The sequence below is a fragment of the Dendrobates tinctorius genome, unplaced genomic scaffold (genome assembly GCF_039654945.1).
Source record: "Dendrobates tinctorius isolate UK_male_01 unplaced genomic scaffold, ASM3965494v1 ptg000125l, whole genome shotgun sequence".
In the NCBI taxonomy this organism is placed as follows: domain Eukaryota; kingdom Metazoa; phylum Chordata; class Amphibia; order Anura; family Dendrobatidae; genus Dendrobates; species Dendrobates tinctorius.
Window position 1 is genome coordinate 4,638,795 of NW_027361793.1, and position 288,358 is coordinate 4,927,152.

Sequence of the window (288,358 nt, forward strand, 5' to 3'; positions counted from 1 at the left end):
GTTTTGGCAGTGGCAGCTGAAAAGAGAAAATCGGAAAACCAGGGGAAGAGTCTTGAGGAGATCATTTGCATATTCTCAGTGCCTTCTGGGATAAGTGAAGAGTCTCCGCGAGCTCAACAATCACTGGGTTTTGGCCATTACAGCTGAAAAGAGGAAATCGGAAAACCAGGGGAAGAGTCTTGAGGAGATCATTTGCATATTCTCAGTGCCTTCTGGGATAAGTGAAGAGTCTCCGCGAGCTCAACGATCACTGGGTTTTGGCCGTTACAGCTGAAAAGAGGAAATCGGAAAACCGCGCCGATCGGCGCCCGAATTTTGACTCATCTTTCATCGTTTTTAAGAAATCTCAATATGGAAGAGGCCAGGAGCCATTTGGTGAGCTGCATTTCTTGCTACATGTTCACAGACTTACCAGTGGAAAAGCCAAACTTCACATGCCACAAATGCAAGCTTGTGTCCCTGTTGGAAGAAAAGTTGCAAAATCTCGAAGAGAGGTTAGCTACGTTGAAGATCATTAAGGAAGGTGAAGAGTTCTTAGACAGAGCAGAATTTTCTCTTCATGTTACAGAAAGAGAAGAAATTCGAAGTGCACCTGAAGAAACAGAGGAATGGAGACATGTGACCCAGAGAAGCAGGAGGATCAGGAGGCAGTCAGCACCCATACTTCTCAGGAACCAGTACCAGGCTCTCATGCAGGAAAACGATGAAGAAATACATCAGGATAAGACTTTGCCCACAAACAACAACCTTGTGCGTCTTCAGAGTCCTCCTGGATGTAGAAAGAAAAATGTCGTGAAGAAGAAACGGAGAGTGGTGGTCATGGGGGATTCCCTGTTGAGAGGAACAGAGGCCGCTATCTGCAGACCGGATATAACTTCAAGAGAGATGTGCTGTCTTCCAGGTGCAAAAATTAAAGATGTGGCTGACAGGATATCAGGACTCTTCAGGCCTACAGATGACTACCCATTCCTGCTACTACAGGTGGGGACAAATGACACCACAAGAAACGACCTGGAAACCATCTGCAGAGACTTTGAAGACTTAGGCAAGAAAGTGAAAGAACTGGGAGCGCAGGTGGTCTTCTCTTCCATCCTCCCAGTGGATGGCCATGGAACAAGGAGGTGGAATAAAATTCTGCAGGTGAACAACTGGCTACGTCGATGGTGCCGTCAGCAACGGTTTGGATTTATGGATCACGGAGTGAATTACCTTTACGATGGACTACTTGCTAGAAATGGGGTGCACCTTACGAAGACTGGAAAACATGTATTTGGAAGTCGCCTTGCTACACTTGTAAGGAGAGCTTTAAACTAGAACAACATGGGAAGGGAAGCAAAAGACCAGAAAAAGCCATACACCTGACAAATGCTATTGAGAACTCTGCTATTAGAAATGGAAAGGAAGAACAAAGACAAAGAATCTAATTAATAAAAATATTGGAGAAAGAGAAACCAATCACAAACTAAAATGTTTCTATACTAATGCACAAAGCATGGGCAACAAACAAGGAGAATTGGAACTACTAACACAGGAAAAGAAATATGATGTCATTGGAATCACTGAAACTTGGTGGGACAATACACATGATTGGAATACAAGACTAGAAGGATACAACTTATTTGCAAGAAACAGACTTGATAAACGAGGAGGAGGTGTCGCATTGTATGTTAGAAACGCATATATCTGCACAGAGATTGAAGCTTCAGAGACTGGGAGTTCTGTGGAAACTGATTGGGTAAGAATACAAGCACAGACCAATGGAAAGGACACCATTGTAGGCATTTACTACAGGCCGCCTGTGCAAGCTGAAGACATGGATGAACTTTTTATGCATCAAATGGCCAAGTTCTCCAAAAAATATGACATAGTTGTCATGGGAGAGTTCATCTATCCTGACACTTGTTGGGAATCTCTCTCAAGCAAAACTAACAGGTCAAGGAAATTCTTATCCTCTCTTGCTGACAACTTTATCTTCCAAAAGGTAGGGGAGAAAACAAGGGGAACTGCTACCTTGGATCTAATCCTTATAAACAGGGAGGAAATGGTTGAGGAGGTAAAAGTGGCTGGGACCCTAGGAGGTAGCAACCATGCTATTTTAGAATTTTGGATAACTAGAGGAGGAAGACCTGTGAAGACTCAGACGTCAAGGTTAGATTTCAGAAAGGCAGATTTTAAGGGATTCAGAAAGAGAATTGGAGGGATCCAATGGCTGGATATCCTTAAAGACAAAAATGTCCAGGAAGGATGGGAAATCTTGAAAAATGAAATTCTCAAAGCACAATTGTTAACAATTCCGAAAAGAGGGAAGAATAGGAAGCATTTAAGGAAGCCAGGATGGATGAACACAGAACTTAAGCACATGCTAAAAAGGAAGAAAAAAATGTTTAAAAAATGGAAAAAGGGAGGCATATCTAAAGAAGAATATAATGCTGTCTGCAGAACTTGCAGGGCACAAATCAGATTATCTAAAGCTGACAATGAATTGAGGCTTGCAAGAGATGTCAAAAGCAATAATAAAGGATTTTGGGGGTATGTCAAAAGTAAAAGAAAAGTCAAAGATGCTATAGGATTTTTACAGGATGAAAATGATGAAATGGTAAGACAGGATGTTGAGAAGGCCGAACTTTTAAATTCCTGTTTTGCATCTGTTTTCTCTCAGAAAGGAAATGTAACATCAACTGTTCTTCACTGTCCTATTAAGGGAATTGAAGAATCCAGGATATCTATAAACAGAAAGATAGTGAGGAAACACTTAGCTAACCTAAATGAATTCAAGTCTCCAGGTCCAGATGAATTACACCCCAGAGTACTGAAGGAGATAGCAGAAGAAATTTTTGAACCCCTCTCCATAATCTTTGAAAATTCTTGGAGAACAGGAGAAGTCCCAGAATACTGGAGAAGAGCAAATGTTGTTCCTATCTTCAAAAAGGGGAAGAAGGTGGACCCAGGCAACTATAGGCCGGTGAGTCTGACTTCTATACCAGGAAAGATCTTTGAACAAATTATTAAACAACATGTATGTCAGTACCAGGATAAGAATGAAGTGATTAAACAGAGTCAGCATGGGTTTGTAACTAATAAGTCATGTCAGACTAACTTAATTTCCTTCTATGATGGAATCACTGATTGGGTGGATCAAGGAAATGCTGTAGATATAGTATATCTTGACTTCAGCAAAGCATTTGACAAAGTATCTCGTACAATCCTTATTGAAAGAATGACTAAGTATGGAATGGACAAGGCAACTGTTAGGTGTATTCATAACTGGCTTAGTGATCGGAGCCAAAGAGTGGTCGTAAATGGCTGCACATCCAGTTGGAAGAATGTCTCAAGTGGGGTACCACAGGGCTCTGTCCTGGGCCCTGTATTGTTCAACATCTTTATCAACGATTTAGATGAAGGAATTGAGGGTAAACTGATTAAATTTGCTGATGACACAAAGCTAGGAGGGATAGCTAATACTAGAGAAGAGAGAGAGAGGATTCAAAAAGATATAAATAAACTGGATAAGTGGGCAGCAACTAACAGAATGGTTTTTAACAGGGAGAAATGCAAAGTACTACATCTGGGCAATAAAAATGAAAAAAGTATATACAGAATGGGAGGAATAGGGCTAAGCAACAGCACATGTGAAAAAGACTTGGGTATACTAATAGATCACAGACTGAATATGAGTCAACAGTGTGATGCAGCTGCAAAAAAGGCAAATGCAATTCTAGGATGTATTAACAGAAGTATACAGTCTAGATCATGTGAAGTCATTATTTCACTCTACTCCTCTTTGGTCAGACCTCATCTGGAATATTGTGTCCAGTTTTGGGCACCACATTTTAAAAAAGACATCAACAAACTGGAGCAAGTTCAGAAAAGAGCGACCAGAGTGGTGACCGGTCTGCAAACCTTGTCTTAGGAGGAAAGGTTGCAGGATTTGGGAATGTTTCGTTTGCAAAAGAGAAGACTGAGAGGAGACTTAATAGCTGTCTGCAAATATCTAAAGGGCTGTCACATTGCAGAAGGATCAACTTTATTCTCATTTGCACAAGGAAAGACTAGAAGCAATGGGATGAAACTGAATGGGAGGAGACAGATTAGATATTAGAAAAAACTTTTTGACAGTTAGAGTGATCAATGAGTGAAACAAGCTGCCACGAGAAGTGGTGAGTTCTCCTTCAATGGAAGTCTTCAAACAGAGGCTGGACAGACATGTGACTGGGATGATTTAGCGAATCCTGCTTTGAGCAGGGGGTTGGACCAGATGGCCCATGAGGTCCCTTCCAACTCTACGATTCTATGCAAAAAACCATACAAAAATAAAGTCCAACACTTCTGATAGCAAAATTAACCCTGAAGTCACTAGACTTCTCCCAGTATATCAGCACGCTGAAATATTCTGAGACAGAGCAAAAAGAGACCAAACTAGTAAGGGACAAAAAGCAAATTGGCAAAATACTGATAAATAAGAGTCGAAATTCAGCACAGCCCCCAGCCGTGGCTGACTGAACACACCCCAAAAAGCTGAATAGACCAACAAAATCAAGTGAGAACATTAGCAGAAAAACTTTGCTTTAGATGACTGGAACAGAGCTGAAAACCAAGAGCTGACAAGCCAGAAGAAATCACAAGCAACTGAATAGGGCGTCTGCTGTCTTAAATCCAATCTGAGACTCCTGAGGTCCAATCGTCATCCTCATTCTCAGGTGGCAGATCTCCACTGATCAAATCAGCCTCACTACCTCCTGTTACCACCAGAGGGAGTCTGGAAGGAGAACTCACAACTGGTGAACCAGAGAATGAACTCACAACAGTACCCCCCCTTGAGGAGGGGTCACCGAACCCTCATCCACGCCACCAGGCCGATCAGGATAGGCCCGGTGAAAAGCACGAACCAATCTATTGGCATGAATATCGGAGGCAGAGACCCAAGAATTATCCTCCTGACCATAACCCTTCCATTTGACCAAATCCTGGAGTCTCCGTCTAACCAAACGAGAATCCAATATTTTCTCTACCTCATATTCCACATTGCCTTCAACCAACACAGGCTCAGGAGGTGCTGCCATAGGAACCACTGGCTCAGCAAACCTCTTCAACAGAGATTTGTGAAATACGTCATGGATCTTGAAAGTAACTGGAAGAGACAATCGAAACGAAACAGGATTAAGAATTTCCAAAATCTTATAAGGACCAATAAATCTTGGCTTAAATTTAGGAGATGCAACCTTCATAGGAATATTCTTAGACGACAACCAAATCATATCACCCACTTTAAATCAGGGACCAATGGTCCTATGCCGGTTGGAAAATCGCTGGGCCTTTTCCAGAGAGAGTGACAACTTATCCACCACTTGGTCCCATTTCTGCTGCATTCTCTTAACCACAGTGTCCACACCTGGGCAGGACGAAGATTCCACTTGCCCTGAAGAGAATCGAGGATGAAACCCAAAATTACAGAAAAAGGGTGACATCAAAGTGGCAGAACTAGCTCTATTGTTCAGTGCGAATTCGGCCAAGGGCAAAAATGAGACCCAATCATCCTGATCAGCAGATATAAAACATCTCAAATAAGACTCCAAAGTCTGGTTTGTTCTCTCAGTCTGTCCATTGGTCTGGGGATGAAACGCGGAGGAGAAGGATAACTGAATTCCCACATTGGAACAAAAGGCTTTCCAGAATCTGGAAACAAACTGGACTCTTCTGTCAGACACAATGTTCTAAGGAATCCCATGTAACCGAACCACCTGTTGTAAAAACAAGGGCACCAACTCAGCGGAGGATGGCAACTTTGGGAGTGGTACAGGATGTACCATCTTCGGAAATCTATCACAAATCACCCAGACAACAGTCATTCTCTGAGCACAGGAAGATCAGAAATAAAATCCATTGAGATATAGGTCCATGGCCTCTTGGGCACCGGCAAGGGCATCAGCAACCCACTAGAACGAGAACAGGGTTTAGACCGAGAACAAGTCCCACAGGACTGTACAAAATTCCTGACGTCACGAGATCAGGCAGGCCACCAAAAGGACCGACTCACCCAATCTCTAGTACCAAAAATACCTGGCTGACCAGCAATGCAGAGCAAAGAATTTCAGACATCACTCTCTTTCTCCACTGGTCAGGAACATACAATTTTCCCATAGGGCAACGCTCAGGTTTATCCTCCAGAAATTCCGCCAGGGCATGTCTCAAATCGGGCGAAATGGCAGAAAGAACTACCCCCTCACCTAGGAAGGTAGTAGGCTCGGTCACACTAAGAGAATCAGCAAAGAAACTCCTAGAAAGGGCGTCTGCCTTAACATTCTTAGTACCCAGAAGAAAAGAGACCACAAAATTAAAACGCGTGAAAAACAAGACCCATCTAGCCTGTCTAGGATTCAAGCATTTGGCCGACTCCAGATAAATCAAATTCTTGTGATCGGTGAGGACCACAACTTGATGTCTAACTACCTCCAACCAATGTCTCCACTCCTCAAATGCCCACTTCATGGCCAACAATTCCCGATTCCCCACGCCATAGTTGCGTTCAAATGGGGAGAACTTTCGAGAAAAGAAGGCACAGGGATTCATCTTAGAAGTCACAGGGTCTTTTTGGGACAAAACAGCTCCTGCACCAATCTCAGAAGCATCTACCTCCACCTGAAATGGAAGTGAGACATCAGGTTGCCATAAAACTGGAGCTGAAGTAAATCTCTGCTTACACTCCTGAAATGCTGAGATAGCCTCTGGAGACCAATTCAGCACATTAGCACCCTTCTTGGTCAGGTCAGTCAGTGGTTTGACAATACCAGAAAAATTACCTATAAATTCACGATAGAAATTAGCAAAACCAAAAAACTTCTGGAGGGCCTTCAAAGAAGTAGGCTGAACCCAATCATAAACGGCCTGTACCTTGGCCGGGTCCATTTCAATAGTCGATGGAGATAAGATAAATCCCAAAAATGAAATCCTCTGTACACCAAAGAGGCATTTCGATCCCTTAACAAACAGGGAATTCTCCCTCAAAATCCGGAACACAGTCCGGACATGTTCCACATGAGAATCCCAATCACTAGAAAAGATCAAAATATCATCCAGATATATGATCAAAAACTTATCCACAAAGTCACAGAAAATATCATTCATAAAGGACTGGAAGACAGAAGGGACATTAGTGAGTCCAAAAGGCATCACCAGGTACTCAAAATGTCCCTCCGGAGTATTAAACGCCATCTTCCATTCATCCCCGTGCTTGATGCGAATAAGATTATACGACCCCTGAGTTCAAGCTTAGTAAACCAGCAGGCACTCTTAACTCTGGAGAATAAATCAGACATCAGAGGTAACGGGTACTGATATTTAACCGTCATCTTGTTAAGGGAACGATAATCAATACACGGTCTTAATGAAACATCTTTCTTGGCCACAAAAAAAAACAGCACCTAAAGGTGACGAGGATGGTCTAATATGACCCTTCTCCAATGACTCCTTAATATAGGATCGCATAGCATCATGTTCGGGTACTGATAAGTTGAAAAGCCGACCCTTGGGAAATTTACACCCAGGCATCAACTCAATTGCACAGTCATAACGCCTATGAGGAGGCAAAGACAAAGACTTGCTCTCACTAAATACATCAGAAAAATCGGCTAGATAATCAGGAATATCATGAGACTGAGGAGAGGTGGAGAAAACAGGAGCGTCCCTAAGAACACACTGACAACCCCAACTCACCACAGACCCAGATTTCCAATCCAAAACTGGATTATGAGTTTGCAACCAAGGAAAACCCAGAACAATAGTATCATGCAAATTATGCAGCTCCAAAAATTTACAATTTTCTTGGTGGTCTGGGGCAACTCGCATTGTCACCTGGGTCCAAAACTGAGGTTTATTCTCTGCCAAAGGAGTAGCATCAATACCCCTCAAAGGAATAGGCGTCCGCAGAGGCGTCATGGAAAAACCACAATGTTTAGCAAAGTCCAAATCCATCAGATTCAACGCTGCTCCTGAATCCACAAAAGCCTTCGTGGAAAACGTGGTTAAGGAGCAGATCAGAGTAATTGCCAAAAGAAACTTAGGTTGTATACTGCCCACAGCAAATGTGTGTGGAAAACATTTCTCTCGTTTTGGGCAGACAGAAATAATATGAGAGGCGTCTCCACAATAAAACACAGGTTATTACGCCTTCTAAACTCCCGACGTTGCGCCCTAGACAAAACCCCATCACATTGCATAGGTTCAGACGCTTGTTCAAAAGGTGGCAGCACCTCCTGTGTAGTTTTACGTTCACGTAAACGCCGATCAACTTGAATGGCTAATGACATAGAATCATCCAGACTAGAGGGAGCAGGAAATCCCACCATAACATCGTTTACGGTCTCTGATAAACCCTTCCGAAAGAGAGCTGCCAATGCACTATCATTCCATGTAGTAAGGACAGCCCACTTTCAGAATTTTTGAGAGTATAACTCTGCAGAATCCTGACCCTGGTTTAATGCCACCAGGGTTCTCTCAGCTTGTTCAACATCATTAAGTTCATCATACAACAACCCCAAGGCTTGAAAAAATGCATCCACACTAGTCAGAATAGGATTTTCAGGTGTCAGAGAAAAAGCCCAATCCTGGGGATCGCCGTGCAGCAAGGAGATGAAAATTTTAAAATGCTGCACAGAGCTCCCCGATGAGTTAGGATTCAAGGCCAGAAATAATTTAGAATTATTCTTAAAATTCAGAAATTTAGACTGATCCCCAGAAAACACATCAAGAGAAGGGATCTTAGGTTCAGCAGCATGTGACTGAATGAGGTAGGTGGAAATTCCCTGCACTTCAGCAGCCAGCTGCTCCACACGATCAGACAATTGCTTAATCTCCATTAGGAAAAAGAAAAAAAAAATCCTCCTACGGCCCCAGAGAAAAAAGAGGAAAATATATATAAAAAAAAAAATTATGACACTTTTTTTTAACAACTTTTTCCTGCTTTTCAGTACCCTGGAATCTGCGGTATGGCTGGTGATTCTGTTATGAATGGGTCACTGAGGAGAAAAAAGCAAAACAAGCTAAGTCACAGAAAACCAGAGAGGTTGGTAACTATGCAGATTGCAGATCCCTGATCCTACCACACAACTAGCAGCAGCCGTGGAGCGTACCTACGATGTTCCTAGACGCTTTATCACAGCCAGAGGACTAAATAAACCTGAAGCATGAAAAGGGGAAAACTAACTGCCCCAGAGCAGACCCCAAAGGAATAGATAGCCCCCACACATGTATTGATGGTGAAACAATATAAAGGCATAAACACAGGCAGAAAAATAGGCTGAGCAAACGATGGGGCCCAAACTAACTAGAGAGGAAAGGAAAGGAAAGACACTGTCTGCAACCTGCAAAAAACCCTACAAAAATAAAGTCCAATACTTCTGATAGCAAAATTAACCCTGAAGTCACTAGACTTCTCCCACTATATCAGCACTCTGAAATATTCTGAGACAGAGCAAAGAGACCAAACTAGTAAGGGACAAAAAGCAAATTGGCAAAATACTGATAAATAAGAGTGGAAATTCAGCACAGTCCCCAGCCGGGGCTGGCTGACCACACCAAAAAACTGAATAGACCAACAAAATCAAGTGAGAACATTAGCAGAAAAACTTAGCTTTAGATGACTGGAACAGAGCTGAAAACCAAGAGCTGACAAGCCAGAAGAAATCACCAGCAACTGAATAGGGCGTCGGCTGTCTTAAATCCAGTCTGAGACTCCTGAGGTCCAATCGTCATCCTCATTCTCACGTGGCAGATCTCCCCCGATCAAATCAGCCTCACTACCTCCTGTTACCACCAGAGGAAGTCTGCAAGGAGAACTCACAACTGGTGAACCAGAGAATGAACTCGCAACAGGACGTCTAGTCTAGAGGGCGTACCTAGCTGTGCGCTTGCGTACCTGTGAGGGGGCAGAGGCTGACCGCAGGACAGTTGACGGACTTGTGCCAGCAGTGGGGGCGGGCCAAGAGGACCGGAAGCGCCGGAGGACCCCGGGCGGTGTGGAGGCACAGGATGTGGCAGGGGCTGACGGCGCCGCAAGAGGAGCGGTGGCAGAGGCAGATGGAGCACCAGCAACGGGAGCCCGACCAGAGGGAGCTGCAGCAGCGGCGGTCAGGGCAGCGGCCGCAGGAGGCACAGAGAGACCAGGCGCCGGGGAGGTGAGCGTGACAGGCGCTGGGGAGGAGGTGAGCGTGACAATTCCTCGGGTCGGTGAGACTACAGGGATACCAGATTTATATCGGGTATTTATGTTTGGCTGTTGTCACTGTAAGGTAGCACTGTCATTTACTTCGGGAATTCTCGCTTGGCAGCGAAGAAAAACACATCCGGCATGGGTTTTACATCAAACATAGCAGTCCATGCGGTTTATTATGCAGCATAAACCGATAGGAGCAATCAACAAAACTTCACATAACAGCAGAGCGTCCATTATAGCTTCCCTTTGTAAACCCAGTGTTCACACAGGTTGCTCAATGTCCAGCATACAGGCTCTCTTAGCCTCATTTCTCTCACCCAAGTCAGGGTCTCCACATGGTTCCGTCACTCATGCTGCAGACGTCCTTATCCCTCCAGGGAACTTTCAGGCTCTGGCAGCCATTACACACAGCCACACAGCGGCTGTTAGCCAGGAGACAATCCTGCACACAGGACCTTCTGCTCTGGACCAACCAGGTCCCTGCAATCACCACATGTGACCTACCCTGGCCACATTATATGGTATACAGCCACGCCCACCGGGTCATGTGACTATGACCTCATCACAGGTCCTTCAGGCATTTTCACACTCTTTACAACCGTGCTTTAAACACACCCCCTGGGTGGGTTTGTAGTAACCAGGCCCCTCAACTCTCTAGTTACCTGGAGACTTCTCCCTCACTTATTAACACAGCACCTCAGCAATGTCCTTGCTGATCACACATACATAAGTCTCCATCTCAAAGTCACCCACTTTGAGATACATAACGGCCACTCAACACTCTGCCATTCATCCTTCTCCTGGGACCTCCACACAGCGCCCCCTAGCGGACACAGTGGTTACTACACCACATCACACACTAAAAGATGCTTTTCATTGCAAAAACTAGTTTTTGCATCACAATATTTAGACAGCTATCATTTTTCCAGATTTTGGCCGACAGAGTTATGTGATGGCTTGCTTTTTGTGGGTCAAGATGACGTTTAAATTGGTAGCATTTTCGGGCACATGACATGTTTTGATCGTTTTCTATTCTGATTTTTGGGAGACAGAATGACAAAAACCAGCAATTCATGAATTGCTTTTTGTTTGTTTTTTTAATGCTGTGGTATTATTATCATTACTGATTACTGATAATGTGTGGTAAAATTGTTAAGGCAGCTTTATTCTTTGAGTCAGTACGATTACAGCGATACTTCACTTATTTTTTTTTTGTTTTGGAGCTTTTACACAATAGAAGCTATTTGAAATAAAAAATTATTATTTTTGCATTGCTTTATTCTGAGAGCTATAACATTTTTTATTTTTATGCTGATGGAGCTGTATGGCAGCTTGTTTTTTTCACGACAAGATGACGTATTCAGCAGTCCTATTTTTATTTACATTTATCTCTTTGATCGCATTCTATTGCACTTTTTGTTTCGTGTTATTATGATAAAGAATTGTTTTTTGCCTCGTTTTTTATTAACTTTTTTTGCGATGTTCACTGAAATGGTTAACTAGCAGGACAGTTTTATAGAGCAGGTCATTACAGACACAGCAATACCAAATATTTGTACTTTTATTGTTTACCGTATACACTCGAGTCTAAGCCGACTCAAGTATAAACTGTGGCAACTAATTTTACCACAAAAAACTGGGAAAACTTATTGACTCGAGTATAAGCCTGGTATGCATTGTCCACTCATTCATATCCTGGTATGCATTGTCCACTCATTCATATCCTGGTACGCACGGGCCTGTCATCCTTATCCTGGTATGCATGGTTCCTTATCCCTATCCTGGTATGCATGGCTCCTCATTCCTATCCTGGTATGCATTGGCCCCTCATCCCTATTCTAGTATGCTTGGCTCCTCATTCTTATCCTGGTATTGGCCCCACCCCTATCCTTGTATGCATGACCCATCCCTATCCTTGTATGCATGGCCCCGTCCCTATCCTTGTATGCATGGTCCCATCCCTTTCTTTGTATGCATGGCCCCATCCCTATCCTTGAAATCACAGCCCCATTCCTATCCTTGTATGCATGGCCCCATCCCCATCATTGTATGCATGGCCTCATCCCTATCCTTGTATGCATGGCCCCATCCCTTTCCTTGTATGCATGGCCCCATCCCTATTCTTGTATACATGGCTCATCATCACTATCCTGGTATGCATTGTCCCCTCATCCCTATCTTGGTGTTAATGGCTCATCATCTCTATCCTGGTATGCATGGCTTCTCATCCCTATCCTGGTATGCATTGTCCCCTCAACCCTATCCTTGTGTACATGGCCTCATCCCTATCTTTGTATGCACAGACCCATCCCTATCCTTGTATGCACAGCCCCATCCCTATCCTTGTATGCATAGCCCCATCATTAGCCTCGTATGTATGGCCCCGTCCCTATCCTTGTATGCATGGCCCCATCCCTATTCTTGCATGCATGGCCATTTCCCTTTCTCTGTATGCATGGCCCCATCTTTATTCTTGTATGCGTGGCTCATCATCCCTATCCTGGCATACATGGCTCCTCATCCTTATCCTTGTATCCATTGTCCCCTCATCCCTATTATGGTATGCATGCCCCGTCTCTATTCTTGTATCCATGGCTAAATCCCTATCCTTGTATACATGGCTCCTCATCTCTATCCTGATATACATGTGCAAGGGAGGGACAGGACTATAGTCGCGACCTGAATAACTGTAATATCTATATCCAGTCCTTCCCCTACAGAAAACTGTACTCTTCTCTTCAGCAATCAGCATACCTGCATCTCCAGATTCAGATTCCTCTGGGCACTTCCCAGGCGATGACAGTCCCTCTTTCAGGCGACTCCCAGCAATAGAGACACAGTCCAAGTTAACTTTAACATTTTCTTTACTGAGTACTTCACACGTTACATCCACAGTTGGTACATCATGACATTTACTGGTTTCCTCATCTTTACCTTTCTGGCTGTCGCTTCTGTGCAGTACAAACACGGATAGGACCATCCTAGACTGCTCCCCATTTCCTTCCTGGCTGACCTCACCATGAGGACAATTCCTTCTGCCTGTTTTGCTCCAGACTCAAAATCATCAGTCACTAAGTTTAGTTGTCGCTGGTAAAGTATCCGGTCCATCTGTACCAATCTCGTTGAAGCTCCAACTTCTTTCATCTCATCAGCCCAACAGACTCCGGCCCTAAAAGCATCTACCCAGACGATAAGTCACCACATCTTTGCTTTCTTGTTCTGGCCCACTGTTATGAGGCACAGTGGCCGTGGGTAACATGGGCTGCAGCACTTTAACGTTGCGTGGCTGCCAAGCTATCAGGGCCTATAGCCCATGTGGACACTGGAGCACCCTGGCCCCGGCTGACTTAACTTCCTACAAACTTCCCTCTTACTACCCGGCAGCCCCTCCTACAATTAACCCTCTATAAACATCCTATAAGGCCCACTAGTATGCCTCCCATCTAGTGGCCCACAACAGAACTACACTTACCCTATGTATAAGAACTATCTACTAAAGTGCCCTCCTCTAATGTCCCCCATAAGGATGCACTATACTTACCCTAAACTATACATGAACATCAGTCACATTATGTTATTCAATATTTTACTAAAGGAACACAAAACATTATAATACAGTTTTCTACAGAATGGTAACATATATATATATATATATATATGTGGCTATACCATAAAATATGAGCGATAATACATATTTCTATGTAGGAGTGCCACAGGCATTTATCAAAGACATTATCAACAAATGAAAGATAATTAGAAGGAAGGAAGTACAAAGGTCATTATATCTCATCCCCTTACACAGGGCTCCTCATCACTATCCTTGTATGCATGGCCCCATCTCTATTCATGTATGCAAGGCTCATCATCCCTATCCTGGTATGCATGGCTCATCATCCCTATCCTGGTATACATGGCTCCTCATCCCTATCCTGGTATGCATTGTCCCCTCATCCCTATCCTGGTATGCATTGTCCACTCATCCCTATCATGGTATGCATTATCCCCTCATCCCTATCCTTTTATGCATGGCCCCATCCCTATCCTTGTATGAATGGCTCCATCCCTATCTTTGTATGCATGGCTCCATCCCTATCCTTGTATGTATGGCCCCATCCCTATCCCTGTATACATGGCCCCATCACTATCCTTGTATGCTTGGCCCCATCCTTATTCTTGTATGCATGGCTTCATCCTTATCCTTGTATGCATGGCCCCATCCTTATCCTGGTATGAATGACCCCCATCCTTGTATGCATGACCCCACCCTTATCCTGGTATGTTTGGTCCCCATCAAAAAATAAATAAATAAATCATTATACTTACCTTCCTGCGCTCCCTCGCTGTGTATAGTTCCAGTGTCAGCAGTTGCTTTATGCTTGTAAGCAGGGCATGGCAGGGACGTCATGCACTGCTCACAAGCAGAGCACAGCTGCCAGAATACTTACTGCTCCCCACACCGGGACTATGTGAGTGGAAGGCAGTGACACGTATTCATTGCTACTAAGTAGCACGCACAGTGTCTGCCACCGGGCGGTCATGTGTGCCCGCTACTTAAGAGAAATGTATATTCACCTCTCTCCATACCCATGGGAGTGGAGAGAGGTGAATAATAATTCATCCTAAGTAGCAGGCACACGTCACCACCTGGCAGCTGCAGGAGCCAGCTGCTGCGGTTGACACTGTGCGCACTATTACAGAGAAATGAATATTCTCTGCCAGAGCAGTGAATATTCATTTCTCTTTAGCAGGGCCCAGGCTTTAGCAGCAGCAGCCGGCTCCTTCCTCTTGTGACCTGCTGCTCTGCCACTCCCCCTCCATCTTCTAGACACTTCACTCGAGTATATGCTGAGGAGGCGTATTCAGCACAAAAAAATATGCTGAAAAAACTCAGCTTATACTCGAGTATATATGGTATTTTTCTACATAAAAAATGTAGCTATTGGAAAAGTACTTTTTATCTTTGTTTTGTTCATTATTTGAGGATTTTTCAATATTTTTTTTTTTACATTGTCCCAGGATGGGACATTACTGTATAGCATCAAATCTCTGATCTGATGCGTTGCAGGTCTTCTGCACTGCAGAGCATCAGATCATTGTCTGACAGGCATGGAAGGAGGCATCTCAGGTACGGCTCTCAGCAGGCACTGACCCGCCACCTTCCCTGGAGGACCCCACGGTCATCTTGCGACCGGGGGTCTCCATGGAGACCATCAGGACAAAACAATCCCATTCCCTGCGCCATGCTCCTCTAGGTCATTGTCACTACTGACAGCAGCATGAGAGGGGTTAATTGCCTGCGATTGGTGCTAGCACCGATCATGGACATTGCTGCAGGATGTCAGCTCTCACACAAAGCTGACACCCGCACCTGATAGCCGTGACGCTCAGAGGGAGGCTGCGCAATCGTAGCACCGTACCTATACTGCATTTTGTGGGAACACAGCTCCCACAGAGCAGTATATGTATGGTGTATATTGGGAAAGGGTAATAAAGATTCTTGTTATTAATGGTCCTCTTCCTTCGGCTGCGATTTCATGTTAGTACGAAAATTAGCTGAGTCATTTGTTTGAAGTGTCATTTTCTTTGTATTTGGGACAATTAGCTCAAATTAGGGTCAGACAACATGAAAAGTGGCATCAATTCATCCACAGTAGAAATTTGCTACTGGCACAGCAGCAGACAGCCATGGTCCATGTGTAAGGTATAAGGGTCTGGGCCAGCATTTTGAATTGAAGGTTCAATTACGACCTGGTAGTTAAGAGAGAGCTGTAAGTCTTCTTTGCTGGAAGCCCTGATACCTTATGTAACAGCTTATTTTTTTTCCCAGCCACACTCAGATGGCACAAACTTCAGTTTCATAGAGTAGTATTGGTAGAAAAATGTAAGGCTAGTAATACAGGTAGTTGACTGATCAATCGCTCCCAAGTAGAACATTATATAATGGCACAGAAGCAGTCAACCATGGTCAATGCATGAGGTATCAGGGTCAGGTACAGCATTTAAAGCTTTGAATTGAAGTTTCAATTAAGACCTGGTTGTTAAGGTGTGTAATACTTCTTTGCTGGGAGACCTGATACCTCATGCAACAGCCCATTTTTTTCTTTTCCAGCTACACTCAGGTGGCAAAAAAATTAGTTTCATAGAGTACTATTAGTAGAAAAATGTAAGGATAGTATCAGAGGCAGTTGAGTGAAAGTAAGTACATGCATGCCAGTCTGGGAGCCCTACTATTACAGGCTACACACATGAAGGAGACCAAGTCTGGATTCTCCACATTTCAAAAAATTATTGTCACACACCAGTGGCATCAATTTCCACAGAGTAGAAGCAGCATAATAGGCCTCTGACACACCTTCCACTACAGGCAACCCACCAGATGGACACCCAAATTGGAGTCTTCATATTTAAAAAAAACTATTGCATCATCAGCTGTAGCAACGACAGGCACAGGAGCCACGACAAAGGTGTCATAGACTGCAATAACACTAGATCAATGCATGACACTAACAATGACATCATCGCCTAGTCTGTCCTGTCTGCGACTGGGGTGCAAAAGTCACTGGAGATCCATGAATTGTTGATTTTGATGAAAGTAAGGAGGTCTACACTTTCAGCAGACAGCCGGATGTGTTTATCCAGCAGGACACCACCAGCAGTGCTGAAGAAACGTTCTGAGTGAACGCTGGCTGCCGGGAATAACAAAACCTCCAAGGCGAGACTGGCGAGCTCAGGCCACTCTTCCATTTTTGAAGACCAAAATGCAAAAGGTTCCAAATTACCCCTGATGGCATTGATACTGAGCTAGATACTCCTACGCCATCCTCTCCAGTCATTCACAATGTGTCAGACTTGTACTTCTTTTGGCAATTGCTTCTGCCACGTATGACACTGCTGCTAATGTTTCTGCATTTGGCGTTTCTGGAGTTGGAAGTCTACAACTGCGATGCATGCTGTGTGACTCACTGCTGTCTTGGGGATACGTCAGCATGTGCACATCCCTTTCAGGGGGAAAGCATCTGGTAAAATTTACTTTTGTACCGTGGATCTACCAGAGTGGCAGCCAAGTAGTCAGCACTATTTCTAACCCTAAGGCTACGTTCACACTGGGCGTTTTTGCTAATTTTCAGCTGCATTTGACAGTATCAGCTATGTCTATGAGATTTCAGAAATCTCATGCACACACATTGTTTTTTCCATCAGTATTTTTAGCTTTGCTTGTTTTTTTGGACATAGAGCATGTCACTTCTTTGAGAATTTTTCACCTATTGAATTGAATGGAAAAAACACACCAAAACTGCATAAGAAGTGCCATGAAAAACATAGCAAAACCTGCGTTTTTGCCTCGGCTTCTTTCCTGCCAAGCTCTCAGGTTTTGCTGTGGAAAAAAAAAAGGCAGCGAAAGCGCCCAGTAGCCTTCAAATAGAGGAAACATGTTGAAGATAGTGCAGCAAGAAGGCACTCATGTTTTTAGGTGCTTCCATGAGTTGCAAGCCCATGATATGTTGGGGTAACACTCAAGCTTGCTTCCTCCGTCCCCTCCCGCCAAACCCAGATAACAGGGAGGGGATCATTATCCACTTCATCTATTGACTGTTGCGGGTCCATCACCTCCTTATCCTCCTCCATTTGATCCTCAGCTCCTGCACCTTCACTAACAGTTTGTCTGGTGCCAAGAGACCACCCTCAATCACAGTAATCCACTCTCCCATGGCACCCACTTGTGAGACGACATTCTGGAACTTAGAGATATTGTTATTCCTCTACTTCCACCTCTTCCTCTCGGACCACCACCTCCTCCTGAAGACTACTCAAACTGTGCTCCAGCACGTATATGACTGGAATAATGATGCTGATGATGGCATCATCAGCGCTAAACATCTTACTAACCAACTTAGTAGCCATTTCACAAGGGTTCAGAAGGGTGCAGAGGTCCTTCATCTGTGCCCACTCTGCAATTGTGATTTGCGCCACATCCATACTGTGTTGGCCCAGGCTATGGAAAGGGCATACTGAGCAGGTCTTGTCGCTGCAACATATGCACAGTGGAATTCCACTGTGCCAGCACATCGCAGATCAAACGCTACACAGGTAGGCTGATCAACGGAAGTGATCACACAGTGACCGTGCTTTCTGCAGCAGCACTTCCTGGCCAGGATAGTGGTGGAGAAATTGCTGTACCACCAGATTGAGGCACGTGTGTGAGGTTGCCCTGGCATAGGGCCACCACCAGTTTTGCATGATTATTTCAAGAGGCCTTCCCTGCCTCCAGGTTCATTGGAGACAGCCATTGTTCAAACTTTGCAGGGATAGGTGTCCACAACTCTTCAGCTGTGTGACTGCGATCTCCAAGGCATATTATTTAAACACTGCCTGATTGTGGTAAGCCCTGGTTGCACAGTGCAGGTGTGGGGGAGACTCTATCTGCACTATTGGAATGCACGTCTCATTAAGGGAGAGGTTTAGGGTGCAGGTGGAGGCCCTAGAGGAGATGGAGGAGCAAGAAACAGTGGAGAAACTGATTGATACAGACGTTTGTCCTGCAAGCATTGGGGATTCCATGACTTGTGCAGCAGCCCCTTGACTGCCTGCCTCCACAGCCTCCAGAGTCACCAGGTGCCCAGTCATTAAGATGATACACCCCTCACCATGTTTGCTTTTCCTGGTGTCTGTGGTGAAACGCACCCTGGCAGATATAGATTTTTTTGGTAATGGGTGATGTTGTCTGTGACATGCTGGTGTAGCACAGGCACAGCTTTCTAAGAGAAGTAATGGCAACTGGGCAACTGGTACTGAGGGACTGTGATGACCATCAACTTTTGGAAACTGTCTATATCCACAAGGTGGAAAGGCAGCATTTCCGTGGCCAACAGATTGGAGATGGTGAAGTTCAAATTCTTAACTTTGGCATGTGACCTTGAATTACAGGCCTGTCCCGATATTGTGATTAAACCTGCAGACAAGGGAGGAAATATAGTGATTTGGCCCCAACATATGTATGAGAGGGAAACATTCAGGCAGCTGAGGGATAGAAAAACATATAGTACAGTAGATTGGACCATAGCACCTTAAAAGTATTCTCTGACGATTTAGAAAATATTTTAGAAAAAGCTTTTGAAAAGGGAATTATCCCTAAAAGGGTGTCGGATGGTCTCCTCACTTGGGCTCCTAGGATTCCTACCATATATTTTGCACCAAAGATTCACAGGATCCCGTTTAACCACCGGGGTGTCCAATTGTGTCCGACATGGGGGGTTTAAGTGAACCAGTCTGCAAATTCATTGATTATTAGTTGAAACCGTTGGTTGAATCCTTGCCCTCGTATGCTCATGACAGGATGGACATAGATGGGATGACTTTAGGGAAGGATATGCTGCTGGTTACAGCAGACATTGAGTCGCTCTATACATGTATCCGTCATCAGGACGGTTTGGAGGCATGTAGATTTTTTCTTGCAGGTAGCAACTAAGGTGGCCCTATTTGTGATTTGATTTTGGAATTGTTAGATTACATCCTTACACACAACTTTTTTGTTTTCCGCAATGTTTTTTATTTACAGCAATGTGTCACTATGATGGGTGCAGCCTGTGCGCCCTCCTTTGCCTGCCTCTTTCTAGGTTACTGGGAGATGGAGGTTTTCGGAGGGGAGGGGGTGAGGGCTGCTGACCATGTGCAGTGCTGGCTGCGCTATATTGATGATGTTTTTATCATTTGGCAGGGGTCAAAGGATTTATTGCAGGATTTCATGCACGAGTTAAATGTTAATAGGTTTAATATTGAACTTACTTTTACATCCAGCGATGCCGAGGTTGATGTCCTTGATATTAAGATTCAAGTTGATTCACATCTGCATTTGCAGACTGATGTGTACAGGAAGCCCACCTCAGTAAACGATCTCCTGCATGCAGTCTCCTGCCACCCACATGCAACCATTAGGGCCATCTCAGTTGGTCAATACTTGTGAATGAAATGTATTTGTTCATCTGAGGGTAAATTTGGGATGCAAGCTGGTGACCTTGAGCTCCTCGGTTGTTTAGATCTCAGTGCACCCGGCCAGGTATATCTCTGAGTTTTCTGATCACTGTTTTCCCCTTACTCCTTGCACCCCCTTTTTATATTGCCATTTGTGTGTGGGTCTCCGCTGTTTATAACTATGCTGCGACCCTCAATTGCATGATGATTTTACTAACCTGTACAGCTATCAGCATGAGCCTATTCCACGTGTACTGTCCTTTTCACCGTCAGCCCCAGGCTCCTTATCTGCTGCCCTGCCCTCAGGTGCTCAATGTTGCACAGGAATTTACAATCCCCTGTACTTTCAGATTCGGCGACATATAGCTCCTGACCACCAAGGACTCTGACGTCCCTTTTCTCTCTATTAGCGCTTCGCTCTGGGGTCTGCCAGTTTTTTTAGCTTCCCCAGAGCCTCTCCATCTCTGCTCATGTCCTTTCCCTCTTCACAGATCAGCTGCCCCTCACCAGCTTCTTACAGATCAGCTCCCTGTCTTGAACTGACTGGATCTTCCAGAAAGATCTTTTTACCTCACGTTTAACTGTCTTGTCGTTTTGCTCACAGCTCCTCTCGTTTCTGTGGCACCCCTGAGGCTCAGTCACCACAGAGTTACTGCACCTCCACCTGAGGTGTGGTGCCCCACCATCCAGGTAAGGTGGAGACTCTTGACCACACTCCAACACCTGCACCCCACACCACAAAGTAGTGTAGCAAAGCACCTTCGGAGGCTCCCTGCTTGGAGTATAGCAAAGCACCCATTGGTGGCTCCCTGCTTGGAACACGAAACATGCTTGGAGGTGGGTGGAGTTAGTTTACATTACAAGGAGTGGGAAGAGTTTAGGATTAGAGGTCAGTTGGTTAGAGAGTTGGAGAGAAGAAGATCCCCAGAGAGAAGGATAGATGGATGGAAGTGCTGCAGCAGATCCCAGTGACCTGGGTCTGCTGGCACGGGAAAAGAAGAGAGAGAGCAACGTAGACTGAAAGCCTGATTCTCCATAGAAGGAAAGATTAGTACGGAACGTGAGGAGTAAAAGGGAACAGAGGACGTGGGTTAGAAGAGAACCCTTCCTAGAAGTTCCAAGCACAAACCCGGGGCCCGGTCCCCGAGGTTGTATGGATACTAATGGTCCTGCAGCAAACACCGGAGGAATAGAAGTAGTGACAACTTTATTCCCACACAAGACTTGGGGGCACAACAGCAACTGGATAGTGAGCCGGGACTTAGTAGCAAGGAGTCCCTGAAGCAGGCTACAGCTGTCTGCCGTACAAGTAGAGTTCATAAGAACATCGGACAGGAGGCACTCCAGTGTAACTTAGTACTAGGAGTACTTCACTTAAAGGCGCTATAAGAGGAGACGTTCAGAAAGACACATGTTGGTGGAGTATTAGAAAGGAGTATTTCATCTGGCCTGGAGGTTGACTGAGTCCCTGACCCAGAGGACACGGCACGGAGGCAGGCACCTGTTTATACACAGACTGTGAGTAAAGCTTTGGAACTACATGCCCTGGTGTCCTCCACTTATTCCTGCACCAACCTGCCCAGCACTGCTGCATCCCTTGCGCCAAACACTATGTAGGGTCGGTGGGCCAGACTGGGGGGTGGTCCCTCTCTTACCGCGCAGAGACATAACAGAGACACGATGGAGGCAAGTGTCGGGTACAACAGGTCCAAGTTTATTCTCTTGCCGTCCGCCTTCAATTCACTTCACTTCACTTTACTTCACTTCACTTATCGGCCCTCCGTTTCCAGGGCCGCTTCACGCACACCGTACTTTACACCGGGGACATACATATACGCACCATCCCCTCTTCACTCTTCGACGGTCCTGTCAGATCCTTCACTGTGGCCGCCTTAGGCCCGTAAACCAACAGTACTTTTACTGATCAGTCGTCTCTCCCAATACGGTATGCTTTACCTCGGTGCCTCGTCTATGCTGCGGTACTTTTGTGTCAGGACCACCCCCCTGACTTTCTCTCTCCTCAGTCCCCCTGGTTTAGTTTTCCTCACAGTGCACAAACTGTCATAGTCCTCCTGTCACTGGAGCTCCCCCTGGGGACTGGAACTTTCTGTAACCCTCCTGTCAAATTTATATTATTCCCGGTTCCCTGTAACTCTGCCCCCCATGACCAACGGTTTCCTAAGCCATAAGCTGATGTCAAGTCCTTTGCTCACACTCCTCCCTGCCCTCTAATGGTCAACCCAAGGTACTGCACGTCCACTACACTTTCTCAGCTGTGTTCCCACTGTAGTAACTGACACCTGTCTAAACTGTGCAAAACTTCCTTTCTCTATTCTGACAAGTCTGTCCATCCATCAGGTCACCTTCCCAACAGAAAGACACATGTTGGCGGAGTGTTGGAAAGCTTTGGAACTACATGCCCTGGTGTCCTCCACTTATTCCTGCGCCAACCTGCCCAGCACTGCTGCATCCCTTGCGCCAGACACTACACCATCTACGTGTCACTTCACTTACTCTGCCCTGGGACTACAGCCCTGCCTGTGGAGGGCTATAACATCACTGCTGCACCACACCATCTGTCCCAGAGGAACTGTCTGCAGCGTCGGCTTACATCTCCATTGCCGAACACCACAGGTGGCGTCACGAATCACTTATAAACTTTCACCACCACAAGCACACTGAAACAACCCCCTTTTATAATGGGCACCCAGGGTCACGGGCCGGGTCATAGCTGCCGTGACATCTCCCATTGAAGCTTATCGGGCCCGGTACCGAGTACCACACAGCCCTGGGTGTGAGGGTGTCCCATTTCCATGACAACCCCCTCAGCTCACTTCTAGCTGACTCACCAACCCCCTCTGCTGGCCAGAATTTATAAGGCAACTCCCTTTTCTGACCTGCAGCAGGAATTGTGATTTAATCTATGTTACCTGGCATGGGGGTCCCCTTTCTGCTTCCAAGCATGACTTCACCTCTTAGAGGGAGGCAATGTCACTGTGACAACTGGACTCTGGGGTGTCACATTGGGTCATATCTAACTAAATTACAAGCTCATTTGAAGCAGTAGGAACATTCTTTCTGCACCGTTTCACTGATAAAATAGTGCCAGCAAAACAAGATGTTCCCTTTTTATATGGAGAGGGACATGTGACTTTGGCAGCCAATCACAAAAGACCTTGTGTCATGGAGTTGTTGATGGTTTCTGTGCCCTGATTGACTGCCGGAATGTACACACATTAAGTTATTACAGAAAAAAAAAAAAAAAAAATTACATTCCGCAGCTCCTATGACCTCTCCCCAGTTCCCACCCCCTCCCATCATAAAATACATCCCCCCCGTTCATCATACAGCACCACTAACAAAAGCATTAGTGGAAACATAACCATTTACCGATATGTGACTGAATTTTGCTGACTTTGAGGAAAAATGCCAGGGAAGCCGAACACAAATTCGAATGTGCTACGTTCGTGCTGAATTTGAGATTGGCGAATGTTTTCGGAACAAGTTCGCTCATCTCTATAGAGTCCTCTACCTGAAAGGTTATAAGGTCTCAAACAATGACAGTTAAACAAAAATTATATAATAACCTTGGTATGACTAGTATCTTCAACATATGTATACTCCTAGTGAAAGGATAAATATGGAAAAGTCCACTTCTTAAAGGAAAGAACTTTCGACTTTGTTCTGTTAACCTTAAGACCAGATATTGCTGCAAGCGCATGCAATGAAATAGATCAGGTCATGACATTAATAGAAATCTAGTCCAGCTCACCGTGGTTTGCATCTTGGAGGTGTTCGGAGCACAGAAACGCTGTGTGAAGACATGGGAAATGTAAAATGAAGAGAAATCCAGCTCAACAAACAGTGAATATTTTATTCGCAAAAATGTTCCAGGGACATACAGAGTCAGCAATACAGCTTACAAAGCATGCAGGTGTCTGCGCAAAGATTTCTCTTCATTTTGCAGTGATAGTAATGGCTTGTGGTCCATTTACATGCAAAATTATTCTGAATAAGCGCTCATACTCACTTGCGAGAGACTCGCACGATTCTCGTGCGAGTCTCTTGCATGAAAATCTGGCACAGTCATCGGCACTGGGATCGGAGCGTGTGCCTACATGTATTTCTATTCAGCCGCACGCTCCGGTCCCAGTGCCGGAAGATGTGCCAGGTTTTCATTCGAGAGACTCGCACGAGAATTGAGCGAGTCTCTCGCAAGTGAGTATGAGCTTTAAGTGTTCCTATCATGCAGTCTACACAGGCTTCTGCTCACCCAATGATTGTGCAAAATGCATGTTCGTCAGCTGAAAATATCTTTTGGTTTGCACATTGTTCATTGTTCTTGGCAGCACATCGTCCTCTGTAAATAGGATCTGTGCTGCTAAGAACAATGAAAGCCTATTGACACTGAATGATCTAAAGGTACTGTCACACTTAGCGATGCACCAGCGATCCCGACCAGCGATATGACGTGGTCAGGATCGCTGGTGCATTGCTAAGTGGTCGCTAGTGAGCTGCCACACAGGCAGATCTCTCCAGCGACATCGCTGGGGTCGGGGGTCGCTACTTACCTGTCGCACTAGGCGATCCTGACGTCCTCCCACCCGCGTCCACGCTCGTTGCTCATCTCTCCACAGGAAGCGCCGCAGGAAGCTGACGACGAGAAACAGTCCTGGACGTTCTTGCATGATCACCGATAACCAGCGGGGGAGCGGGTCGTAGGTAAGTATCAGACACAGCGATATCGCTAGCAATATCGCTATAACGTCACAAGTTATAGCGATATCGCTTAGTGTGACTGGCCCTTAAGACAGATTGTCATTGCACATCTGAAGATTGGTCGCCATGGGTAAACAGATTAATAAAGTATTGCCGGCAAACATTGTCAGTCGACTGACATTTAACAGTGCAAATGGCTGCGTGTACATGGGCCACTATAATGATTATCTAATCATCTGCAAAAAGATCTTTTTTATAAGTCTTATTACCAATATGCACTCCAGCTATGTCAGGTTGTTGCTTTATCAAGACTGCTAATGGTTCTAGTTTTCTACAAACAGAATTGGAGATAAGAGTCAATGCTTCCAAGTCCCATAGAAAAATACACCATAGAATTCATACAAATACAGATAGGAAAAGAAGAAAGGGAGGGGAAGTTTATGATATGCCTGTGTTTTGTTTATGGACTAAAGAGCAAAGCAAATGGATAGTCTACAAAAGAACCCAAGAAGCCTAAATGGTGTGAAACCTCAAATAAGTATTTCCAACACGTTATCAAAGGTCTTTTACATGTGTAGGGTCCTAGCAGGTTCGCAGGATGCAGTGACGAGACACGAGACTGAGTGTGGTTTGTGGAATAAACTTTTATAAAACTGTAGCCGCGGGGCTATATTGAGCTAACAACAAATGTAAACAACAATCAGTCCACACAGGGACTCAACAACCATAACAACACTTTTCTTATGGTGCATGCGACTAACCCAGTTTGCCCGGTTGCTATAGGCCACGTATGACCAAACTGGGGGGGTCCTTATCTCATATAGTACACTTATCTTTACAGGGGTCTGTCCGAATCACAGGCGTGGCCGCGTAGAGATCGCTGATGCGGCTGCCTTGACGCCTCGATATTCCGGGGTGAAACTGAGCTCGACAGACCCTTGAAAAAGCGATGCCGGTGGGGCACAACAGGCCCTGAAGAAAACTATGATGGTGGGGCGCAACGGGCCCTGAAGAAAACGATGACGGTGGGGCGCAGCAGGCCCTGAAGAAAACGATGACTGAGAGGCGCAACAGGCCCTGAAGAAACGATGACGGTGGGGCGCAACAGGCCCTGAAGAAAACGATGACGGTGGGGTGCAACAGGCCCTGAAGAAACTGTGCCGATGGGCGCAACAGGCGTTCCCTTGCGACTCTTGTTTCACAACAGAGTCATGACGCAGTCTCTAAATATAACCGTTCAACAACCTCTGCTCAGGGTCCCTTAGCAAAACGGACGGGGGCCCCTACTGCCGCCTGTAGTGAGGTGGCGCCCCCTGGGGCCGGTGATGACAGGGCCGCAGCTGTGGGAGAAGGCAGGGGGGCAGTGTCCTGACCGCTGTAAAGGAATGGTCTCTAGTCGCAGGGGTCAGTGGAGGTCGTGGACTTGTCACAGCAGGGAGGGAAACAGCGGGGGCGGCTGTATACGTCCGTATGAGGGGAGCGGCCGCCGGTGCAAGGTTCTCACGTGTCACTAGTTGGTAAGTCCGCAGCTTTCCTTTCACAGGGCCCTGTCGGTCTCTCCACAACACACCGTTCGCTCCCTCGGTCCTCTCTGTCTCACCCGACTTCTTGTCTGTTGTCTGGCTCTCTCTCAACTGCAACTTCAGCGCGCCCCCTGCTGCTGTTAAGCTTGCCCCACCTCCTGTTTCCCTGACAACTTCAGTCAAGTCTTTTCTTTTACTGTCCTCCCAGCATCGTTCCCTCAGGAACCCTAATGGCGGTCCCCTGGGCACCTGCCCCTTCACTGTCTGGGAGTCCTCCTCCCCACACATGTCCAAAAACAAATACAAAACAGTAATGGAGGATAAGATGTATTTTCCCAATTGATTATATTCATGACCTTTCTATTGTTCTCTGTGGTTTGTCTGCCAGGTACAAAACCAACTTGATACCTATCAAATTTGCCAGCAACTGGTTAAGCCGATAGGCTAATACAGAGATAAAAATCTCAATGACTAAATTGATAAGAGAAGTGGGTCAAGAATTTGAGGATTTTTATTTGGCATTGGAATATCAAGGATCAAAGCATCTAAAACCCCTAAGGGTGTGTGCACACGTTGCGAATTTGGCTGTGGATCCGCAGCGGATTTGGCTCAGCGGATCCGCAGCAGTTTTCCATGCGGTGACCAGTACCATGTAAACCTATGGAAAACCAAATCTGCTGTGCACATGCTGCGGAAAATTCCACGGTTTATTTTCCGCAGCATGTCAATTCCTTGTGCAGAATCTGCAGCGTTTTTACGCCTAACACTTTATAGGTATCTGCTGGTGTAAAAATGCTGGCGAAATACGCACAAAATCTGCAGAAAATCCGCAGTAAATCTGCAATAAATACGCAGGTAAAACGTAGGTCGTTTTATCTGCGGATTCAGCAAAATCCGAGCAGAAAAATCCACAGCCAAATCCTCAACTTGTGCACATACCTTAGGAGTCTTCTTACCTTGTAAAAATAAATTACAATAATTAATTAAGTGCAACAGCAAGTTTGGGGAAAAGGGGGTGGATTTCCCATGTAAGTTACCGTAAGTATTGTTTCTTTTATTATTTTATGGAATTTCCCCTATCCCTCTTTTTTTGTGCATCTTATATAATACTTCATGTAGAGCCCTATAAATTAAAGTTTAAAAAAAAAAATTCATTGTTTAAATAATAATTTCATCCACATTTCTTCTAATATCTCTTCATCAGTTGAATGTGATGTTTGTATGGATTTTTAGCTATACAATGAGGAATTGCAATGATAGATAAACAGGTTACCAGCTAGATCTTCCACTTACACTCTCCAAATACAACATTTTGTAGGTGTACATTTCCAGTAATGCTTTAGTGCAGCATATTTTATGAAAAGTTATATATCATATCCTGCCCTTATAGGCACTCACTGTTAAGCTGTATTCACTTAAGTGTGGAGAAGCTGAAAAAGCCATAGTGTCTTCTCTGGGTGACTAGGATATTAGGGTAGAGGGAATTGCTCACCTGGTCAGGTTGTGAAACCACAACAGACATTGCACTTAATATGGATACTACAGACCCAAACAGCTGTCCATGATACACCAACATGGAATAAAGGGTTTAATTTCTGCACTGCCATGAATACCAATGGATATTTCAGAGAAGGAATCAGGACACAGGATAAAAGAATGCGGTTTATTGTTGACACTTTTCAAAGCACAACAAACTTCTTCCTCGGGACCAACTAAAAGTGAATTGTGGTTTGTCCTGAGGAAGAAGTTTGCAATACTTTGAAACATGGATCCTGATACTTTCTCTGAAATATCCATTGGTATGTGTGGCAGCACTGAAATTAAAGCCCTTTTTTGTCTTGCTATTGTACTGTTTTCACTTAGACATGCATGAAAATATAGCTCTGACATGCATGATAGGCTTGATTGGCATTTGGTAAATGTAGGTGGTCTCCTGTCAGAGTGATCAGTACTGTTTCCCTCATTTAAAAATGACTTACAACTTGTTTTATAAAATTGAACAAAACACCTTAGAAAAATCCTTAAGTTCTCATTATTCTGTCTCTTTCTTCCTTGTGGTGCTGTATAACTTCATTGGAGAAATATTCACATTTGCTTCTTCTGTAATGCACGATGTGAAATCTCTGCTTGCAGTCTGAGGCTGGTTTCACATTTGCGTTTTTTTTCGCGGTAATTTAGCGCTAAATAGCGCATGCGTTTTTTTTCCCTATACTTTGCATGGGATGCGCTTATGTGCGCATACACATGCGTTTGTACGCGTTTTACCGCGCATGCATTTTTTTGCGGTATGCGCTCGGGCGCACAAAATGCAACCTGTTGCATTTTTTGTGCGTCCGATTTGCCTCAAAAAAACGCATGCGCGCGCAATACGTTTTTTTACAGCAAGACACCCAATATAAGTCTATGGGTGCGCATATGTGCGCATTGGCATGCTTATGTATGCGTTTTTTTGCACATGCGTTTTTTTTTGTTAACCATGGAATTTAGGGGTTTGGGTTAGAGTTAGGGTTAGTTAAGGGGGTTTAGGGTTAGGGTTAGGGTCAGGGTCAGGGTTAGGGTTGGGGTTAGGGTCAGGGTCAGGGTTAGTTAGGGTTTAGGGTTTGGGTTAGGGTTAAGTATGGTTTGGTTAAGGGTTAGGGTTAGGGTTACGGTTAGGGTCAGGGTTAGGGTTAGTTAAGGTTTAGGGTTTGGGTTAGGGTTAAGTATGGTTTGGTTAAGGGTTAGGGTCAGGGTTAGGGTTAGGGTTAGGGTCAGGGTTAGGGTTAGGGTTAGGGTTAGGGTTAGGGTCAGGGTTAGGGTTAGTTAGGGTTTAGGGTTTGGGTTAGGGTTAAGTATGGTTTGGTTAAGGGTTAGGGTCAGGGTTAGGGTCAGGGTTAGGGTTAGGGTTAAGTATGGTTTGGTTAAGGGTTAGGGTTAGGTTTAGGGTTAGGGTTAGGGTCAGGGTTAGGGTTAGGGTTATGGTTAAGGGTTAGGGTTAGGGTCAGGGTTAGGGTTAGGGTTAGGGTTAAGTATGGTTTGGTTAAGGGTTAGGGTCAGGGTTAGGGTTAGGGTTAGGGTCAGGGTTAGGGTTAGGGTTATGGTTATGGTTAAGGGTTAGGGTCAGGGTTAGGGTTAGGGTTAGGGTTAGTTAGGGTTTGGGTTAGGATTAAGTATGGTTTGGTTAAGGGTTAGGGTCAGGGTTAGGGTTAGGGTTAGGGTCAGGGTTAGGGTTAGGGTTAGGGTCAGGGTTAGGGTTAGTAAAGTCATGGTTTGGGTTAGTGTGAGGGGCCACCTAATGTTGGAAAAAAACGCAAACGCGGTAAAAACGCACTAAAAACGCATACAAACGCATAAAAACGCTGCGTTTTTTTCATGCATGCTCATAAAAATGCTTGAAAAAAACGCAGCAGTTGTATGCTTTTGTATGCGTTTTTTCAATGCGTTTTTTTGCGGGAAAAACGCGCTGCAAAAAAAAGCAAGTGTGAAACTAGCCTGAGTCTTTCTTTAAAGACTTTTTTGGGGCAAGGATTTCTTCAGTCCCTCCAAGATGCTACCAAGCACATTTTAGCAAAAATCGAGACTGATATACTGCTAGATCAGCTGCTGAGCTGTTATTGGAAGAGTGAAAGTGCATGCCCCAGAGAAGACTCAGGAGAATCGCCCAGTTAGACTGCAAGCAGAGATTTCATGAACAGCATTTCAAAAGGAACAACTGTGGGTATTTCTGCAATGAAATGATGCGATGCAAAATGGACAAAAAGCAGCACAATCGGAGAGCTCAGGGATTTTTACAAAATATTTAACTTTATTTTTTTTTAGCAAAACCGGTCCTCTTTAATTGCATGTGAAAACTATTCTTTATCATTAATTGCTTTGATGCACACAGCTGCATCACAAAGCCATCTGTCATGCTGGTGGGTGTGGACTCACTGTGTAATGGGCGGGGTTTACCCTGGAGGGGTGTAATTAAGCAGCTACCTGGTGTTCACAAAAGTCTCATATGTTGGGAATATGCTTGTGCTGCAGGTATCCCCAATGTACCACTCCAGGAAAGTCCCTGGTACTGCAGCAGCTGATGCCAAAGGGCAGGATTTCAGAGATGGGCTTTGGAGTTCCAGGCAGAGTGAGATCGGAAACACAAGACAGGATCTGGTACCGTGATGTGGATATATACTCGGAGTCCCAGGTAGATCTACATCAGGAATACTGACAGACTGGTAGCTTGTTCAGAGTTCAGATAGGATTGGTACAGGAATGCAGGACACAGGTATAGGTGCAGACAAGGCAGGTTAAGGTTCAAGGCAAGGTACAGACATGGTGGGGTCAGGAACAGGTACAGACAGTCCAGATTCTAGATCACAAGACGGTAAGGTAATAGATACTAGCTCAAACAGTAGCTGCTTTTTGTTCGGACCAAGCATCAGCTATGCCAGATCACCAGTGAGTCCGGATTGTGAGGTTTTTCGCCCTTCTGTTGCAAGCGCTTGGAGACCAAGAAACTCAACACACAAGCAGTGGTCAAATCACTTTATCTGACGTAATGAAATACAAGGAAACTTTTATACCATTTACAACAATATGCAATCCTATGGAGCTCATGTAGCCCCCACCAACACCCTCAGAGTTATGCCATGTTTACAATGTACCCATAACATGTTGTTGAGAACAAATATGATAACAAGTATAGTTTCCTTGAACACAGAGACTAGTAGTCTACATAAGAATAGCACATAGCAATAATAAGGCAAAAGGCAATTGAAGTCTTAAAGGTAATTAAAGGGATATAAAAGCAAACCATTAACTCTTCTATATCAATTTCCCCCTTTTGTAAATGGTATAACCTTTGCCACAGGGTCAGCTGATGTCCACAAAGGAGCTACTGTCTCATGGGTCTAGTACCCATAAGGGGGCTTCCTACCTGCTTCGCCCATGTGTTACCCCACCAGGAGTCTCTGTTTGCACTGTGCTGTTTTAACCATTGGTCTCAAAGTTCACCTATTTTGTCTATGCCGGCCCTGATCTGGAGATTGCAAGCAGGGTCGATATAATTACAACAGGTGGGACCAATTATCTGACACATTCCTCCTTCTTTTGCTGTCAGGTAATCTAGTACTATAGTATGTTGGTTAGTAACTATGATTAATTGTCTCTGTATTGTGTTAGTTTCATTAAGAACTTCAAGAATCTGGAAAATCTAATCGTCCAGGTAGTCGGTAGCTTCCACTAATTTATCCCACATTTGTGTTATGAAGGGGTATATTAGCATACTACTGAATATTTTATTTGTTATCCCCATTTCTACTAGATGCGGCCTACCATTTGGCCGGGGCTTATTGTCTGCAGCCCTTCTATACGAGGTGTGAATTGGAACTGCTGCTGTGTCTATTTTACTATGAGGAACAATGAAAGTGGCTGGTGTCAGTTGGCAAGAGTGCAAACTCCTCTTATGTCTGGGCTCACCCACCTCTAGGCACGATGTCCACAAACCAAGAATGCTCCTTCTGGGAGAACACAAACGTGACCAGGGGTCTGTATACATTGGTATAAACTCAAAAGTCCTGACATAGGCTTATGGGCACACCAATTATTATTCATTTGTTTTCCACTTATACCAGATGTACATTTACCCCTATCTTTCCTTATTATTTTACCCGTAGATGATTTACAGCCTTCAACACCATCTTGGTACACCGTATCATTAACCTGTGTTTGATCGCGAGTGTATATGCGGAAGCAATTATTGTCCTCACCACAGGTATTTGCTCCAGTGTGTTGAAGACTGAACCACAGTTCATCATTGGGAATAGGGTCTGAGTGAGGGATTTCAGTCCTCCTCCTGGCGACCATATTTCCGACATCTGAGTCATATTTCCGCCACCACATTTGTACCTTAGGCCGCGTTATATTGACCTGAAACCGGGGATTAGCGGCCCATCCGATTATAGCCAATGAGGCAGATATATCACGGGGCACATCTTTTCCCCAAAAACTAGGTTGAGTCCAAGTCTCATTGTGTATGCAGTGTGGGGTTAATACCTCCCATGGCTCCAGAGGTAAGGCTAAGTACGGCATAGTCCTCGCAGATACTGGGCTGTGTGTACAGATCCAACAGTCCTTCGGTTTCTGTTCTTCCATGTCCTTTATAAGAAGAGCATGATGCCGAATAAGTTTGTTGTCCCAGTCAGCATTTAAGAGTATATCCTGTGTCTCTGTAGAGTGCAGTAATCCTGTCACTGCCAGCAAGGTGATGAGGAGTACAGTCATTCTACTGGTGAAAGGACCTTCTTGCAGTGACTGGCGTGGATCCAGGTGGGTTTTCTCTCAAGTTTTACTGAGGTGGATGTGGTCAGCTGGACTTGGAAGGGGCCGTCAAATAGTGGGTCCAGGCTCCTTCTCACGTGTCTGCGTATAACCACCCAGTGGCGGATTAAGTGGACTATGGGCCCGGGGCTGTTCATAAAACCTGGGCCCCTGTACCCCCCTTCCCACCTGAGCGCTGCGGTCCCCGTGCGGGAATTGACAGCCGTACGGACCGCAGCACTTGGTTTGCTGCGGGTCCATACGGAAAACCCGCCACCATTCCACCATGTGAAGCCCCCACTCATCCCCCCTTCATCCTGTGAAGCCCCCACTCACCCCCTTCATCCTGTACAACTCCAGTCACCCCCCTTCATCATATACAGCCCCCAGTCACCCCCCCGTCATCATATACAGCCCCCAGTCACCCCCCGTCATCATAAACAGCCCCCAGTCACCCCCCCGTCATCATATACAGCCCCCAGTCACCCCCCCGTCATCATATACAGCCCCCAGTCACCCCCCCGTCATCATATACAGCCCCCAGTCACCCCCCTTCATCATATACAGCCCCCAGTCACCCCCCTTCTTCATATACAGCACCCAGTCACCCCCCTTCATCATATACAGCCCCCAGTCACCCCCCTTCATCATATACAGCCCCCAGTCACCCCCCTTCATCATATACAGCCCCCAGTCACCCCCCCGTCATCATATACAGCCCCCAGTCACCCCCCTTCTTCATATACAGCCCCCAGTCACCCCCCTTCATCATATACAGCCCCCAGTCGCCCCCCCTTCATCATATACAGCCCCCAGTCACCCCCCGTCATCATATATATATACAGCCCCCAGTCACCCCCCCGTCATCATATACAGGCCCCAGTCACCCCCCCATCATTGTGTACAGCCCCCACTCACCCCCTCCCCCATTTAATTCATTTTATAAATAAAAAAAAATAAAAAAAGTTCCCCATACTTACCTCACAGCCGGCTCGCTCCCCAGCAGCGCCTCTGCTTGCAGCATCCTCCGGGACATGTCGGCGCGTGCACGATGACGTCATCGCGCACGCCCGACATCTGACCCGGAAGTACAGCCGGAGGGAGCCGGAGGTGAGCAGCCGTCAAGGTGACGGCCGTGCACAGCTCCCGGCCCCTCATAGAATGTGACGCAGGCGGCTGTCTGCTGCCGGCGGCGTCACAGGCAGCACAGGGCACGGCCGGCCCTGTAGAGGTGCTGGGGGAGCGGTCCGGGTGGCATTTGCCTCTCTGCCACCCGGCCCGGCCCGCCCCTGCCCCTGGGCCCCCAAAAAACCTTGGGCCCGGGGCGACCGCCCCATCCGCCCCTATTAGGATCCGCCATTGTAACCACCCAATCACCTGGATTCAGCTGATGCACTTCTGCACTGGCATTAGGATCTGGAATGTATGAGAACACATGTTTATGTACCAAATTAAGGTTTTCCTGCAAGGCCTGGACGTAGGCTGTCATAGAGACGTGTTGCATTTGTAGCACCTGTGGGAAGTACAGACCAGTCTTTGGTGCACTACCAAACAGGACTTCAAAGGGAGAAAAGCCTGTCTTTTCTATTTGGAGTGTGTCTGGAAAGAGTGCAAGAGGCAAGCACTCTACCCAGCTCTTTCCTGTGTCTGCCATGTCCTTTTGAATTTTCAGTTTAAGTGTCCCATTTAGTCTTTCCAATTTCCCACTACCTTTTATGAAGTGTATGAAATGCTTGCTGTACACCCAGGGCCTGCAAGACTTCCCTCATTATTTCTCCCGTGAAGTGTGCACCCCTATCTGTACTGTGGTTTCTGGGACACCATACCTGCAGATCAGTTCTTTCCTGTTTGTCTGCAGTCGTTTTAGCATTTTCACAATTTACCAGATAGGCTTCCGGCCAACAAGAGAAGAGATGTATACATACTAGGATATTTGCATACACTCCTACCTTGGTAGCTGTATGTCGTCAATCTGCAGTCTCTGAAACGGGTAGAGAGGCCTAGGTGTCGCTTTCTTAGGGACTTTTACTGTTTTACCTGGGTTGTGCTGTGTACAGATGAGGCATGATTGTACAAGTTTCACGGCTGCATAACTGAAACCAGGAGCGATCCAGAAGGCATCTACCATGGCACACGTGACTTTTTGAGGTGTGAGTGGGGCCATGTGCTGCTTGCGCCATGATTGGGAACAGGGACTTTGGTGGGCACAATTTATCCTCATTCTCCCATACTCCATTTGAGTTCAGCTCAGCTCCCAGTCTCCCCCGGCGCACCTTCTCTGTTTGGGCAGCCTTTTGCCGGAGGGATTTCAGGACATCTAGACCCAATGTGGCTGGAATACGCTGACTCCCCACCACCATCCACTGCTCTCTCTAGGCCGCCTTGTGCTACTTTAGCAGCCTCATTCGCCCTTCTGTTGCCCTCTACCTCCACGGAGTCACCTTTATGTGTGCTTTTACCTTGACAATGCCAACCTGGACTGGTAACATCAATGCCTCCATCAATTGTTTCCCCAGCTCTGCATTTTTAATGGGCTTACTGGCTGCTGTAAGGAATGCTCTGCTTCTCCAGATAGGGCCATAATCATGGGCTATTCCCCATGCATAATTCGAATCAGTGTAAATATTAGCGACTTTACCTACAGTGGCTCTACACGCCTCAGTGAGTGCCTTCAACTCTGCCTCCTGTGCCGTCATGTGAGGAGAGAGTGGTTCCGCTCGGATTACCTCATGTGAGGATACTACTGCATATCCCGTGTAGAATCGTCCATCCTGGTGGTATCTGGAGCCATCTACAAAAAAAACTCAAAGTCTGCGTTAGGAACAGGGTTTTCATGAACGTGTGCAAAACCAACTGTCTCCTGACTCATTTGTTCTATGCAGTCATGTTCATGTGTCATGTCAAAGTATCCTTCCTCATTCGCTAATACGGTCACCAATTCCCCCTTTTCTGAATCCACTGGCAGGAGGGTGGCTGGATTCATAACGTTACATCTTTTGAGGGTAACATACTCAGGAATTAGTAGAGCACACTCAAGTCGGAGCTGTCTGGCCATAGACAGATGTTTTGGTTGGACTTGTACGAGTATGGCATGGATATCATGCGGGGAATAGATTGTCAAAGGAAACGTCAGTGTGATCTCACATGCCTTTCCTAGTAGTAGTAGTGCAGCTGCTCCTACCGCACAGACACACGTAGGTGACCCTCTGATCACTGGGCCTAATTGTGCTGAGTAGTAAGCTATTGGTCTCTGTTTCCCTCCATGTCGTTGTGTCAGTACTGCGGTAGCATGTTCCCTCAGCTCTGTGCAAAACAAGAAAAATGGCTGGTCATAATTTGGAATGCCTATGGCCGGGGCTGACACAATGAGCAGTTTGAGAGAATGGAAGGAATCAATTGCATTTTGTATGATATCATACGGGTCTGATGACAAGCAGTCATAAAGTGGTTGCAACATTTGTGAAGCAGGCCTTATCCAAGGCCTACTGTAGGTCACTAAGCCTAGGAAAGGTGCATAGATGCTGACGTGACCTGGGTAGAGGGAAAATTTTGAACTGCCTGTTTCCTATCAGGTGTCTGGTACCTTCGGCAATACAATGTCCCAAAAATGTCACCTTTTGTTTGTAATACTGTAATTTGTCACGTGAGACCTTGCAACCCTTTCTTGATACAAAAAAAACATAGCAAGGAAACTGTAGCTTCCCTGCAGGACCTCTGGTCCAGGCAGAACAGCAAAAGGTCATCCACGTACTGTAATAGTACAATCAGCGGATTAGGTGATTGCCACTACTCAAGGATCCCTGCCATTGCTGCTGAATAGATGGCAGGGGATTTCTTTCCCCCTTTGTGGGAGGACTGTCCAACAATATTGTTCACCTTTATGAGTAAAGGAAAAAGATACTGACAGTCAGGGTGCAGGGGTACAGAGAAAAATGCACCTGCTAAATCAATGACTGTGAAACATTTTGACATTACTGGGATCTGTGACAGTATTGTGTGTGTGTTAGGGACGATTGAGGTCACACTCACTGTATCATCATTAATAGCACTTAAGTCATGAACCTTTCTGTAAGTGTCAGCAAACCCTTGAGTCCTTTTCCCCTAATGGGATACACAGGGGTGTTTCAGGGGGAAGATCTTTGCACTAGAACTCCTGCCTTAACATACTCTCTAATATCTCTTCTCGGGGCCATTGATTTGGCTAGGCCCAAGGGGTATTGCTTTAAACAAGGAGGAGTGGTTCCTTTTTTTTCAATTTAATCATGACAGGGGGAATGGGCAACCGACCCACATCAGTTTTTCCCCTTGCCCAAACAGTGTCTGGCACCTGTCCCATTTCTTCATCCTCAGGCATTTTTGTGCCAGGTGTTAGTTTCACCCCTTTTGTCATATACACCATTGCCGCAATCTTACACAAATGTTTATCTGAGAAGGGACTTGTGACTGTAATACCCTCAGGAGAGTACTATATGGTGACCTGGATCGCACTCAGCACATCTGCTCCCAGTAAATTCATAGGGGTATTATCACTTGCCCCTCTACCCCCACACATTCCACAATCTCATTAGTAATCATGTCTGGCATTATCAAATCTCTGTGTACCACAGTCCCGGCTGCCCCAGTGTCAATCAAAAATTCTGCCTCTTTCCCTCCCGGCATTGTTATGGTGGTCATCAAGGCAAGACCAGGTCCGGAGGGGACAAGAACAGGGTACACATTTGTCACTGGGTTGCCAGTTTCCTAGTCTGTATGTGAAGGAGGTGGAAGATTGGTCTGCTTACTCTCCTTTACAGGGTTTTTGCAATGGCTGGCATAGTGCCCATTCTCACCACAATTCCAGCACCTCACTGTTTCTATGTCCTTAGGTCCCTTGCTAAGTCTCCACTGTTTTCCTTGTGTTCCAGCATACATGACAGGTTGTCTTATTGTCCTTGTTTGTTCAACTGCTTTAGCCACCTTAAGGAGGTCTTTCGGATCTACATATCTGCATTCAGGTCTGGCTGTCTGTACTGCGTCTCGTAAGTCTTTGTTTATACCGTCAATGAATGCATTCACCAGTATTCTAACATCAAGTGGGTTTATGCAAATGTACCCCATGTCTGCCCATTTCAGCTGTAACCGTCCAAAGAACATCTCTACACTCTCTCCTCTTTGCTGTGTCACATTATTCAGGAGTATGGACTGCTCTGATTGTTCCACTGTAGCCCATTGTCTTAGTGACTCACAGTACATCTCCCCAGATCATGCAGATTTATCATCCATGCCCCAAGCCTGATTCTTTGCCACATCTGTGTGTGTCTTAATTATATGTCCTAGTATGTCACCTGTCTTTAAACTCACCAACCTCTCTAGGTCTGCCCAGGTACACTTATATGTCTGCTGTACTTCCTTTATGTGTCTGTAAAGCGGGAATGGTTGGTCTTCAGGATCAGGCAACTGCTTCAACAAAGCTAGCTGGTTAGAGGGGCTCCAGGGATAATACACCTGCATCTTTCTTATTCTAGTCGCCCTTCTAGGTCCTGATGTGGTTGGTCGTCTGATGTCTACTGTCAGCTTACTCCTCAAAGGTCAATGTCCCCACTACCCACCAACCACACTATTATGTCAGCTTCTTATGATCTTGTCTGGATAGGGTTTAGTGCAATTTGCTTAGGTCAGTAGCACAGGTCACACAAGTAGCTATTCAGTCTGGGTTTGTCTGAGTCTGATCACAGTGTTTACAAGTCCATCTGTTTTGTCCGGGTCTCTGGTTAACCTTTATCAATCAAAACATTCATAATACACCTTTCATACTGCTGTACATTCTCAAGCATCATTTATTCACTTGCTATTTTCTTCCCTTGTCTGTTCCTTTTTGTACATCCAAACATTCACACTCTGGTATTTTTGCCTTTTTCAATATTTGTCCCACTTGTTTCACTGCTTCCTTTCTCCTCTGTCTTTTACAATTTGCATAGCCATCTTGGATCCCATTGGGGGCACCGACTGTACACAGAAAAAGTTGCCATGGCTTCAACCTTTTTCTGCCGACAGCTCACCTTTCTTCTGAAATGCCCTCCCAGTGTGCCTGGACCTCTGTCTACAGGCCACACTTAGCAAGTCAGAGAGAGCCTGCCAAGGTGTAGTGGGAAGGCTCCTTGCCTCTCACCCGGTAGACCTACAGGATGTAACGAGAAGGCTCTCTGCCTCTCACCCGTTAGATCAGCTAGCTAGAATAGGAATAGGCCCTTTTCCTTCCAGCCCAGCTCCATGAATTGTGGGAAGGTTACTTCAACTTAGACAGCTCATCTTGCATCTGAAATGCCCTTCTGTGTGTCTGGACCTCTGTCTTACAGCCCACACATAGCAAGTCAGAGTGAGCCTGCCAAGGTATATCCAGAGTGCTCCTTGCCCTCACCTCTCACCCACAACAAAAAAACCCGCTGACTAAAGGAAGAAGGCCCAGGTGTGATAGGCCTCTGACCTACTTTATCAGCCATACAGTCGGCTACCTCCTTTGTTGATCCACAATTTGCTATACAAATCAATCACACAACTAGAAGCAGGTTCAAAACACATTAATGACTGAACAATCACTTAACATGGACCAAACAATCACTTACAATTTCCTTCTAAATTAGGCACCATATTTTGCTTTCAACTTCAACTTACAAAATTTCATTCCACTTCAATTAAGTACTGTTGCTTTAAAATGCACAAATCTTATAGTGAGCATTTCAGAACCTTAGAGAAACTGAGCGCAGCTCTGTGAATCCTCTTATTAGACACTCAGCAGAGATAGACGAGGGGAGCGAGAGAAAGGGGAGAGAAGAAACCGCGCAGCGCCATCCTTCCCCCTCCCGTCAGAATGTAGTGTCCTTCACAGAATTCCGTAGTTCTTTAGACTTATCAAAATCAATTTCTGCAAAGAAAACTCAAAATCACGGGATTTCACTATAAGAGCAGATAACTGTATAATGTGAGCAACCATGTCTTGCCCTTTTTCTGGCCAAATGCATTCAGGAAACTTTACAATGTAATGCCACATATAACACAAGCTATATCATTACTCAATTCATTCAGTCTCAGATGTAGATTTGAAATATCTATAACACATCTGTCTGGGATTCCCCCACAACTAGAAAGGTAACAAATCTCTTGACACAAAAATGATGTGTGATGATTCATTCATACGTGCTCATTCAGGGATTTTTTTTTTTTTTGCCTTTCACTTTTCAGCGGTCATTTGATTTTACAAAGAGAAGATAACAAAAATCCCTTATCTCAATCACTCCGCCTAATTCAGCTCAAAGTGAGTTGAGTAATGTCCTCTGTCACATACAGAGGACTACTTCTAACGGAACCCCTCGTCAATCAGGGATTTATTTATATCCCTTATACTCAGTTACTCATCTCTCAACTCAATCAGAGGTTCTCATAGTCATACATACGAGGATTCACACAGCCTGACTATCTTGGACTTTGGATTTGATACCTTAACTTACAGCAGTGTCCACTGACACTCTGTGAACACCAAAGCCAACTTCTTAAACAACAAGAATCAATGAAAACCAAACCAATGTCAGAAGGTCCAAAACAACCAAAAACCACATCCCTATACAAAATACAGCCTCATATGATATACTGCCAATCCAAAATAGACGCTGCACAGAGTCTATCCCAGCCTTTGTGTTACACAGTACACCAGTACACAACCAGTTAGTATATTAATATATTACCAGAACAGATTAACAGATAATACAGATGACAATTATTATCTTATTACTCTATTATTCAACTCTCATACAGACATACTCACCACTCACTGGTGATGTGGGTTCTTTTGAGCCATGTTGTACAGTCTTACCCAGAGATATGTATACATCCTTAGAAAGGTTGCAGATGCAGAATCAATGTAAGAATAAATGTTATCACCTGCTGCATCCTAGATTCTGCATATTCAACCTCCCAGGAATCTCCCACATACGGACTCCGAATAGGCTGGTTTCCACGGCCCCACGTTGGGCGCCAAAAACTGTTGTAGCTGCTTTTTGTTCTGACCAAGCATCAGCTATGCCAGATCACCAGTGAGTCCGGATTGTGAGGTTTTTCGCCCTTCTGTTGCAAGCGCTTGGAGACCAAGAGACTCAACACACAAGCCGTGGTCAAATCACTTTATCTGACGTAATGAAATACAAGGAAACTTTTATACCATTTACAACAATATGCAATCCTATGGAGCTCATGTAGCCCCCACCAACACCCTCAGAGTTATGCCATGTTTACAATGTACCCAGAGCATGTTGTTGAGAACAAATATGATAACAAGTATAGTTTCCTTGAACACAGAGACTAGTAGTCTACATAAGAATAGTTCTAGCAACATTAGGCAAAAGGCAATTGAAGTCTTAAAGGTAATTAAAGGGATATAAAAGCAAACCATTAACTCTTCTATATTAGTGCTTGTTCAGATAGCATGGCTTCTGGATACAAGATGGATCCAGGAATATGGACCTGACAATGGTCTTGCAGACTAACTAAACACTAATGTTGCTCAGGCACCTCACGACAGGTGCAAGTGCCTTAAGTACTAAGTGCCTCCCAGCTATTGGCTCAGGACACATTAGGAGTGTGCGGACTATCTCTTTAAGAGACAATGAGCATGCACTGCTAGGGACATGGCAGGGCATGCAGAGACGCTTGTGTTACACCATCATATTGCTTTAATAGTAGTTCATGAGCACTTTATCTCCAAATTAATTTCAGATGGAGGCAGACAGAGGTCTTTTTTGTTGGATGCCCTACAGATTGACCATAAAAATACATTGTTGTATGGTTTATCAGACTACGTGGGTATCCTCTCCTGGTAGCATTGATTCCAGAATTGAATATCTGGGTCTCCATAGACACTGAATCTGACAGATCCTGTAAGGCAGATCTATTCTAAAAGAGAATGCATGAGCCCACAGGGTAAGTGATATAAACCTTTAACCACAGTAGGAGATAAATAAAGTAAAGCAAAGACACTAGCATGGGACAGGCACTGCTAAAAAATGCTGAAAGAAAAATGTGTGGCAAACCTATGGCGAAAGGTAGAGTTGAGCGAAATGGGTCGAAAAATTTCAAAAGTCGCCGACTTTTGGTAAAGTCGGGTTTCATGAAACGAAACCCGACCCTAGGGTGAGGTCGGCCACGAGCTCGGCGACTTTAGCGCCAAAGTCGGGTTTCAAAAGTTTGTTTTCCGCCCTTTTTCAGCCAATCAGGATCCACGGACACTGTGGGCAACGTGATGACATAGGCAGGGGTCACCACCATCTTTGAGAAGGGCATGCAAGTGATTGGCTTGCTTTGGGGAGCGTCACAGGGGGTATAAAAGGGCGTGCACGCCGACCGCCATGTTACTCATGCTGATCTCAGAATAGGGAGAGCTGCTGCTGCTGCTGCTGATTCTGTAGGGAGAGCGTTAGGCAGGGAAGAAGACACCAAAAACTGCTTCTGCTGCTAGCGATTTTGCCTGTACAACACACCAGTCACTGTGTGTGCAGTGCAAGTGGAGGCTATATTTTGCTGGATCAGCTGTGTTGGTTGTTAGGCTGCCTTATAAGGCTTCCTGATAGCTGCATTGCTGTTTTCCCACTGCTCTGCAAACTGCTTTTTTAAAAGCAATCCAAATTTTTTTTTTTGTCCTGGTGAGGTACTGAGCGTGCATTTTTTCACACCATACAGTGGTGTACGCTCCTCACACAATACCGTGTAACGGCTGTTATCATGGCCACAGTGAAGCTATCTGTGTGTGACTCTGTAAGAATAAGTGGAGGACATGTTCCGTTCTTACAGACCTCCACCTTCTAGTTTTGTCTGCTTTTCAAACAGTTAAGTATATTTGCTGTTTGATCACATTCAAAACTATAGAGAGACAGCGTGTGTCAGTCCGTATACTTAAAAAACACAGAGCTTGACAATTTTACGGACACCGGACAGCGGTGTACGACGTGCACGCTCCTCTCAGTACCGTTATCATGGCCACAGTGAAGCTATCTGTGTGTGACTCTGTAAGAATAACTCGAGGACATGTTCCGTTCTTACAGACCTACACTCTAGGGAGATTCCTAATCTGCCCAATTCTATATACACCTTGTAGTTTGTCATACACTAGCCAATTTCAGCCTTTGACATAGCGGTGTGATATTCACTGGGCCTCACACAATCCAACAGTGTCCACAAGTGTGTTCAGAAATTCTAAATCTCCCCTGTCCTATAGTGACATTTTTCACACCTGCGACATTAAGCCTGTGACATAGCGGTGTGATATTAACTGGGCCTCACACAATCCAACAGTGTCCACAAGTGTGTTCAGAAATTCTAAATCTCCCCTGTCCTATAGTGACATTTTTCACACCTGCGACATTAAGCCTGTGACATAGCGGTGTGATATTAACTGGGCCTCACACAATCCAACAGTGTCCACAAGTGTGTTCAGAAATTCGACGTCTCCCATGTCCTATATACACCTTGTACCTTGTTTTACATTACTATATAGTTTGTGGGATTTTGTGTACATTTTTACCAAAAATGAGGAAGGCTGGTGGAAGAGGCCGTGGAATTGGGTGGGGGTTGCCAGCTGGTAATGATGGTGTTGGTGGTGGATCTGATGGTAGTGGCAAAAGCAAAATAGGATCGAATGCAGGAGGTGTTGAGCCTGCATCATCGTCTGACTCCACAATGCCTCGAAGGCTTCGTTTTCTAGGAGTTGGCAAACCGCTTTTAAAGCCAGAGCTTCAGGAAAAAGTTTTGGCTTACATTGCTGACTCAGCCTCCAGCTCTATCGCCTCCTCTTCTGAAGTTGTAAAAAATAAAAGCACTGAGTCGTCATTGGAGGGTCATGTTCATGAACCACACCTTTCCTTGTGTCCTTCACCCCAACCAAGATTGAAGGATGACGCAGGCCATACAACTGATTACTCCATGAATCTGACATGGAGTGCACTGATGCACAGCCACTGATAGATGATTCTGCTGGTTCATTCAGTCAGAGCACTACATTGTCCTTGCAGTTTAATGAGCCAGATTCTGACCCTGATGAGACTCAGGTGCCCCTTCCCGCATACAATACCACCATACACGGTGACACAGAGAAAGGTGCACATGACATTGAAGAGGAGGTGATGGATGACCTAGTTGTTGACCCAGATTGGCACCCATTGGGGGAAGAGGGTGCTGCTTCCAATAGCTCAGATGAGGAGGAGGAGCATCCACAGCAGACATCGACATCGCAACAGCTGTTATCTGGCAGGCCCGGAGCACTCCAAAGACAGGTTCCAAAAATCAAAAGAGTTGCTGGACAGCTTGTCCAGACGGTCAAAATAGCACAGCGTGCTAGGCCGCAAAATGTCTTCCAAAGTAGGAAGAGTGCAGTGTGGCACTTTTTTGAACAAAATCCTCATGATCAGGCCAAGGTTATCTGTAAGAAGTGCGCAAAGACCTTTAGCCGAGGGAAAAATCTGAAAAATTTGAATACCAGTTGCATGCTTAGACATTTAACCAGCATGCACTTGCAAGCGTGGACACAACACCAAACCTCAAGTACCACATGTGCAACTGATCACAACGAAGGTAGTCAGCAACGCTACATTGTTTCCCACACTGTAAGAACACCGGTTAGCACAGCAGCAAATGTTGAGGCGTCGTTGCAAGGCCAAAGCAGTCAGGGAATCCCACTGTTATATCAACGAAAGACTGAATCTAGGCCATCAGAAAGAACACCAACTCCATCACCATCATCAACCCTCTCTCAGTCCGCCCTGTCCACCGCTAGTTCCACCATATGCAGCTCTCAAGTCCAGCTCACCCTCCCAGAGACTATGAGTAGGTCAAGAAAGTACTCAGTCTCTCATCTGCGTACACTGGGTTTGAACGCCCACATTGCCAAACTAATCTCGTTAGAGATGATGCCCTATTGGTTGGTGGAAAGCGCAGCTTTCCGCGAACTCATGGCCTATGCAGTACCACGCTACGACCTAGCCAGTTGCCACTTCTCTCGCAAAGCTATCCCAGCCCTCCACCATCATGTGAAAGACCGCATTGTCCATGCACTCAAGCAGTCAGTGAGTGGAAAGGTGCACCTCACAACAGATGCATGGTCCAGTCGGCATGGCCAGGGCCGTTACGTGTCCATCACTGCGCACTGGGTTAATGTGGTGGATGCAGGGTCCACAGGGGACAGCGGTGGTGGGACAGTGCTGTCTAGCCCACGGTATAGGAAACAGTTGGCTGTAGGCATTCGACCCTCCTCCTCCTCCAGAAGCGAAAGCTCGTCCACAGAGCGCAGTCTTACGAGCACTCCATCTGCAGCTGCCACTGTTGCACACGAGGTGTCCCCCTATCGAGCAGCTAGTGGAAAGCGTCAGGGTTTGTGCGTGACTGGAGGGATGTGGATTTGCCAGAAAGTGCTCCTCCAACCAGCACTCGCAGTGCATCATTGACACCAGGAACATTGGCCCACATGTCAGTTAATGCCTTGCAGATGATGTGTTCGGGTAACAGACACACCGCGGAGGTGCTGGCCGAGAACTTTCAGCGACAAAATGAGTCATGGCTGGGCAGTATACATCTTGAGGCAGGCAAGGTAGTTAGTGATAACGGCCGTAATTTTGAGGCAGCCATAGCCCTTTCAAAACTCAGCAACATACCTTGCTTGGCTCACACCTTGAACCTGGTGGTGCAGTGCTTCCTCAACAATTATCTGGAGTTAACAGCCCTGCTCCAGAAGGTGCGAAGACTGTGCGCACATCCGCTGGTTGCCTGTACACTCCATTCGTATGCAGAAGCTGCAGCGATTGCTCCACCTTCCCAACCACCGCCTCATTATCGACATTGCAACAAGGTGGAACGCCACCCTGCACATGGTTGAGCGGCTGTGTGAACAGAGGCAGGCCATAATGCATTTGTGGGAGGATACACGGCCAGGCACTTTGAGAGCTGACATGGAGTTGACAGGTGTGCAGTGGTCGAAGCTGAAAGACCTCTGTAAAGTCCTTCAGTGTTTTGAGGAATGCACCCGGCTGGTAAGCGCAGACGACGCCATCCTAAGCATGAGCACCCCACTTATGCGTCTGCTCATGCAAACTTTGACGCACCTTAAGGAGCAGGCGTCTGCAGCCAATGTTGACGAGGAGGAAGAGGTGGAGGGAATCCTTGATGACATTCAGCCATTGTCTGCTCATGGACCTCTCCTGGACGAGGTGGAGGAAGAAGAGGGGGAGGAGGATGATGATGGGGATGATTACTTAGGGGAGGAGGATGCATCTCGTGGGGCAAGTGAAAATGTTGGCGTGGCAAGGTCTGGTACAGGGTTTGTGCGTGACTGGAGGGATGTGGATTTGCCAGAAAGTGCTCCTCCAACCAGCACTCGCAGTGCATTATTGACGCCAGGAACATTGGCCCACATGTCAGTTAATGCCCTGCAGATCCTAAAAAGGGACCCCCGCATTGCCAAAATGATGAACGATGACGACTACTGGTTGGCCAGCATCCTGGATCCACGCTATAAAGGCAAATTACAAAACATCATGCCACACGAGAACCTTGCAAAGAGGTTTACCCGTACAGGCCTCCAGACAAATGCACTATCAGGATGCAGTCGACCCATATAGTTAAGATGGCAACACAGGTGCATGAATACCGATATAAAACAACCGCTCGAAGCCTACCAATATATGGAGGGGGCGGTTGCCTGGTATGTTAATGCACAGCAAAACATTTGTATGCGGCGCCGTTCACACTATGGCCATGCACAGCATCCAGGCCAGCCTAGTAGTGACACCCTTCTATTAGCTCAGGCGGGCTGACCCAGCGCTATCAAAATGCATGCCATGTGTACAGGCACCGCAGTTTACAAGACCAGATGGGCCCAACTGCACCCTGAATAAAAAGTGCAAAAAACACATTAAAAGAAAATGTGGAGTATTAGCTGATATTTTGGCCAAAATACGTGAGCCCGTAACCTATGTCAAAGATCTCCACGTTTACGGGTACCTAACACTAATTCTAAGACTAATAAAGCACAAAAAGAGGACTTGAAATTCCACCAATAATATGAAACAGCAAAAAGAGCAAAGAGGTTTACCCGTACAGACCTCCAGACAAATGCACTATCAGGATGCAGTGGACCCATATAGTTAAGATGGCAACACAGGTGCATGAATACCGATGCATTTTGATAGCGCTGGGCCAGCCCGCCTGAGCTAATAGAAGGGTGTCACTACTAGGCTGGCCTGGATGCTGTGCATGGCCATAGTGTGAACGGCGCCGCATGCAAGTGTTTTGCTGTGCATTAACATACCAGGCAACCGTCCCTCCATATATTGGTAGGCTGCGAGCGGTTGTTTTATATCGGTATTCATGCACCTGTGTTGCCATCTTAACTATATGGGTCCACTGCATCCTGATAGTGCATTTGTCTGGAGGCCTGTACGGGTAAACCTCTTTGCTCTTTTTGCTGTTTCATATTATTGGTGGACTTTCAAGTCCTCTTTTTGTGCTTTATTAGTCTTAGGCCGAGGTCACACTTACCAACGCAAAATACGGTCAGTATTTTACATGCGTAATACGGATGACAGACCCCTAAATAGTGCTCCGTATGTCATCCGTAATCAAGGTGTGGTCGCGTATTTTGCGCATGTCAGCATCCGTATGTAATCCGTATGGCATCCGTATGGCGAGATTTTCTCGCAGGCTTGCAAAATGGACATATCATGGAGCCCTATGACAGGGTTTCTAACAGAAAACAAAGAATAGATATAGACACATAGAATGCATATATATATATATATATATATATATGTATTCTATGTGTCTATATCTATTCTTTCGTTTCTTTATTAAAACTGTCAGTGTGAGTTTACTGTATAGCGCACTGAATTGTCGGCTTTTCTAAAAGACACCGGGTGCGTATTTCTCGCAAGTCACATGTGTGGTCCGTGTGTAATCCGTATTTTTTGCGCACCCATAGACTTGCATTGGCGTACTATGGGCGTAGTACGCTGACAATCGCAGCATGCTGCGATTGGCACAGAGCCTAGAATACGGATGAGAAATATACGGCTGGTGCGAGTGACCCCATAGAGAATCATTGGTCCGTGTCTAATGCGTGCTTTTAGCGCCTCTCACTCGGCCGTATTCCTCGCCAGTGTGACCCCAGCCTTAGAATTAGTGTTAGGTACCGGTAAACGTGGAGATCTTTGACGTAGGTTACAGGCTCACGTATTTTGGCCAAAATATCAGCTAATACTCCACATTTTCTTTTAATGTGTTTTTTGCACTTTTTATTCAGGGTGCAGTTGGGCCCATCTGGTCTTGTAAACTGCGGTGTCTGTACACATGGCATGCATTTTGATAGCACTGGGCCAGCCCGCCTGAGCTAATAGAAGGGTGTCACTACTAGGCTGGCCTGGATGCTGTGCATGGCCATAGTGTGAACGGCGCCGCATACAAGTGTTTTGCTGTGCATTAACATACCAGGCAACCGTCCCTCCATATATTGGTAGGCTGCGAGCGGTTGTTTTATATCGGTATTCATGCACCTGTGTTGCCATCTTAACTATATGTGTCCACTGCATCCTGATAGTGCATTTGTCTGGAGGCCTGTACGGGTAAACCTCTTTGCTCTTTTTGTTGTTTCATATTATTGGTGGACTTTCAAGTCCTCTTTTTGTGCTTTGTTAGCACACGAGAACCTTGACCTAATATTGGCTAATAAACAAGCAACTCTGGTAGAAGGTTGGTTGAGGCATTCCCAGCACACAGCACCGGTGATGGTTCTCACACGAGCCGTACGGGCTGGGGGCAGCTTGGCAGACGTGTTCGTGGTGCACACAGCAGAAGTGGCGTTGGAAACAGGGGTTTCATTACAATGTTGTTGACTGATTTTTCAAGTACCGCTCACACAACTGGTAATACTGCATCGATGGAAAGTGACAGGAGACAGCAGTTGTCAACTATGGTTACAAACGACTTTTCCTCCCATATCGATGTTCTCCCGCACAGGTCATTCCCCTTTGACTATTGGGCCGCTAAACTGGACACCTGGCCTGAATTGGCACAATATGCCTTACAGGATCTCGCTTGCCCAGCTGCAAGTGTGCTATCGGAAAGAGTCTTCAATGCAGCTGAATCAATCCTGACAGAAAAAAGGACCCGTCTGTCAACCCAAAATGTGGATGATCTAACCTTCATTAAAATGAACCATGCATGGGTTTCCAAGGATTTTGTCCCACTTTCCCCTGATGACACATAGGGTGACAGAAAAATGGCTTGCTTTGGTCCTCCTCTTCCTGGGACTTGAACAATTTCGCCTTTTGCATCAGCTGAATGTCCAACATCAACATATGCCACTTTCTAAAACTCCCTAACTGTGCTGCCTCACCCCCCCCATGGCCGGGGTCACCACCTAGCGCACGAAACCGTGCGAGTGCCGTTGCCCTGGACAGGTGGGTAGGCCGACTCTTGGGCGCGGGCACTGGCACAGGGTCCCTCATAGTGCAATCAAGTGTCTCTGATGGTGGTGGTGCACACCCGCCGTCGGGCCCAGTGCCAGTACCGATGCCCACAAGTGGGCCCCCCTTGCTTGGGCAGGGCCCCAGCATTTGCAATCTTTGCCTCACCCGGCTCCTCCGCTGTGTAGTCTGGGCCGTCAAATCCATAATGGACCTGACACTGTCTGAGCCTGCCTCCTGATCTATAGACATATATTTTGAATGTGTACACTATGCTATCCATACATGTTATCCGGGGATACGGTACCCTTTCTCACCTTTGTGCAATCATGTGTAATCCATACTGGGCCTGACACCGTCTGAGCCTGCCTCCTGATCTATAGACATATATTTTGAATGTGTACACTATGCTATCCATACATGTTATCCGGTTGATATGGTACCCTTTCTCACCTTTGTGCAATCACGTGTAATCCATACTGGGCCTGACACCGTCTGAGCCTGCCTCCTGATCTATAGACATATATTTTGAATGTGTGCACTATGCTATCCATACATGTTATCCGGTGATACGGTACCCTTTCTCACCTTTGTGCAATCACGTGTAATCCATACTGGGCCTGAGAACGGCTGGCGAGCTGTTAAGCAAGCTACAGCACCTGTGGTTTGCACACGTAAGTTTTTCATTTTTTCAGGAATGACGGTTAGGCCTAATTCCGGAACTGTGGTTGACCTGCACTTACTAGGAAATCATTGTTCGCGGGTAATAATTGTAATCCCAGATCCCCATCACTAACGTTGTTCAGCTGGTTATCTGCACCTGTAAGCGACAAACGCTGGCCTTTTCAGTGTAGCGCACATGCAGCCACGGACATGTAAGGGCATGCCACACCAGTTATTGGTCAGTCTCACGTGCCAGAGTCTCGCGTGTCCCTCTAGTAAGGCAGACTCGGACCGGGGGGCATGACGGAGTCTCGTTCGTTAGCGGAATTAAGATTGCAATGTGTGCATCTTTTTTGTTGCTGGATGGTTGAGGTTGCCCTTGTTGAGTCAAATTACGCCGTAGGCTCCACTCCTGGTGGTGCCCTTCTGGTCCTTCCTTTAAGGTTCAGCTTTGCAACCATACTGCCCACGTAAAACAAACACTTTGCCTTCATGAACGCTGTTTGGAGGGTCGTGACTCGTGGGAATAACGCCGCCCAATCAGTTAACCTGCTAGAGAGATCCTTCGTTGCTCCCAAGCATGACATCACACTCACTAGGAGGAAGGTAATGCCACTGTGGCGACCGTACTCCTGGGGGTGACACAAGTGCACTGATGCCCAGCCACTGCTCGATAAATCTGCTGGTTCATTGACCCAGACCACTACATTCCCCTCGCACGCTACACGGCCTGAATCTGACCCTGATGAAACTCAGGTTACCCTTCCCATATACAGTTCCATGTTACACGGTGACAAAGAGGAAGCTGCAGATGAAAGTGCAGGTTCGGCCCACCCGCCGTCAGACACACCACCGTACTATCAGAGGCCCTGTGCCAGTGCCGTCGCCAACGAGTGGGCCCCCCCTGCTTGCTCAGGATCAGAGCACTTGCAAGGTTGAAATACTGTGCAGTGAGATGGAAGATGGGGACGACGAGGAATCCAGACTAGTACAGGGGATTCCCTAGCGAGGAGACTTATTTCATTGTTTTCATTGTTGGGACAGCAATTTTTGGGGAGCACTATACTCTGGAGAATGATAGATGGGGCCCACCATACACTGGAACAAGGTGGACATCAGACACTGGAGCAGCATTTACAGGGCCCATTATACACTAGAGCATTAGAAATGGGGCCCATTATGTTTGGAGCATTATTTGGGCCCATAAGACAGTGGAGCTTCATCCATGGGGACCAACATATACTGTAGCATTATGTGGAGCTCATCATATACTGTTTCAAACATTATATGGGACCAATGATTCTGTATGGAGAAATAGATGGGCCTCGTCATGAGATGTAAAAAGTGAAGTATTTTTCATTGTACTATACCGCTATTTCTCTGCCGTATCGGAGCATCATGAGTTGTGGTATGTGTTAAAGGGGCGCTCTTTTGCCCAGGGCACATGAAAACCTGGAGCCAGCCCTACCCCCCCACAACTTTAGCCAAATAACCCCCATTTTTCAGTGCGCAACTAGTATTATGAAGTTAATTAAGGTTGACAAGCTTAAGTAATAAGAATTGATGCTTTTGGCATTCAAATGGGCACTGTAGGTGTGCTTCCTGTCCTCCTCTCACTGCCGACTTTAATTCCCCATTGACTTACATTGGGTTTCGTGTTTCGGTCGGACCCCCGACTTTTCCCTATAGTCGGCCCATTTTGCTCGACCCGACTTTTGGAAAAGTCGGGTTTCATGAAACGAAACTCGACCCTAAAAAAGCAAAAGTCGCTCAACTCTAGTGAAAGGTAATCAGAAAAAAAATTGGAAACTGTTGCCAGTGGACGGACATGAAAGAAACATAAAAAGGGGACATGCAATGATAAATAACAATAAGCATTGCGTGCACAAAGCAATGCTCAAGCAATTTATTCAAAAGTCATGGTAATTCAAACTTAAACGCAGGTATTTATGATCAGTACCTCTCTATAAATAGAAGAAATGGCAATTTGTGGTGTTTCTGCCATCTAAAACCGCAAATCTTGCATTTGGGGTATAGATGTTACATATAAAATATAAATAAAGCACCAATTTCTTTAATTTAAAAACAGACATAGCATTTCAGCTAACAATTATGCATGTGAGACCTACAGTTTGTTGCTATAGCGTCATTGTTCTAGTTCACTGGAGAATTGGGGTAATCCTTGCACCTTTGACTGCTACTGTGTGTACTGATGTCTGCTGTAGGGTTCTATATCCAGAAACAATTAGAAATGAATCGCGCCCATTTCTAATTGCTTCTGTATAGAGGAACCCCACCATCCAGTGAATTGACTCAATGCATCTTGCTGTACCTCGCCCATTTTTAATTGCTTCAGGATACAGGACCCCCATCATCCAATGAACTGACTCACTGCATCTTGCTGCACAGTGCCCATTTCTAATTGCTTCTGGATACAGGATCCTTACAACAGCCACCAGTACACATAGGAGCGCTCAAAGGTACAGGGATAACTCCCATCCTCCAGTGAACTATAATAAGGATGCAATATCAGCAAACTGTAGGTCTTCTTTTCGTTACTCCTTTATATGTTTCACATACATGATTGCTAGCTGAAATGTGAGGTCTGTGGTGGTAACTATTTGCAGCATTATAAACTGACACTTTATAATAGAAATATTGGTGAATTATTTGTTTTATATGTAACATCTACTGTATATTCCAAATGTTAGATTTGCGGTTTTAGTTAGCAGAAACACCACCAATTGTTATTTATTTTATTGTAGAGCGGTACTGATCATAAATACATGTGTGTAAATTTGAATTATGATTTTTGACAGAATTATCAGAGAATTACTTTATACATGCAATTCTTATTGACATCCCCTCTTTTATTTCTTCCATGTCCGTCTACTAGCTATTTAGTGCGCCAGTATCCAATTTTTAGAAGATAACAAATACTTTATAAGGATAAACTGTTGTAATGCAGCCAGTATTTGAGTAATTTCTAAATAATCATCATCATCATCATAATAAATTTTATTTCTATAGCGCCGACATATTCCGCAGCGCTTTACATTTCAGAGGGGACTTGTACAGACAATAGACATTACAGGATAGCACTAAACACAAAGATCATAAAAGATACCAAGAGGAATGAGGGCCCTGCTCGCAAGCTTACAATCTATGACTAAAAAAAGGGAGACACGAAAGGTGGGTGGTAACAATTGCACTGATTGTATGTACCAGCCATAATGTTAAGTTTGTAACAATACAGACACAGAGGACTAATGGATGCATAAAGCATGTGGTAACATGATGCGGGGAACCTGGTTATGGTAAAACTTTTGACTGTGCCACACAGGGATAGATTAGGTTAATGCGTTGAGGCGATAGGCCAGTCTTAATAAAGGCGTTTTCATGGCATGCTTAAAATTGTGGGGATTGGGGACTAATTGTATTGACCTGGGAAGTGCATTTCAAAGAATTAGCGCAGCACGTGTAAAGTCATGGAGATGGGAGTGGGAGGTTCTGATTATTGAGGATGCTAACCTCAGGTCATCAGCAGAACGGAGGGCACGGGTAGGGTGGTATACTGAAACAAGGGAGAAGATGTAGGGTGGTGCTGAGCCATGGAGAGCTTTGTGGGTGAGGGTAATAAGTTTGTACTGGATTCTGGAGTGGATGGGTAGCCAGTGTAATGACTTACACAAGGTAGAGGCATCAGTGTAACTGGAGCACCCGGGCACGCGCGGCCCCAGCTTGAGAGGGCGCACGCGCAGTGAGCAGGGCCTTGGGGTACTTGGTACTGGGCTCATCGACTTTAACGGGGGGACAGTGTCACAGCGGCGGCGACCCGGTTCATGGCCCAGGGGCGTCCATTAAATAAAATGATGAAAGGGGAAGGGGAAAAGTTGTTTGTGGTGTTGTTAGTTGTGGTAAAAATGAAGATAAAGTTTATAGATGATTAAATACGTGACGCCACCTGTGGTTTTCTGGTCAGAGGCGACCAGCGCTGTGGTGTTGTTCCCCTGAGACTGTTGATGTGGCGCAGCTGAGGTGAAAATAGCTCTCCACAGGTAGAGCAATAGTCCCAGGGCAAAGATGGTAGATTAATAGTCAAAATGGCTGTGAAAATTGGGGTGCAGAGGAATGAGAGGAGGACACAGAGAGGTGCAGTTTCTTTTACCTTTTACTGGCAAATGGTTGCAATCCGGAGTACCACATACAGGTGATGGAATGAGTCCGGCTCACCTGGAGGCATTCAGGGGATCCACCTTGCTAGGTGGGGGTTTTGGACCTTCCTTCTGTGCTTTGTGTGTGGGTCTCCGCTGTTTATAACTATTCTGTGACCTTCAATTGCGTGATGATTTCACTAACCTGTACGGCTGCCAGCATGAGCCTGTTCCACGGGTACCGTCCTTTTCACCGTCAGCCCCAGGCTCCTTATCTGCTGCTGTGCCCTCAGGTGCTCATTGTCGCACAGGAATTTACAATCCCCTGTACTTTCAGATTCAGCGGTCTGGACATACTGCTCCTGACCACCAAGGACTCTGACGTCCCTTTTTTCTCTATTAGCGCTTCGCTCAGGGGTCTGCTATAAGCAGTATTTTAGCTTCCCCAAAGCCTCTTCTCTCTGCTATCATCCTTCCCCTCCTCACCGATCTGCTCCCTGTCTTGAACTGACTGGATCTTCCAGAAACATCTTTTTACCTTACGTTTAACTGTCTTGTCATTTCCTCACAGCTCACAGCTCCTCTTGTTTCCATAACAACCCCCTCAGCTCATTTCTAGCTGACTCACCAGCCCCCTCTGCTGGCCAGAATTTATAAGGCAGCTCCCTTTTCTGACCTGCAGCAGGAATTGTGATTTAATCTATGTTACCTGGCATGGGGGTTCCCTTTCTGCCTCCAAGCATGACTTCACCTCTTAGAGGGAGGCGATGTCACTGTGACAACCGAACTCTTGGGTGTCACATAACGATTGGCGAGGAATATGATCCTGGCTGCAGCAGTCAAGACAGATTGGAGGGGGGAGAGTTTGGCAAGAGGGAGACCGATTAGAAGAGAGTTACAATAGTCGAGACGAGAATGAATAAGAGAAACAGTAAGAGTTTTTGCGGAGTCAAAAGTAAGAAAAGGTCAATTCTAGAAATGTTTTTGAGGTGCAGATAACAAGAGCGAGCCAGTGATCGGATGTGGGGGGCAAATGAAAGCTCGGAGTCAAGTATGACCCCAAGACATCGGGCATGTTGCTGGGGAGTTAAAGTGGAACCACACACAGAAATGGCAATGTCGGGTATAGGTACACTAGTAGCGGGAGGAAACACAAGGAGTTCAGTCTTTGACAGGTTCAGTTTCAGATATAGTGAGGATATGATGTTAGACACAGCGTTTAGACAATTGCTGGTGTTTTCTAGAAAGGCAGGCTTGATGTCAGGAGAAGAAGCATAAAATTGGGTGTCATCAGCATAGAGATGGTACTGGAAACCAAATCTACTGATTGTTTGACCTATAGGGGCAGTGTACAAAGAGAAGAGGAGGGGGCCTAGGACTGATTCTTGAGGAACCCCAATAGGAACGGGAATATGAGAGGAGGAGGAACCAGCAAAAGATACAGTAATGGAGCGGTCATAGAGATAGGAGGAGAGCCAGGAGAGAACAGTGTCCTTGAGGTCAATGGAACGGAGCATAGTGAGGAGGAGCTGATTGTAACAGGGTCTACCAAGCTGGGGTACCTCTTTCAGTACCACCCCGTGTTTTCGGAGGTCTGCTCTGCGTTGGCTGGAGTCTGAATGAATGACGCTGGCTGGAATACCTTGGTTACATGGGCGCATATAAAAGATCACTGCTTCTCCACGTATTTCCAGTCTGACAACACTTTACTCACAGGACACAGAATATATCACACAGATACAGAGGGCCGGCAAATAGAAAAGCGGCAGGCCAGACATACTTTACAAAAGCCGCAGGTGGCCGGAGCCTGCCGATGTTTACTGTGGGAATTACAAAGGTGGGGGGAGGGCAGACAAAAGGAGAATATCGTGTCCCCTCTGCCCAGGGGCGCAGCCTGTGAACTGATGCATTAGGGACATGCATCTCACCTGGAACCTATTATACATACATATAACTGCACAACATATTCTGGGTGCTGAGTGGTTCTGTAACACGTAACACTGATGATCCACAGTGTCGAATGCTGCAGAGAGATCCAAGAGAATTAGCATGGAGTAATGACCATTTGATTTAGCTGTTAGTAGATCATTAGAGAATTTAGTGAAGGCAGTTTCAGTAGAGTGTAAAGAGCAGAAACCAGATTGGAGAGGGTCGAGAAGAGAGTTATCAAAGAGATAGCGGAAAAGACGGGAGTGGACCAGGCATTCCAGGAGTTTAGAGATGAAGGGAAGATTAGAGACAAGTCTATAGTTAGCTGTTATGATTGAGTCACCGAGGAGGAAAAACAAAAACAAGCTAAGCCACAGAAAACCAGAGAGGTTGGTAACTAAGCGGATTGCAGACCCCTGATCTTATCCACACAACTAGCAGTAGCCGTGGAGCATACCTATGATGATCCTAGTCACCTCGTCACAGCCGGAGAACTAAATAAGCCTAAAGCAAGAAAAGGGGAAATCTAAACTGCCCCAGAGCAGACCCCAAAGCAATAGACAGCGCCCAAACATGTATTGTCAGTGAGACAAGATGAAAACACAAACAGAGATAGAAAAAATAGGTTGAGCAAGCGATGGGGCCCACACTAACTAGAAAGGACAGGAAAGGAAAGATGCTGTCTGCAATCAGGCACAAAACCCTGCCAAAAAATGACCAACACTTTCTGATAACAAAAACCCTGAAGTCGCTACACTTCAATTCCCTTTATCAGCACTCTGGTATATTCTGAAGACAGAGCAAGAAGAGACCAATCTGATCAGGGACAAAAAGCAAACTGGCATAAGCAGAGACATAAGAATGGAAATTCTGCACAGCCCCAGCAGGGGCTGGCTGACCACATAAACTGAGTAAACCAGACCAAATCTCATGTGAAAAAATAGCAGAGCACACTTAGCTTGAGAAGGCAGGAACAGAGCTGGAAACCAGAACCTCAGGGCAGGAAAAAATAACCAGCACAAAATTAGGGAGTCGGCTGTCTTAAATCCAGCCAGAGACTCCTGATGTCCACTCACAGTCCTCCTCCTCAGGTGGAAGGTCTCTGCCATTTAGATCAGCTTCATTACCTACTGTCACCACTAGAGGGAGCCCGGATGGAGAACTCACAACTCCTCTGTCAGCACAGCCAGCTCCACCACCCTCACCAGAAGCCAGAGGTAAACCAGAAAATGAGTTCACAACAGTTAGCGGCCCAGTTTTGGTCGAGGGATGGTTTTTTAAGTAGTGGATGTATGATGGCATGCTTAAATGAGGAGGGAAAGATACCAGAAGAGAGAGAGAGGTTAAATATTTTAGCTAGGTGAGGGGTGACAGCAGGGGAAAGGGCCTGGAGGAGATGTGACGGAAATGGGTCACTGGTGCAAGTGGTTGGGCGAGAAGGTGCAAGTGGTTTGGGGAGAAGATGCAAGGAGCCTGCTTACTTCTTCTTCTGTGACTAGTTCAAAATCAGAGAGTGAGCTAGATGCAGTGGGGGAGGGAGGACAGTGCATGGTGTGAGGTGTTTGGGAGATAATTTCCTGTCGGATCTGGTCAATTTTTTCTTTGAAGTAATTTGCCAGATCGTCAGCTCGAAGCTCCGTGATTGGGGCCTGTACTCTTGGGTTGAGTAGAGAATGAAAAGTGTCAAAGAGAAGTTAAGGGGTAAATGGACAGTGAGGTGATGGGGGTGTTGAAATAGGTTTGTTTTGAGAGATGAAGGGCAGTGTTGTATGCTCTAAGCATAAACTTATGATGGATGAAATCTTTGTGTAGATTGGATTTTCTCCACAGACGTTCGGCGCACCTGGAGCACCGCTACAGGAAACGTGTTTGCAGGGTGTGCCAGGGTTGTCACCATCTGTGTTGTGGTGTTCTATGTATAGGAGGTGCAAATTCATCCAGGGCACTTTGAAGTGTTTCATTGTAATGCTTCAATGCAGAATCAGGACATGAGAGGGAGGAGATAGGGGCCAATGAAGACCGCAAGTTCTTCATAAGTTTCTGGGTGTTAATGGCCTGTATTTTTCTAGAAGTATGGACAATGGGGGTGACCTGAGCAGCCTGGCAGTTCTTGATAGAGAATGAAAGAAGATTGTGGTCAGAGAGCGGGAGAGGGGAGTTTGCAAAATCATCCACTGCACAAAGCCGAGAGAAGACCAAGTCGAGTGAGTTTCCGTCTTCATGCGTTGGAGAATTAGAAAGCTGCGAAAGGCCAAACGACGAGGTTAGAGATAAAAGGTGAGTAGCAGATGGGGAGAGGGGAAGAGCAATGGGGATGTTGAAATTGCCCATGATGATCATCAAAGAACCTAAAAAATTACAACCCTCTCCTGTACTCTTTCTAAGCGCAGATCTCTGTTATATTTGTATGTGCTTTCTTTCTGGACAATTACATCTCTGCCTTCACCATGCCATATACTTTTTCTCATGTGCCTTCCCTGAAAATCACTTTAACTCATCATTAAGGAAAATCTAGGACTACTAAAAGCACCAGGGGATATGTACTTGGTACAGTCAAGCATTAAATTGCTTTTTTTTCTTTACTTGCACAGCTTTAGATTGCAGTACAAGGATACAGACACCCGCTGCAAGCAATCTGGCATGTGTTTTGCTGTCAAGGAAAGTTATGGTACTTAGGCAGGTGCATGCCTAAAATGAAGCTTTACGTTTTGTGAGATGGACTTCAAGAGATCATAATTTTCTGCCTTTCTGCCATATATTAACTGCCTTGTTTATGCTGCAGATGTGAAAATTAATTTTCTAATGAATTTGCTAGTATTAATTTATCTTTCTAATTTTGTTATTTAATAAACAAAATCCAAACATTTACAAATAGTTTCAATTTATTACCATATATACTCGTGTATAAGCCGAGTTTTTCATCACATTTTTTGTGCTGAAAACGCCCCCTCGGCTTATACATGTGCCAATTGTCCCAGAAAGCCGGCAGGGGAGGGGAGGGGCGGAGCAGCGGGTCACAGAGGCAGGAGTTGGCGGCTGTGGCTAAAGCTTGTGTTGATGCTAAAGAGAAATGAATATTCATTTCTCTTATAGAAGACAGTGAAAGCTGCAGTCGCCGGCTTCCAGAAGACATCCTACTCACCCTCCAGCATGCCCTCATAGCATCTCATTGGTGCCGGCTTCCAGCAGCTCTTCTTGTGCTGTGCGATCACATGGCACCGCTCATCAAGGTTATGAATATGCACGCGTCTCCACTCCCATAGGCGTGGAGGGAATATTCATTACCTTAATGAGCGGTGCCACGTGATCACTCAGCACAGGAAGAGCTGCTCGAAGCCGGAATGAGATGCTGCGAAGGCACCCTGGATGGTGAGTAGGATGTTTGTTTGTTTTGTTTTTTTTTGTAATAGGAAGCATGCATACAAGGACAGGAGGGGGAGCCACACATACCAGGACAGCTACAGTAGAAGCCACGCCTACCAGGACAGCTACAGGGGGAGCCACGTATACCAGGACAGCTACAGGGGGAGCCACGTATACTATGACAGCTACGGATGGAGCTCCCCCAAGTCGGGGAGGGTGAGTAGGATGTTTGTTTTTTTCGTAATTGGAAGCATTCATACAAGGATGGAAGGGGGGAGCCACGCATACCAGGACAGCGACGAGGGAGCCACGCATACCAGGTCATGGATGAGGGGACAATACATACATGGTTTATACTCAAGTCAATAAGCTTACCCAGATTTCTGTGGCAAATTAGGTGCCTAGGCTTATACTCGAGTATATGCTGTATTTAATTTTTAGCTTCTGTTTTTGTAAATTATCTAGCAATTTAGTTGCAGCTTCAGGCAGACTTAAATCTCAGATAATTTCTGTAGTTTAAACCTTAGAGCTAATATTTTAACAGAAGGATGGAACAAATAAAATGGCTTTAAATTCTACTTTTCTCTTGTCTGACAATGTCACACCTTATTCAGTTTAAAAATTTGCAATTTTGCTGCTTACCTCTGTTAATGAATTACCCTTTATTTAAACCTCATACTCAGATATGAGACCTAAATATTTAGTTCTCATTGTCCCACTGTGACCACAACACATTGGAAATGGATGACAAGAAACAAACTCAATATCATTATAAAAATTTTTTTGCTCAATGGACTCAAATGGGTTGTCTACTTCTTTGACAATTGTTTCTTAAATGCCTGAATTTCATAAGTAATATAAGGAAGAGTTATATTCCCCTCCCTTACCGGCACCACACCAGTGATATTGGCACTCGGTTTCCCGGCACTTCTATGATACTGTTATGTGACAAAAGTACTGCAGCCAATTAATGATGTCACATTACAGGGATAATACACTCCACGATTTCACAAAAAGAGACATAATAAACATTGCGATGTCACAGTACAGAGACAATAAATGAAGTCTATTAAGAGTCACAAAGTTATTTTCATGTGTCCACCCTATCTACATTGCCCCTAATGCTTTGCTCCATAGTGGTGCTTCTGCTTTTCACCATAGACAAATCGTATTTGACACCCAACAAACATCTGTGTATGTTGCCTACTTGGAATGATAGATCAGTAAAAGATAATACTACTGTACCTGGAAAATATCTATAAAGCTCTGCACAATATGATGCATAAAGTTCTCCCAGCTGGCAGTCTTCTCTGTAATCTCCTGTGGTTATGTAAGCAGGTTAAGAGATGCAGTGGCAAGCAAGAGGTAGAACAAGGGTTAACAAATTTATCAGTTTAATCAAACAGAGTATTAATCTACTCGCAGGGAGATAAATGTTTAAAGAGAGATAACAGAAGAAGAGCAGCAGTCCAGTTATCAAACTTATCGTGTCCTTGATGTTCTTCCTTCACAGGTGATCCCGCAGGGGTGATGGTGCCGGCCACGGCCAGGAAGATGTCCACCAAGGGAGTCCTCTAAACTATGATCCATCTTCTGGCGTCAGCAGTCTGTCTCTGGTACTTTCCACTGAGCCCCCAGTCTATAGACTTGTGCAGCCAAAGTAAACCGGGTCGCAGCACTGTCGGGGTTAACCGCGGGCTGGCGAAGAGCAGATGACAGGGAGGGCCACAAATGAATGTTCGGTACTCAGCCTTCCCTCTTCCACATGGGTGCAGTACTCACAGTCTGCCCGGAACCTCCCTCTCTTATACTCCCGCTGGTGGTGATGGGAGCCGGCGGTCGCAGCCTGTCGCAGCACCGGTGCTCAGGAGATGGAGCACACTGCTCACCCTGCTACGCACTGCCTGTTCGCACCAAAGTCCTTGTCACAGCACGCACTTTTGCTTTTATATGGCCCCTCCTGCCTGGGTCATGAGGTTGGTCCAGTCCCTCATTCCTCCCCCCCAGGCAACAGGGGAGACAGCGTCAACAGTTTCGGACCCAGCTCGGTACAAGTACCTACAGCCCGGTCTTCCTCTTACAGTTATATAACCAACATCTACTTCCTGACTCAGACCTGCTGAGTACCCTTCATCTGCACTATGTCATGGTCCAGTCCGGAGTTTATTTTCTTCTGTCTTCACTCCGGACTGGTCATGCGGGAGTTAATCTCCTCAGCCTCGTTCTGGAGCTAGCTAGCTGGCCTATTTCAGTCTCTCCCAGCCTACTGACCAGTGTTAGTGATAGCTCAAGCTTCCAGTTTAGAGCCTCTGACCCTTGTACCTTGGTGTTCCTCCTGCCTTTGACTGATATTCACGTGTATGACCCAGACTGATTTCTGACCCCATCTCTTGGTATTCGTCTCTGCTGTTACGTTCCCTCTCTGGCATCTGACTCCCTGGCTTGTACCCCGACCACGTATTTCATCTCACGTTTTGGACCCCATGCTCATGTTCTGGCTTTCTGGCTTTCGGCTTGGGATTTGGACTACGTGTATTGCTGCTCCTTCTGGTACGTCTGCTCCTGCTAGTTTCTGACTCGGTTCGTCTGACTATTCTCTCTCGTTACCTGTGGCACCTGTGCTGTTGCTCAGGGTTGCTGCTCTTAGTGTGTAACATCTCTTCCCTCACCAGCTCCCCCTGGTGGAGGTTTCACTACATTATCACTAACCTATACATTTAAACGGGATTTTGCACTTTTTTTTCTTTGGTCATGGATCTGCTGCATAACTTGGCAGATCAAGTGTCCAGTTTGACTCAGATGTTACAGGACTTTTCTGTGAATCATCAGTCCCTTGTCATGTCTCATACCCACTTACAGAAAGAACTGACTGAGACTATTAAGACCATGCAGGGAAGCACCTCTCATATTGTTTGTCCACCAGGTGACTCTGTAGATGTTATTTTGCACTCTCCTGAACCCTCAGTTAAACTTCCTGACACATTTTCTGGCGAAAAAGATAAATTTCACATATTCAAGGAGAGTTGTAAATTATGGTTTTCTCTTAGACCCCGATCGTCTGGGGATGAGACTCAGCGGGTGGGGATTGTTACTCCTTACTTGGGGCAGCACGGTGGCTCAGTGGTTAGCGCTGCAGCCTTGCAGCGCTGGAGTCCTGGGTTCGAATCCCACCAAGGACAACATCTGCATGGAGTTTGTATGTTCTCCCCGTGTTTGCGTGGGTTTCCTCCGGGCACTCCGGTTTCCTCCCACACTCCAAAGACATACTGATAGGGAATTTAGATTGTGAGCCCCATGAGGGACAGTGATGAAAATATGTGCAAAAACTGTAAAGCGCTGCAGAATATGTTAGCGCTATATAAAAATAAAGATTATTACTTAGAGAGGGTCCCCAATCCTGGGCTTTTTCGTTGCCCCCTACTGCCCCTGAACAGATGTCAGTAGATAGGTTCTTTGAGGCCCTAGGAGTTATCTATGATGAACCAGACCGTGTTAGGGTGGCAGAGGACACTATTTTGGGTATGGGACAAGGGAAGCACTCAGCCGAATGGTACAGCTCCGAATTCCGTTGATGGTCCACTGAGGTGTCCTGGGACGACTCCGCACTGAGATGTCTGTTCCGGAAGGGACTGTCGGATTGCTTGAAGGACGCTCTGGCTCTCCATCCACCTCCCAACTCATTGGAGGAGGCAATGACTCAGGCTATCCGTATGGATCGGAGACTGCGGGAGAGAGGTGTTACTCAGTGAGGGTTTCCGTTTTTCCCTGCTAACCGTGATGTTTTGCTTCCATCTGGACCTATGGAGATGGGAGCCACCATCCCCCAGGAGAAAGAGAGGAAACAGCGACATGATAGAAAATTGTTTTTTACTGCGGAGATCCCGGACATTGGAAAAAAGACTGCCCCTCCTGTCCTCCGACTAACAAGCGGCTGAGTCTGGGTGTTAATCGTGGAGGTCACCCAGACTCTCAGGTACCTTTTTCTTCTTTTTCAAAGATACTGCTAAAGGTGGAGCTTGGTGTTGAAAATGACTTTTTCCATACTTTGGCTTTTGTAAACTGTGGGTCATCCATGAACCTGATTGACTCTAAGCTGGTGGCTCGCTGTAGATTAGGGAGAGTTAGGTTGGGGACTCCCTTAAAAATTGTGGCTATTGACTCTACAGCTCTCACTAAGGATGGCATCCATTTCATTTCTAAAGAATTCACCCTCAGGGTGGGGGCCCTACACCAGGAGCGCATGTCATGCTTTGTTTTGCATAACCTCCCTGCTGGCCTGGTGTTAGGGTTTCCCTGGTTGCAACGGCATAACCCGGTTATTGACTGGGGGTCCTGGGATATTGTTAAATTGGGACCTGGTTGTTCTGAAAATTGTCTTGCTACTGTGTCTATGTCATCCGTTAGTCGGGAGGGTATTCCGGAGTACCTGAAGGATTTTGAGGATATGTTCTCCGAAAAGGAGGCTGAGGTTCTACCACCACACCACCCATTCGATTGTGCCGTGGATCTTGTTCCCAGTGCCAAATTGCCCAAAGCCCGGCTGTACAATCTCTCCGGCCCTGAGCGGGCTGCTATGAAGGAGTATATCTCTGAGAGCCTCAGTAAAGGGCATATATGGCCATCTGTCTCTCCCGTGGCAGTGGGGTTCTTTTTTGTGAAAAAAAAGGATGGTGGTTTACGCCCATGCCTCGATTTTCGAGAACTGAATAAAATAACCATAAGAAACGCTTACACTCTCCCACTGATACCTGATTTGTACAATCAATTGTCGGGGGCCAGGTGGTTCTCTAAGTTGGACCTCAGGGGAGCATACAATCTCATCCGTATGCAGGAGAGGGATGAATGGAAAACTGCGCTTCTCACCTCTGAGGGTCTGTTTGAAAATTTAGTTATGCCCTTCGGTTTGACTATCACACCAGCAGTATTCCAGAATTTCATTAAACATGTTTTTTTCTGATTTTGTTGGACGCTTTGTAGTTGTTTATCTTGACGATATACTCATATATTCTTCTGATAGACAAAGTCATATGGGTCATCTTCATGCGGTTCTCCAGAGGCTCAGGGAGAACTCACTCTTTGCCAAATTGGAGAAATGTTCATTTTTTACTCAAGAATTGTCCTTTCTAGGGGTCATCCTGTCCGCTGAGGGGTTTCGTATGGACCCTAGGAATGTACAGGCCATTGTGGATTGGGTGCAACCCAGAGATCTCAAGGGTCTTCAGCGATTTCTGGGTTTCGCCAATTATTATAGAAAATTCATCAAGGGGTTCTCTCAAGTGGTCAAACCCCTCACTGATCTCACCCAAAAGGGGGCAGATCTCAAACTGGTCAGCTCCAGCTGTGGCGGTGTTTTCTTTGTTAAAAGGAATGTTTCATGACTGCTCCGGTACTGGTGCAACCTGACTTGTCTAAACCATTCATCATAGAAGTGGATGCCTCTGAGGTAGGAGTGGGGGCTGTGTTGTCCCAGGGGCCCACCACATTAACTAACTTAAGACCCTGTGCCTTCTTTTCTAAAAAATTTTCCTCTGCTGAAAGGAATTATGATGTGGGTAACCGAGAGTTGTTGGCCATTAATTTGGCTGTTGAAGAATGGAGGCATTTTTTGGAGGGGGCTGTCCATCGTATCACTGTCATTACAGATCACAAGAACCTGTCTTACATCGAATCCGCCAAACGTCTGACTCAGAGACAGGCAAGGTGGTCACTTTTTTTTACCCGATTTCAGTTTTCCATCACTTTCAGACCAGGTTCCAAGAATGTGAAGGCGGATGCCTTGTCTCGCAGCCTAGATCCGGTATCGCCTCCTGAGCCTCTTTCCTCCATTCTTCAGCGCGGGGTGGTGGTGGCTGTGGTGTCCCCGAGATTGGAGCAGGAGATTCGTGAGGCCCAATCGCTTGCTCCTCCGTCCATACCTGAAAATAAGCTCTTTGTGCCTGTCCAGTATCGGTTAAGGGTGCTTCGGGAGTTCCACGACTCAGCTCTGAGTGGGCATCCTCGAATCTCGGCCACTCGTAAAGCCATCACTAGGCTGTTTTGGTGGCCCTCGTTGACTTCTGACGTCACTGGTTTTGTGTCCTCCTGTGAAACTTGTGCCCGCACTAAAGCCTCCCACAACCGGCCGGCCGGGGAATTGGGGCCACTGCCAATTCCAGATAGACCGTGGACTCACCTGTCCAAGGATTTTATCACCGATCTCCCACCCTCTAATGGCAAAACCGTGATCTGGGTAGTTGTGGATAGGTTCAGTAAACAAGCACATTTTGTACCCTTAACGGGCCTTCCTAATGCTGAGACTCTATCTAAGCTATTCATTGAGCATGTGATTCAGTTGCATGGTTTGCCTGTCAGTGTGGTGTCTGATAGAGGGGTGCAATTCATGGCAAAATTCTGGAGAGCTTTTTGTAAAAGGCTGGGCATCAGTCTGACCTTTTCATCGGCCTACCATCCCGAGACCAATGGTCAGACTGAAAGGACCAATCAGTCTTTGGAGCAGATCCTGCGGTGTCTTGTCACATCCAGACAGGATGATTGGTGCTCTGTGACACCTATAGCGATATTTGCCTTCAGTAATCGTGTCAGTCAGTCTACTGGTACTTCTCCTTTCTTCTGCAACTATGGGTTTCACCCTCATTTTGGTGAATTCTCCAGACTAGATTTGGAGTGTCCAGGGGCTGATTCGGTCTTTATGCGGTTGGAGGAGGTTTGGAGGGAGGTTCAGAGAAACATTGGGGAGGCTCAAGGCAAATATAAATTTTTTGCGGATAAACGACGCTCGGTGGGGCCGACTTATCAGGTGGGGGATAAGGTATGGTTATCCACCAAAAACATAAGGCTGAGAATTCCCTCTGCTAAGTTGGGTCCCAAGTTTATTGGTCTGTATGAGATTTTAGAGGTGATTAAGGCTACTTTCACACATCCGTTTTTTTAAATCCGGCATGATGCGGCGAAATTTGTGTAAACCGGATCCGGAATTGGATCCGTTTTTTTCACATAGAATGTAATGATCGCCGCATCATGCCGGATGGACATGCGGCGCCTCCGGGTTTTGCCGGATACGGCAAACATGCGCCGTCCGGCGTCTGCAAAAAATGTTGGCTGCAACTTTTTTTGCAGCGCCGGACCGGCTTTTTCAACTGCGCATGCCCGGGCACTATGAGTTTTAACCCCACAAGTGCCCGGCGCGCATCTCTCTCTCTCTCCCCCTCCCCTTCTCTCTCCCTCTCTCTCTCTCTCTCCATACGCTCCATACCTTTCTTTGGCTGGCTCTCTCGTCCCCCTCTGTCTCTCTGGCTGCTCTCTCGTCCCCCGCTGTCTCTCTGGCTGCTCTCTCGTCCCCTGCTCTCTCTTCGGCTGCTCTCTCGTCCCCCACTGTCTCTCTGGCTGCTCTCTCGTCCCCCGCTGTCTCTTTGGCTGCTCTCTTGTCCCCCGCTGTCTCTCTGGCTGCTCTCTCGCCTCCCGATCTCTCTCCGGCTGGCTCTCTCGACCCCCAGTGCTGCGGCTCCTTTAAATGTCCTCCAAGCCGCATCAGGGGCCGCATGTACATCCGGTGTCACCGCTGCAGGCCGGATCCGGCGGCCCGGCTATTCGCCTCAGGCCGCCGGACCCCTGACACCGGATGTCTGAAAGAGGCCTAATCCTGTGGCCTTTCGCCTGCGTTTGCCTCCGTCATTACGGATTCCTAATGTGTTCCATAAAGCGCTTCTGAAGCCGTCGGTGCCTTCCTCTGATGAGTCTCCCTCGCACCCGCCGCCTGTTATGGTAGATGGTCAGACCGAGTATGAGGTGGAACAGGTGGTGGATTCTCGTATGCTCCGTCGTTCACTTCAGTACTTGGTCCATTGGAAAGGATACGGGCCTGAGGATCGGTCATGGGTGCCGGCGCGTTCAGTCCATGCTGATCGGTTGGTCCGGGCCTTTCACGCTCGTCATCCAGGGAAGCCTGGGGGTCCAGTGCCCCCCCATTGAGAGGGGGGTACTGTCATGGTCCAGTCCGGAGTTTATTTTCTGCTGTCTTCACTCCGGACTGGTCATGCGGAAGTTAATCTCCTCAGCCTCGTTCTGGAGCTAGCTGGGCTATTTCAGTCTCTCACAGCCTGCTGACCAGTGTTAGTGATAGCTCAAGCTTCCAGTTTAGAGCCTCTGACCCTTGTACCTTGGTGTTCCTCCTGCCTTTGACTGATATTCACGTGTATGACCCGGACTGATTTCTGACCACATCTCTTGGTATTCGTTTCTGCTGTTACGCTCCCTCTCTGGCATCTGACTCCCCGGCTTGTACCCCGACCACGTATTTCGTCTCACGTTTTGGACCCCGTGCTCATGTTCTGGCTTTCTGAGTCTCTGCTTCGTATTTTGACTACGTGTATTGCTGCTCCTTCTGGTACGTCTACTCCTGCTAGTTTCTGACTCGGTTCGTCTGACTATTCTCTCTCGTTACCTGTGGCACCTGTGCTGTTGCTCAGGGTTGCTGCTCTTAGTGTGTAACCTCTCTTCCCTCACCAGCTCCCCCTGGTGGAGGTTTCACTACACACTAAGCATAACAAATTCCTCTCTGGACTGATTCACACCTCAAATGCTGTTGTATTCCAGTGTATCTTCTCTTTAAAAAGTTTTTGTAGTCATCTCTGCTACCAGAGGCAATCCATTTGTTTGCTGGTAAACCCTTCATCTGCTGTAATCAATCTCTACTTTGGATTTGTTCACATTGTGATGTAGCAATTACTGGACTGGCTATTCTCTTTTCATGTGTTTGTCTACACCCATTACTTTGTGTTTTCTGGCTGGTGTATCCAGCTCTGCTTGCCTGCTGTTCAGCTTACTGATTGTACTAGTCATTGGTGTTCTATATGTCATCCAGCAAGTCCTTCTTGATGTGTCATTAGCTTTGGTCTATGTGTTAACCTTGACCAACAGCTTAGCAAATCTACTTCATCAGGTGAGCACAAATAGGTTCTTTGTTTAAATCAAGACAATTTAGTAAGTTTGACTACACAATCATAGAACCAATAGCAAATAAATCTAATATATAAAGTCCAATGTGTGTGTGTATGTATGTGTGTATGTCCGGGATTGGCATCTGCACCGTCGCAGTTACAGCCACAAAATTTTGCACAGTCACACGTCTGGACCCCGAGAGCGTCATAGCCTATGTTGTGAGGTGAAATTTTAACCCCGCGTGTACCAATTCACCAAACAATTTTGCCTATTATTCTTATCATTTCTATGGTGTTATCGTCCTTCTGTAAAGCTGGAAATAACACAATTTATTATCGTGCCAACACAGACCACCCTCTGACACAGACTGCAGGGGGAGCCCAGTGTCACACAGGATAGGATTAGATACACGGCTCAGCAGTCAGTATCACACAGGATAGGATTAGATACACAGCTCAGCAGTCAGTATCACACAGGAGAGGATCAGACACATGGCTCAGCAGTCAGTATCACACAGGATAGGATTAGATGCACAGCTCAGCAGTCAGTATCACACAGGATAGGATTAGCTACACAGCTCAGCAGTCAGTATCACACAGGATAGGATTAGATATACAGCTCAGCACACAGTATCACACAGAATAGGATTAGATACAAGGCTCAACAGTCAGTATCACACAGGATAGGATTACATACACAGCTGAGCAGTCAGTAACACACAATAGGATTAGATACACAGCTCAGCAGAAAGTATCACACAGGATAGGGTTAGATACACGGCTCAGCAGACAGTATCACACAGGATAGGATTAGATACACTGCTCAGCAGTCAGTATCACACAGGATAGGATTAGATACACGGCTGAGCAGTCAGTAACACACAATAGGATTAGATACATGGCTCAGCAGAAAGTATCACACAGGAGAGGATTACGTACACAGCTCAGCAGACATTATCAGACAGGATAGGGTTAGATACACAGCTCAGAAACAGGATGTGCCAAAGGAGAGGACATTTTCATTCCAAGAATTCCACTCATTCCATCTGATTTGTTTTTTGATTTTAAACGCCTCCAGTTTCCAGTTCAATTGCTATTTGCAATGTCCATTAACAATGCTCAACGACAGTCCTTGAAAGTAGTAGGGATCGATTTGCAATCTCCATGCTTTTCTCATGGTCAACTTTACGTGGTCTGTTCAAGAGTTGGAACTGCCAAAAATCTGTTCATCTTTGCACCGAAAGGAAAAACCAAAAATCTTGAATGAGTTGAAAATAAAATACTATCAATACTTGGGTAATCGTTTAGTTAATTTGTGTTGCAAATCTATAGTGTTGAATATATGATGTGAAATGTTTTTATGTGCAATATAATCATTATAATTTGTTATAACTAACCACACTTGGTTACTATGCCCAGGCAACGCCGATCTCATCAGCTAGTTTCCTTATAAAAATGCAGAAAAGGTATTAACGTGTCAACCATTAAAAATAAAGAAGCTTAGCTTCTAATTGGGAATTCATTAAAAGGGAGCAAAAAATGTAACAACCATTAGTTACATATTTCTGACGTATGTAGCAGCTTTAGTCATAGTCAAAGTCTAATTTTAAAGGATTCCTAACAAAGAAGCAGAAAAAACTTTTTTATTTTCAATGGTTGTGCCGTTTATTCTTTTTCCTGTAATTTTATTGTTGCCGGTCTGAAACTAAACTGTACCCCTTCACACATCCATTTTTTTATGTCCGTATGCAGTCCGTTTTTTTTAAGGACCGCAAACACGGACACATGCACACTCATTGTATTCAATGTTGGTGCACACATGTCAGGTTTTTCACACGGACTATGTGTCCATGTGAAAAACCCGCAGACATGTCCTTCTTTTCCAGCACCACAGAGGAAATACATGCCGCCCAACACCCAACACCATGCAGGACGCTTGGCATTTGCCACAGAACACCAGGATTGGCAAATTCACCACTGGTGCCATGTGCTCTTCACAGATGAAAGCATGTTCACACTGAGCATATGTGACAGAGTCTGGAGATGCCTTGGAGAGCGATCTGTTGCCTGCAGCATCCTTCAGCATGACCGGTTTGCCAGTGGGTCAGTAATGGTGTAGGGTGGCATTTCTTTGGAGGGCCACACGGTGTTGGGCTGTAAGCAAAACCCCCATCTGTGGATGTCGGGTACTCAGACATCCTCACGGAGTCAGTTTTAACCGTTTGTGCAGACACATGCACATTTGTCGCCTGCTGGAGGTCATTTTGCAGGGCTCTGGCAGTGCTCCTCCTGTTCCTTCTTGCACAAAGGCTGAGGTAGCGGTCCTGCTGCTGGCTTGTTGCCCTCCTATGGCCCCATCCACATCTCCTGGTTGTACTGGCCTGTCTCCTGATATCGCTTCCAGCCTCTGGACACTACGCTGACAGACACAGCAAACCATCTTGCCACAGCTCGCATTGATGTGCTATCCTGGATGAGCTGCACTACCTGAGCCACTTGTGTGGGTTGTAGAGTCCATCTCATGCTACCATGAGTGTGAAAGCACAACCAACATTCAAAAGTGACCAAAACATCAGCCAGAAAGCATTGGTACTGAGTTGTGGTCTGTGGTCCCCACCTGCAGAACCACTCCTTTATTGAGGATGTCTTGATAATTGCCAATAATTTCCATCTGTTGTCTATTCCATTTGCACAACAGCATGTGAAATTGATTGTCAATCAGTGTTGCTTCCTAAGTGAACAGTTTGATTTCACAGAACTTTGATTTACTTGGAGTTATATTCTGTTGTTTAAGTGTTCCCTTTATTTTTTTGAGCAGTATATATATATATATATATATATATACACAGTGGGGCAAAAAAGTATTTAGTCAGTCAGCAATAGTGCAAGTTCCACCACTTAAAAAGATGAGAGGCGTCTGTAATTTACATCATAGGTAGACCTCAACTATGGGAGACAAACTGAGAAAAAAAAATCCAGAAAATCACATTGTCTGTTTTTTTTTCATTTTATTTGCATATTATGGTGGAAAATAAGTATTTGGTCAGAAACAAGCAATCAAGATTTCTGGCTCTCACAGACCTGTAACTTCTTCTTTAAGAGTCTCCTCTTTCCTCCACTCATTACCTGTAGTAATGGCACCTGTTTAAACTTGTTATCAGTCTAAAAAGACACCTGTGCACACCCTCAAACAGTCTGACTCCAAACTCCACTATGGTGAAGACCAAAGAGCTGTCAAAGGACACCAGAAACAAAATTGTAGCCCTGCACCAGGCTGGGAAGACTGAATCTGCAATAGCCAACCAGCTTGGAGTGAAGAAATCAACTGTGGGAGCAATAATTAGAAAATGGAAGACATACAAGACCACTGATAATCTCCCTCGATCTGGTGCTCCACGCAAAATCCCACCCCGTGGGGTCAGAATGATCACAAGAACGGTGAGCAAAAATCCCAGAACCACGTGGGGGGACCTAGTGAATGAACTGCAGAGAGCTGGGACCAATGTAACAAGGCCTACCATAAGTAACACACTACGCCACCATGGACTCAGATCCTGCAGTGCCAGACGTGTCCCACTGCTTAAGCCTGTACATGTTCGGGCCCGTCTGAAGTTTGCTAGAGAGCATTTGGATGATCCAGAGGAGTTTTGGGAGAATGTCCTATGGTCTGATGAAACCAAACTGGAACTGTTTGGTAGAAACGCAACTTGTCGTGTTTGGAGGAAAAAGAATACTGAGTTGCATCCATCAAACACCATACCTACTGTAAAGCATGGTGGTGGAAACATCATGCTTTGGGGCTGTTTCTCTGCAAAGGGGCCAGGACGACTGATGCGGGTACATGAAAGAATGAATGGGGCCATGTATCGTGAGATTTTGAGTGCAAACCTCCTTCCATCAGCAAGGGCATTGATGATGAAACGTGGCTGGGTCTTTCAACATGACAATGATCCAAAGCACACCGCCAGGGCAACGAAGGAGTGGCTTCGTAAGAAGCATTTCAAGGTCCTGGAGTGGCCTAGCCAGTCTCCAGATCTCAACCCTATAGAAAACCTTTGGAGGGAGTTGAAAGTCCGTGTTGCCAAGCGAAAAGCCAAACACATCACTGCTCTAGAGGAGATCTGCATGGAGGAATGGGCCAACATACCAACAACAGTGAGTGGCAACCTTGTGAAGACTTACAGAAAACGTTTGACCTCTGTCATTGCCAACAAAGGATATATCACAAAGTATTGAGATGAAATTTTGTTTCTGACCAAATACTTATTTTCCACCATAATATGCAAATAAAATGAAAAAAAAACAGACAATGTGATTTTCTGGATTTTTTTTTCTCAGTTTGTCTCCCATAGTTGAGGTCTACCTATGATGTAAATTACAGACGCCTCTCATCTTTTTAAGTGGTGGAACTTGCACTATTGCTGACTGATTAAATACTTTTTTGCCCCACTGTATATATATACTGTATATATATATATATATATATATATATATATATATATATATGTTAGGCATCAGGTTCCTGTCACTGCACAGCAGGAATCCTGAGCCTTGCCTTCGGTGGTCTCTGTGGCGCCCCTGAGGCTTCAGTCGCCACAGAGGTACTGCACCTTCTCCTAAGGTGTGGTACCCCACCATCCAGGTAGGGTGGGAACTCCCTTTCACATTCCAACACCTGCACCCCACACACAGGATAGTTCAGCAGGGACCCATCCATGCTTTATGCTGGAAAGGTCATAGGGTGCTTTTGTGGTCCCTGCCTTCGTAACACGAGAGGTGCTGGGAAGGCAGGTGGAGTTAACTATAAAAGAGAGGGAAGGTGTAGGATTTCAGGTCAGTTGGTCAGTCAGTCTGGGGTGAGTCCCAGAGAAAGGAAGTCACTCAGACAGGAGTGAGGATCCCTGGAAGAGGCATGGAGGAGGAGTGCTGCAGCTGCCTCAGTGACCTGAGCCAGCTGGCATGGGAAAGGAACAGAAGGAAGGAGACGTACACTGGAGACTACAGATTCCATAAGAGAGATAGAACAGATCGGAACAAAGAAGAATAGAAGGACGGTGGGAAGCAGGTTGAGAAAGAGAGAGAATCCTTCCAGTCCAGAGCGCAAAAGCCGGGGCCCGGTCCCTGAGGTTGATTGGATCTTTATGTCCGGCAACAGACACCGGAGGAGTAGTGAGCCACTAACGCCTTACTCCCATCATAGACTTGGGACACAACAGCAACTGAATAGAGAGCCGGGACGCAGAGAGGAGTCCCCGAAGCAGGCTACAGCTGTCTGTCATACAAATAGAGACTAGGAACACCTAGAGAGAGGCATTCCATGGTAACTAAGTACTGGAGTGCTTCGCACCTAAAGGCGCATTGGAGGAGTCGTTCAGTAAGGTACATATTGGCGGAGTGTGGAGGGGAGAATCCTATCCTGCCTGGAGGTTGGCTGGGGCCCTGACCTGAAGAACACAGTGCGGAGGCAGGCATTTATGTGAACTGCAAACAGTGAGTAAAGCTTTGGAACCGCATACTCTGGTGTCCTCCAGTTATTCCAGCACCACTACACCTGGGTACCAGCAGCTATACCATTCTGCGCCTCTCCTCATCCATTGCACCTACACTGCCCTGGGACTACAGCTCCACCTGTGGGGAGCTACCCCATCTTTGCTGCACCACACCATCAGTCCCAGTGGATCTGCATGCAGCCTTGGCTCAACATCTTACTTGCCAAACACCACGGGTGGTGACACGAACTATCCAAATAAACTATTACACCATTAACATCACCGCCATTGATATTGGGCGCCCAGGGCCACGGACTGGGTCACCGCTGCTGTGACACACATTCCCCCTGACACCGGCCCGGTACCGAGTACCCCACTGCCCTGGGTGTGAGGGGCGACCCAGTCTCCCATTCCTCTCCGACCACAGAGGAGGCTGCTCAGCAGACTCGTCGATCCCGGCGCTCTGCTCAGACTAGCACTGTTGGTTTGGTTGCTGCTGCCACCTTTTGGTTCAGCTATAGCAACGTATGCTGGTCAGCAGTGAGCTACTCCAGGGACTATGTCCTTCTTTCGGTCTACTGAGCATGCCCGTGGGACGATCTCTCATTGGAGATTGGAGGTCACATGCTCAGGTCCTTCTCCAGCTCGGACTGGACCATCAGGAAGGTCCCGCAAGGACGCTGCTATAAAAGGTTTGTATGGCCAATCAACCATGCGCTAGTATAGACAGTAATTGGTAGTGATGTGTGATGATGGATGCTTGTGAATCGCTGAATGACTCATTATGAAACCCCTTCCCTTTGATATGCATGTTGGTAGGGTTTAGAGTCCTGAGTCAGCGCCGAGCGGTGGCACTGCATAGCGCCGCAGTGCTTCCAGCTTCGCTCACACGTTATGCCAGAGAGTGTCATCTGCATGAGACACCTCTGCACTGCATATGCCGCAGTGTCCGTCTCAACGGTGCAATGCACAGTTACTGCGCTTTCCAGTTCTAAGCTTAGGCTGGCTAGTGGTATACACCAGGGCGGCGCTGTACGCACCCAGTGCGATAACACAGCTGTCGGCTGCACCCTGTGACTGATAACAGGGCCCAGCATTTCTCTAGGGTTAATCCCTGGTACCACAGTAGCGGTTCCCTAAGCCGTAGTCTGTGAGGTAACAGGTTTAATTGTCTCTTTCTGCGGCTCTGTGCTGTAACAGAGTTCACTCCTGCACACATCGGGTCAGCGGTTACTCCGCCGGTGTTCAGCTAGTGTCCACCATTGTCGAGCAGCAGTTTACCATCTCTGCACGGTGGACTCTGGGTTGCGATCGCACTTTATTATATTTTATATTTAGTGTGATCCGCAACCCTAACATATGCATATACATTGCAACCTTTCAGCGCTGGGGTCCTGGGTTCAAATCTCACCAAAGACAACATCTGCATGGAGTTTGTATGTTCTCCTCGTGTTTGCATGGGATTCCTCTGGGTACAACTGTTTCCTCCCACATTCCAAAGATATACTGATAGTGAAATTAGATTGTGAGCCCCATCGGGGTCAGTGATAATAATGTCTGTAAAGCGTTGTGGAATTAATGGCGCTATATAAATGAGTAAAATATATATATATATATATATATATATATATATACTTTTTACATTTTAAAAATTACTAAAAGGAAAATGTGCCATTGCAAAATTTTGGACACCCTCAGAGATTTTTATGCTAAGATACCTGACCAAGGTTTAAGACCTTAACTAGCCTGTTTGCGTTTTGGCTTGTTCACTATTGTTGTGAGGAAATGCCAGGTGATGCAAATTTCCCAGCTTTATTTAAAAAAACAGCTTCCTCTAACCTTGTTCCAAAAAAAACAGTCATGGGTTCTTCTAAGCAGCTGTCTAGCACTCTGAAAATGAAAATGGTGGACGTCCACAAAGCAGGAGATGGCTATAAGAAGATAGCAAACCTTTTTCAAGTTTCCCCTTCCTCATTTTGAAATATAATTAAGAAATGGCAGTTAACAGGAACAGTGGAGGTCAAGATAATGTTTGAAAGACCAAGCAAACTTGCAGTGGTCTACTAGTAGGATTGCTAGAATGGCAAATCTGAACCCCGGCTCAAAAGACTTTCAGAAAGATTTAGCAGACTCAGAGTGGTGGTACATTGTTCTACTGTTCATAGATACCTGCACAAATATGGCTTTCATGGAAGAGTCATCAGAAGAAAATCTCTCCTGCATTCTCACTGTTAAATTCAATGTCAGAAGTGTGCAAAAGAACATGTAAGTAAGCCTGATGCATTTTGGAAATAAATCCTGTGGACCAATGAGATTAAAATAGAACTCTTTGGTCACAATTATCAAAGGTATGTGTGGAGAGAAAAGGGCACAGAATTTCAGTTAAAGAACATCTCGCCGTCCATTAAGCATGCGGATGATCAGTCATGCTTTGGAGTTGTGCTGCAGCAAAGGGCACGGGGAACATTTCACAGGTAGAGGTTAGAATGGATTCAATGAAACTTCAACAAATTCTTGATGATGATAACATCTGCAAAAAGGATGCCTTCTACAAGTGGATAATGATTGTAAATACATATCAAAATCAATAATAGTCTACCACAAAGGTGCAAGTTGAAGGTTTTACAATGCACCTCACAGTCCCCTGATCTTAACATCATTGAAAATCTGTGGCTATACCTCAAAAATAGCAGTGCATGCAAGATGACCCAGGAATTTCACTGAACTAGAAGAATTTTCTAAGGAAGAATGGATGAAAATCCCTCAAATTAGAATTGAAAAATTCTTGCCTGGCTAGAAAAAGCATTTACAAGCTGTGATACTTTCAAAATGGGGTGCTACTAGTTAGAAATCAAGCAGGGTGCAAAAATGTTTGCATCTGTCCACTTTCCTTTTTGTAATTTTTCAAATGAAAAAAAGACTCTCTCTCTCTCTCTCTCTCTCTCTCTCTCTCTCTCTCTATATATATATATATTATTTTTTTTTTACCTAAAATACAAAGGAAATGTGTTGTGTTTAACTTTAGGTCTTTTAGAGATCACTTTATCTTCAACTTCCTTAACTGTTCTCAATAACAGTAATTTTGACAAGGGTTGCCCAAACTTTTACTTGCCACTGTATCATCATCCTCACCTGGACTCCCTGTGATCATGGACAGCACGACCGTTCGTTCTTGTGAAATTGCATCAAGGCGCGTGATGAACGCACAGTGACACCAGCAAGACGATTCATGCGCCCTATAATTAGCACCTGAGTAAGTTATTCCTCATTGGTTCAGAGATCATTACCTCTTATATTTAATCCTCATGTAGCCCCCTCACTCCATCACCCCTGAGGAAGGTCATGTGAAACGTGTGTTGGAATGAGAGGGCAACTGCAGCAGCATCTACAACATGAACCAGGGTCAATAATTTGATCTACAATTATGCTCAAAACTTTTGGCCTTTTATTTAGAGAATATGAATGATAACACCAAAACTTTTTCTCCACTCATGGTTAGTGGTTGGGTGAAGCCATTCTTTGTCAAACTACCGTGTTTTCTCTTTTTAAATCACAATGACAACACAAATCATCCAAATGACCCTGATCAAAAGTTCACATACCCCATTTCTTAATACTGTTTATTGCCCCCTCTAACATCAATGACAGCTTGAAGTCTTTTGTGGTAGTTATGCATGAGGTTCTTTATTTTCTCACATGGTAACGCTGCACACTCTTCTTGGCAAAAAGCCTCCAGTTCCTGTAAATTCCTAGGCTGTCTAGCATGAACTGCACGTTTGATATGTCACCAGAGTGGCTCAATGATATTGAGGCAAGTAGACTGAGATGGCCACTCAAGAACCTTCACTGTGTTCTGCTGTAGCCAATGACAGGTCGACTTGGCCTTGTATTTTGGATCGTTGTCATGTTGGAATGTCCAAGTAAGTCCCATGCTTGGGGGCTGATGATTGCAAATTTGCCTCCAGTATTTGCTTATAATGTGCTGCATTCATCTTTCCTTCAACTTTGACTGTTTCCTGTGCCTTTGTAGCTCACAAATTCCCAAAACATCAGCAATCCACCGTGCTCATTAATTTTGCTTTCATCACTCCAAATTGACCCTGTTCCAGAGTTTTGAGGCTTGTGTATGTGCTGTTTTGCATATTGTAGGCGAGATACTTTGTGGCAATTGCGCAGTAATGGCTTTCTTCCGGCGACTCGACCATTCAGCCCATTTTTCTTCAAAGGCCTCCTTATTGTGCATCTTGAAACAGCCACACCATTAGTTTTCAGAGAGTCCAGTATTTCAACTGATGTTATTTGTGGGCTTTTCTTTGCTTCCCAAACAATTTTCCTGGTAGTTGTGGATGAAATTTTTGTTGATTTGTTTTCACAGAGCCCCTGATTTTCCATTTGTTAATCACAATTTGAATGCTGCTGACTGGCATTATCATTTCCTTGGATATCTTTTTGTATCCCCTTCCTGTTTTATGTAATTCAACTACTTTTTACTGTAGATCCGTTGAAAATTCTTTTGCTTTCCCCATGACTCACAATCCAGAAATTTAATTGGTTGGATGAAAGATGCAAGAGTCCGGATCCCAGAAACTCACTCAGCTTTTATGCACATACACTGATTACAAGCAAACAGGTCACTGGTGAGGATGTTATCTTTATTAGCCATTCAAATCCATTTGTGTCAATATTTGAGCATGTTGCCAGGATAAAAATCACCAGGGTATGTGAACTTTTGATCAGGCTCATTTGGATGTTTTGTGTTGTCTTTATGGTTTAAAAACATAAAACACAGTAGATTGACAATAAATGGCTTCACCCAACCACTAACCAATAGTGGAGAAAAGCTTTGGTATTATCATTCATATTCTCTGAAAAAAAGGCCAAGAAAGCAAAAATTCTGCTGGGGTATGTTAACGTTTCAGCACAACTGTATATACTGTATTTCTTTCAGTGTCACACCATAACACTCTTGGATCTAATCATTATTGGTGTTTGCACAAGTACTATTCTAAGCTCTTCTTTATATTTATTGAAGATTTCTATAATGATCTGTCTTGAGCTCTAAGTTACATATTGTTAAAGCAACCTTTACTGCACACCTGCACTTTATATGCTGTACATACTTCCTTTTGTTATGTGTGTGTGAGTAATCCTTATAGTGCACTTGCATATTTGTTTCTTTTTCTTCTCTTTTGCCCTATTTGGTTCATGCTGCTGATGCTGCTCCACCTCTTCATACCTTTTGTGTGCTTTTTATTATGTCCTGTACATGTATGTTTTTAATTAGTCATCTTGGTGTCCTTAATAAAATCATGAATTTGCTAATTAATATTGGATAACTTATATTTTTTAATACTCTAAGTAATTTCTCAGATATATCAAGTATGTAACTATCCCTAAACACGAGTTTTACTAACAACCTAATTTTTGTAACACAATTATTTTGAACTGGATTGGGGAGTGATAGTCTGCTTATCTATATAAACTATTTTATTAATGAATCATTAAAAGTACTTTAATTTAAAAGATTATTCTCATGTTATGAAAATGGTATAGTTAATTGGACATCATGAAAAAAGTTTCCAATTGGCTTGTGTTTTTCTATTTGCTCTCATTCTCTTGCAATGAGAACTTTTATCTTACATAGTGTAGAGCTTGTTGTCAAGTAGACTGACCACCAGAGCCTGTAGTATACAAGTTAGGTACATTCCAGGATGAAGAGTAAATTCAAGATATATAATTTGTGTCTTTCCAACCCATTGATAATTATACAGCATTTATCTGCTCATCTCCCTCTCACCTTTTAAAGAGATGCAATTAAAATTGCAAGCACTGCAGCTTTCAGAGCAGATCTCCTTATCGTAGCTTTTTGCTGTTGTTATGTTGTCATCAAATGTGTGATTGTTCAAATGCCCGTTATCTCTTCATATAAATATAGAGATAGTTGTGTAACCTCCAGAACAAACCACTTATAGCTGAATATGTTATAGCAGAACTTGTGCTAAGCTTCATGATTCTACTAATACCACATTTCTACTATTGACCTGAGCTGTCACTCAAGTAGGAAAGCACACACTGCCAGATATCAGGAAATAAGGAATCTAAGGAGACTGCATTGCTCTGAGCTGCTCAAGAGACAACTTGAGAATGCCCTTTTAAGGTCTTCACCATGGTGCTATTGCTTCAAGCTAATATAGAACTGATTCATAGTACCAATGTTCAAAATTATATAAATAGTTGTATACATAAAACAGCATATATTTTATTCAGTTATATAGACAAATAATTAGAAAAAATACATAAAAAGTAAACATAAAATAACAAATTACCAGCAAGATAATATGTTGAGTGTGTAATATTATAGATAACTAGCTGAAGAGCCCGGCGCTGCCCGGGCATAGTAACTAACTGTGATTAATTATAGCAAATTATAATTATCCTCCATCCCATAGTCCTGTGCCCATATACCCATCATACATATCCACGATCTTATAGGCCCGTGCCCATATACCCATCATACATATCCTCCATCCCATAGTCGAGTGCCCATATACCCATCACACATCCTCCATCCCATAGTCCCATGCCCATATACCCATCATACATATTCTCCATCCCTTAGTCCCATGCCCATATACCCATCATACATATTCTCCATCCCATAGTCCCATGCCCATATACCCATCATACATATCCTCCATCCCATAGTCGAGTGCCCATATACCCATCACACATCCTCCATCACATAGTCCCATGCCCATATACCCATCATAAATATTCTCCATCCCATAGTCCCATGCCCATATACCCATCATACATATTCTCCATCCCATAGACCCATGTTATGATTGAGTCACCGTAGGAGGCAAAAACAGAAATGCTAGCTAAGTCCAGAAAACCAGAGAGGTTGGCAGCTATCGGATTGCAGACCCCTGATCCTATCCACAACAACTAACAGTAGCCGTGGGGGGTTCCTACGATGCCCTAGACCTCTCGATCACAGCCGGAGAATTAAATAGGCCTAAAGAAAGAAAGGGGAAATCTAAACTGCCCCAGAGCAGACCCCAAAGCAATAGGCAGCCCCCAACATATAATGACGGTGAAGCAAGATGAAAACACTAACACAGACAGAAAGATAGACTGAGCAAAGACGGGGCCCAAGCTAACTAGATAGGAAAGGACAGGAAGGCTGCTGTCTGCAATCCGTGAAAAACCCTATGAAAATAAGAGCCAACAAACTGACAGTGAAAAAGGCCCTGAAGACGCTAGGCTTCAAAAAAACTATGTCAGTACTCAGGAATATTCTGAAGACAGAGCAACCGGCAAAAGGAGATTTAGCTCACCCAGCAGGGAATGGTAGAATCCAGAAAAGCAAGGAATACAAAAACAAAACACAAATGCTAACAGGCAAAGCAGAAAACTTAGCTTTAGAGGAGCAGGAATCAGACTGGAGTCCTAGAAGTCCACAGAGAAATCACCCGCAGGGCAGAAGGGCGTCGGCAGCCTTATATCCAGTCCGTGACTCCACTCAGCCAGTCATCCTCATTAGGCTCAGGTGCCTGATAATCAGGCTCATTACCTTCCTTTACCAGAATAGGGAGTTCGCCAGTCCTCAGTGACGAAGGGGAAAATGAACTCACAACAGTACCTCCCCCTTGAGGAGGGGTCACCGAACCCTCAACCACGCCACCAGGGTGATCAGGGTGAGCCCGATGAAAGGCATGCACCAATCTTTTGGCAAGAATATCTGAGGCAGAGACCCAGGAATTATCCTCCTGACCATAACCCTTCCACTTATCCAAATACTGGAGTCTCCGTCTAGCCAGACGGGAATCCAGTATTTTCTCTACCTCATATTCCATGTTACCTTCAACCAATACAGGGTCTGGAGGTGCCACCCCAGGAACAACTGGTTCAACAAACCTCTTCAACAAGGACTTATGGAACACATTATGGATTTTAAATGTGACAGGAAGAGCCAAACGAAAAGAGACCGGATTAATAATTTCCAAAATCTTGTAAGGTCCAATAAATCTAGGCTTAAACTTAGGAGAAGCCACCTTCATAGCAATATTTTTTGATGATAACCACACCATATCACCAATCTTAAACTGGGGACCAATGGTCCTATGTCGATTGGAAAACCGCTGGGCCTTTTCCTGGGAGAGAGATAACTTATCCACCACTTGGTCCCAGATCTGGTGCATTCTCTCCACCACAGTGTCAACACCTGGGCAGGCAGAAGGCTCCACCTGCCCTGAAGAAAATCGAGGATGAAACCCAAAGTTACAAAAAAAAGGTGACATCAAAGTGGCAGAACTAGCTCTATTATTTAAAGCAAATTCGGCCAAGGGCAAAAATGAAACCCAATCATCCTGATCAGCGGAAATAAAACATCTCAAATACGACTCCAAGGTCTGGTTTGTTCTCTCTGTCTGCCCATTGGTCTGAGGGTGAAAAGCAGAGGAGAAGGACAACTGAATTCCCAGCTTGGAACAGAAGGTCCTCCAAAATCTAGACACGAACTGAACTCCTCTGTCAGATACAATGTTCTCAGGAATCCCGTGTAAGAGAACCACCTGTTGCAAAAACAGGGGCACCAACCCAGAGGAAGATGGCAACTTAGGGAGTGGTACAAGATGAACCATCTTAGAGAACCTATCACAAATCACCCAAATAACAGTCATTCTTTGAGAGACAGGCATATCAGAGATGAAATCCATTGAAATATGGGTCCATGGCCTCCTGGGGACCGGCAAAGGCATCAACAACCCACTAGAGCGAGAACAAGATTTAGAACGGGAGCAAGTCCCACAGGACTGCACAAAATTCCTGACATCATGAGACAAGGTGGGCCACCAAAAAGAGCGACTCACCAGATCTCTAGTACCAAAAATACCTGGTTGACCAGCCAATGCAGAGCAATGAACTTCAGACATCACTCTCTTCTTCCACTGGTCAGGAACATACAACTTTCCACTGGGACAATGCTCAGGTTTGTCCTCCTGGAACTCTTGCAGAGCAAGTCTCAAATTGGGCGAGATGGCAGAAAGAACTACCCCTTCGCCTAAGGCCTCTTTCACACATCAGGTTTTCTGCTTCAGGCGCGATCCGGCGCTTTTGACTAAAACCGGATCCGTCGAAATGCAATGCCGGATCCGGTTTCCCCCCCATTGACTTGCATTAGAGCCGGATCGAGCCGGATGGCCATGCGTTTCATCCGATTTTCGCCGGATCCGGCAATGTGACGCGATCCGGCGTCTGGAAAAAACGGTGACTGTAACGTTTTTTGTATCCGTCGAAAAAGCCGGACACGCCGGATCCGGCGTGTCCGGCTTTTTCATACAATGAAAGCCTATGAGCGCCTCAATGCGCCGGATCCGGCGACAGCCGGATCCGGCGGGCGGATCCGGTTTCTTTGGTCTGAGCATGCTCAGTAGCTCTGCCCATAGGACATATATAAAAGCAAGACAATGGGACCCTCAGCCACACCCAACATGCCACCCAAGCCAAGAACCAGGAGCAGGAGAAGGCAGCAGACATCTGCAGCAGCAGCACCATCAGCACCACCCCAAATGGAGCAGCATGCTGAACAACGGGAGGGGAGTCCAGCAGCAGATGAGAGACGGTAATTATCAAATCCCCCATTCCTCCAAACTAGGGCTATGGAATATCAAGATATTCATTGGCCCTTTGTTTCTCTTTATTCAACAGCCGCCCAATAGATGCAGCAGCAGCAGCAGCAATGGCAGCAGCAGAAACACCACCCACAGCCATGGAGTCTGGCCATGAGGAAGACAGCACATCTTCTGGGAGCCCTCCCTCGCATCGTCAGCGTTTGACGGTAAGTTTTTATTTCCAAAATCCATCATCTCTGTAATATATGTGTATTCATTGCCTTTTATTTCAAAACAGGAATCACAAGATGAAGAGGAGCTCCCAGAAGAAGAAGGAAGGGGTGGACAGACACTTGGAGTGGGCTCACAATTGGTAAGTTTTTTGCATCAAACGCAGAAACACAACATCACACTACACACAACACATAGAAAACAATGTTCTGCAGACCACACACAGCAAACAAATGCCTACATCCAAAGACATAACATTTTTTGTTTTCTTCTCTAGTCTTCCCAATCTGGTGCTCGGCCAAGAGGTCCTCGCAGTGCCTCCCAGGGTCGTCGGCGACAGCAACGCGGCGGTCACCAGCGTGTAAGTATAAATATTTTTGCTTTGTTTTTTTTGCACTTTTTATTTCATTTCTTTTGTGGAGGCTAATTATGTTATTTTTGTCTTTTTCTTTAACAGCCTTCACAGCGTGCTCCCGACTCTGACGGTGAGGATGGAGGGATTGATGTGGACCGCCTCATCGATCTCGTCAGAGAAAGGGAGCCGCTCTGGAATATGGCTGACCGACGCCACGCTGACCTGATCGTTACCCGACGACTCTGGAAGGAAATCTGTTCGCTCCTTGTGGACCGCTGGGAGGACCTCGAAGCTCGGGCCCAGATTAAAGAGCGTAAGTATATACAGTACCGGTTGCTTGATTTAAACCAGTGGTTCCCGAACTCCAGTCCTCGTGGTCCCCACGGATCATGTGTTCAGGATTTCTATTTACTTTGGAAATCCTGAAAACATGACCCCTGGGGACCATGAGGACTGGAGTTTGGGAAACAATGATGTTGTATACTAACCACTTTGTCCTTTCTTGTTTCAGGGGAGAGAATTGTGAAGCGGTGGCGGTCTGTGAGGGATCGTTTCAAGAAGGAGTTCAATAAAGAGATGCGGGCCCCGAGTGGATATGGAGGACGCAGGAGCAAGTACAAGTACGCACGAGCCCTGTCGTTCCTCCGGGAGACAATGCTCACCAGAAGGTAAATATTACACACCACATGTGACAAAAAAATGTTTAGATGTAACTTTTTTTTTTCAGCCAGGGCCATACCATGTCACTATTTTAATTGTTTTTTTTTCTCTTTATTCCACAGCACGGTGAGCAGCACTCGGGAGCCTGCACGATTGGACCCTTCTGAGGCGATCCCTGAGGAGACCGGCACCGAGGGACACTTCGACCGCCCCGGTACATCTGCACCTTCCCAGCCTTCCCACACATTCGACCCATCTGTCCCATCCACCAGCACAGGAGCATCGTGGCCGCCTACGTTACATGAAGCTGCTGGTGAGGAGATCGCTTTCCCTTTACCCCACCCTTCTGCCCCTGCCACCTCTAGTACACCTGCGGGTACTGGGCGGCAGCGGCAGAGGGGTCAGGAAAAGACTTATGCGCCAGAGTTCTTGCATCTGAATGCATCTTTCCAGAACTGTCTAAAAGTCTTGTCAGAGCAAATCTCCGCAGGCTATCAGCAGATCAACTCCAGCATTCTGGAGGTGAAGACACTTCTGCAAACCATGCATTCAGAAGCAAGATCTTCGCCAAACCACACCTTTTTCAGGTCTGTTGTGGAGCGCATGGAAACGCTCTCTCCTGACCAGCAGATGCATGTAATGCATTCATGCCACGCTGCTCTCCAGCAAGTTACCTCCCAACCTCCTCCTCCCACCACAGTAGTTCCTCCACCTGCACCCCCTCCAGCCACTTTCCATCCTTCCCCTCCTATTACATCTACACCCCCTACAGCCACTTTCCATCCTCCCCCTCCTATTACATCTACACCCCCTCCAGCCACTTTCCATCCTCCCCCTCCTATTACATACCATCCACCTCCCCAGCACCATCCACCTCCCCAGCACCATCCACCTCCCCAGCACCAGCAACCTCCCCAGCACCAGCAACCTCCCCAGTACCAGCAACCTCCCCAGTACCAGCAACCTCCCCAGTACCAGCAACCTCCCCAGTACCAGCAACCTCCCCAGTACCTGCAAACTCCCCAGTACCAGCAACCTCCCCAGTACCAGACATCTCCCCACTTCCAGCAACCTGCCCCGTACCAGACATCTCCCCACTTCCAGCAACCTGCACCGTACCAGACATCTCCCCACTTCCAGCAACCTGCCCCGTACCAGACATCTCCCCACTTCCAGCAACCTGCCCTGTACCAAACTCCTTCCCCATACAACTTGCCATCAACATCATCTGCTCCTACAGTCCCTGCCCAACCCTCCACTCCACCACCCACCACCTCTTCTGCTTCCCACATGTCCACCCATTCTGTAGTTTTTTCCACACCTTCACCTCTAACTGTTCCTTCCCCACCACGATCCCAGTCCTCTCTCCACACTCCCAGTGTCGAAGTGTCCCGCAGCCCCTACAGCAGTATTTCCACCACACACTACACAGATTTATAATGTGTGTATTTAAATAAAAATGACCAGTTTTATGGTTTCAAAGCTTTATTAAACAAGTTTCTTAAAATTTTAAAAAAGTTTACTAAAAAAAACATTTTTCAATAAAAGTTAAATTATTTTACACTGGTTGTCTGTCATTTCTTTCTGCGGCGAAAAAGGTTAAATACAGGGTATTTAAAAGGTGAAATGGTATTCAAAACTAGGTATATAACTGTGGGTAAATTTTAGCTTTTTGCCACAGTTGTGTTCCTGGTTGTGTTTGAAGCAAAGTATTTCACCTAAAAAGTTGTGTTTATTGTTGGTGATTTCATAACAATGTACACAACTTTTGTTAAAAGGTGAAATACTTTGCATAAAACACAACCAGGTACACACCTGTGGTCTAAAGATAAAAATAGAGACCATGACAAGATAGCCAACTTTGGTTGGCAAAGGTATATACTGTTGGTACAGAAGGTACACAAGTTTGGTTGGGCACAAATCTTTCACACTCTGTCATCCTGCCAGTGTACTCTGCCTTGAGGTGACATAAAGTATAGTGCAAAATTGTCCCTCATTACTGAAACCGTCACAGAACTTCTAGTGGTAATGTCATGGTAATCTTGCAAGGTGGTTTCTTCAGAGGTGTCCTCAATGGAAATGGGTTCCTTGCAGATAACAAAATTGTGGAGTACCACGCACACTTTGATCACCTCGTCCACAGTTTCTGTCTTGAGGTTGATCGCAGTCAATAGGACCCGCCATTTGGCTGTCAGAATACCAAAGGTACATTCAACCATTCTTCTTGCTCTTGTGAGGCGGTAATTAAAAATGCGTTTTGGTCTTGTCAATCCTCTGCTAGAGTACGGTTTCAAAAGGTGTTCTGACAGCTGGAAGGCTTCATCCCCTACACAGACAAATGGCATAGGTGGACCAGATGTTTGCGGCAGCGGTCTAGGTGGTGGGAACTGGAAGGTGTTTCCATACAGTTTACGCCCCATGGCATTCAGTTTGAAAACTTGAGAGTCATTGGAGCGGCCATAGGCCCCAATATCAACCGCAATAAATTTGTATTCCGCGTCAGCGATGGCCATGAGGACAATTGAAAAATATTTCTTGTAATTGAAATATTCCGATCCCGATCCAGCTGGCTTTACAATGCGGATATGTTTCCCGTCCACAGCGCCCAAGCAGTTGGGAAACTGACATATCTGTTGAAACTTGTCAGCAATTTCAATCCACCTCTCTGTTGTGGGCTCTGGTAAAAACTCTTCAGCTAAGGAGTCCCACAGTGCACGGCATGTGTACTTCACTATTCCAGATATGGTGTAAATCCCGAGTCTGTACTGGAAATGCAGTGACGAAAGGGATTCTCCAGTTGCAAGAAATCTGTGGGGAATTAAAAAACAATAAATTAGTTTTAAATCACAGCATTACATACCAAAACTGAGCTATAACACTTGGAGATACAAACTACCACCAACAAGATTGCAGTGAAAGTGTGCTCATATGCGATCACATCCAATAAATGTGGCTTACCTTAAAGTCACCATCAGACGCTCTGTGGGTGAAACAGAGAAGCGGCAATAGGTGTCCGCTTTTCTTATGAGGTGTGCAATGCGCTCCACCAAGTAATCAAAATTCTCCATTTTCATCCTAACATATCCAAAAAATTTATCCGGGTTTCGTCGAAGGTCCATGCAGAGTGTAGAATAGACCCCACGCGTCATTCTCTTGGCTGTGATGGGGTGGATCCACAAACGTCGTCTACGATGCCTGATGCGCTGCTGTCTCGCTCTCTCCTTCTCCAGAACAATCACCCTCAAACGATTCGCCTCCGCTATAAAATCTGCCAAATTCTTCAAAATATTTCCAATGACAACATCCATCTTCGCCAGTAACTTGCTCTTCTCTCCAACCTGCACTTTCTCCTCTACAACCTGTCAAAGAAGGGCTGTAGGAACATGCTATATATAGTTTTCCAGTAGCCAATCCCGTTCGGAAGGCCACAAGGGTCAATTTTAAAAACCGGATCCGGCGTAATCCGTCGAAAAACGGATGAACCGGATGAGACGGATCCGGTTTTGTCTATCAAGAAAAAGACGGATCGGGCAGAAAACCGGATCCGTCACATCCGGTTTTACTAAACATTTGCCGGATCCGGCGTTCCGGCACGACGCCGGATCGCGCCTGACGCTGAAAACCTGAAGTGTGAAAGTAGCCTAAGATGGTAGCAGGCTTGGTCACCACAGGAGAATCAGCAAAGAAACTCCTAGAGAGGGCATCTGCCTTGATATTCTTAGTTCCAGGAAGAAAAGAGACCACAATATCAAAACGTGTAAAAAACAAGGCCCACCTAGCCTATCTAGGGTTCAAGCATTTAGCCGACTCTAGGTAAATCAAATTCTTGTGGTCAGTGAGGACCACAACTTGATGTTTAGCTCCCTCCAACCAATGTCTCCACTCCTCAAATGCCCATTTCATGGCCAACAGTTCCCGATTCCCCACATCATAGTTACGTTCAGATGGAGAGAACTTTCGGGAAAAGAAAGCAAAGGGATTCATTTTAGATGTTACAGGATCCTTTTGGGACAAAACAGCTCCTGCACCAATCTCAGAAGCATCCACCTCTACCTGGAACGGGAGTGAGACATCAGGTTGTCGCAAAACCGGGGCGGAGGTAAATCTTCGCTTCAGCTCCTGAAAGGAAGCAACAGCCTCAGGAGACCAATTCAACACATCAGCACCCTTCTTAGTCAGATCAGTCAATGGCTTGGCAATACTAGAAAATTTTGCTATAAATTTCCGATAAAAATTAGCAAAACCCAAAAACTTCCGGAGGGCCTTCAAAGAAGTGGGCTGAACCCAATCATACATGGCCTGTACCTTGACCGGGTCCATTTCAATAGTTGACGGAGACAAAATAAATCCCAAAAATGAAATCCTCTGTACCCCAAAAAGGCATTTCGATCCTTTGACATACAGGGAATTCTCCCTCAAGATCCGGAACACAGTCCGAATATGTTCCACATGAGAATCCCAATCCTTGGAGAAGATCAAAATATCATCCAGATAGATAATCAAAAATTTATCGACAAAGTCTCGGAAAATATCGTTCATGAAGCACTGGAAGACAGAAGGGGCATTAGTGAGCCCAAAAGGCATCACCAGGTACTCAAAATGTCCCTCCGGAGTATTAAACGCCATCTTCCATTCATCCCCCTGCTTAATGCGGATAAGATTATACGCCCCCTGAGGTCAAGCTTGGTAAACCAGCAAGCACCTCTAACTCTAGAGAATAGATCCGAAATCAGGGGTAACGGATACTGATATTTAATAGTAATTTTATTGAGGGCACGATAATCAATACAAGGCCTTAAAGGACCATCCTTTCTGGCCACAAAAAAAAACCCGGCACCTAAGGGTGAAGAGGATGGTCTAATATGACCCTTCTCCAACGCCTCCTTAATATAGGACCGCATAGCCTCGTGCTCGGGTACAGATAAACTGAAGAGCCGACCCTTGGGAAATTTACACCCCGGGCTTAGTTCAATTGCACAGTCATAACTCCTATGAGGAGGCAAGGACGCAGACTCATTCTCACTAAATACATCATAAAAGTCCGCCATATAGTCAGGAACATCATGCGACTGAGGAGAGATGGAAAAAACCGGAGCCTCACTAAAGGCACACCGACAACCCTAACTCACCACAGACACAGATTTCCAATCCAAAACTGGATTATGGATTTGCAACCAGGGAAACCCCAGAACAACGGCATCATGCAGACCATGCAACACCAAAAATCTGCAGTTTTCTTGATGGTCTGGGGCGACCCGCATGACCACCTGGGTCCAAAACTGAGGTTTATTTTTAGCCAAAGGAGTAGCATCAATCCCCCTCAAAGGGATAGGCGTCTGCAGAGGTGTCATCGGAAATCCACAACGTTTAGCAAAATCCAAGTCCATTAGGTTTAGCGCTGCTCCCGAATCCACAAAAGCCTTGGCGGAAAATGTGGACAGGGAGCAGATCAGAGTAATTGCCAGAAGAAACTTAGGTTGAACACCACCAACAGAAAACGTGTGTGCAAAGCGTTTCTCTCGTTTAGGACAAACAGAAATAATATGCGAGGCATCTCCACAGAAAAAACACAGCTTATTACGCCTTCTGAACTCCTGACGTTGCGCCTTAGACAAAACTCTATCACATTGTATAGGTTCAGACGTCTGTTCAACCGGTGGCAACACCTCTCGTGCAATCCTGCGTTCACGTGAACGCCGATCAACCTGAATGGCTAATGACATAGAATCGTCCAGACCAGAGGGAACAGGAAATCCCACCATAGTATCTTTTACGGCTTCTGACAAACCCTTCCGAAAGAGAGTAGCCAAGGCATTATCATTCCAGGTAGTAAGGACCGCCCACTTTCGGAACTTTTGACAGTACAACTCTGCAGAATCTCGACCCTGGTTCAATGAAAACAGGGTCTTTTCAGCCTGATCAATAGCATTAGGTTCGTCATACAACAACCCCAAAGCTTGAAAGAATGCGTTCACATTAGTCAGAATAGGATCATCTGGTTTCAAAGAAAACGCCCAATCCTGGGGATCGCCACGCAGCAAAGAGATGACAATTTTAACCTGCTGCGCGGAGCTCCCTGACGAGTTAGGCTTCAAGGCAAAAAATAATTTACAATTATTTCTGAAACTCAAAAATTTAGATCGATCCCCAAAAAATACATCAGGTGTAGGGATCTTTGGTTCAACAGCATGCGAACGAGCAAGGTAGGCGGAAATTCCCCGCACTTCCGCAGCGAGCTGCTCCACACGATCAGACAATTGCTTTATCTCCATTGAGAGAAAAAAAATTCCCCCTACGGCCTCAGAGATATAGAGGAAAGAATATACACACACTTTTTTTTTTTAAACACAATTCTTTCCTGCTATTGAGTACCCTAGGATCTGCGGTATGGCGGGTGATTCTGTTATGATTGAGTCACCGTAGGAGGCAAAAACAGAAATGCTAGCTAAGTCCAGAAAACCAGAGAGGTTGGCAGCTATCGGATTGCAGACCCCTGATCCTATCCACAACAACTAACAGTAGCCGTGGGAGGTTCCTACGATGCCCTAGACCCCTCGATCACAGCCGGAGAATTAAATAGGCCTAAAGAAAGAAAGGGGAAATCTAAACTGCCCCAGAGCAGACCCCAAAGCAATAGGCAGCCCCCAACATATAATGACGGTGAAGCAAGATGAAAACACTAACACAGACAGAAAGATAGACTGAGCAAAGACGGGGCCCAAGCTAACTAGATAGGAAAGGACAGGAAGGCTGCTGTCTGCAATCCGTGAAAAACCCTATGAAAATAAGAGCCAACAAACTGACAGTGAAAAAGGCCCTGAAGACGCTAGACTTCAAAAAAACTATGTCAGTACTCAGGAATATTCTGAAGACAGAGCAACCGGCAAAAGGAGATTCAGCTCACCCAGCAGGGAATGGCAGAATCCAGAAAAGCAAGGAAAACAAAAACAAAACACAAATGCTAACAGGCAAAGCAGAAAACTTAGCTTTAGAGGAGCAGGAATCAGACTGGAGTCCTAGAAGTCCACAGAGAAATGACCCGCAGGGCAGAAGGGCGTCGGCAGCCTTATATCCAGTCCGTGACTCCACTCAGCCAGTCATCCTCATTAGGCTCAGGTGCCTGATAATCAGGCTCATTACCTTCCTTTACCAGAATAGGGAGTTCACCAGACCTCAGTGACGAAGGGGAAAATGAACTCACAACAGTCCCATGCCCATATACCCATCATTCATATTTGCCATCCCATAGTCGAGTGCCCATATACCCATCACACATCCTTCATCTCATAGTCCCATGCCCATATACCCATCATACATATCCTCCATCCCATAGTCCCGTGCCCATATCCCCTTCATACATATCCGCCATCTCATAGCCCCGTGCCCATATACCCGTCATACATATCCTCCATCCCATAGTCCAGTGCCCATATACCCATCACACATCCTCCATCCCATAGTCCCGTGCCCATATACATAACCGCCGTCCCATAGTCCCGTGCCCATATACCCGTCAAACATATCCTCCATCCCATAGTCAAGTGCCCATAAACCCATCACACATCCTTCATCTCATAGTCCCATGCCCATATACCCATCATACATATCCTCCATCCCATAGTCCCGTGCCCATATACCCATCATACATATCCGCCATCTCATAGTCCCATGCCCATATACCCGTCAAACATATCCTCCATCCCATAGTCAAGTGCCCATATACTCATCACACATCCTCCATCCCATAGTCCCGTGCCCATATACATATCTGCCGTCCCATAGTCCCATGCCCATATACCCGTCAAACATATCCTCCATCCCATAGTCAAGTGCCCATATACCCATCACACATCCTTCATCTCATAGTCCCATGCCCATATACCCATCATACATATCCTCCATCCCATAGTCCCGTGCTCATATCCCCTTCATACATATCCGCCATCTCATAGTCCCGTGCCCATATACCCGTCATACATATCCTCCATCCCATAGTCCAGTGCCCATATACCCATCACACATCCTCCATCCCATAGTCCCGTGCCCATATACATAACCGCCGTCCCGTGCCCATATACCCGTCAAACATATCCTCCATCCCATAGTCAAGTGCCCATATACCCATCACACATCCTTCATCTCATAGTCCCATGCCCATATACCCATCATACATATCCTCCATCCCATAGTCCCGTGCCCATATCCCCTTCATACATATCCGCCATCTCATAGTCCCGTGCCCATATACCCGTCATACATATCCTCCATCCCATAGTCCAGTGCCCATATACCCATCACACATCCTCCATCCCATAGTCCCGTGCCCATATACATATCCGCCGTCCCATAGTCCCGTGCCCATATACCCGTCAAACATATCCTCCATCCCATAGTCAAGTGCCCATATACCCATCACACATCCTTCATCTCATAGTCCCATGCCCATATACCCATCATACATATCCTCCATCCCATAGTCCCGTGCCCATATACCCATCATACATATCCGCCATCTCATAGTCCCATGCCCATATACCCGTCAAACATATCCTCCATCCCATAGTCAAGTGCCCATATACCCATCACACGTCCTCCATCCCATAGTCCCATGCCCATGTACATATCTGCCGTCCCATAGTCCCGTGCCCATATACCCGTCAAACATATCCTCCATCCCATAGTCAAGTGCCCATATACCCATCACACATCCTTCATCTCATAGTCCCATGCCCATATACCCATCATACATATCCTCCATCCCATAGTCCCATGCCCATATACCCATCATACATATCCGCCATCTCATAGTCCCATGCCCATATACCCGTCAAACATATCCTCCATCCCATAGTCAAGTGCCCATATACCCATCATACAGCCTGCATCCCATAGTCAAACATTAAGACATCATAATCAGCAGAGGCAGGGCTTGCAACCTATGATGACATCAGCGTCGCCATGGCAACCATTGTGACATCATAATGAGGGGCGGGGCTTGATACGCACACACTGTTTCCCCAGTATGCAAATAGGGGCATTATGACATCATAATGAGGGGCGGGGCTTGACACGCACACACTTTTTCCCCAGTATGTAGATGGGGGAAAATTTTTTTGGTGAATTGGAATGCGCGGGGTTAAAATTTTGCCTCACAACATAGCTTAGGATGCCCTCGGGGTCCAGACGTGCGACTGTGCCAAATTTTGTGGCTGTAGCTGCGATGGTGCGGATGCCTATCCCGGACATACACACACACACATACATACACACACACATACATACATACATACATACACACTTTGAGCTTTATATATTAGATGTGCACAATAGCAGTGAGCAAACAATACAGCAATATTTACATGCTAAAATAGCAAGAATGTAATAATATAATATATGCATGGTGTGCAATAACATAGTATATGCCATATAAAGGCTGATTCAAAATAAACAAACACCTTAACCCCTTAGTGACGGAGCTAATTTGCAGCTTAATGACCAGGCCAATTTTTACAATTCTGACCACGGTCAGTTTATGAGGTTATAACTCTGGAACGCTCTAACGAATACCGCTAATTCAGAGAATTTTTTTTCGAGACATATTGTACTTCATGTTATTGGTAAAATTTATGCGATATGACTTGCATTTATTTATGAAAAAAGCGGAAATATGGCAAGTTGACCAGCAATTTCTCATTTTTACAACAAAATTTACAAAACCATTTTTTTAGGGACTACATCACATTTGAAGTCACTTTGAGGAGTCAATATGGCAGAAAATACTCAAAAGTGACACCATTCTAAAAACTGCACCCCTGAAGATGCTCAAAATAACATTCAAGAAGTTTGCTAACCCTTTACGTGCTTCATAGTAACTGAAGCAATGTGGAAGGAAAAAATTAACATTTAACTTTTTTTTTTTACAAACATTTTAATTCAGAACTTTTTCAGTGCAGAATTGGCTGGAATTGAGAATGGACGCCATATCACGTTTGGAGAGTCCCTGATGTACCTAAACAGTGGAAACCCCCAACAAGTGCTAATTTGAAAACTAGATCCCTTAAGGAATTTGTCTAGATGTTTGGTGAGCACTTTGAACCTCCAAGTGCTTCACAGAAGTTTATAACGTAGAGTCGTGAAAATAAAAAATCATATTTTTTTCACAAAAATGATGCTTTCACTCCCAAATTTTTACTTTCATAAGGGTAACAGGAAGAATTGGACTACAAAAGTTGTTGTGCAATTTGTCCTGAGTACGCTGATACCCCATATGTGGGGGGAACCACTGTTTGGGCGCATGGCAGAGCTTGGAAGGGAAGGAGCGCCATTTTGGAATGGAAACTTTGATGGAATGGTCTGTGGGCGTCTGTGACGACTCCAGGAGTGGACACTCTGGGTCATGGCACCAACCCTCCCAGGGCAAGCTGACCTAGTGAGGACCATCCCCTATACAGGGAGTGTCAGAGACAAGCCCAAGGGGGTAAGGTACCACCACTGTTGGCACCAGGTGGCTGGCTCCCAGGAGACACGAGTGAGTGTGTCTGCAGGAACGTGCAAAGCGGGGACACAGGGACACGCCGGGTACAGGACGGTACAAGGTGAGTGTACGGAGGCACAGAGAGTACTGGAGAACACAAGGCGTGTACACAGGAGTGCGCTAGATACAGGATAGTGCAAGGTGGGTACACGAGAGCACGTATGGCGTGCACAGACAAGCACGCCCGGGACTGAACAAAGCAGGGTGCGTGCTAAGGAGCACGCCAGAGTACAGAGTTAAACAGAGTGCTTGCAGAGAAGCACGCCAGAGTGCAAGGCTAGGCAGAAGGTGTGCCAGGAGGTACAACTGAGCATAGGGCAGAGTGCAGGATCAGAGCGTGTGCCAGGAGGCACAACTGAGCACAAGGCAGAGGACTGTATCAGAGCGTGTGCCAGGAGGCACTACAGAGCATAAGGCAGAGTGCGGGATCAGAGCATGTGCCAGGAGGCACAACTGAGCACAAGGCAGAGGACACGATCAGAGTGTGTGCCAGGAGGCACTACAGAGCACAAGGCAGAGTACAGGATAAGAGCGTGTGCCAGGAGGCACAACTGAGCACAAGACAGAGGACAGGATCAGAGCATGTGCCAGGAGGCACTACGGCGCACTAGGGAGAGTATAGGATCAGAGCGCGTGCCAGGAGGCACAACTGAGCACAAGGCAGAGGACCCGAATGCAGCACACAGCCAGGCAAGGACAAGGCAGACCAAGCCAGGAAGCACAACAATAATCAGGCACCTCCTATAGGAAGAGGTAGCCTGATATAGCTCATGATCACTAGGACTTCCAGGTCAAGTCCTCCAATACCATAGAGAGGACAGGCCTGCAGACAGAGCTGAGAAGAGCGCACGTGCGCACATAGAACATGGTGCAAACATGAACCTAAGTAAGAGAGGTGCACATGCGCACCCGATGGGACCCCCGAAGCGGGCGCGACTCCGGAAGAGGTGACGTCGGGTCCAATGTCCCGCCCTCAGGTGAACGCGGCATGATAGGCGATGTGACAGTAGCCCCCCCTTTATGTCCCCTCTTTCTAAGGCTGGAGAGTAGTGTTGAGCGATACCTTCTGATATCGTGAAATATCGGATCGGATTGGACCGGACCGATACCCAAAAAGTATCGGATATCCCCGATTCCGATACCGGAAACCAATGCAAGTCAATGGGACAGAAATATCGGAATTAAAATAAACCCTTTCTTTCCTTGTAGGTTAATTCTACATGAAGAAAAACAACTAATAATAATGTAGAATGTATTGGAGGAGGTGGAGGAGACATTAAAGGCATAGAGGTTTAGCCCAATCAAATAGAATAGCAGGAATATTTTTTTTTTAAGACGTTTGGAGTTACAAAGATATTGACTATGTTAACCTTTTTTATATTTTGTCAGATATGTATGATTCACTACTTCCATGCTCTTCACCTTCTTTTTTACTTCTCCCACACTTTCTCCTTCATGATCCTCAGCAGCAGCATCTTTTTCATCAACTTCTTCTTCACCTTATTCATCTTCTTCTTCACCTTCTTCCTATTATTCTTTTTTTTTACATTCTTCATATTTTTCTTATTCAACTATTATTATTCTTCATATTCTACTTCTTCATCTTCTTCCTATTCTTCTTCTTCATCATATTCTTATTTGTGACAAGCATTTTTGTAGTTGTTATCTATAAAAGTTTGAAGATTACACCTGCCGTTCTGGCTGTCACAAAAGATTTACAACAGGATTTGTCTACGTTGAGTTTCGCCTGCAACAGCAGGCATTTTCCAGGGGCACCACGAGGAGGAACGGACTCACCCCCATTCACTGCTTAGTCTTCTTCTGCTTATAATTTAGATAATATCTTTTGCTCTGATTTTTAGTCTTATGCTTAATGTTCTGCTTTTTGTTCTTCTGCTTTTTGTTCTTCTGCTTTTTGTTCTTCCGCTTCTTGGTCTTCTGTCTCCTGTTGTTCTGTATATTGGTGGTTGTCGTCATGATCTTTGTCCTCTTGGTCATCTTCATCAGGGTCATCTTTTTGGTCTTCTTTGGGGTGGTCTTCAGGGTCGTCGTCAGGGATTACCAAAGACCATTTCAAAAAGTTTAAACTTGGAAATGTAGCAGAAGGTAGGAGAAGTCTAAGGAACTGCCGAAAACCAGCTGACGGTACTGGAACCCAGATGGGTAGCAGAAGGAGCAAGAGTCAAGGGAACTACTGAGGACCAGCTGATGGTACTGGAACCCGGTTACTAAGCAGGAGGTACCTGTGCTAGAAAGCACTACCAAGGACCAGCAGACATTGCTGGAACTCAGATACCGAGAAGGAGGCACCTAAGCCAAAGGCACTGCCGAGAACCAGCTGACGGTGCTGGAACCCGGATGGGTAGCTGTCATGAACTCATTTTCTGCTCCACCAGTTGAGAGTTCCCCTTCCGTTCTCCCTCTGGTGGTGACAGGAAGTAGTGCGGTTGGTTTAAGTGGTAGTGATCTGCCACCTGATGAGGAAGATAACGATGGGATCTCTAGATTATCAGACTGGATATAAGACAGCTGACACCCTATCCGGGTGCTGGTGATTCAGTCTGCTTCTCAGGTACTGGACTGGAGCTCTCTTCCTGTCTTCTCAAGTTAAGTTTGTTTTTCTAATGTTCACACTTGCGCTTGCTGGTCAATTCAGTTTTTTGTGTAATCAGCCTGCTCCTGCTGGGGCTATGCTGAAATTCCACTCCTATTAATCAGTATTTGCCAATCTGCTTTTTGTCCCTTATTAGATTGGCTTCTTTTTTGCTCTGTCTCAGAATATTTCAGAGTGCTGATATAGGTTTTGAAGTCTAGTGACTTCAAGGTTAATTTTGCTATCAGAAGTGTTGGACAATATTTTTGTAGGTTTTTTGGGCAGATTGCAGACAGTGTCTTTCATTTCCTGTCCTTTCTAGGTAGTCAGGCCCCATCATTTGCTCAGCCTATTTTTCTGCCTTTGTTTGTGTTTTCATCTTGTTTCACCGTCAATACATGTGGGGGGCTGTCTTTCCTTTGGGGTCTGCTCTGGGGCAGTTAGTTTTCCTCTTTTCCTGCTTTAGGCTTATGTAGTTCTCCGGTTGTGACGAGGCGTCTACGACCAACGTAGGAATGCTCCACTACTGCTGCTAGTTGTGCGGGTAAGATGAGGGATCTGCAATCTGCATAGTTACCAACTTCTCTGGTTTTCTGAGACTTAGCTTGTTGTCTTTTTTTCCTCCTCAGTTTCCCATTCATAACAGAATCACCAGCCATACCGCAGATTCTAGGGTACTCAAAAGCAGGAAAGAATTGTTAGAGAAAGACAAAAAAAAAAAGTGTCAGAATTTTTTTTTTTATTATGTATTTTTTCCTCTTTTTCTCTGGGGCCGTAAGAGGATTTTTTTCCTAATGGAGATTAAGCAACTATCTGATCGTGTGGAGCAGCTTGCTGCTGAAGTACAGGGAATTTCCACCTACCTTATTCAGTCACATGCTGCTGAACCCAAGATTCCTACTCCTGATGTGTTTTCTGGGGATCGGTTTAAATTTCTGAATTTTAAGAATAATTGTAAATTATTTCTTGCTTTGAAGCCTAACTCATCGGGGATCTCTGTGCAGCAGGTTAAAATTGTCATCTCTCTGCTGCGTGGCGATCCCCAGGATTGGGCTTTTTCTCTGACACCTGAAAATCCTATTCTGACTAATGTGGATGCATTTTTTCAGGCCTTGGGGTTGTTGTATGATGAACCTAATGCCTTTGATCAAGCTGAGAGAACCCTGTTGGCATTAAACCAGGGTCAGGATCCTGCAGAGTTGTACTGTCAAAAATTCCGAAAGTGGGCGGTCCTTACTACATGGAATGATAGTGCATTGGCAGCTCTCTTTCGGAAAGGTTTGTCAGAGACCGTAAAAGATGTTATGGTGGGATTTCCTGTTCCCTCTGGTCTGGATGGCTCTATGTCATTAGCCATTCAAGTTGATCTGCGTTTACGTGAACGTAAATCTACACGGGAGGCGCTGCCACCTTTTGAACAAATGTCTAAACCTATGCAATGTGATAGGGTTTTGTCTGGGGCGCAACGTCGGGAGTTTAGAAGGCGTAATAAGCTGTGTTTTTTCTGTGGAGATGCCTCTCATACTATTTCTGTCTGCCCTAAACGAGAGAAACGTTTTGCACACACATTTGCTGTGGGCAGTATACAACCTAAGTTCTTTTTGGCAATTACTCTGATCTGCTCCTTGTCCACATTTTCCACTAAGGCTTTTGTAGATTCAGGAGCAGCTCTGAATCTGATGGATTTGGACTTTGCTAAACGTTGTGGTTTGTCCATGACGCCTCTGCAGATGCCCATTCCTTTGAGGGGTATTGATGCCACTCCTTTGGCGGAGAATAAACCTCAGTTTTGGACCCAGGTGATAATGCGAGTTGCCCCAGACCACCAAGAAAATTGTAAATTTTTGGTGCTGCATAATTTGCATGATACTATTGTTCTGGGGTTCCCCTGGTTGCAAACGCATAACCCAGTTTTGGATTGGAAATCTGTGTCTGTGGTGAGTTGGGGTTGTCAGTGTGTTCTTAGGGACTCTCCTGTTTTCTCCACCTCTCCTCAGTCTCATGATATTCCTGATTATCTGGCTGATTTCTTTGATGTTTTTAGTGAGAGTAAGTCTGCGTTTTTGCCTCCTCATAGGAGTTATGACTGCGCAATTGAGTTGATGCCTGGGTGTAAATTTCCCAAGGGTCGGCTTTTCAACTTATCTGTACCCGAACATGATGCTATGCGATCCTATATTAAGGAGTCGTTGGAGAAGGGTCATATTAGACCATCCTCAACACCGTTAGGCGCTGGGTTTTTTTTGTGGCCAAGAAAGATGGTTCATTAAGACCGTGTATTGATTATCGTTCCCTTAACAAGATGACGGTTAAATATCAGTACCCATTACCTCTGATGTCTGATTTATTCTCCAGAGTTAAGAGTGCCTGCTGGTTTACTAAGCTTGACCTCAGGGGGGCGTATAATCTTATTCGCATCAAGCACGGGGATGAATGGAAGACGGCGTTTAATACTCCGGAGGGACATTTTGAGTACCTGGTGATGCCTTTTGGGCTCTCTAATGCCCCTTTTGTCTTCCAATCCTTTATGAATGATATTTTCCGAGACTTTGTGGATAAGTTTTTGATCATCTATCTGGATGATATTTTGATCTTTTCTAGTGATTGGGATTCCCATGTGGAACATGTCCGGACTGTGTTCCGGATTTTGAGGGAGAATTCCCTGTTTGTTAAGGGATCGAAGTGCCTCTCTGGTGTACAGAGGATTTCATTTTTGGGATTTATCTTGTCTCCATTGACTATTGAAATGGACCCAGCAAAGGTACAGGCCATTTATGTTTGGGTTCAGCCTACTTCTTTGAAGGCTCTCCAGAATTTTTTGGGTTTTTCTGATTTCTATCGTAAATTTATAGGTAATTTTTCTAGTATTGTCAAACCACTGACTGATTTAACTAAGAAGGGTGCTGATGTGCTGAACTGGTCTTCAGAGGCTGTTTCGGCCTTTCAGGAGCTGAAGCGGAGGTTCACTTCTGCTCCGGTTTTGCGGTAACCTGATGTCTCACTTCCTTTTCAGGTGCAGGTAGACGCTTCAGAGATTGGTGCAGGAGCTGTTTTGTCCCAAAAACATCCGGTGACGTCTAAAATGAATCCCTGTGCCTTCTTTTCCCGAAAGTTCTCCCCATCTGTACGCAACTATGATGTGGGGAATCGGGAATAGTTAGCCATGAAATGGGCATTTGAGGAGTGGAGACATTGGTTGGAGGGAGCTAGACTTCAAGTTGTGGTCCTCACTGACCACAAGAATTTGATTTACTTTGAGTCGGCCAAACGCTTGAATCCTAGACAGGCTAGGTGGGCCTTGTTTTTTACGCGTTTTAATTTTGTGGTCTCCTTTCTTCCAGGCACTAAGAATGTTAAGGCAGACGCCCTTTCTAGAAGTTTCTTTGCTGATTCTCCTATTGTGACCAAGCCTACTACCTTCCTAGGTGAGGGGGTAGTTCTTTCTGCCATCTCGCCCGATTTGAGACGTGCTCTGGAAGAATTCCAGGAGGACAAACCTGAACGTTGTCCTATGGGAAAATTGTATGTTCCTGACCAGTGGCGGAAGAGAGTGATGTCTGAAGTTCATTGCTCCGCATTGGCTGGTCATCCAGGTATTTTGGTACCAGAGATTAGGTAAGTCGGTCTTTTTGGTGGCCCGCCTTATCTCGTGATGTCAGGAATTTTGTGCAGTCCTGTGGGACTTGTTCCCAGTCTAAACCCTGTTCTCGCTCTAGTGGGTTGTTGATGTCCTTGCCGGTGCCTAAGAGGCCATGGACCCATATTTCAATGGATTTTATTTCTGATCTTCCTGTCTCTCAGAGAATGACTGTTATCTGGGTGATTTGTGATAGATTCTTTTAGATGGTCCATCTTGTACCACTCCCAAAGTTGCCATCTTCCTCAGAGTTGGTACCCTTGTTTTTACAACAGGTGGTTCGGTTGCATGGGATTCCTGAAAACATTGTATCGGACAGAGGAGTTCAGTTTGTTTCCAGATTCTGGAAAGCCTTTTGTTCCAGCTGGGAATTCAGTTGTCCTTCTTCTCTGCGTTTCACCCTCAGACCAATGGGCAGACGGAGAGAACAAACCAGACTTTGGAGTCCTTTTTGAGATGTTTTATATCTGCTGATCAGGATGATTGGGTTTCATTTTTGCCCTTGGCCGAATTCGCTTTAAATAATAGAGCTAGTTCTACCACCTTGATGTCGCCCTTTTTCTGTAACTTTGGGTTTCATTGATTTTCTTCAGGGCAAGTGGAATCTTCAGCCTGCCCAGATGTTGACACTGTGGTAGAGAGAATGCAGCAGATTTGGGTCCAAGTAGTGGATAAGTTGTCTCTCTCCCAGGAAAAGGACCAGCGGTTTTCTAACCGGAATAGGACCATTGGTCCCAGGGTTAAAAGTGGGTGATATGGTTTGGTTGTCATCAAAGAATATCTCTATGAAGGTGGCTTCTTCAAAGTTCAAGCCAAGATTTATTGGACCTTACAAGATTTTGGAGATTCTTAATCTGGTTTCTTTTCGATTGGCTCTTCCTGTTACATTTAAGATCCATAACGTGTTTCATAAGTCGCTGTTGAAGAGATATGTTGAGCCAGTAGTTCCTATGGCTGCACCTCCTGACCATGTATTGGTTGAAGGTAATGTGGAAAATGAGGTAGAGAAAATACTGGATTCTCGTCTGGCTAGACGGAGACTTCAGTATTTGGTCAAGTGGAAGGGTTATGGCCAGGAGGACAATTCTTGGGTCTCTGCCTCTGATATTCATGCCGATAGATTGGTTCGTGCTTTTCATCGGGACCATCCTGATTGGCCTGGTGGCGTGGATGAGGGTTTGGTGACCCCTCCTCAAGGGGGGGTACTGTTGTGAGCTCATTTTCGGGTTTGCCTCTGGCTTCTGGTGAGGGTTATGGAGCTGGCTGTGCTGACAGAGGAGTAGTGAGTTCTCTATCTGGACTCCCTCTGTTGGTGAAGGGAGGTAATGAAGCTGATCTAAATGGCAGAGTCCAGCCACCTGAGGAAGAGGACTGCGATTGGATATCAGGAGTTTCTGATTGGATTTAAGGCAGCCGACTCCCTAGTTTCTTGCTTGTGATTTTTCCTGACTGTGGCTCCTGGTTTCCCTTTTGGTTGCTGCCTTCCTAAAGCTAAGTTTTCTCTGCTATTGTTCATATGAGTTTTTGTCTGGTTTACTTAGTTTTTGTGTCCAGCCAGCCCTGGCTGGGACTGGGCTGAATCCCCATTTTGTCTTTGATCAGTTGATCTCTTTTGCTCTGTCTTCAGAATATACCTGAGTGCTGATATAGTGATTTGAAGTCTAGCGACTTCAGGGCCTTTTTCTATCAGACATGTTGGACATTCTTTTTGGCAGGGGTTTTTGCGTGATTGCAGACAGCAGCTATTCTTTCCTGTCCTTCCTAGTTAGCGAGGGCCCCATCGTTTGCTCAGCCTATCTTTCTACCTGTGTCTGTGTTTTCATCTTGTTTCACCGACAATACATGTTGGGGGCTGTCTATAGCTTTGGGGTCTGCTCTGGGGCAGTTTAGATTTTCCCTTTCTTTCTTTAGGCTTATTTAGTTCTCCGACCGTGACGAGGCGTCTAGGTCCACCGTAGGCACGCTCCACGGCTACTGCTAGTTGTTGTGGATAGGATCAGGGGTGTGCAATCCGCTAGTTACCAACCTCTCCGGTTTTCTGGGCTTAGCTTGCTTTTTGCTTTTTCCTCCTTGGTGACTCATTCATAACACAGATGGGTAGCAGAAGGTACCCATGAAAAACAAAGTTGTAAGGCCGTGAGTCGGCCGCAGTTACTGAAACCCACAGTCCTACAGGGGGTGCTTGTCCTATTGGCACTACAGAACCAGCCTTTATTGCCAGAACCTGCAGCCCACATAGGAAGCACCTAAACTGCAGGCACCATAGAGTTGGCTATCCCGACCGCAACACGACAGGACAATGTATTGGTGCCAAAGTGACGTTGACACTGCCGAGAACCAGCTGACAGTGCTGGAACATGGAGGGGCAGCAGAAGGAACAAGAGCCAATGGCACTACCGAGGACCAGCTGACGTTACTGGAACCTGGTGACTAAGCAGGAGGTACCTGTGCTAGAAAGCACTACCAAGGACCAGCAGACGAAGCACCTATACTGCAGGCACCATTGAGTCAGCTAACCCAACCGCAACACGACAGGACAACGTATTGGTGACAAAGTGACGTTGACACTTCCCGGAAACAGCTGGCGTGCTGGAACCAGGCTGGCCAGGAAGGACTACCTGTGCCAAAGACACTTCTGAGCAGCAACTGGCAGTGTTGGAGCCCAGGGATTACAGTTCAAACAGAGTGGAGGAAGAGTCCTAATTGCAGCAAGTTTAAAATCTTTAGTTGTGTGAGTGTGGACAGAGCAGGAGACATTGCCGTACACACAGCAGGGGAGCAGCTGGCATTACTGAACCCCACTAACACAGGAGCTAGTGTTTTTTTCTGTGCAGATGGCACTTCTGAGCAATAACTGGCGGTGTTGGAGCCCAGGGTCAATCATGGAGTATGCTGAGGCCTAATTGGAGCAAGTTTAATATCTGATGTAGTTTGAATGTGGAGGGAGCAGGAGACATTGCTGTACACACAGCAGGGGAGCAGCTGGCATTACTGAACCACACTAACACAGGAGCTAATGTTTTTCTCTGTGCAGACGGCACTTCTGAGCAACAACTGGCGGTGTTGGAGCCCAGGATCAATCATGGTGTAGGCTGAGGCCTAATTGGAGCAAGTTTAATATCTGATGTAGTTTGAATGTGGAAGGAGCAGGGGAGACATTTCCATATACACAGCAGGGGAACAGCTGACATTACTGAACCCCACTAACACAGGAGCTTGTGTTTTTATCTGTGCAGATGGCACTTCCGAGCAGCAATTGGCGGTGTTGGAGCCCAAGGTCAATCAAGGAGTAGGCTGAGGCCTACTTGGAGCAAGTTTAATATCTGATGTAGTTTGAATGTGGAGGGAGCAGGAGACATTGCCGTACACACAGCAGGGGAGCAGCTGGCGTTACTAAACCCCACTAACACAGGAGCTAGTGTTTTTTTCTGTGCAGACGGCACTTCTGAGCAGCAACTGGTCGTGTTGGAGCCCAGGGATTACAGTTCAGGTGGTAGAAACATGAACACAACAGGAGACCTGGATGCTGTTGCCAACCAATTATTTAATCTGGAAGAGGATTGGCAAATTCAGGCGAGATCCAGGCCTTGTTCATTTTCAGAAAAGTAAGCCGGTCAACGTTATCGGAGGATAGTCGCATGCGACGGTCTGTTAGTACACCACCTGTGGCACTAAAGACGCGTTCCGATAATACACTAGCAGCAGGGCATGCCAGCACCTCCAATGCATACTGGCTAAGCTCTGGCCAGGTATCCAGCTTAGAGACCCAAAACTTGAAGGGGGAAGAGCTGTCTGGGAGTACATTGAGAGGGCAAGACATGTAGTCTGTCACCATCTGACGGAAACGTTGCCTCCTGCTGACTGGAGCCGTCTGTGATGGTGTAGACATTTGTGGCGGGCACACAAAACTTTGCCACATTTTGGCCATACTTGTCTTGCGTTGTGCTGAAGCGCTGCTTCTGCTCCCTCTTTGTGCAGAGCTTCCTCCACTGCCTCGATGCACAGAGCTGCTTTGTAAAGCACTATTAGCACTGCTTTCGGGTGGAATGTAGAACATGATGGAATGCACCAGTGTGTCTTGGTACTCCCGCATTTTACGCTCCCGGTTCAACGGTGTTATGAGGCTTTGTAAGTTGTCCCGGTAGCGAGGATCTAGGAGGGTCTGTACACCCAATAATCAGCCCTGTTGAGAATGTGGGTCGTTTCTCAGGCACTGCAGCATGAAATCAACCATGTGCTGCAGACTCCCAACTGGCCAAGAAATGCTGTCCCCTGCTTGAGGCGTCATCTCTGCCTGCTCTGCATCACCCCACCCTCGCTCTACATACTGAATAGTAGAGCATTGTGTACCTCCCTCCTCTGGAGAGATGTCTTCCTCCTCCATTGACTCCTCCTCATCCTCCTCAGAAAGTGTCCCCTGCCTAGGCCTTTGTGAGGAACCACGTTGCGCAGAATGTCCAGAAGCAGATGGCATTTGTGACTCCTTATCCTCCACCTCTTCCAAAACCTCCTCCCTTAGTGCTTGCAGTGTTTTTTGAAGCAGGCAGATAAGGGGGACAGTCATGCTGACTAGTGCATCATCTGCACTCTCCATCCGCGTGGAATCATCGAATGCACGCAAAATGTGGCAGATGTCCTTCATAGAGGCCCACTCAGTGGTGGTGAAGTGTGACTGGCGCACAGTGTGACTTGTTTGCGCCTGATGCAGCTGGTACTCCATTACTGCTGCCTGCTGCTCACACAACCGCTCCAACATATGTAACGTTGAATTCCACCTGGTGGGTAGGTCACGTATGATGCGATGTTCCGGAAGGCGGAATCGGCGCTGCAGAGCTGCAATGCGCGATCTTGCCATGCTGGAACACCGCAAGTGAGCGCACTCTATGCGAACCTTGTGCAGCAGTGCATCAAGATCCGGATAGTCCCTCAGAAAGCTCTGCATGATCAAGTTGAGCACATGTGTCAGACACGGGATGTGAATGAGGTTGCCTAGGCCAAGAGCTGCCACCAGATTTCGGCCATTGTCACACACTACCAAGCCTGGCTGGAGATTCGCTGGCACAAACCACACATTGCTCTCCTGCTTGATGGCATTCCAGAGCTCCTGCTCTGTGTGGCTTCGATTTCCCAAAGAAATTAATTTCAGCACGGCCTGTTGACGTTTGGCCACAACTGTGCTCATATCGGTCGTAACAGGTAAGCGTTCACGGGTCCATGTGGAGGTAGACCGTGACGGCTCCTGCATCGCTGATTCTGAGGAACTGGAGTATGATTAGGAGTCAATGTGTACAGACTGGATTCCTGCAATCCTTGGAGTTGGCAGAACACGAACAGCGCCACTCTCAAGATCTGTACCCGGCTCCACAACATTGACCCAATGGGCAGTGAGGGAAAGGTATCGTCCCTGTCCATGATTACTGGTCCACGCATTGGTGGTCAGGTGGACCTTTCTACTGACGGCGTTTAGTAGCGCATGTTTAATTTTTCCCTCCACATGCTTTTGCAGGGCAGGGACGGCTTGCCTGCTGAAATAAAAGCATCTGGGCACAGTGTATTGTGGGACTGCCAATGCCATGAAGTTACGGAAGGTGTCAGTCTTCACCAGCCTGAATGAGAGCATTTCAAGGGCCAGTAGTTTGGCAATGCCAGCATTCAGAGCCTGTGCTCGGGGATGGTTTGCCGAGTATGGCCGCCTTTTCTCCCATGCCTGTGCTACCGATGGCTGTAGAGTGGCCTGGGAGTGTGAGGATGACAGGGAACGTGGTGCTGTGGGTGGAATGTCACTGGGTCTCTGGACAACAGTGCCAGAGGTTCTTCCATGGCGATCCTGTGAGGAAGCCGAACCAGCTGTGTGTGAGCTGGAGGAAGAGGCTACAACACGAGCTAAAGAGGTGGTAGGTGGTGCTGTAGGTTGGCCTACGTCTTCAGTGTGTCTTTGTAACTCCACCACATGCTTGGTTCGCACATGTTTCCACATATTTGTGGTATTGAGGTTGCTGACACTTTTCCCTCTTTTGACTTTCTGATTACACAGCTTGCATTTGACAAAGCAAATGTCATCTGCAACTGTGTCAAAAAAGGACCACGCACTGCAAGTCCTGGGAGCGCCCGGTTTGGGTTTTGGAAGAGGAATGCTCCTAATGGTTGCCGAAGTGGAGGCTCCAGGCAACCAAGTCTGCCCCCTCCCTCTCCCTCCTGTTTTGGTCGTAAGGGGAATCTCTTCCTCAGTGCTGCTCCCACCACCTTCCTGTTCCTCACGTCATGATGGGTCAAGGACCTCATCATCTACACTCCCCTCTTCAAACACCTGCTTCTCCTGGGTAGTCTCGCCAGCACAGTACGCACCAGAAAGTGGCACCTGAGTCTCATCATCTGATGCGTACTAAGGTGTGCTGACCATAGGCACTGGCCCATCCTCCTCTTCAGATTCAGAGGGACAAAGCAGTTGCGCATCACTGCATGCTCCCTCTTCTTCACATTCTAGAATGCTGCTTGGCTGGCCCCCTCTTTCCAAGCCAAGAGATTCAGAGAACAGAAGTAGAGATGGCTCCTGTCCAGGGCTCTCTGACTGCCTGGGCAATTTGGCAGGTAGTGAAGAGACAGATGGTTGCTCTTCAGTGCTCTGGCCCTGAGAGGATGTGGAAGTAATTGAAGTCGATGCGTTAGCTGCCATCTATCCGACAACGGCTTCAATTTGTTCATCCCGCAGCAGTGGCGTACGGCGAGGTCCTACAAAGCTGCGCATAAAGGACAGTTCCCTGGTAAAACTGGGGGATGCTGAGTCACTGGTGCCCGCAGCAGGCACAGAATCCCCACGTCCTCTCCCTGCTGAAACTCCACGCCTACGACCACGTGCCTTACTCCCTGTCTTCCTCATCTTGGTAGACTGATAAAGATAGGCAGAAAAGTACTAAGGGGGGGCTTAGTGTGCTTATTCCTGAACAGCTGCTAACAGGTATAAGAAACACTAATTTTATAAAGTGTGTGGACTACACTTTAATATGAGCTAATGTGGCCTACACAACTGTCAAGTGGAGTGTTTAGTGAACTTTATTTACGTGTTTTTTTTTCAAAAAAACAAAAAGGATGTGACCAAAGATGTGAAAGCGATAGTATCACAAACTTTTTGGAGCTATTACAATGCAGGAAGGTAACCTACAATGCAATAGATGAGGCTCCAAAAATTAGGCTAATACTAATCTGGCTGGGGCTGTAGGGCACAAGCCAGAAAAAAGGCTCCTCTATCTACTCCTATATAGTGTTTGCAACCAAACTAGCTGGATACAGATGGAAGCACACTAATAGGAGAAATTCAGGAAAAATAAGCAGCACTACAGCAAAAAAGGACAATGTATGACTACAACCAGAGGTGGCTGCAGAACACACTACAGCGTGAGCTGCACTCACACACAGAGACCTCACAGACAGCCGTGAACAGTGCAGAGAACTGTGCACTAGTACTGAAAGGCTGCAGAAAGGCTCTGCTGTCTCGTCCTATATAGTGTTTGCAACCAATGTAGATGGATACGGATGAATGCACACTAATAGGAGAATTAATGAAAAATGAGCAGCAATAAAACAAAAATAAATATGTATGAGGCAGTGACGCACACTGAGCAGCCTACAACCAGAGGTGGCTGCAGGACACACTACAACGTGAGCTGCACTCACACAGACCTTGCAGACAGCTGAGAACAGCGCTGCAAGGCAAAAGAAAGCTTCTCACAGGGGTTGCTAAACTAGCCTGGGTAAAGCACAATCTAGCAAATCGATATTTCTAACTGTCCCTCAGAGTCACAAGAGCAGCGTCCTGTCCCTAACTGAATTCACAGCAGAGTGAACCCAAAATGGCGACGGCGGCTTTTATAGTGCATCATGACATAATTTCAGCAGCCAATCAGAGCCATGCCATTAGTTAACATGCCTACATACCTAACAGGATGTACCCACACTTCTTAGGATTCTTCATTGGCTGAATCAAATCAAACTGGCTCATAGCATTATGGGAACTTCCGACTCCTGTATTCGATATGCAAAAAGTATCAGAACTCAGTATCGGAATTCTGATACCGCGATTATCGGCCGATACCCGATATTTGCGGTATAGGAATGCTCAACACTACTGGAGAGGAACTTAGACAAAATCTGGGGTACGTGGTTATTCTCCCTGGGTTCCCATGACCTTTCTTCAGGACCAAAACCCTTCCAATCAATCAAGAACATGGTTCTCTCTCTTACCTTCTTCATGGCCAAAATGTCATTCACCTCAAACTCATCCCCCATGCCAACAGGCTGGAGTGTGTGGCCTGGAGAAGGATGAAACCGGTTAAGCACCACAGGTTTAAGGAGTGACACATGGAAGGAATTGGGAATACGGAGGGAAGGGGGTAACTTCAGTTTGCAAGCAACATCATTAATACGCCTGAGGACCTCAAAAGGACCAATGTAACGGGGACCCAGTTTGTAAGATGGTACCTTAAGGTGGATGTATTTGGAGGAAAGCCACACCTTGTCACCAGGGAGATATGGAGGAACGTCCAGGCGCCTCTTGTCAGCATGTAGTTTCATTCTGTCCCGTGCTTTCTCGAGCACGGTTTTGGTCTCCTGCCATACCCTGGAGAACTCCACAGACAGAGAATTGGCAGCAGGTACTCCCGAGACAGGAAGTACCGGTAGAGGCACACTGGGATGCTGTCCAAAGACGATGAAGAAAGGAGACTTAGTGGACGATTCACTGGAGTGGTTATTGTAGGCGAGCTCAGCCCAAGGAAGTAGACTGACCCAGTCATTCTGATGAGCATTTGAAAAGTGCCACAGATAGGATGTAAGGATCTGGTTGGTACGTTCCACCTGCCCATTGGTTTGGGGGTGATAGGCAGAAGGGAAATCCAATGACACTTTCATGAGTCCGCCTAGAGCTCTCCAGAACCGGGAGGTGAATTGGACCCCTCTGTCCGACACGATGTGCAGAGGAAAGCAGTGAATTCTGAACATATGGGAAATGAAGAACTTTTCAGGAGCAGAGGGTAGATCAGGAAGAGGAATGAAGTGGGCCATCTTCGAGAATCGGTCTACAACCACTAAGACCACAGTACAACCAGAAGAATGAGGCAGATCAGTAATGAAATCCATGGCTATGTGCTGCCATGGAGCCGACGGAAAGCGGGAGCAGAAGACCGGAGGGTGGTTGTCTGGGTATCTTGTTCAGGGCGCAGGAAGGGCAAGATGCCACAAAGTCTTTAACATCCCGGGAAAGGGAAGGCCACCAATAATAGCGAGAGATTAGGCAAAAATTATTTTCGACACCAACATGGTCGGCAATCTTGGACGAATGTCCCCAGTTTAACACTCGTTTTCGGTTGTTCTCAGCCACAAAGGTTCTTCCCAGAGGTAATGTGGTTAACTTGATAGGAGCCATGGTAATTACCTTGGATGGGTCAATGATATGAGAAGGTTCTTCTTCTGTATCAGATGACAGGAAAGATCTTGACAACGCATCCGCTCTAACTTTTTTATCGCCGCGTCGAAAATGTTCAATGTCAAAGTGGGTGAAGTACAAGGACCACCTTGCTTGCCGAGGGTTGAGTCTTTGTGCAGACAGGATGTACGCCAGGTTCTTATGGTCCGTGAAGATCTTGAACGGATGTATGGCACCTTCCAGTAAGTATCTCCATTCCTCCAAGGCCAATTTAATGGCCAATAGCTTTGTCGCCAATGGAGTAGTTCTGCTCAGTGGAGGAGAATACTTTAGAAAAGAAGCCACAGGTGACTAAGCATCCAGAAGAAGATTTCTGCAGAAGGACTGCGCTGGCCCCAGTAGAGGATGCGTCCACCTCGAGAGTGAAAGGTCTACTAACCTAAGGACAATGAAGTGCCGGAGCAGAGGCGAAGGCTTGTTTCAATGACTGGAAGGCATCTTCAGTCTCAGGGAGCCAAGCATTTGGGTTAGCTCCTTTGCGGATAAGGGATAAGATGGGGCGAACCAACGAGCAGAAATGGGGAACGAACGCTCTGTAGTAGTTCGCAAAACCAAGGAAGCGTTGGATTGCCTTCACCCCATGCGGCCGTGGCCAATCGAGAACGGTGGACACCTTTGCCGGATCTATGCATAGACCAGAGTCCGAGATAATGTACCCCAAGAATGGCAAGGATGTTTGCTCAAAGGCACATTTCTCAAGCTTGGCATAACGGCGGTTCTCCCTCAGGAGCTGTAGAACTTGACGCATGTTCTTTCTGAGGGCAGAGAGGTCTGGAGAAAAAATGAGAATGTCATCCAAATAGACTACCACGCAGGAGTACAGCATATCCCGGGAGACGTCATTCACAAACTCCTGGAACACCGCTGGGGTGTTGCAGAGGCCGAAGGGCATGACCAGGTACTCGTAGTGACCGTCTCGGGTGTTAAAGGCGGTCTTCCACTCTTCTCCGGAACGAATGCGGATCAAGTTGTAGGCCCCACGAAGATCCAGTTTGGTGAAAATTCGAGCCCCTCTAAGCCGGTCAAAGAGGTCCGGGAACAATGGCAATGGGTACTTGTTCTTGACCGTGATATTGTTCAGCCCTCGGTAGTCTATGCAGGGACGGAGGGAGCCGTCCTTTGTTTTGACAAAGAAAAATCCCGCTCCTGCGGGTGAGGAGGACTTACGGATAAAACCTCTAGCAAAGTTCTCCTGGATATACTCAGACTTGGCTTGGGTTTCGGCAGGGGATAGCGGATATATTCTACCCCTGGGTAGAGTGGAACCAGGAACAAGGTCAATCGGACAGTCGTATGGCCGATGGAGAGGCAGAGTCTCGGCCTCCTTTTTGTCAAAGACATCTGCAAAGGACCAGTAAGCCGACAGCAGACCTGTAAGTGCCGAGGGCGGACAGGCAGATTTCATCAGATGGACGGGCAACAGGCACTTCTCCTGACAGAACAGTCCCCAGCGGAGTATATCGCCCGACCGTCAGTCCAGGGTTGGGTCATGAGTCTGTAACCAAGGGAGACCTAGAAGAAGCGTGTGAGACATAGTAGACAATACGTGGAAGGAGATCTTCTCCCGGTGCAGGGTTCAGATCTGCAGCTCGATCTCTTCGGTGGCCTGGGTAACGGTCTCCAGCATGTACCATTGACTGAAACTATCGACCGAGGAGTCTCCATGGATCTGACAGAATCCGATATTTTTTAACCACCTCGAGTGTGATAAAATTCCCAGCCGCGCCAGAATCAAGAAAAGCCTCCTCTGAATAATGCTTGGTACCAAGATTTAGTAAAACAGACACGACCAGGGAGGGAGAGGAGTCACGTACACCTAGAGAGGCCTCTCCTAACAATCCTAGGCGGAGAAGCTTCCCGGCTTCTTGGGATAGGAGCGAAGGAGATGAGAGGGACTCCCACAGTAAAAGCAAAGACCAAGAGTAAGCCTCTCCTCGCGACGCTGTTCAGCCGACTTGCAACAGTCCACCTCCATAGGCTCTGCTACCGAGGTTGCAGAAAGCACTGGGCACGAGTGGAGAGGTCTGCGGGTAGTCGACGGGAAACGAGAAGGCCTTCTCTCTCTGGTTGATTCACGGGCACGCTCTTGGAACCGCAGGCCTATGCGTGTCGCCAGGGAGATCAGATCCTCTAAAGAGGTGGGGGTATCCCGACCTGCCAGTTCATCTGTGACCCGACCGGACAGACCACACCAAAAGACCCCTACGAGGGCCTTGTTGTTCCAAACAAGTTCGGAGGACAAGGTACGAAAATGGATGGCATACTGTCTCACCGATAGGGTACCCTGATGGAGGTTAAAGAGGGACTCGGTGGTGGAAGCCATACGACCCGGCTCGTTGAACACCTTGCGGAAGGTGTTCAAAGAGGTGGAAAGCTGAGAGACGAGTGGATCATTACGCTCCCAGAGGGGATTCACCCAAGTTAATGCCTCCCCCTCTAAGTGGGAAACAATAAAGGCTATTTTAGCGCGCTCGTTGGAGAGTGCTGCGGCAAAAGCTCAAAATGTAACCGGCATTGGTTCAAAAATCCTTGGCAAAACTTAGGGTCACCACTATATCGGGGTGGCTTGCATAAGCGCGGCAGCGAGTGCGGGGCCGAGGACTGGGCAGAAATGGATTGTATGGAAAGGAGCCAATTATCTACCAATGCCATATAGTTGAGGATATGGGCCTGGGTGTCGCGTTGCTGCGTGAGTTCTTGCTGGAGGCTGGCCAACTGGGAACCATTCGTAGGGTCAGAGGACTGTAAGGCAGATAAATGGGACTCCATGGACTTAAGAAATGACATAATCCTAGTCTGGTTTTCCCGAAGGAACACAGTGTGACGACTCCTGGAGTGGACCCTCTGGGTCGTGACACCAACCCTCCCAGGGCGAGCTGACCTAGTGAAGACCACCCCCTATACAGGGAGTGTCAGGGGCAAGCCCCAGGGGGTGAGGCACCACGACTGCTGGCACCAGGCGGCCGGCTCACAGGAGACACGAGTGGGTGAGAGTGTCTGCAGGAACGTGTAAAGTGTGGACACGGGAACACGTGGTATACAGAGACTTCGTTCGTCCGGGTGTGAGTGAAGCAGGAAGCGTGCAAGGAGCACGTCAGAGCACTGAGTCAGGCAGCAGGTGTGCCAGGAGGTGTAACAGAGTAAGAGACTGAGTACAGGATCAGAGTGTGTGCCAGGAGGCACAACTGAGTATAAGACAGAGCACGGAATCAGAGTGTGTGCCAGGAGGCACGACTGAGTATAAGACAGAGTACAGGGTAAGAGCGTGTGCCAGGAGGCACAACCGAGTATGAGACAGAGTACAGTGTCAGAGCATGTGCCAGGAGGCACAACCGAGTACGAGACAGAACACAGGGTCAGAGTGTGTGCCAGGAGGCACAACCAAGTACAAAGCAGAGTGCAGATTCAGAGCGTATGCCAAGAGGCACAACAGAGTGCAAGGCAGAGGACCTGAGTACAGCGCACAGCCAGGCAGGGACATGGCAGACCAAGCCAGGAAGCACAACAATAATCAGGCACCTCCCCTAGGGGGAGGTCGTCTGATATAGCACATGACTACTACTGGTTCCGGGTCAGGAACTAGCCAGAAAGCACATGACCACTACAGGTTCCGGGTCAGGTCCTCCATTACCATAGAGAGGACCGAGCCCTATACAGCACTGACAGGAGCGCGCAAGCGCAAACGTGACATGTAGGAGGAGGCCCGGGGACGAGAGCTGCGCGTGCGCACCCTACGGGACCCCCGGAGTGACCGCAGCTCCGGAAGAGATGACGTCGGGACCGAGGTCCCGCCCCCAGGTGAGCACGGCGTGACAGTACCCCCCCTTTACGCCCCCTCTTTCTAAAACTGGAGAGGAACTTAGACAAAATCTGGGGTGCGTGGATATTCTCCCTGGGTTCCCATGACCTCTCCTCGGGGCCAAAACCCTTCCAATCGACCAGGAACATGGTTCTCCCTCTTACCTTCTTCATGGCCAAAATGTCATTCACCTCAAACTCATCCCCCAAGCCAACAGGCTGGGGTGTGTGGCCTGGAGAAGGATGAAATCGGTTAAGAACCACAGGTTTTAGGAGAGACACATGGAAGGAATTGGGAATACGGAGTGAAGGAGGCAGCTTCAATTTGTAAGCAACATCATTAATCCGCCTGAGGACCTCAAAAGGACCAATGTAACGGGGACCCAGTTTGTAAGATGGTACCTTAAGGCGGACGTATTTGGTGGAGAGCCACACCTTGTCACCAGGGAGAAATGGAGGAACGTCCAGGCGCCTCTTGTCAGCGTGTAATTTCATTCTGTCCCGTGCTTTCTCGAGAGCGGTTTTGGTCTCCTGCCATACCCTGGAGAACTCCACAGACTGAGAATCGGCAGCAGGTACCCCCGAGACAGGAAGTACCGGTAGAGGCACATTGAGATGCTGTCCAAAGACGATGAAGAAAGGAGACTTGGTAGACGATTCACTGGAGTGATTATTGTAGGCGAACTCAGCCCAAGGAAGTAGACCGACCCAGTCATTCTGATGAGCATTAGAAAAATGCCGGAGATAGGATGTAAGGATCTGGTTGGTACGTTCCACCTGCCCATTGGTTTGGGGGTGATAGGCGGAAGAGAAATCCAATGACACTTTCATGAGTCCGCATAGAGCTCTCCAGAACCGGGAGGTGAATTGGACCCCTCTATCCGACACGATGTGCTGGGGGAAGCCGTGAATCCTGAAGATATGGGAAATGAAGATCTTCGCCAAGTCAGGAGCAGAGGGTAGTCCGGGAAGAGGAATGAAGTGAGCCATCTTTGAAAATCGGTCTACAACCACCAAGACCACAGTACAACCGGAAGAACAAGGCAGATCAGTAATGAAATCCATGGCTATGTGCTGCCATGGAGCCGACGGAATGGGAAGCGGGAACAGAAGACCGGAGGGTGGTTGTCTGGGTATCTTGTTCTGGGCACAGGACGGGCAAGATGCTACAAAGTCTTTAACATCCTGGGAGAGTGAAGGCCACCAATAATGGCGAGAGATTAAGTCCAAAGTCTTTTTGACACCAACGTGGCCGGCAATCTTGGACGAATGTCCCCAATTTAGCACTCGTTTTCGGTTATTCTCAGCCACAAAGGTTCTTCCCGGAGGTAACGTGGTTAACTTGACAGGAGCCACAGTAATTACTTTGGATAAATCAATGATATGAGAGGGTTCTTCCTCTGCATCAGACGACAGGAATGATCTTGACAACGCATCCGCTCTAACGTTCTTATCGCCGGGCCGAAAATGTAGCTCAAAGTCAAAGCGGGCGAAGAATAGGGACCACCTGGCTTGCCGAGGATTGAGCCTCTGTGCGGACTGGATGTACGCCAGGTTCTTATGGTCTGTGAAGATCTTGAATGGATGTATGGCACCCTCCAGTAAGTACCTCCACTCCTCCAAGGCCAACTTAATGGCCAATAGCTCTTTGTCGCCAATGGAGTAGTTCTGCTCAGTGGAGGAAAATACTTTAGAAAAGAAGCCACAGGTGACAAAACGTCCAGAAGAGGATTTCTGCAGAAGGACTGCGCCAGCCCCAGTAGAGGATGCGTCTACCTCGAGAGTGAAAGGTCTACTAACCTCAGGTCGGTGAAGCGCCGGAGCAGCGGCGAAGGCTTGTTTCAACGACTGGAAGGCCTCTTCAGCCTCAGAGGGCCAAGCCTTTGGGTTAGCTCCCTTGCAGATAAGGGACGAGATGGGGCGAACCAACGAGGAAAAATGAGGAACGAACTGTCGGTAGTAGTTCGCAAAACCAAGGAAGCGTTGGATTGCCTTCACCCCATGGGGCTGTGGCCAATCGAGGACGGCGGACACTTTTGCCGGATCCATGCATAGACCTGATTCTGAGATAATGTACCCCAAGAATGGCAGGGACGTTTGCTCGAAGGCACATTTCTCGAGCTTGGCATAAAGGCGGTTCTCCCTCAGGCGCTGGAGGACTTGACGCACGTTCTTTCTGTGGGCGGAGAGGTCTGGAGAAAAAACGAGGATGTCATCCAGATAGACTACCACGCAGGAGTACAGCATATCCCGGAAGACGTCATTCACGAACTCCTGGAAAACCGCTGGGGCATTGCAGAGGCCGAAGGGCATGACCAAGTACTCGTAGTGACCGTCTCTGGTGTTAAAGGCGGTCTTCCACTCATCCCCGGAACGAATGCGGATCAAGTTGTAGGCCCCACGAAGATCCAGTTTGGTGAAAATTCGAGCTCCTCTAAGTCGGTCAAAGAGCTCCGGGATCAATGGCAATGGGTACTTGTTCTTGACCGTGATATTGTTCAGGCCTCGGTAGTCTATGCAAGGACGGAGGGAGCCGTCCTTCTTTTTTACAAAGAAAAATCCCGCTCCCGCGGGCGAGGAGGACTTACGGATGAAACCTCTAGCAAGGTTCTCCTGGATATAGTCAGACATAGCTTGGGTCTCAGCAGGGGATAGCGGGTATATCCTACCCCTGGGTGGCGTAGAACCAGGAATGAGGTCAATCGGACAGTCATATGGCCGATGGGGGGGCAGAGTCTCGGCCTCCTTCTTGTCGAAAACATCTGCAAAGGACCAGTAAGCCGACGGCAGACCTGTAGGTGCCGGGGATGGACCGGCAGAGTTCATCAGACGGACGGGCAACAGGCACTTCTCCTGACAGAACGGTCCCCACCGGAGTATCTCGCCCGACCGCCAGTCCAGGGTTGGCTCATGAGTCCGTAGCCAAGGGAGGCCTAGAAGAAGTGCGTGAGACATGGTGGACAAGACGAGGAAGGAGATCTTCTCCAGGTGCAGGGCTCCGATCTGCAGCTCGATCTCTTCGGTGGCCTGGGTAACGGACTCCAGCACGGACGTACCATTGACCGAAACAATCGACCGAGGAGTCTCCAGGGATCTGACAGGAATCCGGTATTTTTTAACCGCCTCGAGTGTGATAAAATTCCCCTCCGCGCCAGAATCCAGGAAAGCCTCCTCAGAATAACGCTTGGCACCGAGATTCAATAATACGGACACGAGCAGGGGAGGAGAGGAATCACGTACACCTAGGGAGGCCTCTCCTATCAACCCTAGGCGGAGAAGTTTCCCGGCTTCTTGGAGCAGGAACGGAGGAGGTGAGAGGAGCTCCTCTCTCTGGCTAATTCACGGGCACGTTCCTGAAACCGCAGGTCGATGCGTGTCGCCAGTGAGATCAGATCCTCTAAAGAGGTGGGAGTATCCCGACCTGCCAGTACGTCTTTGATCCGACTGGACAGGCCACGCCAAAAGATCCCTACGAGAGCCTCGTTGTTCCAACCGAGTTCGGAGGCCAAGGTACGAAAACGGATGGCATACTGTCCTACCGGTAGCGTACCCTGATGGAGGTTAAAGAGGGACTCGGTGATAGAGGCCAGCCGACCCGGCTCGTCGAACACCTTGCGGAAGGTGTCCAAAAAGGTGGAAAGCCGAGAGACGAGTGGGTCATTGCGCTCCCAGAGGGGGTTCACCCATGCTAATGCCTCCCCCTCTAAGTGTGAAACAATAAAGGCAATTTGGGCGCGCTCAGTGGGATAGTGCTGCGGCAAAAGCTCAAAATGTAACCGGCATTGGTTCAGAAATCCTCGACAAAACTTAGGGTCCCCGCTATATCGGGGTGGCTTGCCGAGGCGCGGCATCGGGTGCGGGGCCGAGGACTGGGCAGAAACGGATTGTATGGCCGACAAACGAGACTCCATGGATTTCAAAAAGACCATAATCCTGGTCTGACTCTCCCGTAGGAACACCAGTTCCTTTTGGATGGAGGTGGTGGCACCAGCGGGGTCCATGGCCTGATTATACTGTGACGACTCCTGGAGTGGACCCTCTGGGTCGTGACACCAACCCTCCCAGGGCGAGCTGACCTAGTGAAGACCACCCCCTATACAGGGAGTGTCAGGGGCAAGCCCCAGGGGGTGAGGCACCACGACTGCTGGCACCAGGCGGCCGGCTCACAGGAGACACGAGTGGGTGAGAGTGTCTGCAGGAACGTGTAAAGTGTGGACACGGGAACACGTGGTATACAGAGACTTCGTTCGTCCGGGTGTGAGTGAAGCAGGAAGCGTGCAAGGAGCACGTCAGAGCACTGAGTCAGGCAGCAGGTGTGCCAGGAGGTGTAACAGAGTAAGAGACTGAGTACAGGATCAGAGTGTGTGCCAGGAGGCACAACTGAGTATAAGACAGAGCACGGAATCAGAGTGTGTGCCAGGAGGCACGACTGAGTATAAGACAGAGTACAGGGTAAGAGCGTGTGCCAGGAGGCACAACCGAGTATGAGACAGAGTACAGTGTCAGAGCATGTGCCAGGAGGCACAACCGAGTACGAGACAGAACACAGGGTCAGAGTGTGTGCCAGGAGGCACAACCAAGTACAAAGCAGAGTGCAGATTCAGAGCGTGTGCCAAGAGGCACAACAGAGTGCAAGGCAGAGGACCTGAGTACAGCGCACAGCCAGGCAGGGACACGGCAGACCAAGCCAGGAAGCACAACAATAATCAGGCACCTCCCCTAGGGGGAGGTCGTCTGATATAGCACATGACTACTACTGGTTCCGGGTCAGGAACTAGCCAGAAAGCACATGACCACTACAGGTTCCGGGTCAGGTCCTCCATTACCATAGAGAGGACCGAGCCCTATACAGCACTGACAGGAGCGCGCAAGCGCAAACGTGACATGTAGGAGGAGGCCCGGGGACGAGAGCTGCGCGTGCGCACCCTACGGGACCCCCGGAGTGACCGCAGCTCCGGAAGAGATGACGTCGGGACCGAGGTCCCGCCCCCAGGTGAGCACGGCGTGACACACAGCTCCTTTTGGATGGGAGCCGCGGTACCAGCGGGGTCCATGTCCTGATTATACTGTGATGACTCCTGGAGTGGACCCTCTGAGTCGTGGCATCAACCCTCCCAGGGCGAACTGACCTTGTGAGGACCCCCCCCCCTATACAGGGAGTGTCATGGGCAAGCCCAAGGGGGTAAGGTACCACAACTGCTGGCACCAGGTGGCCGGCTCACAGGAGACACGAGTGAGTGTGTCTGCAGGAACTTGCAAAGCGGGGACACGGGGACACGCTGGGTACAGGACGGTACAGGGCGAGTGTGCAGCGGCATGGAGAGTACTGGAGAACAAAAGGCGTGTACATGGGAGTGCACTAGATACAGGATAGTGCAAGGTGGGTACACGAGAGCACGTATGGCATGCACAGACAAGCACGCCCGGGAGTGAGCAATGCAGGTGGCATGCTAAGGAGCACGCCAGAGTACAGAGTTAAACAGAACGCGTGCAGAGAAACATGCCAGAGTGCAAGGCTAGGCAGAAGGTGTGCCAGGAGGTACAACTGAGCATAGGGCAGAGTACAGGATCAGAGCATGTGCCAGGAGGCACAACTGAGCATAAGGCAGAGTGCAGGATCAGAGCGAGTGCCAGGAGGCACAACTGAGCACAAGGCAGAGGACTGGATCAGAGTGTGTGCCAGGAGGCACAACTGAGCACAAGGCAGAGGACAGGATCAGAGCGTGTGCCAGGAGGCACAACTGAGCACAAGGCAGTTGACCTGAATACAGCGCACAGCCAGGCAAGGACAAGGCAGACCAAGCCAGGAAGCACAACAATAATCAGACACCTCCCATAGGAAGAGGTAGCCTGATATAGAACATGATCACTAGGACTTCCGGGTCAAGACCTCCAATACCATAGAGAGGACAAGCCTGGAGACAGAGCTGAGAAGAGCATGTGTGCACACATAGAACATGGTGCAAACATGAATCTAAGTACAAGAGGTGCACGTGCGCACCCGACGGGACCCCCGGAGCGGCCGCGGCTCCGGAAGAGGTGACGTCAGGACCGAGGTCCCGTCCCCAGGTGAGTACGGTGTGACAGGCGGCATGACAGCGTCATGTTGAGTTTGCAGAGCCCCTGATGTGCCAAAACAGTAGAAAACCTCCACAAGTAGCACCATTTTGGAAACTAGACCCCCCCCCAAGTAGCTTATCTAGATGTATGGTGAGCACTTTGAACCTCTAAGTGCTTCACAGAAGTTTATAACGCAGAGAAGTGAAAATACAAAATCTTTTTTCCACAAAAATGATTTTTTAGCCCCCAAATTTTTTATTTTCTCGAGGGTAACGGGAGAAATTAGACCCAAGTTGGTGTGCAATTTGTCCTGAGTACGCTGATGCCCCATTTGTTGTGGTAAACCACTGTTTGGGCACACGTCAGGAGCACCTTTTTACTTTTTGAACCCAAAATTGTCTGGAATCAATGGTGGCCCAATATCACGTTTGGAGACCCCCGATGTGTCTAAACAGTGGAAATCCTTAAATTCTATCTTCAACCCTAACACCAACACACCCCTAATCCCAACACTAACCATAATTCTAACCACAACCCTAACCCCAACACACCCCTAAACCTAATCCTAACCCTAACTCTAATTCCAACCCTAACCCTAATTCCAACCCTAACTCTAATTCCAACCCTAACCCTAATTCCAACCCTAACCCTAACTCACTTTAGCCTAACTCTAACCCTAATGGGAAAATGGAAATACTTTTTCTTTTTTTATTATTTACTATTTTTTTTACTTTGATCACTGTGATAGGATCTATCACAGTGACTAAAATGAACCAATAGGAAAAATCTTCCTATTGTTGCCAGGTGCCAGCTGGCAGATCTCGGAGGGCGCATTGTGCATGCGCCTGCCATTTTTTTCTCGGAAGAAGATGGTGGCACCCATGGGGGAAGCACGAGGGTGAAGGAGCACTGGGAGGTACTGAGGGTCTATCGGGGACCCTATTTCTCTCTCTGATGTGCGATCACATCAGAGGAGAGAGAAATTAAATGGCACATCTGACTTTTCTTGCTGTCACCGTTATATGGTTAATAACTGCGATCTCAAAACTGGGGTCAGTAAAAACCGACCTGAATCATGTTCTCTGGGGTCTCGGCTATCCCCGGCAGCCGAGACCCTGGAGAAAATTAGACTCTCAGGTATACAATTTTCTTTACAGCGCCGTGAATTTACGGCACTGTGGTTTAAGTACCCTTAACTACTGCCGCTAAAAGGTGTATCGGCACAAAAAATCGTAGAGAGTGTGCTGTCAATCCAACGTGCATTTCGTCTGCTGCTTTAATGAGATTGCCTCTATTTACCCTTATTAAATAAGTACAGCATGACATTTGTCATTTTACACTGATTTATTGCATAACTAATGATTTTTCAAAGATTCTGGCTAGGGGTTCTGCAATTTCCTCTGCTAACTCTTCCAGGACCCTATGATGTAATTAATCTGGATCAGGAGATTAAAAACCATTTAAATTAGCTAAGTATCACTTTGCCAGCTCTCTGTTTATAGATTGTGTGGATTCTTTTATTCCTTTGATACCACCGAGAAGAACAGTTGATGTTACAATTGCTTACTTAGAAAACACAGAAGCAAAATAGAAATTTAAAAGTTCAGTCTTCTCAACATCATTTTTGACCACTTCATCCTTTTCATTCTTTAATAATCCCATAGCATCTGTGACTTTTATTTTGCTTTTAACATATCCCCCAAATCCTTTTTTATTGCTTTTGGTCTCCCTTGCAAGCCTCACTTCATTACTGGCTTTAGCTCTTCTAGCTCTTGCCCTGCATTCCATGCAAACATCATTATATTCTCCTTTAGATATGCTCCCCTCTTTCCATTTAATATACATTTCTTTTTCATTTTTAATGTGATTAAGTTCTGTGCTCATCCATCCTGGTCTCTTTAAATGCTTCTAATTCTTCCTTCTTTTTGGGATTGCTACCGATTGTGCAGTGAGAATCTCACTTAGCAAACTCTGCCATCCTTCTTGGACTTTTCTGTCCTTTAGAACGTCTGGCTATTGAACCTTTCCAGCCCTTTTCCTGAGTCCATTAAAATCTACCTTTCTGAAGTCCAACATTAAAGTCTGAGCCCTCGCTGATCTTCCTCCTCTTGTAATCAAAAATTTGAGGATAGCATGAATGCTGCTTCCTATATTCCAAGCCACCTTTACTTCCTCAACTATTTCCTCCTTGTTAGTAAGAATTATGTCCAAGATTGCAGATCCTCTTGTCTCTCTTCTACCGTTTGAAAGATAAAGTTGTCAGCAAGAGGAGAAAACAATTTTCTGGACCCATTACTTTTGACTGAGAGAGATTCCCAACAAATATCTGGATAGTTTAAATCTACTTTACTATGATAACTATGTCATACTTATTTCAGAACAGAGACATCTGATGTAAAAGGAGATCATCCATATCTTCATTCTGTCCAGGTGGCGAATAAGAAACACCTACAATAATGTCCTTTCTGTTCATTTCCCTTTGTATTCTTACCCAAACACTTTCCACAGAGCTAACATTCTCTGATGCTTGAATATTTGTGGATATATATACGTTTTCCTAATATACAGTGCAATACCTCCTCCTCTCTTGTTAATCCTGTTTCTAATAAATAAGCTGTAGCCTTCAAGGTTTGTATTCCAATTATGTGTATCATCCCCAAAGTTTCAGTGATGCCTATGACATCATATCTCTCTTTCTGTGTTAGCAGCTCCAATTCTCCTTGTTTGTATCCCATGTAAGGACCTTCCCATCCTAAGAGCATCAGTTTTCTGGTGTTGGTTTTGCATTGATTGGTTATGAAAATGTGTGGACCCACACAAAAATAAATAAATAAAAAAATAGATAAAGTAGGTTGTTTCACATTTTAACATATTATCCTGTTTGAGCTTCAAAGCGTAACCAGGAGCTCAAGAAGGTAAAACTTACCTGCTTCATTCTGGGGTCCAAGGGGTAGCGTTTCTTCATGTGGAGACTGACAAGCCAGACCTGGCATGTTAGAGTGAGGATACTTATAAGTAGAGTTGAGCGAAACGGGTCGGTCAAATTCAAAAATAGCCGCCTTTAGCTAAAGTCGGGTTTCGCCGATCGAAACCCGACCATAGCGTGAGGTCGGCCATGAGGTCGCCGATCAGAACGCCAAAGTCACGTTTCAAATTATGCTTCCAGTGCCTTTTCTCAGCCAATGAAGGTGGATGCACAATGTGGGCAACGCGATGACATGGGCAGCGGAAACTACCATCTTAGAGAAGGGCATTGAAGTGATTGGCTGGCTTTGTGTGGCGTCACAGTGGGTATAAAAGGCTGTGACTGCCGACCGCCATCTTGTAATTTATATCCTGGCCGCTGCATTCACACACATCCACCGCCCTGGCATTAACTCTCTACACTCCATCCATATCGGCCCCTCGCTCCTTTCCTCTCCTATGTATAGCACTCACGCTCTTTTCACATTGTTAAATTGCACAGATCCAGTCAGTCCCACCATTCAACATAAGAGACGCTCTCACAGATCACTTAACCATCTGCTCACTTTTTCTATCCTCCTTCTCCTAGTCTCAGGAGACATTGCTCACAACCCTGGTCCCTCATGTTATAGAAAGTCAAACCCCCCAACTGCTACACTCAGAAACCCCTCTAATCTTATTAATATTCCCTGCATGCCATCTGTCTCTCTTAATTGTGCACTTTGGAATTCTCGCTCAGTGTGTAACAAACTCTCCTACATTCATGACTTTTTCTTTTCTAATTCTCTTAACCTTCTGGCTCTTACTGAAACCTGGATCCAGCAGTCAGACACTGCCGCTGCTGCTGCTCTTTCATACGGGGGACTACACTTCTCTCATACCCCAAGATCAGACAATAGAGAAGGTGGAGGCGTTGGTCTGCTCCTATCACCAAAGTGTACCTTTCAGGTTATCCCTCAACTACCCTCACTAGTCTTCCCTTCTTTTGAGGTCCATGCCGTCAGACTCTACACCCCCTTCTCCATGCGAGTGGCAGTGGTATATCGTCCTCCCGGCCCCTCCTATCAGTTCCTGGATCATTTTGCCACTTGGCTTCCACATTTTCTCTCCTGTGACATCCCTACCCTCATCATGGGAGATTTCAACATCCCCATTGCTCTTCCCCTCTCTCCATCTGCTACTCATCTTTTATCTCTAACCTCCTCGTTTGGCCTTTCGCAGCTTACTAATTCTCCAACGCATGAAGACGGAAACTCCCTCGACTTGGTCTTCTCTCGGCTTTGTACAGTGGATGATTTTGCAAACTCCCCTCTCCCGCTCTCTGACCAAAACCTTCTTTCATTCTCTATCAAGAACTGCCAGGCCGCTCAGGTCATCCCCACTGTCCATACTTATAGAAACATACAGGCCATTAACACTCAGAAACTTATGAAGAACTTGCAGTCTTCATTGGCCCCTATCTCTTCCCTCTCATGACCTGATTCTGCATTGAAGCATTACAATGAAACACTTTAAAGTGCCCTGGATGAATTTGCACCCCCTATAAATAGAACACCACAACACAGACGGCGACAACCCTGGCACACCCTGCAAACACGTTTCTTGCAGCAGTGCTCCATGTGCGCCAAACGTCTGTGGAGAAAATTCAATCTACACGAAGATTTCATCCATTATAATTTTATGCTTAGAACATACAACACTGCCCTTCACCTCTCCAAACAAACCTGTTTCAACACCCTCATCACCTCACTGTCAAATAACCCGAAATGTCTCATTGACACTTTTCATTCTCTACTAAACCCAAGAGTACAGGCCCCAACCACGGAGCTCCGAGCTGACGATCTGGCCAATTACTTCAAAGAAAAAATTGACCAGATTCGACAGGAAATTATCTCCCAATCACCTCATACCATGCACTGTCCTCCCGCCCCCACTGCATCTAGCTCACTCACTGATTTTGAACCAGTCACAGAAGAAGAAGTAAGCAGGCTCCTTGCATCTTCTCGCCTAACCACTTGCACCAGTGACCCATTTCCGTCACATCTCCTCCAGTCCCTTTCCCCTGCTGTCACCCCTCACCTAACTAAAATATTTAACCTCTCTCTCTTCTGGTATCTTTCCCTGCTCATTTAAGCATGCCATCATACATCCACTACTTAAAAAACCATCCCTCGACCAAAACTGTGCCGCTAACTTTAGACCTGTCTCTAATCTTCCTTTCATCTCTAAACTCCTGGAACGCCTGGTCCACTCCCGTCTTATCCGCTATCTCTTTGATAACTCTCTTCTCGACCCTCTCCAATCCGGTTTCCGCTCTTTACACTCTACTGAAACTGCCCTCACTAAAGTCTCTAATGATCTACTAACAGCTAAATCAAATGGTCATTACTCCATGCTAATTCTCTTGGATCTCTCTGCAGCATTTGACACTGTGGATCATCAGCTCCTCCTCACTATGCTCCGTTCCATTGGCCTCAAGGACACCGTTCTCTCCTGGCTCTCCTCCTATCTCTCTGACCGCTCCTTTACTGTATCTGTTGCCGAGTTCCTCCTCCTCTCACCTTCCCCTTACTGTTGGGGTTCCTCGGTTCTAGGCCCCCTCCTCTTCTCCTTGTACACTGCCCCTATTGGTCAAACAATCAGTAGATTTGGTTTCCAGTACCATCTCTATGCTGATGACACCCAATTATACGCTTCTTCTCCTGACATCACGCCAGCCTTTCTAGAAAACACCGGCGATTGTCTAAACGCTGTGTCTAACATCATGTCCTCACTATATCTGAAACTGAACCTGTCAAAGACTGAACTCCTTGTGTTTCCTCCCTCTACTAATGTACTTATACCCGACATTGCCATTTCTGTGTGTGGTTCCACTATTACTCCACAGCAACATGCCCGCTATCTTGGGGTCATACTTAACTCTGAGCTTTCCTTTTTCCCCCCACATTCGATCACTGGCACGGTCTTGTCATCTGCACCTCAAAAACATTTCTAGAATTCGACCTTTTCTTACTTTTGACTCTGCAAAAACTCTTACTGTTTCTCTTATTCAATCTCGTCTCGACTATTACAACTCCCTTCTAATCGGTCTCCCTCTTACCAAACTCTCCCCTCTCCAATCTGTCTTGAATGCTGCAGCCAGGATCATATTCCTCACCAATCGTTACACCGATGCCTCTACCGTGTGCCAGTCATTACACTGGCTATCCATCCACTCCAGAATTCAGTATAAACTTATTACCCTCACCCACAAAGCCCTCCATGGCTCAGCACCACCCTACATCTCCTCCCTTGTTTCAGTATACCACCCTACCGGCGCCCTCTGTTCTGCTGATGACCTGAGGTTAGCATCCTCAATAATCAGAACCTCCCACTCCCATCTCCAAGACTTTACACATGCTGCGCCAATTCTTTGGAATGCACTTCCCAGGTCAATACGATTTGTCCCCAATCCCCACAATTTTAAGCATGCGCTGAAAACGCATTTATTCAGACTGGCCTACCGCCTCAACACATTAACCTAATCTATCCCTGGGTGGCACAGTCAAAAGTTTTACCATAACCAGTTTCCCCGCATCATGTTCCTACATGCTTTATGCATACATTAGCCCTCTGTGTTTGTACTGTTACACACTTAACATTATGGCTGGTCTAAACAATCAGGGCAATTGTTACCACCCACCTTTCGTGTCTACCTCTTTCCTCATAGATTGTAAGCTTGCGAGCAGGGCCCTCATTCCTCTTGGTATTTGTTATAATCTATGCGATTATTGTTATGCTGTAATGTCTATTGTCTGTACAAATCCCCTCTGAAATGTAAAGTGCTGCGGAATATGTCGGCGCTATAGAAATAAAATTTATTATTATTATCATTATCATTATTATTATTATTACTTCTGCCGATCTTAGAATAGGACGAAACAATCACTGACCTCAGGGAGACCAGTCAAAGAAAACACTGAGGCAGCCGGCAAAGGCGCTCAATCAGTGAAATCCTAGGTGCAATGTTCCCTGGGAAATATGAATATGCAAATATAGTCCGTTGAGCCTCATTTAAGAGTCTCAAACACAGGACTAGCCAGATCTTCCTTCAGGGAAGGACCCAGCCAAGGCGTGGCTCCATTTGGAAACCACCATTACCACCATATTAAGTGGCCCTTTAAGTCAATATCCAGCTCTTTACGAGTATACAGATATGACAAGGGAAATACCAAGGCCAGGTATCCATCCACAGACATCTGTTTTGGGGTGTTGCCCCTCTCGTGTTTGAGACTCTTAAATGAGGCTCCACGGACTTTATTTGCATTTTCGTATTTCCCAGGGAGCATTGCACCTAGGATTTCACTGATTGAGCGCCTTTGCCGGCTGCCGCAGTGTTTTCTTTGACTGGTCTCCCTGAGGGCAGTGATTGTTTCGTGATGTTGGTCTACTAGGCATTGCTCCCACCTAACCATAATCCTACTCCACACTGATGAGAGGCAACACCCCGAAACAGCTGTCTGTGGATGGATACCTGGCCTTGGTATTTCCCTTGTCATATCTGTATACTCGTAAAGAGCTGGATATTGACTTAAAGGGCCACTTAATATGGTGGTAATGGTGGCTTCCGAAAGGAGCCACCCCTTGGCTGGGTCCTTCCCTGGAGGAATATCTGGCTTGTCCCGTGTTTGAGACTCTTAAATGAGGCTCCACGGACTTTATTTGCATATTCGATCTTAGAATAGGGAGAGGTGCTGCTGCTGATTCTGAACAGGGAGAGTGTTAGGCAGGGAAGAAGAAAAAAAAACTTCTGCTGATAGCACATTTCACTGTACAGATAGTGTGCAGTGAAAGGGGAGGATTTTTGTTGTGTGCAGCAGCGCTGGTGGTGATTAGGCTGTCTTTTAAGGCTACCTGCTAGCTGCATAGCTATGTGCACACTTCTGTTCAAACTGCTTTTTTCAAAGCACTCCAACTTTTGTTATTTTGTCCTGGTCAGTTACTTAGTATTCCTTTTTTTCACACACCGTATAGCGGTGTACGCTCCTCACACACTACTGTGTACCGGCTGGTATCACGGACAAATAGAAGCTATCTGGGTGTGACTCTGGAAGAAAAAGCCAAGGAAATTTTCCATTTTTCCAGACCTACACCTTAGAGTGCTGTCCGCTTTTCAAACAGTTTTGTATATCTGCTGTTTGATTATGGTCAAAACTAGACAGAGACAGTGTGTGTCAGTCCCTATACAAATAGACGGAGATTGACAATTTTCCATACAGGCACCGTATAGCGGTGTACGCTCCTCACACACTAGCGTGTACCGCCTTGTATCACGGATAAATAGAAGCTATCTGTGTGTGACTCTGGAAAAAAGTCAAGGAGTTTTTCCATTTATCCAGACCTACACCTTAGAGTGCTGTCCGCTTTTCAAACAGTTTCGAATATCTGCTGTTTGATAACAGTCAAAACTAGACAGTGACAGCGTGTGTCAGTCCCTATACAAATAGACGGAGATTGACAATTTTCCATACAGACACCGTATAGCCGTGTTCGCTCCTCACACACTACTGTGTACCGCCTTGTATCATGGACAAATAGAAGCTATCTGTGTGTGACTCTGGAAAAAAAAGCCGAGGAGTTTTTCCGTTTTTCCAGACCTACACCTTAGAGTGCTGTCCGCTTTTCAAACAGTTTCGTATATCTGCCGTTTGATTACAGTCAAAACTAGACAGAGACAGAGTGTGTCAGTCCCTGTACAAATAGATCAGAAGATCTTTGGCTTGATAAAGATCTTCTGATCGAAACGCGTTGCCGTTTGCTGGGTCATGATACCTGACCACATGAACAATTGCCACTATGTATCCATTTTAATGAAGATGTAATAAAGTAATTGATTTTACGGAGCTGGAACCCTTCTCTTTCAACAGGAGAAATTGCACCATAAAATTTGTAGCGCAATTTCTCCTGAGTATGCTGATTCCCCATATGGGGAAGAAAACTACTATTTGGGTGCATGGCAGGGCTCAGAAGGGAAGGAGTATCATTTGACTTTTTGAAAGTAAAATTTCCTGGAATCATTAGTTGACATCATGTCTCATTTGGAGAGCCCCAGATGTGCCTAAACAGTGGAAACCCCCCACAAGTGACTCCATTTTGTAAACTAAACTCCTCAGGGATGGTACTTAGATGCATAGTGAGCATCTTGAATCCCTAGGTACTTCACAGAATTTGATAATGTTGAGCAATGAAAATACCAAAATCACATTTTCCCCACAAAAAAAATTATTTTGGCTCCAAATTTTGCATTTTCATAGGGGTAACAGGAGAAATTGTATCATACAGTTTGTTGTGCAATTTATCCTGAGTACGCCGATACCCCATATGTGGGAAAATACTACTTTTAAGGCACAGTGCAAAGCTCAAAAGGGAAGAGGTGCCATATTGGAGTTCAGATTTTGCTGGAATGGTTTGAGGGTGCCATGTCACATTAGCAGAGCCCCTGAAGTGCCAGAACAACAAAAAAAAATCCTAAATGTGAACTCAATTTACAAACTACATTCCAAAATGAATTCATCTAGTGGAGCAGTGATCATATTGACACCACATAATGCCTCACAGAATTTTATACCATTGAGAGGTGAAGTAAGAATAATTTACATTTTTACCACCAAAATGTTATTTTAGTCCCAAGTTTTTAATTTTTCTAATGGCTAATCGGAATTTTTTTTACAACAAAATGGAGGCCTTTTTTTCCTGAGTGCACCAATACCCTACATGTAATCAGGAACTATTTTTCAGGCACAGTTCATGAAAGCAAGGAGCGTCAGATGTTATTGTTATGACAAAGAGAGGTGTGGAGGGCACCACTACATTATAATGAATAAGTGGTTCTCAAAGACCTTGCTAGTGAAAACTTGCATGGAAAAAAAGGAAAAAAGCAGAATGCCCACAGGAATTGGGAACACCCAAGTGATTAAATAAAAGATATCAATGCTTTATTAATCAAACGCTCACATGTGAAAAGACAAAACACAGCACAAGCTAAATAAAAACATTTAAAAACAAACAATGGAAAATGTTCTTGTCATGCCCATGGTTTGGCAATGGCTGACCCACACTGGATCCCACATAGCAAAGAATAATTTGATATTAGGCTCTAGACAAAAGTGAAAAAAAATCAATGTGGCAGACAGCACTTTTATGCAATCCTAAAAACACAGACACTGCCAAATCACAGGTTAGACAGCATCCACAGTGCCTCCATCTGCCTCATTATAGGGAATCTTCTGCCATATTTCAGAGATCTACATGGAAACCCCCATGCAAGTGCTCAGCGCAGAGCGCAGCATAAATGTGAACCGAGTCTTACTGCAATCTTTGGGAGACAGAATGAAAAAATCAACAGCATGTGAAGAATTGTTTTTCATTTATTTTTTGTGCTATTCCTTGTGCGGTGTAAGGGATTAGGCAAGTTTATTCATCAAGTTGACGCCATTACAGTGATATCAGATTTATAGTGGGTTTTTATGTTTGGCAGCTGTCACACACTAAAAGATGCTTTTTATTGCAAAAAATAGTTTTAGCGTCACCATATTTTGAGAACTATAATTTTTCCATATTTTGGCCCACAGAGTCATGCTTGTTTGTTGCGGGACAAGTTGACATTTTTATTAGTGCCATTTTCGGGTACATGACTTTTTTATCGCTATCTATTCTGATGTTTGGGAGGCAGAATGAACAAAAACCAGTAATTCAGTATTTTTTTGGGGGGGGTTATCCCATCCATTTGTGGTAAAATTAATAAGGCAGTTTTATTATTTGGGTCAGTACGTCTACAGCGATACCTCATTAATTTTTTTTTAATGTTTTGGCACTTTTACACAATAAAAACTTTCATAGACAAAATAATTATTTTTGCATCACTTTATTCTGAGAGCTATAGAGTTTTTATTTTTCCTCTAAAGGAGCTGTATTATGGCTTGTTTTTTTGTCGGACAAGATGACATTTTCAGCGGTACCATGCTTATTTATATCTGTCTTTTTGATCGCCTTTTATTCCACTTTTTTTTGGCGGTATGATGATAAGGCATTGTTTTTTGCCTTGTTTTTTATTTATTTTATGGCGTTCACTAAAGGGGCTAAATAGTGGGGCAGTTTTATAAGTCGGGTTGTTGCAGACACGGTGTTACCAAATATGTGTACTTTTATTGATTATATATTTTTTATTCTAATATTTATTTATAGAATATCTTTTGGTTTTTTGTTATTTTGGATTTTTTTTTATATATATATATAATACATATGTTTTACGTTTTTTTACTTTTTTGCTTTGTCCCACTATGGCACTATCATTTTTTGGAGGCTGATTGCTTCCACAGCATGGGGATGCCACTGCACTGACAGGGAAAGTTGTTGTTCATGCACTGAGCATGATCAGCAAGTTTCCTAGCTCTGGTGACCTGGATGTCATCATGACGACATCGGGTCACCATGGCAACGATCCGGGATCCCAAGTCACGTCGTGGGGCCTCCAATAAATAGAGGGGCTGTGAGCACGAACGCTCCTGGCACTTAGTGCCGGGTGTCAGCTGTCAGAGTCAGCAGACACCCGGAGGCGATCGCCCCACACCGATCGTGTGTGTGGGCGATTGAAATGACGTAATAATCCGTCCCTGGTCAAATTAGCCCATGGACATGGACGGATTATTACATCTGGTGTCAGAAAGGGGTTAAAAAAACATTTCTGACACTGTCCACGTGGGACCATTTTCTTAAAGACATGGATCCCTTCCTAGTCCAACATAGTTTATCAAATTTGGTGTAAACCAAATTGTAAACCTGCAAAAAGTAAAAACACTACAATAGCATGGTTTCAATAATTTTATATTTTGATAGAATGAACTTTTCTTGGACTTGGAGATGCTAAAAACATTTAGTTTTATACTTTTTTATTTCCTTACTTTTATTGGAGGAAAAAGGGGTGATTCGAATGTTTGGATTTTGTATTCATTATATATTTTTAAAACATTTTCTTTATTTATCTTCATTTTTTAGTCCCCTTAGGTAACTTGAACATGTGATTGCCTAATTGCTTATACTACATACTTAAATCCTTCTGTATTGCATTGTATAAAGATGTAGCAGTTCGGCTGTGGTGTTGAACGTGTGGCTGAGCTTTACAGGAGGGACAAAATGGCAAATATGGGGCCATTAGTTGCATCAAGAGCGAGCAATGGGAGATGGTGTGCACTTATCATTAAGTGCCACTGTCACAGACTACAGCATTTAAGTGGTTAAACTGTGGCAATTGCATCTCACTCAAGCCGCCGCAGTTACAGGCAGATGCCCGTATGGTAACAGCTGGGATCTGCCTGTTATGAAGCATAATCCACTCCTAAGCAGATTCATATATTCTTTATTGACTTATGATGAAAATGGATGTCATAAGTCGTTAAAATGTTAAACAGAAAAATATGGACAGCGCAGATCTGAGCTTTATCTGTTTGTTTTATTCACTGACTTGCACGGTCGCATTTGATCCGCAAAATAGATCACAGTAGGATATGTCTCAGTTGTTTGTTTTTCCGCAACAAAAAAAAGTAAGAAAGCATATTCACTGTAATGGGTCCATGATCTATCTGCAAAAATGTTGGCTAGCAAACAACCGAAAAAATCTGTTGTGTGAAAGAGCCCATCAGATTGCTGTAGATGGGAAATGGGAAAGGGCCCTTAACCAGTTATGGCCTTGCTAATATAGGAAGAGAACTTTCTCTAACTTTCCATCTCTTTCATAACTGATTGAGGGCCCATAGATCGACCCACACAGCCATCAGTAAGTGTGAGTGTATACATGTGTATGTAGAGTATGGATGTTTATACTCATGTACCATGTGTGTATAGTTGTCAGTGTGAGTGTGGGGGCCGTCATTCATTAAAGGATGATACAGGTTTTGTCAGAAGTGGGGCTCCAGTCACCCATAAGTCATATCACCCATCACTCACACTGACAGATAACACAGATTATATATAAATACTCGCACACATTGCACACATATACACAATAATTACAAAAACCCCATCAATATGCTCACTTTACACACAAAAAAACTTACTTTGCAGCTGAGTTGTTAAATGCTGAAAATAGTCTCCACTCAATGTAGCTGCAGCCTGCAGACCCATACCCACTATCTGCCCTTATAGCAAGGAAGACAGACGTGTGTGTGTGAAGGGGTGGAGGGATGGAGGTATTATGGTGGCAAAGAGAACTTTATTAAGGTAATACTACAGAACTCAATGTAGAGGTCAGTACTACCTTAAACAATGTTCCAAACTTCAGCCAAAGTACCTGTGCTCCAAACCTACTGAAGTGAGGGGGAGGCCCCACCTGAGGATTCTCTGGTGCTCTGCTGGGCCAGTCCGACATTGCGTACATGTGTTTTTTGAGCCAGCAATAGACATACAAAAATCATTAGGGGGGACATTCCAGGTCATGACTAAAACACTGGCATAGTTTTACTTAAGAACAAGTCGAATCTCTATCACATGGTGTGACACTCCAGGCCTCCAACCTCAGAAGCCATTCTAAGATCACAGATATCCAATTTCCAGAGATGAACAATATAACACAGTGGAATGTAGAACATAAGCAGACATGTTCCTTCAGCTCAGAGAGCATGGAAAATAAAAGGAAGTAGCAACTATATTTTTAGATGATTATGTCTTCAACTTGCATATTTGCATATTTTAGAAAGGTCAGGCTGAGGTCTGACTGTAAAAGATTAAGAAGCAGAGAGGAAAAAATCTTTGCACAGCAGCTGGCAATGTAGCTACAGTACATTCATTGGCAGATACTTAACCTGTATTATATATCATAGTGTTGACTTTCAACATGATCACCGACTAGCCAATGACTGATCTGTGTGGAGAATATGCCTAAAATGCCCAAAAGATTTAGAAATAAACATGGCATATGGGCTCACGAGTTGGAGGCACCATTTTAAGGTATCGGCATCTGTATGGATTTAATATGCTCAATTAACTTCATTTCATTGGATATAACTCCTCACTAGTGTTGAGCATTCCGATACCGCAACTATCGGGTATCGGCCGATATTAGCGGTATCGGAATTCCGATACTGACTTCCGATACTTTCGTCATATCGGATACCGGAATCGGAAGTTCCCATCATGCTATGAGCCTGCTTGCTTTGATTAAGCCAATGGGAATCCTCCGAAGTGTGGGCACATCCTGTTAGGCATGTAGGCATGTTAACTATTGGCATGGCTGTGATTGGCTGCCGAAATTATGTCATGATGCACTATAAAAGCCACCGCAGCCGCCATTTCTGGTTCACTCTGCTGTGAATTCAGTTAGGGACAGGCTGCTGTAGAAGACTGTGAGGGACAGTTAGAAATAGCGATTCCACCAAACTTCTAGTGCTTTACCCAGGCTACATAAACCACCACTGTAGCCTTCTTTGCCCTAGCAGCAGTGTTCACAGCTGTCTGCAAGGGCTGTGTGAGTGCAGCTCACGCTGTGGAGTGGGTCCTGAAGCCACGTCAGGCTGTAGGCCACCCAGTGTGATCACTGCTGCCTCATACATCTTTTAATTTTTGAGCTGCATTTTTTACATAATTTCAATCTAGTGTGCTTCCATCCGTATCCATATACGTTGGTTGCAAACACTAGTAGTAGACAGCGGAGCCTTTCTGCAGCCTTTCAGTGCTAGTATCCACTTTGCTGCACTGTTCACGGCTGTCTGAGAGGTCTCTGACTGTGTGTGAGTGCAGCTCACGCTGAGTAGTGTGTCCTGCAGCTACGTCTGGTTGTAGGACGCTCAGCGTGCGTCAGTGCCTCACACATATTTGTATTTGAGTGCAGCTCATTTTTTCTTCTATTAGTGTGCATCCATCCGTCTCCATCTACGGTGGTTGCAAACACTATATAGGAGTACACAGCGGAGCCTTTCTGCAGCCTGTCAGTGCCAGTGCCCACTTAGCTGCACTGTTCACGGCTGTCTGAGAGGTCTCTGACTGTGTGTGAGTGCAGCTCACGCTGAGTAGAGTGTCCTGCAGCTACGTCTGGTTGTAGGACGCTCAACGTGCGTCACTGCCTCACACATATTTGTCTTTGAGTGCTGCTCATTTTTTCTTCTCCTATTAGTGTGCATCCATCCGTATCCATCAACATTGGTTGGTTGCAAACACTATATAGGAGTAGATAGAGGAGCCTTTTTTTCTGGCTTGTGCTCTGCCGGCGCAGCCAGATTAGTATTACCCAATTTTTTTGGAGCCTCATCTTTTGCATTGTAGGTTACCTGCCTGCATTGTAATAGCTCCAAAAAGTTGGTGATACTATCAGTTTCAATTCTTTGTTCACATACTTTGAGTTTGTTTCCAACAAAGAAACCACAAAAAAAGTTCACCAAACACTACATTTGGAACTTGTGTAGGCCACATCAGCTCCTATTAAAGTGTAGTCCACACACACACACTTCATAAAATTAGTGTTTCTTGTACCTGTAACCAGCTGTTCAGGAATAAGCACACTAAGGCCCCCCCTTTGTACTTTTCTGCCTATCTTAAGCAGTCTGGCAAGATGAAGAAAGCAGGGAGTAAGGCGCGTGGGCGTGGGCGTGGAGATTCAGCAGGGAGAGGACGTAGGGATTCTGCAGGGAGAGGACGTGGGGATTCTGCAGGTAGAGGATGTGGGGATTCTGGGCCTGCTGCGGGCACCAGTGGATCAGCATCCCCCAGTTTTAGCAGGCAACAGTCCTTTATGCGCAGCTTTGTAGGACCTCAACGTACCCCACTGCTGCGGGAGGAACAAATTGAAGCCGTTGTCGGATGGATGGCAGCTAACGCATCGACTTCCATTACTTCCGCATCCTCTCAGGACCAGAGCACCGAAGAGCAACCATCTGTCTCTTCACCACCTGCCAAAGTGCCCAGGCAGTCAGAGAGACATGGACAGGAGCCATCACAGTCTCTACTTCTGTTCTCGGAATCTGTTGGCTTGGAAAGAGGGGGCCAGCCAAGCAGCATTCCTGAATGTGAAGAAGAGGGAGTATGCAGTGATGTGCAACTTCTTTGTCCCTCTGAATCTGAAGAGGCGAGTAGGCCAGTGCCTATGGTCAGCACACCTCAGTACGCATCAGATGATGACGAGACTCAGTTGCCACTTTCTGTTGCGTACGGTGCTGGCGAGACAACCCCGGAGAAGCAGCTGTTTGAAGAGGGGAGGGAAGATGATGAGGTCCTTGACCCATCATGGCGTGAGGAACAGGAAGGTGGTGGGAGCAGCTCGGAGGAAGAGATTCCCCTACCAGCCAAAACAGGAGGCAGAGGGAGGGGGAAGACTTGGTTGCCTGTACCCTCCACTTCGGCACCCGTTTGGAGCATTCCTCATTCCAAAGGCAAAACGGGCGCTCCCAAGACTTGCAGTGCGTGGTCCTTTTTTGACACAGTTGCAGATGACATTTGCTTTGTCAAATGCAAGCTGTGTCATCAGAAAGTCAAAAGAGGGAGAAATGTCAGCAACCTCAATACCACAAATATGTGGAAACATGTGCGCACCAAGCACAAGTTGGAGTTGCAGAGACACCCTGAAGACGTAGGCCAACGTACAGCACCACCTACCACCTCTTCAGTTCGTGTTGGGGCCTCTTCCTCCAGCTCACACACTGCTGGTTCGGCTTCCTCACAGGATCGCCAAGGAAGAACCTCTGCCACTGTTGTCCGGAGACCCTGTCAGATTCCACCCATAGCAGCACGTTCCCATCCATCACAGCCATCGGTAGCACAGGCATGGGATAAAAGGCGCCCTTACTCGGCAAACCATCCCCGAGCACAGTCTCTGAATGTTGGCATTGCCAAACTTCTGGCAGTTGAAATGCTGTCATTCAGGCTGGTGGACAGTGACACCTTCCGGGACTTAATGGCATTGGCAGTCCCCCAATACAACGTGCCCAGCCGCTTTTATTTCAGCAGGCGAGCCATCCCTGCCCTGCAGAAACATGTTGAGGGCAAAATAAAACATGCGCTACTAAACGCCGTTAGTAGCAAGGTCCACCTGACCACCGATGCGTGGACCAGTAACCATGGACAGGGACGATACCTTTCCCTCACTGCCCACTGGGTCAATGTTGTGGAGCCGGGTACAGATCTGGAGAGTGGCGCTGTACGTGTTCTTCCAACGCCACGGATTGCAGGACTCCAGTCTGTACACATAGACTCCTCCTCCTACTCAAGTTCCTCAGAAACAGCAGAGCAGGAGCCTGTTACGACCGATATGAGCACAGCCGTGGCCAAACGTCAACAGGCTGTACTCAAATTAATTTCTTTGGGGAATCGAAGCCACACAGCGCAGGAGCTCTGGAATGCTATCAAGCAGGAGAGCGATGTGTGGTTTGGGCCAGCGAATCTCCAGCCGGGCTTGGTAGTGTGTGACAATGGCCGAAATCTGGTGGCAGCTCTTGGCCTAGGCAACCTCACACACATCCCATGTCTGGCACATGTGCTTAACTTGGTCGTGCAGAGCTTTCTGAGGGACTATCCGGATCTTGATGCACTGTTGCACAAGGTCTGCATAGAGTGCGCTCACTTGCGGCGTTCCAGCACGGCAAGATCGCGCCTCGCTGCTCTGCAGCGACGATTTGGCCTTCCGGAAGATCGCATCATATGTGACCTACCCACCCGGGGGAATTCAACGTTACATATGTTGGAGCGGTTGTGTGAGCAGCAGGCAGCAGTCATGGAGTACCAGCTGCATCAGGCGCAAACAAGTCGCACTGTGCGCCGTTCACACTTCAGCACCATTGAGTGGGCCTCTATGAAGGACATCTGCCTCGTTTTGCGTGCCTTCGATGAATCCACGCGGATGGCGAGTGCAGATGATGCACTAGTCAGCATGACTGTCCCCCTTATCTGCCTGCTTCAACAAACACTGCAAGCACTAAGGGATGAGGTTTCGGAAGAGGTGGAGGATGAGGAGTCCCAAATGCCATCTGCTTCTGGACAGTCTGCGCTACATGTTTCCTCACAAAGGCCTAGGCAGGGGACACTTTGTGAGGAGGATGAGGAGGAGTCGATGGAGGAGGAAGACATCTCTCCAGAGGAGGGAGGTACACAAACCTCTACTCAGTATGTACAGCGAGGGTGGGGTGATGCAGAGCAGGCCGAGGTCACGCCTCAAACAGGGGACAGCGGTTCTTTGGCAGTTGGGAGTCTGCAGCACATGGTTGATTTCATGCTGCAGTGCCTGAGAAACGACCGCCGCATCGCCCACATTCTCGTCTCGGCTGATTATTGGGTGTACACCCTCCTAGATCCTCGCTACCGGGACAGCGTACAAAGGCTCATACCAACGTTGAACCGGGAGCGTAAACTGCGGGAGTACGAAGAGTCACTGGTGCAGTCCATAATGTTTTCCATTCCACCCGACAGCATTGTTGCTAGTGCTTTACAAAGCAGCTCTGTGCGTCGAGGCAGTGGAGGAAACTCTGAACAAAGAGGGAGCAGAGGCAGCGCCGCAGCACAAGGCAAGACCACTATGGCCCAAATGTGGCAAAGTTTTGTGTGTCCACCACAATTGTCTACACCATCAGCGACGCCTCGAGTCAGCAGGAGGCAACACTTCCGTCAGATGGTGTCAGACTACATGTCTTGCCCTGTCGCTGTACTCCCAGATGGCTCTTCCCCCTTCAAGTTTTGGGTCTCTAAGCTGGATACATGGCCAGAGCTTAGCCAGTATGCATTGGAGGTGCTGGCTTGCCCTGCTGCCAGTGTATTATCGGAACGCGTCTTTAGTGCCGCAGGTGGTGTACTAACAGACCGTCGCACGCGACTATCTTCCGATAATGTTGACCGGCTGATTTTTCTGAAAATGAACAAGGCCTGGATCTCCAAAGACTTTGCCATTCCTCTTACAGACTAAATTAGTGGTTGGCAACTGTATCCAGGTCTGCTGGTGTGTTCATTTTTCTACCACCTGAACTATAATCCCTGTGCTTCAACACAGCAAGTTGTCGCTCAGATGTGTCGTCTGCACAGAGAAACACACTAGCTCCTGTGTTAGTGGGGTTCAGTTACGCCAGCTGATCCCCTGCTGTGTGGGCGGCAAAGTCACCAGCTCCATCAACATTCAAACCACTACTGATTTTTAACCGTGCCCAACTTAGGTCTCTGGCTCCACTGTCTCTACTATTTCCCCTGGCCTCCAACCCCGCCATCTACATCTCTGAAGTGGCGTCAGCACAATCTACACTTGTTCCTGTGTTCCTGTGGCTCAGTCCCATCAGTTTATCCCCTGATGTGTGTCCGGCAAGGTCTCCTGCTCTGTCCACATTCCCATAACCAGTAGTGGGAATGAGGACAGAGCTGGCGAACTTGCCGGACAAACATCAGGGGATCAACTGATGGGACTGAGCACCAGTAACACAGGAACAAGTGTAGATTGTGCTGACGCCACTTCAGAGATGTAGCTGGCGGGGTTGGAGGCCAGGGTAAATAGTAGAGACAGTGGAGCCAGAGGCCTAAGTGGAGCATGGTTAGAATCAGTAGTAGTCAACATCCTCCATAAAAACCGCTGCCCATTGGCCTCTGCATGCGGCATGCGTAATCCTGGGCTCCAACAGCGTCAGTTGGTGTTCAGAAGTGTCGTCTCCACAGAGCCAAACACATTCGTTCAAGTGTTAGTGGGGTTCAGCACTGCCAGCTGTTCCCCTGATGTGGAGATGGCAAGTCTCCTGCTGCCTTCACCTGCCAAAAGCAACAGGCCCCAGCCTGCTCCACGCCTGATCCTGGGCTCCAACAGCGTCAGTTGGTGTTCAGAAGTGTCGTCTCCACAGAGCCAAACACATTCGTTCAAGTGTTAGTGGGGTTCAGCACTGCCCGCTGTTCCCCTGCTGTGGAGATGGCAAGTCTCCTGCTGCCTTCACCTGCCAAAAGCAACAGGCCCCAGCCTGCTCCTCGCCTAATCCTGGGCTCCAACAGCGTCAGTTGGTGTTCAGAAGTGTCGTCTCCACAGAGCCAAACACATTCGTTCAAGTGTTAGTGGGGTTCAGCACTGCCAGCTGTTCCCCTGCTGTGGAGATGGCAAGTCTCCTGCTGCCTTCACCTGCCAAAATCCAGTAGGCCCCAGCCTGCTCCACGCCTGATCCTGGGCTCCAACAGCGTCAGTTGGTGTTCAGAAGTGTCGTCTCCACAGAGCCAAACACATTCGTTCAAGTGTTAGTGGGGTTCAGCACTGCCAGCTGTTCCCCTGCTGTGGAGATGGCAGATCTCCTGCTGCCTTCACCTGCCAAAAGCAACAGGCCCCAGCCTGCTCCTCGCCTAATCCTGGGCTCCAACAGCGTCAGTTGGTGTTCAGAAGTGTCGTCTCCACAGAGCCAAACACATTCGTTCAAGTGTTAGTGGGGTTCAGCACTGCCAGCTGTTCCCCTGCTGTGGAGATGGCAAGTCTCCTGCTGCCTTCACCTGCCAAAAGCAACAGGTCCCAGCCTGCTCCACGCCTGATCCTGGGCTCCAACAGCGTCAGTTGGTGTTCAGAAGTGTCGTCTCCACAGAGCCAAACACATTCGTTCAAGTGTTAGTGGGGTTCAGCACTGCCAGCTGTTCCCCTGCTGTGGAGATGGCAAGTCTCCTGCTGCCTTCACCTGCCAAAAGCAACAGGCCCCAGCCTGCTCCTCGCCTAATCCTGGGCTCCAACAGCGTCAGTTGGTGTTCAGAAGTGTCGTCTCCACAGAGCCAAACACATTCGTTCAAGTGTTAGTGGGGTTCAGCACTGCCAGCTGTTCCCCTGCTGTGGAGATGGCAAGTCTCCTGCTGCCTTCACCTGCCAAAATCCAGTAGGCCCCAGCCTGCTCCACGCCTGATCCTGGGCTCCAACAGCGTCAGTTGGTGTTCAGAAGTGTCATCTCCACAGAGCCAAACACATTCGTTCAAGTGTTAGTGGGGTTCAGCACTGCCAGCTGTTCCCCTGCTGTGGAGATGGCAAGTCTCCTGCTGCCTTCACCTGCCAAAAGCAACAGGCCCCAGCCTGCTCCTCGCCTAATCCTGGGCTCCAACAGCGTCAGTTGGTGTTCAGAAGTGTCGTCTCCACAGAGCCAAACACATTCGTTCAAGTGTTAGTGGGGTTCAGCACTGCCCGCTGTTCCCCTGCTGTGGAGATGGCAAGTCTCCTGCTGCCTTCACCTGCCAAAATCCAGTAGGCCCCAGCCTGCTCCACGCCTGATCCTGGGCTCCAACAGCGTCAGTTGGTGTTCAGAAGTGTCGTCTCCACAGAGCCAAACACATTCGTTCAAGTGTTAGTGGGGTTCAGCACTGCCAGCTGTTCCCCTGCTGTGGAGATGGCAAGTCTCCTGCTGCCTTCACCTGCCAAAATCCAGTAGGCCCCAGCCTGCTCCACGCCTGATCCTGGGCTCCAACAGCGTCAGTTGGTGTTCAGAAGTGTCGTCTCCACAGAGCCAAACACATTCGTTCAAGTGTTAGTGGGGTTCAGCACTGCCAGCTGTTCCCCTGCTGTGTGGATGGCAAGTCTCCTGCTGCCTACACAGTCCTACTACTACTGATTTTTATCCGTGCTCCACTTAGGCCTGTGGCTTCACTGATTTTCGTATTTCCCCTGTTCTCCAACCCCGCCAGTTACAGCTCCGAAGTGGCGTCTGCACAATCCACACTTGTTCCTGTGTTCCAGGTGTTCAGTCCGGTATGGGAATGTGGACAGAGCAGGCGACATTGCCGGACACACATCAGGGGATTAACTGACCGGACTGAACACCTGGAACACAGGAACAAGTGTGGATTGTGCAGACGCCACTTCGGATCTGTAACTGGCGGGGTTGGAGGACAGGGGAAATACGAAAATCAGTGAAGCCACAGGCCTAAGTGGAGCACGGTTAAAATTAGTAGAAGTCTACAACCGATCTTAAAATTTCTTCAATGCAGCCTCAGCCTGCTCCGTGCTTGTCCCTGGGCTTCAACACAGCCAGTTGTAGCTCGGAAGTGCCGTCCACACGGAAAGAGACACTTGCTGCCGTGTCTCAGTGGGGTTCAGTAACGTCAGCTGTTCCCCTGCTGTGTGGATGGCAGTCTCTCCTGCTGTCTCCGCATTCCAAAGACAGTAGGCCTCTGCCTACACCCTCCTATTTCCTGGGCTTCAACACAGCCAGTTGTAGCTCGGAAGTGCCGTCCACACGGAAAGAGACACTTGCTCCCGTGTCTCAGTGGGGTTCAGTAACGCTAGCTGATCCCCTGCTGTGTGGATGGCAGTCTCTCCTGCTGTCTCTGCATTCCAAAGACAGTAGGCCTCTGCCTACACCCTCCTATTTCCTGGGCTTCAACACAGCCAGTTGTAGCTCGGAAGTGCCGTCCACATGGAAAGAGACACTTGCTCCCGTGTCTCAGTGGGGTTCAGTAACGCTAGCTGATCCCCTGCTGTGTGGATGGCAGTCTCTCCTGCTGTCTCTGCATTCCAAAGACAGTAGGCCTCTGCCTACACCCTCCTATTTCCTGGGCTTCAACACAGCCAGTTGTAGCTCGGAAGTGCCGTCCACACGGAAAGAGACACTTGCTCCCGTGTCTCAGTGGGGTTCAGTAACACTAGCTGATCCCCTGCTGTGTGGATGGCAGTCTCTCCTGCTGTCTCTGCATTCCAAAGACAGTAGGCCTCTGCCTACACCCTCCTATTTCCTGGGCTTCAACACAGCCAATTGTAGCTCGGAAGTGCCGTCCACACGGAAAGAGACACTTGCTCCCGTGTCTCAGTGGGGTTCAGTAACGCTAGCTGATCCCCTGCTGTGTGGATGGCAGTCTCTCCTGCTGTCTCTGCATTCCAAAGACAGTAGGCCTCTGCCTACACCCTCCTATTTCCTGGGCTTCAACACAGCCAGTTGTAGCTCGGAAGTGCCGTCCACACGGAAAGAGACACTTGCTCCCGTGTCTCAGTGGGGTTCAGTAACGCTAGCTGATCCCCTGCTGTGTGGATGGCAGTCTCTCCTGCTGTCTCTGCATTCCAAAGACAGTAGGCCTCTGCCTACACCCTCCTATTTCCTGGGCTTCAACACAGCCAGTTGTAGCTCGGAAGTGCTGTCCACACGGAAAGAGACACTTGCTCCCGTGTCTCAGTGGGGTTCAGTAACGCTAGCTGATCCCCTGCTGTGTGGATGGCAGTCTCTCCTGCTGTCTCTGCATTCCAAAGACAGTAGGCCTCTGCCTACACCCTCCTATTTCCTGGGCTTCAACACAGCCAGTTGTAGCTCGGAAGTGCCGTCCACCCGGAAAGAGACACTTGCTCCCGTGTCTCAGTGGGGTTCAGTAACGCTAGCTGATCCCCTGCTGTGTGGATGGCAGTCTCTCCTGCTGTCTCTGCATTCCAAAGACAATAGGCCTCTGCCTACACCCTCCTATTTCCTGGGCTTCAACACAGCCAGTTGTAGCTCGGAAGTGCCGTCCACACGGAAAGAGACACTTGCTCCCGTGTCTCAGTGGGGTTCAGTAACGCTAGCTGATCCCCTGCTGTGTGGATGGCAGTCTCTCCTGCTGTCTCTGCATTCCAAAGACAGTAGGCCTCTGCCTACACCCTCCTATTTCCTGGGCTTCAACACAGCCAGTTGTAGCTCGGAAGTGCCGTCCACACGGAAAGAGACACTTGCTCCCGTGTCTCAGTGGGGTTCAGTAACGCTAGCTGATCCCCTGCTGTGTGGATGGCAGTCTCTCCTGCTGTCTCTGCATTCCAAAGACAGTAGGCCTCTGCCTACACCCTCCTATTTCCTGGGCTTCAACACAGCCAGTTGTAGCTCGGAAGTGCCGTCCACACGGAAAGAGACACTTGCTCCCGTGTCTCAGTGGGGTTCAGTAACGCTAGCTGATCCCCTGCTGTGTGGATGGCAGTCTCTCCTGCTGTCTCTGCATTCCAAAGACAGTAGGCCTCTGCCTACACCCTCCTATTTCCTGGGCTTCAACACAGCCAGTTGTAGCTCGGAAGTGCCGTCCACACGGAAAGAGACACTTGCTCCCGTGTCTCAGTGGGGTTCAGTAACGCTAGCTGATCCCCTGCTGTGTGGATGGCAGTCTCTCCTGCTGTCTCTGCATTCCAAAGACAGCAGGCCTCTGCCTACACCCTCCTATTTCCTGGGCTTCAACACAGCCAGTTGTAGCTCGGAAGTGCCGTCCACACGGAAAGAGACACTTGCTCCCGTGTCTCAGTGGGGTTCAGTAACGTTAGCTGTTCCCCTGCTGTGTGGATGGCAGTCTCTCCTGCTGTCTCCACATTCCAAAGACAGTAGGCCTCTGCCTACACCCTCCTATTTCCTGGGCTTCAACACAGCCAGTTGTAGCTCGGAAGTGCCGTCCACACGGAAAGAGACACTTGCTCCCGTGTCTCAGTGGGGTTCAGTAACGCTAGCTGATCCCCTGCTGTGTGGATGGCAAAGTCTCCTGCTGCCTACACAGTCCTACTACTGATTTTTAACCGTGCTCCAATTAGGCCTGTGGCTCCACTGTCTCTCCACTGTCTCTCGTATTTCCCCTGTCCTCCAACCCCGCCAGTTACAGCTCCGAAGTGGCGTCTGCACAATCCACACTTGTTCCTGTGTTCCAGGTGTTCAGTCCGGTCAGTTAATCCCCTGATGTGTGTCCGGCAATGCCGCCTGCTCTGTCCACATTCCCATAACTAGTTATGGGAATGTGGACAGAGCAGGCGACAATCCCCTGATGTGTGTCCGGCAATGCCGCCTGCTCTGTCCACATTCCCATAACTAGTTATGGGAATGTGGACAGAGCAGGCGACATTGCCGGACACACATCAGGGGATTAACTGACCGGACTGAACACCTGGAACACAGGAACAAGTGTGGATTGTGCAGACGCCACTTCGGATCTGTAACTGGCGGGGTTGGAGGACAGGGGAAATACGAAAATCAGTGAAGCCACAGGCCTAAGTGGAGCACGGTTAAAATTAGTAGAAGTCTACAACCGATCTTAAAATTTCTTCAATGCAGCCTCAGCCTGCTCCGTGCTTGTCCCTGGGCTTCAACACAGCCAGTTGTTGCTCGGAAGTGCCGTCTTCACAGAGTAAACACTAGCTCCTGTGTTTGTGGGGTTCAGTAACGTCAGCTGTTCCCCTGCTGTTTTGATGGCAATCTGTCCTGCTGCATCCCAATTGACAGCACATCAGGCCTCAGCCTGCTAAGTGCTTGTCCCTGGGCTCCAACATCGCCAGTTGCTGCTCATAACTGACTTTGGCACGGGTACTCCCTCCTGCCTAGCTTGGTTCCAGCCCTGCCTGCTGTTTCCGGGAAGTGTCAATGTCAGTTTGCCACCCCAAGTTGCCATGTCGTGTTGCGGTTGGGTTAGCCGAGGCTAGGGTGCCAGCAGTTTAGGTGCTTCCTATGTGGACTGCAGGTTCTGGTAAGAAAGGCTTGTTCCGTAGTGCCAGTAGGACAAGCAGCCCCTGTAGGACTGTGTGATTCGGTAACTGCGGCCAGCTTGCGGCATGCCAACTTTGCTTTTCAGGGGTAACTTCAGCTGCCCCTCCGGGTTCCAGCACCGTCAGCTGGTTCTCGGCAGAGCCTTTGGCCTAGGTGCCTTCATCTCGGTATCCGAGTTCCGGCAACGTCTGCTGGTCCTTGGTAGTGCTTTGTAGCACAGGTACCTCCTGCTTAGTAACCGGGTTCCAGCACTGTCAGCTGGTCCTCGGTTGTGCCATTGGCTCTTATTCCTTCTGCTGCCCCTCCGGGTGCCAGCACTGTCAGCTGGTCCTCGCTATTTCCATTTGCTCTTGCAGCTTATGCTACCCATCCGGGTTCCAGCACCGTCAGCTGGTTCTCGGCAGAGCCTTTGGCCTAGGTGCCTCCATCTCGGTATCCGAGTTCCGGCAACGTCTGCTGGTCCTTGGTAGTGCTTTGTAGCACAGGTACCTCCTGCTTAGTAACCGGGTTCCAGCACCGTCAGCTGGTCCTCGGTTGTGCCATTGGCTCTTATTCCTTCTGCTGCCCCTCCGGGTGCCAGCACTGTCAGCTGGTCCTCGCTATTTCCATTTGCTCTTGCAGCTTATGCTACCCATCCGGGTTCCAGCACCGTCAGCTGGTTCTCGGCAGAGCCTTTGGCCTAGGTGCCTCCATCTCGGTATCCGAGTTCCGGCAACGTCTGCTGGTCCTTGGTAGTGCTTTGTAGCACAGGTACCTCCTGCTTAGTAACCGGGTTCCAGCACCGTCAGCTGGTCCTTGGTAGTGCCATTGGCTCTTGTTCCTTCTGCTGCCCCTCCGGGTGCCAGTACCGTCAGCTGGTTCAAGAGGACAAAGAACAGGAAGACAACCACCAAAATGCAGAACAACAAGAGAGAGAAGACAAAGAAGCATAAAAAAACAAAGCAGAAGAACATTAAGCATAAGACTAATACTCTGAGCAAATGATATTATCTTATTTATAAGCAGAAGAAGACTAAGCAGTGTATGGGGGTGAGTCCGTTCCTCCTCGTGGTGCCCCTGGAAAAGGCCTGCTGCTGCAGGCCAAACTGAACGCGGACAAATCCTGTTGTAAATCTTTTGTGACAGGCAGAACGGAAGGAGTAAACTTCTAACTTTTCTAGATAACAACTACAGGAATGCCTGACACAAATAAGAATATGATGAAGAATAGGAAGAAGATGAAGATTGAAGAAGTTGAATATGCTATTCATGCTATTAGAAGTGGAAAGGAAGAACAAAGACAAAAGAATCTAATTAATAAAAATATTGGAGAAAGAGAAACCAATCACAAACTAAAATGTTTCTATACTAATGCACAAAGCATGGGCAACAAACAAGGAGAATTGGAACTACAAACACAGGAAAAGAAATATGATGTAATTGGAATCACTGAAACTTGGTGGGACAATACACATGATTGGAATACAAGACTAGAAGGATACAACTTATTTGCAAGAAACAGACTTGATAAACGAGGAGGGGGTGTCACATTGTATGTTCGAAACGCGTATATCTGCACAGAGATTGAAGCTTCAGAGACTGGGAGTTCTGTGGAAACTGTTTGGGTAAGAATACAAGGACAGAACAATGGAAAGGACACCATTGTAGGCATTTACTACAGGCCGCCTGTGCAAGCCGAAGATATAGATGAACTCTTTATGCATCAGATGGCCAAGTTCTCCAAAAAATATGACATAGTTGTCATGGGAGATTTCAACTATCCAGACATTTGTTGGGAATCTCTCTCAGGCAAAACTAACTGGTCAAGGAAATTCTTATCCTCTCTTGCTGACAACTTTATCTTCCAAAAGGTAAGGGAGAAAACAAGGGGAACTGCTACCTTGGATCTAATCCTTATAAACAGGGAGGAAATGGTTGAGGAGGTAAAAGTGGCTGGGACCCTAGGAGGTAGCGACCATGCTATTTTAGAATTTTGGATAACTAGAGGTGGAAGACCTGTGAAGACTCAGACGTCAAGGTTAGATTTCAGAAAGGCAGATTTTAAGGGATTCAGAAAGAGAATTGGAGGGATCCAATGGCTGGATATCCTTAAAGACAAAAATGTCCAGGAAGGATGGGAAATCTTGAAAAATGAAATTCTCAAAGCACAGTTGTTAACAATTCCGAAAAGAGGGAAGAATAGGAAGCATTTAAGGAAACCAGGATGGATGAACACAGAACTTAAGCACATGCTAAAAAGGAAGAAAAAAATGTTTATAAAATGGAAAGAGGGAGGCATATCTAAAGAAGAATATAATGCTGTCTGCAGAACCTGCAGGGCACAAATCAGATTAGCTAAAGCTGAAAATGAACTGAGGCTTGCAAGAGATGTCAAAAGCAATAATAAAGGATTTTGGGGATATGTCAAAAGTAAAAGAAAAGTCAAAGATGCTATAGGATTTTTACATGATGAAAATGATGACATGGTAAGACAGGATGTTGAGAAGGCTGAACTTTTAAATTCCTATTTTGCATCTGTTTTCTCACAGAAAGGAAATGCAACATAAACTGTTATTCACTGTCCTATTAAGGGAATAGAAGAATCCAGGATATCTATAAACAGAAAGATAGTGAGGAAACACTTAGCTAACCTAAATGAATTCAAGTCTCCAGGTCCAGATGAATTACACCCCAGAGTACTGAAGGAGATAGCAGAAGAAATTTTTGAACCCCTCTCCATAATCTTTGAAAATTCTTGGAGAACAGGAGAAGTGCCAGAAGACTGGAGAAGAGCAAATGTTGTTCCTATCTTCAAAAAGGGGAAGAAGGTGGACCCAGGCAACTATAGGCCGGTGAGTCTGACTTCTATACCAGGAAAGATCTTTGAACAAATTATTAAACAACATGTATGTCAATACCTGGATAAGAATGAAGTGATTAAACAGAGTCAGCATGGGTTTCTAACTAATAAGTCATGTCAGACTAACTTAATTTCCTTCTATGACGGTATCACTGATTGGGTGGATCAAGGAAATGCTGTAGATATAGTATATCTTGACTTCAGCAAAGCATTTGACAAAGTCTCTCATACAATCCTTATTGAAAAAATGACTAAGTATGGAATGGACAAGGCAACTGTTAGGTGTATTCATAACTGGCTTAGTGATCGGACCCAAAGAGTGGTCGTAAATGGCTGCACATCCAGTTGGAAGAATGTCTCAAGTGGGGTACCACAGGGCTCTGTCCTGGGCCCTGTATTGTTCAACATCTTTATCAACGATTTAGATGAAGGAATTGAGGGTAAACTGATTAAATTTGCTGATGACACAAAGCTAGGAGGGATAGCTAATACTAGAGAAGAGAGAGAGAGGATTCAAAAAGATTTAAATAAACTGGAGAAGTGGGCAGCAACTAACAGAATGGTTTTTAACAGGGAGAAATGCAAAGTACTACATCTGGGCAATAAAAATGAAAAAAGCATATATAGAATGGGAGGAATAGGGCTAAGTGACAGCACATGTGAAAAAGACTTGGGTATACTAATAGATCACAGACTGAATATGAGTCAACAGTGTGATGCAGCAGCAAAAAAGGCAAATGCAATTCTAGGATGTATTAACAGAAGCATACAGTCTAGATCACGTGAAGTCATTATTTCCCTCTACTCCTCTTTGGTCAGACCTCATCTGGAATATTGTGTCCAGTTTTGGGCACCACATTTTAAAAAAGACATCAACAAACTGGAGCAAGTTCAGAAAAGAGCGACCAGAATGGTGACCGGTCTGCAAACCCTGTCTTATGAGGAAAGGTTGCAGGATTTGGGAATGTTTAGTTTGCAAAAGAGAAGACTGAGAGGAGACTTAATAGCTGTCTACAAATATCTAAAGGGCTGTCACATTGTAGAAGGATCAACTTTTTTCTCATTTGCACAAGGAAAGACTAGAAGCAATGGGATGAAACTGAATGGGAAGAGACACAGATTAGATATTAGAAAAAACTTTTTGACAGTTAGAGTGATCAATGAGTGGAACAGGCTGCCACGAGAAGTGGTGAGTTCGCCTTCAATGGAAGTCTTCAAACAGAGGCTGGACAGACATCTGACTGGGATGATTTAGCGAATCCTGCTTTGAGCAGGGGGTTGGACCAGATGGCCCAGGAGGTCCCTTTCAACTCTACGATTCTATGATTCTATGATTCTAATATGTAGAATAATAATTGTTGAATAAGAAGAATATGAAGAATGTAAGAAAAGGAAGAAGAAGAAGAATGTAAAAAAAGGAAGTAGAAGAATTTAAAAAAAGGAAGAAGAAGAATGTAAAAAAAGGAATAAGAAGAAGAATGTAAAAAAAGGAAGTAGAAGAATGTAAAAAAAGGAAGAAGAAGAAGAAGAATGTAAAAAAAGGAATAAGAAGAAGTAGAAGAAGAAGGTAAAAAAAGGAAGAAGAATAAGAAAGAAGAAGAAAGAAGAAGAAGACATACATGTCTGGCAAAATATAAATGAGGCTAACATAGTCAATATCTTTGTAACTCCTAACGTCTTTAAAAAAAAAGTTTAATTCCTGCTATTCCATTTGATTGGGCTAAACCTCTATGGCTTTAATGTCTCCTCCACCTCCCACAATACATTCTACATTATTCTTAGTTGTTTTTCTTCATGTAGAATTAACCTACAAGGAAAGAAAGGGTTTTTTTTTAATTCCGATATTTTGGCCCCATTGAGTTGCATTGGTTGCCGGTATCGGAATCGGCGATAACGATACTTTTTTTAAGATCGGCCGATCCATTCCGATCCGATATTTTCAAGTATCGGCTGGTATCGCTCAACTCTACTCCTCACTAAACAGATAGATACAGACACAAGTTCAACCTCATTATGAATGAAATGTGTTCGTTTTCATGTGCTAGTAAATGAATGACAAGTAAACATGAGCAGGTGTTTGAATGCATTGGGGACAACACAGACATCTAACAAGCCTATATTGTTTTTTTTTTTTTATATTTTTTCTGAGTTAACAACATGAGAGGTAGTTATCATCTCCGTAAAGACATTAGGGTCATGGAAAAGACAGAGCGTTTTATCTAGCCGGTTACAAACCTCATGACAGCTCTGAGCCAAAAGACCCGCTCTGTTATTCTTAGTCGAGCCAACAGCAAAATGTTTCTTGATCACTACGTTGAAAAGAAAAAGTGGTAGCAAGGCAGGAATCTGTAGTTCTATTAGTCCAGTATGGCTGTGGTCCAGAGCTGATTATTTCACACAGTCACATTGCAACATTCAGCATTATAACAGTCAGTAATACAAAGAAAGAACTCAAAGAACTCAAACAATGGCCCAGAATGGTGCATCTTGACATATTTTTGGGGAACTTTTCTTTAAGCATAATTGGCCACATATTGATCATAAAAACCACTCATCTCTCCAACTCTGCAGTGTTTGCATTCACGTTTCACCTCTTCCACTACACTTGGCCAAATGAGAGGAGAATGAGATATTGTCGTAATCCAATCTGACTTGCTAATTAGACCATCTGTTAGAAGGTGTATATTTTTCACAGTCATATTGTTAGAAATTTGCATATTTTCAAACTTCCTCCCAAACATTCTTTAAGATTTATTTTAATTTACTTTTTTTCTTTAATAATCTTGCAAATGTACAGCTTTTGCATTTAATAATATTTGCTGCATTTTTTATTACTCTACACAGTATATAATAAACCCCTTATCTGCCAGAGGTCTATGTATTAATTATGCTACTCAGGAGGCTTCAACATGTTTTGTGGGGTTTTTTCTCATCATTGTATCACAATAACACACACATTTTTAAATATACAGGACTGTGCAAAAGTTCTAGGCAGGTATGAAAATATTTGCTGAAAAGTAAGAATATTTTAAAAAGTAGAAGTGTTAATAGTTTATTTTTAGAAATTACCAAAATGCAAAGAGAATGAACAAAAGTGAAATTGAAATCAAATCATTATTTAATGTAACCATCCTTTGCCTTTAAGATAGCATTAAAGCATCAATTCTTCTCGGCACACTTGCACACAACTTTTAAAGAAACTCGGCAGAAGGTTGTCCCAAACACCTTGGAGAACTAACCATAGATCTTCTGTAGATGTAGGCTTGTGCAAATCCTTCTGTCTCTTCATGTAATCCCAGACAGATCTGATGATGTTGAGGCTATGGCTCTGTGGGAGTGATATCATGACTTCCATGACATCAAGACTTACTTTACTGTGATAATAGTTCTTATTGACATTGGCTGTATGTTTGGGTTTGTTCTTCTGCTGCAGAATAAATTTGCAGCCAATCAGAAGCCTTCAATGATGCTACTGCATGATGGATAAATATTTGTCTGTATTTCAATGCATTATTGGCATTTAGAAATCGACAATTGAGGAATTGGAATTATTTTTTCCATTTATGAGATTTATTTACTTCAGTGTCCAAGTGCCATGCATACACTATTACAGCTGTTTTTCTTAAAACAGATCTCAACATAAGGCTCTAGCAAATAGTTTTCATTTTTTAATTACACTTTTTTTCCATTAAACAAATTTCCACATCTAACCACAACAGGTTCAAACTACTTAAAAAGAAAGAGATGTATTGGATATTTAAGATTGCAGAAGTTCCAAACTACTTGGACAACCCCTTCAGTCTTCCAATTAAAATAAGAAAAGCCTATAGTATTGATCTCCCGCTACTTAGCAGTCATCTATTAGCTGCTGATCATCAATATTCCATCAGAACAGATGTCCAAAATAGCAAAGTAGTAAAGGCTGTAGACACTGTTATGTCACGTTAACGGCGAGAGATATGGTGCCATAATTGCTGAATCAGTGCCAATGCACGACGTTAGTAAAAGCTTGTGTTACTTTACTTGTTGCTTGATAAAAATTGCATTGGTTCTTATTTTTACAAGCATTTGTAAAAATTACAAGATGAGAATAACCATTTAATACATTGGCTCTAGAGATAAGAGTATCAGTTCGCAGGGATCCTATTCATCTGCCAGATCAGTTCTCTATGAACACTGAAGGTGCGTTCACAGGCTCACTGTGAGCCAGGACGATGAACTGCGGTGACTTCAATATGATCACTGTGAGCACCGTGAGAATTTTCTCATTGTGCTTGCAGTGATCTCATTGAGATCACCACAGCTCATCATCCTAGCTCACAGTGAAGTGCCGGTGGGAATGCACCTTCAGTAACCGTTAGTTACAGTACCTCTATGAGTTAACCGCTCATCACTGAAGCTTTGCTCGCAGAACCTCATTATTTTCTTGCTTTTCAGCCTGGATGGTTGCATCATGTCACCGTTCAGATTGTAAACCAGTTATCGCAGAGATGGATTACGGCATGGGACAGCATTGATGATCTTTACTTTGGACAAGTGAAAGATATGGTTGTTTATTATTTTTGTTATTTTTGCTTTTTTACAGGGGACAAGAGCTTCAATGGATTAGGTGCAAGGTGAGTATAATGGTTGTTATTATCTTTTTTTATAGGTCACAAGGACTTCAATGGAATAAGCGTAAAGTGAGTATAACTGATTTTTTTTATTTCAAATAAAGGAGTCTGTGTCTTTCTTTGAAATAAAAGATTTTATTCTGGCTTTGTCTTTTTTACAATCTAACTATGGGGTTAATAATAGCGGGCTTCTTATAGATGCCTCCCCATTACTAACTGATGTCAGCAGCCATAAAACAGCTGACATCAACACCACAACGATTGCTCCACTTTCCACCGCACCAGGGAAAGTGGGAAGAGCTGGGCAGAGCACCAGAATTGGAGCATCTAACAGATATGTCTTTTCTGGGGCAGATGCGGGCTACAATTTTTAGGCTGAGAGCCAATATCCATGGCCCTTTGCCAGCCTGAGAGCACCATTCCCCAGCTGTCTGCTTTAACTTGGCTGGGTGTCAAAAATGGGGGGACCCCATGCTGTTTTTTTAATTATTTATTTAAATAATTTTAAAAAACTTTCTGGGGACCCCTTTATGTTTGATAATCATCCATGCTAAAATTGACAGATTAGGATTGCAGCCCACAGCTGTCAGTTTTACCTGTGCTTGTTATCAAAAATAATAATAATAATAATAATCTTTATTTTTATATAGCGCTAACATATTCCGCAGCGCTTTACAGTTTGCACACATTATCATCACTGTCCCCGATGGGGCTCACAATCTAAATTCCCTATCAGTATGTCTTTAGAATGTGGGAGGAAACCGGAGTGCCCGGAGGAAACCCACGCAAACACAGGGAGAACATACAATCTCCTTGCAGATGTTGTCCTAAGAAGAGAATCAATGACAGTTTTTTATTTATTTATAGCACAGGCACCAGTTGATGATACTTCCATCAGCGGTGCCTGCTCTTGCTGTTTTCAGCAACAGCAGGCATAGGCTGATGGGAGTAGTAGTCTCTCATCAGCCAATGCCTGTGACCGGAGGTAAACTTTTTTACCACTGGTCACAGCTTCTGGCTTACACTGTCATCTGGCAGTGTGAGAACTGCAGCTTTCTGACTTCAGATAATAATCTGACCACCAATCAAACCCCATCTTTGTTGTGCTGTCATGAAGATGACAGCATGGCAAACAATAGATGTTCAGGCCCCCCATTCATTTGAATGGGATCCATGTCAAGGATCGTGTACTGTTTTTGCACCCTAACCGAGCTTTCTTTTAGATGTTCGTCAGAAATAACAGACCCAAACATCTGTAGATTAACACCTTATTTCAGCAGCATATGAAAAGCGGAAAATGTAAAACATAAAAAAGCAACAGCAGAATTGACCTTTTCTTCTCTTTCTCTCAATAGTGAGTTAATAAAAGATAGGTAATATGTTTTATGTACCTCAAAATGCTGCCACTGACAAATGCAATTCATCCTAAAAACAACAAGCCCTCATACAGATATGTTAGTGAAAAAATAAAAATAGTATGGCTCCTGGAATGTGACAATAAAAAAATTGTTCCAAAATGAGTAAGTCCTTGGAAAAGCACTCCCATCAAAGTTTTTATCCTCTTAACATATTGTTTTCATTATATAGCATTGTGTACATTATCCCCCTCTTCAACTCCTCACCCTGTCACTCTGCTTCTCCACCCTAAGGGTACCGTTACACCTAGCGACTCACCAGCGATCCCGACTAGCGATATGACACGGTCAGGATCGCTGGTGAATAGCTGGGTGGTCGCTAGTGAGCTGCCACTCAGGCAGATCTCACCAGCGACATCGCTGGGGACGGGGATCGCTACTTACCTGTCAGACGCGGCGATCCTGCGTCCTCCCGCCCGGCTCCACGCGTCGCTCGTCGTCACAGCGGGAAGCGCCGCAGGAAGTGGACGACGAGGAATGGTCCAGCAGCTTCTCGCGCGATCAGCCATAACCAGCGGGGGAGCCGGTCGGAGGTAAGTATCACATGCAGCGATATCGCTAGCAATATCGCTGTAACGTCACAAAATCGGTGACTTTACAGCGATATTGCTAGCGATATCGCAGTGTGTAACGGGGGCTTAACAAGGACTTTTGTCTCTACATAGAGCTTAGAAGATTTCAGGTGGTCAGTTTTTAATCTCGTTATGTCATTGTCACTCTGTGACAGTCGTCTGTAAGGAAGAGGGGTGCCAAACTGTTCCTGGAACTGGGAACCTAACTATTCCTGTCAAGGTAGAGAGGCGCAGGTCTATGTTCCTGTCAAACCCTAATCTGTCCCCTCCCCACCCCATGAGGCATGGGACAGAAATGTAAGGTAAGCAAGACAAAAAGACAAAACAAGGACAGCAGAAAGCATCTGTCATACAAAAGCACTAAACAACAATAGGGAGGAGGATAGGGACATGAATGAATAAACTAAATAGGAATAGGGACCAGGAGATAAACACACCCATCCAGTTAGGTCCATATATATTTGGACAGAGACAACATGTTTCTAATTTTGGTTCTAGACATTACCACAATGAATTTTAAACAAAACAATTCAGATGCAGCTGAAGTTCAGACTTTCAGCTTTCATTTGAGGGTATCCACATTAAAATTGGATGAAGGGTTTACAAGTTTCAGCTCCATAACATGTGCCACCCTGTTTTTAAAGGGACCAAAAGTAATTGGACAGATTAAATAATTGTAAATAAAATGTTCATTTCTAGTACTTGGTTGAAAATCCTTTGTTGGCAATGACTGCCTGAAGTCTTGAACTCATGGACATCACCAGACGCTGTGTTTCCTCCTTTTTGATGCTCTGCCAGGCCTTCACTGTGGTAGTTTTCAGTTGCTGTTTGTTCATGGGCCTTTCTGTCTGAAGTTTAGTCTTTAACAAGTGAAATGCATGCTCAATTGGGTTGCGGACAGGTGACTGACTTGGCCATTTAAGACTATTCCACTTATTTGCTTTAATAAACTCTTGGGTTACTTTGGCTTTATGTTTTGGGTCATTGTCCATCTGTAGTATGAAACAATGACCAATCAGGTTGGCTGCATTTGGCTGGATCTGAGCACACAGTATGGCTCTGAATACCTCAGAATTCATTCATCTGCTTCTGTCCTGTGTCACATCATCAATAAACACTAGTGCGAAAATGAGGATGAGTGACCTCATGGAGATCAACATCCGACACTGCGGAGACACCATCACATGTTTCTCAACGCAGTGATTCTAGAGCAATGCCCCCATCCCTTATGGGAAATATGCAAAAACATGTAAATCAACAGCCGCGGAGACACCATCACATGTTTCTCAACGCAAGCAAAGACTAGCCAGGTCTTTCACCGGGAAGGAACAACCACGGAACGGCAGTCTCCAATGAAGGAAACCACCTATGCCAAAACATGGTATCCATCCACAGACAGCTGTTTCGGGGTATTGCCCCTCATCAGTGTGGAGTAGGAAACTGGCTAGTAGGAGCAATGCCTAGTAAAAGACTACTGCGAAAATGAGGATGAGTGACCTCATGGAGATCAACATCCGACACTGCGGAGACACCATCATATGTTTCTCAACGCAGTGATTCTAGAGCAATGCCCCCATCCCTTATGGGAAATATGCAAAAACATGTAAATCAACAGCCGCGGAGACACCATCACATGTTTCTCAACGTAAGCAATGACTAGCCAGGTCTTTCACCGGGAAGGAACAACCACGGGAACGGCAGTCTCCAATGAAGGAAACCACCTATGCCAAAACATGGTATCCATCCACAGACAGCTGTTTCGGTGTATTGCCCCTCATCAGTGTGGAGTAGGAAACTGGCTAGTAGGAGCAATGCCTAGTAAAAGACTACTGCGAAAATGAGGATGAGTGACCTCATGGAGATCAACATCCGACACTGCGGAGACACCATCACATGTTTCTCAACGCAGTGATTCTAGAGCAATGCCCCCATCCCTTATGGGAAATATGCAAAAACATGTAAATCAACAGCCGCGGAGACACCATCACATGTTTCTCAACGCAAGCAATGACTAGCCAGGTCTTTCACCGGGAAGGAACAACCACGGGAACGGCAGTCTCCAATGAAGGAAACCACCTATGCCAAAACATGGTATCCATACACAGACAGCTGTTTCGGGGTATTGCCCCTCATCAGTGTGGAGTAGGAAACTGGCTAGTAGGAGCAATGCCTAGTAAAAGACTACTGCGAAAATGAGGATGAGTGACCTCATGGAGATCAACATCCGACACTGCGGAGACACCATCACATGTTTCTCAACGCAGTGATTCTAGAGCAATGCCCCCATCCCTTATGGGAAATATGCAAAAACATGTAAATCAACAGCCGCGGAGACACCATCACATGTTTCTCAACGTAAGCAATGACTAGCCAGGTCTTTCACCAGGAAGGAACAACCACGGGAACGGCAGTCTCCAATGAAGGAAACCACCTATGCCAAAACATGGTATCCATCCACAGGCAGCTGTTTCGGGGTATTGCCCCTCATCAGTGTGGAGTAGGAAACTGGCTAGTAGGAGCAATGCCTAGTAAAAGACTACTGCGAAAATGAGGATGAGTGACCTCATGGAGATCAACATCCGACACTGCGGAGACACCATCACATGTTTCTCAACCCAGTGATTCTAGAGTGATTCTACTCCACACTGATGAGGGGCAATACCCCGAAACAGCTGTCTGTGGATGGATACCATGTTTTGGCATAGGTGGTTTCCTTCATTGGAGGCAAACTGGCAAACCGACAGGGTCCAGGGATCAGGCTGCGGACATCAGCTCCGGACATCAGGCCGCAGTCATCTGGTTCCGGACCTCTGGCAATGGTCGGCAGGTTCCGGGCATCCGGAAGACAAACCAGGGTTCAGGCAAGGAGGCACGACAGATATCCAAGCAGGGTGCGTGTTTAGGGAACACGCCAAGGTCCAAGGCTAGGTGCGTGTGTAGGGGACACGCCAGGGTCCAAGGCTAGGTGCGTGTGTAGGGGACACTCCAGGGTTCAAAGCGAGGTGCGTGTGTAGGGGACACGCCAGGGTTCACAAACAAGACAGGGTGCATGTGTAGAGCCACGCCAAAGCATAGGATAAGACAGAGTGCGTGTAGAGACACGCCAAGGTACAAGGTACAAGACAGAGTGCGTGTAGAGACATGCCAAGGTACAAGGTACAAGACAGAGTACGTGTAGAGACACGCCAAGGTACAAGACAGAGTGCGTGTAGAGACACGCCAAGGTACAAGGTACAAGACAGAGTGCGTGTAGAGACACGCCAAGGCACAAGACAGGGTGCGTGTAGAGACACGCCAGGGTTCAGAGCAGGGCTGCGTGCTAGGAGCTACGCAGGGATGCACACCTCACTGGCCAATGCACACGGCTGTAACGCCAGCACGAGGCACGACTAAGGCACAGGAGGGGGCAAAGGAACCTTCGTGCTAGGAGCCACGCCAGGTTCAAGGCAGGGTGCGTGCTAGGAGCGACGCCAGGGTTCAAGGCAGGGTGCGTGCTAGGAGCCACGCAGGGGGCACGCCACACTGGCCAGTGCACACGGCTGTACACAAACACGTGGCACTTACCACGGCACAGGAGACGGCCAAGGGGAACCCACGCTGGGGTTCAATGCAAGTACAAGGCAGGGAACAAGGCAAGGAAAACAAGCAGAAACAGAGCCAGGTCAGAGCGAGGACAGAGTCTAGCAGCAGAGCGTAGGCAGAAGCCCAGAGCCGGGCCAAGGGAAGACCTTGGGACTAGACAAAGAAACGAGCACTAAGGAGAGGAGAAATGGTGCGTGTGCCAGGGAGCACTACAGAGCACCATAGGAGAGAGCGAGGCAGAGCAAGCAAAGACTGAGACCATAGGGAGGAACACAAAGCAAGGAATAGCAAGGCAGAGAACACAGGGAGGACTACAAGTCAAAGCATAGCAAAAGCAAGACATGGCAAAACAGGCGAGGCAGAGAACGCAGGAAGGACTACAAGTCAAAGCATAGCTAAGGCGAGACATAGCAAAACAGACTAAGACAAAGAACAGCAGAAGGACTACAAGGCAAAGCAAGGCAAAGACAAACATGGCACGAGAGACAACACAAGACATGGCACAAGACAAGAGGCGGAATACGAGCACGGAGCGTGTGCAGAGACGCACTACAGAGCAAAGTGCAAGGGCACAGAATAGAGGGAGCAACCCCACAGACCCAGAGCCTTGCAGGGAAGCAACACAATAATCAGGCCCTGAGCAAAGGAAGGGGCGGCCTGATATAGGGCATAGCACCTCCTCTTCCAGGTCAGGACCAGGGGAGCACTTCCGGGTTCAGATCCACAGGATAACAGAGCACAGTCACATGATCAGAGTTCCAGACATGACGAGACGACGGCAGATCCAGTGCTGAAACCTAGACAGGTCACATGATCAGCGTTCCAGACATGACGAGATGATTACCGAACCAGACAGTGCAGGATCTTTAGGAAACGTCACATGATCAGCGTTCCAGACATGACGAGATGATTGCAGAACCAGACAGTGCAGGATCCAGGCAGGGACAAATGATCAGGGACTCTAGACAAGACAAGAAGATCACAGAAGGCAGAGCAGAAACGCAGGCATCCTGCAGCTCAGGCATGAGGTGAGTGTGCACACAGCTCTAGCGAACATGCAGGACAGCAGACAAAACATGCGCATGCACATCGCTCCAGGAGTTCTTGAGACAAACAGACATGGCAGACATGGCGGACGTGACACTTATGAGTGGCTTGCACAGTGAAGTGAACCCTCTGTATTTACTTTTATGCAGTCTTCTCTTTATGATAGATTTGGATATTGATACGCCTACCTCCTAGAGAGTGTTGTTCACTTGGTTGGCTGTTGTGAAGGGGTTTCTCTTCACCATGGAGATTATTTTGCGATCATCCACCACTGTAGTCTTCTGTGGGCGCCCAGGTCTTTTTGCATTGATGAGTTCACCTGTGCTTTCTTTCTTTCTCAGGATGTACCAAACTGTAGATTTTGCCACTCCTAATGTTGTAGCAATTTCTCAGATGGGTTTTTTCTGTTTTTGCAGCTTAAGGATGACTTGTTTCACCTGCATGGAGAGCTCCTTTGACCGCATGTTTCCTTCACAGCAAAACCTTCCAAATGCAAGCACCACACCTCAAATCAACTCCAGGCCTTTTATCTGCTTAATTGAGAATGAAATAACGAAGGGATTGCCCACACCTGTCCATGAAATAGCCTTGGAGTCAATTGTCCAATTACTTTTGGTCCCTTTAAAAACAGGGTGGCACATGTTAAGGAGCTGAAAATCCTAAACCCTTCATCCAATTTTAATGTGGATACCCTCGAATGAAAGCTGAAAGTCTGAACTTCAACTGCATCTGAATTGTTTTGTTTAAAATTCATTGTGGTAATGTCTAGAAGCAAAATTAGAAAAATGTTGTCTCTGTCCAAATATATATGGACCTAATTGTACTTCAGCAAACAACAGAGCTCCACTACTACTACTCCAACCAACTAGCTTTAATTAGCTTTAGCACTCAGAACAGGAATGCAAATCTTTCACCAGCAGGGACTAAACGACCAGAGCCAGTATATATAGAGGAATTAAATGATATATATATATATATATATATATATATATATTTATATATGGATTAAATGATAGGCAGTTGCAGCTGAGAGCAATCATGCTGTATGGTCTCAGCCAGCATGGAAAGAGTCCTTAACCCTTTTAGCACTGAAGGAAAGAAAATCCCTTTAAAATAGGAAATGAATCACACCATCTAACTCCATGTCTTACTGGTGGACATGACACCCTCATGACAGTCATAGACCTGATGGAGAAAAGAAGAATTAACTGGGTAGAAAAGCAAAATGAGCAATTGCAAGTACACAGTGGCATATAATATGATCATTGCAATATATTAAGAGGATAAACATTTTGATGGAGGTGCTTCATGAAGGGGTTAGTAATGATAATATAAGTGGTTAGCATTGCAGCGCTGGGGTCCTGGGTTCAAATCTCACCAAGGACAGCATCTGCAAGGAGTTTGTATCTTCTCCCCGTGTTTGTGTGGGTCTCCTCTGGTACTCCGATTTCCCCCCACAATCAAACAACATACTGATAGATGGGGCCAGTGTCGATAATGTCTGTAAAGCGTTTTGGAATTAATGGCACTATATAAGTGAGTAAAATAGATAAATAATAATAATTTAACTGAGAATGTAGAAATCTAAAATTGTTTACTGATAAATGAATTATATGCTTTATGGAATGATAAGTTATGTAAATAGAACACAAATACTATAATTGCATGAAAGCATGGAAGCATAGTCTGGTAATATTGTGTCCAACCAAGAAGATTGCTATTCAGTCTTTTGGCCCCGTGCTTTGGAAAAGCAGAAACTGCACTGATTGTAGGTAAGGTACATTGTCAGTGCTGTTTCCAGGGTTCTAAATGGAAAAAGACCTGTGGTGACATTCTAATCACATGGTAAGAGAGGACCTTCTGGGAAGGTTCAGAATTGTCTGGTAGTGTTTAGAATTGGAGAAATTTAAGTTTTTCTGCCAATGAGAAAAGGTGTTTTGGTGCAAAATTATAGTCTGAGCTATAGAATGGGGAGGCATTGAAATTCTACAAATGGGTGAGACAAAATGGTGCTTGCAGTGAAGGGTGTGTGGAATGACGCAATGCTACTGATGCTGAGGGACACAAAGCCTCTGCATTTAGTTAAGGGGTAAGTAGGATGGAACAATGTTGCTGAGTATGGGGTTGGTGCGAAGAGGGAGTCACAATGCTACTGACAATGGTGGAGGGGTGAGTAGGACAATACTGTTGACAGAGGTGATGAAATGTGATACTTGTTTGGTGCTGCTAGGGATGTATTTAGTGAAGCACTACAATATTTTGAGCTTCTGGAGTGGTATTTAACGTAGCACCATAGTATTTGGTGCTTCTGAGGTGGTATTTAGTACTGCTGTACACTGTTGTGTTTGCTTATTGCTGTCGAACTGTCCTATTTTAAACTGTGTTGCTGTGCAGTATTTACCCATTTCTTTTGGAGGTACAACTTGTTGCACTGTGGTATTTGTCTTTTTGCAAACAAATATTATTTAGCGCTTCTCTTTTTTGGCACTGGGAGGTATGTGTATGTAGTGCTGAATTTGGTGCTGCTGGGGAAGTATTTTGTTCTGCACTGTGGTATTTGTTTTTGTGCTGCTGGAGATGTATTTTGTGCTATATTGTGGTTCTTGATGTTTCCTGGGAACTATGTTTTGCTTTGTATGATTTTGAAGAGAGTTCAATGGAGAAAGTGTGTGAGTACTGGCGCCTTTCCATAGGCAGGGTTTGCCACACCAAGTTGGATGAAAAAGGGGAGATCGAGGTGGAAAGCACATCTATTAGGCACCTATAAAGTATCTAATGGCATTTATGGCAAATCCAATGGATATGCCATAAAAGTCTAAAATGAGACTATACCCTAACCCCAGACTTCTCAAATAAGCTGACAAAATTTAAACATTTCTCAAAATGTGTATTACCTCCCACTATTTTTCTGTGATGTAACGGCCAATATTGTATGTGAGCTGGTGGAGTTTGTGGCTACGGGCTGCTTTTCCAACAGAGTCATGCCCTGATAGCATGTATCTAAAGGTAAACTGTCGGCAATAGATTTGTAGTCCATACTTAATACATTTGTTCTTTCCTCAATAAATGAAGCAGAATTCATGTAGCTTATACAGGAAGCTAAACCGCTATACCGGGGTCCAATAAGGAGACTGTAGGTTGAATCTGTGCTTTTTTGAATGTGATGGTATATTGGCGCGGTGAAACTACAAACAAAAACACATATGCATACAATCAATATTGGGTTCATCAGGGATTCATATATACATAATACATCATCTGCACTAATAGCTAACCAGGGGAGAACTAACTAAGCAGGGTAGTATGAGGCAGGAATTGGATACAGGAAACATAAATACATACCAGCGATGCTATCACAAGGGGAGAAGAGAAATGAGATGCTTCCTGAATGCAGGCAGAAGGAAAATGGTGGACTGGAAGGAGAAAGAAAACCTCAGAAAAAATGTGTAGGGACCAAAATATTCAAAAATTGACCAAGAAAGCACAAAATTGGTAAACTCCTAAAAATTAACCTTTAATCAGAAGGAAAATGGTGGACTGGAGGGAAAATGGGGGCTGAAATAACCATAATCCTTTGCAAAAGGCTACCAGGATGCATTTCAACCTTACCAGAATGCACTGCAAATGGAGGGAAATAGCAAAGTGAAAGTAAACACACAATAACACTGCGGTTATGACTCTGGTCACTAGATGGAGCCAGAAAACACTGTAAACATTAAGAAGCAGATAATTAGGGATTATGAATTAAATGTCGGAGACAGAACACTCCCCGTCTGGCATCAAACGGATATAACTATTCTTTTTCTCCGAAGACAACAATAGGACCAGCTCAGTTACTGGTCTGGGCAATGTCTTAAGTTCATTCCCTTTGGCCATCCTCAGTTCGACTTTGTGGATGTTGCCATCCTTACTTGGGTATGTTGCGGTCACTAGATCAAGTGGCCACTGGTTCCGATGGGCTTGACAGTCTTTCACAAGGAGGAGGTCACCAATCCTCAGGTTATGCCTGGTAGATTGCCACTTCATCCGTGGCTGCAGGGTAGACAAATATTGTTTGCGCCACCTGTCCCAGAAAGTATTTGCAAGACTTTGTACCCGTCTCCATTGACACTTGTAGAGGTCCTTAGCGTTGAATCCTCCTTGAGGGGCACTGGATAGTCCTGTTTTCTGGGTGAGGAGAGTAGCTGGAGTCAATAACAAGTGCTCCTCGGGGTTGTTAGGGACTGGAACCAAGGGTATTGCATTGATTATAGCTGCGGCTTCTACCATGAAGGTGGTTAGGCTTTCGTGGGTAAGTCTCGCTGCTCCCTCCTGAAGAAGAGTGGAGTCAAGAATTCTTAATAGACTGTTCGCTGGTATTGCAGTTTTGTTAATGAGACACTGAATGTCCACAGAGTAGGTTTCTCTTTGAACAATGAAGATGATGTGGTTTCTGGAAAATTCCAAGTCGGACGTAACATAGGTGGTTTTACAGAGATGCCACCCTTTACATTTTTCTGTGTCACAAGCTCTGGTGGTCTTGAATGAGCGAGCTATATGAGTCCGGCAGGTAATGGCTCGAATGAGTGACTTCCAACTTGAAAATTTGTCAAATCTGTGAGATCCAAGCTGGATAGCATAAGTCGTTGTATGGAGTGTAGATACCTGAGGGCGGATTTCAGCTTCTGAGTCCTCTCTCACCAGTTCAAAGGTGTCTGAAAAACGTTCCTCAGTTTACAATAGTTTTGATCTTGAGAGCCATTTTGTGCTTCCTAGTCGACTTGCGTCAACTGCTCTAGTTGCGTGTTCTGCAGGATTTTGGTCCGTGGGAATGTAATGCCACTGTTTTGGATGAACTGACCTCCTAATTCGTAGCACTCTGTTGCTGACATAAACATAGAATCGTCTAGTTTCATTGTGGATGTATCCAAGGACAACTTTGCTGTCTGAGTAGAACTTGGCTTGGGTCCGGTCGATATCCATCTCGGATGCGATGAACTCTGCTAACTCAATGGCTAAGACAGCAGCACAAAGCTATAACCTGGGTATAGTGTGCTCTGGCTGTGAAGCAAGTTTGGCCTTCCCCATAACGAATCCAATGTGGCCCTGACATTTGGAGTCTACAGTTTTGAGATTGGTAACAGCAGCAATTGCTTTGACAGAAGCATCTGTGAATACGTACAGTCTTTGGCTTTGTATTTCTGTAGACGGGACAGGGGTGTATGGTCTTGGAACATTCAGGTTGGAGAGGGCTGCTAAAGAGTTCTTCCATACTTCCCACTGGATTCTCTTATCAGGTGGCAGAGGTGCATCCCAGTCAGATGTTTTCTTAGTTAAGTCTCTTAGTAAGGCTTTGCCTTGTATAGTAACAGGAGCTGCAAACCCCAGGGGATCGTACAGACTGTTGATGATAAACAGGACACCTCTGCGTGTGAAAGGCTTTTCTTCCTGGCTGACCTGAAAGGTGAAAGTGTCTGACTGTAGATTCCAGAGAAGCCCGAGGCTGTGTTGCATCGGTGTGGGGTCTGACCCCAGGTCCAGGTCTCCGAGACTGTTACACAAGTCTTGTGAAGGGAACTGTCATGATCCAGGTTGGATCTGACAGTTTAAATGCACAAAGTAACCTTTTTTTTCCTTTGGCTGTGTGCCAAAGGTGGTTTTGCCCCCGGTGGCCATTAGGGTCATTGCACTGTAGTGATTTCAGTTGTAGTTTTCCCCCCGGTGGCCATTAGGGTCATTGCATTTGGTTACCTTAGTTTGTGCACGTAAGTATGTAACAGGTGTGGTAGCTCTAAAAGAGAGTATTAGGTGTGTTAATCACTGTTCGTGATAAGGTCTTCATTTGCAAGCAAGCCTGGGTGAAGGATGGAGCTAAAGGAAAGTCACAGGCAGCTCAGTGAGATTCCTGGAGTAGCAGCTATGGTGTCTGCAAGGAGGGCTGGCATGGCGTGGTGGAGTTGCAGCTATGGTGTCAGCAAGGAGTTTGTGCATGGATTGGTGGAGTGGCAGCTATGGTGTAAAGCTGCACTCAAAATGCAGGACGTTGTTGCTGAGAGCTGGACTCAAGCATGCTGGACTTTTTGGCAGAAAAGCTGGACTCATTTGCGGACTCTGTTTCTGGACAGCTGCACACAGGTGCTGAGAAGAGTCCAGGACAACTCAGTCAGAGTCCTGGAGTGGCAGCTATGGTGTCAGCGAGGAGTTTGTGGAAAGCATGGTAGAGTGGCAGCTATGGTGTCAGTGAAGAATTCTTGCAAGCTTGGTGGAGTGGCAACTATGGTTTAGAGCTGCACTCAGTTGCTGGACTCTTTGGCTGAAGCTGCACTCAGGTGCTGAACCCCATTGCTGGACAGCTGCACTCAGGTGCTGGACTCCGCTGCTGGACAGTGCACCCAGATGTTGAACACGGTGGAGGAAAAGATGCACGCAGGTGATGGGCTCTGTTGCTGGGAGCATAAGCAACAGAGCAAAGCTAAGTGGTGTTTCCCTGTATTGTCACTTTTCCTTATGTGTGTTTAGTGCAGTGGTGGGATTAGTTTCCGCACTGACCAATTCCCTAGTGAGGGTTTAGGTGCAGGGCGAGTCAGGCTTTGAGGTTCCTGATCGTTGCCCGGTGCGGAATCGGCGTAGGGAACGATAGGATTGTAGAGACACTGACTCAGGGGAGTGCAGGAGGTCTCCACATCCCCCGTTCCCTATCACAGGGCCACCATTGTTATTGTTACCCAGGTTCTCCCTATTCCCTTTGTCTTATTGTATTAGTTACCGGCCTGCGGGCCGCGTCACATAGGACAATTACACGTGCCGCGTCCTGTTGTATCAGTTACCGGCCTGCTGGCCGTGTCACTCAGGACGGGGCACGTGACAGGAATGCTTTCATGAGTTCTTGGCTGTTTGAGGCTATTTTGTGAAGCCTGAGGTTAGAGCAAGCAAGCATCTCTTGGGCTCTCCTGAGAAGACTGATGGCAGTCTCATTTGAAGGCATGGCTTTCAGACAGTCATCAACATAAAAGTCTTTTTCTATGAATTGTCTGACATCTGATCCGTATTCTGTTTCTCCTTGTTGATCTGACCTTTTGAGCCCATAAATGGCGACTACAGGTGAAGGACTATTGCCAAAGATGTGCACTCTCATGCGATACTCTGTGACCTCTTTAGTAGGATCATTGTCTCTGTACCAGAAGAATCTTAGGAAGTTCCTGTCTCTCTCTCACATGGAAACAATGGAACATTTGCTGGATGTCAGCGATAAAAGCAATGGAATCCTTATGGAAGCGCATAAGTACTTCCAGCAGTTTGTTATTGAGGTCTGGTCCTGTCAGTATGTGGGGAAGGTGACTTGACGGACAGACGTGACTGGTAGAAAGAGGGGACGATTTGTGCACTAGTGACAGAGATTGACAGGTTAGAAAGGTAACAGCAGGGAAAGACAGAAAAGGTAGTGCAGTACCGCGAAATGACCACAAGATGGCAGGGGAGAGTAGTACAGGACTTAACATCAGCTTAGGGCTTAGGAATCCGCTTAGTCATGGGGGGCGGGGAGATAGGAGCCCAGGTGGGAAATTCCCCTGTGAGAGAGGGGATAAATAGAAGAAGGCGGGGCTCCAGGAGAGTTTTAGTCCCAGGAGGAGCTCAGAAGAAGACGGAGAAAGTGAGAAGTGCTCGGCCAGGGGGACGGACAAAGGAAAGACAGTCAGGGGGGTGGCCCTGACCCAACGGACTGCAGGACAGGCAAGGAGAAGAGGCAGCCAGAGGGGGAGACCCTGACTCAACGTACAGCAAGACAGACGAGGCCCCGGGGTACCGATTGGAAGACGACCTCGGTCAGGTGAAGCGCTGGGGGTAGATTGGTCTAGGATAGCCCCCAGTGAAAGGTCCGCGAGGTGCACTACTGCGACTGGAGCTGAAGAATAGGTACCCGGGCCTGGCGATACAGTGGTGTAAAGAAGCTGCAGTGCGTGTTTGGTGGTAGTCAGGAGGACGACAAATAAATCCGGAACTGTTACAAGTGGAAGCTGTCTCCATCTCATCTTTGCCTTGTCTGGTAAGCAGTGGTCCACCCCCCTAGCCCGGCCCCCTACCACATTTGGCGTACTCGGCAGGATCGCCGCCGCTAATACGACATCTTCCACGGCAGGCCTGCGCTTGAAGAACCCAGAAGGACTTGGACTGTTCGTCTGTGGCTTACAAGTGCCTGTGGATTACAAACACCTGTGGATTGCAAATCGCTGACCTGTGGATTATAATTTGGAGACTGTGTTCCGGATCCTTGCTTGTCATCGGAGGATCTGGGGTGGTACGAACGCCAGACAACGGGCGGAGAAGAGGAAAGACTGCGGGGCCGCGGGAGCGGCTGCTGAAGACATCACCAGGGACCCTCCCCGCGGGATCCCCCAGCCTGGAGGCTAGCCCTGCCGGATGGCGGGGTGAAGAACGGAGGCTGCGGGAGGAGCCACGGGATGACGTGTCGGAGGCCGCAGCGCTGGGTAAGGTGAGAGCCGGCGGCTCCGCAAGTGGCCCCCACCACCCGGCCGCACCGCGCGGCCTCCTGTGCTCCTGGAGGCTCGGCCGCGGAGGACTCGGCGCCCTCCACCGGGCTGATCGATGCCCCTGCTCCTGTCCCCGAACCACCCCACCCGGCGGCGCCACGTCCGGTGTCGCCGGTGCAGAGCCAGCCCGCGGCCAACGCTGCTGCATTCCCCCTTTCAGCAGTGGCCCCGTCCATGAAGCCGGCCACTACTCCGGCCCCATCTGCAACTCCGGTTGCGGCCTGCTCCGTGGCCATCCCTGGTTCGATTGCGGCACCGGCCGCTGCATACCCGGCAGCACCAGTGGCCACTTCTGCCTCGCTCATGGTTCCAGCTGTGGCCTGCTCATCGATGTCCGCGGCCACCTCTGCCGCGCGCCATACCGCGGCTGCGGCCTGCCCATCAAGGTCCGTGGCTGCTCCAGCCCTGTTCCAGATTGCGGCTTCAGCCGGGTCATCGGGCTCTGCCGCCTCTGCGGAGCCGTCTGCTAACCACGCTAGCAGGCCCCTGCTTCGCCGCTCCGCTTCTCATCAGTCCACGACCTCGGTCCCTCACCTGCGGTATGAGCTGCAGGAGCTGGAGGCCGGACGGAGCGAAGCCACCATATCGACAGAGATGAGTGCATCCACGCCACCACCGGTGGTGGACTGCTGGTTCCCAAGCAGAGAACTGGCACGGAACGCGCGCCGTGGAACCACTTTTGGCCCCTTCTATCCCTTTTGACTCATCTCTCAGGAGGGAGATGGCCCCTGAGCCCTGGGCAAAAAGAACACTCAGGGCTCGGGAACAGTCGAGACATCCCGGGAACCTCACTGCTGTGGGGTTCCCCTGCTGGACTGGTGCAACATCCGCCGTCAGGAGATGGCCCGGACTGTTGGGATTTCATTGCACCGTTGTGCAGGCCTAAAGAGGACAGTTATGCGTCCAAAGTTGAGGAAAAGGTTTATTGTTTTCTCCTGATACAGCGGGGATGTGGGAAAAAGTGCTAATGTTAAAGGGAGGGGGAGTAGTTCCATTTTATGTTTGAAAATAATGTGTTTAACGAAGGAGTTAGGGAAAAAAGAGAGAAAGGAAGAGAAAGAGAAGGGGGGGTTGCTCCGGTTGAGTAACTCCTATTGTTAATAGAATAGTGGTAATCATATATACGGTATGTTAAAGTTGATTTATTAAGTAGTGTGTTTAACAAAAAAAAAAATGTATGTAACGGGTTCCGGGTACGAGGTAGTTGTGACGAAGGCGCCGACCATGACTCTTTTAATGAAGGACGAGGAGATGAAAGATATCGAACCAGACTGTTGTCCCAAGTCAGATCCCCGACACCACAGACACCCCAAAATGGAAGAAATGGTTGAAGGTAGTGGAAGGGGAGAGCAGTGGGAGGTACATGCCGTAGAGTAGTCCGGGTGGACCTCGCCAACCCGAAAGAAGTTGTCACGTGGTGTGCGTGCTGGCGGGTAGCAGTAGGCTGCTCGGAGCATGGTGCTTCCGGTTTAGTTCGGTCCCTGTGGCGGGTGTGGCCCAACTACCAGTCCGACAACAGACTGTTGACAAGCTTCAGAACGACATAGGTAGGACGTACGATTGTCGGGACAACAATGGACAAAGGGTGGGGGAGTGTGGGGAAGGTGACTTGACAGACAGACGTGACTGGTAGAAGGAGGGGACGGTTTGTGCACTAGTGACAGAGATTGACAGTTTAGAAAGGTAACAGCAGGGAAAGACAGAAAAGGGAGTGCAGTACCGTGAAATGACCACAAGATGGCAGGGGAGAGTAGTACAGGACTTAACATCAGCTTAGGGCTTAGGAATCCGCTTAGTCATGGGGGGCGGGGAGATAGGAGCCCAGGTGGGAAATTCCCCTTTGAGAGAGGGGATTAATAGAAGAAGGCGGGGCTCCAGGAGAGTTTTAGTCCCGGGAGGAGCTCAGAAGAAGACGGAGAAAGTGAGAAGAGCTCGGCCAGGGGGATGGACAAAGGAAAGACAGTCAGGGGGGTGGCCCTGACCCGACGGACTGCAGGACAGGCAAGGAGAAGAGGCAGCCAGGGGGGAGACCCTGACTCGACATACCGCAAGACAGGCGAGGCCCTGGGGGTACCAATTGGAAGACGACCTTGGGCAGGTGAAGTGCTGGGGGTAGATTGGTCTAGGACAGCCCCCAGTGAAAGATCCGCGAGGTGCGTTACTGTGACTGGAGCTGAAGAATAGGTACCCGGGCCTGGCGATACCACTGTATAAAGAAGCTGCAGTGTGTGTTTGGTGTTCGTCAGGAGGACGACAAATAAATCCGGAACTGTTACAAGTGGAAGCTGTCTCCGTCTCGTCTTTGCCTCGTCTGCTAAGCAGTGGTCCACCCCCCTAGCCCGGACCCCTACCACAAGTAGAACATCATTCATCAAACTTAGCACCGGAGTCAAACACCACTCTAATCTGACCCAGTTTCTTAGGGTGGTGTACTACAAACATGGGTAGGAAACAGCATTCTTCAGAGTCTTTGAGAGTGGGAGCTAGTTTTGCATGACAATTTTCAAATATCTTTGACATGAAGGAGAAAAATAGATCTTTCATCTCTGGTTTCTTTTGCAGATTAGGTTTGAGAGAGGAGAAACATTTTAATGCCTGATTTCTGTTGTTTGGTAGACGTGGTCTGTGGGTTCTGAAGAGAAGAGGTGTGACCAAGCTGTTGGTCTCATCTTTAACAAGTCCCTTGTCCATTACCTCTAAGAACAACTTGTCCTCTACCGATATTGCCACTTGGTTGTCTTGCATAGTTCTCTGGAAGACTGTGCACCCCAACTGATCCTCGTAGCTTCCTGACACTATACTGCTGTCATGAGTAAAGTCTATTAAATGATTCGGCAGTTGGATGCTGTGTGGTAGTTTCTTGACATGGAACTTGTTGTTGCAAGGTTGAAACAGAGATGGGCGTCCTTACTCCAATGTATTTGTTAACATGCTTGTCACAGAAGATGGGGCGTGCATATGTCCCAAGCATAGGTTTCCTATTATGACCCATCCTAGGTCTAGCTTTTGGGCATAGGGAGCATTGTGGAGTCCCTTGATATGACTTCTCACTTTATGAACCTGTAGGATATCTCTTCCCAACAGCAGTATTATATGGGCCTAATGGTCGAGTTTCGGTATAATGTGTGCTATGCATTTCAAGTGAGCGTGATGGATTGCCACATCTGGCGTAGGGATTTCAGATCTGTTGTGTGGGATCTGATTACACTCTATGATTGTAGGTAGTGGTAGGCAGAATTGTCTGTCTAAAGACTCAATTTGGCAATCAGCAGCTTTCCTGCCTGCTGTTGTCATGGTACCTATTCTCTATTTCTATTTACTCTAGAAAAGAGAAGACTTAGGGGAGACCTAATATATATGTACAAGTATATCAGAGGGCAATACAGAGATCTCTCCAATGAACTGTTTGTACCAAGGACTGTGACAAGAACAAGGGGGCATTCTCTTCGTTTGGAGGAAAGACAATTTCTGCACCTGCATAGAAGAGGGTTCTTCACGGTAAGAGCAGTGAGACTCTGGAATTCTCTTCCTGAGGAAGTGGTGATGGCCAACTCACTGAATGAATTTAAGAAAGGAATGGATGCTTTTCTTGTGAGTAACAGTATAGAAGGTTACGAATAACATAATATTATAGGTAGATGGTTGACCCAGCTTAGGGGAAGGAACTTCTTTCCCTATGGAGAAAATTGGCTTCTACTCTGTGGGTTTTTTGCCTTCCCCAGGATCAACAATGCAGAACAGCTGCGCTAAAAATAGGCTGAACTAGATGGACATAAGGTCTTCTTTCAGCCTTCAAAACTATGTAACTATGTACCTGCACACATATTTTATGAGTAGGGAGTACTTGGTCCTTTGATGTTGAATAGGTTAAAGAATGTTGATCTAGCCAAGGATCGATTACTTTGATCATCCAAGATAGCATACAGTCTTACAGCTTTGTCTCTATGACCCTTTGAGTACACTCTGATGAGGCATATTTTTTAACAGGACCTACTGTCTATTGTCCCTTTACAGACTTCAGTACATTTTGAAGTGATCTCTGGCGCAGCTGCATCAGTGTTACTTTCCTCCCCGCCATGCTCACTGTCAGCTGGCATGTTTTGTGCACTCCATGGAGCTGGGCCAGGGTATAGAGCAGTATTATGATCTGGGGTGTCACACTCTGTGAATTTAACACTGACCTTACAATCCTTGGCAAGATGGGTTGTGGATGAGCAGCAATTGTAGCAGATACCATTCTCTTTCTGGAATCTTCTGCGATCTGGCATAGATTTTTCTCTGAAGGCTCTACATTTCAGGAGAGGATGAGGCTTTTGATGGAGCAGGCACTGCTTGTCAGGGTCCTGTAACTTTGTCTCTGATTGATAGCAGCCAGCAGACCTGTAATTGGAACTTGGAGAAGAAACATAAGTCTTGTGCACCACCTCAGATGTTCTGCGTGGATTTGCAGCTGGTGACGGTGTGGCATATGACATTGCAAAATCAAAGCTGAGATCATTTCTGATTGTCACTTGTTCGTGTAAAAAGTCTACAAAAACGGAGAAGGGAGAGAATGGAACTCTGTGTTTGTACATGGAACCACCTCTCCTGTAGGTTGTAGGGCAACTTTAGGACTATAGGGTTAACACCTTTGTCTGTGTCAAGAAATGCAAGTCCTTGCAGGTCACCTTCACATTTAACAATTAGGTCTTCCTTTAGCAGGTCACTTAGTTCCCTAAGTTTCTGAAGACCTTTGTTAGATATTTTAGGAAAGTCATCGATTCTTTTGAACAAGGCTCTCTATTACCTCTGCTGAGCCATAACACTCATCCAGCCTCTTCCAGATCTCTTTGAGGCCGATTTGAGGGTGGTTTATATTAATTTCTCTGATCCTTACTGCATGTTTGACTGACTCTTCTCCTAGGTATTTGACTAAGAGGTCTATCTCTTCCCTGTGTTATATCCCCAAGTCTCTAGTGACATTTTGGAAGGAAGCTTTCCAAGCTCTGTAACCTTCAGCGTGGTCAGTGAATTTCATGAGCCCCTTGGCAACCAGTTCACGTTGTGTGATAAACTTAGCAAATTCTGTTGTAAACCCATTGTCAGCAGAGTATACTGGTGATGGGTCACCCTGATAGTGATGTGAGGTGTGTTTGTACCTGTTAGTATCCTCAGGGTGGCGCCAGATGGAGTCATATTGCTTCGGTCTGACGTGCGGTGTGTCAGCAAGATGATTCACGTTGGTTACCTGGAAAGGGGCAAGGTAGTCATTAGCAGAATTGGTTTGCTCCACGTTTTTCTGGAGCTGAGCCTCATGCTGACTCTCACTCGCTTCACTGGATGTGTCGTTTTCTTGGTTATAGTTTGGATCAGGAAGTTCATTAACATACTGAAATGTGCGTTGTGAGGAATCTTGCAGTGGCAACTTCAGACTTGATGTACTGCTTCGGCTATGCAGCTCATGGTTTTGCGCGGTCTGTAGCGATTCTGCTTCGGCTAGTGCTGCAGCAGCTTCTCTTTTTACTGCTAGGCTCTCTAAGGCGGCATCCACGCGTGCCTTCTCTAACTGCGTCTTTCTCTCTTGCTCATCTCTTTCTAAGCATAACCTTTTCTCTTGCTCATCTCTTTCTAAGCGTGACTTCTCTCTTTCTAAGCGTAACCTTCTCTCTTGATCCTCTCTCTATGCGTGACCTTCTCTCTTGGTCTTCTAAGCGTGTTTGCTCTAATTTAAGTTCCATCTCTTCTACAGCAAAGCTTGCTCACATTTTGGCGGCTTCAGCATTTGCGCAGGCAATGACGACCACACTGCTAATGGATACAGTCTTTGAGATGATGAAGGTAACAGATTTTGCCCTGTGTGATTTGTGAGACATGGTGTCTTGGAGGAATGCTTGGCTGTGCAGAGATTGCTGTAGCTGTATTACGTCTCTGTGTAGCCGGTGACTGAAATCTTACTAGGTGAATGGCTGCAATTTCACTAGTTCCTGCAAGCTGGATGGAAGGCTGTCTTTTCCCTGAATTCCAATACCTGGATGGCCGCTGTTTTATTGGCCCCAGCAGGATGGAAGACTCTTCTTTCTCTATGTTCCCACTAGCTGGATAGCCACTGTTTCACTGTTCTGTCCTCACTAAATGAAGCAGGATTCATGTAACTTATGCAGGCAGATAAACCGCTATCCCAGGATCCAATAAGGAGACTGAAACTACAAACAAAAACATATATGCATACAATCAATACTGGGTTCATCAGGGATTCATATATACACAATACATCACCTGCACTAATAGCCAACCAGGGGAGAACTAACTAAGCAGAGTACATAAGTACATGCCAGCAATGCTGTTACAAGGGGAGAAGAGAAATGAGATGCTTCCTGAATGCAGGCTGAAGGAAAATGGTGGACTGGAGGGAAAATGGGGGTTGAGCTAATCATAATCCTTTGCAAAAGGCTACCAGGGTGCATTTCAACCTTACCGGAATGTACTGCAAACGGAGGGAAATAGCAAAGTGAAAGTAAACCCACAATAACACTGCGGTTATGACTCTGGTCACTACATGGAGCCAGAAAACACTGTAAACATTAACAAGCAGATAAACAGGGATTATGAATTTTAATGTTGGAGACAGAACAACATTGATAAATTAATGCCCCCAATTGAGGAAGACAGTTAGGCGAAACGGCACTGTTAGGGTTAGCTGAGGTATACCTGTGGCCAGGAAGACAATAATGTAAGTTATTCTACCCTTTATTCATGTGGCAGGTTTTACTATTTGCACTTATGCATTTTGCAAGTTTATTCATGGACTCAAACTGTGACAGGTCTTTCGCTATTTTTCCGTAGATTACAGCATTTTTCATTATATTGGCATTTTGCACTTTACGGATTTATATTAATGCTGTTTAACGTGGTTTATTACTTGATAACATTTATCATGAAACAGTGTTTTGTGATTCATCTTCTGGTCTTAGCTACCATCTCTGGTCTTTGTTCACACCAAGTTATTGCTTAAGCATTTCCCCTTGTCACAAATTTTATATAATTTTAATTAAGTTTTGAATAAAATACAAATTTTAAATACTTTTTTTGCACATGCCTCTTTATCCCTGGGAAATTCCTATGGGATTTTGTTTATTTTGATTAATTTGAGGTTGGTATCATATTCTAAATGGACACTTGATATGCATAAAATTGATAAATTAAAGGCTGGAGAATTTAGAAATCATTCCAAGTGCAGTCATGACAAATTGAAAAGAAAAAATGTTTAGCACACAATATGATAACTACCCTTTCTTATATATTTATGTATATATATGAAGTCAATTTTCATAGAGGCTGGAGTAATGAAAGTGGTGCTTAATGTGCTAATACTAGTAAAAAAAAATCTTTAAGTCCTTTCCAGGTATTTAATGGCTCTTAAATGCCTTGTGATAAAAGAAATGGCACAGACTGCACACAACTCAGCACTTCTCAGCTAAATGATACCACTGAAAAAGATGACATCATTGAGGGTAAATGACAGGATTTTTAACTTCCAAAAATTATAGGCAATTAATAAAATGTCCATGTAGTACTCCAAGCACTGGCTTCTCATGATTATATTAACTGTAACTACATTTTTTCAGAATCTTGGTTTAATTCATTTAAAGTAGCAGTGACATGGCTTTGTAGTCTATGCTTTCTATTGTATCCAGACTCTTCTCTCTGTGCACTCTCAGGTACAAGCTGTGCACTCCTATCTCTCGAGCTGCACACTTCACAGGTTTTTTTTTTCAAGCAATCAGTGATGGTGTCAGGACAAAACTCCCACCAAGCTTTTTACAATTAAAAGGACAAAAATTTAAAAATGTTATTAAAAATGTAGTTACTCTTCATTGGGTTACAGTATGCTAGCATTCAGTTTCAACAATAAGGTTGTAGAGGGTATTGCAGACATTCAATAAATACACAACTATATCGTCACTAGAGATGAGCAGATCTGCCAAAATTCATGTTCAGCAAATCATGCGGATTATACAGAGAAATTTGATTTGTAACAAAGTTATTTGATGTGAATTGAATGTTCCTTATTATGCCCTTGGTTTTCTTCACACACCAAAGAATAATAAATGTAGGCAGTAAAATAAAAATGAATACTCACCTTCCAGCTGATCTGTCCCAACATCCTCCTTGCCTGCCTTCTGCACCTCCCTGCCCTATTTTCCCTCTTTCCTCCATAACTTCATCAGCTTCACTCCAGGCCCTGGATTCTGGCATCTCTAGGCCTAGACGTCACTGCAAACTGTGCCAACACTCGGGTGATGTGCCTCGATGTCATGTCATGGCTCACAGGGACGTCAGAGGCCTAATCATGCAGGAAGTCCTAGCCTGGAGTAAATAGCCCAAAAAGATGCTCTCATTGGGGAAGGGGAAAAGAAGAGGAGAACCTAATGGCGTGCTGTGCTGATGGCAGGACAGGTGAGCAGTAAGGTGAACATTATTATTTTTCTCTTAATTGCAAAATGGCGTCCATCACAATGTGAACAAATGACAAAAAAAGTCTGTATTCTAGAAAATACAAGTTTTGGAAAATTTTCTGAGCATTGAATTTCAGTCACATAAATTCACTTATCTCTACTTGACACCAAAACATGGCTCTGAGAAAGAGCCCATACGAATACAAAATGACAATGTAAGGAGATATACCAGAGATTTTAATAGCATTATTATTGGCATAGGGTTACATAGTTATATTGGGTAACATAGTGTATCTTAATTTATTCACTTACAGTGAAGTTTTAATCAAAAGCTGGAAGGGAGACACTTGCCTTTGGACATTTGGTAATATTGGGTGGTTTATGTTATATGACCTATTTTGAGCTCAGTAGTGATTGTATTCTACTGAGCACCACACATCTAATAGTTCTAATCTCTTGCTCCTTATTTTATTTTTGTTTCAACTCTCTTCCCTGTTGTGTGGTCCTCTAGTGAAGCATAGAACTGGGGAAATATTGATACACTAAGTCTAAAGGAATTTGTGTATAGCAAATAGTGTGGGTTTAATATATGAGGTACAGTTGTGCTCAAAAGTTTACATACCCTTGCAGAATTTTTGCTTTCTTGGTCTTTTTTCAGAGAATATGAATGATAAGCCCAAAACTTTTTCTCCACTCATGGTTAGTGGTTGGGTGCAGCCATTTATTAGCAAACTACTGTTTTCTCTTTTTAAATCATAATGACAGCCCAAAACAACCAAATGACCCTGATCAAAAGTTCACATGCCCTGGTGTTTTTGGTCTGATAGCATGCACAGAAGTTGACACAAATGTGTTTGAATGACATCCTCACATGTGACCTGTTTGCTTGTAATTCGTGTGTGCATAAAAGCTGAGTGAGTTTCTGGGATCCAGACAGACTCTTGCATCTTTCATCAAGCCACTGAAGTTTCTTTATTGTGAGTCATGGGGAAAGCAAAAGAATTGTCAACGTATCTACGGGAAAAGGTAGTTGAACTGTATAAAACAGGAATGGGACACAAAAAGATATCCAAGGAATTGATAATGCCCCCAGTCAGCAGCGCTCAAACTGTGATTAACAAATGGAAAATCATTAGCTCTGTAAAAAAAAAACAACAGTCAGGTAGACCAACAAAAAAAATTCAGATCCACACAAGAGAAGTACTAGTCTGCACAGCAAGGAGTCCGGCCCTCAGTATAGGTGCATGCCACTTAAAGCACATTCACAAGTTAGCGGCTACTACTCCAAAGGGATCCGGGTGCCTCTCCAATAAAACAGACAGTCTGAATCCAATAGAAAAGAAAAAGCGGATGGCACTCATCTGTAAAATATACCTTTTATTCCAACGATTAAAGCATTTGTGGCACCCCAGAGTCCGGTTGCCACAGTGACATTGCCTCCCTCTAAGGGGTGATGTCATGCCTGGAGACAGGAGGGGGGTCCCCATGCCAGGTAACACAGTGTACATGACAATGCCTGCTGCATGCCAGATAGAGGAGCTTCCTTATAAATTCTGGCCAGCAGGTGGGGTTAGTGAGTCAGTAAGAAAACACCTGAGAGTGTAAACAAGAGAGTTGTCATGGAAACGAGAGGAGTTGGAGCTCATGACAAGACAGTTGGAATTGGTCTGTAGAGAAGGAAGGGAAAGGAGGAGAGATAAGGGCTCTGGGGAACTAAAATTGCATATAGCTGACCTCCAGAGCGAAGCGCTGATAAAAAGTGATGCCAGAGTCCTTGGCTGGGCAGGAGCTGTATGCCCTGACAGCCGAATCTGGAGTGCAGGGGACTGCAAGTTCCTTGGCCACACTGAACACCTGAAGGCACGGCAGCAGACCATGAGCCCAGGGCTGACAGTGAAAAGGACAGTGCCCGTGATATAGGCTCATGCTGTTTTCCATACAGGTTAGCAATCATCATGCAGGAGAGGGCCGCAGCTTAGCTACAAGCAGAAGGGACCCAAAAACAGAGTGCAGAAGGAAGAACCCCAACCATACCTGGCAGGGTGGATCCCCTGAATGAGTCCAGGTGAGCTGGACTCAATCCATCATCTGTATGTGGTACCCCAGATTGCATTTATGTTCAAGTAAAAGGTAAAGAAAGCTGCACCTCTCTGTGTCCTTACCTTTTCCTCTGCATCCCAATATTCACCACCATCTGAGCAATCAAATATATTTGCCCTGGGGCCTCGCTCTACCCATGGGGAGCTAAACCATCTTTGCTGCATAACCATCAGCCGCAGTGGACCAAAGTCGCAGTGTCGGCCACTCATTGCCGAACACCAAGGGTGGCATCACGACCAAACACCACATAGCTTTCCTTTATTTCTTACTGGACGCCCAGGGCTACGGACTGGGTCACTGCCACTGTGACATCCCCTTTAAAGAAGCTGACCGGCCCGGTACCGAGTAACCTAAGGACCTGTGGGGCGCTCCACATTCACGTCGGGAGGATGGGAGCGAGAGTGCAGGAGACGACGGCCGTTTCACGCTGGAGTTGCGCTTCCAACATGACAACGATCCAAAACACAAGACCAATCGACCTGTCACTGGCTACAGCAGAACAAAATGAAGGTCCTGGAATGGCCATCTCAGTCTTCTGACCTCAAAATCATTGAGCCACTCTGGGAAGATCTCAAGTGTGCAGTTCATGCAAGACAGCCCAGGAATTTACAGGAACTGGAGGCTTTTTACCAGGAAGACTGGGCAGCTTTGCCATCTGAAAAATAAAGAACCTCATCCACAACTACCACAAAAGACTTCAAGCTGTCATTGATGTTAGAGGAGTATGGTAGAGTGGCTCACTCGGCTGCATATGGAGGTAGACAAGGGTACACTGCAGCTTTAAGAACTTCCTTTGGTTTATTATAGGCAGCATTAACCAAGAGGGGGTAGCAAATAAAAATGAGAAAATAGGGGGGGAAGCCAGCACTGCTTAAGGTTAGAACGCATAAATTGAAGTGCATATGCACATAATATCCAGCTGTATTCAAAAATGAGATATTGGCAAAAAAATTGATCAATTCAATTGAGCCACCCCGCCGCGCCAAGGCAATCTCATGTGGGGGGTCCTACTCTACATTCATAATAAATACTGTGCCATTACGGCCTCCTAAGAGCATGACCACATCAAGTGCAATCTGTACCTGAACATTGCTAGATCGCTCCCATGAAGCCAGATGAAGCAAGTGCAGATGAAGGCCAACCAGGTCTGAACACAGACATATTAGGATTGACCTCCACACATTGCCCAACCAGCAAACATAGATGAAGGGCGATATTGGCCCGGACACAGGTGCACAATTAAATAAAGCTTGGGGCAGGGCGGGGCTGCCGTGTTTGTGCACAGCAGCCTAGATCCATCATAATGAACACAGAAAAATTTATAGCGGACAAAGCCAAGCGTGACCGGCAGCAGTGGTGGTGAGCCACAAACCAACAACAAGAAAATAGGGGGGGAAGCCAGCACTGCTTAAGGTTAGAATGCATAAATTGAAGTGCATATGCACATAATATCCAGCTGTATTCAAAAATGAGATATTTGGCAAAAAAATTGATCAATTCAATTGAGCCACCCCGCCGCGCCAAGGCAATCTCATGTGGGGGGTCCTACTCTACATTCATAATAAATACTGTGCCATTACGGCCTCCTAAGAGCATGACCACATCAAGTGCAATCTGTACCTGAACATTGCTGGATCGCTCCCATGAAGCCAGATGAAGCAAGTGCAGATGAAGGCCAACCAGGTCTGAACACAGACATATCAGGATTGACCTCCACACATTGCCCAACCAGCAAACATAGATGAAGGGCGATATTGGCCCGGACACAGGTGCACAATTAAATAAAGCTTGGGGCAGGGCGGGGCTGCCGTGTGTGTGCACAGCAGCCTAGATCCATCATAATGAACACAGAAAAATTTATAGCGGACATAGCCAAGCGTGCACGGCAGCAGTGGTGGTGAGCCACAAACCAACAACAAGAAAATAGGGGGGGAAGCCAGCACTGCTTAAGGTTAGCACTTTATGTTATGCATTCTAACCTTAAGCAGCGCTGGCTTCTTTTCTTTTTTTGTATGTTGGTATGTGGCTGACCACCACTTTTGCCGTGCGCGCTGGGTTATGTTCGCCATTTTTTCTGTGTTCACTGTGATGGATCTAGGCTGCTGTGCACACACACACAGCAGCCCCGCCCTGCCCCAAGCTTTACTTAATTGTGCACCTGTGTCTGAACCTGCATTGCCCTTCATCTATGTTTGCTGGTCGGGCAATGTGTGGAGGCTAAACCTGATATGTCTGCATTCAGACCTGGTTGGCCTTCATCTGCACTTGCTTTTTCTAGCTTCATGGGAGCGATCCAGAAATGCTCAGGTACGGATTGCACTTAAAGTGGTCTTGCTTTTAATGTATCTAGGAGGCCGTAATGGCACAGTGTTTATTAAAAACGTAGAGTAGGACCCCCCACATGAGATTGCCTTGGCGCGGCGGGGTGGCTCAATTGAATTGTTCAATTTTTTTGCCAAATATCTCATTTTGAATACAGTTAGATATTATGTGCATATGCACTTTATTTTATGCGTTCTAACCTTAAGCAGCGCTGGCTTCTTTTCTTTTTTAGCAAATAAAAATACAGCCCACTGTGCAAAACAAGAAAGCCAAAAGAAATGGTGGCAGAACAAACACAGTCCTTCTGTAAGTGGAGTCCCTCCCCCCACAGTTGACAGAACACACACTGTTCAGGCTATCTAGTCCATGAAACACTTTCCTGCAGTGCTCACTCTCCATGCCCCCACACTGAATAATGAAAGTCCTTTCCTTCAGCCATTTAAGCTTAGGCCATGTGACTCCTCAACCACCTGACTGATCACATGACTGTGACCTCATCAAGGTCCTGTCAGCACAGAGTGGTGCTAGCTCTGTAGGGGGAGATAGGGGGGGGCACTTTCCCACCCACTCCATGAATGTCTCCCTAAAAACCAGTCCATAACATGACTTAACCCTTGCAACACTTACTGTGCTGGAGGAAATACAACTCTGGATTTTATAACACTGATGTCAATAGGCGTAGTGAAACATATCTCCCCTCTATTACATTACCAGTGACTCTGTCACAGGAGGCAGTACACATTATTAAGAAATGGAGTAAGTGAGCTTTTCATCAGGGTTATTTGGATGTTTTGGGTTGTCATTATGATTTAAAAAGAAAAAACACAGTAGTTTGACAATAAATGGCTTCACCCAACCACTAACCATGAGTGGGGAAATTTTTTTGGTGTTATCATTCATTTTCTCTGAAAAAAGGTCAAGAAAGCAAAAATTCTGCCAGGGTATGTAAACTTTTGAGCACAACTGTAATAATAACTCTGGGTTGGGTTCTTATTTCACCCTGTATTTTAGCATCTCTACCCACTATTTTACTTTTTTGATGGCATTATCATTATACTGCAAATTAATTTGCTTGTCTTCTGTTGGCCCTAAGTAATGTCAATTATTCATTGTTTAAATATTGAAAAGCTAACTGTTGGGCTCATCTAATGAGATGGATCTTCTTAGCCTGTAGTCTGGGTTTTCACACAAACCCTGGGCACTGGTGTAGCAAACAGGAAGGCACATGTGGAGCAAGCATTTGGTGCATTGGAGACCATAGGAACACGATAGCAGTTGAAGAGACACTTGGCAATTCAAAGCAGCTCTCTGGGAAGCAGAGGAACCACAGGCGAAATGCAACAGCAAATGTTCAATATGAACAGAGTCCAACAACTGAATATGGCTAACTGCAGCATAGAGGTAAATCCAGCAGGAGGATTGCATATGTTTAACCAGCAAGGCAGATGATATGCAGGCTACATGCAGAATAGGAACAAATGGTGAAGCACACTAAACAAACCAACACATGACTAGGAGTCTTAATACCAAGAAACAGGTGTATGTCTTAGTGGGCCTTAAATAGTCCTTGGCAATTGATTTCATGGAGGCATGCTGGGTCACTTGTAAAATCTCATGTGAACTACAGTAGAGAGCATTGGCCATAGGGGAAGGTGGTGAAGCTTTGCCGAACCAAGGTACAGTTGTGGCCAAAAGTATTGACACCCCGCAATTCTGTCAGATAATACTCAGTTTCTTCCTGAAAATGATTGCAAACACAAATTCTTTGGTATTATTATCTTCATTTAATTTGTCTTAAATGAAAAAACACAAAAAAAATTGTCCTAAAGCCAAATTGGATATAATTCCACAGCAAACATAAAAAAGAGGGTGGACAAAAGTATTGGCACTGTTTGAAAAATCATGTGATGCTTCTCTAATTTGTGTAATTAACAGCACCTGTAACTTACCTGTGGCACCTAACAGGTGTTGGCAATAACTAAATCACTCTTGCAGCCAGTTGACATGGCTTAAAGTTGACTCAACCTCTGTCCTGTGTCCTTGTGTGTACCACATTGAGCATGGAGAAAAGAAAGAAGACCAAAGACCTGTCTGAGGACTTGAGAAACCAAATTGTGAGGAAGCATGAGCAATCTCAAGGCTACAAATCCATGTCCAAAGACCTGAATGTTCCTGTGTCTACCGTGCGCAGTGTCATCAAGAAGTTTAAAGCCCATGGCACTGTGGCTAACCTCCCTAGATGTGGACGGAAAAGAAAAATTGACAAGAGATTTCAACGCAAGATTGTGTGGATGTTGGATAAAGGATCTCGACTAACATCCAAACAAGTTCAAGCTGCCCTGCAGTCCGAGGGTACAACAGTGTCAAGCCGTACTATCTGTCGGCATCTGAATGAAAAGGGACTGTATGGTAGGAGACCCAAGAAGACCCCACTTCTTACCCCGAGACATAAAAAAGCCAGGCTGGAGTTTGCCAAAACTTACCTGAAAAAGCCTAAAATGTTTTGGAAGAATGTTCTCTGGTCAGATGAGACAAAAGTAGAGCTTTTTGGGCAAAAGCATCAACATAGAGTTTACAGGAGAAAAAAAGAGGCATTCAAAGAAAAGAACACGGTCCCTACAGTCAAACATGGCGGAGGTTCCCTGATGTTTTGGGGTTGCTTTGCTGCCTCTGGCACTGGACTGCTTGACCGTGTGCATGGCTTATGAAGTCTGAAGACTACCAACAAATTTTGCAGCATAATGTAGGGTCCAGTGTGAGAAAGCAGGGTCTCCCTCAGAGGTCATGGGTCTTCCAACAGGACAATGACCCAAAACACACTTCAAAAAGCACTAGAAAATGGTTTGAGAGAAAGCACTGGAGACTTCTAAGGTGGCCAGCAATGAGTCCAGACCTGAATCCCATAGAACACCTGTGGAGAGATCTAAAAATGGCAGTTTGGAGAAGGCACCCTTCAAATATCAGGGACCTGGAGAGGTTTGCCAAAGAAGAATGGTCTAAAATTCCAGCAGAGCATTGTAAGAAACTCATTGATGGTTACCGGAAGTGGTTGGTCGCAGTTATTTTGGCTAAAGGTTGTGCAACCAAGTATTAGGCTGAGGGTGCCTGGCCCATTTTTGGAGTTTTGTGTGAAATGATCAATGTTTTGCTTTCTGCTTCATTCTCTTTTGTGTTTTTTCATTTAAGACAAATTAAATGAAGATAATAATACCAAAGAATTTGTGTTTGCAATCATTTTCAGGAAGAAACTGAGTATTATCTGACAGAATTGCAGGGGTGTCAATACTTTTGGCCACAACTGTAGATATGTAACACTAAGTTTTAAGCTGCTATGATCGAATGACAGCCTTTTCGTTTCTGTATTATTTTTATACATTTTCTAATTATTAAACATGACTACAAATCTTCAACCACTGTACCAAAATAATTTTTGATATTCAAATAAAATAAATCTGAAAAAAAAGAAAGAAAATTTTGAGAATAAAACAATGCATTCTTCAAGCTTTTTTTCTCTGAATATTTTTAATTTGTTGTAGGAAACCATTGATAAAGATAATGATGCTTTAAAATGACAGCAGATGACAGCTGACCAGCTTGACACTGACAAACATAAATGAACTTGATTAGCGCTTTTTCTGTGTCTTCCAGTGACTCACAATTGCCTTTCCTATGGTCACCGTATGTCATACATTTGACATAAGTATATTGCTTTGCAATTACATCAAAGACTGTGATTTTACACAGCACAATTTGTTTCTTGATGTTCTTTCTTTGCTGTCTATCAAGGGTCATTTTCAGGTGCCCTTTGGAGTAATGTAACTGAAAGGATAAAAAGATTGCTATGTATTACTAGTCATTAAAGGGCATTAAAAAGAGAAGACAAGTTAAGACATTGTATTAATTATCCAGGACACTAGGGTGTTAATCTCTTTCACAGTCAGCCTCTACCGCTGACAAAATCTCTACTTTGATAGTTTAGAAAGTCTCAGGTTCAGACTATAAAATATTAGAGATCTAATGAAGGTCACACATTTCTAGTAGTGTTATTTCATTTTTGTAATTTTATCTAAATATATTACAAAATACATTTCCAAAGCTCTCTATAACAACTGCATGTGAAAACACGTCAAATTAAGCATTTAAAGTAGAAATCCAGTGATTTTAATTTTTAAAAATCATTCTGATTAGAAGTCCACCAAAATCTGTATTTCAGCTTGCATTATCTAATTTAGTTGTTTCTTTCTGTTTTAAAATGCATAGATTCCTTCTTCTCAGTGAGGTCAACTGATCTCATAGTGACCCAGCAGAACTGCCGCAATGATGGAATTGTATGGACTGTAACTCATACTTTCTCCACAGGATCGGGGTGGGGGAGAAACTTCTATCACAGATACTAATAATGATTGCACAGCTCCTGCCACACAGGTGTAATGTAGATTACAGTTCTGCCCCATAACTGTATACTTATAATTTAAGCTTATTTAGGAGAATATGGGAAGATAGTAATCACAGTGCTAGTACAGGAAGCAGAGATGGTGTTGTCTCTAGCTGCCCATGTGGTGCTCTGCTGATACATCATGGCATTATTAGCAGGATATAAAAAATAAATGCAGGGTAAAATCTGAGAATCTTAAATGGTAGCCTAAGAGAAGTAAAGAGGAGGCAGAACTATAGGAAAGTAAATGCACTATATATAAGAGAAGTGCAAAATGTAATATATAATTAAAATAACATTGAAAATTGGCTTTTTTTATTCATGACCTTTGATAGGACAGGGTCCTCTACCCCTCTGTAACAGCCTGTCACTGTTTATTTATGTTTAATATACTTGCTAGTATTTTATACATTTACACACTCGAAGTGGCACACTAGGCCACAGGAGAGATCTTCAAAGGGCCCCTGAAGTACATAACAATCACTGCAAACAGAAGCGAGGCCCATCATAGCAGCACTATTTTAAGCTGAATGTGAGTACTCAGATGCACATTCAGTTAAAAAGTATTGCAGAGCAGAGAGTCACTAGCTCCCATTTCAGGTAGCACAATATCATTCATTATTGCATGGCACCAAAAAAGCTAAGCTTTAAAGGAAAAAGAAGGAGTTACTTGTCGTGGAGCGGAAACAGTTGAGAAGAATCTTTTATTTTATTGTTAAATGAACAGTGCCAAAATGTGGGATATTATTATCATCTGGGGGACAGTATTGGGGACATTTTTACTGTATGGTACCTTGAATAGAAGATACTTTGCTATATTGGGATCAGAATTGGGCACATTATTACAGTATTAGGGTTAAAGTGCAAGACATTACTGTATGGGGATCATTATGGGTGATACTTACTGTATAATGGCCAGAATGATGGATATTAGTAGTGTGTTGGGGTCAGAATAGGAAAAAATATTACAGCATGGGGATGACATTAGGGGATATTTTAACTGTATGGGGGCCAGAATGGCGAACATTATTACTCTATGAGGTCAATTGTAGGACATTGATAATGTATTGAGGTCAGAATGTGGAACGTTATTACTGTATGAAGGCCACAATGGTGGACATTATTACTGTATGAGGCTAAGAAGTCATTGTTCTGTCATACTTGTATAAACTAACTTGGCACACACACGTGAATGATTGCAAGTGAAAAAGGATGTTTTAATAAGATGCAGTACATACAGTAAATGTTTCGTTCACAGCGACCTTCGTCAATGTACTATGTAATGTACTGACTGCACTTGTATATAGGGCAACCTGTTCATAGAGAATAATGTCAGAGCATGGAAAGTTAATTGTCTGCTGAATCAAAGAGCCAGTAATGGTGGCGTGGAATAGGTAGTGGCATGGACGCGGTTTCCACCGCTTGTCTCCCGTGTGTGTGCCAAGTTAGTTTATACAAGTATACGGATTGGGATCCTACTTGTGCACCACCACCTTAGAAGTTGTGCCAAACGTCTTTATATATTATTGTTCTGTCATAGTCATAATCGTTTGCGATGCGTGAAGAACAAAAGCAAAAATGAATTAATTAAATTACAGACCTCAATGATGATAACTGTATTACCTATACACTTACACCATACACTGCATCCTAGCTGCCTGACTCCTTTATATAGCTGGCACTGGTGAAAATATTGTTAGTACTGTGCTTTTTATAAATGATTAGTATGATGGTATTATGTGGTGTTAATATGTGGTCTGGTTATTTGGGGGCAGTATTTGTCCCTTGTATGCAGTAATATTGGTACATTGGTCTTGGTATAGTGGATTTTGTTCAGTAACAGGTTGGTGGTTATATTTGCACACTATGAGGTTTATACTATATGGTCATAGTGTGGCAGTATTTATCCCTTTTGTTAGAGAATAAATGCTAAGTTTAACTCCTCCCTGTCTAGTGACATAATATTACATCATGGCAGAGATACACTAAGTGCAAATAATTGTAATTTAGCATGGCAGTTATGGAGTCCGTGTAAGCAGGTGACAAAATGAAACATGCAGATGGGGAGAAGATGGAAGAAACTGTGGAGACACATCATTGTATCTTAATTACCCAGATGACTATTTTAGCAAACCAAGAAGAATAGACTGTTATTTGTGTGTTGGTTTTTGAATCTATGTGTTGGTCAAGAAAGCAGACTTTTGTTTGTATAAGCCTGTAATATTGACTTGTATTGTGCGCTTATCCTTGATGACTAGTCATGTTTACTGTTATGCTAATTAATAGAGTTGAGCGAAACGGGTCGAAAAATTTCAAAAGTCGCCGACTTTTGGCAAAGTCAGGTTTCATGAAACAAAACCTGACCCTAGGATGAGGTCGGCCACGAGGTCGGCAACTTACGCACCAAAGTCGCGTTTCAAAAGTTTGTTTTGCGCTCTTTTTCAGCCAATCAGGATCCATGGACACTGTGGGCAACGTGATGACATAGACAGGGGTCACCACCATCTTTCAGAAGGGCATGCAAGTGATTGGCTTGCTTTGGTGGGCGTCACAGGGGTTATAAAAGGGCGTGCACGCTGACCGCCATCTTACTTCTGCCGATCTTAGCATAGGGAGAGGTTGCTGATTCTGTAGGGAGAGCATTAGGCAGGGAAGAAGAAAAAAAAACTGCTTCTGCTGCTAGTGATTTTGCCTGTACAACACACCAGTCACTGTGTGTGCAGTGCAAGAGGAGGCTATATTGTGGTGGATCAGCGGTGTTGGTTGTTAGGCTGCCTTCTAAGGCTTCCTGACAGCTGCAATGCTGTTTACCCACTGCTCTGCAAACTGCTTTTTTAAAAGCAATCCCAATTTTTTTTTTTGTCCTGCTGAGGTACTGAGCGTGCATTTTTTCACATCATACAGCGTCAGTGGGCCTCACACAATCCAAAAGTGTCCAGTGTCCACTAGTGTCTGCAGAAATTCAAAATCTCCCTTATCCTGTAGTCACTTTTTTCACACCTGTGCCATCGAGCCTGTGACATAGCGCTCTGATATTCAGTGGGCCTCACACAATCCAAAAGTGTCCAGTGTCCACTAGTGTCTGCAGAAATTCAAAATCTCCCTTATCCTGTAGTCACTTTTTTCACACCTGTGCCATCGAGCCTGTGACATAGCGCTCTGATATTCAGTGGGCCTCACACAATCCAAAAGTGTCCAGTGTCCACTAGTGTCTGCAGAAATTCAAAATCTCCCTTATCCTGTAGTCACTTTTTTCACACCTGTGCCATCGAGCCTGTGACATAGCGCTCTGATATTCAGTGGGCCTCACACAATCCAAAAGTGTCCAGTGTCCACTAGTGTCTGCAGAAATTCAAAATCTCCCCTGTCCTATAGACACCTTGTACCTTGTTTTACATTACTATATAGTTTGTTGGATTTTGTCTACATTTCTACAAAAAATGAGGAAGGCTGGTGGAAGAGGCCGTGGAATTGGGCGGGGGTTGGCAGCTGGTAATGATGGTGTTGGTGGTGGATCTGATGGTAGTGGCAAGAGCAAAATAGGACCGAATGCAGGAGGTGTTGAGCCTGCGTCATCGTCTGGCTCCATAAGGCTTCGAAGGCTTAGTTTTCTAGGAGTTGGCAAACCGCTTTTAAAGCCAGAGCATCAGGAAAAAGTTTTGTCTTACATTGCTGACTCAGCCTCCAGCTCTATCGCCTCCTCTTCTTCAGTTGTAAAAAGTAAAAGCACTGAGTCGTCATTGGAGGCTCATGTTCATGAACCACACCTTTCCTTGTGTCCTTCACCCCAACCAAGATTAAAGGATGACGCAGGCCATACTACTGGCTGTTTTCACATACCATGCCTGGATTATCAAGTGAAATGGTGAATTACCCAGGCCAAGATGAATCTGACATGGAGTGCACTGATGCACAGCCGCTGATAGATGATTCTGCTGGTACATTCACTCAGAGCACTACATTGTCCTCGCAGTGTACAGAGCCAGATTCTGACCCTGATGAGACTCAGGTGCCCCTTCCCGCACACTATACCACCATACACGGTGACACAGAGGAAGGTGCACATGACATTGAAGAGGAGGTAATGGATGACCCAGTTGTTGACCCAGATTGGCATCCATTGGGGGAAGAGGGTGCTGCTTCCAATAGCTCAGATGAGGAGGAGCATCCACAGCAGACATCGACATCGCAACAGCTGTTATCTGACAGGCCCGGAGCACTCCAAAGACAGGTTCCAAAAATCAAAAGAGTTGCTGGACAGCTTGTCCAGACGGTCAAAAGATCACAGCGTGCTAGGCCGCAAAATGTCTGCCAAAGTAGGAATAGTGCAGTGTGGCACTTTTTTGAACAAAATCCTCATGATCAGGCCAAGGTTATCTGTAAGAAGTGCGCAAAGACCTTTAGCCGAGGGAAAAATCTGTAAAATTTGAATACCAGTTGCATGCTTAGACATTTAACCAGCATGCACTTGCAAGCGTGGACACAACACCAAACCTCAAGTGCCACATGTGCAACTGATCACAAAGAAGGTAGTCAACAACGCTACATTGTTTCCCCCACTGTAAGCCCACCGGTTAGCACAGCAGCAAATGTTGAGGTGTCGTTGCAAGGCCACAGCAGTCAGGGAATCCCACTGTTATATCAACGAAATACTGAATCTAGGCCATCAGAAAGAACACCAGCTCCATCACCATCATCAACCCTCTCTCAGTCCGCCCTGTCCACCGCTACTTCCACCATATGCAGCTCTCAAGTCCAGCTCACCCTCCCAGACACTATGAGTAGGTCAAGAAAGTACTCAGTCTCTCATCCGCGTACACTGGGTTGGAACGCCCACATTGCCAAACTAATCTCGTTTGAGATGATGCCCTATCGGTTGGTGGAAAGCGCAGCTTTCCGCGAACTCATGGCCTATGCAGTACCACGCTATGACCTACCCAGTCGCCACTTCTTCTCTCGCAAAGCCATCCCAGCCCTCCACCATCATGTAAAAGACCGCATTGTCCATGCACTCAAGCAGTCAGTGAGTGGAAAGGTGCACCTCACAACTGATGCATGGTCCAGTCGGCATGGCCAGGGCTGTTACGTGTCTATCACTGCGCACTGGGTTAATGTGGTGGATGCAGGGTCCACAGGGGACAGCGGTGGTGGGACAGTGCTGCCTAGCCCACGGTATAGGAAACAGTTGGCTGTAGGCGTTCGACCCTCCTCCTCCTCCTCCAGAAGCGAAAGTTCGTCCACAGAGCGCAGTCGTACGAGCACTCCATCTGCAGCTGCCACTGTTGCACACGAGGTGTCCCCCTATCGAGCAGCTAGTGGAAAGCGTCAGCAGGCTGTGTTGCAGATGATGTGTTTGGGCGACAGACACACCGCCGAGGTGCTGGCCGAGTACTTGAAGCGACAAACTGAGTCATGGCTGGGCAGTGTACATCTTGAGGCAGGCAAGGTAGTTAGTGATAACGGCCGTAATTTTGTGGCAGCCATAGTCCTTTCAAAACTCAGCCACATACCTTGCTTGGCTCACACCTTGAACCTGGTGGTGCAGTGCTTCCTCAAAAATTATCCGGAGTTAACAGCCCTGCTCCAGAAGGTGCGAAGACTGTGCGCGCACATCCGCCGGTCGCCTGTACACTCCGTTCGTATGCAGAAGCTGCAGCGATTGCTCCACCTTCCCAACCAACGCCTCATTATCGACATTGCAACAAGGTGGAACTCCACCCTGCACATGGTGGAGCGGCTGTGCGAGCAGAGGCAGGCCATAATGCATTTGTGGGAGGATACACGGCCAGGCACTTTGAGAGCAGACATGGAGTTGACAGGTGTGCAGTGGTCGAAGCTGAAAGACCTCTGTAAAGTCCTTCAGTGTTTTGAGGAATGCACACGGCTGGTAAGCGCAGACGACGCCATCCTAAGCATGAGCATCCCACTTATGCGTCTGCTCATGCAAACTTTGACGCACCTTAAGGAGCAGGCGTCTGCAGCCAATGTTGATGAGGAGGAAGAGGAGGAGGGAATCTTTGATGACATTCAGCCATTGTCTGCTCAGGGACCTCTCCTGGACGAGGTGGAGGAAGAAGAGGAGGAGGAGGATGATGATGGGGATGATTACTTAGGGGAGGAGGATGCATCTCGTGGTGCAAGTGAAAATGTTGGCGTGGCAAGGTCTGGTACAGGGTTTGTGCATGACTGGAGGGATGTGGATTTGCCAGAAAGTGCTCCTCCACCCAGCACTCGCAGTGCATCATTGACACCGGGAACATTGGCCCACATGTCAGATTATGCCTTGCAGATCCTAAAAAGGGACCCTTGCATTGCCAAAATGATGAACGATGATGACTACTGGTTGGCCAGCATCCTGGATCCATGCTATAAAGGCAAATTACAAAACATCATGCCACAGGAGAACCTTGACCTAATATTGGCTAATAAACAAGCAACTATGGTAAATCGGTTGCTTGAGGCATTCCCAGCACACAGCAGCGGTGATGGTTCTCACAAGAGCCGTACGGGCCGGGGGCAGCTTGGCAGAGGTGTTCATGGTGCACACAGCAGAAGTGGCGTTGGAGACAGGGGTTTCATGACAATGTTGTGGACTGATTTTTCAAGTACCGCTCACACAACTGGTAATACTGCATCGATGGAAAGTGACAGGAGACAGCAGTTGTCAACTATGGTTACAAACTACTTTTCCTCCCATATCGATGTTCTCCCACACAGGTCATTCCCCTTTGACTATTGGGCCGCTAAACTGGACACCTGGCCTGAATTGGCACAATATGCCTTACAGGAGCTCGCTTGCCCAGCTGCAAGTGTGCTATCGGAAAGAGTCTTCAGTGCAGCTGGATCAATCCTGACAGAAAAAAGGACCCGTCTGTCAACCCAAAATGTGGATGATCTAACCTTCATTAAAATGAACCATGCATGGGTTTCCAAGGATTTTGTCCCACCTTCCCTTGATGACACATAGGGTGACAGAAAAATGGCTTGCTTTGGTCCACCTCTTCCTGGGACTTGACCTATTTCGCCTTTTGCATCAGCTGAATGTCCAACATCAACATATGCCACTTTCTAAAACTCCCTAACTGTGCTGCCTCCCCCCCATGGCCGGGGGTCACCACCTAGCGCACGACACCGTGCGAGTGCCGTTGCCCTGGACAGGTGGGTAGGCCGACTCTTGGGCGCGGGCACCTGCACAGGGTCCCTCATAGTGCAATCAAGTGTCTCTGACGGTGGTGGTGCACACCCGCTGTCAGACACACCGCCGTACTATGAGGGGCCCAGTGCCAGTACCGACGCCCACGAGTGGGCCCCCCTTGCTTGGGCAGGGCCCCAGCATTTGCAATCTTTACCTCTCCCTGCTCCTCCGCTGTGTAGTCTGGGCCGTCAAATCCATACTGTGCCTGACACCGTCTGAGCCTGCCTCCTGATGTATAGACATATATTTTGAATGTGTACGCTATCCATACATGTTATCCGGGGATACGGTACCCTTTCTCACCTTTGTGCAATCACGTGCAAGCCATACTGGGCCTAACACCGTCTGAGCCTGCCTCCTGATGTATAGACATATATTTTGAATGTGTACGCTATCCATACATGTTATCCGGGGATACGGTACCCTTTCTCACCTTTGTGCAATCACGTGCAAGCCATACTGGGCCTAACACCGTCTGAGCCTGCCTCCTGATGTATAGACATATATTTTGAATGTGTACGCTATCCATACATGTTATCCAGGGATACGGTACCCTTTCTCACCTTTGTGCAATCACGTGTAATCCATACTGGGCGTGAGAACGGCTGGCGAGCTGTTAAGCAAGCTACAGCACCTGTGGTTTGCACACGTAAGTTTTTCATTTTTTCAGGAATGACGGTTAGGCCTAATTCCAGAACTGCGGTTGACCTGCACTTACTGGGAAATCATCGTTCGCGGGTAATAATTGTAATCAGTGATCCCCATCACTAACGTTGTTCAGCGGGTTATCTGCACCTGTAAGCGACAAACGCTGGCCTTTTCAGTGTAGCTCACATGCAGTCACGGACATGTAAGGGCATGATACACCAGTTATTGGCCAATCTCATGTGCCAGTGCCTCACGTGTCCCTCTAGTAAGCCGGACTCGGACCGCGGGGCATGACGGAGTCTCGTTCGTTAACGGAATTAAGCTTGCAAAGTGTGCATCTGTTCTGTAGCTGTCATGGTTGAGGTTTCCCAGGTGGAGTCGAATTTTACCGTAGGCTCCACTCCTGGTGGTGCCCTTCTGGACATTCCTTTAAGGTTCAGCTTTGCAACCATACTGCCCATGTAAAACAAACACTTTGCCTTCATGAACGCTGTTTGGAGGGTCATGACTCTTGGGAATAACGCCGCCCAATCAGTTAACCTGCTAGAGAGATCCTTCGTTGCTCCCAAGCATGACATCACACTCCCTAGGAGGAAGGTAATGCCACTGTGGCGACCGTACTCCTGGGGGCGACACAAGTGCACTGATGCCCAGCCACTGCTCGATGAATCTGCTGGTACATTGACCCAGACCACTACATTCCCCTCGCACGCTACACGGCCTGAATCTGACCCTGATGAAACTCAGGTTACCATTCCCATATACAGTTCCATCTTACACGGTGACAAAGAGGAAGCTGCAGATGAAAGTGCAGGTTCAGCCCACCCGCCATCAGACACACCACCGTACTATCAGGGGCCCTGTGCCAGTGCCGTCGCCAACGAGTGGGCCCCCCCTGCTTGATCAGGATCACAGCACTTGCAAGGTTGAAATACTGTGCAGTGAGATGGAAGATGGGGACGATGAGGAGTCCAGACTAGTACAGGGATTCCCTAGCGAGGAGACTTATTTGATTGTTTTCAATGTTGGGACAGCAATTTTTGGGGAGCACTATACTCTGGAGAATGATAGATGGGGCCCACCATACACTGGAACATTCCAAAGGTGGACATCAGACACTGGAGCAGCATTTACAGGGCCCATTATACACTAGAGCATTAGAAATGGGGCCCATTATGTTTGGAGCATTATTTGGGCCCATAAGACAGTGGAGCTTCATCCATGGGGACCAACATATACTGTAGCATTATGTGGAGCTCATCATATACTGTTTCAAACATTATATGGGACCAATGATTCTGTATGGAGAAATAGATGGGCCTCGTCATGAGATGTAAAAACTGAAGTATTTTTCATTGTACTATACCACTATTTCTCTGCCGTATCGGAGCATGATGAGTTGTGGTATGTGTTAAAGGGGCGCTCTTTCGCCCAGGGCACATGAAAACCTGGAGCCAGCCCTACCCCCCACAACTTTAGCCAAATAACCCCCATTTTTCAGTGCGTAACTTGTATTATGAAGTTAATTAAGGTTGACAAGCTTAAGTAAGAAGAATTGATGCTTTTGGCATTCAAATGGGCACTGTAGGTGTGTTTCCTGTCCTCCTCTCACTGCCGACTTTTATTCCCCATTGACTTACATTGGGTTTCGTGTTTCGGGACGACCCCGACTTTTCCCTATAATTGGCCGATCTTGCTCGACCCGACTTTTGGAAATGTCGGGTTTCACGAAACGAAACTCGACCCTAAAAAACCAAAAGTCGCTCAACTCTACTAATTAATCATACTCTAGGCCTGGTAGTTTGTCCATTTAAAAAACAGAGGAGGAATATCTAAGCAAATAGATTACAAAATCAGACAATGCGACTTGGTTGCCACCATTCTTCCTCTTATCTGTGATGTGGATTGAAGGACACTTATTAAACATGAAAGAGATGATATGCCTCTGACTGTCAGAGATTCAGAGACAAAGAGACAGAGAGAGACAGCCAGAGATTCTGCCAAGACAGCCATACAACAAAAACACCAGAGACAGGACAGCGACCAATACATCATGGTTCCATCACAAGGGACACAGATCTATCATTCTACAGGAAACAACCTAGGGGTTCTCGGCCCCGGTTGGAAGAATACATTCTGCTCCATTGACCATCGCTGAACCATGGATACATTTGGAGAAAGCCGGGATTGGGACCCGCAGGTCGCATGGCTCCATGGAGATTTTCAGAGTAGCCAGGTTATGACCCTCGGGTCAACCGGCCTTGTATCTAAATGGACTGTCATCTCCCTACACTTGTCGCTACCTCCTCTCTGTGTGCATGCCACAGTTGGGGTAGCTGACCCGGGGAGCTCTGAAGTAATAGCTGTCATTATCCTGGCAGCGGATGGGAGAGACTCTGTAATGTGCACCATCTTGGGATATTTTGATGGGACTGTTCTATGTGTTATCTGCCTGTTTTGTGGTTCAATAAAGCATTGCCACACTGTTTTACCATCACCCTGTGTTGTCTGAGTAGCACTATGCCCTCATTAAAGGGAGAGAGGGCATTTGGCGGGACAATCAGTTCTAGCTAGTGCACCTGGGCGCCCGCCAATTCCACGTGTCTCCTCAGTAAGCAATTAAACTGTTTATTTTTCTTGGATGGCAGAAATTGTGGTAACATGGGTAATAATTCCAGTAATATGAGAGTCACTGTTCTATTTCTTCCTCTTATATAGGCCCTAGTGGGGGGTCTCCAGATCTTTCTGTTAGGCCTCCTGACAAAGTGTAAAAGGGATCATAGGGCCTCCTTCGCTTCAACCTGCCTCCGCCCTGTCTGTGGTACTAGCTGAGGTCAAACCCTCTAGCTTACATCAGTGCTGGAAACAATTGCCCACCTCAATCATATTTCCTGTTCACCACCACAGGCGTCCACCCCATAACAGAGTTTACTCACTGATCTTTGGTGCTTGACCTACAGGGGATGTCTCTCTTACCCGTTGGATGAGGGCTGGGCCTTAGCTCTTGACTGGCATTGTCTGAGTCTTGACCTGCAAGGGTCTGGTCTTTGGGGCTTGATCGGAGTAGCGTAGTCTCGGTTCTGGAATTTGCCTGGCACAGGTCTGGTCTTCAGGTGTTGACTAGCATCATTCGGGATCTGCAGCTTATCTGTCGCTTCCTGATTTCTGCTTCCTGGTGAGCCACATCCCTCCTTGAAACTCTCCCTCTTCCAGTCTGTTCCACAGGGTTCAGTAGATGGTAGTCCTCATGCACAAATGCTGCACAGTGTAGGGGTTATCACCCTTTATGCCACATCCTCTTACAGATATGCAGGAACCAATTTACAGTTCCCACTCTTTTAACACATGCTACAATTCATGATCCTCTGATACGGCAGAGAAATAGCGGTATAGTACAATGAAAAATACTTCACTTCTTACATCTCATGACTGATATAAATTTTAAATTCTCCAGTACTTTATATTACTCCATACAGTCTTAGGGCCACCGCATAGTGCGCTATACAGAGTAATGAGGCCCATATATTTCTCCAGAATCATTGGTCCCATATAATGTTTGAAACAGTATATGATGAGCTCCACATAATGCTACAGTATATGTTGGTCCCCATGGATGAAGCTCCAGTGTGTTATGGGCCCAAATAATGCTCCATATATAATGGGCCCCATTTCTAATGCTCCAGTGCATAATGGGCCCTGTAAATGCTGCTCCAGTGTCTGATGTCCACCTTTGGACTGCTCCAGTGTATGGTGGGCCTCATATATCATTCTCCAGAGTATAGTGCTCCCCAAAAATAGCTGTCCCAACATTGAAAACAATTAATTAAGTCTCCTCGCTAGGGAATCCCTGTACTAGTCTGGACTCCTCGTCGTCCCCATCTTCCATCTCACTGCACTTGGACTGTTTAGGCAGAGGGCGTACAGATGTGATGTCATCGCGCTCTCTGACCAGAATGTCACTGTCAGGAAATGCGGAAGATATCACGACGGTGGAGCAGGGAGAGGTAAGTATTTCAACTTTGCAAGTGCTGTGATCCTGAGCAAGCAGGGGGGCCCACTCGCTGGCGACGGCACTGACACAGGGCCCCTCATAGTACGGCGGTGTGTCTGACGGTGGGTGGGGTGGGGGTGGGGGTGAGACACTTTTGCGTACTATGAGGGGCCCTGTGCCAGTGCCGTCGCCCATGAGTATGCCCCCCACCGGCTCAAGGAACATGCACTTTCATCTGCACCTTCCTCTTTGTCACCGTGTAAGGTGGTATAGCATGCGGGAAGGGGAACCTGAGTTTCATCAGGATCAGATTCTGGCTGTGTAGAGTGCGAGGGGAATGTAGTGGTCTGGGTCAATGTACCAGCAGAATCATCTAGCAGTGACTGGGCATCAGTGCACTTGTGGCGCCCCCAGGAGTACGGTCGCCACAGTGGCATTAGCTTCCTCCTAGGGAGTGTGATGTCATGCTTGGGAGCAATGAAGGATCTCTCTAGCAGTTAAACCAACACACAACACAGTTCCCACTCCAGGCCAGCAGGGAGAGCTCTGAACCTGACTGCTGAGGAGCTGCTCTCTGTGGTCGGGAGGAGGTAAGTTAGGGCAGTCTGTAAAGGGAAGGGGAAGTGTGTGGACATGAGAAGGGGAGCTGGAGGATGAGCAGAGTTAAGGCTCACTCCTAGCTGGAGCGCATGGTCGGGATTCCGGTCTCCGAGTTTGTAGGCACACTGATGGTCCTGCAGCAGAAACCGGAGGAAGTAGCAGCTGTAAATGCTCTGTACCCAACTAAGGCTCGGAGGCCCCAGCAGCGATGTGTGTGAGCCAGAAGGAAAAGGCTATGGCTGCCTGCCATACGAGAAAGTTCCAAAAGAGAGTCAACAGGGGGAACTTCAGTGAACTCAGTACTGCGAGTACCTCAGATAAGCGCTAGAACGGAGGCCACACTACCGAGCTGCAGAGAGAGAATTCCAAATTTGCTTCCAGGCTGACTATCTCCTTCTCCTTCTCTACTCTGGGTCCTGGTTGGCACTTACCAAGTACAGGTAAAGGAACTGCACGACTGTGTCTGTCATCTTTCTCCTACGCCTGGTGCACGGCTCTGCTACATCCTGCACTGCACACCATCTACCAACTCTTTCATCTGCCCTGCGACTACGGCCCTACCTGTGCAGGGCTTCTACATCTTAGCTGTACCACAACATCTGTCCCAGAGAAGCGACACTGCAGCGCGGGTCAATCTGATCAGAAACCACAGGTGGCGTCACGTATCATTCACCTATAAATGTTATTCACAGATTTGCATGGACGCCCAGGGCCACGGAACGGGTCATCATCACCACCAACGTGACACATCCCTCTGAGACACCGGCCCGGTACCGATTAACCCCACTGCCCTGGCTGCCCACCCACACTCCATGTCAGATTCATCTTGGACTGGGGAATTCACGATTTGACTTGATAACCCAGGCATGGCATGATAGAAAGAGCTACATGGACTAATGTGAAGTGTGGCCTGCTGCATCATTCACTTTTGGTGGGGGTGAAGGACACAAGGAAAGGGGTTCTTCCTGACCAGGAGCCAGCACTTCACGACTCAGTGCTTGCATTTTTTGAAACTTCAGAAGAGGAGGTCATATTTGCTGGAGTCTGTTTCAGCAATGTAAGCCAAAACCAGTTCCTGATGCTCCGGCTTTAAAAGCGGTTAACCTACTCCCAGAAAAGGTAGCCTTCCAGGCGTTCCGGAGCCAGACCATGACGCAGGCTCAACACCTCCTGCCTTAGCTGCTATTGTGCTTTTGCCACTACCAGCAGATGCACCACCACCATCAGCACCAGCTGGCCCCCCCACGCCTACATCCGCGGCCTCTTCCACCAAACTTCAAAATTTTGCAAAAAAAAAAACCCAAAATTACATCAGATATATGGTACTGTATCAAAAGCGTACAGCTCTATACAAAGGATGATTGTCAATCTCCCTATATATACACCATCAGTCACACAGAGACGTTCACAGGCTCAGTATGGATTAGACAAGAATAGAAAAAGTAGAAAAAGTGTACAGCATCATCAGATAGCAGGTATATATAGTGTAGTTTAAACTAAATCTCCGTAGATATTTCAGGAGGCAGACACAGATGCTCTCAGGCTCAGTATGGATTACAACACAATATAAAAAGCCAAAAACTGGTAATGAATCTGAAAAGTACTGCTGTACACAGTGTAGGGGTCATTGTTGTCAATCTCAGTATTTATTTCCACAGTCAGAAAATAACTCTCACTTGGTCAGTTTGGATTAGACCAGAATATAAAAAGCAGTAAATGGGTAATGTATCACAAGCGTAGAGCTGTATACACTAGTGTTGGGGTAATTTTTAAATGTACATCTAAATTGCAGGAGTAACCCACAGACTGTCACATGCTCAGGATCGATTACACCACAATATAACAAGAAGATCCGTAAGAAATAATCACACATGTGGGACAATGTTCCAGGTGTCAATGATACACTTAGAGTGGTGGGTGGAGGAGGACTTCCTGGCAGAAAGGGTACAGTATCACCAGATACCAGGTATATATAGCATAGTTTAAACATTAACAATGTACGTCTATATATCAGGAGTAGTGTTGAGCCACCCCGCTAGTGTTCCAGTTCGTTTTGGTACGTCGAACACAAGGCAAGTTCGTCGAAAGATTGTCGAACGTTCGACGAACAACGTCGAACACCATTGAAAACAATGGCAGGCAAACACAAACACATTGAAAACAAGTACAAAACACCTTAAAAGGTGTCCCAAAGCAGACAAAATGCTCAGAATACAAAAATAACATATGGAAAACGGCAACTACATATAGAAAAGAGGTGGAGGAGTAAAAGGAGGAGGAGGAGGAGACACAGATATAGGCATGCCATGCCCTTATGAAGTCAAGAAAGGCTGGAATAAAAATGTAAAATACCAAAAAACTGTAAAAATCTGAAATCGAAGACGATCATATACCGCCGGACTTCCCACCATAAATTAGGCCAACTGCCGATCGGGCAGCATTATTCCCACGAACCTCCGAACAGTGTCCATGAAGGCAAAGTGTTTGGTTTCCGGGGGCAGTATAGTTGCAAAGCTGAACCTTAAAGGAATGTCCAGAAGGGCACCACCAGGAGTGGAGCCTGCGGCTTAATTCGACTCCACCCGGGAAACCTGAACCATGCCAGCTACAGAAAAGATTGACAGATTGCAAGCTTTGTTGATTCTGTGGGTGGTGGTGGACATCCATTTTTAGTTGTGCTAGCGATTTGTCAGCTTAATTCCGTTAACGAACGAGACTCTGGCATGCCCCCGCGGTACGCGTCAAGCTTACTAGAGGGACATGCGAGGCTCTGGCACGCGAGATCGATCAATAACAGGTCTGTCATGCCCTTACATGTCCGGGGCTGCATGCGCACTACACTGAAAGGTCCAGCGTGTGTCGCTTACAGGTGTAGATAACCCGCTGAACCCCGTTAGTGATGGGGATCTGGGATTCTAATTCTTCCCCGAAAACGAGGATTTCCCAGTAAGTGCAGGTCAACCGGAATTCTGGAATTAGGCCTAATCGGCATTCCAGAAAAAATGAAAAAATTAAGTGTCCAAACCACAGGTGCTGTAGCTTGCTTAACAGCTGAGCTCCTATGCTGAGTAGCACGCAGTTCTTACATAAACAGGCGGCATAGCTTGGTTCACGGGTGGGCAACTCTGCTGAGAAGCAGACAGTGCTTAAATAAACAGGCGGCATAGCTAGTTTCACAGGTGGGCTCCTCTGCTGAGCAGTAGACACAGGTACTAGTCCCAAAGTATTCACTGGGCTAAATGGAGTTAAAAAATGGTTCTTACATAAACAGGCAGCACAGCTTGGCTCACAGGTGGGCTCCTCTGATGAGTAGCAGACACAGTTACTAGGCCCAAAGTATTAACTGTGCTAAATGCAGTCAAAAACTGGTTCTTTCATAAACAGGCGGCATAGCTAGGTTCACTGGTGGGCTCCTCTGCTGAGTAGCAGACAGTGCTACAAGGCCCAAAAGGATTTTCTGGACAAGGTGCGGTAAAAAATGATTAGAAACACACACGGTGTAGCTCCTTGACAGGTGTACTACACCGCTTGCTACCACACACCGCTACTATGCCATGAAACAGTCTATTAACATTGAAAACCATTATTAATGTGAAAATGAAGTTACGCTTTTGATGAACGAACCGTTCTTGAACGGAACCTCGAACAGCCGAATTTTAAGCAAAGTGTTTGAGTTTGACGAACGGCTCGAACACGGCCCAAAACAGCTGGAATTTTAACTTGGCAAACAGGTCGACTCGAACACTGCTCATCTCTAATCAGGAGGCAGACTCAGATGTTCTCAGGCCCAGTATGGATTCAAATAGATTGTAGAAAGTTGAAAAAGGGTACAGTATCACCCGATAACAGGTATATATGTAGCCTAGTTTACACATGAAAAACCTATGTCTATATATCAGGAGGCAGACTCAGAGGGTCTCAGGCACAGTATGGATTTGACGTGATTGTACAAAGTTGAGAAAGGGTACAGTATCACCGGATAACAGGTATGTATAGCATAGTTTACACATTAAAAACCTATGTCTATATATCAGGAGGCAGACTCAGACAGTCTCAGGTCCAGTATGGATTCAACGTGATTGTAGAAAGTTGAGAAAGTGTACAGTATCACTGGATAGCAGGTATATATAGTATAGTTTAAACATTAAAAATCTGCGTATATATTTCCGGAGTCCGACAAAGACACTCACAGCCTCAGTACGGATTAGACAAGAATCTAAAAAGTAGAAAAAGGGTTATGTATTCAACGCGTACACCAGTATACACTGTTGGGGTATTTTTCAATCTTCATATATATTTCAGTCTCAGTAAGACAGTCCAGACTCTCCGCAAGAGGAAACGAGATGGATACAAGTACAGACAGAAAGTCGACTGATTGCAGACATTTTAGAATTACTAATCACGGTAAAAACTCCCGGGAGAATTCTCAGAGGTGATGCTGACCCTCAATTACTTTGTCTGTGGAGACAGCGAAAACAATTCTTGTGAAGAAAGGTTTGCTGTATTGCAGTACCGTGGAACCCATCACCGTTACTCATCTCCATCAAATTGTGATCGCAGAGACAGATGTAGACATTGTCCTCGCTGCCTATCATGATCTGTCAGGTAACTTTGGAGTGCAAAAGACACAAGCCACAGGCCGTAGGCGATTCTATTGGATTGGCATGAGAGGACACACTTAAAAATGTGGGCAGGAATGTCACACGTCTGTGAGTCGGAAAACTGTGAAAGCTGATGATAAACCACCACTGCATCTCATTGTGAGTCGACGTCCATAACAGACATGTAAGCCATTGATCATCTGAAGCTAGAGCCTGGCCAGCAGGACAGGGCATAGCTACGTCTTAACCATCATCTATCATTTCACCAAATTTGTATTGGCAGTCCCAGGGAAGTATTTAACAGGCCAGACTACACAGTGGTGGAGCAGGGAGAGGTAAGTATTGCAAGTGCTGGTGCCCTGAACAAGCAGGGGGGGGCCCACTCATGGCTGGCGGTACTGTCACAGGGCCCCTCATAATACACCGGTGTGTCTGACGGCAGGTGTGCACCCCCACCATCAGAGACACTTGATTCTATTATGAAGGACCTTGTGCCAGTGCTGTTGCCAAAGAGTGTGCCCACCCACCTGTCCAGGGCAACGGCACTCGCACAGGTGCATGCGCCAGGTGGTGACCCCGGACCTGTGGGGGGAGGCAGCCCAGTTAGGGAGGTGGAAAAAATGGCATATGTTGATGTTGGACATTCAGCAGCTACAAATGGAGTAATTGGAGAAGTCCACGGAAGAAGAGGACAAAAGCAAGCAATTTTTCTGGCAACCTACGTGTCAGCAGGGGAGGGTGGGACAAAATCCTTAGAAACCCATGCATGGTTCATTTTAATGAAGGTTAGATCATCAACATTTTGGGTCGACAGACGGGTCCTTTTTTCTGTCAGGATTGATCCAGCAGCACTGAAGACTCGTTCAGATAACACACTAGCAGCTGGGCAAACGAGCTCCTGTAAGGCATATTGTGCCAATTCAGGCCAGGTGTCAAGTTTATTGGCCCAATAGTCAAAAGGGAATCACTGGTGATAGAGAACATCGATATGGGAGGAGAAGTAGTTTGTTACCATAGTTGACAACTGCTGTCTCCTGTCACTTTCGATCGATGCAGTATTACCAGTCGTGTGAGCGGTACTTGAAAAATCAGTCCACAACATGGTCATGAAACCCCTGTGTCCAACGCCACTTCGGCTGTGTGCACCACGAACAGCTCTTCCATGTTGCCCCCTATGGCTCGTTGGAAAAACATCACCGTCGCTGTGTGCTGGGAATGCCTCAAACAAACGGTTTACCAGAGTTGCTTGTTTGTTAGCCAATATTAGCTCTAGGTTCTCCTGTGGCATGATGTTTTGGAATTTGCCTTTATAGCATGGATCCAGGATGCTGGCCGTGCATCATTGACACCTGGAACATTGGCCCACATGTCTGATTATGCCTTGCAGATCCTAAAAAGGGACCCCCGCATTGCCAAAATGATGAACGATGACGAATACTGGTTAGTAGTCATCATCGTCGTTCATCATTTTGGCAATGCAGGGGTCCCTTTTAGGATCTGCAAGGCATAATCAGACATTTGAGCCAATGTTCCAGGTGTCAATGATGCACTGCGAGTGCTGGGTGGAGGAGCACTTTCTGGCAAATCAACATCCCTCCAGTCATGCACAAACCCTGTACCTGACCTTGCCACGCCAACATTTTTTCTTGCCCCCTGAGAAGCATCCTCCTCCCCAAAATAATCATCCCCATCATCCTCCTCCTCCTACTCTTCCTCTTCTTCCTCCACCTCGTCCACGAGACTTGCCTGAGCAAACAATGGCTGACTGTCATCAAGGCTTCCCTCCTCCTCTTCCTCCTCGGTTGCAGACGCCAGCTCCTTAATGTGCGTCAAAGTTTGCATGAGCAGACGCTTAAGTGGGATGCTCATGCTTACAATGGCGTCGTCTGCGCTTACCAGCCATGTGCATTCCTCAAAACACTGAAGGACTTTACAGAGGTATTTCAGCTTTGACCACTGCACACCAGACAACTCCATGTCTGCCTGCAAACTGCCTGCCTGTGTTTCCTCCCACAAATGAATTACAGCCTGCCTCTGTTCGCAAAGCCTCTGAACCATGTGCAGGGTGGAGTTCTACCTTGTTGCAAGGTCGATAATTAGGCGGTGCTTGGGAAGGTGGCGCAATCGCTGCAGCTTCTGCATACGACTGGAGTTGTCACGTGCCCCGTCCTGTGTGATACGGCCAGCAGGCCGGTAACTGATACAACAGGAAGCGGCACGTATAATTGTCCAGTGTGATGCGGCCCGCAGGCCGGTAACTAATACAACCAGACACAGGGGATAGGGAAAACCTGGGTAACAATAACAATGGTGGCCCTGCGATAGGGAACGAGGACGTGGAGACATCCTGCACTCCTCTGAGTCAGTGTCTCTACACTCCTAATGTTCCCTAGGCCGGTTTTGCACTGGGCACCGATCTGGAACCTAAAAACCCTGACTCGCCCTGCACCTAAACCCTCACAAGGGAAATGGTCGGTGCGGAAACAAATCCCACTACTGCACTAAACACACATAAGGAAAAGTGACAAAACAGGGGAACACCACTTAGCTTTGCTCTGTTGCTTACGCTCTCAGCAACAGAGCCCACCACCTGCGTGCATCTTTTCCTCCGACTGGATCCAACACCATAGTGCAGCCTTGGAGCAAACAGAGTCCACCACCTGCGTGCAGCTGTCCAGAAACAGAGTCTAGCAAATGAGTCCTGCTTTTCTGCCAAAGAGTCCAACATTTTGAGTCCAGCTTTCCAGCAACCGAGTCCAGCATCCTGAGTGCAGCTCTACACCATAGCTGCCACTCCACCAAGCAATGCCAGCCCTCCTTGCAGACACCATAGCTGACACTCCACCAAGCCATGCCAGCCCTCCTTGCAGACACCATAGCGGCTACTCCAGGACTTTCACTGAGCTGCCCGGCACTCTCGTTCAGCTCCATCCTTCACCCAGGCTTGCTTGCAAATGAGGAACTATCACCAACAGTGACTGACAGACCTGACACTCTTTTACAGAGCAATCACACCTGTTACATAAACACCTGCACAAACTAAGGTAGCCAGAGTGCAATGACCCTAATGGCCACCGGGGGGAACACTACAACTGAAACCACCACAGTGCAATGACCCTAATGGCCACCGGGGGGGGCAAAACCACCTTTGGCACACAGCCAAAGGAAAAAAAAGGTTACTTTGTGCATTTAATCTGTAAGATCCAACCTGATCATGACAGGAGTGTACGGGCGACCGGCGGATGTGCAAGCACAGTCTTTGCACCTTATGGAACAGGGCTGTTATCTCCGGATATTTATTGAGGAAGCACCGCACCACCAGGTTCAAGGTGTGAGCCAGGCAAGGTATATGTCTGAGTTTTGAAAGGGCTATGGCTGCCACAAAATTCCAGCTGATATCACTAACTACTTTGCCTGCCTCAAGATGTAGACTGCCCAGCCATGACTCAGTTTGTCGCTGCAAGTAGTCGGCCAGTACCTCCATGGTGTGTCTGTTGTCGCCCAAACACATCATCTTCAACACAACCTGCTGACGCTTACCACTAGCTGTTCGATAGTGGGACACCTCGTCTGCAACACTGGCAGCTGTGGATGAGTGCTCGTGCGACTGCGCTCTGTGGACGAGCTTTCGCTTCTGGAGGAGGAGGAGGGTCGAACACCTACAGCCAACTGTTTCCTATACCATGGGCTAGGCAGCACTGTCCCACCGCCGCTGTCCCCTGTGGACCCTGCATCCACCACATTAACCCAGTGTGCAGTGATGGACATGTAACGGCCCTGGCCATGCCTACTGGACCATGCATCTGTTGTGAGGTGCACCTTTCCACTCACTGATTGCTTGAGTGCATGGACAATGTGGTCTTTCATATGCACGTGGAGGGCTGGGATGGCTTTTCATGAAAAGAAGTGCCGACTGGGTAGGTCATAGCGTGGTACTGCGTAGGCCATGAGCTCGCGGAAATCTTTGCTTTCAACCAACCGGTAGGGCATCATCTCTAACGAGATTAGTTTGGCAATGTGGGTGTTCAAAGCCAGTGTACGCGGATGAGAGGATGAGTACTTTCTTGTCCTACTCAGAGTCTCTGGTAGGGTGAGCTGGACTTGAGAGCTGCATATGTAGTACAAAAACTTGGCACTCAATTTTTCTTTTGAGTGCCAAGCTTTTGTACTACATTGTTAGTTGGCTGGATACCCGACTTGTGCACCTCCCTCCTCTTGAGTGCCGTGTTTTTTCTATTTTGAGAGCTGCATATGGTGGAACTAGCGGTGGACATGGTGGACTGAGAGAGGGTTAGTGATGGTGATGGTGTTGGTGGTGTTGCTGATGGCCTAGATTCAGTCTTTCGTAGCAATAACATTGTGATTCCATGGCTGCCTTGCCCTTGCAACGACACCTTCACATTTGCTGCTGGTGGTGTGCTAACCGGTGGGCTTACAGTGGGGGAAGCGATGTAGCGTTGCTGACTACCTTCATTCGGAGCAGGTGCCCATGTGGTACGTGAGGTTTGGTAGTCCGTCCACGCTTGCAAGTGCATGGTGGTTAAATGTCTAAGCATGCAACTGGTATTCAAATTTCTCAGATTTTTCCCTCGGCTAAAGATCTTTGCACACTTCTTACAGATAACTTTTGCCTGATCATTAGGATTTTGTTCAAAAAAGTGCCACACTGCATTTTCCTACATTGGAAGACATTTTGAGACCTTGCACGCTGTGCTAATTTGACCGTCTAGCCAAGCTGTCCTGCAACTCTTTTGGTTTTTGTAACACGTTTTTGGACTGCTACGGTCCAGCCAGATAACAGCTGTTGCAATGTCGTTGCCTGCTGCGGATCCTCCTCCTCCTCTTCTGAGCTATTGGCAGTGGCACCCACTTCCCCCAATGGATGCCAATCTGGGTCAACAACTGGGTCATCCATCACCTGCTATTCAATTTCATGTGCACCTTCCTCTGTGTCACCGTGTAAGGTGGTATAGTATGCGGGAAGGGGCACCTGAGTTTCATCAGGATCTTATTCAGCCTCAGTACACTGCGAGGACAATGTAGTGCTCTGAGTAAATGTACCAGCAGAAAAATCTAGCAGTGGCTGTGCATCAGTGCACTCCATGTCAGATTCATCTTGGACTGGGGAATTCACGATTTGACTTGCTAACCCAGGCATGGTATGTGAAAAGAGCTCCATGGAGTAATCGGTAGTGTGGCCTGCCACATCCTTCACTTTTGGTAGGGGTGAAGGACACAAGGAAAGGTGTTGTTCCTGACCAGGAGCCTCCACTGACGACTCAGTGCTTTTATTTTTTGAAACTTCAGAAGAGGAGGCGAGAGTGCTGGAGGCTGTGTCAGTAATGTAAGCCAAACTTGTTCCTGAAGCTCCGGCTTTAAAAGTGGTTTACCTACTCCCAGAAAAGAGAGCCTTTGAGGCCTTGTGGAGCCAGACGATGACGCAGGCTCAACACCTCCTGCCTTAGGTGCTATTGTGCTTTTGCCACTACCAACAGATGCAACACCTCCACCACCACCATCGGGACCAGCTGGCAACCCCCGCCCATTTCCATGGCGCCTTCCACCATACTTCCTCATTTTTGTGAAAATGTACCCAAAATACCACCAGCTATATGGTACTGTAAAACAAGGTTAGAAGGTGTATCTACTATTGGTGAGAATTTGACTCTCACTATAGATTTGAGGACTCTGAACTATTGTCTCAGGCCCAGGAGAGATTACACCTCAATGTAACAGGCTGAAATTGGATGGTGTAAGACAAGGTGGAGGGTGTCTATAGGATTGGTGAGAATTTGGATCTCACTAGAGATTTAAGGACGCTGAACTATTGTCACAGGCACAGGAGAGATTACACCTCAATGTCACAGGCTGAAATTGTATGGTGTATGACAAGGTAGAGGGTGTCTATAGGATTAGTGAGAATTTGGATCTCACTAGAGATTTGAGGACGCTGGCAATGATGCTCTCAGTCCAAGTATGGACGCAGGCAGCCTAATAAGCAGGACTGCTGCACATACAAAGGGGTGGAAAAATGAACGCTTGGTAACTGTGCAGAAAAGAGGAAGAAAAGTATTTTTGCTTTTAAAAAAGCAGTTTGCACAGCAGTGTGCAAACAGCAATGCAGCTATCAGGGAGCCTTATAAGGCAGCCTAATAACCAACAGAGCTGATGCACAAAAATAGAGCCTCCCCTGTCACTGCACACAAAGTGTTGTGTTGTAAGTGGAAATAGCTAACAGCAGAAGAAGTTTTTTGGTTCTTCTTCCCTGCCTAATGCTCTCCCTACAGAATCAGCAGCAGCAGCAGCAGCTCTCCTTATGCTAAGATCGGCAGAAGTAAGATGGCGGTCGGCGTGCACGCCCTTTTATAGCCCCTGTGACGCTACACAAAGCAAGCCAATCACTTGCATGCCCTTCTCAAAGATGGTGGTGACCGATGCCCATGTCATCACGTTGCCCACATTGTGCGTCCTCCATCATTAGCTGAAAAAGGGCGCTGGAAGCATCTTTTGAGATGTGACTTTGGCGCTTTGGTCGCCGACCTCGTGGCTGACCTCACGCTGTGGTCGGGTTTTGTTTCATGAAACCCGACTTCAGCGAAAGTCGCCGACTTTTGAATATGACCGACCTGTTTCGCTCAACTCTAATGGGGTATTGCCATGTTCAGTAGAATTTGTGCGACAAATGTTCGTGCCATTTTTACCCACTTCTTGTGTGAAAATGTAAAATCTGAGTTTAAAACTAAATTTTGATGGTAAAAATGTAGTTATTTTTTATTCACTGCTCAAAGGTATAAAATTCTGTGATACACCCGTGCTGTCAGTATGATCACTGCACCACTAGATGAATTGATTGAGAGGTGTAGTTTGTATAATGGGGTCACTTATTGGGGTTCTGCTGTTCTGGCACCTCATGTGCTCTCCCAGTGGGTCATGGTACCTGCAAACCATAATAGTAAAATCTGGTGATCCTTGCCTTCTGAGCTTTGCACTGTGCCTGAAAAATATTTCCCAATTATATGTAGGGTATCGGCACACTCAGGAAAAAATGGACTTCAGTTTGTGGTAAAAAAAATTCCTATTAGCCCTTAGAAAAATTAAAAACTTGGGGCTAAAACAACATTTTTGTGAGAAAATGTGATTTTATTGTTTTTACGGTTCAACATTATAAACTTTTGTGAAGCACCTGGGGGTTCAAGGTGCTTACCATGCATCTAAATACATTCCCTGATGGGTCTATTTTCCAAAATGGGGTCACATGTGGGGGATTTAGGCACATCAGGGGCTCCCCATATGAAACATGACATCCGCTAATGATTCCAGGAAATTTTAAATTCAAAAAGTCAAAAGACATTCTTTCCCTTATGAGGCCTGCCGTGCGCCCAAACAGTTGTTTTCTCCCTCATATGGGGTATCAATGCACTGAGAAGAAATTGCACTACAAATTATATGATGCAATTTCTCCTATTAGTTTTCAAAATGGTGTCACATATGTGGGGTTTCCGCTGTTTAGGCACATCAGGGGCTCTCCAAATGGGACATGACATCCGCTAATGATTCCAGGAAATTATATTATTAAAAAGTCAAATGATGCTCCTTCCCTTACGAGCCCTGCCATGCTGCCAAACAGGTGTTTTCTCCCTCATTTTGGGTATTGGCATGCTCAAGAGAAATTGCACAACAAATTGTATGGTGCAATTTATCCTGTTACCCTAATGAAAATGCTGAAAACACATTTATTTGGAAAATCTGATTTTTTTTATTTTTACAACTCAGCGTTATAAACTTCTGTGAAGCACCTGAGGGTTCAATGTGCTCACCACACATCTAGATCAGTTGCCTGAGGGGTCTAGTTTCACTGTTTAGGTACATCAGGGGCTTTCCAAACACGACATTGCGTCCAACAATTGTTCCAGCAAATTTTGCATTCAAAAAGTCAAATGGGCCTCCTTCCCTTCCGAGCTCTGCAGTGTGCCCAAAGAGTCATACACGGGAATAGCAGAGCAGTACAAAAGGAACAGGCAGAACTCGTAACAGGGACAGAACCAGGTCAAAACCAAACAAGCATAAAGTATCACAGTCACAAAGCACACCAGGGTCACAAACACTCGGCCAAGGATCTGAGTATAAGCGACGAGGAATGAGTCCACAGTGAGGCTATGAAAAGCCTCTCAGAATCTCAGAGTGAGGCCGTCCAGATTAACCTCTGAACTACCTAATCCCATGAACTAAGCAGATCATGACACATGAAAAGTTTTAAAATTGCAAAATTTTCCAAACTTTTGCCAAATTCCCATTTGTTTCACAAATAAACGCAAGTCATACCGAAGAAATTGTACCACTATCATGAAGTACGACATGTCATGAAAAAAACAAAACAATCTCAGAATCACTGGGGGTCTACTGAAGCATTCCACAGTTATAATCTCATAAAGTGACAGTGGTCAGAATTTCAAAAATTGGCCTGGTCATTAACTTGGAAACCACCCTCGGGGGTAAAGGGGGTTAAAAAATGCTGTTGGGAAAAAGGCACACTTTAAAATAAGAGATCTGGAACAGTTTGCAAAAGAAAAGTGGGAAAATGCTTCATTTTCTGGAACAATTTCAAGGGTGCCAATACTTTTGGCCATGAGAGAATCAAAGAAATACTCAGAAACAAGATTTGTATATATATATATATATATATATATATATATACATATATTGTGGCGTGGCTAAGGTTGTATAGCTGATGGGAGGTATGTGGCTCAGAGATGGGTGCGCTCTGTAATGTAAGCCCTAATTAATATCATTCTATTTCTGATGTTTTGCAAGGACCTGTGGTGAGGTCACAATTACGTGACCAGTCAGCTGCTGGGTTCATGGGTGTGGCTAGAACTTTATAAGCTAGACTACTCCTGAAACCCAGAGCTGTATGTGAGGAGGGACAAGCCTCCTGTGTGTGCTGAGTCTCCAGGACTGAGCCTGAAGGAATGGACATTCATGTTTTTTCTCTTGAGCTGAAGGCTGTTTCTTTTGGTGATCTGCTGTTTTAGTTTATGAAGCAATAAACCCTATGAACTTTACATGGAACATGCCTCCTGATTGTCTCCCGCTGCACCTGAGTGAGTAGAATCCCTCCAATTGGTGGAGAATGCGGGCAGCGGTCCCAGCAGAGACTTGAGACAGTTGCTGCTTGTCATGGGTCAAGTTTGTAGTGAGGCAGCAAGCTCTACAAGCTCTACCTGAAATAATGGAGGACCTGCTGAAACACCTGGTCCAGTCCCAGGCACAGCAACAGGAGACCAACAGGCTGTTGCCACAATAGATCCTGCAGAGTCAGCAGGAGCAACAGCAGCAGTTCCAGCAGAGCCAGCAGGAGCAATGGCAGCAGATGCAGCTTCTGGCAACCGCCATCTAGGAGAGTAGGACGAGCGCCCCAACCCCAGGTCTGGCTGATGACACCCATGTCAGTAAGGCGGTAAGACGCGCATTACAAAAAATGACCCCTGAGGATGATGTTGAGGCCTTCTTGACAGTGTTTGAGAGGGTGGCTGAGAGGGAAAAACTTCAGCCAGAGCAGTGGGCAGAGGTACTGGCCCCATACCTGACGGGGAGCCCCAGAAGGCGTACTATGATTTGACTTTGCAAGATGCCAAGGAGTATCCCAAACTAAAAGTCGAGATTCTCGCATGTTTGGGAGTGACAATGACTGTCAGGGCACGGCGAGTTCACTGCTGGGTGTATCACCGGGACAAACCCCCTCACTCCCAAATGTTCGACCTGTTGCACCTGGTCCAGAAATGGCTGCAGCCCGAGCCTTCTACACCTGCGCAGATTAATACAGTTAACCTGATTACAAGCAATACCACAAAGAAACGGTAGAAAATAAATAATATAGCAAATATAATGTAATAGGTTACTATTTCCAACGTTTTTAAGTGGATGCTAATGGAAGAATGGTAGACCATTCGAGAAAAACTTGCATACCGAACCAAAAGAAAACCCGAATTTACGGTCAACAATAGGAATATTAAAAATAAATAAAAATATTAAAACATGAATGAGATTAAAATACCTTTATTATACAATAGTGGTACATATATATAGAAAAGCAATGTGTGCTCAAATTAATTAAAATATATACCTATATAGGTTTAGTAAACAACATACACAACGGTCCACATATATGAAAAAACAGACACCTTTTTGAGCCTAGATATATTAGGTTTGGCTCTTTATACCTTATGTCACTTTCTTATAGGGCAAGTACAAAGAGGGTGTAATTACACATTTTTTCATATATGTGGACCGTTGTGTATGTTGTTTACTAAACCTATATAGGTATATATTTTAATTAATTTGAGCACACATTGCTTTTCTATATATATGTACCACTATTGTATAGTAAAGGTATTTTAATCTCATTCATGTTTTAATATTTTTATTTATTTTTAATATTCCTATTGTTGACCGTAAATTCGGGTTTTCTTTTGGTTCGGTATACCTGCGCAGATGGTAGAGCGAGTGGTGATGGATCGGTTTGTGCATTCCCTGCCCAGACCCCTACAGACTTGGGTTGTGCAGGGTGATCCCCAAAATGCCGATGAACTGGTCGGGCTGGTCGAGAGATACCAGGGGATGGAAGGTTCCTTGGGGAAGCAGCCCATTCCGTATTGGGGTTCCCAGCAGGGGGCGGAGTCCCAAAAGGGATGGGGCGTCGAAGGTCAAAAAGGGCAGGGAGGCGGTGCCCAAGGTCCCCACGCGTGATATTATTTGTTGGAGATGCCAGGGGCCATGACATATAGCTGCCAGTTGTCCCCAGACCACCGAGCGGATGGACTGCAGCATGGGATGCCGTAGTTCGCACTATCCATACCCAGTCTGCAGTGTGAACTCTCCACCTAACGAGGGGCCTCAGGCGTGTCCCGTGAAGGTGAACGGTCGAGCAGCAATGGCGATTCTGGACTCCGGGAGCTTGGGGACCCTTGTAAGGGCCACTTTTCCTCTCAACCTACTCCCAGGTAAAAAGGTCAGTGTTCGGTGCATTCATGGTGATGCGAAGGACTACCCTATGGCCAAGGTGAACATTGAAACGGCGCGTGGCACTGAGTAGCATGAAGTTGGCGTCGTTCGGGACTTGTTGCATCCTATAATTATAGGCCGGGATTTTTGTCTGTTTTGGGAGCTATGGGGTAAGGGTTCTTAGTTTGCTAGCAAGAGCAGGGAACCAATGCACCCTAATAATAATAAATAATAATAAATTTTATTTTTATAGCGCCGACATATTCCGCAGCACTTTACATTTCACCCTAATAAGATATCGCCACCACCAGAGGCAGACGGGTTTCCTTTATGTGTCCTTGTGGGGGATGAGGAGGAAGGGTCCCCTCTATCTGACATTCTGGAGTTAGGGGTGGCTGGTGAGCATTTTGGAACTGCCCAACATAGGGACCCAACGCTGAGAGAAGCCTTCAACAATGTCACCATCTTTAATGGGATTGCACAAGAGCCGGGAGCAGACACCAGGGTCCCCTATTTTATGATGAGTGGGGACTTGTTATACAGGGTCATGAAAATAAGGGAGGAGTTAATAGTACCAGGCCCCTATGTCACGCTCACCAGTGGTTGTTGTCGGGAGTAGCATGAAAGGCGAGCGTCAGCGGGCCCCAAAGCAGATGAGACTCCAGGGGAGGGTACTCCTGATGAATGGGCAGAGGCGCTGTATCTGCGATCAGAAGTCCGGACACAGGACCTGCGGGGGAGGAGGAGCGATGGAGAGACGCTCAGTGCCCGCAGGACCTTCCACCATGTGACTGCGCGTCAGAGGCGGGGGCGGGGCTTAGACCCCGGGACGCAGCGGTGATAGTCAGGGGACTAAGCCACACAGGGGCTGAGAAGAGGCGATAGTCAAACAAAGCAGGGGTTCATACACAGATCTAGCAACGCCGTACAGAATCAGAGTGGCAGAGAATAGTCGGGTGAAGCAGAGGGTCAGACACTGGTCGGGCAACGCAGTACAAAATCAGAATGATAGAGAGCAGTCAGGGGAAGCAGAGGGTCATACACGGGTCGAGCAGAACAGTACTAAATCAGAAACCGGGAGACGTAAACCAAGTCCAAAACAGATCATCCACCAATCAACGTGCAAGAACAGGCGAGAGGCACTAGTGATGCAGGGTCGAGCACACTCAGGTTAGGAGCATAACCGACAGGGAGGGGTGCTCACCTGAAGCTATAAAAACCCTCCCCGGCGTCATAGAGACGCTCTCCCTATTAACCCCTGCACCATATGATCCAAATCCTGAATACACCATGACACCCTATAGATGGAAAGTGTTGGATATGGCCCATTCACACATCTTGGGGGGACACCTGGGGGTGTAAAATACGCAGGAACGGGTTCTGCAGAGGTTCTATTGGCCTGGGTGTCACCAGGAAATAGTAAACTATTACAGGTCCTGCCCTACATGTCAGTTAACTGCCCCCACCCCTCATTTCCAGAGCCCCCTTGTGCCATTGCCCATTTTTGAGGTACCATTTGAGAGAATTGCCATGGACTTGGTCGGTCCTTTAGTTAAGTCAGCTCCTGGGCCATCAGTATATATTAGTCATCCTGGACTATGCCACACGCTACCCTGAGGCAATTCCCCTGAGAAACTCCTCCGCAAAGAGTATAGCCCGCGAGCTGGCTCATGTGTTTTCCCAGATGGGTTTGCCGAAGGAGATCTTGACCGACCAGGGGACACCTTTTATGAGCAAGGTGATGAGGGAGTTGTGCAGGGTTCTGCAAATATCCCAGCTGAGGACCTCAGTGTATCATCCGCAGTCAGATGGCCTTTTTGAAAGATTTAACAAGACACTGAAGAGCATGCTAAGAAATGCCATAGAAAAAGACGGTAGAGACTGGGATTGTCTCTTACCGTATCTACTGTTTTCTATCCGTGAAGTTCCCCAGGCCCCCATAGGGTTCTCGCCCTTCAAGTTGCTGTATGGCCGACATCCGCGAGGTATCCTAGATATAGCCAAGGAAACCTGGGAAGCCGAAGTCATGCCCCACAGAAGCATTATTGAGCATGTGGCACTGATGCAGCAGAGGATTGCAAAGGTGATGCCCATCGTAAAGGAACACCTCCACCAGGCACAAGAAGCTTAGGCCAGGGTCTACAACCAGACAGCCAGAGTGAGGCAGTTCAACCCGCAAGACCGAGTTCTTGTGCTGTTTCCGACAGTAGACAGCAAGTTCTTGGCCAAATGGCAAGGGCCATATGAGGTCGTGGAGAAGCGTGGGGAGGTAAACTATAAGATCCACCAACCCGGAAGACGGAAACCATACCAGGTTTACCATGTCAACCTCATCAAGCTGTGGCAAGATAGAGAGCCAGCGGTAACTCTGTGCTTGCTGGGCAACCTAGAAGGTGTGGTTGGAGGAGTTACCATAGCAGAGATGCTATTGAAGGCCCAGAAACTGCAGTGCCGGGAGTTACTCCAGAGAAACAGGGACCTGTTTTCAGAATTGCCGGGGGCATGAAGGTCGTGGAGCACGAAGTTCTGACCGAGCCACATGTATGGGTGAACATGAAGCCTTATCGAATTCCTGAAGCCCGTCGAGAAGTAATCTCCAAGGAGGTGCAGTGTATGTTGAAGCTCGGGGTAATTGAGGAGTCCAAGAGCAGCTGGTCGAGCCCGATTATCCTCGTCCCAAAACCGGATGGTGAATGGAGGTTCTGCAATGACTACCGGAAGCTGAATGAGGTCTCCAAGTTCGACGCATATCCCATGCCACGTGTTGATGAGCTCATCGAAATACTTGGACCTGCCAGGTACATCATCACCTTGGATTTGACCAAGGGATTAGAGTTGAGCGAAACGGGTCGAAAAAATTCAAAAGTTGCCGACTTTCGCCAAAGTCGGGTTTCATGAAACGAAACCCGACCTTAGCGTGAGGTCGGCCATGAGGTCGGCGACCATCTTGCCAAAGTCGCGTTTTAAAAGATGCTTTAGCGCCCTTTTTCAGCCAATCAGGAAGAACGGACACTGTGGGCAACGTGATGACATAGGCAGCGGTCACCACCATCTTTGAGAAGGGCATGCAAGTGATTGGCTTGCTTTGTGTGGCGTCACAGGGGCTATAAAAGGGCGTGCACGCCGACCGCCATGTTACTTATGCTGATCTCACAATAGGGAGACCTGCTGCTGATGATTCTGTAGGGAGAGCGTTAGGAAAGCCAAAAGAAAAAAAAAATGCTTCTGCGCTTTTCACTGTAGTTAGTGAAAGGTGAAGATTTTTGCTTTTGTGCAGCAGCGCTGGTGGTGATTAGGCTGCCTTTTAAAGGCTACCTGCATTGCTGTGTGCACACTGGTGTTCAAACTGCTTTTTTAAAAGCAATCCAAATTTTATTCTTTTGTCCTGGTGAGGTACTGAGCGTTCATTTTTTCACACACCGTACAGCTGTGTACGCTCCTCACACAGTACCGTGTAACGGCTGTTATCACGGCCAAATTGAAGCTGTGTGTGACTCTGTAAGGAAAAGCCGAGGAGTTTGTCCGTTCTTACAGACCTACACCTTAGAGTTTTGTCCGTTTTTCAAGCAGTTTCGTATATTTGCTGTTTCATTACATTCAAAACGAGAGAGAGTGTGTGTCAGTCCGTATACAAAAACATGGAGCTTGACAATTTTACATACACACACCGTATAGCGGTGTACGTGTACGCTCCTCACACAGTACCGTGTACCGGCTGTTATCACGGCCAAATTGAAGCTATCTGGGTGTGACTCTGTAAGGTAAAGCCGAGGAGTTTGTCTGTTCTTACAGACCTACACCTTAGAGTTTTGTCCGTTTTTCAAACAGTTTCGTATATCTGCAGTTTGATTACATTCAAAACTAGAGAGAGACAGCGTGTGTCAGTCCGTATACAAAAACACGGAGCTTAACAATTTTACATGCACACACCGTACAGCGGTGTACGTGTACGCTCCTCACACAGTACCATGTACCAGCTGGTATCACAACCAAATTGAAGCTATCTGGGTGTGACTCTGTAAGAAAAAGCCGAGGAGTTTGTCCGTTCTTACAGACCTACACTCTAGGGAGATTCCAATTCTGCCCAATTCTATATACACCTTGTAGTTTGTCATACACTAGGCAATTTCTGCCTGTTACATTGCGGTGTAATATACACAGGGCCTGACAGAATCCAACTGTGTCCTGAAGTCTGTAGAGAGATTCCATTTCTCCCCAGTCCTCTATACACCTCTTTTACACCATCCAGAATCAGCCTGTTAATTTGAGGTGTAATATACCCAGGGCCTGACAGAATCCAACTGTGTCCTGAAGTCTGTAGAGAGATGCCATTTCTCCCCAGTCCTCTATACACCTTTTTTACACCATCCAGAATCAGCCTGTTAATTTGAGGTGTAAAATACACAGGGCCTGACAGAATACAACTGTGTCCTGAAGTCTGTAGAGAGATTCCATTTCTCCCCAGTCCTCTATACACCTTTTTTACACCATCCAGAATCAGCCTGTTACTTTGAGGCGTAAAATACACAGGGTCTGACAGAATACAACTGTGTCCTGAAGTCTGTAGAGAGATTCCATTTCTCCCCAGTCCTCTATACACCTTTTTACACCATCCAGAATCAGCCTGTTAATTTGAGGTGTAATATACTCAGGGCCTGACAGAATACAACTGTGTCCTGAAGTCTGTAGAGAGATTCAATTTCTCCCCAGTCCTCTATACACCTTTTTTACACTATCCAGAATCAGCCTGTTACTTTGAGGTGTAAAATATACAGGGCCTGACAGAATCCAACTGTGTCTTGAAGTCTGTAGAGAGATTCCATTTCTCCCCAGTCCTATATACACCTTTTTTACACCATTCAGAATCAGCCTGTAACTTTCAGGTGTAAAATACACAGGGCCTGACAGAATACAACTGTGTCCTGAAGTCTGTAGAGAGATTCAAACACTCCCCACTACTATATACACCTCATACCTTGTTTTACAGTACCATATAGTTGGTGTTATTTTGGGTACATTTTCCCCAAAAATGAGGAAGTGTGGTGGAAGAGTCCATGGAAGTGGGCGGGGGTTGCCAGCTGGTAATGATGGTGTTGGTGTTGGTGGTGGATCTGCTGGTAGTGGCAAAAGCAAAATAGCACCAAATGCAGGAGGTGTTGAGCCTGCATCATCGTCTGGCTCCACAAGTCCTCGAAGACTCCCTTTTCTGGGAGTAGGTAAACCGCTTTTAAAGCCGGAGCTTCAGGAACAAGTTTTGGCTTACATTGCTGATTCAGCCTCCTGCTCTCTCGCCTCCTCTTCTGAAGTTTTAAAAAATAAAAGCACTGAGTCGACATTGGAGGCTCATGGTCATGAACCACACCTTTCCTTGTGTCCTTCACCCCAACCAAAATTGAAGGATGCGGCAGGCCACACTACAGATTACTCCATGGAGCTGTTTTCACATACCATGCCTGGGTTATCAAGTCAAATCGTGAATTACCCAGTTCAAGATGAATCTGACATGGAGTGCACTGATGCACAGCTACTGCTAGATTTATCTGCTGGTACATTCACTCAGAGCACTACATTGACCTCGCAGTGTACTGAGCCAGAATCTGACCCTGATGAAACTCAGGTGCCCCTTCCCGCATACTATACCACCATACATGGTGACACAGAGGAAGGTGCACATGACATTGAAGAGGAGGTGATGGATGACCCAGTTGTTGACCTAGATTGGCATCCATTGGGGGAAGAGGGTGCCGCTGCCAATAGCTCAGAAGAGGAGGAGGAGCATCCACAGCAGGCATCGACATCACAACAGCTGTTATCTGGCAGGCCCGGAGCAGTCCAAAAACGGGTTACAAAAACCAAAAGAGTTGGAGGACAGCTTGGCCAGATGGTCAAAATAGCACAGCGTGCAAGGCCTCAAAATGTCTTCCATAGTAGGAATAGTGCAGTGTGGCACTTGTTTGAACAAAATCCTAATGAACAGGCAAAGATTATCTGTAAGAAGTGCGCAAAGACCTTTAGCCGAGGGAAAAATCTGAGAAATTTGAATACCAGTTGCATGCTTAGACATTTAACCACCATGCACTTGCAAGCGTGGACGGTCTACCAAACCTCACGTACCACATGGGCACCTGCTCCGAATGAAGGTAGTCAGCAACGCTACATTGTTTCCCCCACTGTAAGCCCACCGGTTAGCACACCACCAGCAGCAAATGTTGAGGTGTCATCGCAAGGCCAAAGCAGTCAGGGAATCACAATGTTATATCAACAAAAGACTGAATCTAGGCCATCAGAATGAACACCAACTCCATCACCATCATCAACCCTCTCTCAGTCTGCCATGTCCACCGCTAGTTCCACCATATGCAGCTCTCAAGTCCTGCTCACCCTACCAGAGACTATGATTAGGACAAGAAAGTACTCATCCTCTCATCCGCGTACACTGGGTTTGAACGCCCACATTGCCAAACTAATCTCGTTAGAGATGATGCCCTATCGCTTGGTTGAAAGCGCAGCTTTCCACGAACTCATGGCCTACACAGTACCACGATATGACCTACCCAGTCGCCACTTCTTTTCTCGCTAAGCCATCCCAGCCCTCCACCTTCATGTGAAAGACCGCATTGTCCATGCACTCAAGCAATCAGTGAGTGGAATGGTGCACCTCACAACTGATGCATGGTCCAGTAGGCATGGCCAGGGCCGTTACGTGTCCATCACTGTGCACTGGTTTAATGTGGTGGATGCAGGGTCCACAGGGGACAGCGGTGGTGGGATAGTGCTGCCTAGCCCACGGTATAGGAAACAGTTGGCTGTAGGCGTTCGACCCTCCTCCTCCTCCAAAAGCGAAAGCTCGTCCACAGAGTGCAGTTGCACGAGCACTCCATCCGCAGCTGCCAGTGTTGCACACGAGGTGTCCCCCTATCGATCAGCTAGTGGAAAGTGTCAGCAGGCTGTGTTGAAGATGATGTACTTGGGCGACAGACACACCGCAGAGGTACTGACCGACTACTTTCAGCGATAAACTGAGTCATGGCTGGGCAGTCTACATCTTGAGGCAAGCAAGTGATAACGGCCGGAATTTTGTGGCAGCCATAACCCTTTCAAAACTCAGACACATACCTTGCTTGGCTCACACCTTGAACCTGGTGGTGCAGTGCTTCCTCAATAATTATCCAGAGTTAACAGGCCTGCTCCATAAGGTTCAAAGACTGTGCTCGCATATTCGCCGGTACACTCCAGTCGTATGCAGAAGCTGCAGCGATTGCTCCACCTTCCCAAGCACCGCCTAATTATCGACGTTGCAACAAGGTGGAACTCCACCCTGCACATGGTTGAGCGGCTGTGCGAACAGAGGCAGGCCATAATGCATTTGTGGGAGGATACACGGGCAGGCACTTTGAGGGCAGACATGGAGTTGACAGGTGTGCAGTGGTCGAAGCTGAAAGACCTCTTTAATAATAATAATAATAATCTTTATTTTTATATAGCGCTAACATATTCCGCAGCGCTTTACAGTTTGCACATATTTTCATCACTGTCCCTGATGGGGCTCACAATCTAAATTCCCTATCAGTATGTCTTTAGAATGTGGGAGGAAACCGGAGTACCCGGAGGAAACCCACGCAAACACGGGGAGAACATACAAACTCCTTGCAGATGTTGTCCTTGGTGGGATTCGAACCCAGGACCTCAGCGCTGCAAGGCTGCAGCGCTAACCACTGAGCCACCTCTTTAAAGTCCTTCAGTGTTTTGAGGAATGCACACGGCTGGTAAGCGCAGACGATGCCATCATAAGCATGAGCATCCCACTTATGCGTCTGCTCATGCAAACTTTGACGCACATTAAGGAGCAGGCGTCTGCAGCCGAGGTTGGTGAGGAGGAAGAGGAGGAGGGAAGCCTTGATGACAGTCAGCCATTATCTGATCCGGGACCTCTCCTGGACGAGGTGGAGGAAGAAGAGGAAGAGAAGGAGGATGATGATGGGGATAATGCCACAGGAGAACCTTGACCTAATATTGGCTAACAAACAAGCAACTCTGGTAAACCGGTTGGTTGAGGCATTCCCAGCACACAGCAGCGGTGATGGTTCTCACACGAGCAGTAGGGGCCGGGGGCAGCTTGGAAGAGATGTTCATGGTGCACACATCTGAAGTGACGTTGGAGACAGGGGTTTCATGACCATGTTGTGGACTGATTTTTCAATTCCCGCTCACACGGCTGTTAATACTGCATCGATTGAAAGTGACAGGAGACAGCAGTTGTCAACTATGGTTACAAACTACTTCTCGTCCCATATCGATGTTCTCCCTCACAGGTCATTCCCATTTGATTATCGGGCCGCTAAACTGGACACCTGGCCTGAATTGGCACAATATGCCTTACAGGAGCTCGCTTGCCCAGCTGCAAGTGTGCTTCGGAAAGAGTCTTCAGTGCAGCTGGATCAATCCTGACAGAAAAAGGACCCATCTGTCGACCCAAAATGTGGATGATCTAACCTTCATTAAAATGAACCATGCATGGGTTTCCATGGATTTTGTCCCACCTTACCCTGATGACACATAGGTTGCCAGAAAAATGGCTTGCTTTGGTCCCCCTCTTCCTCGGACTTGACCAATTTCGCCTTTAGCAGCAGCTGAATGTCCCACATCAACATATGCCATTTTGTAAACCTCCCTTACTGGGCTGCCTCCCCCCCCATGGCCGGGGTCACCACCTAGCACACGCAACCGTGCGAGTGCCGTTGCCCTGGACAGGTGGGTAGGCCGACTCTTGGGCAAGGACGCTGGCAGAGGGTCCCTCATAGTGCAATCAAGTGTCTCTGACGGTGGGGGTACACACCCGCCATCAAACACACTGACGTACTATGAGGGGCCCAGTGCCAGTACCGACGCCCACGAATGTGCCCCCCTTGCTTGGGCAGGGCCACAGCATTTGCAATGTTTACCTCTCCCTGCTCCTCCACTGTGTAGTCTGGGCTGTCAAATCCTTCACTGGGACTGCCGCTACAAATTTGTTGAACTGATAGATGATGGTTAAGACGTAGCTATGCCCTGTCCCGCTGGCCGGGCTCTAGCTTCAGATGATCAATGGCTTACATTTCTTATGGATGTCGACTTACAATGACATGAAATGGTGGTTTATCATCAGCTTTCACAGTTTTCCTACTCACAGACTTGTGACATTCCGGCGCACATTTTTAAATGTGCCCTCTCATGCCAATCCCATAGAATCGCCTACAGCCTGTGGCTTCTGTCTTTTGCACTCCAAAGTTACGTGACAGATCATGATAGGCAGTGAGCACCATGTTTACATCTCTCCCTGTGATAAAAATTTGATGGAGATGAGTAACGGTGATGGGATCAACGGTACTGCGATATAGCAACACTTTCTTCACAAAGAAATGTTTTCGCTGTCTCCACACACAAATTAATTGAGGGTCAGCATCGCCTCTGAGAATTGTGACGGAAGTTTTTCCCGTGATTAGTAATTCCTAGATTTCTGCAATCACTAGACTTTATGTCAGTATTTGTATGCATCTCATTTCCTATTGCGGAGACGCTGGACTGTCTTACTGAGACAGAAATATATATGAATATTTAAAAATACCACCAAAAGTGTATACTGGTGTACGCTTCAAATACATTTCCTTTTCTCTACTTTTTAGATTGTTGTCTAATCCATACTGAGTACACGGAGATTTTAAATGTTTAAACTATGCTATATATACCTGCTATCCAGTGATAATGTACCCTTTCTCAACTTTGTACAATCTGGTCAAATCCATACTGGGCCTGAGAACGTCTCAGTCTACCTCCTGATCTATAGACATATATTTTTAATGTGTAAACTATGCTATACATACCTGTAATCCGGTGATACGTTACCCTTTCTCACCTTTGTCCAATCACGTCTAATCCATACTGGGCCTGAGACCGTCTGAGCCTGCCTCCTGATATATAGACGTAGGTTTTTAATGTGTAAACCATGCTACATATATACGTGTTATCCGGTGAAACTGTACCCTTTATCAACTTCCTACAATGTTGTCGAATCCATACTGGGCCTGAGACCGTCTGAGCCTGCCTCCAGATATATAGACGTAGGTTTTTAATGTGTAAACCATGCTACATATATACGTGTTATCCGGTGAAACTGTACCCTTTATCAACTTCCTACAATGTTGTCAAATCCATACTGGGCCTGAGAACGGCTGCCGAGCTGTTAAGCAAGCTACAGAACCTATGGTTTGGACACGTAATTTTTTCATTGCCGGTTAGGCCTAATTCCGGAATTGCGGCTGACCTGCACTTACTGGGAAATCATCGTTCGTGGGGGATAATTGGAATCCCAGATCCCCATCACTAACGGTGTTCAGCGGGTTATCCGCACCTGTAAGTGACAAAAGCTGGTCCTTTCAGTGTAGCGCGCATGCAGCCCCGGACATGTAAGGGCATGATAGACCTGTTATTGCTCGATCTCGCGTGCCAGAGCCTCGCGTATCCCTCTAGTAAGTTTGACGCATACCGCGGGGGCATGCCGGAGTCTCGGTCGTTAACGGAATAAAGCTGAGAAATCGCTAGCACAACTACAAACGAACATACCACACCACACACAGAATCGACAAAGCTTTCAATGTGTGCATCTTTTCTTTAGGTGGCATGGTTGTGGTTTCCCGGGTGGAGTTCAATGAAGCCACAGGCTCCACTCCTGGTGGTGCCCTTTTGGACATTCCTTTAAGGTTCAGCTTTGCAATCATACTGCCCCCGGAAACCAAACACTTTTACTTCATGGACGCTGTTTGGAGGTTCGTGGGAATAACGCCGCCCGATCGGCAGTTGGCATAATTTATTGGTGGGAAGTCCGACGGTATATGATCGTGTTCGATTTCCGAAATTTTTTTTTTTTGTGTTTGTATTTTACATTTTTATTCCAGCCTTTCTTGACTTCATAAGGGCATGACAAGCCTATATCTGTGTCTCCTCCACCTCCTCCTTTTACTCCTCCACCTCTTTTCTAAATGTAGTTGCCCTTTTCCATATGTTATTTTTGTCTTCTGAGCATTTTGCCTGCTTTGGGACACCTTTAAAGGTGCTTTGTAATTGTTTTCTATGTGTTTATGTTTGCCTGCCATTGTTTTCAATGGGGTTCGACGGTGTTCGTCGAACGTTCGATGAACATTCTACGAACTTGCCTCCTGTGTGATGAACCAAAACACTAGCGGGGTGTCTCAACATTACTCCTGATATATAGACGTACATTGTTAATGTTTAAACTATGCTATATATACCTGGTATCTGGTGATACTGTATCCTTTCTGCCAGGAAGTCCTCCTCCAACCAACACTCTAAGTGTATCATTGACACCTGGAACATTGTCCCACATGTGTGATTATTTCTTGCGGATCTTCTTGTTATATTGTGGTGTGATCCATCCTGAGCGTATGAGTGTCTATGGGTTACTCCTACAATTTAGATGTACATTTAAAAATTACCCCAACACTGTATACAGCTCTACGCTTGTGATACATTACCCATTTACTGCTTGTTATATTCTGGTCTAATCCAAACTGACCAAGCGAGAGTTATTTTCTGACTGTGGAAATAAATACTGAGATTGACAACAATGACACCTACACTGTGTACAGCTGTACTCTTGAGATCCATTACCGTTTTACGGCTTTTTAGATTGTGTTGCAATCCAATACTGAGCCTGAGAGTGTCTGTGTTTGCCTCCTCAAATATCTACGGAGATTTAGAATGTTTAAACTATGCTATATATCCCTGTTATCTGATGATACTGTACACTTTGTCTAATTTTTATATTCTTGTCTAATCCATACTGAGCCTGTGAGCGTCTCTGTGTGACTGCTGGAATTTATAGGGAGATTGACAATTATCCTTTGACTCAATAGAGCTTTACGCTTCTGATACAGTGCCATATATCTGATGTTATTTTGGGTCTATTTTCTGCAAAATTTTGAAGTTTGGTGGAAGAGGCCGCGGACGTGGGCTTGGGGGAGCCAGCTGGTGCTGATGGTGGTGGTGCATCTGCTGGTAGTGGCAAAAGCACAATAGCAGCTAAGGCAGGAGGTGTTGAGCCTGCGTCATGGTCTGGCTCCGGAATGCCTGGAAGACTACCTTTTCTGGGAGTAGGTTAACCGCTTTTAAAGGCGGAGCATGAGGAACTGGTTTTGGCTTACATTGCCGAAACAGACTCCAGCAAATATGCCCTCCTTTCCTGAAGTTTCAAAAAATCCAAGCACTGAGTCGTGAAGTGCTGGCTCCTGGTCAGGAAGAACCCCTTTCCTTGTGTCCTTCACCCCCATCAAAAGTGAATGATGCAGCAGGCCACACTTCACATTAGTCCATGTAGCTCTTTCTATCATGCCATGCCTGGGTTATCAAGTCAAATCGTGAATTCCCAAGTCCAAGATGAATCTGACATGGAGTGTGGGTGGCCAGCCAGGGCAGTGGGGTTTATCGGTACCGGGCCGGTGTCTCACAGGGATGTGTCACGGTGGTGGTGACCCGTTCCGTGGCCCTGGGCGTCCATGCAAAGGGGTGAATTACGTTTATAGGTGAATAAGTGACACCACCTGTGGTTTCTGATTAGATTGACCAGCGCTGCAGTGTCGCTTCTCTAGGACAGATGTTGTGGTGCAGCTAAGATGTAGAAGCCCTGCACAGGTAGGGCCGTAGTGGCAGGGCAAATGAAAGAGTTGGTAGATGGTGTGAAGTGCAGGATGTAGCAGAGCCGTGCGCCAGGCGCAGGAGAAAGATGACAGACGCACACAGTCGTGTAGTTCCTTTACCTGTACTTGGTAAGTGCCGTCCAGGACCCAGAGTAGAGATGGAGAAGGAGTTGGTCAGCCTGGAAGCCAATTTCAAATTCTCTCTCTGTAAATTGGTAGTGTGGCCTCCCTTCTAGCGCTTATCTGAGGTACTCGCAGTGCTGAGTTCAATGAAGTTCCCCCTGTTGACTCTCTTTTGGAACTTTCTCGTATGGCAGGCAGCCGTAGCCTTTTCCTTCTGGCTCCCACACGTCGATGCTGGGGCCTCCGAGCCTTAGTTGGGTACAGAGCATTTACAGCTGCTACTTCCTCCGGTTTCTGCTGCAAGAACATCAGTGTCCCTACAAACTCGGAGACCGGAATCCGGACCATGCGCTCCAGCTAGGAGTGAGCCTTAACTCTGCTCATCCTCCAGCTCCCCTTCTCATGTCCACACACTTTCCCTTCCCTGCACAGAGTGCCCTAACTTACCTCCTCCCGACCACAGAGAGCAGCTCCTCAGTTGTCAGGTTCAGAGGTCTCCCTGCTGGCCTGGAGTGGGAAATGTGTTGTGTGTTGGTTTAACTGCTAGAGAAATCCTTCGTTGCTCCCAAGCATGACATCACACTCCCTAGGAGGAAGGTAATGCCACTGTGGCGACCGTATTCCTGGGGACGCCACAAGTGCACTGATGCCCAGCCACTGCTAGATGATTCTGCTGGTACATTGACCCAGAACACTACATTCCCCTCACACTCTACACAGCCAGAATCTGACCCTGAGGAAACTCAGGTTCTCCTTCCCGCATACTATGCCACCTTACACGGTGACAAAGAGGAAGGTGCAGATGAAAGTGCAGGTTCCTTGAGCAGGTGGGGGGCATACTCATGGACGACGGCTCTGGCATAGGGCCCCTCATAGTTCACAAAAGTGTCTCTGCCAGTGGGAGAGGGCCCACTCACCGTCAGACACACCGCCACACACCGCCGTACTATGAGCGGCCCTGTGCCAGTGCCGTCGCCAACGAGTGGGCCCCCCCTTCTTGCTCAGGATCACAGCACTTGCAAAGTTGAAATACTTACCTCTCCCTGCTCCACCGCCATGATGTCTTCCGTGTGTCCTGACAGTGATATTCTGATCAGAGAGCGCAATGACATCACGTCTGTATGCCCTCTGCCTAAACAGCCAAGTGCAGTGAGATGGAAGATGGGGACGACGAGGAGTCCAGACTAGTACAGGGATGCTCTAGCGAGGAGACTTATTTAATTGTTTTCAATGTTGGGACACCAATTTTTGGGGAGCACTATACTCTGGAGAATGATATATGGGGCCCAGCATACACTGGAGCATTCCAAAGGTGGACATCAGACACTGGAGCAGCATTTACAGGGCTCATTATACACTAGAGCATTAGAAATGGGGCCCATTATATATGGAGCATTATCTGGGCCCATAAGACAGTGGAGCTTCATCCATGGGGACAAACATATACAGTAGCATTATGTGGAGCTCATCATATACTGTTTCAAACATTATATCGGACCAATGATTCTGTATGGAGAAATATATGGGCCTCATTACTCTGTATCGCGCACTATGCGGTGCTCATAATACTGTATGGAGTAATATACTGTCCATTTTTGGAGCTATTGGAGAATTTAAAATCGATATCAGTCATGAGATGTAAAAAGTGAAGTAATTTTCATTGTACTATACCGCTATTTCTCTGCCATATCGGAGCATCATGAGTTGTGGTTTGTGTTAAAGGGGCACTCTTTGGCTTAGGGCACATGAAAACCTGGAGCCAGCCCTACCCCCACACAACTTTAGCCAAATAACCCCCATTTTTCAGTGCGTAACTATTATTAAGAAGTAAATTAAGGTTGACAAGCTTCAGTAATAAAAATTGATGTTTTGGCATTCAAATGGGCACTGTAGGTGTGTTTACTGTCCTCCACTCCCTGCCGACTTTGCTTCCCCATTGACTTGCATTGGGTTTCAAGTTTCAGTCGGCCTTCGACTTTTCACAATAATCGGCCGATTTCGTTTGACCCGACTTTTGAGATAGTCGGGTTTCATGAAACTCGACTCGACCCGAAAAAAGGCAAAGTCGCTCATCTCTACAAGGGATATTGGCAGATCCCCATGGCACAGGAAGCCAAGGAGAAGACTGCATTTTCTACACCAGACGGGTGCATCCAGTATGTCCGGATGCCATTTGGCCTGCAGGGAGCTCTGGCAACCTTCCAGAGGGCTATGGATAGAATCCTTGCACCTCATAAGCTATACGCTGCCGCGTACCTGGTTGATATCGTCATCTTTATCCCGGACTGAGAGACTCATCTGGAAAAGGTCCAAGCAGTGTTTGATGCTCTAAGGGAGGCGGGGTTTACAATAAACCCGAAGAAGTGTGCCTTGGGTAAAGAAGAAGCCAAGTACCTCGGATATGTAGTGGGGCGTGGCGAGATCAAACCCCAAATCAATAAAGTGGAGGCAATTCAAACATGGCCGAGATCTCTGTACAAACAGCAAGTTAAAGCTTTCCTGGGGATCGTGGGATATTACAGAAGGTTCATCCCAAACTTTGCCAAGATGGCTGCGCTTCTGACTGATCTTCTAAAAGGGACAAAATCAGTAATGGTCAGATGGTCCGAAGAAGCAGAGTCAGCCTTCCAAGAAATGAAAGGGGCTCTATGTAAGCAACCCGTTCTGGTGGCCCTGGACTTTAAACGAGAGTTTATCCTTCAGACAGATGCCTCAGATGTCAGAATAGGAGCAGTCCTTTCACAGGAGACCGTGGGGAGGAGCATCCTGTTCTCTACTCAGTTGTAGAGAAGGAGTGTTTGGCCATAAAATGGGCAGTGGATACCTTACGGTTAGAGACGAGCAACTTTGCCTTTTTTAGGGTCGAGTCGGGTTTCATGAAACCCGACTTTCACAAAAGTCGGGTCGAACGAAATCGGCCGACTATAGGGAAAAGTCGGGGTCCGACTGAAACACGAAACCCAATGCAAGTCACTGGGGAAGCAAAGTCGGCAGGGAGTGGAGGACAGTAAACACACCTACAGTGCCCATTTCAATGCCAAAATCATCAATTCTTATTACTGAAGCTTGTCAACCTTAATTTACTTCATAATAATAGTTACGCATTGAAAACTGGGGGTTGTTTGGCTAAACTTGTGGGGGGTAGGGCTGTCTCCAGGTGTTCGTGTGCTCTGGGCCAAAGAGTGTCAGTGCGCCCCTTTAACACATACCACAACTCATGATGCTCCGATACGGCACAGAAATATAGGTATAGTACAATGACACATACTTCACTGCTTACATGACATGACTGATCTATTTTAAATTGTACAATAGCTCAAAAAAAGGACAGTATATTACTCCATACAGTATTATGGCCACCACATTGTGCGCCATACAGAATAATGAGCCCCATATATTTCTCCATGCAGAATAATTGGTCACATATAATGTTCCATACAGTATATGATGAGCTCCACATAATGCTACAGTATATGATGGTCCCTATGGACGATGCTCCAGTGTGTTATGGGCCCAAATAATGCTCCATATATAATGGGCACCATTTCTAATGCTCCAGTGTATAATGTGCCCCATAGATGCTGCTCCAGTGTCTGATCTGCCCCATTTAGAATGCTCCAGTATATGATAGACCGCATGGATGATGCTCCAGTGTCTTATGGGCCCAAATAATGCTCCATATAATAATAATAATACATTTTATTTCTATAGCGCCGACATATTCCACAGCACTTTACATTTCAGAGGGGACTTGTACAGATAATAGACATTACAGCATTACAATAATCACATAGATCATAACAGATACCAAGAGGAATGAGGGCCCTATGAGGGAAAAAGGGGAGACACGAAAGGTGGGTGTAACAATTGCCCTGATTGTTTGGACCAGCCATAATGTTAAGTGTGTAACAGTACAGACACAGAGGGCTAATAGATGCATAAAGCATGTGGGAACATGATACGGGGAACCTGGTTATGGTAAAACTTTTGACTGTGCCACACAGGGATAGTTAGGTTAATGTGTTGAGGCGGTAGGCCAGTCTGAATAAATGAGTTTTCAGGGCACGCTTAAAATTGTAGGGATTGGGGACTACTCGTATTGACCTGGGAAGTGCATTCCAAAGAATTGGCGCAGCACGTGTATAGTGTTGGAGAAGGGAGTGGGAGGTTCTGATTATCGAGGATGATAACCTCAGGTCATCAGCAGAACGGAGGGCACGGATAGGGTGGTAGACTGAAACAAGGGAGGAGATGTAGGGTGGTACTGAGCCATGGAGTGCTTTGTGGGTGAGGGCAATAAGTTTGTATGGATTCTGGAGTGGATGGGTAGCCAGTGTAAGGACTGGCACAAGGTAGAGTTATCGGTGTAATGATTGGCGAGGAATATGATCCTGGCTGCAGCATTCAAGACAGATTGGAGAGGGGAAAGTTTGGTAAGAGGGAGACCGAATAGAAGAGAGTTACAATAGTCCAGACGAGAGTGAATAAGAGAAACAGTAAGAGTTTTTGCAGAGTCAAAGGTAAGAAAAGGTCGAATTCTAGAAATGTTTTTAAGATGCAGATAACAAGAGTGAGCCAGTGATTGGATGTGGGGGGTGAATGAAAGCTAGGAGTCAAGTATGACCCCCAAGACAGCGGGCATGTTGCTTGGGGGTAATAGTGGAACCACACACGGAAATGGCAGTGTCGGGTATAGGTGCATTAGTAGAGGGAGGAAACACAAGTAGTTCAGTCTTTGACAGGTTCAGTTTCAGATATAGTGAGGACATGATGTTAGACACAGCGTTTAGACAATCGCCAGTGTTTTCTAGAAAGGCTGGCGTGATGTCAGGAGAAGAAGCGTATAATTGGGTGTCATCAGCATAGAGATGGTACTGGAAACCAAATCTACTGATTGTTTTACCAATAGGGGCAGTGTACAAGGAGAAGAGGAGGGGGCCTAGAACCGATCCTTGAGGAACCCCAACAGTAAGGGGAACATGAGAGGAGGAGGAGCCGGCAAAAGATACAGTAAAGGAGCGGTCAGAGAGATATGAGGAAAACCAGGAGAGAACGGTGTCCTTAATGCCGATGGAGCGGATCATAGTGAGGAGGAGCTGATGATCCACAGTGTCGAATGCTGCAGAGAGATCCAAGAGAATTAGCATGGAGTAGTGACCGTTAGATTTAACTGTTAGTAGATCATTAGAGACATTAGTGAGGGCAGTTTCAGTAGAGTATAGAGAGCAGAAACCGGATTGGAGAGGGTCGAGAAGAGAGTTATCAGAGTGATAGCAGATCAGACGGGAGTGGACCAGGCGTTCCAGGAGTTTAGAGATGAAGGGAAGATTAGAGACTGGTCTATAGTTAGCGGCACAGCTTTGGTCGAGGGATGGTTTTTTAAGTAGTGGATGTATGATGGCATGCTTAAATAAGGAGGGAAAGATACCAGAAGAGAGAGAGGTTATATATATATAATGGGACCCATATATAATGGGCCCCATTTCTAATGCTCCAGTGTATAATGAGCCCCATAAATGCTGCTCCAGTGTCTGATGTCCCACATTTGGAATGCTCCAGTATATGATGGGCCTCATGGTTGATGCTCCAGTGTATGATGGGCCCAAATAATGCTCCATATATAATGGGCCCCATTTCTAATGCTCCAGTGTATAATGAGCCCCGTAAATGCTGCTCCAGTGTCTGATGTCCCCCATTTGGAATGCTCCAGTATATGATGGGCCTCATGGATGATGCTCCAGTATATGATGGGAAAAAATAATGTTCCATATATAATGAGCCACATTTCTCATGCACCAGTGTATAATGAGCCCCGTAAATGCTGCTCCAGTGTCTGATGTCCCCCATTTGGAATGCTCCAGTATATGATGGGCCTCATGGATGATGCTCCAGTGTATGATGGGCCCAAATAATGCTCCATATATAATGGGCCCCATTTCTAATGCTCCAGTGTATAATGAGCCCCGTAAATGCTGCTCCAGTGTCTGATGTCCCCCATTTGGAATGCTCCAGTATATGATGGGCCTCATGGATGATGCTCCAGTGTATGATGGGAAAAAATAATGTTCCATATATAATGAGCCACATTTCTCATGCACCAGTGTATAATGAGCCCCATAAATGCTGCTTCAGTGTCTGATGTCCCCCATTTGGAATGATCCAGTATATGATGGGCCTCATGGATGATGCTCCAGTGTATGATGGGCCCAAATAATGCTCCATATATAGTGGGCCCCATTTATAATGCTCCAGTGTATAATGAGCCCCATAGATGCTGCTCCAGTGTCTGATCTGCCCCATTTATAATGCTCACGTATATGGTGAGCCTCATGGATGATGCTCCAGTGTATGATGGGCCCTAATAATGCTCCATATATAATGGGCTCTATTTCTAATGCTCCAGTGTATAATGGGCCCCGTAAATGCTGCAGCAGTGTCTGATCTGCCCCATTTATAATGCTCAAGTATATGGTGAGCCTCATGGATGATGCTCCAGTGTATGATGGGCCCTAATAATGCTCCATATATAATGGGCTCTATTTCTAATGCTCCAGTGTATAATGGGCCCCGTAAATGCTGCAGCAGTGTCTGATGTCCCCCATTTGGAATGCTCCAGTATATGATGGGGCCCATTTTTAATTAACCCAGGCATGCTATGCGAAAAGAGCTCCATGGAGTAATCTGAAGTGTGTGCTGCCGCATCCTTCACTTTTGGTGTGGGTGAAGGACACAAGGAAAAGGGTTGCTCCTGCACTGACGACTCAGTGCTTGCATTTTTTTTGAACTTCAGAAGAGGAGGAGAGCTGGAGGCTGTTTCAGCAATGTAAGCCAAAAACAGTTACTGATGCTCCGGCTTTAAAAGCAGTCTACCTACTCCCAGAAAACGGAGCCTTACAGACCTTCCAGAGCTACACCTTGATGCAGGCTCAACACCTCCTGCCTTAGCTGCTATTGTGTTTTTGGCACTACCAGCAAATGCACCACCACCACCATCAGTAACAGGTGGCCCTCCACGCCCACGTCCACATTCTCTTCCGCCACACTTCCTCATGTTTTGGAAAATGGACCCAAAATACCAGCAGATATATGGTACTGTATCAGAAGCGTACAGTTCTATACAGTCTAGGGATAACAGTAAATCTCTGTATATGTTTCATGAGTCATACACAGATGCTCACAAGCTCAGTATGGATTATCCAATAAATTAAAAAGTTGAAAAAAGGTACAGTATCACCAGATGCAAGGTATATATAGTATAGTGTAAACATTCTGAATCTCCGCATACATTTCAGGAGGCAGACACAAATGCTCTCAGGCCCAGTATGGATTACACAAGAATATGAAAAGCTGTAAATGGGTAATGTAACACAAGCGTACAGCTGTATACAGTGTTGGGGTAATCTTAAAGCTCCAAATATATTTCCGGAGTAAACAGACGCTCACAGGCTCATTGGCCAAATTTGAAATCTCGGAATATATTTCCGGAGTCAGCATCAGACGCTCACTCAGTCTGGGTTTGACCATAATAAAAAATGTTGTAAAAAAGGCACTGGATAACAAGATAGCAAGTATATATATATATATATATATATATATATATATATATATATATATATATATATATATATATATATTATAGGGTACAATTGAAATCTCCGTATACATAGTCCTGTAGTCATTCTCAGATGCTTACTCAGTATGGATTTAACCATAATTATAAATGTCGAACAAAGGTACTGTATAACAAGATACAAGCTTTATTGAGTATAGGCTAAAAATTGGCATCTCCGATTCACCGTTTATATAGAAGGCATAAACCACACACACTCACTCACTATGGATGATACCGTAATAAACATTTTTGAACAAAGGGACTGTATCAGCACATACCAGGTGTATCAAGTTTAGGTGTGATTGTAAATTTCCGTCTATACTTCCGAAGTCAGAGACAGACACTCACAGGCTCACTATGTATTACACCAGAATTTAAAAAGTAGAAAAAGTGAAAGGTATTCGAAGCGTGCAACAGTATACAGTGTTGTGGTACTTTTAAATCTTCGCATATATTTCAATCTCAGTAAGCCAGTCCAGACTCTCCACTACTGGAAGCTACATGGACACAAGTACAGACGGAAAGTCGAGTGTTAGCAGAAATTTGTGAATTACTCATTGCGGGAAAACCTCCTGGTAGATGTTGCAGAGGCGATGCAGACCCTCAATTACTGTGTCTGTGGAGACAGCGAAAAAGGTTCTTTGTGAAGAAAGGATTGCTTTATCGCAGTAGCGTGGATCACATCACCGTTACTTGTCTCCATCAAATTGTGATAACAGGGAGAGACGTAGACATGGTCCTCACTGCCTATCATGATGTGTCTGGTCATTTTGGAGTGCAAAAGACAGAAGCCACAGGCCGTAGGCAATTCTATTGGATTGGCATGAGAGGAGACACTGAAAAATGGTGGCAGGAATGTCACACATCTCATACTATCACAACTGTGAAAGGTGATCATAAAGCACCACTGCATCCACTTGTAAGTTGAAGTCCATTACAAATGGTAGCCATTGATCATCTGAAGGTAGAGGCCAGCAGGACAGGCCATAGCTACATCTTAACCATTATCGATCAATACACCAAATTTCTAGTGGCCGTTAGAGTTGAGCGAAACGAGTCGAAAAATTTCAAAAGTCGCCGACTTTTGGCAAAGTCGGGTTTCATGAAACGAAACCCGACCCTAGGATGAGGTCGGCCACGAGGTCGGCGACTTACGAGCCAAAGTCGCGTTTCAAAAGTTTGGTTTGCGCTCTTTTTCAGCCAATCAGGATCCACGGACACTGTGGGCAACGTGATGACATAGACAGGGGTCACCACCAACTTTCAGAAGGGCATGCAAGTGATTGGCTTGCTTTGGTGGGCGTCACAGGGGTTATAAAAGGGCGTGCACGCCGACCGCCATCTTACTTCTGCTGATCTTAGCATAGGGAGAGGTTGCTGATTCTGTAGGGAGAGCATTAGGCAGGGAAGAAGAAAAAAAAACTGCTTCTGTTGCTAGCGATTTTGCCTGTACAACACACCAGTCACTGTGTGTGCAGTGCAAGGGGAGGCTATATTGTGGTGGATCAGCGGTGTTGGTTGTTAGGCTGCCTTCTAAGGCTTCCTGACAGCTGCATTGCTGTTTACCCACTGCTCTGCAAACTGCTTTTTTAAAAGCAATCCCAATTTTTTTTTTGTCCTGCTGAGGTACTGAGCGTGTATTTTTTCACACCATACAGCGTCAGTTGGCCTCAAAAAATCCAAAAGTGTCCACTAGTGTCTGCAGAAATTCAAAATCTCCCTTATCCTGTAGTCACTTTTTTCACACCTGTGCCATCGAGCCTGTGACATAGCGCTCTGATATTCAGTGGGCCTCACACAATACAAAAGTGTCCAGTGTCCACTAGTGTCTGCAGAAATTCAAAATCTCCCTTATCCTGTAGTCACTTTTTTCACACCTGTGCCATCGAGCCTGTGACATAGCGCTCTGATATTCAGTGGGCCTCACACAATCCAAAAGTGTCCAGTGTCCACTAGTGTCTGCAGAAATTCAAAATCTCCCTTATCCTGTAGTCACTTTTTTCACACCTGTGCCATCGAGCCTGTGACATAGCGCTCTGATATTCAGTGGGCCTCACACAATCCAAAAATGTCCAGTGTCCACTAGTGTCTGCAGAAATTCAAAATCTCCCTTATCCTGTAGTCACTTTTTTCACACCTGTGCCATCGAGCCTGTGACATAGCGCTCTGATATTCAGTGAGCCTCACACAATCCAAAAGTGTCCAGTGTCCACAAGTGTCTGCAGAAATTCAAAATATCCCTTATCCTGTAGTCACTTTTTTCACACCTGTGCCATCGAGCCTGTGACATAGCGCTCTGATATTCAGTGGGCCTCACACAATCCAAAAGTGTCCAGTGTCCGCTAGTGTCTGCAGAAATTCAAAATCTCCCTTATCCTATAGTCACTTTTCTCACACCTGTGCCATCGAGCCTGTGACATAGCGCTCTGTTATTCAGTGGGCCTCACACAATCCAAAAGTGTCCAGTGTCCACTAGTGTCTGCAGAAATTCAAAATCTCCCTTATCCTGTAGTCACTTTTTTCACACCTGTGCCATCGAGCTTGTGACATAGCGCTCTGATATTCAGTGGGCCTCACACAATCCAAAAATGTCCAGTGTCCACTAGTGTCTGCAGAAATTCAAAATCTCCCTTATCCTGTAGTCACTTTTTTCACACCTGTACCATCGAGCCTGTGACATAGCGCTCTGATATTCAGTGAGCCTCACACAATCCAAAAGTGTCCAGTGTCCACAAGTGTCTGCAGAAATTCAAATTCTCCCTTATCCTGTAGTCACTTTTTTCACACCTGTGCCATCAAGCCTGTGACATAGCGCTCTGATATTCAGTGGGCCTCACACAATCCAAAAGTGTCCAGTGTCCACTAGTGTCTGTAGAAATTCAAAATCTCCCTTATCCTGTAGTCACTTTTTTCACACCTGTGCCATCGAGCCTGTGACATAGCGCTCTGATATTCAGTGGGCCTCAGACAATCCAAAAGTGTCCAGTGTCCACTAGTGTCTGCAGAAATTCAAAATCTCCCTTATCCTGTAGTCACTTTTTTTACACCTGTGCCATCGAGCCCGTGACATAGCACTCTGATATTCAGTGGGCCTCACACAATCCAAAAGTGTCCAGTGTCCACTAGTGTCTGCAGAAATTCAAAATCTCCCTTATCCTGTAGTCACTTTTTTCACACCTGTGCCATCGAGCCTGTGACATAGCGCTCTGATATTCAGTGGGCCTCACACAATCCAAAAGTGTCCAGTGTCCACTAGTGTCTGCAGAAATTCAAAATCTCCCCTGTCCTATAGACACCTTGTACCTTGTTTTACATTACTATATAGTTTGTTGGATTTTGTCTACATTTCTACAAAAAATGAGGAAGGCTGGTGGAAAAGGCCGTGGAATTGGGCGGGGGTTGGCAGCTGGTAATGATGGTGTTGGTGGTGGATCTGATGGTAGTGGCAAGAGCAAAATAGGACCGAATGCAGGAGGTGTTGAGCCTGCGTCATCGTCTGGCTCCATAAGGCTTCGAAGGCTTAGTTTTCTAGGAGTTGGCAAACCGCTTTTAAAGCCAGAGCATCAGGAAAAAGTTTTGTCTTACATTGCTGACTCAGCCTCCAGCTCTATCGCCTCCTCTTCTGAAGTTGTAAAAAGTAAAAGCACTGAGTCGTCTTTGGAGGCTCATGTTCATGAACCACACCTTTCCTTGTGTCCTTCACCCCAACCAAGATTGAAGGATGACGCAGGCCATACTACTGATTACTCCATGGAGCTGTTTTCACATACCATGCCTGGATTATCAAGTGAAATGGTGAATTACCCAGGCCAAGATGAATCTGACATGGAGTGCACTGATGCACAGCCGCTGATAGATGATTCTGCTGGTACATTCACTCAGAGCACTACATTGTCCTCGCAGTGTACAGAGCCAGATTCTGACCCTGATGAGACTCAGGTGCCCCTTCCCGCACACTATACCACCATACACAGTGACACAGAGGAAGGTGCACATGACAATGAAGAGGAGGTGATGGATGACCCAGTTGTTGACCCAGATTGGCATCCATTGGGGGAAGAGGGTGCTGCTTCCAATAGCTCAGATGAGGAGGAGCATCCACAGCAGACATCGACATCGCAACAGCTGTTATCTGGCAGGCCCGGAGCACTCCAAAGACAGGTTCCAAAAATCAAAAGAGTTGCTGGACAGCTTGTCCAGACGGTCAAAAGATCACAGCATGCTAGGCCACAAAATGTCTGCCAAAGTAGGAAGAGTGCAGTGTGGCACTTTTTTGAACAAAATCGTCATGATCAGGCCAAGGTTATCTGTAAGAAGTGCGCAAAGACTTTTAGCCGAGGGAAAAATCTGAAAAATTTGAATACCAGTTGCATGCTTAGACATTTAACCAGCATGCACTTGCAAGCATGGACACAACACCAAACCTCAAGTGCCACATGTGCAACTGATCACAAAGAAGGTAGTCAACAATGCTACATTGTTTCCCCCACTGTAAGCCCACCGGTTAGCACAGCAGCAAATGTTGAGGTGTCGTTGCAAGGCCACAGCAGTCAGGGAATCCCACTGTTATATCAACGAAATACTGAATCTAGGCCATCAGAAAGAACACCAACTCCATCACCATCATCAACCCTCTCTCAGTCCGCCCTGTCCACCGCTACTTCCACCATATGCAGCTCTCAAGTCCAGCTCACCCTCCCAGACACTATGAGTAGGTCAAGAAAGTACTCGGTCTCTCATCCGCGTACACTGGGTTTGAACGCCCACATTGCCAAACTAATCTCGTTTGAGATGATGCCCTATCGGTTGGTAGAAAGCGCAGCTTTCTGCGAACTCATGGCCTATGCAGTACCACGCTATGACCTACCCAGTCACCACTTCTTCTCTCGCAAAGCCATCCCAGCCCTCCACCATCATGTAAAAGACCGCATTGTCCATGCACTCAAGCAGTCAGTGAGTGGAAAGGTGCACCTCACAACTGATGCATGGTCCAGTCGGCATGTTACGTGTCCATCACTGCGCACTGGGTTAATGTGGTGGAGGCAGGGTCCACAGGGGACAGCGGTGGTGGGACAGTGCTGCCTAGCCCACGGTATAGGAAACAGTTGGCTGTAGGCGTTCGACCCTCCTCCTCCTCCTCCTCCTCCAGAAGCGAAAGCTCGTCCACAGAGCGCAGTCGTAGGAGCACTCCATCTGCAGCTGCCACTGTTGCACACGAGGTGTCCCCCTATCGAGCAGCTAGTGGAAAGCGTCAGCAGGCTGTGTTGCAGATGATGTGTTTGGGCGACAGACACACCGCCGAGGTGCTGGCCAAGTACTTGAAGCGACAAACTGAGTCATGGCTGGGCAGTGTACATCTTGAGGCAGGCAAGGTAGTTAGTGATAACGGCCGTAATTTTGTGGCAGCCATAGCCCTTTCAAAACTCAGCCACATACCTTGCTTGGCTCACACCTTGAACCTGGTGGTGCAGTGCTTCCTCAAAAATTATCCGGAGTTAACAGCCCTGCTCCAGAAGGTGCGAAGACTGTGCGCACACATCCGCCGGTCGCCTGTACACTCCGTTCGTATGCAGAAGCTGCAGCGATTGCTCCACCTTCCCAACCACCGCCTCATTATCGACATTGCAACAAGGTGGAACTCCACCCTGCACATGGTGGAGCGGCTGTGCGAGCAGAGGCAGGCCATAATGCATTTGTGGGAGGATACACGGCCAGGCACTTTGAGAGCAGACATGGAGTTGACAGGTGTGCAGTGGTCGAAGCTGAAAGACCTCTGTAAAGTCCTTCAGTGTTTTGAGGAATGCACACGGCTGGTAAGCGCAGACGACGCCATCCTAAGCATGAGCATCCCACTTATGCGTCTGCTCATGCAAACTTTGACGCACCTTAAGGAGCAGGCGTCTGCAGCCAATGTTGATGAGGAGGAAGAGGAGGATGGAATCCTTGATGACATTCAGCCATTGTCTGCTCAGGGACCTCTCCTGGACGAGGTGGAGGAAGAAGAGGAGGAGGAGGATGATGATGGGGATGATTACTTAGGGGAGGAGGATGCATCTCGTGGGGCAAGTGAAAATGTTGGCGTGGCAAGGTCTGGTACAGGGTTTGTGCGTGACTGGAGGGATGTGGATTTGCCAGAAAGTGCTCCTCCACCCAGCACTCGCAGTGCATCATTGACACCGGGAACATTGGCTCACATGTCAGATTATGCCTTGCAGATCCTAAAAAGGGACCCCCGCATTGCCAAAATGATGAACGATGACGACTACTGGTTGGCCAGCATCCTGGATCCACGCTATAAAGGCAAATTACAAAACATCATGCCACAGGAGAACCTTGACCTAATATTGGCTAATAAACAAGCAACTCTGGTAAATCGGTTGCTTGAGGCATTCCCAGCACACAGCAGCGGTGATGGTTCTCACACGAGCCGTACGGGCCGGGGGCAGCTTGGCAGAGGTGTTCATGGTGCACACAGCAGAAGTGGCGTTGGAGACAGGGGTTTCATGACAATGTTGTGGACTGATTTTTCAAGTACCGCTCACACAACTGGTAATACTGCATCGATGGAAAGTGACAGGAGACAGCAGTTGTCAACTATGGTTACGAACTACTTTTCCTCCCATATCGATGTTCTCCCACACAGGTCATTCCCCTTTGACTATTGGGCCGCTAAACTGGACACCTGGCCTGAATTGGCACAATATGCCTTACAGGAGCTCGCTTGCCCAGCTGCAAGTGTGCTATCGGAAAGAGTCTTCAGTGCAGCTGGATCAATCCTGACAGAAAAAAGGACCCGTCTGTCAACCCAAAATGTGGATGATCTAACCTTCATTAAAATGAACCATGCATGAGTTTCCAAGGATTTTGTCCCACCTTCCCCTGATGACACATAGGGTGACAGAAAAATGGCTTGCTTTGGTCCACCTCTTCCTGGGACTTGACCTATTTCGCCTTTTGCATCAGCTGAATGTCCAACATCAACATATGCCACTTTCTAATACTCCCTAACTGTGCTGCCTCACCCCCCCATGGCCGGGGTCACCACCTAGCGCACAACACCGTGCGAGTGCCGTTGCCCTGGACAGGTGGGTAGGCTGACTCTTGGGCGTGGGCACTGGCACAGGGTCCCTCATAGTGCAATCAAGTGTCTCTGATGGTGGTGGTGCACACCCGCCGTCAGACACACCGCCGTACTATGAGGGGCCCAGTGCCAGTACCGACACCCACGAGTGGGCCCCCCTTGCTTGGGCAGGGCCCCAGCATTTGCAATCTTTACCTCTCCCTGCTCCTCCACTGTGTAGTCTGGGCCGTCAAATCCATACTGTGCCTGACACCGTCTGAGCCTGCCTCCTGATGTATAGACATATATTTTGAATGTGTACGCTATCCATACATGTTATCCGGGGATACGGTACCCTTTCTCACCTTTGTGCAATCACGTGCAAGCCATACTGGGCCTAACACCGTCTGAGCCTGCCTCCTGATGTATAGACATATATTTTGAATGTGTACGCTATCCATACATGTTATCCGGGGATACGGTACCCTTTCTCACCTTTGTGCAATCACGTGCAATCCATACTGGGCCTAACACCATCTGAGCCTGCCTCCTGATGTATAGACATATATTTTGAATGTGTACGCTATCCATACATGTTATCCGGGGATACGGTACCCTTTCTCACCTTTGTGCAATCACGTGCAATCCATACTGGGCCTAACACCGTCTGAGCCTGCCTCCTGATGTATAGACATATATTTTGAATGTGTACGCTATCCATACATGTTATCCGGGGATACGGTACCCTTTCTCACCTTTGTGCAATCACGTGCAAGCCATACTGGGCCTAACACCGTCTGAGCCTGCCTCCTGATGTATAGACATATATTTTGAATGTGTACGCTATCCATACATGTTATCCGGGGATACGGTACCCTTTCTCACCTTTGTGCAATCACGTGTAATCCATACTGGGCGTGAGAACGGCTGGCGAGCTGTTAAGCAAGCTACAGCACCTGTGGTTTGCACACGTAAGTTTTTCATTTTTTCAGGAATGACGGTTTGGCCTAATTCCGGAACTGCGGTTGACCTGCACTTACTGGGAAATCATCGTTCGCGGGTAATAATTGTAATCAGTGATCCCCATCACTAACGTTGTTCAGCGGGTTATCTGCACCTGTAAGCGACAAACGCTGGCCTTTTCAGTGTAGTGCACATGCAGCCACGGACATGTAAGTGCATGACACACCAGTTATTGGCCAATCTCATGTGATAGAGCCTCACGTGTCCCTCTAGTAAGCCGGACTCGGACCGCGGGGCATGACGGAGTCTCGTTCGTTAACGGAATTAAGCTTGCAATGTGTGCATCTGTTCTGTAGCTGTCATGGTTGAGGTTTCCCAGGTGGAGTCGAATTTTACCGTAGGCTCCACTCCTGGTGGTGCCCTTCTGGACATTCCTTTAAGGTTCAGCTTTGCAACCATTCTGCCCACGTAAAACAAACACTTTGCCTTCATGAACACTCTTTGGAGGGTCATGACTCGTGGGAATAACGCCGCCCAATCAGTTAACCTGCTAGAGAGATCCTTCGTTGCTCCCAAGCATGACTTCACACTCCCTAGGAGGAAGGTAATGCCACTGTGGCGACCGTACTCCTGGGGGCGACACAAGTGCACTGATGCCCAGCCACTGCTCGATGAATCTGCTGGTACATTGACCCAGACCACTACATTCCCCTCGCACGCTACACGGCCTGAATCTGACCCTGATGAAACTCAGGTTACCCTTCCCATATACAGTTCCATCTTACACGGTGACAAAGAGGAAGCTGCAGATGAAAGTGCAGGTTCGGCCCACCCGCCATCAGACACACCACCGTACTATCAGGGGCCCTGTGCCAGTGCCGTCGCCAATGAGTGGGCCCCCCCTGCTTGCTCAGGATCACAGCACTTGCAAGGTTGAAATACTGTGCAGTGAGATGGAAGATGGGGACGACGAGGAGTCCAGACTAGTACAGAGATTCTCTAGCGAGGAGACTTATTTGATTGTTTTCAATGTTGGGACAGCAATTTTTGGGGAGCACTATACTCTGGAGAATGATAGATGGGGCCCACCATACACTGGAACATTCCTAAGGTGGACATCAGACACTGGAGCAGCATTTACAGGGCCCATTATACACTAGAGCATTAGAAATGGGGCCCATTATGTTTGGAGCATTATTTGGGCCCATAAGACAGTGGAGCTTCATCCATGGGGACCAACATATACTGTAGCATTATGTGGAGCTCATCATATACTGTTTCAAACATTATATGGGACCAATGATTCTGTATGGAGAAATAGATGGGCCTCGTCATGAGATGTAAAAATTGAAGTATTTTTCATTGTACTATACCGCTATTTCTCTGCCGTATCGGAGCATGATGAGTTGTGGTATGTGTTAAAGGGGCGCTCTTTCGCCCAGGGCACTTGAAAACCTGGAGCCAGCCCTCCCCCCCCACAACTTTAGCCAAATAACCCCCATTTTTCAGTGCGTAACTTGTATTATGAAGTTAATTAAGGTTGACAAGCTTAAGTAAGAAGAATTGATGCTTTTGGCATTCAAATGGGCACTGTAGGTGTGTTTCCTGTCCTCCTCTCACTGCCGACTTTTATTCCCCATTGACTTACATTGGGTTTCGTGTTTCGGGACGACCCCGACTTTTCCCTATAATCGGCCGATCTTGCTCGACCCGACTTTTGGAAAAGTCGGGTTTCACGAAACGAAACTCGACCCTAAAAAACCAAAAGTCGCTCAACTCTAGTGGCCGTCCCTGTGAAGGATTTAACTGCCCAGACTACACAGCGGTGAAGCAGGGAGAGGTAAGTATTGCAACTTGCAAGTGCTGTGGCCATGACCAAGTGAGGGGCACACTCATGGGTGATGGTACTGGCACAGGGCCCCTCATATTACGCTGGTGTGTCTGATGGTGAGTGGGCCCCCCCACTGTCAATGACACTGTATTGTACTATGAGGGGCCCTGTGCCAGTGCCGTTGGCCATCAGTGGGCCCAGCCACCTGTTCGTAGCAACGGCACTTGCCCGGGTGTGCCAGGTGTTGACCCCAGCCCTTGGGGGGGTGGGCAGCCCAGTTAGGGAGGTTTAAAAATGGCATATGCTGATGGGAAGGCTGGACATTCAGCTGCTGCAAATGGTGGAATTGGGCAAGTCCGAGGAAGAGGAGGACAAAAGCGAGGCAGTTTTCTGGCAACCTATGTGTCATGAGGAGAACGTGGGACAAAATCCTTTGAAACCCTTGCATGGTTCATTTTAATGAAGTTTAGATCATCAACATTTTGGGTAGACAGACTGGTCCTTTTTTATGTCACGATTGATCCAGCAGCACTGAAGACTCTTTCAGATAACACACTTGCAGCAGGGCAAGCGAGCTCCTGTAAGGCATAGTGTGCCAATTCAGGCCAGGTGTCCAGTTTAGAGGCCCAATAGTCAAAGGGGAATGACCTGTGAGGGAGAACATCGATATGGGAGAAGTAGTTTGTAACCATAATTGACAACTGCTCTCCTGTAACTTGTAATCGATGCAGTATTAGCAGTCGTGTGAGTGGTACTTGAGAAATCATTCCACAACATGGTCATTAAACCCGTCTCCAACGCCACTTCGGCTGTGTGCACCATGAACACCTCTTCCATTGTGCCCACTACGGCTCGTTAGAGAACCAGCACCGCTGCTGTGTGCTGGGAAAGCCTCAAATAAACGGTTTACCAGAGTTGCTTGTTTGTTTGCCAATATTATCTCTAGGTTCTCCTGTGGCATGATGTTGTGTAATTTGCCTTTACAGCATGGATCGAGGATGCTGGGCAGCCAGTAGTCGTCATCCCTCATCATTTTGGCAATGCGGGGGTCCCTTTTTAGGATCCGCAAGGCATAATTGCACATGTGGGCCAATGTGCCAGGTGTCAATAATGCACTGCCACTGCTGGGTGGAGGAGCACTTTCTGGCAAATCCACATCCCTACAGTCACACACAAACACTGTACCTGACTTTGGAACGCCAACATTTTCTCTTGCCCCCTGAGAAGCATCCTCCTGCCCAAAATAATCATCCCCCTCATCCTCCTTCTCCTCCTCTTCCTCTTCTTCCTCCACCTCATCCAGGACAGTTCCCTGACCAGACAATGGCTGACTGTCAGCAAGGCTTCCCTCCTCCTCCTCCTGTTCCTCTCCGCTGCAGACACCTTATCCTTAATGTGTATCAAAGTTTGCATGAGCAGATGCATAAGTGGGATGCTCATGCTTATGATGGCGTCGTCTGTGCTTACCAGCCGGGTGGTAGGTAAAGGACTTTACAGAGGTCTTTCAGCTTTGACCACTGCACACCCGACAATTCCATGTCTTCCCTCAAACTGCCTGCCCGTGTATCTTCCCACAAATGCATTACAGCCTGCCTCTGTTCGCACAGCCTCTCAACCATGTGCAGGGTGGAGTTCCACCTTGTTGCAACGTCCTTGATTAGGAGGTGCTTGGGGAGGTGGAGCAATCGCTGCAGCTTCTGCATAAGAGTGGAGTGGAAGTTTGAGTGACGGATGTGCGAGCACAGTCTTCACACCTTATGGAGCAGGGATGTTAACTCTGGATAATTATTAAGGAAGCACTGTACCACTAGGTTCAAAGTGTGAGCCAGGCAAGGTATGTGTGTAAGTTTTGCACGGGCTATGGCTGCCACAAAATTACGGCCGTTGTCACTTACTACTTGAAAAAATAGGAAAAGGGAAATGGATTTGTGCTCACCAAAAATAGTCCTGTAAGGCGGTCGTGCCTATGGATCAAATGGCTGACCACCATGTGTAACAAATATAAGAAGAGAAGGAAGATCCGGCACTGAAGATTTGATAAAATCCACAGGAAACTTTATTCACATATTTTCATAATAAAAACAGAAAGGGGAAGAAGACCCCCACGCCTTACGCATTTCGAACCCCACACCAGGTTCTTCTTCAGAGGCCTCATCAGTAGGATTTTGGACAAAGAAGTGCCACACTGCACTCTTCCTACTATGGTATACATTTTCTGGCCTTGCACGCTGTGCTAAGTTGACCGTCTGGCCAAGCTGTCCAGCAACTCTTTAAGTTTTTGGTCCACTTTTTGGACAGCTACGAGCCTGCCGATAACCGCTGCTGAGATGTCAATGCCTGCTGCGGATCCTTCTCCTTATCTGAACTATTGCCAGCGTCACCTGTTGTGAGTTCATTCTCTGGTTCACGAGTTGTGAGTTCTCCTTCCAGACTCCCTCTGGTGGTAACAGGAGGTAGAGATGCTGATTTGATCGGTGGAGATCTGCCACCTGAGAATGAGGATGACGATTGGATCTCAGGAGTCTCAGATTGGATTTAAGACAGCTGACGCCCTATTCAGTTGCTGGTGATTCCTTCTGCTTGTCAGCTCTTGGTTTTCAGCTCTGATCCAGTAATCTAAAGCTAAGTTTTTCTGCTAATGTTCACTCTTGATTTTGTTGGTCTATTCAGTTTTTTGGTGTGGTCGGCTAGCACCTGCTGGGGGCTGTGCTGAATTTCCACTGTTATTTATCAGTATTTTGCCAATTGGCTTTTTGTCCCTTACTAGTTTGGTCTCTTTTTGCTCTGGCTCAGAATATTTCAGAGTGCTGATATAGTGGGAGAAGTCTAGTGACTTCGGGGTTAATTTTGCTATCAGAAGTGTTGGACATGATTTTTGTAGGGTTTTTTGCAGGTTGCAGACAGTGTCTTTCCTTTTCTTTCCTGTCTAGTTAGTTTGGGCCCCATTATTTGCTCAGCCTATCTTCCTACCTGTGTTTGAGCCTTCATCTTGTTTCATCGTAAATACATGTGTGGGGGCTATCTATTCCTTTGGGGTCTGCTCTGGGGCAGTTAGTTTTCCCTTTTCTTGCTTTAGGCTTATTTAGTCCTCCGGCCGTGACGAGGCGTCTAAGAACATCGTAGGCACGCTCCACGGCTACTGCTAGTTGTGTGGTAAGATCAGGGATCTGCAATCTGCATAATTACTAACCTCTCTGGTTTTCTGTGACTTAGCGTTTTACTCTTTTCTCCTCGGTGACCCATTCATAACAGCCACCCTCCTCCTCCAATGGATGCCAATCTGGGTCAAGAACTGGGTCATCCATCACCTCCTCTTCAAAGTCATCTGCACCTTCCTCTTTACCTTCCTCTGTGTCACCGTGTAAGGTGGTATAGTATGCGGGTAGGGGCACCTGAGTTTCATCGGGGTCAGATTCTGGCTCAGTAGACTGCGAGGGCAATGTTGTGCTCTGGGTCAATGTACCAGCAGAATCATCAAGCAGTGGCTGTGCATCAGTGCACTCCATGACAGATTCATCTTGGACTGAGGAATTCAGGATTTGACTGAATAACCCAGGCATCGTTTGTGAAAAGAGCTCCACAGAGTAATCTGAAGTGTGGGCTGCCGCATCCTTGAATTTTGGTGGGGGTGAAGGACACAAGGAAAGGTGTTTTTCCTGACCAGAACCCTGCACTGATGACTCCGTGCTTGCAGGTTTCGAACGTTCAGAAGAGGAGGCAATAGAGCTGGTGGCTGTTTCGGCAATGTACGCCAAAACCTGTTTTAAAGCTCTGGCTTTAAAATCGTTTTTCCTACTCCAAGAAAAGGGAACCTTACAGGCCTTCTTGGGCCAGATGATGACGCAGGCTCAACACCTCCTGCCTTAGCTGCTATTGTGCTTTTGCCAGAACCAGCCGATGCACCACCACCATCATTATCAGCTGCTCCCCCCTGCCCACGTCCGCGGCCTCTTCCACCATACTTCCTCATGTTTGGGAAAATGTACCAAAAATACCAGCAGAGAGATGGTACTGTATGAAGAGCGTTCAGCTTTGTAAGGTGTATTAAAAAAATTAAATCTACGTATATATTTTGCTAGTCAATGACGCTCTCCCAGTATGTATTTGACCGTAATCCAACAAGCAGATATACGGAACTGTATCAGAAGTTTACAGCTGTATACGTTTTTTGCTTAACTAAGAATCTCCGTATATGTATTTACGGAGTGTCACACACACACACTGACTCTGTATAGATGTGACTGTAATGCGAACGGCAGATATACAATACTGTTTGAGAATCGGACAACTCTATATGGTGTCTGTATGGAAAATTGTCAATCTCCGTCTATTTTTATATGGAGTGTCACACGCTGTCTCTGTATAATTTTGACTGTGATCAAACAGCAGATATACAAAACTGTTTGAAAAACGGGCAGTTCTGTAAGGTGTAGGTCTGGAAAAATGGAAAATCTCCTCGGTTTGTTTTCCAGAGTCACACACAGATACAGTTGTGGCAAAAAGTATTGACACCCCGGCAATTTTGTCAGATAATACTCAGTTTCTTCCTGAAAATGATTGCAATCACAAATTCTTTGTTATTATTATCTTCATTTAATTTGTCTTAAATGAAAAAACGCAAAGGAGAATGAAGCAAAAAGCAAAACATTGATCATTTCACACAAAACTCCAAAAATGGGCTAGACAAAAGTATTGGCACCCTCAGCCTAATACTTGGTTGCACAACCTTTAGCCAAAATAACTGCGACCAACCGCTTCCGGTAACCATCAATGAGTTTCTTACAATGCTCTGCTGGAATTTTAGACCACTCTTCTTTGGCAAACTGTTCCAGGTCCCTGATATTAGAAGGGTGCCTTCTCCAAACTGCCATTTTTAGATCTCTCCACAGGTGTTCTATGGGATTCAGGTCTGGACTCATTGCTGGCCACCTTAGAAGTCTCCAGTGCTTTCTCTCAAACCATTTTCTAGTGCTTTTTGAAGTGTGTTTTGGGTCATTGTCCTGCTGGAAGACCCATGACCTCTGAGGGAGACCCAGCTTTCTCACACTGGGCCCTACATTATGCTGCAAAATTTGTTGGTAGTCTTCAGACTTCATAATGCCATGCACACGGTCAAGCAGTCCAGTGCCAGAGGCAGCAAAGCAACCCCAAAACATCAGGGAACCTCCGCCATGTTTGACAGTAGGGACCGTGTTTTTTTCTTTGAATGCCTCTTTTTTTCTCCTGTAAACTCTATGTTGATGCCTTTGCCCAAAAAGCTCTACTTTTGTCTCATCTGACCAGAGAACATTCTTCCAAAACATTTTAGGCTTTTTCAGGTAAGTTTTGGCAAACTCCAGCCTGGCTTTCTTATGTCTCGGGGTAAGAAGTGGGGTCTTCCTGGGTCTCCTACCATACAGACGCTTTTCATTCAGACGCTGACGGATAGTACGGGTTGATACTGTTGTACCCTCAGACTGCAGGGCAGCTTGAACTTGTTTGGATGTTAGTCGAGGTTCTTTATCCAACATCTGCACAATTTTGCATTGAAATCTCTTGTCAATTTTTCTTTTCCGTCCAAATCTAGGGAGGTTAGCCACAGTGCCATGGGCTTTAAACGTCTTGATGACACTGCGCACGGTAGACACAGGAACATTCTGGTCTCTGGAGATGGACTTGTAGCCTTGAGATTGCTCATGCTTCCTCACAGTTTGGTTTCTCAAGTCCTCAGACAGTTCTTTGGTCTTCTTTCTTTTCTCCGTGCTCAATGTGGTACACACAAGGACACAGGACAGAGGTTGAATCAACTTTAATCCATGTCAACTGGCTGCAAGTGTGATTTAGTTATTGCCAACACCTGTTAGGTGCCACAGGTAAGTTACAGGTGCTGTTAATTACACAAATTAGAGAAGCATCACATGATTTTTCGAACAGTGCCAATACTTTTGTCCACCCTCTTTTTTATGTTTGGTGTGGAATTATATCCAATTTGGCTTTAGGACAATTTTTTTTGTGTTTTTTCATTCAAGACAAATTAAATGAAGATAATAATACCAAAGAATTTGTGTTTGAAATCATTTTCAGGAAGAAACTGAGTATTACCTGACAAAATTGCAGGGGTGTCAATACTTTTGGCCACAACTGTAGCTTGCATTTGTCCGTGATACCAGTCGGTACACGGTAGTGTGTGAGGAGCAAACACCGCTATACGGTGTCTGTATGGAAAATTGTCAATCTCCGTCTATTTTTATATGGAGTGACACACGCTGTCTCTGTACAGTTTTGACCGTGATCAAACAGCAGATTTACAAAACTGTTTGAAAAGTGGACAGCTTTATAAGGTGTAGGTCTGGAAAAATGGAAAATCTTCTCGGTTTGTTTTTCCAGAGTCACACACAGATAGCTTGCATTTGTCCGTGATACCTGCCTGTACACGGGAGTGTGTGAGGAGAGTACACTGCTATACGGTGTCTGTATGGAAAATTGTCAATCTCCATCTATTTTTATATGGAGTGACACACGCTGTCTCTGTATAGTTTTGACCGTGATCAAACAGCAGATATACGAAACTGTTTGAAAAGTGGACAGTTCTATAAGGTGTAGGTCTGGAAAAATGGAAAATCTCCTAGGTTTGTTTTTCCACACAGATAGCTTGTATTTGTCCGTGATACCAGTCAGTACACGGAAGTGTGTGAGGAGTGTACACCGCTATACGGTGTCTGTATGGAAAATTGTCAATCTCTGTCTATTTTTATACGGAGTGACACATGCTGTCTCTGTATAGTTTTGACCATGATCAAACAGCAGATGTACAAAACTGTTTGAAAAGTGAACAGCTCTATAAGGTGTAGGTCTGGAAAAATGGAAAATCTCCTCGGTTTGTTTTTCCAGAGTCACAGACAGATAGCTTGTATTTGTCCATGATACCAGCCGGTACACGGTAGTGTGTGAGGAGCGTACACCGCTATATGGTGTCTGTATTGAAAATTGTCAATCTCCGTCTATTTTTATATGGAGTGACACACGCTGTCTCTGTACAGTTTTGACCGTGATCAAACAGCAGATATACGAAACTGTTTGAAAAGCGGACAGTGCTATAAGGTGTAGGTCTGGAAAATTGGAAAATCTCCTTGGCTTGTTTTCCAAGAGTCACACACAGATAGCTTGTATTTGTCCGTGATACCAGCCAGTACACGGCAGTGTGCGAGGAGCGTACACCGCTATACGGTGTCTGTATGGAAAATTGTCAATCTCCATCTATTTTTATATGAGTAACACACGATGTATCTGTATAGCTTTGACCGTGATCAAACAGCAGATATACAAAACAGTTTGAAAAGTGGACAGCTTTATAAGGTGTAGGTCTGGAAAAATGGAAAATCTTCTCGGTTTGTTTTTCCAGAGTCACACACAGATAGCTTGCATTTTTCCGTGATACCTGCCGGTACACGGTAGTGTGTGAGGAGCATACACTGCTATACGGTGTCTGTATGGAAAATTGTCAATCTCCATCTATTTTTATACGGAGTGACACACGCTGTCTCTGTATAGTTTTGACCGTGATCAAACAGCAGATATACGAAACTGTTTGAAAAGTGGACAGTTCTATAAGGTGTAGGTCTGGAAAAATGGAAAATCTCTTCGGTTTGTTTTTCCAGAGTCACACACAGATAGCTTGTATTTGTCCGTGATACCAGTCGGTACACGGAAGTGTGTGAGGAGTGTACACCGCTATACGGTGTCTGTATGGAAAATTGTCAATCTCTGTCTATTTTTATACGGAGTGACACATGCTGTCTCTGTATAGTTTTGACCGTGATCAAACAGCAGATGTACAAAACTGTTTGAAAAGTGAACAGCGCTATAAGGTGTAGGTCTGGAAAAATGGAAAATCTCCTCGGTTTGTTTTTCCAGAGTCACAGACAGATAGCTTGTATTTGTCCATGATACCAGCCGGTACACGGTAGTGTGTGAGGAGCGTACACCGCTATACGGTGTCTGTATGGAAAATTGTCAATCTCCGTCTATTTTTATATGGAGTGACCCACGCTGTCTCTGTATAGTTTTGACCATGATCAAACAGCAGATATACGAAATTGTTTGAAAAGCGGACAGTTCTATAAGGTGTAGGTCTGGAGAAATGGAAAATCTCCTCAGTTTGCTTTTCCAGTCACACACAGATAGCTTGTATTTGTCCGTGATACCAGCCAGTACACGGTAGTGTGTGAGGAGTGTACACCGCTATACGGTGTCTGTATGGAAAATTGTCAATCTCTGTCTATTTTTATACAGAGTGACACACGCTGTCTCTGTATAGTTTTGACCGAGATCAAACAGCAGATTTACAAAACTGTTTGAAAAGCGGACAACTCTATAAGATGTAGGTCTGAAAAAGGAAAATCTCCTCGGTTTGTTTTTCCAGCGTCACACACAGATAACTTGTATTTGTCCGTGATACCAGTCGGTACACGGTAGTGTGTGAGGAGCGTACACCGTTATACGTTGTCTGTATGGAAAATTGTCAATCTCTTTCTATTTTTATACGGAGTGACACACGCTGTCTGTGTATAGTTTTGACCGTGATCAAACAGCAGATATACAAAACTGTTTGAAAAGTGGACAGCTCCATAAAGTGTAGATCTGGAAAAATGTAAAATCTCCTCGGTTTGTTTTTCCAGAGTCACACACAGATAGCTTGCATTTGTCCGTGATACCTGCCGGCACACGGTAGTGTGTGAGGAGCGTACACCGCTATTCGGTGTCTGTGTGGAAAATTGTCAATCTCCGTCTATTTTTATACAGAGTGACACACACTGTCTCTGGATAGTTTTGACCGTGATCAAACAGCAGATATACGAAACTGTTTGAAAAGCGGACAGTTCTATAAGGTGTAGGTCTAGAGAAATGGAAAATCTCCTCGGTTTGTTTTTCCAGAGTCACACACAGATAGCTTGTATTTGTCCGTGATACCAGCCAGTACAGGGTAGTGTGTGAGGAGCATACACCGAAATACGGTGTGTGAAATAATGAACGCTCGGTAACTCACCAGAGCAAAATAATAAAAGTTGGAGTGCTTTGAAAAAAGCAGTTTGAACAGCAGTGTACACACAGCAATGCAGCTATCAGGTAGCCTTAAAAGGCAGCCTAATCACCACCAGCGCTGCTGCACACAACAAAAATCCTCCCCTTTCACTGCACGCTAACTGTACAGTGAAAAGCGCTATCAGCACAAGCAATTTTTTTGTTCTTCTTCCCTGCCTAACGCTCTCTCTTAATCAGAATCAGCAGCAGCACCTCTCCCTATGCTAAGATCGGCAGAAGTAAGATGGCGGTCAGCGGTCACGGCCTTTTATAGCCACTGTGACACCACACAAAGCCAGCCAATCAACTCAATGCCCTTCTCTAAGATGGTGGTGGCCGCTGCTCATGTCATCGCGTTGCCCACAGTGTGCGTCCTCCATCATTGGCTGAGAAAAGGCGCTGGAAGCATTATTAGAAACGCGACTTTGGCACTCGGCTCGGCGACCTCATGGCCGACCTCACGCTATGGTTGGGTTTTGGTCGGCGAAACCTGACTTTAGCTAAAGTCGGCAATTTTTGTATTTGACCGACCAGTTTCGCTCATCTCTACTTACGGTACTACCTGGTGGGACGGAAGCTTAGGTTAATATCCAACCATGCCCCACTCAGATGGATGAGGGAAACAAAGGGTAAGAATGCTAGGGTCACCCGCTGGTTCTTAGCCCTGCAAGACTTCAGCTTCCATGTAGAACATAGGGCCGGGAAGCTACATGGTAATGCCGATGCCCTCTCACGAATTCCTTGTCTAGTAGGTGAGTGCCAAGCCCCATGGCTTTAGGCAGAGGGGGGAGGTATGTGGTGTGGCTAAGGGTTGTATAGTTGATGGGAGATATGTGGCTTAGAGATGGGTGTGCTCTGTAATGTAAGTCCTAATTAATAATATTCTATTTCTGATGTTTTGCAAGGACCTGTGGTGAGGTCACAATTACGTGACCAGTCAGCTGCTGGGCTCGTGGGTGTGGCTAGAACTTTATAAGCTAGACTACTCCTGAAACCCAGAGCTGTATATGAGGAGGGACAAACCTCCTGTGTGTACTGAGGCTCCAGGACTGAGCCTGAAGGAATGGACATTTATGTTTTTTCTCTTGAGCTGAAGGCTGTTTCTTTTGGTGATCTGCTGTTTTGGTTTATGAAGCAATAAACCCTATGAACTTTACATGGAACGTGCCTCCTGATTGACTCCCGCTGCACTTGAGTGAGTAGAATCCATGCAATATATATATATTTTTTCTTTTTTTTTCCTCTTTATTTCAGTCACATATATATAGATATATATATATGATGAAGGCTAGTTCCGAAACGCATGTTGAGGTGCACACTCAGGTACTTTGGAGCCCCTGCATTTATTGGTGTCTCTTTTTGGTAATAGGCCATTTAACTTACTGCCAATGTTTGGTCATTCATCTTTGTTTATATCTACATGGTTTTTCTGACACCTTACTGCTTTTTTATAGTCGCAGGGTTACCATCTAATTTCCCGCCAAAGGTTGATGATTTTTATTTATGTTCACATGGTCTTTTTGACACCATACCACCTAGTTATAGTTGCAGGGTTATTTATAATGATATACACATACTTCTCACAAAATTAGAATATCATCAAAAAGTTAATTTATTTCAGTTCTTCAATACAAAAAGTGAAACTCATATATTATATAGAGTCATTACAAACAGAGTGATCTATTAAATTATTTATTTCTGTTTTAATGTTGATGATTATTGCTACAGCCAATGAAAACCCAAAGTAAAGTAGAATATTTTATAACACCAGCTTGAAAAATGATTTTAAAATCTGAAATGTTGGCCTACTGAAATGTATGTTCAGTAAATGCACTCAATAATTGGTTGGGGCTCCATCTGTATCAATTGCTGCATCAATGCGGTGTGGCATGGAGGCGATCAGCCTGTGGCACTGCAGAGGTGTTATGGAAGCCCAGGTTGTTTTGATAGCAGCCTTCAGCTCATCTGCATTGTTGGGTCTGGTGTCTCTCATCTTCCTCTTGACAATACCCCATAGATTTTCTATGGGGTTAAGGTCAGGCAATTTTGATGGTCAATCAAGCACAGTGACATTGTTTTTAAACCAGGTATTGGTACTTTTGGCAGTGTGGACAGATTCTAAGTCCTGCTGAAGAATGAAGTTTCCATCTCCATAAAGCTTGTCGGCTGAGGGAAGAATGAAGTGCTCTGAAATCTCCTGGTAGATAGCTGCACTGACATTGGTCTTGATAAAACACAGTGGACCTACACCAACAGATGACATGGCTCCCTGTTATGAATGAGTCACCGTAGGAGGCAAAAACAGAAATACTAGCTAAGTCCAGAAAAGTTGGCAGCTATCGGATTGCAGACCACTGAACCTAACAACAACAACTAGCAGAAGCCGTGGGGGGTTCCTACGGTGCCCTAGACCCCTCGATCACAGCCGGAGAACTACATAGCCTAAAGACAGAAAGGGAAATCTAAACTGCCCCAGAGCAGACCCCAAAGCAATAGGCAGCCCCCAACATATAATGACTGTGAAGCAAGATGAAAAAATACTCACACAGATAGAAAGATAGGCTGAGCAAAAGATGGGGCCCAAGCTAACTAAATAGGACAGAATAGAAATGCTGCTGTCTGCAATCCGCCAAAACCCTCTCAAAAACAAGAGCCAACAGACTGATAGGGAAAAAAGCCCTGAAGACGCTAGGCTTCAAAAAGACTATATCAGTACTCAGGTCTTATCTGAAGACAGAGCAAAAAGGAATTCAGCTCACCCAGCAGGGAAAGGCAGAAATCCAGAAAAACAAGGCAAAACAAAACAAAAACGCAAATGCAAAAAGTAGAGCAGAAAACTTAGCTTTTGAGGAGCAGGAATCAGACTGGTCTCCAAGAATCCCTCAGAGTAGTCACCCGCAAGGCAGAAGGGCGTCGGCTGCCTTATATCCAGTCAGCAATCCCAGTCACCCAGTCATCATCATTCTGCTCAGGTGCTTTGTAATCAGCCTCACTACCTTCCTTCACCAGAAGAGGGAGTTCATCAGACCTCAATGGTGAAGGGGAAAATGAACTCACAACAGTACCTCCCCCTTGAGGAGGGGTCACCGAACCCTCATCCACGCCACCAGGGCGATCAGGGTGAGCCCGATGAAAGGCACGCACCAATCTTTTGGCATGAATATCAGAGGCAGAGACCCAGGAATTATCCTCCTGACCATAACCCTTCCACTTAACCAAATACTGGAGTCTCCGTCTAGCCAGACAGGAATCCAGTATCTTCTCTACCTCATATTCCATGTTACCTTCAACTAATACAGGGTCCGGAGGTGCCACCCCAGGAACAACTGGTTCAACAAACCTCTTCAACAAGGACTTATGAAACACATTATGAATTTTAAATGTGACAGGAAGAGCCAAACAAAAAGAGACTGGATTAATAATCTCCAAAATCTTGTAAGGTCCAATAAATCTAGGCTTAAACTTAGGAGAAGCCACCTTCATAGCGATATTTTTTGATGATAACCAAACCATTTCACCAACCTTAAACTGGGGACCAATGGTCCTATGTCGGTTGGAAAACCACTGGGCCTTTTCCTGGGAGAGAGATAACTTATCCACCACTTGGTCCCAGATCTGGTGCATTCTCTCCACCACAGTTTCAACACCTGGGCAGGCAGAAGGCTCCACCTGCTCTGAAGAAAATCGAGAATGAAAACCAAAATTACAAAAAAAGGGTGACATCAAAGTGGCAGAACTAGCTCTATTATTTAAAGCAAATTCGGCCAAGGGCAAAAATGAAACCCAATCATCCTGATCAGCGGAAATAAAACATCTCAAATACGACTCCAAGGTCTGGTTTGTTCTCTCCGTCTGCCCATTGGTCTGAGGGTGAAAAGCAGAGGAGAAAGACAACTGAATTCCCAGCTTGGAACAGAAAAATCCAAAATCTAGACACAAATTGAACTCCTCTGTCAGATACAATGTTCTCAGGAATCCCGTGCAAGCGAACCACCTGTTGCAAAAACAGGGGCACCAACTCAGAGGAAGATGGCAACTTAGGGAGTGGTACAAGATGAACCATCTTAGAGAACCTATCACAAATCACCGAAATAACAGTCATTCACTGAGAGACAGGCATATCAGAGATTAAAACCATTGAAATATGGGTCCATGGCCTCCTGGGGACCGGCAAAGGCATCAACAACCCACTGGAGCGAGAACAAGGTTTAGACCGGGAGCAAGTCCCACAGGACTGCACAAAATTCCTGACATCACGAGACAAGGTGAGTCATCAAAAAGACCGACTCACCAGATCTCTAGTACCAAAAATACCTGGATGACCAGCCAATGCAGAGCAATGAACTTCAGACATCACTCTCTTCTTCCACTGGTCAGGAACATACAACTTTCCACTGGGACAACGCTCAGGTTTGTCCTCCTGGAACTCTTCCAGAGCACGTCTCAAATCGGGCGAGATGGCAGAAAGAACTACCCCTTCGCCTAAGATGGTAGCAGGCTTGGTCACCACAGGAGAATCAGCAAAGAAGCTCCTAGAGAGGGCGTCTGCCTTGACATTCTTAGTGCCAGGAAGAAAAGAGACCACAAAATCAAAACGTGTAAAAAACAAGGCCCACCTAGCCTGTCTAGGGTTCAAGGATTTGGCCGACTCCAGGTAAATCAAATTCTTGTGGTCAGTGAGGACCACGACTTGTGTTTAGCTCCCTCCAACCAATGTCTCCACTCCTCAAATGCCCATTTCATGGCTAACAGTTCCCGATTCCCCACATCATAGTTACGTTCAGATGGAGAGAACTTTCGGGAAAAGAAAGCACAGGGATTCATTTTAGATGTTACTGGATCCTTTTGGGACAAAACAGCTCCTGCACCAATCTCAGAAGCGTCCACCTCTACCTGGAGCGGGAGTGAGACATCAGGTTGCCGCAAAACCGGGGCAGAAGTGAATCTTCGCTTCAGCTCCTGAAAGGAAGAAACAGCCTCCGGAGACCAATTCAACACATCAGCACCCTTTTTAGTCAGATCAGTCAATGGCTTGGCAATACTAGAAAATTTTGCTATAAATTTCCGATAAAAATTAGCAAAACCCAAAAACTTCTGGAGGGCCTTCAAAGAAGTGGGCTGAACCCAATCATAAATGGCCTGTACCTTGGCCAGGTCCATTTCAATAGTTGACGGAGACAAAATAAATCCCAAAAATGAAATCCTCTGTACCCCAAAAAGGCATTTCGATCTTTTGACATACAGGGAATTCTCCTTCAAGATCCGGAACACAGTCCGAACATGTTCCAGATGAGAATCCCCATCCTTGGAGAAGATCAAAATATCATCCAGATAGATAATCAAAAATGTATCCACAAAGTCTCGGAAAATGTCGTTCATGAAGCACTGGAAGACAGAAGGGGCATTAGTGAGCCCAAAAGGCATCACCAGGTACTCAAAATGTCCCTCCGGAGTATTAAACGCCGTCTTCCATTCATCCCCATGCTTAATGCGGATAAGATTATACGCCCCCCTGAGGTCAAGCTTGGTAAACCAGCAAGCACCTTTAACTCTGGAGAATAGATCTGAAATCAGGGGTAACGGATACTGATATTTAATAGTAATTCTGTTGAGGGCTCGATAAGCAATACAAGGCCTTAATGAACCCTCCTTTTTGGCCACGAAAAAAAAACAGCACCTAAGGGTGAAGAGGATGGTCTAATTTGACCCTTCTCCAACACCTCCTTAATATAGGTTTGCATAGCCTCGTGCTCGGGTACAGATAAATTGAAGAGCCGACCCTTGGGAAATTTACACCCCGGGCTCAGCTCAATTGCACAGTCATAACTCCTATGAGGGGGCAAAGACGCAGACTCATTCTCACTAAATACATCATAAAAGTCCGCCAAATAGTCAGGAACATCATGCGACTGAGGAGAGGTGGAAAAAAACAGAGCCTCACTAAGGGCACACCGACAGCCCCAACTCACCACAGACACAGATTTCCAATCAAAAACTGGATTATGAATTTGCAACCAGGGAAACCCCAGAACAATGGTATCATGCAAATTATGCAACACCAAAAATCTGCAATTTTCTTGATGGTCTGGGGCGACCCGCATTACCACCTGGGTCCAAAACTGAGGTTTATTTTTCGCCAAAGGAGTAGCATCAATCCCCCTCAAAGGGATAGGCGTCCGCAGAGGTGTCATCGGAAATCCACAACATTTAGCAAAATCCAAGTCCATTAGATTCAGGGCTGCTCCCGAATCCACAAAAGCCTTGGCGGAAAATGTGGACAGGGAGCAGATCAGAGTAATTGCCAGAAGAAACTTAGGTTGAACACCACCCACAGAAAACGTGTGTGCAAAACGTTTCTCTCTTTTAGGACAGACAGAAATAATATGTGAGGCATCTCCACAAAAAAACACAGCTTATTACGCCTTCTGAACTCCTGACGTTGCTCCCTGGACAAAACTCTATCACATTGCATAGGTTCCGACACTTGTTCAACAGGTCGCAACACCTCTCGTGCAGTCCTGCGTTCATGTAAACGCCGATCAACCTGAATGGCTAATGACATAGAATCGTCCAGACCAGAGGGAACAGGAAATCCCACCATAGTATCTTTTACGGCTTCTGACAAACCCTTCCGAAAGAGAGCTGCCAAGGCATTATCATTCCAGGTAGTAAGGACCGCCCACTTTCAGAATTTTTGACAGTACAATTCTGCAGAATCTCGACCCTGGCTCAATGCCAACAGGGTCTTTTCAGCCTGATCAATAGCATTAGGTTCGTCATACAACAACCCCAAGGCTTGAAAAAATGCATTCACATTAGTCAGAATAGGATCATCTGGTTTCAAAGAAAACACCCAATCCTGGGGATCGCCACGCAGCAAAGAGATGACAATTTTAACCTGTTGCGCAGAGCTCCCTGACGAGTTAGGCTTCAAGGCAAAAAATAATTTACAATTATTTTTGAAATTCAAAAATTTAGACTGATCCCCACAAAACACATCAGGAGTAGGGATCTTTGGTTCAGCAGCATGTGAATGAGCAAGGTAGGTGGAAATTCCCCACACTTCCACAGCAAGCTGCTCCACACGATCAGACAATTGCTTTATCTCCATTGAGAGAAAAAAATTCCCCCTACAGCCTCAGAGATATAGAGGAAAAAATATACACACTTTTTTTTTTTACAATTCTTTCCTGCTATTGAGTACCCTAGGATCTGCGGTATGGCGGGTGATTCTGTTATGAATGAGGAGAAGCAGCGTTACTGTGTGACAAGATCGCTGCCTGGCACAGCTGTGCCAGGCAGCGATCAGCTGTGCCAGGCAGCGATCTAGTCACACAGTAACGCTGCTTCACCTCTGATCATCTGTCAGTGTGAGATCTGAGGAGAAACACAATGAGTGAGATCGCCGGGAAACAAGCAGCTTTCCCAGCGAGCGCTATCATTGGCTGCTGTGACGCTGACGTCATCAGGACCTGAACCAATCAGGTCTCGTTGACGTCGGGAGTCCCAGCATGCATTGTGTACCGGGATCCCCCCATTATAAGGTATGTGGGGGTCCCGGGGGGCACAAAACCGCCGACAGTAGATAAACGTCGGCGCTGCACAAAGCCCAGCAAGCGCCAACATTTATCTACTGTGGGCGGTCGGGAAGCGGTTAACCTGAAAACAACACCTTGGACCACTGAGCAATGGTCTAATTCGTTTTCTCCTTGGCCCAGGTGAGACGCTTCTAGCATGGTCTATTGGCCATGAGTAGCTTAACACAAGTAATGCGACACTTGTAGCCTATGTCCTGGATGCGACTGTGTGTGGTAGCTCTTGAAGCAATGACTCCAGCAGCAGACAACTCCTTATGAAGCTCCCCTATCTTCGCCTTTTATCAGCACAGCGCAGGTTGTCTTATGCTGGTTGTGACCTGTCAGATTGCTCCAATGTCAGAATTTTGTTCTTTTTCACAATTTCTCCTCACTTGGAATTTTTTGCCTGTTCTCCTTTGCACTTTGTGGTAAAATGAATGGTGTCATTCAAAACTACAACTCATCCCACAAAAAACAAGCCCTCATATGTCTATGTGCTCAGAAAAATAAAAAGGTTATGGCTCTGGGCAGAAGGTGAGGAAATAAAAAACAAAATACAAAAACAGAAATTGGCTGTGTCGTAATGGGATTAACCCCTTAACGACCGTTGATACACCTTTAAATGGCTGTAGTTAAGGTTACTTAAACCACAGTTAATTAACAATGCTGTGGAAAATGTCTACAGCTCCCCCCCAGAGTCAGATTTTCTCCGGGGTCTCAGCTGCCGGGGGTAGATGAGACCCCAGAGAACATGAACCGACCCCGGTTTTACGATCGCCGTTATTAACCGTATAACGGTGACCGCAAAAAAAGTCTGATGTGCCATTTAATTTCTCTCTCCTCTGATGTGATTGCACATCAGAGAAGAGAGAAATAGTGTCCCCAATCATCCCCCAATACCTCCTGGTGGTCCTCGACCCTCTTGCTTCTCTTCATGGGCACTGGCATCTTCTTCTGGGAAAAAAATGGCGGGCACATGCGCAGTGCACCCGCTGAGATCTGCCGGCCAGCAACCAGCCACAATAGGAAGATTTTTCCTATTGGTTCATTTTGATCACTGTGATAGATTATCACAGTCATCAAAATAAAACAATAGTAAATAAACCCCCCCTTTATCACCCCCATAGTTATGGAAAACTAATGAAATAAAGAAAATTTATTTATTTTCATTTTTTCTGCTAGGGTTATGGTTGGAATTAGGGTTAGAGTTGGAATTAAGGTTAGGGTTAGATTTAGAGTTAGGGTTGGGATTAGGGTTAGGGTTGGGATTAGGTTTAGGGTTAGGATTAGGGTTAGGATTAGGGTAAGGGTTGGGATTAGGATTAGGGTTGGGATTAGGATTAGGGTTGGGATTAGGGGTGTGTTGGAGTTAGGTTTGTGGTTAGGGTTATGGCTAGGGTTGGGATTATGGTTAGGGTTGTGGTTAGGGTTAGGGGTGTGTTGGGGTTAGGTTTGTGGCTAGAGTTATGGTTAGGGTTGGGATTAGGGTTAGGGGTGTGTTGAGGTTAGGGATGGCGTTAGAATTGAGGAGTTTCCACTGTTTAGGCACATCAGGGAGTCTTCCAAACGCGACATGGCACCACCATTGATTCCAGCCAATTTTGCATTCTAAAAGTCAAATGGTGCTCCCTCCCTTCCAAACCCCGAAGTGTGCCTAAACAGTGGTTTGCCTAAACAGTGGTTTTTACCCCAACATATGGGGCACCAGCATACTCAGGACAAATTGCACAACTTTGAGGGTCTAATTTTTCCTGTTACCATTGGGAAAATAAAAAAATAGGGGCTAAAAATAATCATTTTTGTGGAAAAAAAAAGATTTTATTTTCATGGCTCTGCGTTACAAACTTCTGTGAAGCACTTAGAGGTTCAAAGTGCTCATCACGCATCTAGATAAGCTCCTTGGGGGGTCTATTTTCCAAAATGGGGTCACACGTGGGGGGTTACTATTGTTTAGGCACATCAAGGGCTCTGCAAATGCAACATGACGCCTGCAGACCATTCAATCAAAGTCTGCATTCCAAAATGTCACTACTTCCTTTTCGAGCCCGACGTGTGCCCAAACAGTGGTTCGTTGGTTCCTCCCCACATATGGGGTACCAGGGTACTCAGGACAAATTGGACAACTTTTGGGGTCTAATTTCTCCTGTTACCATAGTGAAAATAAAAAATTGCGGGCTGAAAAATCATTTTTGTGGGAAAAAAAGATTTTTTGATATTCACGGCTCTAAGTTCTAAACTTTAGTGAAACACTTAGGGGTTCAAAGTTCTCACAACTCATCTAGATAAGTTCCTTAGGTGGTCTAGTTTCCAAAATAGGGTCACTTGTGGGGGTTTCTACTGTTTAGGCACATCAGGGGCTCTGCAAACACAACATAACGCCCGCAGACCATTTCATCAAAGTCTCCCTTCCAAGCTCTGCACCTAAATAGTGGCTCCTCCCCACATATGGGGTATCAGCATAGTCAGGACAAATTGCACTTTTGTGATGCAATTTCTCCTGTTACCCTTGTAAAAATAAAAATTTGGGGGCAAAAATATCATTTTTGTGGAAAAAGATATGATTTTTTTATTTTCATGGCTCTACGTTATAAACTTTTGTGAAGCACTTGGGATTTCAAAGTGCTCACCACACATCTAGATAAGTTCCTTACGGGCCTAGTCTCCAAAATTGCGTCATTTTTGCGGGTTTCCACTGTTTAGGCACATCAGGGGCTCTCCAAACGCGACATTGCATCCTATCTGAATTCCAGCCAATTCTGCATTGAAAAAGTCAAACAGCGCTCCTTCCGTTTCAAGCCCTGCTGTGCACTCAAACAGTGGCTTTCCCCCACATATGGGGTATCGGCGTTTTCAAGAGAATTTGAACAAATTTTGTGGTTCATTTTCTTTTTACACTTGTGAAAATAAAAAAATTGGTTCTGAAGTAAAATGTTTGTAAAAAAACAGTTAAATGTTATTTTTTTCCTTCCACATTGCTTCAGTTCCTGTGAAGCACGTAAAGGGTTAATAAACTTCTTGAATGTAGTTTTGAGCACCTTGAGGGGTGCAGTTTTTAGAATGGTGCCACTTTTGAGTATTTTCTGTCATATTGACCCCTCAAAGTGACTTCACATGTGAGGTGGTCCTTAAAAAAATGGTTTTGTAAAATCGCTGGTCAACTTTTAACCCTTATAACTTCCTAACAAAAAAAAATTTGGTTCCAAGATTGTACTGATGTAAAGTAGATATGTGGGAAATGTTATTTATTAAGTCATGGACCGCCCCGACATGTTAACCCCTTGCACACCGCGATCATGTTTGTGTACCGGGGGTTAAAGGGAAGCATCGGCAGGGAGGGGGCTCCCTCCGTGCTTCCCTGAGCCCCCCACAACAGCGCAATGTGCAGCGCTGCTGTGGGGGGCTCTTTCCCTGCAGGCCCCTGAATCCAAGATGGCGACGGGGGCCTTCGGGGGCCTGCAGGGAGCTGACTTCCTCAGTGCCTGCAAAGCGCAGGCAGGAGGAAGTCTGCAGCAGTGCCTGTGACAGATCGCTGATCTGTCACAGTGATCTGTGATGTGACAGATCAGCGATCTGTCACAGGACAGTGATGTCCCACCTGGGACTATGTAATAAAGTAAAAAAAAAGTGTTAAAATAATTTTAAAAAAATCGCCAAATAAATTAGAAAAAAAAAAATATTCCCCCCAAAAATCCATTTTTTTTAAATAAAAGAAACAAAAACAATAAAAGTACACATATTAGGTATCACCACGTCCGTAACGACCCACCCTATAAAACTGTCCCATTAGTTAACCCCTTTAGTGAATTCCTTAAAAAATAAAAATAAAAAACGAAGCAAAAAATAATGATTTATTATCATACCGCCAAACAAAAAGTGCAATAACGCGCGATAAAAAAATGCATATAAATATCCATGGTACCGCTGAATACGTCATCTTGTCCCGCGAAAAACGACCCACCATACAGCATCATCAGCGAAAAAATAAAAAAGTTATAGCTCGCAGAATAAAGCGATGCAAAAATAATTATTTTTTATATAAAATAGTTTTCATTGCATAAAACTGCCAAAACATTAAAAAATAACCTAAATGAGGTATTGCTGTAACCGTACTGATCCGAAGAATAAAACTGCTTTATCAATTTTACCGCACACGGAACGGTGTAAACGCACCCCCCCCAAAAGAAATTCATGAAATGCTGGTTTTTGTTCATTCTGCGTCCCAAAAATTGGAATAAAAAGCGATCCAAAAATGTCACGTGCCCGACAATGGTACCAATAAAAATGTCAACTCGTCCCGCAAAAAATAAGACCTCAGATGACTCGGTAGGTCAAAATATGGAAAAATTATAGCTCTCAATATGTGGTGATGCAAAAACTATTTTTACAAAAAAAGCGTCTTTTAGTGTATGACAGCTGCCAAAAATAAAAACCACCATAAATAGTAAATCAAACCCCCCGTTATCATCCCCTTAGTTAGGGAAAAATAATAAATTTAAAAGAAAATGTATTTATTTCCATTTTCCCATTAGGGTTAGGGTTAGGGCCAGGGCTGGGGTTAGGGTTAGGGTTAGGGCTAGGGCTAGGGCTAGGGTTAGGGCTAGGGCTAGGGTTAGGGCTAGGGTTAGGGGTAGGGCTAGGGTTAGGGCTGAGATTAAGGTTAGGGGTGTGTTGGGGTTCAGGTTGGAGTTAGAATTGGGGGTTTCCACTGTTTGGGCACATCAGGTGCTCTCCAAATGCAACATGGCGTCTGATCTCAATTCCAGCCAATTCTCAGTTGAAAAAGTCAAATGGTGCTCCTTCACTTCCAAGCTCTGCCATGCGCCCAAACAGTGTTTTACCCCCACATGTAGGGTATCTGCCTACTCAGAACAAATTGCAAAACAACTTTTGGGGTCCAATTTCTCCTGTTACCTTTGTGAAAACAAAAAATTGGGGGCAAAAATATCATTTTTGTGGAAAAAAATGATTTTTTTATTTTCACGCCTGAGCGTTATAAACTTCTGTGAAGCACTTGGGTTTTCGAAGTGCTCACCACACATCTAGATAAGTTCTGTGGGGGGTCTAGTGTCCAAAATGGGGTCACTTGTGGGGAGTTTCAATAGTTTAGGTACATCAGGGGCTCTCCAAATGCACATGACACCCACAGACCATCCCATCAAAGTCTGCATTCCAAAACGTCACTACTTCCCTTCTGAGCCCCGACGTGTGTCCATACAGTAGTTTTCTCCCACATATGGGGTGTCAGCGTACTCAGGACAAATTGGACAACAACTTTTGGGGTTCAATTTCTCCTGTTATCCTTGGGAAAATAAAAAAATTGGGGACTAATTGATCACGTTTGTGGAAAAAATATGATTTTTTTATTTTCATGCCCGGGCATTATAAACTTCTGTGAAGCCCTTGGGGGGATCAAAGTGATCACAACACATCTTGATAAGTTCCTTAGGGGGTCTAGTTTCCAAAATGGGGTCATTTGTGGGGGATTTCCACTGTTTAGGTACATTAGGGGCTCTCCAAAGGCAACATGACACCCGCAGACCATTCCATCAAAGTCTGCATTCCAAAACGTCACTACTTCCCTTCCGAGCCCCGACATGTGCCCATACAGTAGTTTTCTCCCACATATGGGGTATCAGCGTACTCAGAACAAATTGGACAACAACTTTTGGGGTCCAATTTCTCCTGGTACCCTTGGGAAAATAAAAAAATTGATGACTAAAAGTTCATGTTTGTGGAAAAAATACGAATTTTTTATTTTCACGCCCGGGCGTTATAAACTTCTGTGAAGCACTGGGGGGTTCAAAGTGTTCACCACACACCTAGATAAGTTCCTTGGGGGGGTGTAGTTTCCAAAATGTTGTCATTTGTGGTGGTTTTCCACTGTTTTGGTACATCAGGGATTTTCCAATCGCGACATGGTGTCCGATCTCAATTCCAGCCAAAAACGTCAAATGGCGCTGCTTCCCTTCCGAGCTCTGCCATGTGCCCAAATAGTGATTTACCCCCACATGTAGGGTATCAGCGTACTCAGTACAAATTGCACAATAACTTTTAGGTCTTGTTACCCTTGGAAAAATAAGAATTGAGGGTGGAAAGATCATTTTTGTGGAAAAAATATGATTTTTTAATTGTACCGCTGTACGTTATAAACTTCTGTGAAGCCCTTGTGGGTTCAAAGTTCTCACCACATATCTAGATAAGTTCCTTATGGGGTCTAGTTTCCAAAATGGGGTCACTTGTGGGGGGTTTCCACTGTTTAGGTACATCAGGGGCTCTCCAAACGTGACATGGCGTCCGATCTGAATTCCAGCCAATTTTGCATTGAAAAAGTCAAACGGCGCTCCTTCCCTTCTGAGCTCTGCCGTGCGCCGAAACAGTGGTTCCCCCACTACATATCAGGTATCAGCGTACTCAGGACAAATTGCACAATAACTTTTGCAGTCCAATTTCTCCTGTTACCCTTGGTAAAATAAAAAAAATTGAAGCTGAAGTAAAATATTCAGGATTGAGAGTCCTCAAGCTGAAGCTGAAGTATTTTTTTTGTGAAAAAAAGTTAGATGATCATTTTTTTTAAATATTCAAAAAATTCCTGTGACGCACCTAAAGGGTTAAAAAACCTCTTGAATGTGGTTTTGAGCACCTTAAAGGGTGCAGTTTTAGAATGGTGTCACTTTTGGGTATTTTCTATCATATAGACCCCTCAAAGTGGCTTCAAATGTGATGTGGTCCGTAAAAAGAAAATGGTGTTGCAAAAATGAGAAATCGCTGGTCAAATTTAACCCTTATAACTTCCTAACAAAAAAAAATTTTGGTTCCAAAATTGTGCTGATGTAAAGTAAACATGTGGGAAATGTTAGTTATCAATTTTTTTGTGTGCCGTATCTCTGTGATTTAAGGGCATAAAAATTCAAAGTTGGAAAATTGCGAAATTTTCAAACTTTTCGCCAAATTCCCATTTTTTTCACAAATAAACGCAAGTAATTTAATGAAATTTTACCACTATCATGAAGTACAATATGTCACGAGAAAACATTGTCAGAATCACCAGGATCCATGGAAGCGTTCCAGAGTTATGACCTCATAAAAGGACAGTGGTCAGAATTGTAAAAATTGGCCCGGTCAAGAACGTGCAAACCACCCTTGGGGGTGAAGGGGTTAAGCTGCAAGTTGGCCCCATCACTAAGGGGTTAAAGGAATAAGAGGAGACAAATATCAAAAGTACAAGACACTGTATTCACTTTCGGCTGATTTATTGCAGAAATAACTGTGATTTTCCTTTGTATTTTAATGGGTTGTTCCAGAATACAAAGTGCTTGCCAATGCCTCTAAAACAACCAGAATCAGAAGAATGGAACTAATTTGCAGTTGCAGAAGTGTGTATGAATCTATGCTTACAGTATTTCTCCAGCCAAGACCACTTCTCTAGTAGGCCGGACAATATGGAAATCTCTTCTGGACATTTTCTTTCATATTCATAATAATACATAGAGCAGTAAAAGACAATCCAGTCATCATTAAAGGAGATTTGCTGCTCCAAAACTGGCCAACAAGCACTACTTATTTACTGTTGAATTATTACTGCATTATTTAACTTCCTAAGGTCCTGGCCATTTTTGGTGTTCGGAACGACACAAAATTTTGATATGTTTATTCTTGCCATTCCTTAACTAATAAAGTCCTCATTTTTAATCAAACACCACAATCAAGGACAATATTTTTGAAAGTCAAAGTGTAGATTCTATCCATATCATATTTGGATACATATACTATTTTTTCAGATGATAGGCAGGGTCTGACCGGCCCACCGATACAGTTGAAAGCAATAATGGAGGAGAGAGCCTTAGATGACGCTCCCTCTCCCATCATTCCCCTCTGCTTCTGTCACAGCCGGTGTGCGATCACATCACTTCATCGTGTACCTGCTGTGTGACGGGCAGATGGCAGCGCAGCTCCTGACCTCTGAGCAGAGCCGCAGTATTATACCCTATGAGGGGCAGCATTATATCCTGTGAGGGGGTGCATTATACCCTAGGATGGGGCAGCATTTTACCCTATGTGGAGCAGTATTATACCCTATCAGGGGGTGCATTATACCCTATGAGGGGGCAGCATTTTACCATATGAGGAGCAGCATTATACCCTATGAGGAGCAAAATTATACCATATGAGGGGGCAGAATTATGCCCTATGAGGGGCAGCATTATACCCTATGAGAGGGCAGCATTATACCCTATGAGGGGGTGCATTATACCTTATGAGGGGGCAGCATTATACCCTATGAGGAGCGGTATTATACCCTATGAGGGGGGCAGCATTATACCCTATGAGGGAGTGCATTATACCCTGAGGGGCAGCATTATACCCTATGAGAAGTATTAAATCCTATGAGGGGGCAGCATTATACCCTATGAGGGGGTGCATTATACCCTAGGATGGGGCAGCATTTTATCCTATGTGGAGCAGTATTATAGCCTATCAGGGGGTGCATTATACCCTATGAGGGGGCAGCATTATACCACATGAGGAGCAGCATTATACCCTATGAGGAGAAACATTATACCATATGAGGGGGCAGCATTATACCCTATGAGGGGGCAGCATTATACCCTATGAGGAGCAGCATTAAACCCTATGAGGGGGCATCCTTATACCCTATGAGGGGATGCATTATACCCTATGTTGGGGCAGCATTATACCCGATGTGGAGCAGCATTAAACCCTATGAGGGGGTGCATTACACCCTATGAGGGGCAGCATTATACCCTATGAGGAGCAGCATTAAACCCTATGAGAGGGCAGCCGTATACCCTATGAGGGGGTGCATTATACCCTATGATGGGGCAGCATTATACCCTATGAGGGGCAGTATTATACAATATGAGGAGGTGCATTATACCCTATGAGGGGGGCAGCATTATATCCTATGAGTGTGTGCATTATGCCCTATGATGGGGCAGCATTATGCGCTATTAGGGGGCAGCTTATACCCTATGAGGGGGCAACATTATATCCTATATGGGACAGCATTATACCATATGAGTGGGAGCATTATACCATTATGAGGGGGTGCATTATAACCTATGAGGTGGCAGCATTATACCTAAGAAGGAGCAGTATTATACACTATGAGGGGGTGCATTACACCCTATGAAGGGGCTGCATTATACCTTATGAGGGGGTTGCATTATACTCTGAGGGGGCTACATTATATTCTGTGGGGGGCTGCATTATGCTACATCATGCTGACTGCATTATACCCAGTGAGGGGGCTATATTATATTCTATGGGAGGCTATATTATATTCTATGGGGACTGATTATATTCTATGAGGGGGCTACAATATACTCTTTGGGAGGGCTGCATTATACTATATGATGGGGCTACATTATACTATATGAAAAGGCTACATTATATTCTATGAGGAGGCTACATTATATTATATGAGGGGGCTACATTATACTATATGAGAGGGCTACATTATACTAAATGAGGGGGCTACATTATATTCTATGAGGGGGCTACATTATATTCTATGAGGGGAGCTACTACAACTCCTGCTACATAATTAAGATGTGTACTACCTTATATTTTACCAAGATATTAGCACGTTTTACCGCACAGTTCGTGGTCTTCTCTGTATTTCTATGTAGCTACATAGTGGGTCCCAAGAATAATTTTCTCTGGTGGGCCCAAGATACTCCTGTCCAACGCTGATGAAAGGACACCAGTAATTTAAAGCAGAAAAAGATAGTGGTAAATGTGGTATGGAAAATTTGATGAATCTGGTACAGACAAAGTAATATACAGTATGAATATTCACTGTCTGGACAACTTTTGTTTATTTATTACATTTCCTTACATAGCGCCACCATATTCCACAAACACTGTACATACTTTTTCATTGCTGTGCTCATTTGGGCTCACTCTAAATTCCTTAAGCAGGTTAGCGATCCAATAAAGTAGTAAATGGCTAGTAAAACAGAGGAGAATCACTCAGATTGTGAAGTGCTCACTTTGAGAGGTTGTGCTAGAAAAGAAACCACACTGTTGAGGATTTGTGAGTATGGGGGCTGCTTCCACTGCTTCCCCTCAGGATGCCAGCTGGAAGCTGGAGAGAAACTCCACCAGTGTGGTATGTGGGCATGATGCAGGAATCCATGGATCAGGTTCCCTCCTGCATAGTCCCAGTCATGTTGGCAGGGACGGTTCTGACATTGTTATGCCCTATGTGCATTGCAACATATCAGAGGCCATTAATAGGCTGTAGTCCTAGTCCTTACACTTCTCTTGGACAAAACTTGGACTTTCAGGAAAGGTGCGAGTGCTAGAGCCCAATAGAGACTATTGATTGGCTGCAGTGTTCACATGGCATTACAATGTCATGTGAATGCCTGGAGACTCAGAGCCAACATTGCTGGAATAGCATGGACGTACGAGTCGAGTGTTTTCTTTTGTGAGAATACATCATTAAAGAAGAGGTTGTGCTAGTAGAAGATAGCCATTTTAATATGGTCACCCTAAGAGTATATACAGTAAAAAGAAAAGAGAAATTCCAGCGCCAGAAATGGAAAATTAAAAATCCATTTTATTGTGCCAATGCATATTAAAATTCCAGCAGGTACAGCATATCAGTCGGATGACTACAGAACAACGCGTTTCGACGCCTCAGGTCTTAATCATGTTTAAGACCTGAGGCGTGGAAACGCGTTGTTCTGTAGTCATCCGACTGATATGCTGTACCTGCTGGAATTTTAATATGCATTGGCACAATAAAATGGATTTTTAATTTTCCATTTCTGGCGCTGGAATTTCTCTTTTCTTTTTTCCACTATTGATTGACTGCCTAGTCAAATCCGTGAGCAGGATTTGGATTCTACCAGCAAGGCAGTACGGTGAGCTGGATTATTTTTTCTTTTCTTTTTACTAAGAGTATATAAACTTATGATTGCAACTGAAGATTTCCTCAGAGGCATAACAATCTGGTAGCTGATATGGCAACATTTGGGTCCCGGTCCCACTTTATGATTGCATTTTTGCCCATTTTTTTAATGAATTCCTCTCAATCAGTGACTTTTCAATTTGTTTCAAATTCATCAGCAATTTGAGCCTTTAAAAAGTTGTCTTTAGTTGTTTAGATTCTGATTTTTATGTAAACTTGTATTTTCCAGGTGTTTTAGACTGATTCATTAAATGCAAAGTTGCAAAATTTGGTGCAAATATATTCCTATTACCCTGGGAGTGTTTTTATATTATGTACGCTAGTTGTTTTAGTACAATTTTTGGACCGTTTTGCAAAATGCGTAATTTCTTGCATTTAAAAGTCACAAATGGGTCAAATAAAACAAAACACCGTGAGCACAACTAGAGGGTGGTGCTGAAGTTAGGTTCCCAAACCATATAGATAATAGGTATAAACTTAGCACTCAACTTAAGTGTAATCATAGGAGATTTATTGTAGTATGAAGGTAAAACGTTTCGGTCAATTAAAGACCTTCTTCAGTTACTACAGAGCAAAGTAACAAAATAAAATATGCAGGTATAAGAATAAACAGAAAATAAAAATAAAATTGAAATTATAAGGAAAAATTTCACACAAAAAAAAATTCAATAATGATAAAGAAAGTATATACACTGAAAATGCATGGTCATATGAATATAATATCAAAAGACGCAGATTATTCACACCAGACATCGACCACAATTTATCCTAGGTGAGGGAGGTGAGAGAGAGGTCAGAGGTTTTTTCATTTTTTTTCTGACCTCTCACCTCCCTCACCTAGGATAAATTGTGGTTGATGTCTGGTGTGACTAATCTGCGTATGGGTAGAGCACGTAAAACAAAACACACTTGTTAAGCACACTACACGACAACTTCTCCCTGCATACCACTCGTGCAAACCTTCCATCCCTTTGCATACATTCTCCATAAATCCATAAGGAAACACTGGCACCTGCTATCTACAGCCCATCCAGAGGTACCAGATTTCAAACAACCTTTTCTTCCGTGTTTTAAAAGAGCATCAAATTTAAAAGATACTCTCATCAAAGCTGACATTGGCCCAAAAACCAACATACAAAAGCAATGGTTTCTACAGAGGCCTAAGATGGGTACCTTTCCGTGCCTACACTGTGTACAGTGTAATAACGTGCTCAAAGGAGACAAATTTACACATCCCTATTCAGGCAAAGAGTTTAAAGGGGGCTTTACACATAGCCATATCGCTAGCAATATCGCTAAAGTGTCACCGATTTTGTGACGCAGCAGCGATATTGTCAGCGATATCGCTATGTGTGATACCTCCAACTGGCTCCCCTGCTGGTTATCGGTGATCACTCAGGTCCATTTCTCGTCGGCTGCTTCCTGTTGGGCTTCCTGCTGGCGCCGACGAGCGACGCGTGGACGCGGGCAGAGGACGTCTTGATCGCCGCGTCTGACAGGTAAGTAACGACCGCTGCTGCGTCACTGCATTGCTAGTGAGATCTGCCTGTTTGGCACTAGACCATTTAGCGATGCACCAGCGATCCTGACCGGGTCGTATCATGGTCGGGATCACTGGTGCATCGCTAAATGTAAAGGGGCCTTAAGATCCAGAATTTCTTTACATGTGACTCAGCTTACGTAATTTATTTGATCAAGTGCCCCTGCGGTCTTTTATATGTAGGTGAGACATCCCAGTCGAAACGTTATCATATCTCAAAGCACAAATCGACAATACGATGTAAAAAAAAAAAAAACTTCCAAGAAAGGTGTATGACATACCGTGTTTTTATCCTAGGTGAGGGAGGTGAGAGAGAGGTCAGGAAAAAAAAAAAAACCTCTGACCTCTCTCTCACCTTCCTCACCTAGCATAAATTGTGCTTGATGTCTGGTGTGAATAATCTGCGTCTTTTGATATTATATTCATATGACCATGCATTTTCAGTGTATATACCTTCTTTATCATTATTGAATTTTTTTTGTGAAATTTTCTTGTGAAGTTTTTACTTATAATTTCAATTTTATTTTCTGTTTTTTCTTATACCTGCATATTTTATTTTGTTACTTTGCTCTGTAGTAACTGAAGAAGGTCATTAATTGACCGAAAAGTTTTACCTTCATACTACAATAAATCTCCTTTGATTACACTTAATTTGAGTGCTAAGTTTATGCCTATTACAAAATGGGTCAAAGACTGAAAAAAAGAGAATTTTTTTATTTTATGCAATATTTATGAAGAAATTGACCAATTTTGAAAAAACTTAAAAAAACTGGCAATGAAAACCACCAGACAAAAAAGAAAAGTGACTTAAAGGGAACTTGTCATGTAAAATAACGCTATTAACCTGCAGATATATTGGTATTAATGTGCAAGTTAATAGTGTTCTGAGACTGTGCGGCAACTGCACTGAGAGCCCCGGTGCCGGGAGGAAATTAACATTATTCCTCCAGGCAAAGTTCGGTGAATAGAGAATGGCGCCTGTCAGTCAGTGCCTGGGGTGTTAATACAGCCTTCTCTCGGTAGACCAAAGAATGACTAAAACCATTTCGGCGCCACCCCTAAGACTGAATGCTGAATGCTACAGGGGTGGAATAAAGTTGATTTCCTCCCGGCAGTGGGGCTCTTAGTGCAGAACGCTAGTAACCTGCAGATTAACCCCATATCTACAGGTTAATAGCATTATTATACATGATAGGTTCCCTTTTAAAAAAATGCAAATGCGTAATCATGGCCGTGGTGTTATACTCCATGTGGAGTTGGCTAATGCAGCAAATATCCAAACGATGTAGTGATTAAAAGTTAAATTTATATCAAAATATGTTCAGTAACTTAAATGCCACATAAAAGTCATAATCGGCTGAGCTGACTGGCTTCTGCCTAGTAATGTATCTTTATTTCACATAGCCGATACAATAATATCTCTTTTTCCAACTTTATTAGTTTAGAATATGTAATGTAAATCCGTGCTCTTTATAAAGTAGCAGTAATCAGTTTGCAATCTGCAATACATTTTATTTTGCAAAGTATTTAAGTCAGTGAGATGGGAAGCAATACCAGGCGCTGACTCGCATCTTTATCAAATGAATAGGAAATGAAAAGTAAATTAGCTCTAGATTTAAATGCATGGGAAATGCAGATTGCTTTGCATTTATATTTGATTTAATGAGAGATATCATGACCTTCCATTAATCAAAGTGTATTACTTAAAGCACCACTTATGCATACATTTCTAGCACGTCAGCACATAACTTGATATGTACAGTAGGTTTCTGGTTAATTATACCAGTCTGTTTCTAATACTGATACGTACAGTAAAATAAATATTTATTCAAGTAATCAAATTCATTCTAACTACCTGCATAATCACTGCAGCTAATGCTAGATTGTGTACTCTGTAGCTATTTATTGAATGCTATACTTCCAGTTTGTTCCTTCTAGGGTTTATACTCACACGCGAGAAACTCGGACGAGTCTCACATCTCAATATCTGGCACTGCCACCGGCACTCGGATCGGAGCATTCAGCTGCATAGAAATACATGTGTGGTGCACCTGAGGGTCCAGTCGCCACAAAGGTACTGCACCTCAACCAGAAGTGTGGAACACCGCTCTCAGGTAAGGAGGGGACACTACCCAGTACCCATACACTAGCATCCAACACCAGATACCTCTAGGCCAAAGGGAACTATGTAGAGGGTGTGGGTGGAGGAAGTAGAGAAGGGGAGGAGTCAGAGGGAGTTGTCAAGGAAACAGGAGTCAGTTGGAGGGAGGTAGTCAGTTAGTGCGGGGGACTGAAGTAGAGAGGAACACGTCCCTAGACTAGCGCAGCGTGAGAGAAAAGAGGAGAGAAAGAAGGGGCCCTCGGTGCACGTGAAGTGAAGAATCCACCCGTGGTGCCCAAATCCACACCGACTGTAGTTGGGTGGAGGGACCAGGTTGCTGTAGGGGACCGGCCGCAGACTGGTGGGGAAACTAAGGACTCAGCTAGCAAACCGGAGGCTGTAGTGACTATGCTAGAGCCAACTCCATACACATTCGCTGAAAAAGCAGCCAGATAGGATCAAGGAGACTAAGAGAATGACGCACCAACAAGATCCAATGCTGCTGGCTTTGGACACTGTGTGAAGGCGCAGGGCAGAAGAGGTGGGAGCCAGCGCAGAGAGACTGCCAGGAAAGGAACATTAGAAGGGGATTCTGGTACAGTGGTCCCCAAACTACCTGAGAGCTGGCTGGACCACTAACCTGGAGGACACAGCACCCAGGCTGGGGATTGTGACTGGAAGAACTGTGAGTAAAAGTATGAAGACTGCACTCCGCTATGTCCTCAGATTATTTACCGCGTCATCTGCCCTGCACTACAACCATTGCCAACATCTTTAAGACTATAATTGCCCTGGGGTATAGCTCTACTAGAGAGCTGTACCAACTCTGCTGCGTCACCAACTGCCCCAGTTGATCTGAACTGCAGCATCAGCTATACCATCCATTGCCCAACACCACGGGTGGCATCACGTTAAATCCCATCTTTATTCCCCAAAATCATCATCTTTATTTGGTTGGATGCCCAGGACCACAGAACGGGTCACTGCTGCCATGACAAAACCCCTGAAGAGCTGACTAAGGCCAGGACCGAGTTCCCCGGCCATAACGGGCATTTCACATGCAGCTAAACGCTCCGATCCAAGTGCCGGCGGCAGTGCCAGGTATTGACGTGCGAGACTCATCCGAGTTTCTCGCTTGTGAGTATGAGCCCTTAGGAGAATCATATTGGGTTAGGTATAGATCCTGCATACAAAACCTAATGGGAAGATTTATCATGAAAGGAATTTCTAAGGTTACATTCCCATGATACAGAAGTAGCAACGCTTTGGAAGCAGTGTATATTCGCTGCATCCAATGCACTGCCTTCTATTGAATGCAGGTTAATCCACATGTGATCAATGAATCATGTGGATTTACCACATTCAATACAGTGTTCGCAACTATCCAGGCATAGTAGTGGAGTGCCCTGCAGGGCCGGGGGTTACTCGGTACCGGGCCAGTCAGTCTCTTTTAAAGGGGAATTGTGTCACGGTGGTGATTTTGACCCGGTCCGTGGCCCTGGGTGTCCAATGAAGATGGAAGTTCAATGAGGGGGGAAATAATAGGAAAATGGTAGGAAAAGCGGAATCGTGATGCCATCCGTGGTATTCGGCAAGGGTAGAGGACGCTGCAATACAGATCCTCTGGGACGGTGTTAGGGCAGCAGAGATGGTGAAGCTCTCCACGGGTAGAGCTGTGTCCCAGGGCAGTTGAGCTGGTGATGTTGATGGTGAATGCGGTGTAAAGCAGGCTAGATGTTAATAACACGAAGGACACAGTTGAGTGCAGTTCCTGGGTTTTTACTCACAGTTCTTGTGCACACGATGACCCGCTTGGCAGTGTGTCCTTCGGGGGAGGGGTCCAGCAAACTCTCCGGTGGATCGGTGACACCTTTTTAGGACTCCTCTTTATGTTCTCCTTTCTTGGCTGTCTCTCTGCGCTATTCTCCTTTCTCTCCTGCCCTGCACCTTCATACGCAGTGTCCCCAATCCAGCAGCCTCGAACCTTGCCTAGCGACGTGGGTCAGGCCCTGGGGTCCTTTATCTCTACGGCTGCCTTTTTGAGGAATGCTTGAGGATTTGGCTGTCGCACTACAGTCACTACAGCCTCCAGCTTACAAGTTGAGCCTTGTTCAGTATTCTTCACTAGACTTAGGGGCTGGCTCCCTTACTGTGACCTGGTCCTTCCTTTCCAGGATACGGGCCCCACGGTTGGCTTTCGCATTACCCGTGCCCCTAGGACCCCTTCTATTCTCTTAGGAGCTTTCTTCTTAATCAAGGTGCCTCGCTGACCCTTACTCGCCCACGTCAGTCCTGCTCCTCCTCTGTCCCATCACTGACTGACTGACTGACTGGATCTTTCCAGAACAATCTTCCGTTTAGCTCACACTAACTCCTCCCACGAACTGTCACCTCACTGTCACTGATTGGATGTGCTCAATCACTCCACTTCCTAAGCTCCTCCCCCTCTACCTACCTTCCCCACTAACTCCCCAACACCCGTTGCTAGCCAGTCTGGGATGAGGCCATCCTCCCGAAGGGTACAACCAGATGCCCTGACTAAACTAGTGTGTGTTGGGTGCGAGTGTTAGGAGTCCTGGGTGGTGCTCCCTCCATACTTGAGGGTGAGATACGACACCTCTGGATGAGGTGCAGTACCTCTGTGGTGACTGGACCCTCTGGGGCACCACAGTAGACATGGGATTTCTGGTAATCCCATCCACTATGCTGTAACATCTGGCCACTGCAAGTTGGATGCTGCATAAATACGCAGAGTCAAACCCGCAGCAATTCCTGATTATGGGCACGTACCCTAAAACCATTATTGCTCAAGGCCTTTATTGCACCAAATGCATCAAAGTTTCACACTAATTTTAATAAACATGCATCATCAATAATAACACTTCTGTCTAGAAATGTTTCTTCAGTTTTTACACCACTTGCCTGCTAGAGAACAGCAAATATTTGTAACTTTTGCAATGAATGAGACAAACACTGTAAAGTAGCCAATAAATTCTTCTATTGATGCATGAAAAAATAGACTAGGCATGCAAAAAAATAAAGACAGAGGGTCAAAGTCAGACAAAAAAATCTCTCAAAGTATGTAAAAAAAAGTGGTGCAAAAAGAATGAAAAATTCCATCAGATGTGCATGAATCCAGCAATATGTTGTCTTTAGTTTTAAGCCACAATTATGATTTAAATGGTTAGAGGTCCCCCTTATAACAAGGAATAGTAGATTAGTAACAGAGGCCAATAGATCATATATGCTGATAGCAGAGACCCCGAAGGCAAAGAGGTCCTTATCAATATATAAAAAGGCATGGCTTCCTCATGTCTATTTGATTATTTTTTTTGTACAAAAGCTCAAAGGTTTTGTTGCCACGATGAAATTTAGATGATTTTATGATATTGCAGATTTTCTGCATCACGTCTGCACCCATTAAGTAGAACAAGTTACCGTACTTGTATTATTTTCAAAAATATGCAACGTAAAAAAACTCAACAAAAACCCATTGTGGGAACATAGCCTAAGCCAGCTACATTCACTGATGATGGACATACTGTTGATGATGTTTTGGAAACATGAATAGTTTGGGGCATACGAATAGTTCTGCATATTTCACCAGCTCCTTGTTTTGGCTAGCAAACACTGAGGTAAAAAACTCACCAAATGCTCAAAGTGTGTATATGGCCTAAGGCCTCATTTAAACATCAGTAATTTTTCTTGTATGGTAAAAACTGTACAACTTTCATCACTGTTTTGTAACAGATTTTAATCAGTGTTTGGTCAGTCTTTGCCATCAGAGTATTATAATTTTTTTTACAAGAAATGTATTTACATATTTCATATCAAACATAAAAAATCAGACACTACACAGATGGCATCCAAGTGCATTCTAATTTTTTTTAATGTCCCATAAACTTGCATTGGAGATGGTTGATCCAATACACGGATCAAAAAAAAAGTCTCTGTATTATACCATCTATGGGTCAGTTTACCATGCACCAAATATTGAGCTCAGTGTTCCAGCTTAGATCGCTCTCATTTATACACAAAGCCATACTTGGTTTTCACCAAGCCACAATTCACTTGATAATGAAAGCATGAAAAGTATTTCAAGTATATAAGACGGGGTGGAAAAAAAGGAAAAAAATGTTTATAATAAAATGGTTGTGCATCTTATAGTCCAATTTTTCTGTAGTTTACTGGGTGTAGCAGCTAGAGTGGAACTGGGTCCAATATGGCCATGTCTCTGCTACAGAAAGCTGGCAGTGGTGACAGGAGTAGGGCGATGCTGTGGTCCCCGGGCTGGAAGGAGGGGGTGTTGTGATATAATCAGCAGTGGGAAATTGCAGGAAACTGTGCTAGGAACGATTCTTTTAACTTCTTTATTAATAATATTGTGGATGGGGTTGAGAGTAAAGTGTCAGTCTTTGCTGATGACACCAAACTATGTAGGATACTAAAATCTGACCATGGCATTAAAATATTACAAAAGGATCAGGATAAGATGTCCACAAGATCTCCATACCGCTGCCCCCAAACCAAGCAATACTCACTGTCTTCCAACTTTTGGTTAAGGGCCTGTCACACTAAGAGATATCGCTAGCAATATCGCTATAACTAGTGACGTTATAGCGATATTGCTAGCGATATCTCTGTGTCTGATAAGGTACTGTCACACTTAGCGATGTACCAGCGATCCCGACCAGCGATATGACGCTGTCAGTATCGCTGGTACATCGCTAAGTGGTCGCTAGTGAGCTGTCAAACAGGCAGATCTCACCAGCGACATCGCTGGGGACGGGGATCGCTACTTACCTGTCACACCAGGCGATCCTGCGTCCTCCCGCCCGGCTCCACACGTCGCTCGTCTCTCCACAGGAAGCGCCGCAGGAAGCTGACGACGAGAAACAGTCCTGAGCGTTCTCGCGCGATCAGCGATAACCAGCGGGGGAGCCGGTCGTAGGTAGGTATCAGACACAGAGATATCACTAGCAATATCGCTATAACGTCACTAGTTATAGCGATATTGCTAGCGATATCTCTTAGTGTGACAGGCCCTATACTTACCTACGACCGGCTTAGCGATGTACCAGCGATCCTGACAGCGTCATATCGCTGGTCGGGATCGCTGGTACATCGCTAAGTGTGACAGTACCTTTAGCCCACAGATTTTGTATCTCCCATCAGTATAAGCTGTAGTCACAGTGCAATTTCCTCCAGATGACAAATAACACAACTAACGTCCGTGTATTCAGGACCAACAATCCTTAAGAAAGTTTGTGAAATCCAGATGACAGATCCCTCGCCCATAACAGTGGGATCCAGCACAGCCTGCAACAGATCTCCAAAACTCCATTGGCCATTCATCCACCCCAGCCTCGATCCTCTCCCCTCAAAGTCACTCTCCCCAACTGCCTCACTAAACATTTGGCTTCTTTTTCTCCCTCCCCTTTCACCCCCAAGGGTGGTTTGCACGTTCATGACCAGGCCAATTTTTACAATTCTGACCACTTTCCCTTTATGAGGTAATAACTCTGAAACGCTCCCATGGATCCTGGTGATTCTGACATTGTTTTCTCGTGACATATTGCACTTCATGATAGTGGTAAAATTTCATTCAAATAACTTGCGTTTATTTGTGAAAAAAAACAGAAATTTGGCGAAAAGTTTGAAAATTTCACAATTTTCCAACTTTGAATTTTTATGCCCTTAAATCACAGAGATACGGCACACAAAAAACTTAATAAGTAACATTTCCCACATGTTTACTTTACATCAGAACAATTTTGGAACCAAATTTTTTTTTGTTAGGAAGTTATAAGGGTTAAAAGTTGACCAGCGATTTCTCATTTTTGCAACACCATTTTATTTTTACGGACCACATCACATTTGAAGCCACTTTGAGGGGTCTATATGATAGAAAATACCCAAAAGTGACATCATTCTAAAAACTGCACCCCTTAAGGTGCTCAAAACCACATTCAAGAAGTTTAATAACCCTTCAGGTGCATCACAGGAATTTTTTGAATATTTAAAAAAATGAACATTTAACTTTTTTTCACAACAAAAATACTTCAGATTCAATTTTTTTTATTTTACCAAGGGTAACAGGAGAAATTGGACTGCAAAAGTTATTGTGCAGTTCGTCCTGAGTACGCTGATACCTGATATGTGGGGGGGAAACACTGTTTCGGCGCATGGCAGAGCTCAGAAGGGAAGGAGCGCCGTTTGACTTTTCCAATGCAAAATTAGCTGGAATTCAGATCAGACGCCATGTCACGTTTGGAGAGCCACTGATGTACCTAAACAGTGGAAACCCCCCACAAGTGACCCCATTTTGGAAACTAGACCTCCCAAGGAACTTGTATAGATATGTGGTGAGAACTTTGAACCCACAAGGGCTTCACAGAAGTTTATAACGTACAGCGGTACAATTAAAAAATCATATTTTTTCCACAAAAATTATCTTTTCACCCCCAATTTTTATTTTTCCAAGGGTATCAGGAAACTAAAAGTTATTGGGCAATTTGTCCTGAGTGCGCTGACACCCCATATGTGGGTGTAAATGACTATTTGGGCGCATGGCAGAGGTCAGAAGGGATGAGCGCCATTTCACTTTTTTGGCTGGAATTGAGATCGGACACCATGTCGCGATTGGAAAACCCCTGATGTACCAAAACAGTGGAAACCCCCCACAAATGACACCATTTTGGAAACTAGACCCCCCAAGGAACTTATCTAGATGTGTGGTGAGAACTTTGAACCCCCAAGGGCTACCACAGAAGTTTATAACGCCCGGGCGTGAAAAGAAAAAAATCGTATTTTTTCCACAAACATGATCCTTTAGTCCCCAATTTTTTTATTTTCCCAAGGGTACCAGGACCCTAAAACTTATTGTGCAATTTGTCCTGAGTACGCTGATACCCCACATGTGGGGGTAAACCACTATTTGGGCGCATGGCAGAGCTTGGAAGGGAAGCAGCGCCATTTGACATTTTTGGCTGGAATTGAGATCGGACACCATGTCACGTTTGGAAAGCCCCTGATGTACCTAAATAGTGGAATCCCCCCACAATTGACCCCCATTTTGGAAACTAGACCCCCTAAGGAACTTATCTAGATGTGTGGTGAGCACTTTGAACCCCCCAGTGCTTCACAGAAGTTTATAACGACCGGGCGTGAAAATAAAAAAATCGTATATTTTCAACAAACATGATCTTTTAGTCCCCATTTTTTTATTTTCCCAAGGGTAACAGGAGAAATTGGACCCCAAAAGTTGTTGTCCAATTTGTCGTGAGTACACTGATACCCCATATGTGGGAGAAAACTACTGTAAGGGCACACGTCGGGGCTCGGAAGGGAAGTAGTGACGTTTTGGAATGCAGACTTTGATGGAATGGTCTGCGGGTGTCATGTGCGTCTGGAGAGCCCCTGATGGACCTAAACTATTGAAACTCCCCACAAGTGACCCCATTTTGGTAACTAGACCCCCCAAGGAACTTATCTAGATGTTTGGTGAGCACTTTGAACCCCCAAGTGCTTCACAGAAGTTTATAACGCCCGGTCGTGAAAAAAAAATCATTTTTTCCACAAATATGATATTTTTGCCCCCAATTTTTTATTTTCCTAAGGGTAACAGGAGAAATTGGACCCCAAAAGTTGTTTTGCAATTTGTCCTGAGTAGGCTGATACCCCATATGTGGGGGTAAAACACTGTTTGGGCGCATGACAGAGCTTGGAGGGAAAGGAGCGCCGTTTGACTTTTTTAGCGCAGAATTGGCTGGAATTGAGATCAGATGCCATGTTGCATTTGGAGAGCACCTGATGTGCCCAAACAGTGGAAACCCCTAACCCTAATCCTAATGGGAAAATGGAAATAAATACAAATACATTTTCTTTTAATTTTATTATTTTTCCCTAACTAAGGGGGTGATAACGGGGGGTTTGATTTACTATTTATAGCGGGTTTTTATTTTTGGCAGCTGTCATACGCTAAAAGACGCTTTTTATTGTAAAAATAGTTTTTGCATCACCACATATTGAGAGCTATAATCTTTCCATATTGTGATCCACCGAGTCATGTGAGGACTTATTTTTTGTGGGACAAGTTGACTTTTTTATTGGTATCATTTTCGGGCACGTTACATCTTTTGATTACTTTTTATTCCAATTTTTGGGACGCAGAATGAACAAAAACCAGCTTTTCATGAATTTCTTTTGGGGGGTGCGTTTACACCGTTCCGCCTGCAGTAAAATTGATAAAATGGTTTTATTCTTTGGGTCAGTACGGTTACAGCGATACCTCATTTAGGTCGTTGTTTTATGTTTTGGTGCTTTTATGCAATGAAAACAATTTTATATAAAAAATAATTATTTTTGCATTGCTTTATTCTGCGAGCTATAACTTTTTTTTTTTTTTGCTGATGATGCTGTATCATGGCTTGTTTTTTGCGGGACAAGATGACATTTTCAGCGGTACCATGGATATTTATATGCGTCTTTTTGATCGCGCGTTATTGCACTTTTTGTTTGGCGGTATGAAAATAAATCATTATTTTTGGCTTAGTTTTTTATTTTTATTTTTTAAGGGGTTCGCTAAAGGGATTAACTAGTGGGACAGTTTTATAGGGCGGGTCGTTACGGACGTGGCGATACCAAATATGTGTACTTTTATTGTTTTGGTTTTTTTTATTTCCAAAAAATGAATTTATTAGGGAATATTTTTTTTTTCAATTTAGCGATTTTTAAAAAATTATTTTTACACTTTTTTTTTTAGCTTTATTACATTGTCCCAGGGGGGGACATATCTGTCATGTGACAGATCGCTGATCTGTCATGTGACAGATCGCTGATCTGTCACATCACAGATCACTGTGACAGATCAGCGATCTGTCACAGGCACTGCACAGGCTTTCCTCATGCCTGCGCTTTGCAGGCACTGAGGAAGCCAGATCCCTGCAGGCCCCCGAAGGTCCCTGTCGCCATCTTTGATTCGGGGACCTGCAGAGATGGAGCCCCCCGCAGCAGCGCTGCACATTGCGCTGCTGTGGGGGGGCTCAGGGAAGCACGGAGGGAGCCCCCTCCCTGCCGATGCTTCCCTTTAACCCCCGGTACACCGCGATCGTGTTTGATCGCAGTGTGCAAGAGATTAACGTGTCAGGGGTGGTCCGTGACCGCCCCTGACACATTGTGCCGGGTGTCAGCTGTGATAATCAGCTGACACCCGGCTGCGATCAGCGGCGCTCACCAAGTGGGCGCCGCTGATCGCTGGGACGTACTATCCCGTCCCTGGGAATTAAGTCCCAGGGCACATGGACGGGATAGCACGTCACATGACAGAAAGGGGTTAAATATTTGCTTTTTGCTCAAAGAATGAAGTATATTCCATAAGCCCATCAACATGAGCACAGCAGTGTATGTGACAAGTGATTAAAATAATAATTATATATGTCCCACAGTGGAACTAAGTAATAAAGTAAAATAAAACATGTAAAAAAAAGAAAAAAAAGTCCATTTCACTAAGCAAAATGCAGCAAAAAAATTAATAGTGCAAATAATTGGAATCGGTGCATCTGAAGCGATGACCGGGGAAGCCACCACCGTGCAGGGAGACTACGGTACACAAGATGAGATGCAAACAACAAAGGGTTAATTTATTGATAGGCAAGGAATGAAGTGATGGGAAAGTGTAAACAGGGGTATGCAATGACAAAAGACAATTTACAAGAGTGTTATTCTTTAGCTGGGCCATCAAATAGCACGGTGCTCCAACTATCACAGATCAATATATTTTCCAACAGGCAAAACACCACAACAAATGCAGTATGATGCTTACTCTAACTGTGGCCTAACTGGCCTCTGTTACGCAGGCCACACGGCTGCCATGCTCTGTCTATTGCAGCCTATCCTAAGTCCTAATATGTGCAAAAACGGGGTTAAAACTCACAGTAACGTTGGAGACTCAGTCCAGTCCCGGGGCCCCCCAGCAGTCCTGTAAGATGGTGCGCATGTCTTTCTGGAAGCTCTGTGAAACGTGGTCTTCTACTTGCTTGAAGGTCCTGGAGATGCTCCTGGAAACGGTAGATTCCTTTCTTGTATTTCTTTGTGGCGCCTCACGATAACACTAGACTGCCACCTTTGGTATCCCCAGAAGAGTCTACAAAATCTCATAAGTTCAGTCAGAATCAGGCTGCACTCCTTCTTCTCACAGCTCCAGGCACGCCAGACTCCTGCAGAATCTTCAGCCCAGAACGCTTATACAGGAAAAAAACCCTTTTTTTTCCGATTTTCCTAAGTGGTCGGTGCAAATCACAGTCAGTCTAATTATTATTATTTATTTATATAGCACCATTGATTCCATGGTGCTGTACATGAGAAGGGGTTACATACAAATTACAAATATAACTTACAGTAAACAAACTAACAATGACAGACTGATACAGAGGGGAGAGAGGACCCTGCCCTTTCGGGCTTACATGCTACAGGATGGTGGGGAAGGAGACAGTAGGTTGGTGGGTTGTAGCAGTTTCGGTGTTGGTTGAGGTGAGATCACTGGTAGTGGTGAGAGAGAAGGAGGTAGCGGGGTCATTGCAGGCTGTAGGCTTTCTTGAAGAGGTGGGTTTTCAGGTTCCGTCTGAAGGATCCAAATGTGGTTGATAGTCGGACTTGTTGGGGCAAAGAATTCCAGAGAATAGGGGCTATTCGAGAGAAGTCTTGGGGGCGGTTGGGTGAGGAGCGAATAAGTGTGGAGGAGAGAAGGAGGTCTTGGGAGGACCGAAGATTACGTGAGGGAAGGTATCGGGAGATTAGTTCAGAGACATATGGGGGAGACAGGTTATAGATGGCTTTGTAGGTCAGTATTAGTAATTTGAACTGGATATGCTGAGGGAATGGGAGCCAGTGAAGAGATTTGCAGAGGGGAGAAGCGGAGGAGTAGCGAGGAGAGAGATGAATTAGTTGGGCGGCAGAGTTAAGGATGGACTGGAGAGGTGCGAGGGTGTTAGCAGGGAGACCACAGAAAAGGATGTTGCAGTAGTCGAGGTGGGAGATGATGAGGGCATGCACAAGCATTTTAGCAGACTGAGGGTTGAGGAAAGGATGGATTCTAGAAATATTTTTGAGCTGGAGGCGACAGGAGGTAGAAAGAGCTTGGATGTGCGGTTTGAAGGACAGGGAAGAGTCAAAGGTTACTCCGAGGCAGCGGACTTCCGGTACTGGGGAAAGTGTGATAAAAGTCTAATAAAAGTCATCACCTGCTAGAGTATACATAGAATTTTATTGAAGAAACCTCCCAATGATAACAGTATACGGTAATCTCCAAAATGAATAAAAACTCAAAATGCACTGTACCAAGTTATTAGGCACAGTATAATTTCTAAACATTTGATATGTTTTAAAGAACTTAAAATGCTTATTTGTGGAATTTGCAGCATTAGGAGGTCACATTCACTGCACAAAAAAGCTATTTAACTCCAAAACATCCTAACAGGACAAGTTACATGTTAACATAGGAACCCTTCTTTGATATCACCTTCACAATTCTTGCATCCATTGAACTTGTGAGTTTTTGGAGAGTTTCTGTATTTCTTTGCATGAAGTCAGAATAGCATCCCAGAGCTGCTGTTTTGATGTGAACTGCCTCCCACCCTCATAGATCTTTTGCTTGATGATGCTCCAAAGGTTCTCTATAGGGTTGAGGTCAGGGGAAGATGGTGGCCACTAGAGTTGAGCGAAACGGGTCGAAAAATTCAAAAGTCGCCGACTTTCGCCAAAGTCGGGTTTCATGAAACAAAACCCGACCTCAGCATGAGGTCGGCCACGAGGTCGGTGACTTTAGCGCCAAAGTCGCGTTTCAAAACATGCTTCAGCGCCCTTTTTCAGCCAATGAGGAAGAACGGACACTGTGGCCAACGTGATGACATAGGCAGCGGTCCCCACCATCTTTGAGAAGGGCATGCAAGTGACTGGCTTGCTTTGGGGGGCGTCACAGGGGGTATAAAAGGGCATGCACGCCGACCGCCATCTTACTTCCGCTGATCTCAGTATAGGGAGAGATGCTGCTGCTGCAGATTCTGTAGGGAGAGCATTAGGCAGGGAAGAAGAAAAAAAATCAGCTGCTGCTGCTAGCGATTTTGCCTGTACAACACACCAGTCACTGTGCAGTGCAAGGGGAGGCTATATTTTGGTGGATCAGCTCTGTTGGTTGTTAGGCTGCCTTATAAGGCTACCTGATAGCTGCATTGCTGGTTTCACACTGCTTTGCAAACTGCTTTTTTAAAAGCAATCCTTTTTTTTTTTTTGTCCTGGTGAGATACTGAGCGTGCATTTTTTCACACCGTACAGCGGTGTAGGCTGCTCTCTCAGTACTGTGTAACGGCTGTTATCATGGCCACAGTGAAGCTAAGGGTGTGACTCTGTAAGGATAAGTCGAGGAGTTGTTCCGTTCTTACAGACCTCCACCTTATAGTTTTGTCTGTTTTTCAAACAGTCTAGTCTATTTGCTGTTTGATTACATTCAAAACTATAGAGAGACAGCGCGTGTCAGTCCGTATACTAAAAAAAACGGAGCTTGACAATTTAACATACACCGGACAGCGGTGTACGTGCACGCTGCTCTCTCAGTACCGTGTAACGGCTGTTATCACGGCCACAGTGAAGCTAAGGGTGTGACTCTGTAAGGATAAGTTGAGGAGTTGTTCCGTTCTTACAGACCTCCACCATATAGTTTTGTCTGTTTTTCAAACAGTCTAGACTATTTGCTGTTTGATTACATTCAACACTATAGAGATACAGCGTGTGTCAGTCCGTATACTAAAAAAACACGGAGCTTGACAATTTAACATACACCGGACAGCAGTGTACGTGCATGCTGCTCTCTCAGTACCGTGTAACAGCTGTTATCACGGCCACAGTGAAGCT